Raw genomic sequence first — 268,292 nt, 5'->3', positions numbered from 1 at the left:
ATTTTTATTTTATTTTATTTTATTTATTTATTTTTTTTTTTTTTTGGGGGGGGGGGGGAATCATCTTCCGTGAAAGTATTCTCATTATGTGTACAAAACCTGTCACTTTAAATTCTTTTAAAATATTGTTTTGCTTTCACTTATGCAACACCAGCTAGTTGCACAATGTCATAAGTTGTTGAGAGTTTCACAGCATTTTCTGGAGTCAGCATCCAATTATTAGCCACCTGATTATAGAACATTTTGAATGACCCAAAAACACCTCTGTCAAGCATTTGCATTTTATGACTGATGTGTGGGTGGAATATCGTCAGTGTCACACTATTTTTCTTTGCTAACTCAGTAATGGGAACAGTTGTGTTGACTTCATGATTGTCTAAATTTAACAGAATAGGCCTAGCAACACTTGGTTTAACAAAGGATATAAAGTGCTTCACGAATGGCAAGAAAGTTGTTTCGTTGAACCAACCTGATGGATTGGCAGCCCCAGTAGAGCCTGGAGTGCACCAATAAGCATAAAAGGCATGAAATTTACATGGGAAAACACAAATGAGGATATAATACTGTTCCAATTGCACTTGTGCAAATCACAGTCACTGTGGTTCCTCTTTCAGCAGGTGTTATTGCTCTGATTGGTTTGTTACATTTTCAAGCAAGTACTTCTGGGATTTCATGAAAGCCTTGATTCCTGTCTTGTCACTGTTCCATATGTCACAGGCTTCAAACTTGTTATGTTTCAAAACACATTTATAATTTTCAGATACAGCTGCCACATTGTGTCAATGACAGAACATGAAGAAGTCAGTGCAGTAGTTACAAGAAATGAACACTTTTAATGGTAACACAAAAAATAAACAGTTCACAATTCTGATATGGAGGTTGAATAAGTAAAGCTACTTTGGTAGAGAGAAAGATTTCTCATGATAGTTCAAATAGGTGTCTTGATTGGTGTTGGTTCCATATCTGATTTGTGTGCTGGTTGGTGATATGGACGGTGCCCTGGTCAGTGATGTTGCCGGTGTCCTGGCAAGTGTCCAGCTTGATTGGATGTCGGCTTGTTGTTGTGTTGGTCAGAGTCTCTGGGCCTTGCTGGGTTGACTTCTGGTCGAAGGTTGCTACTGATTGGTGGTCTGTAGGCAGCAGCCAGCATTGTGCTTGGAGCAAGAGTGCAGATAGCTGTGACCATGCTGTGCCTTATGTAATCCAGCAGATGGATTTCCGTGCTGGCCATGTGACGTGAGGACAAAATTCAGTGCCCCAGCTTGCAACACTGTGGTCAGCTGTGCGCCCTGCTGGTTGGGGTGATGGCCCCTCTCACATAGCCCACTGGAGTCTCACCTGTACACAGAAGACAGTTTATATTGCTGTTGTCCTTCAAGTGCACAGCAGGAAATGTTCTAGAATTGTTTCTTTCAGGAGACGAGGTACTGGCAGAAGCAAAGCTCGGTCCAGCACACAGTTTTAATCTTCCAGGAAGTTTCAAGTTTCAGGAAATGTTCTGTTGTGGTCTGGTATGTACTCAGCACAGTGTGTACAGCCAAACTCCACATATTCCTGGCTTCAGTAGGGGTGCCTAAGAGTATAGCAACTCATCAGCTGCAGATGTGTTCCATGGTGGCATGTGCCCAGGTGAGTGGCCAGATACTACATGAAGAGACAACATATCGTTGTGCTTTTTTCAGAAATTCCATATTCATTGCTTTTCAGCACTTTTATCTGCCAGCCAAGAGGTGTCCACAGTTTTATTATTTGGTATTGCAAAGTCATAAGCCAACCTCATTATCTGAGTTTTTGATAATCTGTAATGCATGTTTGCTGCCAAAGTTAAATGATCAATTAGTAAGAACTCCTTTTCATCAGTAAACATCTTCTTTGGCTCTTTTGATGGATATTTATAGGCTAATGTACCAGGTTCCTTGAACTTTTTAAGAAGGAAAATTAAAGTTGGTTTCTTCACCAGTAGTCAGTTTTTTTCCCTGGAACTAACTTAATGGCAGCTTCTAGATCATCTTTGTTTATTGTCAAATGTTTAATAGCCATTTTGCTTCTGGTCATCTTTTCTCAGTTTTCACTAGTACATAGCAGAAAATGAACCCAAAAATCTTTAAATGTCCATCTTACATAATGCTAAAATTTGTTAGGAAGTATGTGCACATTAAATGCACCAGCCACCAACAATACCTGCCTTTTGACAGCTGTCATCCCTTCCACACCAAAAAATCCCTTGTACACAGTCTAATCACTGGGGGATAGCATATCTGCAGTGACAAGAATTCATTTTCCCAGTATCCTGAAGGTCTTCCCAAGGCATCTACCCCCCCCCCCCCCAACCTGCCGCCCCCCCCCCTCCAGACCTAATCTGCAAACAGATTTCCAGTGCCATTTCTGCACAAACAACCCCATCCTCCCACCACCCCCAAAAACCAACTACAAAGAAGTGTTCCCTTTGTCACCCAGTACCACCCCAAACTGCAACAACTAAAGCAGAGCCTTCCTCAGGGATTCAATAATCTATCATCATGTCCTGAAAAAAGGGAGATGCTTCCAAAGGTCATTTCCACCCCACCTAAAGTGGTGTTCATATCCATGTAGAAGACCCATGTGCAAGACACACCCTATCCACCTACCCAGCACTTCCTATTCTACCTCTGTCACAGGCTTATCCTATTACATCAGAGGCCAGGCCACCTGTGAAAGCAGCTGTCTCATGTAGCAGCTCTGCTGCAGTCATTGCACAGTGTCTCCTATTAGTATGACTACCAACCAAACTGTGGCCAAGGGCAAAGCTTCATCCTATCATGGCAGTCTTGTCCTGCCTCCATCTAGGCCATGAATTCGTAGCCAGCAATCTTCTCTGCTATCCCTTCCCCTTCCCAGCTCCCTCCAGATTTCTGCTTTCGTTCAACGTGACAGTTGCATTCCTGTCCGAGCTGCCAGAGATGGCGGTCATGTGTGCATGAGGTGTGCTTGCTTGTATGAATGAGTGTTTGTGCGTGTTTTATTTTCTGAAGAAGGCTTTGGCCAAAAGCGTAATGTGTAAGAGTCTTTTTGTTGTAACTGTCTGCAACTCATTGTGTCATCTGTACGATGAGTTGCAATGTATTCTTTTTGTTATATTGTTGTAAGCAAAAATATTTACGTATTATTAAGTGATAATTTGACTTCGTTGTGATCAGAGCAACAGCATCCTGTTGTGGTCAAAGGTACAGCACATTACATTTCACACCACACTACAATTCTGGGGTAATCCAGTCATCTTAAAAGCCCTAACAATCAAGCTATAGGCATACGTGTGTTACTCATTCTTGTTAAAATAACAATCAAACGAAAACATACAATGTTATTAAAGAAAGTTTACTTGCAAAATAATTACTTTTTGGTGATGGAATTGGAAAAAAATATTTTTTACTTCTTGCAAGTTAAAGATCTAACTGCTGCTAAGGGTTAAAACTGCCTCTAGTGGGAGTGTTTACATTAAACAGAAAAGTTTTTAAAGGATACTGGTAAATGGCAGCACTAGCAATGGTCATCAAAAATAGGATCAGTTGGAGATACAACACCCTCCGCTACTATGGTGTGTAATTGTGGAGTTGTTCCATATACTATTTTACTCCTTGTCTCATCAAATTTGGTACTTTTTCTGCTCTTTGTTCACCATTTTTGGAGACCTCTCTACAATCATTTATCATATTCTGTAGATCCCATTATGGAGGAGGCCTCCAGGAATGAATGCGTTGACAGACAGAGAAAAAAAACCATTAATTTGAAAAAGGGGCTACTTTCTTAGTTTCATGAAGTGTTAAGTAGCTGGTAACTTAAGATTTGTGTTTCATTTTTCAAAGAATAGCCATTATCTGTATGCATTAAGAAAAGAGGTATGTTTTCAGTTAACATTGTTAACTGTTATGCAGCTGACAGAATTGTAGGAGAGCAGTTTTGAGAGAGAGAGAGAGAGAGAGAGAGAGAGAGAGCTGACAAAGTTCGTGTATGCCTGTTGACAACTCAACAATTCAATTGGTCTGTGTAACCCCACTCCACTCTTAATCCTAGATAACATTTGATATTGTCTCATGCTGTAAAATATAAAAAAATAAGAAATATATTCTCAAGTATGTAAATGTTAGAAGTAAGTTAAAATATTTGCGATGGACAGAACCCTCTAAATAATTTTTGTCTACAAAAGACCATTGGAAACGAGGAAGAGTGACTGGATGGTTCATGTTTTAATGAATAAACGTGAATCACAGTAGTAACTGAAGTATTTAAAGTTTTGTATCCGGCAGGGCTAAAAAATCTGAATACATAATAATGAAATGTTATTCATCTAATTAAATAAATACTGGGAAGAACGTTCATGTAAGTAATGAAGAGAGGATAAATGTGAAGCATTATTATTTTTTATAATTATTGCACTATGAAAGATACAGCAAATGATATTCTTTCATTAGATATAATGTCATTATTACAAACATCATTTTAAAATGAAAAATAGCCTAAACTGACAGGAATTATTCGACACTGTTGAAGAAATGCCACCATTATTATCGGCAGCATCTATGAGGAGCACTCAGTGAGTAATGTAACCCCTTTTTTTCCTTGACCAATTTTAGTTGAAAAATTATGGAATTTGTTGTGGGGCATCATGGAACATTACTTCTTCAGCCCCTATAGTTTCATGAAGATTCAATGCATGCTGTAAGCAGCCTTCAAAATAGTGTCTGTAATGGAGATGGGCATTCCAAGCAGTGTGCTGACATTGAGTTTGTTTTGATGGAAAACTAGAGCATCACAAGTATTCATAGGTGCTTGCTGAATGTCTGTGGAGGCCAGGCAGTGAACAAAAGTATGGTGAGTTATTGTATGAGGCATCTGTCATCAGTACAACTAGGTCATGCAAACCTGCCCGATCTCTCACTTGCTGGCTGGCCGCACACAGCTGTGACTCCTGGAGTGTTGTAATGTGTGGACACTGTCATTCGAGGTGATAAAATGGATGACAGACACCTCACTGCTCAAATGGATGTCTCTGTTGGTAGTGTTGACACATTCATCCACCAGTTGGAGTCGACCAGTAGAGTGGTACAGTGGTGCCATATAGGCATACAGGACCCCCGCCCCCCTGGCCATTGCATTGAATGGAGGTTATGTTGAAAAATAGGGTTTTGTAGCCAAAAGAGTGGGGGAATAATGTGGTGTAATGGAATCTTGAGTAAAACCAGTCCGCTCTCAGAAAAAAATGTGTTACCTTATTTACTGAGCACCCCTCGTACTTTATGTAGACCCAGATTTGCTTGTAGATAATGAAGTGAAATTTTCAAGGTAGATATGTGGTATAAATTTCAAGAAATTTCATATATTCTCCTCCACCGTCTGGATGATATTAAACCTCAGGTCCACCATAAAACTGGAAAGTGCTTTAAGCATCCCATCATTTTTGTTAACAAATCGGTTTGATTGAATGGCATATGTACTGAAGTATTGACTTACTGCAATTTTTTTAATAACAGATCCCGCTGCTTGAATCCTCCCCTCAGCGTGCAGTTGGCGCTGCCACCGCTGCTTGCTACTAACTGAACAGTTGCCGATGAGAATGACAGGGAAGCATGAGGGTTGCTTTGTCTGGATCTCAAAGTATGCACACAACTTATCCATTGCAAGGATTGATCACCACAATCTCACTTCACGAACATGCTGTTGGTGACTCATGACTACAGGCATGTATTTTAGCTGGCCGCACATGAGCAGAATTCTGTGACAGGTCAGAACTGCTGGCCAGTTCTGCGGGTATCTCCAATGGGTAGGACCCACTGATCTGAGGCCTGTTATTTGCCACTAACATGCAGGCCCTGCCGATCAGATAGAATTTCTCTGATCTGCCCACAGACTAGGTTCATTCCTGTATGGCTTCAATCAGTAGATTTTCACGATTTATCTGCAGAACCATGACTGCAGTGCTTGCTCGACGGGCCAGAGGCCAAGGGTAGCAGATTTAAGGAGTTGCAGCTGCCTCTCACTGCCCGTATGTTGTACAGTGTGCCATTTTATATGAATTTTTATTTATTGTAGTATATATCACACTTTGAAAATAGTTTATATATTTGAGAGACAATATGGGCCATGCTAGGAAGAAAATTGCGGCTCTTGCCATTGGTTTGTACACTATGAACTCGTACATTTTCTGAAACAAAAATTACACAATACATGTAAGATAATGGACATAACACAGTGGGGAATAGCATACAATAATGAATAGAGTACAAACAACATTTTATTGGTGCTCACTATATTGTCAGTTTATACAACTCATTGCCCCCTGTTACATTTCTTTCAAGGGGCCTACATCTTTCTATGCATATTTCTGAATTTATTGAAGGGTCTTTGCAACTTCACGAAAGTGCATATTTTTGTCACGAAATGTGTTCCATTTTATTGAAATAAAGTGTCACCCGTGGTCTGTAATGAAACATATTTACAATTTGGCTCACTTTTTACCCCTAAAATAGTACATTACAAAAGATGATGAAGTTATTTACAGCATGTTATGTCTGAGCTTCGCTCATGTCAGAAAACACTATCTGCTTGCAGGTTTGTTTGTTTTTTTTTTTAATTTTTTTTTTTAAGTATAGCGTGCTTTGGTGCTGTTGTTTCTTGTACCATAGTTGCAAAAACACATTTAAAATACCTTCATTTATTATAAAGTAGCTACAGACAACATGGTCACACAAACAAAGATTATTTTCTTAAATTTTATTTCTATTCTGTCCTTAGTTTTTATAACATTGTGGTCCACATTTGGGACACCATCTAGAAATGTTTAAGCATCTCATTGTACACCCAATTTTTACAGTCTTGTTTGTGTATTGCTCATGTGTCAGTTTTCACATACAAGGTATTTCATGATACAATACATAAGCTTTTTGAGATGTCACCTAAAAACCACTCATTCATCAGAGGCGAATTTCAAGTAACACCTACATTTCTCTTGTTGTCATGTTAAAGTTTACTTTCTTTGACAAAACAAACTGTAGTTTGCACTTTGTTGGCTTGCTAACATCCTAATGCTGTTGCAATTGTGACAGAATCCTGAAACAGTGGTTTATTAAATGAGAAACTGAGGATAATTCAGGTGAAAAGCTTATGAGAAATCACATCTTAGTATAAAAATAAATGTGTAATTTCCTCACGTATCTTTTGGAAAGCCACATGAATTTTCATTTCACTAGCTATCGAAGACCCTTAAAAAATTACATCATTCCACTGCAAAAGTCTGTGGTTCCTCATACATCACAGTGGATAAGAAAGTTCTGTGTGTTTATCATATAGCAAAATACTCTCTTCTTTCTGTTGTATCATTTGCTTTAATCTTTTTTTCAATATTTTGAACCTTTTATGAGACAGAGGGATGTGAATATTTCATTCTTGCATGTGCGCAAGTGGAAAGGAATGCTCTACATATGACCTATTTTTTCAAGTCTGGATTTAGATATTGATCTCCTTCCATGTTCAAAGAAAAATTCAATGTAATAGCTAAATCGCTACAGGCAAATGCCGGGATGGTTCCTTTAAAAGGGCGCGGCCGATCTCCTTCCCCATCCTTTCCTCACCCGAGCTTGCGCTCCGTCTCTAATGACCTCGTTGTCGACGGGACGTTAAACACTAATCTCCCCCCCAATGTAATAGCTAATTTTCATACACAACAGTATATGGTTGATCTACACCCGTCGTCTAGTGGTAGCATCTTTGATGAGTAATGAAAACGTCCTCAGATTTGGGTTCAAAACCTGCCACTGCTTAAATTTTGATTAATAATCAGCATTGAGGGCCGAAGACTTCGTCATGAGAAGTAACTGTCATTCTGCTAATGGCATTGTCAAAGAGGGTGGAGGAGAGGACAGAAGTTTAGAGCTCTCTCTTGTCCTTTGGTTGGGAAACTGCCCCTAAGGTGGAAGAATCAACAATGATCAACAGTGTGAGGATGTAGAAGACAATGAAACCACTGCTTTAAAGACACAAAATGTGTATCCACAGGAAGTGTGGCCCCGTAATTGAAAAAGTGTCATGATGATCTCTCCATTGTCAAAAGATCCAGAATAGTCTCCCATTCAGATCTCCAGGAGGGGTCTGCCAAGGGAGAGGTGACCATGATAAAAAGATTGAGTAACCAACAAAAGGACAACATTTTATGAGTTGTGGTGTGAAATGTCAGAAGCTCGAATGTGGTAGGGAAGCTAAAAAATCTCAAGAGGGAAATGGAAAGGCTCAATCTCAATAAAGCAGCAGTCTGTGAAGTGGAATGGAAAGAAGACAAGGATTTCTGGTCAGATGAGTATAGGGTAGTATCAACAGCAGCAGAAAATGGTATAACAGGAGTAGGATTTGTTATGAATATGGAGGTAGGGCAGAGTGTGTGTTACTGCGAACAGTTCAGTGATAGTGTTGTTCTTATCAGAATTAACAGCAAACCAAAACCGACAATGATAGTTCAGATGTACATGCCGATGTTGCAAGCTGAAGATCAAGAAATAGAGAATGTATATGGGGGTATTGAAATGGTAATACAGTACATAAAGGTAGACAAAAATCTAATAGTCGTGGGGGGACTGGAATGCAGTTGTATGGGAATGAGTAGAAGGAAAGGTTACAGGAGAATATGGACTTGGGACAAGGAATGAGAGAGGAGAAAGACTAATTGAGTTCTGTAATAAATTTCGGTTAGTAATAGCAAATATTCTGTTCAGGAATCACAAGAGGAGGAGTGTACTTGCAAAAGACTGGATGATATGGGAAGATTACAGTTGATTACATCATGGTCAGACAGAGATTCTGAAATCAGATTTGGACTGTAAAGCGTATCCAGGAGCAGATATAGACTCATATCACTATGTAGTAGTGATGAAGAGTAGGCTGAAGATTTAAGAGATTAGTTAGGAACAATCGATACATGAAGAAATGGGATACAGAAGTACTGAGCAATGATGAGATATGCTTAAACTTCCCTAATGCTATAGATACAGTGATAAGGAATAGCTGAGTAGGCAATACAGTTGAAGAGGAATGGATGTATCTAAAAATGACAATCACAGAATTTGGAAAGAAAGACATAGGCACAAGGAAGGTAAGTGTGAAGAAACCATGGGTAACAGAAGAAATACTTAAGTTGATTGAGGAAAGAAGGAAGTACAAAAATGTTCAGGGAAATTCAGGCATAGAGAAATACAAGAGACCGAGGAGTAAAATAAACAGGATGTGCAGGGAAGCTAAGACGAAATGGCTGGATGAAAAATGTGAAGAAATTGAAACAGAAATGAGAATCGGAAACCTACAGTGAAATTAAAATTAAGGGTGGTAACATTAAGAGGCAACAGGAATTCCACTGTTAAATTCAGAGGAGAGAGCGGATAGGTGGAAAGAATACATTGAAGCTCTATGAGGGGGAAGATTTGTCTGATGTGGTAGAAGAAGAAACAGGATTCGATTTAGAAGAGAGAGGAGATTCAGTATTAAAATCAGAATTTAATAGAGCTATGAAGGACTTAAGAAGGGGTAGATAACATTCCATGAGAATTCCTAAAGTCATTGGGGGAAGCAACAACAAAATGATTATTCACGTTGGTGAGTAGACTGTATGAGTCTGATGATGATGATGTACCTTCTGACTTTAGGAAAAATATCATCCACAAATTACAGAGACTGCAAGAGCTGACAAGTGTGAGAATTATTGCACCATCAGCTTCATAGCTCAGGCATCCAAGTTGCTGACAAGAATAATATACAGAAGAATGGAAAAGAAAATTGAGGGTATGTTAAATGGCTATCAGTTTGATTTTAGGAAAGGCAGTTCTGACATTGCGGTTTGTAATGGAAGCAAGACTAAAGAGAAATTAAGACACGTTCATAGGATTTGTCAACCTGGAAAAAGCATTTGACAATGTAAAGTGGTGCAATATGTTCGAAATTTGAAGAAAAATAGGAATGAGCTATTGGGAGAGACAGGTAATATACAATATGTACAGAAGCCAAGAGGGAATAATAATAGTGGATGACCAAGAACAAAGTGATAGGATTATAAATGGTGTGAGACAGGGATCTAGTCTTTCACCCATACTATTCAATAAGTACATTGAAGAGGTGATGATGGGAATAAAAGAAAGGTTGAAGAGTGGAATTAAAATTCAAGGTGAAACGATATCAATGATACGATTCACTGATGACATTGCTATCCTGAGTGGAAGTGAAGAAGAATTACATGAACTCCTGATGGAATGAACAGTCCAATGAGTACATAATATGGATTGGGATTAAACTGAAGAAAGGCAAAAGTAATGAGAACTATCAAAAATGAGAACAGCGAGCAATCTAACATCAAGATTGATGGTCATGAAATAGATGAAGTTAAGGAATTCTACTGCCTGGGCAGTAAAATAACCAATGATGGACGGAGGAAGGAGGAAATCGTAAGCAGACTAGCACTGGGAAAAAGAACATTCCTGGCCAAGATATGTCTACTAGTGTCAAACATAGGCCTGAATTTGAGTAAGAAATTTGTGAGAATGTATATTTGGAGCACAGCATGTATGTTAGTGACACATGGACTGTGGGAAAACTGGAACATAAGAGAATGGAAGCATTAGAGATATGGAGCTACAGGTGAATGTTGAAAATTAGGTTGACTGATAAGGTAAGGGATGAGGAAGTTCTGTGCAGATTCGGAGAGGAAAGGAATATGTGGAAAATACTGACAAGGAGATGGGACAGGATAATAGGACATCTGTAAAGACATCAGGGAATGACTTTGTGGCATCAATAGGTCACATCGACCACGTTAAGCATGATCTTTGAACTCTAACTGCTCTGACAAGCTGCCATGTTAATGTTCTAGTCAGCCTTTGTACCTTGTACAGTGTACACGTGTATCTTTCTTTGTGCAGAAAGATATGTATCTATAGACATTTATGGGAACAGTTTGTTGCGTATACAGTTATCGGTATTCCTGTTTCCCATATTGGTGACCCTGAAGTTTCTACGTCTTCCGCAACTTTCCCACCAGCTGTGTGAAATCAACAGGTTGTACGTTTGACGCCATGACTGCCTTGTCCAACGTTTTATACGAGGATTTGGAGGCTCAGCTACTACTACCAGGCCACTCCAATCCCCTGCCAATGGTTGTTTCGCCACTAATGGACAGTGATTCTCAATCTCCAATGAAGTTAACCTCGAACTTTGCAACTCTACAAAGGCCGTTACCTCAAACAATGGACTCAAGTTTCATGTCACCAGATTGTGCACGCCAACATGTGACAAGTGAAGTGGACATTTTCCAGAATCGCGTAATGATCGATCGCTGCTGTAGTGTTCGAAGGGACCCAAATTTGCACACAAGCTTTGATCCTCTATATGCCGCAACGTCGGTTACAGTAGTGGTGTGTGCAACGCCACCATTTGTGCAAAATGCACACGCGGTCGACTGCTATCAAGCTATGCCAGTTTTGCCTTCCTCACAATTTAATAACTGACTTTTTTATACATCAAGTTCGCCAGGCTCAACCACCAGATCTGTCACCCAGTTTCTCAATCACGTGGGTTCGAGCGTACCTGATGGTGATTTGCCATCCAGGAACATTGTACTACGACAATGTGACGCCAGCACGTTTCACCAGTGATTTATGGTCCTAACACTCAGGGTGCGTTTCCAATGTGCACAGAAAACTCTCGCTGTAGCCACACCCAGTTCGTAACCACCCTCCCAACTCCCCCTCACTCACCAGGGCCCCGATTTTGACCATACAGCTGCTTGCTCCTTCTGCAGTACTGTCTGCACCTGCTGTGCTGGCCTTCTGCGTCATTTCCTAGGTGGACAATTGAAGTACTGTGCCTTTAACCTCCGGCCAGTTTACAGACCTATCTCACCACCACGGGACAGCAGGCCTTCCAAGATACGCCGAAGCCACCCTTCTTGCCCCCCCCCCCCCCCCCCCCCCCCCCGTCCCGCACACACACACACCCTGGCCGTCTGCCAAAGCTACCTCCTTTATACGAGGACAACCCCGTTTCATGGTTCACACTTGTGGAGCACCTTTTTGAGTTACATCAGGTGACCGATGACAACTCTAAATTTCTATGTTTCGCCATGCCGCTGCCAAAATACGAGTTTGCCAAGAAGACAATATTGGACCGACTCACCTTCACACCACAGGAATTAATAATCAGGATCCTGTACGAGGAACACCTGGGGGACTGCACTCCATCACATCTCTGGCGCCGCCTTCGGCTACTTGTGAGTGAACACACGATGCCAGACGTTACCCTGTGGGCGGTATGGTCTGCCAAATTACCTACTGACCTGCAGATACACCTGCTACCGCACTCCTTCGAGTCTATCGGCTCTTGCTTTCGCATCGCAGATCAGCTGTATGCACTTCTGCGACAAAAACTTCCAGTACACCTCTCGTCGCTGGTTGGCACTATGCTGCCTATTTACTGGCCATCTGTGGGCAGAGGCAGGGCTCATTCCGCCTTCACACCATCTACACCACCAAGCAGTACTCATTCACTCTCTCCTCTTTTTGAGCACTCAAGAATCGCACACGCACCATACGTCCTGGTTTATATTCCAGAACAGATCAACATGGACAAACTTTCTCTGCTGTCATAATCACCGCCACCGTCACATCCGGCTCATCTGTTCTGTTGGTACCACAGGATTTTCGGGGATGAGGCCCAGAAGTATAGATTACCTTGCCAGCACCCAAACACCGACCGCAGGATGTAAAAGATGCTGAGTCCTGCGGGGAACTTCACTCAAACATTGCACTCCAGCCACTTGGCTGAGCGGTCGTTTATATGTGACTGACATTTCGTCACGGTTTGTTTTCCTAGTCAACACAGGCGCTAATGTGTCCATAATCCCTACATCATTGGCCCCTCCCATTTTTTCACCAACGAAGTCACTTCTACGCGCTTTCAACGAATCAACATTACAGACTGTTGGCTCTGCTAAAGTTATTGTGCATCTATGTCCTTCTCTACATTTCCCGTGGACTTTTTACATCGCCGACGTTGACGAACCAATTCTCAGTATGGATTTCTTGTCCCATTACAAACTCTCCATGAACATAGTCCTAGGTTCAGTGCTACACCACCCTTCTGACACTCGGATACTGTGCTCAGGCACTTATGCTCGTAGTTCCGTTTCTGTCGCGACATATGATTTGGTTTGTGATCGCTCCACCCTCGCAGACAAAGACAGAAAGAATTCTAAAAAAAAAGCTGTAGTTATTTCTGATGAACAAGTATATAGCTTGCAGCTCCCACTATTGCCATGAGATATTAGTCCGAACACCAATTAAATATGGAACATATAACATGTTTTGTGCCACCTGAAAACTTGCCATCTCCTATGCCACACCAGGGCGAGTATCAAAATCCCTACAGTTATTCTTGAAATAAGTGTTCATACACAGGCAGGAAATGGTAGTGAGAGATTTAAGTTTACAATACGTATGGAAGAACAACATGTGTACAGATGTACAGATTATGGTGATAATTTCATGTGGCTCAGTGGCCTGCAGCAAGTCTTTAGTGTGGACATCACTTTGGTGAGTAGCATGTCCTTAAACAGTTATTTAACTGTGAACTGTGGAGAGAGGGCCTACAGTTTAATGCAGACTCCAAACCATATTTTGTTTCTGGAAACCTCAACATCATTGAGAGGGGACTTAAAGGCTAAAACACAGAGTTAAAAATCAATGATCCACCCAGTATTCAACCCTGTGATGTTTCAGTTTCCAGGCACATGCTTTATCACTTTTTATTTTTTTTAAATTTTATTTACACAATACATCACAATAACATCACAAGTAGGTAAAGCAAAATCAGATTACAAATTATTATTCACTTTGTGCCACATTCACACATCAGTCTTTAAGTATGGAAAGCTGTGGGCATACACTTTCTGCTTCTTTTTGCTATCAGTTTCTGTGCTTGCAAAACACCATCAACTTTGAATGAATGTCCATTGGTGATAAACTGTCAAAAATTCCCTGAAATAAAATAAAAATGAATAATTCTTCTTTGCTTTGTGTTAAGCCCCTGAAACTTTTTTGTACTTAGATTTATTCAGTTTTACCTTCTTTTAGTCTTTTTCAGTTTGTCACTTGTTTCTCAAGTACTGGTAAGTTTCAAGAAAGTTTTTCACTAGACAACCAGGTCCCACATGGATTTTGGTCAAGCTTTGTTGCCCTGTAGTGTGGAAGCAGTTGTACTGCCAGGTGGGAATGGCATCTTTTCACAGTGACACAAAATTTTAATTTATAATGGTTCAGCCAGTTTCCATGAAATTTTTATAAACTGTATATACAACCCTTCCTTGTGAATAATTCTATCTATTAGTCAAAGCTGGATCAAAATCCCTACAGAAGCTCCTGATATTAACATGAAAATACTCATACAAGGAGAAAGTGTGTCATGGGTCTTCAGTTTATATAATGTATAGAACAGATAGAAGATTATCTTGACATATCTAAAGTGTGCTGTAAATTGTATTCATGTTGTCCTAAGATTTGACACCTTGCCTATAGGAAACACATGATAAATTGTATTAATGTTGTTCATATGTAATATTTAATTTTGTGTTGTGTATTGATCTCTATTATGTTTGCTAAGATGTCAAACCACAAAAATAGAACAAATGATTAAAAAAAAAAACAAGAAGAAGTTTAAATGAAGGAAGTTTACACCCACAAATAGTTTTTGTGGTTGTTATAGATGACATAATGCACAAAGGTGGTGTTTATGGCATAGTGCAGCTAAAGCAATTCAGGAAGAGGTCAAGCAGATAATACAACACACACAAATTATTAGTACTTCATTAAAACTTGAATGAAGTAAATACTTGACTTTGGAAATAAGTAGTGTCCATGTAGTTGACATGAAATTGATGCTGTCGCTGACACTTACAACATTTAGCACTTCATTATAGAATGATGGTCTTAAACTGATAATAAGTTCAGAGTGACTATTTTGTTCAGACACAGCCAGATTTGTACTATGATAATACATTGTAAGTGATGATTGCAATTGATTGCAGATTACGTAGAGAGTGGGATGAGTGGTACTGTACTTGAACATAAATAACTTTCTGGCTGTGGCAGCACAAGGAAATACAAGGGGGCATGTCTACACTGATGTCTACGATTTGTTGCTGCATTTGGCTGCAACTGTCTTTACTTGTGGTGCCATCTTGAGTTACAACTTTGGCGTGATAGTTCTTTCTGTGGATGACGTCACAGCATGTATGTATTGATATGAATATAAATGTATTGTGGTCTGTGGACCCTTTGCACCATTGCTAGGAGGGGGGGGGGGGGCGCACCATAGGTGTACTGTGATAGACTACTTTTGTGTGAAGACTCATGATGAGTTTTAGCATTATTTAATGCTCTTAGAACCATTTTCTTTTACACTTGAAGGAGTAGACACTTCTAGACACGTACATTGAAGTAAAGTGGATAAGTGGAGAATATTGGAAAGTCTACAAATAATTACCATTGTCTTATTATCCTTTGTCCTCCATGCACAGAAATAGTTTTTTTCCCCTATTACAGGAAGGCAGCAATTTTCTGATTGGAATTTGGCATATATAGGAGAGTTCACCAGAAATGGTATTGCTAGTATTGATGATACTGGAGGAAGATGAACATCCTGTGGGAGTCTTCCACTATGAAAGACATGCTGTAATTTACATATGGAGTCAGTCCCACAAAAAGTTTCCAGATTAAGTTTATTGGTCAAAATTAATGATTGTGTCACTCTCTTGAAAAGTTTCTAATTTAAGGTGACTGCTCTAAATTACTAATTGTGTCAACCTACAGACAAGTTTCTAGATTAAAGTTAATGGTAATAATTTTATTCATTTTTATAGAGGGATTTAGTCAGCTGGTTTTATTAGATGATGCCATCTGGTGTTCTATGGGGTGGTAATTTTAAAGTAGTATAGTTTTTGCACAAGGAGAGTTTGTTGTGTTTGGAATTTTCTGAATGATAATATAGTTGGGTTTGCATAATTTTCTAAGGATGCCTAGCTTAACTATAGTATAGATGGTCAAACTAATTATTATTTGGTCATACCTAATGAATCTATGAGTGGGCTTCATGTGTGGCTAGTTAGCTAGTCCACTTTTTAACTTGGTTAACATGTCAAGTTGAAGCAATATCCAGATTGCTTCCAGTTAAGATAATTAATTGGTATTGTACCAGAAAGAACATAACATTTATTTGAATAAGAAAATATATTAATCGATGATATGAATATAATAAAGGGAAACATTCCACGTGGGAAAAATATATCTACAAACAAAGATGATGTGACTTACCAAACAAAAGCGCTGGCACGTCGATAGACACACAAACACACACACAAAATTCAAGCTTTCGCAACCCACGGTTCCTTCATCAGGGAAGAGTGAAGGAGAGGGAAAGACGAAAGGATGTGGGTTTTAAGGGAGAGGGTAAGGAGTCATTCCAATCCTGGGAGCGGAAAGACTTACCTAAGGGGGAAAAAAGGACGGGTATACACTCGCGCACACACACACATATCCATCCACACATATACCGACACAAGCAGACATATTTAAAGACAAAGAGTTTGGGCAGAGATGTCAGTCGAGGTGGAAGTGCAGAGGCAAAGATGTTGTTGAATGACAGGTGAGGTATGAGTGGCGGCAACTTGAAATTAGCGGAGATTGAGGCCTGGTGGATAACGGGAAGAGAGGATATATTGAAGAGCAAGTTCCCATCTCCGGAGATCGGATAGGTTGGTGTTAGTGGGAAGTATCCAGATAACCCGGACGGTGTAACACTGTGCCAAGATGTGCTGGCCGTGCACCAAGACATGTTTAGCCACAGGGTGATCCTCATTACCAACAAACACTGTCTGCCTGTGTCCATTCATGCGAATGGACAGTTTGTTGCTGGTCATTCCCACATAGAATGCGTCACAGTGTAGGCAGGTCAGTTGGTAGATCACGTGGGTGCTTTCACACGTGGCTCTGCCTTTGATCGTGTACACCTTCCAGGTTACAGGACTGGAGTAGGTGGTGGTGGGAGGGTGCATGGGACAGGTTTTACACCGGGGTTGGTTACAAGGGTAGGAGCCAGAGGGTAGGGAAGGTCGTTTGGGGATTTCATAGGGATGAACTAAGAGGTTACGAAGGTTAGGTGGACGGCGGAAAGACACTCTTGGTGGAGTGGGGAGGATTTCATGAAGGATGGATCTCATTTCAGGGCAGGATTTGAGGAAGTCGTATCCCTGCTGGAGAGCCACATTCAGAGTCTGATCCAGTCCCGGAAAGTATCCTGTCACAAGTGGGGCACTTTTGTGGTTCTTCTGTGGGAGGTTCTGGGTTTGAGAGGATGAGGAAGTGGCTCTGGTTATTTGCTTCTGTACCAGGTCGGGAGGGTAGTTGCGGGATGCGAAAGCTGTTGTCAGGTTGTTGGTGTAATGCTTCAGGGATTCCGGACGAGCAGATTCATTTGCCATGAAGACCTAGGCTGTAGGGAAGGGACCGTTTGATGTGGAATGGGTGGCAGCTGTCGTAATGGAGGTACTGTTGCTTGTTGGTGGGTTTGATGTGGACGGACGTGTGAAGCTGGCCATTGGACAGGTGGAGGTCAACATCAAGGAAAGTGGCATGGGATTGGGAGTAGGACCAGGTGAATCTGATGGAACCAAAGGAGTTGAGGTTGGAAATTCTGGAGTTGTTCTTCACTGTGAGTCCAGATCATGAAGATGTCATCAATAAATCTGTACCAAACTTAGGGTTGGCAGGCCTGGGTAACCAAGAAGGCTTCCTCTAAGTGACCCATGAATAGGTTGGTGTACGAAGGGGCCATCCTGGTACCCATGGCTGATCCCTTTAATTGTTGGTATGTCTGGTCTTCAAAAGTGAAGAAGTTGTGGGTCAGGATGAAGCTGGCTAAGGTAATGAGGAAAGAGGTTTTAGGTAGGGTGGCAGGTGATCGGCGTGAAAGGAAGTGCTCCATCGCAGCGAGGCCCTGGACGTGCGGGATATTTGTGTATAAGGAAGTGGCATCAATGGTTACAAGGATGGTTTCCGGGGGTAATAGATTGGGTAAGGATTCCAGGAGTTCGAGAAAGTGGTTGGTGTCTTTGATGAAGGATGGGAGACTGCATGTAATGGGTTGAAGGTGTTGATCTACGTAGGCAGAGATACATTCTGTGGGGGCTTGATAACCAGCTACAATGGGGCGGCCGGGATGATTGGGTTTGTGAATTTTAGGAAGAAGGTAGAAGGTAGGGGTGCGGGGTGTCGGTGGGGTCAGGAGGTTGATGGAGTCAGGTGAAAGGTTTTGTAGGGGGCCTAAGGTTCTGAGGATTCCTTGAAGCTCCGCCTGGACATCAGGAATGGGATTACCTTGGCAAACTTTGTATGTGGTGTTGTCTGAAAGCTGACGCAGTCCCTCAGCCACATACTCCCGACGATCAAGTACCACGGTCGTGGAACCCTTGTCCGCCGGAAGAATGACGATGGACCGGTCAGCCTTCAGATCACGGATAGCCTGGGCTTCAGCAGTGGTGATGTTGGGAGTAGGATTAAGGTTTTTTAAGAAGGATTGAGAGGCAAGGCTGGAAGTCAGAAATTCCTGGAAGGTTTGGAGAGGGTGATTTTGAGGAAGACTCTTTGTCTTTAAATATGTCTGCTTGTGTCTGTATATGTGTGGATGGATATGTGTGTGTGTGTGCGCGAGTGTATACCTGTCCTTTTTTCCCCCTAAGGTAAGTCTTTCCGCTCCCGGGATTGGAATGACTCCTTACCCTCTCCCTTAAAACCCACATCCTTTCGTCTTTCCCTCTCCTTCCCCTCTTTCCTGATGAGGCAACAGTTTGTTGCGAAAGCTTGAATTTTGTGTGTGTGTGTTTGTGTTTGTTTGTGTGTCTATCGACCTGCCAGCGCTTTCATTCGGTAAGTCACATCATCTTTATTCATCTGCACATAAACAGACACAAGCAGACATTTGTAAAGGCCTTTACAAGAACCTAGTTGCATATGATATGGTTTAAATTTCAGTTGTAAAGATAAGATAATGATAAATGATTATATATAGATATTTGGTACTAACAGAAATAATGACATTAGAACCCAAAGGGTCTTTTGACTTTGAAAGAAAAATGAGGACAATAATAATAAAGAATAATGATACAAAAAAGGATAGACTTACATGTACCTGATGTAGCTCATAGGCTGTGACAAACATCATTATTGTGAATGTAAAGAACGAAGTATACCAATAAATCTTAAATACATTAATAAATCCTACAACTTGTTTACCACTTCAAGATTTAATGTACACTACCAGAAAGAACAGCCAATGATGCTGCGCAGTGGTAATGCCAATTCCTGTAAGATCACCAAAGTTAAGCACTGTTCAGCTTGGCTAGGACTTGGATGGGTCACCACTCGGGTGTGCTGAGTGCTGTTGGCAAGTGGGGTGCACTTAGCCCTTGTGAGGCCAATTGAGGAGCTACATACTAGACTTAGAAGCAATGGCAGCAGTCACCCAAACTGACAACAGTGAGGAGAGCAGTATGCTGACAACATGTCCCTCCTTATCCATGTCCAGTGACACTTAAGGGCTGAGCATGACACGGTGGCCAGTTGGTACCATTAGGCCTTCAAGGCCTCTTTGGATGGTGATTGTTTTTTATGTATTTAGTAGAAAGAATCCATACAACACCTAAGGCTTGCAATCTGAGAGCATAGACATTGCAACAGCATGAGCCTTCTCAAAAATGGTGCTGTCTGAAACAAACAAAGAAAGGTTGGGGTTTAATGTCATTAGAGATGGAGCAGAAACTCGGGCAGTGGAATAGTGGGTGAGGAAAGACATTTGCCTGAAGTGAGCTGAGGAAAACCACAAAAACGCTCAAGCTGGATGGTAGAATGGGGATCTGAATCGTCATCCCCCCAAAATTGGACTATGATATTAAAGCAGTAAAGAAACACCATGACAGGCTTTGTGAGGACGAGAGATTCACAGAGCCCTTAAGTAGAGTTAAAGTAACCCAATGATGACTCAAACATATTTTTTTTTTTTTGTTTTGAAGATGACGTAATGGAACATAATGCATTGTGCATGAAAAGTATCACTTTTTCGAAACCTAATAATTGTCTTCCATTTCGACACATAAGTTTGAAATTTCGACAGAGCTGCTTACAAACTTCCTCTGTAATGGTGTAACAGTGTGGTCCACTACAATGTCATTATCAGACTCGGTGACACTTCTATCAGCAAGGTGTTGACAAAAATGAAAATTAAAGGTTGCAGTACAGAAGTGCATGTGATGTGTAAGGTGGGTTAATGATACTACATTGGCGCCAAATTTCACCACCATTCTGCCCAATGCCACTGTGGATGTGAAACACACTGGGAAGGTCGTCAACCCCTCTTACTCACATTTCACATTTGATGCCTCTGCAATTGTGGTCAGAACCATGACATCCACCGTTGAAAGAATGCGATTTTCTTGTAGGCGGGAGAGGTAAACATTTTAAACACGCTGCCGCTCAGAATTGACAAGAAAAATACTCAGGAGGTGGTATATAGGACGCCCATGATCCACCCCTTTCATTGGGGGCGTTGATTGCCACACCCTTCATGGTCGATGAGTAACAGGATGGCGTTCTTGACAAACTTTAACACTACTGACACCTCTAGGAGACTCAACCCTACTCTAAGGACATTGTGGGGCTGCAACCCCATTGAACATGATCTGGCCTCTTTGGGGTGTAATGCAACCGCAATTTTTTACTCTGGTATACAGTGTGAAACCACTACAGACTATTCAAAAACATGCTGCATGTCCTGTGGCTTGATCACAGAGGGATGTAACACTGATATGTGTGAAGTGAATATCTAAATGTTTGAATGTAATTTAAGTGACATAATGACATTGTATTGTATATTCTGTAAATGTATAACAAGCTGCACAGGACATCAAAGAAATTAACAACATGTACTGTTACAGAAAACCCTTAAACTATATTTTCAGGAACACTGTTTCTAAACAATAAGTGAATATTTAATTGTTTGAATGTAATTTAAGTGATAAATGTCATTGTATTCGTATACTCTGTAAATGCATATAAAAGTGTCAATGTATCTGCAAAAATCACTGTATCCAAACTGACAACATCCATACATTGCAAAATGTCTACGGATGGCTAATCAAATAAATAAATAAATAAATGGCAAAGTGCCCCTATAAGACATTTCAGTTCGCCAACACACTTGCTGGCACCCTTACACCTTTGTTGAGCATGTTTAACATGTCCCCCGTAAGAGGTTTTGACAGCCCATCAGTTGAGTAGTGCTTTGCGGTTGCTCTAGAGAGCAGAAAACCCCTTCGATACACCTTAGATGGGGTTGTCTGCCCTCAGGTGCTAGAGTAACCACAAAGTACCACTCAACAGCTGGGGTGTCAAAGCCTCTTACAGGGTACATTTGTAGTGTGCTCGACAAACATGCACGGGTGGTACCAAAGGTGTTGGTGAACTGGAAGGTCTTAAACGGACACTTTGCAGTTTATTCATGCACATGCCAATGTTGCACAAGAGGGCGCAATATAGGAGGGCTGAAAAGGAACAGACACGTGTGGTCAAACCACACGCACCGTGAAAGAACACTGCGCTGAACATCAACGTTACACCCGCCTTTTGCAGCCAAGCAAGTCCGCTATTGCTGAACATTGTATTTCTACTGGACATTCCATGGAGTATGAGAAAACAATGATTTTTGTCCACAACAACGTCTTTCTGGGACTCGATTATTACAGAATCCGTAGAAATACGACTGGCCGAAAATCTGTTAAACCGTGACAGCGGCTACCAGCTGGACAGTGCATGGAATCCCATCATCTCCACGATTTGCTCAAATTGAAGACGACAGAGTGCGTCGACGGCCGCGGCAAACAGCAACGCAGAGGGCGACTGAGTTCCGCTATTCCACCAGTGAGGGCGCTGCCGGCGGGCAGTGTGGTTCATCTATCTTCGACGCATGCGCACAATAGTTACAGTACGCTATATATTGCGGAACGGAGGACGTTTTCGCCAGTCTGCGACGGCTCACCTGAAGATGACTGGCAGGTGCCCAGTTGAAATATCGTGCGAAGTATTGAACGACGACCGGCTGCAAGCCCGAAATTTGTTTGAACAGGAACAGACACTCTTTGCTGCTTCTGATCACGTTCAAATTTCGTCGAATGGTTTTGAGCGGTCCCTAGCACTCCCATCCTGTATACCAGAGCAACACCTGTGGTTGCGCTACACTCCAAAGGGGTCAGGTCTCGTTCAATGGGGTTGCAGCCCTGATGTCTGTCGAGAAGGGTTGATTTGCCCAGGAGGTGTCAACAGTGTCGAAGGTTCTCAAGAATGCCATCCTGTTGCTCGTCGCACTGTGAACCGTCGTTTTCGACCTCGAAAAGTGTGGGAATCAACACCTCAAGGGAAGGGGTGGTTTCATTGACGCCCGTTATGTCACCTCGTGAGGGCTTTCATGTCGATTACGAGCGGCAGTGTATCTGAAACGTTTTCCTCTCCCACTCATAAGAAAACCCCGTAATTTCAACGCTGGGTGTCACATTTCTGTCCTCCATTGCAGAGGCCTCAAAAGAAGGGGTGAAATGTGGGTAAGAAGGGGTTTGACGACCTCCCTGTCATGTTACACAGTGTTAGACACAATAACGGTGAAATTTGGTGCCAATGTTGCATCATTAACCCACGTTACACCCCTATGAGCTTCTGATCTGTGACCTTTTTTCGCATATGTCAACACCTTGCTGTCTGAAATGTCGCCGAGCCCGAAGGTGACGTCGTAGGGCTCCACGCTTGCACCATTACAGAGGGAAGTTTAGGCGCTTTTGAGCCCAATTTCAAACTTATGCGTCCAATGGGAAACTACTTAATCTCGAAAAAGCGATCTTTTTCTCAGTAACTTAGCGCCTGCCAGGTAGTCCACCCTTCTGACATAGTGGCTTGTCAGCCACTGTATCGAGATGAGGCCAAGAGCGGTGAGCACTTTGACGGTTGTCCCCAGATGGGCGAGGCTCATGTAATCGCCAACAGCACCAGCCAATCATGAGGATACAGTGTAGTAATCCACGTGGCTTTATAATTCGCAGTCCAGCGAGTCAGTGACGTTTCATTGGGGGTCCAGCCGAGTCCATCATCGGCAGAGCCGCGTGTTCAGGATTTCTTGACGACCTGCAGTTTATTATCAGCAGCTACGAGCCCATCTTCAGCAACTCTTGGTCAGAAGGCATCAACTACACAGGCTGGAGCTCATGTTGGCAGCAGCTGAAAGAGAGCTGCCACCGGCCGCAGCTGCCACCACCGGTAAACCACCCACGAGGAGAGGGATCATCACAGCATGAGCAGCAAAGTAGGAACTGACTTTGTTTCTGGACGGTTGTTTACTCCTGAAACTGATTGTCTTACATGGAATTTGGTCCTCAGCTTGCACAGATTAACAAATGTCTTACCTGAACTGTACTTACGTTTGTGTGAATTTGCAATAAACAAATTTTATGTACTTGTTCTAATTATTTATGTGTAGCAGTTTTACAGAACTCAAACAGTAGCAACATTAGCACGTGGTTTTCTGAAAACAGATTAATGCATAGCTGGGAACTATCATAACAGTGAAATTTCATTGTTCCAAGGTGGTGAAATAGTCGGTGAATTCGATAATTTTAAATTATTAGGACCGGCGGTCGGTGAAAAGCTTTCTTGGAAGTCTCAAGATCTTGTGTGGCAACTGAACGTTGCTTTCTTCATTCCAAGAATAATCTCCGTTGTCTCTGACACTGAAACGCGAAGGCTCGTTTACTTTACTTACTTTCACTCCATTATCTGGTGTGGTGTTATATTGTAGACCAACACTGTGCACTCACCGAGAAAATTCTCAGCCCAGAGAAGGGCAGTCAGATTGGTTGCCGTGTGAGTTCGCTGACTTTGTTTAGTCCGTTGTTCATTCAGCTCGGAATTCTAACTCTGCCATCCCTCTACATATATTCCATTATGAGATTTGTTGGTGACAACACTGACACAATCAGAAGAAAATGCAACCTCCGTTTAGTGGACAGTATACAGAAAATGATACGCATTTGGATGACATTGCCTGAAGCATTGTACAGAAAGTTGTCACTATTCTACAGGTTTCATTTTCAGTTGACTTCCAGCAGAATTGGAAAACTGGATGATGAACCTCAAGTATTCAAATCGAAGCTGAAATTGTTTTCTACTGGCACACTCCTTCTACTCTCTTCAGGTGTTTCTCATAGTAGTTGGGAACATTTCTCTGCAATGTATTTTTTTGTATATTCTCTCATAGTTATATTTATGTTTCATTAACTTTTTAGTTATTTTGGTTACAGAGTTTCTAATGGACGACCACGTAGCTTTGGGTAGCATGGTCCTATAAACCTTGCTAAATGAACACGTAAACGCATAAATAAGCTAAAAATAGACGCTTCCACAGCAATAAAACCTGTTTTCGTGTCTACCGCCTATGATGAAGATCTTAAAAAATGGAGCCATTACTTGTTTCAGAGGTGTCTCTGTTGCAGAAGTATCCAGACACAATACTTTTGCTTTATTTATTTATTTATTTATTTATTCATCCGTGGAACAATAAATATTGTATGGATGTCGTCAGATTACAACACATGAGCACACATTTACATTTACAATTAAACAGGTTTCTCATATTTTGTGTAGTTTTTATAACTAGTCATACACATATTTATAATTACATAATATTTTGGTGATAATGTCATATGTTGCTAATAATCTACATCTATGTTAAATATTCTTTTACAGTATAACAACTTTTACTTACTAAAAAGGTTTTAAGCTTTTGTCTGAAAGTGAGGGGCTCATTTATTTCTTTAATTTCTTGTGGTAATTTGTTGTACAGTTTTATCCCATTGTAAAATATACTTTTTTGCGTCTTTGCCTTGTTCTTTCTATCTAGATGGAGGTGGTGACAAGCTCTTGTTTCATGGTCATGTATTAGGCTGTTTGTGTTGTACATGTTGAGATTTTTCTTAATGAACATTATGTTCTGAAAGATATACTCACAAGAAACAGTTAGAATTCCTAGCTTTATAACTAATTCTAGACAGTGGGCCCTGTTGTTGCTATTTGTTATTATCCTTATGGCTCTTTTTTGTACTTTGAACACAGTTTGTATGTTACTGGCACTTGTTCCCCAAAACATGATCCCATAGCTGAGGACTGAGTGTAGATATCCGTAATATGTTAAGACAGGTATTATTGCATACCGGTGCAAGGATTCTAAGAGCATAGCATGCTGTGGATAATTTCTTTGTCAAAATGTTGACATGGTTTGTCCATTTCAGTTGGCTGTCTACATTCATCCCTAAGAATTTGGTACTTGTTACACATTCTGATTCATTATTATTAACTTTTATTCTAGTGGCATTGTGTTTTTTGTTCAATTGGAAGTTAATATAGTTAGTTTTCTTTACATTTAGGGTTACTTTATTTTTTAATGACCAGTTATGGACATCATTGAGAGCCTCGTTTGCTCTTTCTGACAGTTGTGTTGGATTTTCACCTGTTATTACTATGTTGCTGTCATTGGGTTAAACATGTTAGTAGCTGCATCTGAATTAACTTTGGATAAATTCTAGATTAAGTTCCTGACAGCACATGTCACAGTAAAACCGTTTATATTTTTACATACAGAATGATTCAACTAAGCTGTTCACGTCAAATATTTTTGAAACCAAATGGTTCAAATGGCCCTGAGCACTATGGGACTTAACTTCTAAGGTCATCAGTCCCCTAGAACTTAGAACTACTTAAACCTAACTAACCTAAAGACATCACACAGATCCATGCCCGAGGCAGGATTTGAACCTGCCACCGTTTCCGAAACCGTTACAACATCATAATTGTGAGAAAGTCCTCACTAATAGACGTATGGTCTGTTTCCATGGCTACATTACTTCCAGAGATATTAAGTATCAACTTCGCTTCTTCAAATGAAAGTATGTATGTATGGAACAGGGGACTTAGAAACGACGGAGAGGCTTTGTCCCCACCGTAGTCCACAGTGGTACACAACCCCATAACAGGCTACAGCAGTCCCACTCACCCCACTGCCGCCCCACACCGAATCCAGGGTTATTGTGCAGTTCGGCCCCCAGTGGACTGCCCCCCCCCCTCCCCCCACACCAGGAACGTCTCATTCCAGACGAGTGTAACCCCAATTTTTGCGTGGTAGAGTAATTATGGTGTACATGTACGTGGAGACAGTGTTCGCGCAGCAATCGCCGACATAGTGTAACTGACCTGACCAGCCCGCATTCGCCGAGGCAGATGGAAAACTGCCTTAAAAACCATCCACAGGCTGGCCGGCACACCGGACATCGACACTAATCCGCCGGGCGGATTCGTGCTGGGGTCCGGCACGCCTTCCCGCTCGGGAAGCAGCGCGTTAGACAGCACAGCTAGCCGGGCGGAGCTAAATGAAACTATAGTAATTCCAGATGCTGGTATCGTATTTCTAAAAGAGATTACTTCATTGGCACTAATTCAGTGGCACTTCACTCTTCAAAACACGATTACTAGCCAACTATGCAAAACTTAAGGACGAAAGTAACTTTCAGATGATGTCACTACCATATACAGCTCGGTGAAACATGGACCATACGTAGAAATAATTGCTACAGTGTAGTGCAGAAGGTAAAAGAAATATCCAATGAGAAGAACAGGAATGACACTTCAATTCAAAGACAAGAATTACACTGAAGTCACCGCTATTTCTGGACAATACAGAAATCTGGACATGGTTCCTAATTCAATGTGTGACCACCATGGGCAGTGCATGTTCTGCAATGTGCTCCCATGCTGGCCACAAGGTGTATAAGGAGTTGTTGTGGTAAATTGTTCCATTTCTCCACCAGTACGGTTGACAGCTGCTGGACAGTCGTTGGTGCATGTGAATGTGCTGCAGTACATCTCCCTGACACACCCAATACGTGCTCAATGGGATGTACGTCGGGGCAATGGACAGGCCTATCAATTCATCAAATATCATCTTGTTCCAACAGCTCCTCCAACTGCTTAGTTCGATGCAGTCATGGATTGTCATCCATAAAAATGAACGCACCCTGGAAAGACACATGGAGAAGGCATACAGCATCACACTAATGTTGACGGGTGAGTGTACTGTGTTCAAAGATTTGGAAGTTAGTACACCCATGCAACATTGTATACCTCCCCACACCATAACAGCTCGACCATCAAAACAATCATGTTCAACAATGTTCCTGGGTGTGTTAGATGTTCCCACTTCTGGCTATATTAAGGTACATTTTCGAACATAATCGTAAAACAATTTGTACTCTCCACTATCCATCTCTCCCTTATTCCCTCATCTCACTTCACACATACCTAATACATCCACTCTATTCTTCATCATTTCCTGTTTGTCATTTTCCAGCTTGCCAGCCTGAAATAGTGCGAGCACATTCCATGTTCCACTCCTTTACTTCCCTGCCTTCATCCTAATCCAATTCCTCTTTCCTTCTTCATTTTCCTCCAACACTTCTGCATTTGATCTCAGTATAATCCCCTCCTGGAGATCCGATTGAGGGGAAGTTTTGACTCTAGATTCTTTTACAAAGAGACCTGTACCATGTGTTCCCTAGGAAAAAAAAATAATGTGGTAGTATTCCATTCCTTTCCACAGAGGCAGATGGTTGCCCAGCAAAATTCAGCTGCTCAATATGAGTCAGATGCTGTTTCTAGCTGCCTCTCTGAGAACAGACACTGCAATTTCCCTCTTCCACCCTCAATGCTGTACCAAAGTCCATCTTCTCTGTCGCCTCCGACTTTAGAGACAGAAAAAGAAAATGAAAGACACATTCAGGCCCTGAAATCTAATACTTTTGGGCTCGAAAAAACAAGAGTTGGCCAAGGGAGGCCGAAGAAGGGAAAACAAAAGAAGCTTGACAGAAGTAAATGGAAGTAATGTCAGACTTAGCTAAGAGATCATGTGGTTGCCCAATAAGGGACCCCCTAAGGGAATCACTCTTTATATGGTCTCTCACCAGTAGCCTAATCTGGCATTGGTGACCCTACTGGGAGCATAGCTCCCGCCAGCATAGCTCAGTATGTCACTGAGACACAGAATCCTCCCCACCAACATTAAGGTGTTAGACCATGCTTGATGAAAAAACACACGAATTCCTGTCGAAACAATTACACGAAGAACCGCTTCTAAAAGGAAAAGAAAAGTGATGTAAATCATTAATATTTACAATAAACATGGTAGTGAGGTATTCTGATTGGATCACAAACTATGTAATCAATTCTGAACCATACTCATGAACGAATTCTTTAACAAGATCTGCAGAAAACCTTCACACATTAAGTCTCCTCACAAGCTCGACACATTAAGCAAGGGCGCCCATATGACAGTTTGTTGGGGGTGGAGGACTAGACATGGGGATATGGAATATTTGTCTTGAAAGAAAAACACCTGCCTGACTACAATACATGTCTTTCTTTCCCAGAGTGTTGGGGGGGGGGGGGGGAAGGGGGGAAGGGGTCGTTGCAGCATCCCTCTTACCTCCACGTATGGGCGCCCATTAAGCCCATTAAGCCGAATTAATGGTCATAGATGTATGCTTTGCGAGTACCAAGCTTCATCACAATACAAACATTTCTGAAGACGTTCGACTCGACCATCAACGATACGAATTCGAGTTTTGTTCGTTATGTAGGTCCCATATGCCAGGGAAAAAGTTATGAAGTGAACATACCTATTAATGAACACTGAGGTGACAAAAGTCATGGTATAGCAATACGCACATATACAGATGGTGGTAGTATCGCGTACACAAAGTATAATAGGGGAGTGCATTGGCGGAGCTGTCATTTGTATTCAGGTGATTCGTGTGAAAAGATTTCCGACGTGATTATACCCGCACGACGGGAATTACCAGACTCTGAAAGCGGTATGGTAGTTGGAGTCAGACACGTGGGACATTCCATTTCACAAATCGTTAGGTAATTCAGTATTCCGAGATCCAAAGTGTCTAGAGTGTGCCCAGAACACCAAATTTCAGGCATTGCTTCTCATCACGGACAACGGACCATGGACAACGGCGACTGAACGACCGAGAGATGCGGCATTTGCATAGAGTTGTCAGTGATGAGAGGCAAGCAATACTTCATAACCACAGATAACAATGTGGGACGTACAACGCACGTATCCATTAGGACAGTGTGGGGAAATGTGGCGTTAATGGGCTGTGGCAGCAGACGACCGATGCGAGTGTCATGATATCGCCTGCAGCGCCTCACCTGGGCACGTGAGCATATCGATGTGACCCTAGAAGACTGGAAAACCGTGGCCCGGCCAGATGAGTCACGATTTTAGTTCGTAAGAGCTGATGGTAGGGTTGGAGTGTGAAGCGGACCCCACAAAGCCATGGACCCAGGTTGTCAACATGGTAGTAATGGCTCCATAATGATTTGGGCTGTGTTTACGTGGAATGGACTGGATCCTCTGGTGGAAATGGTCATGTTTAGGTACTTGGACACCATTTTCAGCCATTTACGGATGTCACGTTCTCAAAAAAGATGGAATTCTTGTGTATGACAAGGCGGCGTGTCACCAGGCCACAATTGTTCGTGGCTGGTTTGAAGAACATTCTGGACAGTTTGAGTGAATGATATGGCCATCCAAATCCCCAAACTTGAAGCCCATGGAACATTTATGGGGCATAATTGAGAGGTCAGTCCGTGCACAAAATCTTGTACCGGCAACACCTTCACGATTGTGGGCAGCTGTAGAAGCAGCATAGCTCAATATTTCTGCAGGGGACTTCCAACGACTTGTCGAGTCCATGCTACATTGAGCTTCTGCATTACACCGGGCAAAAGGAGGTCCCACGTGTTATTAGGACGTGTCCCATGACTTTTGTAAGCTCTGTGTATAAAAACACTTTCGTACCGAATGGCTATCGTCTCTCATAGAGCAAGTAACCCTTGAAATACCTATATGTGGTACCAGCATTATGGCTACCCGGCTCTCTACTACACTACTGGCCATTAAAATTGCTACACCACGAAGATGACGTGCTACAGACGCGAAATTTAACCAACAGGAAGAAGAGGCTGTGATATGTAAATGATTAGCTTTTCAGAGCATTTACACAAGGTTGGCGCCGGTCGTGACACCTACAACGTGCCGACATGTGGAAAGTTTCCAACCGATTTTTCATACACAAACAGCAGTTGACCGGCGTTGCCTGGTGGAGCGTTGTTGTGATGCCTCGTGTAAGGAGGAGAAATGCGTATCATCAGGTTTGCGACTTTGATATAGGTCGGATTGTAGCCTATCGCGATTGCGGTTTATCGTATCGCGACGTTGCTGCTCAATCTGGTCGAGATCCTATTACTGTTAGCAGAATATGGAATCGGTGGGTTCAGGAGGGTAATACGAACGCCTTGCTGGATCCCAAGAGCCTCGTATCACTAGCGGTCGACATGACAAGCATCTTATCCCCATGGCTGTAACGGAACGTGCAGCCACGTCTCGATCCCTGAGTCGACAGATGGGGACGTTTGCAAGACAACAACCATCTGCACGAACAGTTCGACGACGTTTGCAGCATCGTGGGCTATCAGCTCGGAGACCATGGCTGCGGTTGCCCTTGACGCTGCATCACAGACAGGAGCGCCTGCGATGGTGTACTCAACGACGAACCTGGGTGCACGAATGGCAAAACGTCATTTTTTTGGATGAATCCAGGTTCTGTTTACAGCATCATGATGGTCGCATTCGTGTTTGGCTACATCGCAGTGAACGCACATTGGAAACGTGTATTCGTCATCAACCATACTGGCGTATCACCCGGCGTGATGGTATGGGGTGCCATTGGTTACACGTCTCGGTCACCTCTTGTTCGCATTGACGGCACTTTGAACAGTGGACGTTACATTTCAGATGTGTTACGACCCGTGGCTCTACCCTTCATTCGATTCCTGCGAAACCCTACATTTCAGCAGGATAATGCACGACCGCATGTTGCAGGTACTGTACGGGCCTGTCTGGATACAGAAAATGTTCGACTGCTGCCCTGGTCAGCACATTCTCCAGATCTCTCACCAATTGAAAACGTCTGGTCAATGGTGGCCGAGCAATTGGCTCGTCACAATACGCCAGTCACTATTCTTGGTGAACTGTGGTATCGTGTTGAAGCTGCATGGGTAGCTGTACCTGTACACGCCATCCAAGCTCTGTTTGAGTCAATGCCCAGGCGTATCAAGGCCGTTATTACGGCCATAGGTGGTTGTTCTGGGTACTGATTTCTCAGGATCTATGAACCTAAATTGCATGAAAATGTAATCACATTTCAGTACTAGTATAATAAATTTGTCCAATGAATACTCGTTTATCATCTGCATTTCGTGTTGGTGTAGCAATGTTAATGCCAGTAGTGTAGATTGTGACTAAGAAAGCGCTAACTCTACTATTTTCTGGTTGCTGGACAGGATATGTAGGCGTTATCAGTTGACATGCATGCTGTGAGACAATTGGACGTTTTCCTCTGGGATAAATTTAGACACGAAGTCTGTGCAAAAGTTCTGATGTGCCAAGAGGATTGAAAATATCGCATTGTTGCAGCATGTTCAATGATGTCAAAACAACTTCTTCAGTCTGTTCAGAAGTACTTGCACCAGCGACTGAAAAAATGTATTGTGTTAGGTGGTGAGTATTACGAATACTTGATGGCAGAAATGGAATTTTGAAGAAATGTTTTCACCAAGAAAATTTTGGATGATGAAACGCTGCCTGCATTAAGTAAAGGTGTTGAAGAAGCTGTACGTCGTATTCCTTTGGATTTTGAAGAAGAAATTAGAAAGAAAACAGGTCTCGTTCTTTTGAAGGCACCTCCTCAGTGCGGTAACTTAATATCTATAGAAAGGGCTGCACTACGAAATCTATGAGAGGATCCTGATGTAGTGATACTGAAGGCTGACATAGGTATGTGAGTTAAGTGCGTCTCACTGGTTCAGTTTCATTTCCAGTGAAGGACGGCGCCTCGAACTTGTTGATTAGGGGAATGGGCGTAACATCCTCTGTGTTCTCCTTGTCCCCTGTCTCCTACGTGCAGAGTGTCTTGACCTATCATTGACAAGCTACTGAGAGTCATGTTGACAAATAGTCAAACAGTGATAGACGCTGTACTTCTAAAGAGGAGGCAGTATCCTACAGAGGAGACAGTACTTTAGATACTTCTGGTGTCTCTGGTACGTGATTCTCAGTAAGCTACCAATTGCTTGACAGTGGTTGGGGCTATTTCTAGCTTCTTACATACAACACTTGACTCATCCTGTGCCCGAAAGAGGAATACACATTGGGATTGCATAGTGCCTGGTGCAATATTTTACACAACAGAGAACAAATAACTTTCAGCTAAGCTTCTCTTTTAATTTATAGGTCTGATATGCTGTGTGTATTAGTGCAATGGCGAGATGTTATCCTCGCTGGTGGTGGAGCAGGGGAAGTGGTCGGTGTGGGAGAAGTTGTAAGCGGGGTATAGGCAAAAGAAATGCAGCGTACAAGCACGCTGCTCTTCGGCTAATGTACAATAAAAAAGTAAAGTAGTTGAAAAAACAAGAAACATATAGTGGAGGTGTATACACTGAATTTAAAAGTTTTTCAAGGAGAAAAATAAAATGGAAGTTTTGAGATATATGATGGATGACTTTTTGCAACGGTAATTAAAAACAGTAATAGCAAAAGATAAAATGAAACATAATAAGCGCACATTTAAAACATGTTGCCAAAACACTAGTATCTGAAAGAAGCACTTTCTTGTTACTAGAAATTGGGAAGTCCTGCCATGGGATAGGGAGTCAGTTGTTGAATAGGAAAAGATTAGCCAGTGAAAATAGGATAGGAACGTGGTGGTTAAATGATGAAAGACTGGTGCATTGCAGCGATGAGGTTAGAGTGGCTGTTCGGACAGAAGAGGGATGAAATATATGGGGGTATTAGTGACAGTAATAGTTGTTGGGGAAAGGGGGGAAGAAAGGCAGAGAGGAAAAAAAGGGGGTAAGGAAATGTGAGGAGGGGAGGGAGAGGAAGCTCTGATAAGATGGTTGGGGTGGATGTATAGCTGGTAGGATGGAGTTCATGATCTTGGAGGGAGAATGGTTTCGTTGGGAGAGCACGAGGAGGGCGTGTAAGTGGAGGGTTAGTGGGATGTGTTGGTAAAGGTGCGCCAGCATATGAGGATTGGAAAGTAGAGGGGAAACGATAGGATTATTGTAGTCGAATTTGCAGATGGTGTATACTGATCGGAGATGTTGTGTGAGTGAGGAGAGGATGGAATGTGATGAGTTATTAAAAGCTCCTAGTGGTTAGTAGGTGGATGTGGAAAGCGAGGTGGACTGCATGGCGCCTGAGAATCTGGAGGGACTTACAGAACTTTGGAGGGGTGAATATTCATGCAACATTTGCATAGAAAAGGTTAGGAAAGATTGTCTTTTTTGAAAGACAAGGGAGGGGTGTAGTCCTCATGTTCAGCCAGTTGCGGATTGCCTGCGATTTGGAGGAGTTAATCTTAAGGAGCCTTTGCTTACACCACGATGTAAACTGACTGTGATGGATTTGGACGGATCGTTGGGATTTCTGAAATGAAGCACAGAGAGCGAAGAAAGCAGTGTCATCAACATACTAAAACTGGTGGATGGGAGGAAGTGGTTTCGACATATTGGCAGTGTATAAGAGTATAAGAAAAGGGAGAGAACGGAACCTTGGGTCACTCCTGCAGTAGGGAGGAGAGTACAAGAATTGGTGTTGTTAACAATGACATAGGATGGGTGATTGGTGAGAAAGGATGCAATAAGGCGGACGTAGTTGACTGGAAGTACATATTGATTGAAAAGGAGACTAGAATGCTATACACGGTAGTATTCTTTCTCTAGGTCAAGGGTGACGAAGATGGCCGATTTACGGCCGTTGAGCTGTTGGTATAGGACATGAATGAGATTCAGAAGTTGATTATCAGCAGAGAAAGAGGGACGGAAACCACACTGGGTAACAGGAAGCAGGCGGTGTTGGTGCAGATGTCGGTGGATTGCGTCAGGAGACGGTGGATTCAAATACATTGCTAAATGTTGAGGTGAGGCAGATCTGTTGAAAACAGCAGCAGAATGAAGTCGTGTACATTCCTACTTTTGGAGCCAAAATGGGAAGAAGTTGGAATAGCTCCAGATTGTTGTTATAATTACGAAACCATACAAGTTTCAACCAGGAAATCTGTGTTATTTAAAATTTAGTCTACAAAATTGCTGTGAAAATCTAAATCGCAAATATCAATTCACATCCGACATAGTATACGAAGACTATACACACTGTAACTTACGCTTCGTTGCTGCGTCTAATAATCCATTTTGCATCGGGCTGTGATCGCTTGCGGTGTGTGCTGTCGCTGTTTGTTCACTATGAGTGCTTAAATTGTGTGCTGTAATAGAAACCCCCCGAGAGTTGTGAAGTTCAATCAGTGGTTAGGGTTTTGTTCGCCAAAAAACTGATACCACTTGAAATTTGTCGGGAACTTTGTACAGTATATGGAAACGACGTGATGAGTAAGGTCTGAGAGGCATAATGGTGCATCTCATTAACAATGACCGCACTAATGTTCACGAAGAAGCAAGATGTGGCCAGTCGAACATTGCCAATGCTAAACTGATGGATAACATAGTGTAAAAGATATGCGAAAAAACGCTGCTTCCATACTTCGAAACTCTCGCCATAGTTTCCTCAAATTTCACGAACTTGACTGTTTCGTGCTGTGAAGCAATATTTAGGCTATTACAAGTTTTGTGCAAGAAGGGTACCAAAACTGTTGCCGGAAGACCAGAAAAAACATTTTTGAGATTTCTCGAGGCCCACAACAAATATAATGAATCACTTCTCCATCGTGTCGTAACAGGAGACGAAACTTAGGTGCAGTTCATGACTTGTGAGACAAAACAACTTTCTGTGGTATTTCAACTAGGCACCTTCCACCCATCCTCAGGCGAGCCATCGTAGACTGGCGAATGTGTGATCCGTTCCGCCATATACAAGTATTCCGCATATGCGTCAAAATCATGTTGACAGACGGACCATACTTCCCAGCAGCACCCTCATTGCTGGAACTGAGGAACTCGGCTGTCATTTGCGTTGCCATTCGCCGCGCCCATCGGCGAAATCTGTCGTCTTCGATTTGAGGGAATTGTGGAGATGACAGGAATCCACGCATTGTTGGGCTAGTAGCCGCTGTCACGGCTCATAGATTTTCCGCCAGACATATTTCCCCATATTCATTAATAATGTAATCCCAAAAAGAGGTTGCTGTACTCAGAATCAATGTTTTATCACACTCCACTGAATGTCCAGTGGAGATAGAATGTTCGGTAGTAGCGGAGTTGCTTGGCTGCAAAAGGCGGATGCAGCGTTGATGTTTAGTGCAGCGTTCTTTCACGGTGCGTGTGGTCTGACCTTTGTAATCCATACCTTATTGGCATGATATTTTGCAAATTTCGGCGTTTCGCAATAAGAAATTGTTCTTCACTGACCCCAGAAGGCCTGCAATCTGGGATGGTTGGCCGAAAACCACTTTCACCAGAAATTTGAGCCGGCCAGTGTGGCCGAGCGGTTCTAGGCGCTTCAATCTGGAACCGCGCGACCGCTCCGGTCGCAGGTTCGAATCCTGCCTCGGGCATGGATGTGTGTGACGTCCTTAGGTTAGCTAGGTTTAAGTAGTTCTTAGTTCTAGGGGACTGATGACCTCAGATGTTGTCCCATAGTGCTCAGAGCCATTTGAACCATTTTGAACCAGAAATTTGCGGAGAATTCTTGCTGTCATGAACGAAATGTTGCCAGCAAAAGGAAGAAAACCTAAAAATTTTGCCTACGTGTTCTTCTGTTTATCCTCTTCCTGGTTCTTGGTTTTAACTGATAGAGCCCTGTTAATCTGCTGGGTAGTATATACATTTTCCCTGAAGACTGACCTTAGGTGAGCGAGCTCTTTAGGCAAACTACCTACACCTGAGACTGTGAGAGCTCTGTGTGCAACTGTTTTAATTACGCTCATAGTTTGCGACGGTGATGAGAACTCGAGACATGTAAATACAAATCATTATGAGTGGGATTACGATGAACTGAATGCCCAGAGAGCCATCAGTCCGCCATCTAACAAAGGCATCAAACAAAGGGAGACAACCAACTTTCTCTGTTTCCGAAACAAAGCACTGGTGTCCATCTGAAACTTATTACTAATTAGTGCCAAAGAATCTGCAAGAGCGACCTTTGTAAAAAAAAAAAAAAAAAAAAAAAAAAAAAAAAAAAAAATATGATACTTCTTCAAAGCTAACTAAACTGTCGAAACTGCTTAGGCTGAGAGCCTCCAATTAGCTGAGTTATGGATGTGATGTGAACATTTGCCCACCAATCGTCTCAGCTAGGAAGCAAGATGTTTGAATAAATCATATGTAGGAAATGGCTCTGAGCACTATGGGACTTCACAACTGAGGTCATCAGTCCCCTAGAACTTAAAACTACTTAAACCTAACTAACCTAAGGACATCACACACATACATGCCTGAGGCAGGATTCGAATCTGCGACCGCAGCGGTCGCGCGGTTCCAGACTGAAGTGCCTAGAACTGCTCGGCCACATCTGTCGGCCTCATATGTAGGAGCTCCAATGTTGTTCACTATCGGACATAAAGGCAGACCTTCTTTATGAATTTTTAGAAGCCATATAGTCTGTTGGTACAGAGCTATGAGGTCTTAACCTCTTGATGATCTCTTGATGTAAGGAGAAAGAATTCAGGAGTGCAGAAGTTTTCCATTGCACACATCCAGTAAGGTTGTAATCAGTTTTCCCTATGGGTAGAATCCCTTAGAAGACAATGCATCTTATCATCATACACTCTATGAGATAAGAAAACGATTGCTTACCTTTGTCAATCTTCAGTACTGCTACATGAGGGTCTTATCATAGATTTCGTAATGCAACCCTTTATGCAAAGATTACGTTACTGCATTGGGGAAGAGCTTTCAGAAGAACATAGGAGTTTTCCATTCTTATTTTTTCTTCAACAGCCAAAGGAATATGAGGATTGTTTTTTAAGTAAGAGCCATTTTTATTTTAAAAAAAGATACAAATACTTTTGTAAAAAAAACTTTTATTTTCTGATTCTGCACACTTTTACCTATTTTTCTACATAGTTGCCTTGTTTATTTAAACACTTGTCATACCGTACAACTAAGTTTTTAATTCCCTCTTCAAAGAATTCGGCCGCCTGCTCTGACAGCCAAGAGTTCACGGTCGCTTTCACTTAATCGTCGTCATTGAAGCGCTGCCCGCCAAGATGGTGTTTCAGGTACCGGAAAAGGTGAAAATCGCTAGGAGCAAGGTCGGGGCTGTATGGTGCATGATCCAAAACTTCCCAGCCAAAAGAATCAATCAAATCCCGAGTCTTTTGAGAGGTGTGAGGCCTAGCGTCATCGTGCAGGAGCAAAGCTCCTTTTGTCAGCATGCCACGCCTTTTATTTTGAATTGCTCTGCGGCTCAGAGTTGCACAGTAGGCATCTGAGTTGATTGTCATTCCTTGTGGCATAAAGTCCACTAGCAAAACACCGCGCCGGTCCCAGAACACAGTTGCCATAATCATGCGCTTTGACAGTGTCTGTTTGGCCTTGACCTTGACGGTTGAGGTTGTGTGTCGCCATTCCATTGATTGTCGCTTGCTTCCGGGAGTGATATGGGATACCCATGTTTCATCTCCAGTGACAATTTGACTCAACATGTCATCCCCTTCTTCCTCATAATGAATCAAAAAGTCCAATGAAGTGGCAAATCTCTTCCCTTTGTGGTCCTCTGTGAGGAGTCTGGGTACCCACCGAGAACACAGTTTCTTAAAGTTTAGGTTTCCAGATACAATTTTGTACAAAACCGATCTTGAAACTTGTGGAAATTCCAAAGAAAGAGTGGAAATTGTGAATCTTCTGTCCTCATGAATCTTTGTTTCGACTGCAGCCACCAAATCATCAGTGATCACAGAGGGCCGGCCTGAGCGTTCTTCGTCATGGACGTTTTGACGGCCATTTTTAAACTCTCTGACCCACTGACGCACTTTACCTTCACTCATTGCATTCAGGCCATAAACTTCTGTTAACTGACGATGAATTTCTGCAGCTGATAGGTTTCTCGCGGTCAAAAAACGTATCACTGACCGTATCTCACACGCGGCGGGCGATTCAATAATCGTAAACATTATAAACTAGCACAGCGATGCGTACACGTCAGCTACAGAGCTGCAACTTGCATCAGTGTGAACGGGAAGGATGCCGGCAAGTGGCGCGGTGGCTTGTTGCGGCGTCCGCGCGAACTACGCGACTATATGCGCGAACGGCCCTTACTTAAAAAACAACCCTTGTACATCGTACGGTTTCTTCAACGCTACTTTCAAAACTTATTAAATTGGTGTTTTTGGTGGGGGTGCAGACTTGAGTTTGTTTTAAAAGGGAGGATTAAGGAATAGGAAAAGGTTATTTATTGTCTGTAATTAAACATACAATCACCATTAATTTTTATTTTACAATTACCATTGCCAACTTTGGCCCAAATAAAAAGATATTCATCTGAATTCAGCTTCTTCTTCCTTCTTGTAGACAAAGTGATTGGCTTATCTGGAATAAGTGTCCCATAAGGAACTTTATCAAGTAATCCTGTACTCTCTGCAATATTCCAAGTGTTCCAAGCCAAGATATTTGCATCAGGGAAAGCTTCAAGGCCACCATAATCAGCACAATTGCCCCAAACAACAGCCAAGGTCAGCCATGTACTGCCTCCAAAAACAGCTTAAATAGACAGCGTTTCACCATCCAAAATTTTCTCGGTGAAACTGACAGTGGAACGTCGTGCAATTCTCCATTGTGGCGAGAGCTGTTGTAGCAAAAGACGATCAAATTTAGACATCTACCGAAAACATATCCTGATGGATCCAGTGAACACTTCGTCAACCCAATCCAGCAATACAAGAGAAAGATGTGTTTAACCTTTAGATGTAACTAGTACAACTGTTTTGAAACGGCATCCGCCCTCCGTCTTGTATAGCTAATTATCTCTTTGACAGTAGCATCAGTAGCCTTCTTAGGAATCTTCCGTGCAGAAGCAGTCTTAATAAAATGCTCCATTGAGGCAAGTTTTGGTATTATGCTGTGGTCCAGACACCTTAATAAAAAGATTAAAGAACTTAAAAATTTTGCTCTCTTATCACGTAGCTTATCGAAACTTCGGACATATGAGACCGTCTCCTCCCCATAAAGGCATCTGAAGAATATTTTGAACTGACTGATGGCGTAGCCATGGGCAGCCCTCTGTCCTCCTTGGTGGCCAACCATTTTATGGAGTATTTCGAAGAGAGAGAGGTCTTGAATCAGTTGCCCTTAAACCAACTGTATTTTGGAGGTATGTGGACGTACTTTGATAGTGTGGTCTCATGGAGAACGTAAATTAATGGAGTTTCTGCATCATCTCAACTCCATTCATAACAATATCCGGTTCACTGAGGAAATAGAGAAAGTAGGTTGTTTCCTTTCTTGGATGACTTGGCTAGACAGAAGAATGGTAGCCCTCTTGGCATTCAGTTAATCGTGAACCGACTCATAATGATTTGTATTTACAAGTTTCGAGTTCTCGTCACACGTCGTAAACTATGAGCGTACTTAAAACACTTGCAGACAGAGATCTTACAGACTCAGATCTAGGTAGCATGCCTAAAGAGCTCGCTCACCTAAGGTCAGTGTTCAGGGGAAGTGGCAGATTAACAGGGCTCTATCAGTTAAAACCAAGAACCAGGAAGAGGATAAACAGCAGAATACGCCAGCTAAATTTTTAGATTTTCTTCCTTTTGCCGCCAACATTTCGTTCAAGACAGGAAGAATCCTGCACAAATTTCTGGTGAAAGTGGTTTTCCGCCAACCATTCCAGATTGCAGATCTTCTGGGACAAGTGAAGGACAATTTATTATTGCGCAAGGCTGGATTTTACAAAATATCTTGCCAGTGTGGTATGGTTTACATAGATCAGACCACACGTACAGTCAAAGAACGCTGCACTTAATATGAATGTTGCATTCGCCTTTTGCAGCCAAGCAACTCTGCAATTGCCGAACTTTCTATCTCCACTGGACATTCAATGGAGTGTGATAAAACAATACTTCTGACTACAACAACATCTTTTTGAGATTCCCTTATTTAAGAATCTGTGGAAATACTGCTGGAGTAAAATATGATGAACCGTGACAGCGGCTAAAAGCTGAACAATGCAAGGATTCCTGCCATCTCAATTCTCTCAAACCGAAGACGACAGATTTCGTCGACGGTAGAAGCGAATGGTAACGCAGACGACAGTTTCTCAGTTCCAGCAACAAGGGTGTTGCTGGCCGCTACTTAGCGGATTACGTCTGCGTCAGTACACACCAGGCAGAAACTCTTAAGCCCGTGATCTCCCCTATCCTCACCCGCAGAATGTACCAATTGATGCCTCAAGGTGTATACTGCACTGTTCCTCTAGCATAACAGAATAAGGTGGGAGGCCAAGGTGGTCTTTGTCAGTCTACGATGGCTCACCTGAGGATCAGTGGAAGGTGCCTAGATGGAATGTCGTGGGATCTATGGAACGACGACCGGCTACAAACCTTAAATTTGAATATTTCCTTCGCTTCTGGGAGACATCGTTTGACTCCAGAGACTTGTTTTGTCTTACAAGTCATGAACTGTACCCAAGTCTCGTCTCCTGTTACGATACGAAAAAGGAGTGAGTCACCATGTTTGTTGTGGGCCTCGAGAAATCTCAAAGATGCCTTTTGTGGTGTTCTGACAAGAGTTTCGGTATCCACATGGCACAAAATTTATGATAACCTAGATCTTGCTTCACAACACTAAATAGTGAAGTTCGTGAAATTTGAAAAACCTGACGTGATTTTCTCCAACAGTTCAGCATTGGCAGTGTTCGGCTAGCCACATCTTGATTAGATTAGATTAATACTACTTCCATGGATCATGAATACGATATTTCGTAATGATGTGGAACGAGTCAAATTTTCCAATACATGACATAATTAAGTTAATTTAACAACATAATTAAGTTAATATAACAACTTTTTTTCCCTTAATTTATATCTAAAAATTCCTCAATGGAGTAGAAGGAGTTATCATTCAGAAATTCTTTTAATTTCTTCTTAAATACTTGTTGGTTATCTGTCAGACTTTTGATACTATTTGGTAAGTGACCAAAGATTTTAGTGGCAGTATAATTCACTCCTTTCTGTGCCAAAGTTAGATTTAATCTTGATTAGTGAAGATCATCCTTTCTCCTAGTATTGTAGTTATGCACACTGCTATTACTTTTGAATTGGGTTTGGTTGTTAATAGAAAATTTCATAAGAGAATATATATACTGAGAAGCTACTGTGAATATCCCTAGATTCATAATAAATGTCTGCCGGACTGCCGGATGATCTTGGGTGGACTCCAGCTATTATTCTGATTACACGCTTTTGTGCAATAAATACTTTATTCCTCAGTGATGAATTACCCCAAAATATGATGCCATATGCAAGCAATGAGTGAAAATAGGCGTAGTAAGCTAATTTACTAAGATGTTTATCACCAAAATTTGCAATGACCCTTATTGCATAAGTAGCTGAACTCAAACGTTTCAGCAGACCATCAATGTGTTTCTTCCAATTTAATCTCTCATCAATGGACACACCTAAAAATTTTGAATATTCTACCTTAGCTGTATGCTTCTGATTAAGGTCTATATTTATTAATGGCGTCATACCATTTACTGTACGAAACTGTATGTACTGTGTCTCATCAAAATTCAGTGAGAGTCCGTTTACAAGGAACCACTTAGTAATTTTCTGAGAGACATTATTGACAATTTCATCAGTTAATTCTTGTTTGTCAGGTGTGAGTACTATACTTGTATCATCAGCAAAGAGAACTAACTTTGCCTCTTCATGAATATACAATGGCAAGTCATTAATATATATTAAGAACAACAAAGGACACAAGACCGACCCTTGTGGAACCCCATTCTTGATAGTTCTGCAGTTTGAGGAATGTGCTGATCTTTGCATATTATGAGAACTGCTTATTTCAACTTTCTGCACTCTTCCAGTTAGGTATGAATTAAACCATTTGTGCACTGTCCCACTCATGCCACAATACTTGAACTTGTCTAGCAGAATTTCATGATTTACACAATCAAAAGCCTTTGAGAGATCACAAAAAATCCTAATGGGTGGTGTTCGGTTATTCAGATAATTCAAAATTTGATTGGTGAAAGCATATATGGCATTTTCTGTTGAAAAACCTTTCTGGAAACCAAACTGACATTTTGTTAGTACTTAATTTTTAGAGATATGTGAAGCTACTCTTGAATACATTACTTTCTCAAAAATTTTGGATAAAGATGTTAGAAGGGAGATTGGACGGTAATTGTTGACATCAGATCTATCCCGTTTTTTTGTGCAAAGGTATAACAATAGCATATTTCAGTCTATCAGGGAAAATGCCCTGTTCCAGAGAGCTATTACACAGGTGGCTGAGAATCTTACTTATCTGTTGAGAACAAGCTTTCAGTATTTTGCTGGAAATGCCATCAATTCCATGTGAGTTTTTGCTTTTAAGCAAGTTTATTATTTTCCTAATTTCAGAGGGAGAAGTGGGTGAGATTTCAATTGTATCAAATTGCATAGGTATGGCATCTTCCATTAACAGCCTAGCATCTTCTAATGAACACGTGGATCCTACTATATCCCCAACATTTAGAAAACGATTATTAAAAATATTTTCAACTTCTGACTTTTTGTTCATAATGTTTTCGTTCAATTTGATGGTAATACTGACTTCCTGTGCTCTTGGTTGACCTGTTTCTCTTTTAATAATATTCCAAATTGTTTTAATTTTATTATCAGAGTTGCTGATTTCAGACATGATACACATACTTCTGGATTTTTTAAGAACTTTTCTTAATATAGCACAGTAGTTTTTATAATTATTGATAGTTTCTGGGTCACTACTCTTTCTTTCTGTCAGATACATATCCCTTTTCCGGTTACAAGATATTTTTATACCCTTAGTAAGCCATGGTTTGTTACGTGGTTTCTTACGAGTATATTTAACTATTTTCTTGGGGAAGCAGTTTTCAAATGCATTTACAAAGGTGTCATGAAATAAATTATATTTTAAATTGGCATCAGGTTCACGGTACACCTCATCCCAGTCTAACTGCTGTAGGCTTTCCCTGAAATTTGCTATTGTTAAATCGTTGACTGAACGTACTACTTTGGAGGACTGTTTAGTACTGCTGAATGGAGCTATGTCATATATTGTAACTAGCTGTGCACCATGATCAGAAAGACCATTCTCAACAGGCTGAGCATTTATCTGGTTAAACTTATCTTGGTCTATAAAGAAGTTATCTATGAGTGCTGTCCTTCACCACCTGAGTAGGAAAATCAATAATGGGTGTCAAATTGAAAGAACCGAGTAATACTTCAAGGTCATTTTTCCTATTACCCTCTTTCAGAGAATATACATTGAAGTCCCCACAAATAATAATTTGCTTCCCCCTGTCTGACAGATAGCACAACAAGGAGTCAAAATTTTTCAGAAATAGATGAAAATTTCCCGATGGGGACCTATATACAGTTACAATTATAAATGTGCCTTTATTTAATTTAAGCTCACAGACACATGCTTCTATATGTTTCTCTACACAAAACTTTTTTGTTTCTATACTTTTTGCACATTGATAACTTTTGACATATTTTCTCTAATTACATGTGCAGAGAGCTTATATCCACTTACATTTACCTTATCCATATCAGAAACAATGTGATGCTCAGACAGGCATAGTATATCTATTTCATCCTCAGCTTCTAAATCTTCTAAACAAACCAGAAGCTCGTCTATTTTATTCTTTAAACTCCCAATATTTTGATGAAATATACTTACATTATTTTTAATTATACTTTTATGAGAACCTTTCCTTATTCTAACATTTGCAGTACTCTCCTGTCTGAGTTTCTCATTGTGCTTAGGCCTAGTTCCTATACCAATGGTCACATGGTGTTCAGAGAGGCAGATTATGTTAACTGGGTTGGGTGACTTTAATTCATCAATGCAATTACCTAGGACTGAGATACAACTTGGTGGAGATAAAATTTCTGGTGATTGGTGAAAATTTATAATTGACAGTTGTGATTGGTGATCCAATGTGCTAGAATTGTGCTGTTTAATTTCTTTCCTAAACTGAAGATTTGTTTCAATCCTGACCTCTCGTAGCACTTGACATCTTTCTGTCTTGCTTTTTTGTGAACATCAGTGCAGTCGTTGTTAAAATGGTGCACCATTATCTCGCTACGGCTTCACTCATTACGTCGTTTCCATACACCGTACAAAGTCCCCAATAAATTTAAACTGGTCTCCTTTTTAGGCGAACAAACCCTAATAACTAACATCATTTCACAACTCTTCGCGGGAGTTTCAATTTCACCACACAGTTTAAGCACTCAGACTGAACAAAGCAGAGGCAACACATGCCGCAAACGATCATACCCCGATGCAAAATGATTCAATAGACGTTCCGACACACAAATGATGACTAGAGCCATCTCTTGCCACGCAGCAGCGAAAGGTAAGTTACATTCTGGATAGCCCTCGTACACTATGTCGAGTGTGTGGCGATATTTGCGAATTAGATTTTCACAGCAGTTTTGTAGACTAAATTTTAGACGACACCGATTTAGTAATTAAAACTTTTATGGTTTGCGTTGTTATAACAACAATCTGTAGCTGCTCCAGCTTCTTCCCGTGCTGGCTACAAAAGTAGGAGTGCACAAGACTTCATGATGCTGCTGTTTTCAGCCGATAAATACAGACGCAGTGGACGCTGCAATTACTTCCTTTAAATACCCTTCCCTTCCCACGATCTCCTCCCCGCTTTCTACCACTTCCTTTGCTCATCCCCCCCCCCCTTCCAACTTGTCCCACACCGACTACTTCTCCCACTCAACCAACAGCGACGATAACATCTCGCCATGCTACTAATACATATAGCGTATCGGACCTAAAAACTAAGAGAGAATTAGCAAGCTTAGTTTAAAGTTATATAGCGCCAGGCGTTTGCAGCTTCAGTGAGTATGCTACTCTCGGGCACAGGATGGGTTATATATTGTTTGTAAGCTGATAGAGACCGCCCTGACTCTTGTGAAGCGAAAGGAAGCTGCTGTAATGGGTGAGTTGGGAGGTCTAAAGAGATTCACGCATCAGAGATACCAATTGTACCTCAAATACTACAATCGTGCGCTCCTGAGGATACTGTCTCCTCTACAGGAAGTACAGTATCTATCATTATTTGTCTATTTGACTGTGGATGGCTTGCCAATGGTAGGCCAAGGCGCTCTATGAATAGGAGACAGGGGTCCCGAAGAACTCAGAGGATATTACACCCATCTACCTAATCAGCCATTCGAGATGCTGTTCTCCACTGAAGCTGAAACTCAGCCACTGGAACTTACTTAAGTAATTCGGAAACGCCCAGTGTCGCGTGTCTGGTTGAGGCAAACACATAAAGGAAAGGGTATATTACTTGTCAGGAGTTCAAATATATGGTGAATAGTGGTACCACTTTGGGAAATGACAGCAAGGAATGGGAAGGAACACCATGTGCGCCTGGGGGCCTCATTGAACATGTTTAAGCGGTTATTCCAGTAGCCAATGAGAAAACAGGGTGCACTCAACTGCAGATTGTGACGCACGTCAGGACAAATGGAGCCTGTCAACCGGGCTACGAGTTTACACCTAGATCATCCCAGTGACTGGTACAGAAGGTTGGGAATACCAGCCTCGCTCATGGAGTTTCAATTAAGCTCACACGCTGCGGCATTGTCCACAGAGCGCTGGTTCTGTGTTGAATGGAAGGCCTGAACCATGGACTGCGAAAGTTCTATGACAAGCTAGACTGTGACTTCCTAGGTTTGCACCGTAGGGTTGAGAACTGTAGGTATGTAAATTGCTCAATTATACTTTCATTATCGGAGGAGACTTTAAACATTCAACAATCAATTGGGAAAATTACGTTTTGTATGTGTTGGGCGTGACAAGACATCCTGCAAAACGTTTACTAAATCTGTTCTCTGAGAACTATCTGGACACGATTGTCCAGAACATGATGGAAACATTCTAGATCTAATGAAGAAATGGCTCTGACATCTTTGCGGACATCCACATCGAAACTATTCTCAGTGAACATGAGACAGCTGTATCACTAATGATTACAAAAGCACAAAGGGCAACGAAAACAAGTAGAAAGATGTATATGTTCAGTAAACTAGATAAAGTGGCAGTAGTGTCAAATCTCATTGAGGAACTTGTAACTTTTACTCAGGAGAGGGCAGGCACTTGATAGATGTGCACCTAGTGATAGGAGGGACCCTTCTTGATATACAGTCACTGTAAAGAAACTTCTAACGATACAGAGGCTACTGCATAATAAGTGTAAAACAAAGCATTGGACTGTAGATAGACTGAATGAAACCCGTTTGGCTGTTAAGAGGACAATGCAAGATTACCATAGCATAATATTATCAAAAGGTCACTCACAAAACCCGAAGAAATTCTGTTCGTATGTAAATGTTGTTAGTGGAACCAGAGGTGTCCAGACACTCATGAATGAGACGAACTCAGGAGTATTGCTCCATTTTAATTCTTGTACTGTTGCAAAGATGAAAGAAGTACGAGGGCTGCTCAATAAAAAATGATCATAATTTTTTTTCACAACGTACCTTTACTCATCCTCACAGTATTGGTGATCCTTCTCAAAATAGTCTCCCATGAATGCTTTGCACTTGTCCCAGCATTTCTGCCAGTCTTCAAATACATGCTGGAAACCATTTTTTGAGAGATCCTTCAAAATCGCCTCCGCAGGCTTCACCACTGATTCTGAAGATTGATAAAGCATCCAACGAAGGCATTTCTTCATGTTAGGTAATATAAAAAAGTCACATGGGGCTAAATGTGGACTATAGGGATGGTGAAGGATGCACTTCACGTTGATTTTTGCAAGATGTTCAGCAACAACATTGGCAATATGCGGCCGCGCATTATCGTGGTGCAGCGTCCAGCCTCCTACACGGAAATGTGATCTTTTGGCCAGATAATAAGTTTAAAACAAAGCATTGGACTGTAGATGGACTGAATGAAACACTTACAATGTTTTTAGGACATCCCTGTAGTATTGTCCAATTACTGTGTTTTCAGGTACAACATGCTGATAAACCATTCCATGAATATCAAAGAATGGGATGACCATAATTCTCCCAGCAGGAGCAACCACTTTTGCTTTTTTGGGGTTTGGTGATGAAGGAGATTTCCACACTGAGCTTTGCTGTTTGCTCTCAGGATCAAAATCATGTAGCCAAGTTTCATCAGCAGTGATTACATTAGAAAGAAACTTCGGATCTCCCTCTAACATCAACTTTAACTGCATGCAGACCTGCACGCGAATGTCCTTTTGTTCGGGAATCAACAGTCTTGGAACCCATGGCGCACAAACACGTGTCACGTGTAATTTTCCGGTCACCAACGTCTGGGTGGCACCCCATGAAACGTTCAGTATTTTAGAAAGTGATCTTAAAGTAATTCGTCGATTCTCTCTCACAATGTTGATGTTTTCTTCTGTAAGAGCAGTAACTGGCGCACCAGGTCCACCTTCCTTTGAAATTGATTGTTTCCCCTCTTTAAACATTTTAAACTACCTTCGACGTGTGCTATAGTGAAGAAAAGACTCTCCACAGGCCTCCTGTAACATTTTATATGCCTCAGCTGAAGATTTGTTGAAACGAAAGCAAAATTTCAAAGCCGTATATTGTTCCTCGCGTATTACCTTCACTGCAGTGGTAGGCGATACTGAACGTCTGACCTTGCCTGCGCCGGCCGGATTGGCCGTGTGGTTCTAGGCGCTGCAGTCTGGAACCGAGCGACCGCTACGGTCGCAGGTTCGAATCCTGCCTCGGGCATGGATGTGTGCGATGTCCTTAGGTTAGTTAGGTTTAATTAGTTCTAAGTTCTAGGCGACTGATGACCTCAGAAGTTAAGTCGCATAGGGCTCAGAGCCATTTGAACCATTTTTTGACCTTGCCTGCCTCTCAAAGGTGGGAACCAGGAGTCCCAACAATGAAACTACTACAGCGTGTTTGTTGCACATTAAGGTAACAGAATACCATAAGATTAAATTTTAGCGCGAGAAGTTACGACCATAAAACATTATGATCATTCTTTATTGAATGTTGAGAAATACCTGAAGTCGCTAATTTTGAATAAAGCTCCAGGCCTGACGGAATCACTATCGGATTCTGTACCAAACTCGACGCTCACTTATCCCCTCTTTTAGCCATAATATACGCCACCGAAGACGTCTCGAACACCAAGTTGCGCCGAGTGATTGGAAGACAGCACAGGTCACACCCATCTACACTCCTGGAAATTGAAATAAGAACACCGTGAATTCATTGTCCCAGGAAGGGGAAACTTTATTGACACATTCCTGGGGTCAGATACATCACATGATCACACTGACAGAACCACAGGCACATAGACACAGGCAACAGAGCATGCACAATGTCGGCACTAGTACAGTGTATATCCACCTTTCGCAGCAATGCAGGCTGCTATTCTCCCATGGAGACGATCGTAGAGATGCTGGATGTAGTCCTGTGGAACGGCTTGCCATGCCATTTCCACCTGGCGCCTCAGTTGGACCAGCGTTCGTGCTGGACGTGCAGACCGCGTGAGACGACGCTTCATCCAGTCCCAAACATGCTCAATGGGGGACAGATCCGGAGATCTTGCTGGCCAGGGTAGTTGACTTACACCTTCTAGAGCACGTTGGGTGGCACGGGATACATGCGGACGTGCATTGTCCTGTTGGAACAGCAAGTTCCCTTGCCGGTCTAGGAATGGTAGAACGATGGGTTCGATGACGGTTTGGATGTACCGTGCACTATTCAGTGTCCCCTCGACGATCACCAGTGGTGTACGGCCAGTGTAGGAGATCGCTCCCCACACCATGATGCCGGGTGTTGGCCCTGTGTGCCTCGGTCGTATGCAGTCCTGATTGTGGCGCTCACCTGCACGGCGCCAAACACGCATACGACCATCATTGGCACCAAGGCAGAAGCGACTCTCATCGCTGAAGACGACACGTCTCCATTCGTCCCTCCATTCACGCCTGTCGCGACACCACTGGAGGCGGGCTGCACGATGTTGGGGCGTGAGCGGAAGACGGCCTAACGGTGTGCGGGACCGTAGCCCAGCTTCATGGAGACGGTTGCGAATGGTCCTCGCCGATACCCCAGGAGCAACAGTGTCCCTAATTTGCTGGGAAGTGGCGGTGCGGTCCCCTACGGCACTGCGTAGGATCCTACGGTCTTGGCGTGCATCCGTGCGTCGCTGCGGTCCGGTCCCAGGTCGACGGGCACGTGCACCTTCCGCCGACCACTGGCGACAACATCGATGTACTGTGGAGACCTCACGCCCCACGTGTTGAGCAATTCGGCGGTACGTCCACCCGGCCTCCCGCATGCCCACTATACGCCCTCGCTCAAAGTCCGTCAACTGCACATACGGTTCACGTCCACGCTGTCGCGGCATGCTACCAGTGTTAAAGACTGCGATGGAGCTCCGTATGCCACGGCAAACTGGCTGACACTGACGGCGGCGGTGCACAAATGCTGCGCAGCTAGCGCCATTCGACGGCCAACACCGCGGTTCCTGGTGTGTCCGCTGTGCCGTGCGTGTGATCATTGCTTGTACAGCCCTCTCGCAGTGTCCGGAGCAAGTATGGTGGGTCTGACACACCGGTGTCAATGTGTTCTTTTTTCCATTTCCAGGAGTGTACATTCAAGAAGGGTGGAATAAGTGATCTACAAAACTAACGTTCAGTATCCTCGACGTCCATTTTTGGAGAATGTTAGAACATATTCTGAGCTCAAATGTAATGAGGTATCATGAACAGAGGACCTTCTCCACGACAACCTGTGTGGATTACGAAAACATCATCATGTGAAACACAACTCGGACTTTTCTCACATGACATCCTGAAATCCGTAGATCAAGTCGAGCAGGTAGATGCAGTGTTTCTTGACTTCCGAAAGTCATTTGACTTAATACTAAATATACAATTTTTATCGGAACTGCTATTATATGGGGTATCAAGCGAGATTTATGACTGGATTGATGATTTCTTGGTGGGGAAGACAAATCATGTTATTTTGCGTGGAGAGTTATCGACAGATGTAGAAGTAACTTCAGGCGTGCCACAGGGGAGTATGTGGGGCACTTCTTGTTCATGCTGTAAATTAATTACCTTGCAGGCAATGTTAATAGTAGCCCCAGACTTGTCGCAAATGATGCAGTTTTCTATAATGAAGTACAGTGTGAAAAACATGCTGCACGAATATTCAGTCAGATCTTGATAAGATTTCAAAATGGTGCAAAGGTTGGCAGCTTGCTTTAAATGTTAAGAAACGTAAAATTTTGCACTTCACAAAACGAAGAAATTTAGCATCGTACAATACAGGTAAGTCACTCTTGTAAGTGCTCAACTCATGCAATTTGTGGTGACACGAAATGAAATGATCATATAGCTTCAGTCGTAGGGAAATCAAGTGGCAGACTGCGGTTCGTTGGTAGAATACTAAGAGAATGCAGTCGGTTTACAAAGTACATTGCATGCAAAACACTCACGGGACCCAACCTAGAGTATTGCTCAAGCCTGTAGAACCCACAGCAAATAGATCTAAAAGGGATATTGAACATAGATAGAGAAGCGCAGCACGAAAGGTCACAGGTTTGTTTGACCCATGAGAGAGTGTCACGGATATGCTGAAAAAATTGATCTGGCAGACGCTTGAAGATAAACGCTAACTATCCCGTGAAAGCCTACTTAGTAAGTTTCTAGAAGCAATTTTAAGTGATAATGTGGAAATATATTACAGCCCGCTACGTGTTGTTCGCATAGGGATCGTGAAGACAAGGAATCTTGTCTTTTGTTTTGTTAAAGAAGAAGTTCCCCTACATTTCACAATCCCTACGTTCGAACAAGCCTTGAACGCCCAACGGTACCTACCGACCGCCCTATTATCCTCAGCCCACAGGCGGCACTGGATGCGGATGTGAAGTGCTCAGCACCCTGCCCTTCCGGTCCGTTGCCAGTTTACGAGACCGAACCGCTACTTCTCAGTCGAGTAGTTCCTCACTTTGCCTCAGATGGACTGAGTGCACTCAGCTTGCCAACAGAACTCGGCAGACCCGTACAGTAACCCATTCAAGTGCTAGCCAAGCCCGACAGCGCGTAACCATAGGTGTTACAACTGAGGCAAGATTCAGATGGTTCAAATGACTCTAAGCACTATCGGACTTCTGAGGTTCAAATGTTTCAAATGGCTCTGAGCTCTATGGGACTTAACTTCTGAGGTCATCAGTCCCCTAGAACTACTTAAACCTAACTAACCTAAGGACATCACACCCACCCACGCCCGAGGCAGGATTCGAACCTGCGACCGTAGCGGTCACGCGGTTCCAGACTATAGCGCCTAGAACCGTTCGGCCACCCCGGCCGGCACTTCTGAGGCCATCAGTCCCCGAGAGTTAGAACTACTTAAACCTAACTAACCTAAGGACATCACACACATCCATGCCCGAGGCAGGATTCGAGCCTGCGACCGTAGCGGCAGCGCGGTTCCGGACTGAAGCGCCGAGAACCGCTCGGCCACAGCGTCCGGCTGAGGCAAGACCGTTGTCACATTTCACAATCAGTGAGGAAAAATTGCAGGTATTGTGATGATACATGAAGGCTGCTTAGTCCACCTACATTTATTTAGTCCATCTATGTTCATACATCTGTAACAATAGGAAACTAAATAAACATATTCTCTTTGCCCTTTTATTATTCTTCAAATTAAAATGGTGAGATCGAAATGGAAACGCCTTAGAGACAGTTACAGAGAAGAACTCAAAAACTTGGCAAAATGATCCAGGGAAAAGTCCATGGAAATGCAGTTCCACTTAGCCCTGTTTTCATCACACGAATTTCTTAAAAGATATCTTAATTTCAAGAGCTATGCACACTTCCTTGCAAGTGGAAACTAAACCCGAGAGCCAATTTGCAGTGTCTCAAAAATTTGTGCCTCTCAATCTGTCTGTGCCACAAGCTAAAGGTCATTCAGAAAGATTGGCATCAGTCGATGAACTATCACCACTGACAAGCAACGCATCACTAAGAAGAAAGAAAGAAAAAAAAAAAAAACTCGTGAGAAAAATATTAGAGAATTTTTGCGATTCGGAAAGGACAAAATACCTTGGATTAAGGCACAGCAAGACATTACCGAAAATGAGGACACTATTTACTTGCTCCCGTGTCTCAGGACTTCAGCAAACTCCCTTCGCGCCGGCCGAAGTGGTCGTGCGGTTAAAGGCGCTGCAGTCTGGAACCGCAAGACCGCTACGGTCGCAGGTTCGAGTCCTGCCTCGGGCATGGATGTTTGTGATGTCCTTAGGTTAGTTAGGTTTAAATAGTTCTAAGTTCTAGGGGACTAATGACCTCAGCAGTTGAGTCCCATAGTGCTCAGAGCCATTTGAACCAAACTCCCTTCCTCCTCAGATGCAAACCTTTAAATACCAGAGCTTCACTATAACAAATTAGAGGCAGTGAGTTCTGTATAAATTTCTACTACACTAATTTATCATACCTTATCGTTATATAACTTTTCTTCTGTTGTTTTACTCCTGTTTAAATTTGTATTCTGTTTTGAAATTTTGTCTTGCAGCGCATACTGAAGTGTATTACAATTCATTCTGAAACACGAATAGAAGTTTTCAGGAAAGTCTTTAGTTCTTTGTGTAAAGATAAGACTGCCCCAAATATCTGTCGCTATTTATGGGATGAGTCTATGAAACCTCCCATTTTTTCTGCGCTTCAAAGCTGGACGAGGCACTGCGCTGTCAATACCAATAAAAGAGTGAAGACAATAATGTTCTACACTCATGCTCATAAATTAAGGATAATGCTGATACATGGTGAAACAACGCTCTGGTGGGCGGTTTGCGGGTTTAAATCACCTCGGGGTATGACCATGCGATGCATTTGACCTGCGGTCGTCTCACGGTGGCGCTGGCAGCAGTCCACGTTCACAGAGGTGTGTTGGTGGATGTCAGGGTACGGTGCAACGGGTAAGTGTGCAGACGTTTTCAGACATGCTAATGGTGACTCTGTGTTGAAAATGGCTCAAAGAACACATATTGATGACGTTATGAGGGGTAGAATACTAGGGCGACTGGAGGCTGGTCAAACACAGCAGGTCGTAGCACGGGCCCTCCGTGTGCCACAAAGTGTGATCTCAAGATTATGGCAACGATTCCAGCACACAGGAAACGTGTCCAGGCGCTACAGTACGGGACGTCCACAATGTACGACACCACAAGAAGACCGATATCTCACCCTGCCCGCAGATGGCCACGGAGTACAGCAGGTAGCCTTGTTCGGAACCTTACTGCAGCCACTGGAACAATTTATCTCCTGACACACAGTCTACAGACGACTGAACAGACATGGTTTATTCACCCGGAGACCTGCAAGGTTCATTCCACTGATCCCTGGTCACAGGAGAGCCCGTAAAGCCTGGTGTCAAGATCACAATACATGGTCTTGGAACAGTGGTACCAGGTTATGTTCACAGACGAGTCCAGGTATAGTCTGAACAGTGATTCTCGCCGGGTTTTCATCTGGCGTGAACCAGGAACCAGATATCAACCCTTTAATGTCCTTGAAAGGGACCTGTATGGAGGTCGTGGTTTGATGGTGTGGGGTGGGATTATGATTGGTGCACGTACGCCTCTGCATGTCTTTGACAGAGGAACTGTAATAGGTCAGGTGTATCGGGACGTCATTTTGCACCAGTATGTCCGCCTTTTCAGGGGTGCAGTGGGTCCCACCTTCCTCCTGATTGATGATAACGTACGACCCCTCCGAGCTGCCATTGTGGACGAGTACCTTGAAACAGAAGATACCAGACGAATGGAGTGGCCTGCCTGTTCTCCAGACCTAAACTCCATCGAGCATGTCTGGGATGCTCTCGGTCGACGTATCGCTGCACAAACCCATAGGACACTTCAGGAGCTCCGACAGGCACTGGTGCAAGAATGGGAGGCTATACCCCAGCAGCTGCTCGACCACCTGATCTAGAGTATGCCAACCCGTTGTGCGGCCTGTGTACGTGTGCATGGTGATCATATCTCATATTGATGTCGGGGTACATGCGCAGGAAACGGTGGCGTTTTGTAGCACATGTGTTTCGGGACGGTTTTCTCAACTTATCACCAATGCCGTGGACATACAGATCTGTGTCGTATGTGTTCCCTATGTACCTATGCTATTAGCGCCAGTTTCGTGTAGAGCCACATTGTGTGGCACCACATTCTGCAATTATCCTTAATTTATGAGCATGAGTGTATAAGATAACACAGACTGGCTGGCGGTGAGTAACTGATGGCTGCAGCTGAATTATCTACGACCTTGTGTGTCAGTTGTCGAAGAGTGGAGATTTCATTGGCCAGTCATCTCACCCTGCCCTCCTTCCTCCCCATAAAGAAAAGCACGCACACCTGCATCGATCGATATTAATTCTTTTACCTGCCCTGCAGCGTCTGAGGGTACGCTGAACCTGCCCATTATTCTTCCTCTTAACTGTCTGTCGATGTCGACGGGACGCTAAATCCCAATCTTCCTCCCTTCCATCTTTCTGCTAAAATAGAAAAATCGAAAAGGAAACTCCTCAGAGACAGAGATGAGAAATGAGAAATTTTGCTACGTGACATCAAGCAGTTCAGGGAAAAGTCCTTCGAAACGCAGTTCCACTTGCGCTTGGTTTCATCGGATGAATTTCCTAAAAGAGATATTACCATATTCATGACAGCTATCCACAGTCCTTTGAAAGTTGAGACACGATCGCTCAAAAGCAAGTAATTACATAAAAAAAGGGGACGACAAACCACTAGGGAATTATCCGAATGGGACGGAAATCGGCAGATGTGGTGTACATGTGCAGTCAAACCAATGATTACAATTTCAGAAAAAGTGGACGATTTATTCAAGACAAAAAGCCTCACAAATTGAGCATGTCAATAATGCAGCTGTCAAGCAAGCAATTATTCAGCTTGGCAGTGATTTATGGGAGTCGGTGGTTGTCCTCCGGAGGGATATCGTGCCAAATTCTGTCCAATTTTCGCGTTGGATAGTCCCAAGCTGGTTCTCATTCTGGAAACATCCCCCAGGCTGTAGCTAAGCCATGTCTCCGCAATATCCTTTCTTTCAGGAGTGCTAGTTCTGCAAGGTTCGCAGGAGAGCTTCTGCAAAAAGTTTGGAAGGTAGGGGACGAGGTACTGGCAGAAGTAAAGCTGTGAGGACGGGGCGTGAGTCGTGCTTGGTTAGCTCAGTTGGTAGAGCACTTGCCCGCGAAAGGCAAAGGTCCCGAGTTCGAGTCTCGGTCCGGCACTCAGTTTTAATCTGCCAGGAAGTTTCATATCGGCGCACACTCCGCTGCAGAGTGAAAATCTCATTCTGCAAAATCTTTCTCAATTGGGGAAACATCGAGCGACCTCGCTGGCCGAGATAATGTTTGGCAAGCACTAAGGCAAACAATAGAAACTCTCGCCGTGTGTGAAAGGGCATTATATTGCTGAAATGTAAGTCCAGGGTGGCTTGCCATGAAGGGAAGCAAAACGGGGCGGAGAATATCGTTGACGTACCGCTGTGTCGCAGATGACAACCAGAGGGGTCCTGCTATAAAACAATATGGCACCTCAGACCATCTCTCCTGGCTGATAGGCAGTATGGCAGGAGACAGTCAGGTTGGTATCCCACCGCACAGAGGCACGTCGACGATATTCTATGCCCCGTTAGGTTGCCCTTCATGACAAACAATTCTGTGCTTACATTTCAGCAAGAACCATGGCTAGCGCTTCTGCTGTTTGTCTTCGTTCTTGCCAAACCCGACTTTGGCCAGCGAGGTCGCCGGATCTCTCCCCAACTGAGAACTGGGACGGAACAATAAATGAGAATTGTCTTAAATACCAGTTGAGAACGGAGAATTACGGGTAAGGCCCTCCTTCCAACTTGAGATTTTGACGATTTAATGCGCCAACTGGACAGAATTTGCCACGATACCCCTTCTGCTTGCGTAAGGGTCAGAAGCTGACAAAGGCGTTATTAACTTGCCCAATTTGTGAAGATTTTTCTCTTAAATAAATCATCCAATTTTTCTGAAATTGTAACCATTTATTTGTCTGAACATGTGTATCGAAACTTCCGGTTTCCGTCCCATTCGAATGATCCCTTTGTCGTACGTGCTTTTTTTTCTTCTTACAAGGGAACCTCCCCATCGCACCCCCCTCAGATTTAGTTATAAGTTGGCACAGTGTATAGGCCTTGTAAAACTGAACACAGATCAATCGAGAAAACAGGAAGAAGTTGTGTGGAACTATGAAAAAAATAAGCAAAATATACAAACTGAGTAGTCCATGTGCAACATAGGCAACATCAAGGCCAAGGAGAGATCAGGAGCGCCGTGGTCCCGTGGTTAGCGTGAGCAGCTGCGGAACAAGAAGCCCTTGGTTCAAGTCTTCCCTCGAGTGAAAAGTTCATTTTATTTATTTTCGCAAAGTTATGATCTGTCCGTTCGTTCATTGACATCTCTGTTCACTGTACGTGTCTGTGTTTTGCGACCGCACCGCAAAACCGTGCGATTAGTAGACGAAAGGACATGCCTCTCCAATGGGAACCGAAAACATTTTGATCGCAACGTCATAGGTCAACCGATTCCTCCACAGGAAAACACGTCTGATATATTCTATACGACACTGGTGACGGCATGTGCGTCACATGACAGGAATATGTTGTCGACCCACCTAACTTGTACACTTGGCGAATGGGTAGAAAGATTCTTCTACCTTGCCCGATTTAGGTTTTCTTGTGGATGTGGTAATCACTCCCAAAAAAGTGATCAAAACATAAGAGTTTGTAACATAAACTGCAACAAATGAATGCAACAGTTTCACAGTCGCACAGTTTTCCCTGTGCTCTGTCAAAACATATGTTTTTAACGTTTTCAAATTTTTCCGTGTGTAGACCGTCAAATCCTGCATATGTCCAAGCAAATCTAAATATGTCCTGGAATTTTGGAGAGCGAAGTTGATTATGTGTGAGTGTCTGAACTTTGATAATTGCCTGAAAATAAAAAATTAAACTTTCCACTCGAGGGAAGACTTGAACTAAGGACCTCTCGTTCCGCAGTTGCTCACGCTAACCACGGGACCACGGCGCTCCGAAAGTCAGAATTTCTTTGATGTTGCATATCTTGCACATGGACTACTCAGTTTGTATATTTTGCTTATTTTTTTCATAGTTCCACAAAACTTCTTCCTGTTTTCTCGATTGATCTGTGTTCAGTTTTTCAAGGCCTATCCACTGTGCCAACTTATAAGTAAATCTGAGGGGGGTGCGATGGGGAGGTTCTCTTGTTAGAGTGTATTTACAACTTGTGATATCACACTCTCGCGGAAATACGAGGGCCGTTCAGAAAGTAACCTCCGGTTGATTTAAAAAAATACACTAAGTTAAATAAAAATATTTTAATATATACATCTTACAACTACATCTTTGCACTATTTTTCTACATAGTCTCCATAGCGATTGAGGCACTTATCGTATCTCTTCATAAGCTTTGATATTCCTTCTGCATAAAAATCACCCGCTTGTGCCTGGAGCCAGCCTGTGACCGCATCTTTGAGCTCTTCGTCGTCATCAAACCGCTGTGACCCGAGCCATTTCTTCAAATGCATGAAGAGGTGATAATCACTTGGCGCCAGGTCTGGGCTGTAAGGTGGATGGTTGATAACGTCCCACTTGAAGGACTCAAGAAGGGCCGTTGTTCTGCGAGCAGAGTGAGGACGGGCGTTATCGTGCAAAAAAACGATACTGGAAGTCAGCATACCACGGCGTTTGTTCTGTATAGCCCGTCGTAACTTTTTTATTGTTTCACAGTACACGTCTTGATTAATGGTCGTACCACGTTCCATGAATTCAACCAACAACACCCCTTTGGCATCCCAAAACACCGTTGCCATCAGTTTTCTGGCAGAAAAATCTTGCGAGGCTTTTCTTGGTTTGGTAGGCGAATTTGAATGTGCCCACATCTTTGATTGTTCCTTTGTCTCAGGGTTCACGTACTTAATCCAGGTTTCGTCACCGGTCACGATTCTGTTTAACAATGGTTCTCCTTCGTCCTCATAACGTGACAGAAAGTCTAATGCAGAGGCCATTCTTTGAGTTTTGTGGTGGTCGGTAAGAATTTTGGGCACCCATCGTGCACAGAACTTACGGTAACCCAATCTTGCTGTCACTATCTCGTACAAGAGAGTCTTAGAAATCTGTGGAAAACCAGTAGACAACTCCGACATTGAGAAACGTCGATTTTCACGAACTTTTGCATCAACTGTCTGAACGAGTTCGTCAGTCACCAATGATGGTCTACCACTCCTCTCTTCATCATGAACGTTTTCTCGTCCACTTTTAAATAAACGTACCCATTCACGGACAACTCCTTCACTCATAACTCTTGGTCCGTACACGGCACAAAGCTCACGATGAATAGCTGCTGCAGAATATCCTTTGGCTGTAAAAAACCTTATGACAGCACGCACTTCACATTTGGCGGGGTTTTCTATTGCAGCACACATTTCAAAGTGCCACAAAAACTAAACTAGCGCAGGTACGACGTTCACTCGACCACGGCTTGATTCCGACTGACCTGTTGAGTGCGTGAACGCACAGATGGCGTCGCTACTCCCCCCACAACCCGCACTGTGACCAATCGGAGGTTACTTTCTGAACCGCCCTCGTACTAAAGTAAAAATTTCAAAGAGGAACATCGAGGAAAGTAAAGCATTTAACGAAAAAATTAGTTCGTAAAACGATGTGACGAAGTTTTATGTACCATCAACAGCCTTTGCAAGATGAAAATCAGAGAACAGAGAAGTGAATTCCCCCCCGCCCCCCTCCCCTGTCCACTGTGACGGCCGGGCGAGCAGTGTGAACAACCTGGACAGCGGCTTGTGCGAACACCACCTATAATGCATTCATCATAAGAATAAACCTGATGTAAACATTGCACAATGTATTCTTCCGCGTTTGCTGGAACCTCATTGGATTTCCGTTTCACGTGGGCCTGCGGCCAAGCTGTCGCGAGTGCTGTCAAGTATGATAATAAGGGTACGTTTCGTGCCGCGCGTTACGTGCACATCGACTTAGCCGTAATACGGGAAACAGCTTTACCAGCGCATTTAACTTAGCACTGGCCGGTCAGCTGATACAGCTAGCCTGCAGTGACGTGGCCACACGTAAAACGAGACGAGCAGAGGAGCAATACAGCTTCGAATGTCATTTAATTTTTAAGCAGCGTGAAATAATACATTGCAAATCTCCCACAGTACGGTTCTTAGACGACTAGACGAAAACCGCAACACGTTATCATTTCTAAGGTACTATTGCAACTAAAAACAAGAGTGATGAAAATTCCTGACTTAACCATAGGCTAATTTTCCTGCACTAGCTGTGTTGTGTAAAGTAAGAGAATATTCAATGATTTCGCCGTTTAGTTAAATATTGAAGCCACTGAAGGTATTACTTACATTCAGTCGTCTGGTAATGTCTTAGCTCCTTCCTTATCCGAATCTGAGAAATACATTTCAATCCTGGAGGTGTCACCTGCTACGTGGACAACGAGCCTATCAAGAGAATCCACGAAGCCAACTAGGCGCAGCATTTTTCTTTTATGACGAGCCGTTCCATATCCCGCCAGCGTTCGGCAGTGACGTTTGAAAAGGCTGCGTGCGTTAGTTCCAGTACGTCTGGCAGCTTAACACTCTTGTTACTTCTCGGTGCAAATCCCGCCCCTTGGCTCCAGATCAGTTCTGTTGGATTCATATTGTAATGGTACAGTAGCAAATGTAAAATTGCAACATTTGTATGATGTGCTCGATGCTGTGAAAATGACTTTTTTCCATGTTTCTACGTTACTTATTTACCTCTGTGTTGTAAAACGATGGACACAGTCCAAATAAAGAGGATTGGTTTTTCATTTTTGCCTTAAAATAAATTGTTGTGTTTTCTTAATTTAAACAACTTTTATGAACAATGCTTTCATGAAACACTGATAGTTAAGAATTTGTATTTGAAATGGAAAAAGGAATTCGCGTCCAATGTCTAATTAGAAACGAGAAGACGTGCATTATTCATAAAAAATGATGATGAGTTTTATAATTACGAGAGTAGGTATTTCAAATTTAACTAGAAGAAAAAAATGATACTGGGGAAGTTTAAACAAACGCACGAATAACCACCGCCATTGCTTTACATTCTCTTACGCTCCGACTGCGCTACACGTTCAATGTGGGTTTATATATCAACTTCATTATATAAAACGCTGGGAAAACTTCAGAGCCGATTATCTTCGTAAATTTATGAAAAACATTAAGAACAGCCTATTTCTCGGCACTTCATAACCGTGTTCCACGCGCGTGTTTCGCTACGGAACAGAAAGCAGCCTCAGCCATTTTCATAGTGCGCATTAACGGCACGACAATCAGAGCACAACGCTGGAGAGGCTGTGGCTGTACACGACTTTTGAAATAAAAACTACGTTGCTAAAGCGTGATTAAGAAAAACGTTGAAGGCTGTTAATACATTTGAATATCTTAAAGTTTCATTTAACGTAACTTAGTAATAAGATATTTTATACGTAAGTAGGACCTACTTCCAAGAGCGTAGCAACACCAGTGTACTTGTGTTACGGCTTCTGACCAATCATCGCGTTTGTGTTTGTTTATATCACGTTTATTCTTCTGACGAACGGTTTATAGACCGCGTGAGCTAGGCACAGGCCGATCTACTACATCATATCCCAGCCCGTCCTGGCGCGCAGTGTGAACGCAACCTTATAGAGCACACAGAGGAGTTAAGCAACCGTTCTGCTTGCTCTCAAGACGTAAACGGAACGAGAAAACGCCCTAATAACTGACACGATGGGAAATATCTTCTACCATGTACTTCACAGAGGTTTGCAGAGTATGGATGTAGATGTACACTCCTGGAAATGGAAAAAAGAACACATTGACACCGGTGTGTCAGACCCACCATACTTGCTCCGGACACTGCGAGAGGGCTGTACAAGCAATGATCACACGCACGGCACAGCGGACACACCAGGAACCGCGGTGTTGGCCGTCGAATGGCGCTAGCTGCGCAGCATTTGTGCACCGCCGCCGTCAGTGTCAGCCAGTTTGCCGTGGCATACGGAGCTCCATCGCAGTCTTTAACACTGGTAGCATGCCGCGACAGCGTGGACGTGAACCGTATGTGCAGTTGACGGACTTTGAGCGAGGGCGTATAGTGGGCATGCGGGAGGCCGGGTGGACGTACCGCCGAATTGCTCAACACGTGGGGCGTGAGGTCTCCACAGTACATCGATGTTGTCGCCAGTGGTCGGCGGAAGGTGCACGTGCCCGTCGACCTGGGACCGGACCGCAGCGACGCACGGATGCACGCCAAGACCGTAGGATCCTACGCAGTGCCGTAGGGGACCGCACCGCCACTTCCCAGCAAATTAGGGACACTGTTGCTCCTGGGGTATCGGCGAGGACCATTCGCAACCGTCTCCATGAAGCTGGGCTACGGTCCCGCACACCGTTAGGCCGTCTTCCGCTCACGCCCCAACATCGTGCAGCCCGCCTCCAGTGGTGTCGCGACAGGCGTGAATGGAGGGACGAATGGAGACGTGTCGTCTTCAGCGATGAGAGTCGCTTCTGCCTTGGTGCCAATGATGGTCGTATGCGTGTTTGGCGCCGTGCAGGTGAGCGCCACAATCAGGACTGCATACGACCGAGGCACACAGGGCCAACACCCGGCATCATGGTGTGGGGAGCGATCTCCTACACTGGCCGTACACCACTGGTGATCGTCGAGGGGACACTGAATAGTGCACGGTACATCCAAACCGTCATCGAACCCATCGTTCTACCATTCCTAGACCGGCAAGGGAACTTGCTGTTCCAACAGGACAATGCACGTCCGCATGTATCCCGTGCCACCCAACGTGCTCTAGAAGGTGTAAGTCAACTACCCTGGCCAGCAAGATCTCCGGATCTGTCCCCCATTGAGCATGTTTGGGACTGGATGAAGCGTCGTCTCACGCGGTCTGCGCGTCCAGCACGAACGCTGGTCCAACTGAGGCGCCAGGTGGAAATGGCATGGCAAGCCGTTCCACAGGACTACATCCAGCATCTCTACGATCGTCTCCATGGGAGAATAGCAGCCTGCATTGCTGCGAAAGGTGGATATACACTGTACTAGTGCCGACATTGTGCATGCTCTGTTGCCTGTGTCTATGTGCCTGTGGTTCTGTAAGTGTGATCATGTGATGTATCTGACCCCAGGAATGTGTCAATAAAGTTTCCCCTTCCTGGGACAATGAATTCACGGTGTTCTTATTTCAATTTCCAGGAGTGTAGATACAACTATTGCCACCCTTTAAACATATTTAACTGTACCCAAGCTTTAATTTCCATCTACATTTTTTTATTTACAGCCCCTTTCCACCACTTCCAGCCACTACTAAGTCACCTATTCCTTGAAACTTCAGAATGTGTCTTATCAACCTATACCTTCTTTCCAGCTAGTTAAAGCTCTTTTCTCCACAATGATATTTCTTCATTAATTACTCGTTATATCCATCTAATCTTCGGCGTTCTTCTGCATTTGAATAACTTCTATTCTCTTGTGTCTGTACTGCTTATCGTTCACTTTCACTTCCATGTAAGGCTATACTCCTGACAAAACTTTTAAAAAAGACTTCTTAATATTCAAATTTATATTCAATGTTAACATACTTATCTTTTGCAACAAAGCTTTCCCTGCAGTTGCCAGTGATCATTTTACATTTCGGCCGTTGTCAGTTAGTTTACTGCCCAAACAGCAAAACTCGTTGATTGTGTCAAGGGTCTCATTTCCTAATTCAATTACCCAAGCATCACCTCAGTTTATTCGTATGTACATGCAAGTGGCACTTACAAAATGTGTACAGACGTGAACAGGGTGTGAGTCTGAAGTAGAGTTCGACGTTTCTCAGGGAAGAGGTGCTCAGACTGCTTTCTCTGCGTTCCATTTCCTTCTGCTCTTTGACAAACTCACTACATCTTGAAGATTTTAATGAAACATGTGAGATTTTCAGTTATCAAACACCAAGGAAGTCCTTGGAGAAATTTTAATTGTGGTGTATAACATATGAAAATAGATAAAGCTTACATCTTGCAAAACATGAAATACATCACATTATACACACATTCACGTATTGTAACATTTTACACAATCTTCATTACTTACAGTGAAGCAAGTGTAATATGTGGAAAGATGAAATGTTTGAAAGCACTGTAACAAAACACAGGTTAATTTCTTGACACAACATGCTTTAGCATCACTCTCTCAGCACTTCACTATATACAATAGAATTACTGTTATGTACAACTTTTAGGCTTCACCAATTGCACTCATTAAAAAAAATCGCAGTCATTATACAAAATTCACAAATTAGCAAGTTACATGTGTACAACTTTCTTACTTTTTTCTCTTTACACTGAAAACAGTACGCACAGCAGAGACTGCCTGAAGCGTTAAACCTCCTTACGACAGTTACTCGGCAATAGTACGTGTCAACAATAAATAAACCACAACTATACAAAGCCAACCGCCAGTGGTAAGTGATGCTGCAAGCTGAAACACTTTATGGGTGCAATATCGCCTTTAGATGACAGCGTCCTGCACATCCATGAGGTACTACTTGCGGTATGGCCTCTATGCAGTAAACCAAGTAGCTCTATGGCTTACTTCACACGCATATTTGTGAACTTTACACTCTTAATCCTACATATCGTATCTCACGACAGGATACCATGCATGCCTGGGACCTTCCCTCAGAATCCGTTTATCCGTACTATAGAAGCGCTGGTAGCATTCTGAACGTGCTTCATACATCTTCTCAAACAATAGGCCATCAGATATTTCAGCTGCACTTATTTTATACAGCAGTATACAACTTCTTCTCGGCCATCCTGAACTTGCTTCTGGACTTGAGAAGGAGAAAGGCACATTGTATCATATAGATTGCGGATAAGAGACTGGAAACGTGTTTGGTGTTGTGGCATCCCTTTTAAGACAACAAATTCACTTTTTGGTTCCACCTGAGTGCTCTGTTAACAAAACAAAAGGACTTTCACAGGCTTATTAGTTCCACATGTGTGTTGTTTTAAACAGACAAGAGAACTTATTAAAGCTGAATATTTCCACATGAGAGTTCATCGTTTCTGTCTTGACTCTGCTGAATTCACTATGGAGGAATCCTACAAGAGTTCACAATTCGTTGCTGGCCATGACATCGGCACTTGCCTTTCTATGACGGTGGGAACCTAAGTTTCACAAGGGCACCCCTTGGGCTGCTCTGCCCTATTTGATTTTATTCATGTTTATAGGATTTCAAGTTCAATATCCAGACATCAGTTTCCTAAAGTAATACATTTCACTTCTTAAGAACACTTGAAAGAAAATCAAATTTGATTTCCAAGCCCAATTAAGTATGACAAATTTTGAACATTTTGACAAAGCTGTCCGCAGCTTGAGTGGTTGCTGCTTTGATTCATGTTAGACACAACTTATTTTAATTTGATAACTAAATTTCTTACCAAATAGAAATATTAATTAACATATACTGAATCATACAAATTAATAAAATAATTATTTTTAATTACTAACAGCATGAAAAAGTGAGTGTTCATAATATATGAAAATTTGATAAAGAAATCTGAAACATCAAATAGAAAATAATATGCTCTTGTTTCTAGAGGCAACAAATAAATACAATTATAATAAAAGAACACCGTTAATAATGTAAACAACATTTTCATTTAACAACAAGGCATCCACATTTTCATACAGTTACTAATTAAAAATAAAAGATGACATTTTATTGTAAATTTATGATTCAGTGTTTATTAATTAATGTTTAAATTTCATAATAAATAAAAATTTAAATACATTCAGAAAATAATGGGTGGTTGTCAAAAGAGATTCCACAACTGTTAAAATTTTTTTAAATATTTATTATAGCACTCTCAGTTGCAAACAGCTATACTAGGTAACTAGTTTTGTTCGCATTTAAAGGTCATCTTCAGATCTAAAAATTAAATGAAATAAAGTAATAATAAACAACTGTTACTACAGATCATAATTGAAAATTTTTAAGCTTTAAATAATCGTGAAATTTACCACATTATCTGTATTGTTCCTTAGTCTTAAATTAATTGTCTTATGTCTTTTAGGCAATATTTATGTTAAATTTTAATACCACACAACATCTGTGCTTTTCCTTCTATCTCCCATTTTCCTCCCTCCTATCCATCATCCACAAAGTGTGGGTCTGTGTGATGCAAAGTCGATTAAACTAAATGCTTGAGATCATTATGTGTTGTCACAAGTATAATTTAGTGCTGCTCCTTTTCTGTTACAGCTAATGACATTATTCTTTTTAAAGAATTTTAATTTCTCATATTTTGTGTTTAATCAGGTACAATTTTGAGAATCTTAAATTTTAAATATTGTCAGTCTGTATTATGTGCTTATTGGAGCAAAATTTTAAGAATTTTAAAAATATAATTAATTTCACTGTATGCAATCTATGGAAATAGTTATTTTTTAATGTTTAATTTAATTTAATTTCATTTTTACACCTGAAGATGATCATTAAATGTGATAGAAACTACCATTATCAAGTATGACTATTTACAACAGAGACTGTTGCAATAAATATTTAAGTGAGGGAAAAATTATAAGTTGTGTCTAATGAGGGTGAAACCAGCAGTCTCAAAGTTACAAGACTAGTAAGCCATTAACCCTTTCAGACCTGAATTTTTTCCAGAGGAAGGAAAATTTTTCTTTGTGGTCTGATACTCTTAGGTGACTTTAGATGCAAGATCTATACACATATATCTACATGTATTCAGAACATACTTTTTGCACTTGGCTTCTTTTATGGACTAAAGTAATTAATTTTGAAATTTTCACTGTTGTAATAAATAATCTGATCATTCAATAATTACCATGCAAAATAACAATAATAATATTCAATTACACAGCGGAATATAACTAACCGAACACTTGCATGTTTTCTGGCGGCTGTAAGCTGCTGCAGACTGCCACATTCAGTTGTTGATACTTTTATAGTTACACGCAACAGGTGGCTAGACTTGTGCATGGTGAAAAGACTGAACATTCACAAATGTGTACATGAGGTTCCCATTGAGAAAAATATTTTTATTGTAGCTAATAGACAGCAAACATTAATGTACACAGTTGTAACGAGAGGGTCTGAAAGGGTTGGTGTAGCTATGGGTGGTTTTGTCATATTTTTGAAATTTGTTATACTTAAATGGGCTTGGAAGTCTTCATAGTCTATTGTTTCTGGTGTTCTTGAGAAGTGTTTTGTATTATTTAACGAAATTAATGTCTCGAGACTGACATACATATCCTATAAGTATGAAGAAAACTGAAAAGAGATGACCCCAGAAGGTCTCATTGTCTAATTTAGGATTGGGATCATAAGATCTTGGCGTTATGTAGATTCTCGATGAAAGTTGAGAGTATTTCATTCTGATTGTACAGGGAAATGCCACGAGTGAGTCATTTATCTCGCAGAAGCAACGACGAGCCATTCCCAACTCAACCAGCACGAAGAAAATCCATAAGGTCCCCTCGTGAGACCCAGATTTCGGAACATAAGTGACTGGCGTTATCTAGATTCTGGATGAAGGCCGACGGCAAATTTTATTCTAGTTGTGCAGAGAAACGCTCAGGCAACGCCCCAAGTGGCTCGTCCATCCTGCAGAAGCCTCACAGCTTGGTGGTGGCCTGCAGCTTGACGTAGTGCGGCGGACGCTCGTCGTCCTGCTGGCCCGTCAGGAAGTACTGGTGCGCGGCGGCTATGTGAGTCCTGCCGAAGACGACGCGGGAAGCGACGTACAGCAGCGCCACCAGGATGACCGTCGCACTGGCGGCCGCCAACGCCGCGACCACCCCGGCGCCGACCGGCTGGGCCGGGTCGCCGTGCTTCGACTGGGCCTGCTGGTGGCGTACCGGGACGCACAGCGTGTCGTCTTCGGGCTGGGGAGCCGGGGCGTCGACACTGGCACACAGGCGGAGCTGGCTGGCTCCGTCCAGCTGCAGGCCTCGGAACGACGCCTCCGGGTAGGAACAGTTGACGTGCTGGCTGCGCTCGCGCGCCTTGCCGCGGTACACGGCCACGGTCAACGTGCAGGGGGCAGCCACAGGGACCTGAACGAGACAGCAGCATATTAGCAGAGAACATTTTCTGCTATAATTCTGAAAGTTCACAGAGACAGCATGAAGGTAATAAAATATTTTATCGCTTACGACAAAAAGTCTACATCTACACCTATATGGATACTCTGCAAATCACATTTAAGTGGCTGGCAGAGGGTTCATCGAACCACCTTCACAATTCTCTATTATTCCAATCTCGTATAGCGCGCGGAAAGAATGAACACCTATATCTCTCCGTACGAGCTCTGATTTCCTTATTTTATCGTGGTGATCGTTTCTCCTTATGTAGATCGGTGTCAACGAAATATTTTCGCATTCGGAGGAGAAAGTTGGTGATTGGATTTTCGTGAGAAGATTCCGTCGCAACGAAAAACGCCTTTCTTTTAATGATGTCCAGCCCAAATCCTGCATCTTTTCTGTGACACTCTCTCTCATATTTCGCGATAATACAAAACGTTCTGCCTTTCTTCGAACTTTTTCGATGTACTCCGTCAGTCCTTTCTGGTAAGGATCCCACACCGCGCAGCAGTATTCAAAAGAGGACTCTTTCATGAAATCTGCGACCGTCTTTAGCACTGAACGGAAATACACTGAGAAGACAAAACATTATGACCACTGCCCACCGCGAGGTTGGATGTCGCCTGGTGTCGTTGCAGGCACGTGGCGCGATAGCAAAAGTATGTAAACGGAGCAGACATGGGCGGGAGATCACTCTAACGGATATATGGGCTGCAAATGAGGAAATCCATTTAAAAATTCTTCCAACCCACTGTGGCATGAATCAGCAAACCAGTGTTTAATAGTATTAGTTGAAAACAGTCTTGGTTGCAATTTTAGTTTTTTTTATTTATCAGCTACGCGTTTCACCTTATTTAGGCATCTTCAGGCTGATCTACATAGAAAACAGAGAACAAATACATCTATTCAAGGATCGCAATCCTTAAATATAGCCGACCGCGGTGGTCTAGCGGTTCTAGGCGCTCAGTCCGGCTACGGTCGCAGGTTCGAATCCTGCCTCGGGCATGGATGTGTGTGATGTCCTTATGTTAGTTAGGTTTAAGTAGTTCTAAGTTCTAGGGGACTGATGACCACAGCTGTTAAGTCCCATAGTGCTCAGAGCCATTTTTGAACCTCAAATATATGTATTTGTTCTCTGTTTTCTATCGCGATCCTTAAATAGATGTATTGGTTCTCTGTTTTCTATGTAGATCAGCCCCAAGATGCCTAAATAAGGTGAAATGCGTAGTTGATAAATAAAAAAAAACTAAAATTGCAACCAAGACCCGCTTCAGTCTGGAACTGCGCTGCTGCTACGGTCGCAGGTTCAAATCCTGCCTCGGGCATGGATGTGTGTGATGTCCTTAGGTTAGTTAGGTTTAAGTAGTTCTAAGTTACAGGGGACTGATGACCACAGCAGTTAAGTCCCATAATGCTCAGAGCCATTTTTTTTGCAACCAAGACTGTTGAGCTGACTGTTCCTTGGAAAGGGCACGGCCGACGTCCTACCCCATACTTCCCTAATAAGATGGGGCCGACGACTTTGCTGTTTGGACCCCTTCTCCCAAGTCAACAAATCAATCAGTCGTGTACACCCGACATGTATACATATGACAGCTCTCACATATCCTTAAGGAAAGGGGTCAGTGTGTGAGGAGGAAGAATGCTCTTTCCAGCGGGTGGCTGAACTCACCCTGCGGGGTATCCCACGCAACAACTTGTTATGACGTTTACATTTACATTAATTTTACATTTGATTTATTTCATTAGTTTCGCTTGTCGGATGAGAGCATCTCCAGATCTGTGGAAATCACAATATACACTGGCGGAAAAACGATCGGAACACCAAAAAAGACTAGAGTAACGAAATTTCAGAAATAATGATTAGCACTGCAAGTTCATAGGTTAATGTAAGCTTGAGATAAGCCATTTCAAATGTGAAATGCTGGTACATTAATAACCGATGAAACCATCAGAATGTTGAATGCAAGCATGCAAAGGTGCATGCTTTGTGTCGTACAGTCGCCGGTGTTAGTTTGTGGAATGGAGTTCCACGCCTGTTGCACTTGGTCGGTGAATACATGGATAGTTAATGCTGGTTTAGGCTGACGCTGGAGTTGTCGTCTGAAGATGTCCCAAAAGTGCTCGATTGCCGATATATCTGGTCACCGAGCAGAATGTTGGGTTACAACAGCAGTATGTGGGCGAGTGTTATCCTGTTGGAAAACAGCCCCTGGAAACCTGTACGTGAATGGCAGTACAAGAGGTCAAATCGCCAGATTTATGTACAAGTTTGCAGTAAGGGTGCTTGGGATAACCACGAGAATGCTCCTTCTGTCATACGAAATCGCATCCCAGATCATAACTCCAGGTGTAGATCCAATGTGTCTAGCACACAGACAAGTTGGTTGCTGGCCCTCAACTGGCCTCGACATAACCAACACACTGCCATCACTGGCTCCGAGGCAGAAGCAGCTTTCACCAGAAAACACAACAGGCCTCCACCCTGCCCTCCAATGAGGTCTCGTTTGACACCACGAAGTCGCAAATGGCGGTGATTTGGGGTCAGTGGGATGCACAATACATGGCGTCTTGCTCCCAGATGTCCTTTAAGTAACTGATTTGTAACACTTCGCTGTGTCATTATGGTGCCAACTGCTCCTCAAATTGCTGCTGCAGATGCAGTACGATGCGGCATAGCCATACACCAAACACTATGATCTTCCCTCTCGGTAGTGCCACATTGTCCAGAGAATGATCTTATTGCTACCGTACATTCTTGTGGCCACCGTTGCCAGCAGTTGTGTACAGTGGCTGCATCCTGTCAAGTGTTTCTGCAGTATCGCATGGAACATCATGACCTCGTTAAAACTCAGTGTGGTGTTGCTAATGGCATCTTTGTCCCCCTAAAGGCATTCTTGACTAACCAACTCACCATGTCCAATCTGAAGGCTAACTAACGCTCACGACCATCACAGCATGTATTTCAACCAAGCCTGATTTGAATCTACTACCACCACTCTTCTGCAACTGGTGCAAAAGTTGAATTCATCTTTCAGATCCAGAGGGCAACGGCCTTGTTGCAGTGGATACACTGGTTCCCGTCAGATCACCGTAGTTAAGCGCTGTTGGGTGTGGCCGGCACTTGGATGGGTGACCATCCGGGTCGCCATGCGCTATTGCCATTTTTCGGGGTGCACTCAGCCTCGTGATGCCAATTGAGGAGCTACTTGACCGAATAGTTGCGGCTCCGGTCAAAGAAAACCATCGTAATGACTGGGAGAGCGGTGTGCTGACCATACGCCCCTCCTATCTGCATCGTCAGCTGAGGATGACACGGCGGTCGGATGGTCCCGATGGGCCACTTGTGGCCTGATGACGGAGTGCTTTTTCAGATCCAGAAGCATGCCTACGAACTTTCGTTTATGTCGCAAAACTCCTTGATGCTGCAATTTCCTTTTCATCAGTGTATAATAACAGCATGAAATAAAGTTAATGACTGGAACTTTACTTGCAATATGGTAACTTACATTAATTGTTCTTGTGAGAACTCGTTAGGTGTCAAAATCAGCACTCGGCACCTTAGTGAAAACGATGTATGTAAGCTCACTGGGCATAATATTAGTCAGTTCCTCAGAACAAGAGCATACTGGTCGCTCTGAAGCGGGGTACAGCTGGTAAAAACCAGTCATGTAACCCTCTACCACTCACTAAAGTAATGGCAGTGAAGTGTTGTGAGTGGGTCAGTCGGTTACACGCTATCACCACAGTAAGATGGTTCGACCTGGATATGTCACAGAATGGGAGAAATGTGCTATTGTGTTTGGGCGTGTGCATAACCAAATTGTGAAAAGAATTGTTCGATTTGTTAGTGTGTTAACGCAGATTGTCCACAAGAAATGGCGTATCACTCGCAGTCATGTAGTATGGCGTAAGAACAGTGGTTGCAAAAAGAAGGACCAATTGACAGAGACCAGAGGGGAAAGACATGCCTTGTCAATAAGAATCGGATCCAGCCTGATAGGGATTGCTACGGTAAGCGAATGCAAGTGCACCTCAACCTGTTTCTGAGCGAACATTGTAAAATAAATTTCGTGAAATGGATATTTGTAGTTGGATAATTCACAAAATAGCGTTACTCACAATAATACATAAAACTGCACATGCTTAGTGGGATAGTCGGCATATAAATTGGACAGTAGCTGTCTAGAGGCATATAGTGTGATCGAACAATTCCCTATTTTGCCTGTCTTCCTAATGAGACAAGGCTCTGAGACGATGAGTTTAATCACAGTGTGTGGAGGCTGCAGTTCACGCATGAGATAGCTCTGCGATGTCTTGGGCATGTTTTTCAGGTTACTGCAAACATGAACCAGGACGGTTATTTCAACATTCTCGGTGACCAAGTGCTGCCGTTTCTACTACAGCTTCACCCTGAGTACACTGTGATCACTCTGATCTTCCAAAATGGGAACAGATACGTTCACTGAGCTGCACGAATATGTTCCAGAATTGAAAAACACACAGGCACCATACTGCTCTTTAACTGCCTTTCCAAATCGTCCAGTCTTAATATTACAGAAAATCTCTAGGTCTGTTTGGAGCAGTGAGTGAGACATAGCAGCCGACATCCCTGCAGCTTCATAGCTTTATGGGACTTAATCATCGATAAGTAACTTCATCTGGATGTAGAATACCCGAAGAAACGTGTATACTCTCTTCCTCGATGAAGCGAGGATATTATCAGGGCTAGAGATAGTATTACATGCTATTAGCGTGATGTCTTTTGGGGGTAACTAATTTTTTTGTCCGTTGTGCCCAGGAGCGTTCAATAATTAATACAATATATTTTTTCTGAAAGCAGGTTGGTTTTATTCCATATTCTAACACAGCATATTATTCCCGACTCTTTTGGCTACAAAAACCTGTTTTTCAACAGAATCTTTGTTCAATGCATTGGCCTTATGCCACCTCTACGCCCACATGGTCACTGATCGGCGTCAGCGCCATTTTCTTGCTCATCAACAACCTCCCCATCATCCATGTGCTGCTTCCTGTGAAGTGCCAAAGTGAGCCAAACAGATGGAAGTTGGAAAGTGCAAAATCCGGGCTGTAGGGTAGATGAACAACTTTCCAGTGAAGTTTTGTGAGCCCCTCTTGGGTATGCAGACTCGTGTGAGGCCTTGCGTTGTCATGGAGAACGAGAAGTTCGTCTGCGTGTTTCTGGCGACGAACACACTAAAGGCGTTTCTTTAATTTCATGAGGGCCGGCCTGTATGTGGGAGATCTGACAGGTTCGTGTGTCCTGTTGCAATGATGACAGTCGCCTGATGACTCTCTGTGTTTTTGTTCACTGTCAAGTTTCCATAGACATTCTCCAAGCACCTATGAATACCTGCAGTGTTCTGGTTTCCTGCCAACAGAGACTCAATAACAACTCTTTGCTTGGAGTACGCCTCCATTACAGACGGTATTTTGAAGGATACACACAGGATGGATATTAATAAAACCGGAAAAAAGTGCAGAGACAGATTCCTGACTCGAAATGGAGGTAAAAAGGTCCTATGAACATGTGTCTGGTAATGGACAGTGTGTATGCGACGACAACAAATCGTCCCGGAACACAGTTCAGAGATGCATCGCAGCCACGTCACAACCGATGCTAGAAGTGGTGTCCACGGAATTGCAGGTGACAGGGATAGTAGTGGCTGTCATGCAGGATACACAGAATCGTACTTTGGCTTATACCGTGTTGGCAGGTCATTGCCTGGCGCTTTTACTAGGCTTTTTCTCAATATCTTGTAGAACCCAGTCCTTCGAATGTGGTGTACGCACAGTCTGCAGCGTCCCTGCGCGACCGTCTGCCTGAAGGGACCCACGATCACACAAATGCCCAAAAAGGACTCGAAATGCTGTGATGTGGTTTGTGTCTGTGAGGGTACTTGTTTTGGTACAGCTGTGCTGCCTTTCGATTGTTTCCATCTGCTTTGCCGCACACAGACAACATCTCGGCTTGTTCCCGACATGCATAGTGGACCATTCTGCTGTTTACAGTATGCTACGTCAGTCACACAGCCTGCAACACACGGTATGTGGTCTGAATAACTGTCATTCGTCAACACCATCTAGTGTGGCAGCGATGGATTTCCAGACACATCTTCACGGGCCCTTTTTTCCTACATTTCCAGTCAGTTTGTTGGTTTTATTAATGTTCACCCTGTATAGTGCTGCCACTTATCGGAACTTCCTGAAACTGTAGTGGCTGACGCCGGCCGGTGTCGCCGAGCGGTTCTAGACGCTGCAGCCTGGAACCGCGCGACCGCTTAGGTCGCAGGTTCGAATCCTGCCTCGGGCATGGATGTGTGTGATGTGCTTAGTTTAGTTAGCTTTAAGTAGTTCTAAGTTGTAGGGGACTGATGACCTCAAATGTTAAGTCCCATAGTGCTTAGAGCCATTTTTAGTGGCTGAAGCGGGAATATTCCACTTCCTACATTGAAGAGCCAAAGAACCTGGTACACCTGGCTAATATTGTGTAGGGTCCCCATGAGCACGCACAAGTGCTGCAACACGGCGTGGCATAGACTCGACTAATGTCTAAAGTAGTGTTGGAGGGAATTGGCACCTTGAATCCTGCAGGGTTGTCCATAAATCCGTAAAATACGAGGGAGCAGGGATCTCTTCTGAACAGCACGTTGCAAGGCATCTCATAAGTGCTCAATAGTGTTAAATTCTGGGGAGATTGAGGGCCAGCAGAAGAGTTTTAACTCAGAAGAGTGTTCGTGGAACCACCCTGTAGCAATTCTGGACGTGTGTGATGTCGCATTGTCCTGCTGGAATTGCCCAAGTCTGTCGGAATGCACAGTGGACATGAATGGATGCAGGTGATCAGACAGAATGTTTACATACGTGTCACCTGTCAGAGTGATATCTAGATGTATCAGGGGTCCCATACCACTCCAACTCCACACACCCCACATCATTACAGAGCCTCCACCAGCCTGAACAGTCCCCTGCTGACATACGGGCCCATGGATTCATGAGTTAGTCTCCATACCTGTACACATCCATCCACATACAATTTGAAATGAGACTCGTCCGACTAGGCAACATGTTTCCAGTCATCAACAGTCCAATATTGGTGTTCACAGGCCCAGGCGAGGTGTAAGGCTTTGTGTCATGCAGTCATCAAGGGTACACGAGTGGGCCTCCAGCTCCGAAAGCCCATATCGATGATATTTCGTCGGATGGTTCACACACACTGACACTTGTTGGAGGCCCAGCACTGAAATCTACAGCAATTTGCGAGAGGGTTGCACTTCTGTCACGTTGAGCGATTCTCTTCAGTCGTCATTGGTCCTTTTCTTGAAGGATCTTTTTCTGGCCGCAGCGATGTCGGAGATTTAATGTTTTACCGGATTCTTGATATTCACAGTAGTGACACGGTCGTATGGGAATATCCCCACTTCATCGCTACCTTGAAGATGCTGTGTCCCATCGCTCGTGTGCCGACTATAACACCATGTTCCAACTCAAATCTAGATAATCTGCCATTGTAACGGCAGTAACCGATCTAACAACTGCGCCAGACACTTGTTGTCTTACATAGGTTTTAATGTTTTACCGGATTCCTGATATTCACAGTACTCAAGTGACACGGTCGTACGGGAAAGTGCCCACTTCATTGCTACCTCAGGGATGCTGTGGCCCATCGCTCGTGCGACGACTATAACACCATGTTCCAACTCACTTAAATCTCGATAATCTGCCATTGTAGCAGCAGTAACCGATCTAACAACTGCGCCAGACACTTGTTGTCTTACATAGAATTTAATGTTTTACCGGATTCCTGATATTCACAATACTCTCGTGATACGGTCGTACGGGAAAGTCCCCACTTCACTGCTACCTCAGGGATGCTGTGGCCCACCGCTCGTGCAATGACTATAACACCACGTTCTAACTCACTTAAATCTCGATAATCTGCCATTGTAGCAGCAGTAACCGATCTAACAACTGCGCCAGACATTTGTTGTCTTACGTAGGATTTAATGTTTTACCGGATTCCTGATATTCACAGTACTCTCGTGACACGGTCGTACGGGAAAGTCCCAACTTCATTGCTACCTCGGGGATGCTGTGGCCCACTGCTCGTGCGATGACTATAACACCACGTTCCAACTCACTTAAATCTCGATAATCTGACATTGTAGCAGCAGTAACCGATCTAATAACTGCTCCAGACACTTGTTGTCTTACGTAGGCGCTGCCGACGACAGTGCCGTATTCTGCCTGTTTACATATGTCTGTATTTGAATATCCATGCCTATACCAGTTTCTTTGGCGCTTTAGTGTACAACAAGTTCCGGATTTTTTCAAACGAAACTGGCCAAGGAAAAAATGTGTCGCATCGGTTTTTAAACGCCACTGGTAGATTTAGATTTTGTGCGAAGTTACGACTTGGCAGAAAGCGGGATGTTTAAAGCTGGAACTGACCTCGAGAAGAGTGGCGGTGGCAGTGAGGACCCCGTCGGAGGCGACGTCGGCGTGCAGCGCGGTGAGCTCCGGCAGCGGCCGCGCCGGCGCGCCGTCGGCGGACAGCGGGATGGCGTCGCTGCAGCCCCACTCGAGCAGCAGCTCGTCGGAGCGCGCGCCGCCGCCGCGCAGCAGCAGCAGGCAGTAGCGGTAGCTGCGGCCGCGCTGCAGGCCCAGCCCCGCGAGCCGCAGCGGCAGCGCCGCCGGGTCGCCCACCTGCGACGAGTTGCAGTCGAGGCGCACGTTCTCGAGCAGCACCTCGCGCGCGCCGCGCTCCTCGTACACGACCAGCGAGTGGCACGAGTAGGCGCCCGCGCCGCGCACCGACCACTGCAGCCACACCGCGTCCGCGGCCGCGTCGTAGCGGAACGCCCGCAGCGCCGCCGTCGCCTCGCTGTCGGGCAGCTGCAGCTGCGCCCCCGCGCCCGCCTCGTCGCCGTCTCCGTCGGCGAACTCGTCGCCGACCTCGTCGTCGGCCGGCGGCAGTTCCTCGCCGCAGACCAGGTCGTCGGGCGCCACCTCGGCTAGCGCGCCGTTCTCCAGCGAGGGCGGCGTGGCGCAGATGGCGGTGGCCACGTCAGCCGCCGACAGCCTCCGAGACTCGGACGCGTTGCGCAGCCACGACGCGAACTCCGACAGGCTGCAGTCGCAGTTCAGTGGGTTGTCTGTGGGCAGGACGGCATCCCACTGTACTACGAGAGCACTGTTTTCATAGAATGGATGTTCCTGTCATATCCCAGAATACTAAACATTCTTCTGGGAAATACTTTATTTGCCAGAGTTGTGGTCGACATTTAAAATCGTGTGAAATTAAGAGAGGGAGGTGGTGCAATGCTCAGTAGAAAGGATCAGCATACCTCGTGACGCTCCAGCCAATAGTATCATTCTGCCACGGCTGATTGTAGTGTGCGCTTCGGGCTGTGCGTAGACCGATTAGCGACGATTTTCGTGTTAATTAATTTATGGAGGGTGTACTTACCACCGCGGGGACACAAAGCAAAATTTCAAGCACTGCGTAAGCAAGCCATAACGGTAGTTATCCGAGAATATACATTTTATAGAGGCATCAGAATAAGAAAGAATGGTCCACTGTGGTGCTTATCCCAGAGTTACCAGTTACGAGGGCAGGAAAATTATGGAGCGTGTGGCGTGCGATACGCAGAGCACAGTGGAAAGGCTGCAAGGTATTTTCTGCGACTGTCTCCACAGTGGCCCAGTATAACTGGGAGCATCGACAATGTACGAAAATTGGAAATTTGTGGTAAGTTCTATGGGACCAAACTACTGAGGTCATCGGTCCCTAGGCTTACACACTATCTTGTACATGGCTGCACGTTCAGAGACTGTGAATAGTTACAACTGAGAGAAAATTAGCCATCGGTCACTATTTTTAAAATTAATCTGGTTTCCACACTGCTAGGAGTGTCTTCCTCAGAATTTAAATCAAAGAATGGTCTATATTCTATAACATGGTCACAGAATTATGACTAAAAACGTACCATAGAGTATAAGTACGGAATCGTCGTGAAAGACTGGCAGTATAAAATAATAAATGATTCGTTGATTCCCACACATTTCGGGGTCGAAAATGACAGTTTGCAGTGCGAAGACCAAGAGGCAAGCGTTCTTGACAATATTTGATAAGCTGACATCTCCCTGACGCTTCGACCCTTCTCTACGGACTTCGTGGCCTAGCAGCGCCACTCAATGTAAACTCATCCCTTTGGACTGCAGTAAGATCTCAATTTTTGTTCTGGTATACAGAATGGAACTACTAGGGACCGCTGAAAATCATTCGACGAAATTTGAACTGCTCTGAAGCAGCAAATCTATTTATTCTTTTTCAGTGCTCCTGTTTCATGGCCTCTTGTGATGTGCCACATAGGGATGCTACATTGACATGTGTGAATCAAATGGCAAAGGGTCCTCTAAGACGTTTCAGTTCGCCAACACACTTGATGCCACCCACACACCTTTGTTGACCATGTTTAACACGTACCCGTCAGAGGCTTCGACACCCTGTCAGTTGTGGTTTGTGGCTGCTCTAGCGCCTGAGGGTAGGCAACCCTTTTGACATGCCTTAGATGCGGTTGCCCCCCTTTAGGCGCTAAAGCATCTGTCACGCACCGCTTAGCTGAAAGGGTGTCGAAGTCTCTGACAGGTAAAAGGTGCGTGCGTGACACCAAAGGTGTTGGTGAACTGGAAGGTCTTAGACGTACACTTTGCTGTTTTAGTCACGCACATGTCAATGTTGAATCCCTCTGTGATCACACCACAGGTGGGCGCGAAAAAGGAGGGCTGAAAAAGAATAGACACCCATTGCTACTTCTGATCACGTTCAAATTTCGTCGAATGGTTTTGATCGGTCCCTAGCGGTTCCATTCTGTATACCAGAGCAAAAATTGCAGTCGCACTGCACTCTAAAGTGGTCAGATCTCGTTCATTGGGATTGCAGTCTCATGATGTCTGTCGAGAAGGGTTGAACTGCTCAGGAGGTGCCTACAGCGTCAAAGATTCTCAAGAATGCCATCCTGTTGTTCATCGTACTGTGAACTGTCGTTTTCGACCTCGAAATGTGTAGGAATCAGCACCCCAAGGGAACGGAAGGTATTATTGACACTCTGCGTGCCACCCTCTGAGACCCTGTCGCTTGGATTCTGAGCAGCGGTGTGTCTGAAATCTTTTCCTTGGAAGAAAACCGTGTGATTCCAACGCTGGGCGCCACGGTTTTGACCTCCACGGTAGAGGCGTCAAAAGAAGGTAGTCACGTGTGGATAAGAGGGGCTGTGACGACCTTCCTATCGTTTAACACGTTCATGGTGTCGTTGGGCAGAATTGGGGTGAAATTTGGTGCCAATGTGGTGTCATTAACACACTTTACACTCGAATGAGCTGTGGTCTTCTTTTCGTATGTGCCGACACCTTGCTATCTGGAGCGTCGTCGAGAGGGCTACGTCGCAGGCCGCCACGCTTTTGCACTGTTACAGAGGAAGGGTGTAGGCACCTTTGAACCAAATTTCAGACTTACGCGTGGCAATGGGAGGTAATTATGAAGTTTCGGAAAACTGATCCTTTAATTCTGTTGCGCAGTGTAAGAGGGTTGGAACTTTAATAGTGGCAACTATTTATTTATAGCTCTTACACAACAGATACTTGTTTCAAAGTTTTACTGGCCTTCACAGTAGCCACCAGCATTGTGTCTAACCCATTGCCAGCGATGTGGAAGTTTTAGGATACTCTTAGCAGTGCCAGTTGTGTTGACAGTTCGAGCGGCGCGGTCTATTGCCCGACGAATTTGTAGCAGTTCTGAAGCGAATACCGTGAAGTCTTTCCTTCAGTTTAGATATGGAGTTGAACTCACGAGGGTTTATGTTAGGGGAGTGCAGTAGGTGGTACAGCACTTAGCAGCCCTATCAGTCAAACAAATCAGTAACAGCTTGCACTGTACGTGCATGAGCATTGTCCTGCAAAATGATGGTCAGGTCCTGTAAAATGTATCATCACTTCTGTCTATAAGCTGGTCGTGGGTTGTGTTCCAAAAATGAAGAGCATAGAGACAGAAGTGATGACACTTTCTGCAGGACCTGGCCATCATTTTGCAGGAGAGTGCTCAAGCACGTACAGTGCAAGCTGTTACTGATTTGTTTGACTGATAGGGCAGCACTCCCCTGACTTAAGCCCTAGTAAGTTCAACTCGATGTCTAAACTGAAGGAAATACTTCACGGCATTCGCTTCAGAACTGCTACAAATTCGTCGGGCAATAGACCACGCCGCTCGAACTGTCAACACAAATGGCACTGCTAAGAGTATCCTACAACTTCCACATCGCTGGCAACGGGTTATAAACAATGTTGGTGGCTATTTTGAAGGTCAGTAAAACTTCGAAACACTTATCTATTGTGTACAAGCTGTAAATAAATAGTTGCCACTATTAAAGTTCCAACCCTCGTATGTTCACTTATAAGTGAAATACTGTTAATAGTGAATGCAAACTTTGATTTTCTGTTGTGTAGGTTTTGATTTTGTTAAAGTTATGAGAGTTTGCACATATTATAGTCCTTAAATCAATTGTATGATACCCCAGAATTTTTGGCCAAATTTTTCAATTGCTGTGATTCTATGAACTGGAATTTCTTGGAAGTAATGCTAAAACAATGTACCAAGCACTGATACAAACAAATTATTACAATGGAGGGAAATGGTCCACCATCTACAGCCCCTCCCCCCTCTGAAGTGAACCCCGAGCTCTCCTGACTCTGCATTCTCCTGAACGCTTCTGGAGCCAAGTGTAAAAGTGGTTTACGCCTCTAACACTCTATAGGGGAGCGCACACGTCACTTGCTTCATTCGTTATTTATTAATTCACCACTGCATGTTTTGACAGAGGAAAACGTTTTTACACTGTTGTTCATATTTAATTATTTCTCCTAGACATTGGCGGGCAATCCTTTGAATATATATATATATATATATATATATATATATATATATATATATATATATATATATATATATTCTCAAATAGGAAGGTTGAAGGTTAATGTTTGTTAATAACTCGTTTCATTTAGATGTTTGGAACTGGACCCCAAACTTTTCCATGTTTAAAGTGTGCCTGTATTAGTACACTCTCCTATTTTGTCGGAAAATGTCTGAAATGAAGTACAATACACCTGAGGAAGCTTCAAAAACAAGATGCAGAACTAAAATTTTGGGTAAAGATCTTGATTAAGAGATGGTTTACTACTATCCTGCTACGGAAGCTCCTTTCTTGGGTTTACTTGTAATGACTTGCGAAGAATGGTCGTATCACAGGCAGAAAGAAATAACACTGAACACCTTTTCAAAATCGAAATTGCTTGCAAAAAGTGGGTTAGTATTTTTCTTAAACGCCACAAAAGCACACTGTTAGAAAGAAGCCTACAGGAGCTTCGTCTAGCAGGGCTCTACGGTTCAGGAAAAAAAAAAAAGTACAGACGAATACTAGAACCTTATGGAAGCTGTTATATTATACCTCGAAAGTAGATCATGTCTTCTTTGGTTTAATACCATTTTCTTTTTCTCTTTAGTGTTATTTCAACTATTTTTACAAGGAGTCCGATTTTAGCAACTATCTTTCAAACTCGCTAAGTGTAAGGTTCTTGAAAATATTTTTTACAATAACTTATAATTATATTTTGCAACAGTAAAATATAAATCGTGCATAAAATTATAAAATAAATGTTACAAGGTTTTAAAACATGTTTTTTGACTATTTTTAAAACAAAAAAGCAAAACGGGGGTCTGGTTTTGGGGACTTTCCTCCATTAAAAATATTATGTACTTTATTGTCATTATTTTTATAGCTGTAGGCATTTATACAAAGTTAAAAGGGGCGTTGATGGTAAGTCTGATTTCTTTTGAGGGGTGGGGAGAGGAAGAGAAACTGTAACAAACTGCGACCCCTACTCCCAACTCTCCTCCCCCCCCCCCCAAAAAAAAAAAACGAACCATGGATTTTCATCTTATCTAGAATGGAGTTGTGTACTCTGACAGGAAAATATTCAAGAAGCTTCCATCTAACAGGAACCAGAAAATTAACAATACCTACCAACTCAAAAGGAAATTAAAAGCATATAATTAGACATTCGTTCTACAAGTTAGCTGAACTTCTATGTTGAGGAAACGAAAAGTTGTGTCAGCTACCTGGCTAGCAGCAGCATTGTCATAATGCTCCAAGACAGTTATGAATTTATTGCAAATAGAACTCACTGGTAACAAATGTTAGAAAATATTTTCTTCTAAAACGCTTGGTAATTGAGTAAACATTAAGCCACCAATAGAAGACATACAGCAGCTACCTAGTATAGGTGAGAAGGCAGGAGATTTCTTCAGAACAGCAGCTTTTTTTCTAATTTACTATATTTAATTTAACTGGCATAATGATAGTTTATTGCTAATACAGTACACAGATTAGAAGGCTTTTTTATATACGCTGTGACTCCTTGCAAACTGCAGAAAGTTCTCTCCTTCTCGATGAATCTACAAAACACAATGAATGAATGACTGAATGAGAATGCCTGTAAGGAGTATGCAGGGAGTGGGGAAAAAGTCCTTGTCCTCACTCCCTATTGTTCTGCGGCTGCCCACAGTCTGTATTATGGCCATCTGAATATTATTGCCTTACCAGGTGACTAACCTGTCAGCCTTGTGTGTTCCACTGATTGCCATTTATGGTCTTCTGGCTTCTTTTATTTTTTACATTGCTGGTCATTAAAACTACAGTACCGTGAAGGTAGCATGCAACAATCGTCGAACTACTATACACGGTGGTCCATTGATAGTGACCGGGCCAAATATCTCACGAAATAAGCATCAAACGAAAAAACCACAAAGAACGAAACTTGTCTAGCTTGAAGGGGGAAACCAGATGGCGCTATGGTTGGCCAGCTAGATGGTGCTGCCATAGGTCAAACGGATATCAACTGCGTTTTTTAAAAATAGGAACCCCCATTTTTATTACATATTCGTGTAGTACGTAAAGAAATATGAATGTTTTATCTGGACCACTTTTTTCGCTTTGTGATAGATGGCGCTGTAATAGTCACAAACGTAGAAGTACGTGGTATCGCGTAACATTCCGCCAGTGCGGACGGTATTTGCTTCGTGTTAAAAAGGACCGTTTACCAATTGTGGAAAAGGTCGATATCGTGTAGATGTATGGCTATTGTGATCAAAATGACCAACCGGCGTGTGCTATGTATGCTGCTCGGTATCCTGGACGACATCATCCAAGTGTCCGGACCTTTCGCCGGATAGTTACGTTATTTAAGGAAACAGGAAGTGTTCAGCCACATGTAAAACGTCAACCACGACCTGCAACAAATGATGATGCCCAAGTAGGTGTTTTAGCTGCTGTCGCGGCTAATCCGCACATCAGTAGCAGAAAAATTGCGCGAGAATCGGGATTCTCAAAAACTTCGGTGTTGGGAATGCTACATCAACATCGATTGCACCCGTACCATATTTCTATGCGTCAGGAATTGCATGGCGACGACTTTGAACGTCGTGTACAGCTCTGCCACTGGGTACAAGAGAAATTACGGGACGATGACAGATTTTTTGTACGCTTTCTATTTAGCGACGAGGCGTCAGTCACCAACAGCGGTAACGTAAACCGGCATAATATGCAGTATTGGGCAACGGAAAATCCACGATGGCTGCGGCAAGTGGAACATCAGCGACCTTGGCGGGTTAATGTACAGTGCGGCATTATGGGAGGAAGGATAATTAACCCCCGTTTTATCGATGACAATCTAAGTGGTGAAATGTATGTTGATTTCCTACGGAATGTTCTACGGATGTTTCTACAAAATGTTTCACTATAAATGGCGATGTACTTCCAACATGATGGATGTCCGGCACATAGCTCGCGTGCGGTTGAAGCGGTATTGAGTAGCATATTTCATGACAGGTGGATTGATCGTCGAAGCACCATACCATGGCCCGCACGTTCACCGGATCTGACGTCACCGGATTTCTTTCTGTGGGGAAAGTTGAAGGATATTTGCTCTCGGGATGCACCGACAACGACTGACAACATGCGTCAGCGCATTGTCAATGCATGTGCGAACATTACGGAAGGCGAACTACTCGCTGTTGAGAGGAATGTCGTTACACGTATTGCCAAATGCATTGAGGTCGACGGACATTATTTTGAGCATTTATTGCATTAATGTGGTATTTACAGGATTTCACGCTGTAACAGCATGCGTTCTCAGAAATGATAAGTTCACAAAGGTACATGTATCACATTGGAACAACTGAAATGAAATGTTCAAACGTACCTACGTTCTGTATTTTAATTTAAAAAACCAACTGTTCGTCTAAAGTTGTGAGCCAATTGTTTGTGACTATTACAGCGCCATCTATCACAAGGCGAAAAAAGTGGTCCAACTGAAACATTCATATTTCTTTACGTACTACACGAATATGTAATAAAAATGGGGTTTCCTATTTTAAAAAAACGCAGTTGATATCCGTTTGACCTAGGGCAGCGCCATCTAGCGGGCCAACCATAGCGCCATCTGGTTTCCCCCTTCAAGCTAGACAAATTTTGTTCTTTGTAGTTTTTTCGTTTGACGCCTATTTCGTGAGATATTTGGCCCGGTCACGATCAATGGACCACTCTGTATACTGTTCTACATGCTTGCACATGCAGATGATTAGCATTTTTGCACAAACGCACGAATTAGGTAGTAGTAACATCATACATATTTTCTATGTGAAGAAAGAAGATCACATAGTGGGTTTATCATATAAAAATGCATTTTGACTTGATTGTTTATAACATAAATGTGTTACGTTTCGTGCAACAACGAGAAATGCCTACAAGCACATGTCATAATTCGACGACGATAGGATAATGGCTATCAAGACTATGGTTTATTACTCCACAATATTAGTGTTCATGTTAGGTTGGGACCCACAAATGTCTTTCGAATGTGGCAGTGGTGGGTTCAGGATGGTCATGCAAGATTTAAGTGGCCTCTTGTGACTAAAACCTTAGAGGCCGACATGTTGTTTGGTTGGTTGTACAGAATTTTACAGCCAATTCATGTAACTTGAGTCAGGAAATGGAAAATACAAGTATCCACATGGAAAATGATATGATAACTAAGGGACCATGGACTGTCAGCATGGTGACCACCCTCGCAGCTTCCCTCGATGTGGTAGAAGGGAGAGGTCCGACGATAGTGGTGCACTTAATGACAACACTGGACACAGAAATGACAAAACAACGTCTTTTCAGATGAGTCTCAGTTCTGTGCACTGCATCTCTATGGACATATGTGCGTAGGCTCTCGAGGAAATAAAAGTTGCAAGATTGCACTCGTCATTGTCACACAGCTCCACAGACCTAGCACCTAGCGTGATGATCTGGAGTACCACTTGGTGTGCAGCACAATCACGTACTGTTCACATAGCCAGAAATTTGGACACCAAATGTGAGATTTCCGATGTGTTAATGGTTGAGGCTGTGCTCTATCTTTGAGCTCTTTGTGATATTATCTTTCAACAAGATAACACAAAGCACATGTTGACGTTGCTGTCTAGGCTGATCTCAAAAATAATCTTCTGTTGCCCTGGCCAGCAGGTTCTACAAATCTCTCACCACCGAAAACATCAAGCCATGGTTTGCTGACAGAGAGTGCATACTGCCAGTCACTAACCACTTGGGTCGATGAACACTGGCAAAGAGAAAAAGCAGCTTGGAATGATTTTACATACTTTTATATGTCGTCTGAGCACAGTTTAACTCGATATTCAACCATCCATCAGCTCTGTGTGTCAAATATTGCACCCTGTATACCTCAAATTACATCATGTATTCTTCCTACCACACAGTGTATGTCCAGTAAATAAATTTTCATTATTTATTGTCCTTCCAATTTTAGAGGCCAGCAGTGTTCACAGGCATTGGCAGTGGCAGCAGCACATTGATCGAGATGCAAAATACACTGACCAGCTAGAACATTATGAGCACCAACCTACTACCGATATAAATCCATTCAGGCGATGGCAACGCGACCTGGTGAGGAATGACTGCTAATCAGACAGTCACGTGGATCATGTAGTATCAGCTAGCATGCTGTCTGTGTGTGGAATGAGGAAGGTGCACAATCTATCTGAGTTTGACCATGGACAGATTTTGATGGCCTGGAGGCTCAGCACAGGCATTGCACAAACTGCATTACTAGTCAGGTGTTTGAGGATTGCTGCAATGTGTGTCTTCAACATGTGGTGAAACCACGTCCAGATGTCGTGGAGTTGAGTGGCCATACCTCATTACAGATGTTGGATGTCATAGGCTGGGCAGACTGGAGATGTGCCGAACTGTGATGGAACCAACATGAGACTTTAATGCTGGGCAGAGTGCACACAGTGCACTGAACACACATAACAATGGGCCTCTGCAGCCAACAACATATGCATGTGCCAATGTTAACACAATGACATCAGCAACAACAACTGAAATGGACATGTGACCATCAGTGTTGGACATTGGCGCAGTGGCAGAGCATTGCATGATGTAACAAATCCCTACATATTCTTCATCATGCTGCTGGGAGGGCGCGAATCCGTCGTGTTCCAATTGAACAGCTCCCTGCAGGATGGAGACCAACTGGCATATTCTCTTCGGAACATTCACTTGAGCATCCATGGGTCCAGTGGAGCTCATGTAAGGCAATTTGACAGCCAAGGAGTGCCACTAGTTGAATACCACATACACTCCTCATGACGACCACATTTCCTGATGGCCACAGCATTTTTCAACTAGATAATGCGCCATGACACAAGGTCAGGAGTGTGATGAGGTGGTTTGAGGAACACAGTGGTGAATTCCAATTGATCAGATTTGAACCCAATCGAGCGCATCTAGGATGTGATTGAATTTACGGGAATTAGGTGACTTGTGTGTGCAGATGTGGTGCCAACGCCCTCCAGTGCCCTATCAAGGCGTCATTGCTTCTAAGCCACGATGCGTCGCCACTGTTATCTGTGCCAAAGGCTATTGGGAAGATGATCATAATGTTCTGGCTAATCAGTGTAAGTGCGTTTCAGAATAAGTGTTTCAGTTAGCTAGCATTTCTCCACGGAAAATAATCACCTGGAAACCTATATCTTATTCCTCAGTTAAGCTGACTATTAGTTTTTTAGACGTGATACGTTTCAACATACCGGTGAGTGTGAGGCGGCTGAGGAGCGGTGCGGCGCGCTCGAGAGCGGCGCCGGCCACCATCGAGATGTCGTTGTCGTCGAGCCGCAGCTCTCGGAGTGCAGAAAGTGGCGCGACCAGGTCTGCGGCGAGTGCGCGCAGGAAGTTGTGCGCCAGGTCGAGGTGCGTGAGCGCGCCCAGCCGCGCAAGTGACGCACCCGACACGGCCACGATGCGGTTGTGCGCCAGCACCAGCTGCTGCAGCTGCGGCGCGCCCAGCGCCTCGTCCTCCAGGACGTCGATGTGGTTGTGCTCCAGCGACAGCGTCCGCAGCGACTCCAACCCTGCCAAGACAAAGCACTAGGTGTAAATGACCAGTGACGTGGTGAGTGCAGTGTGGCTGTGCATCAGTACCAGACGCTACAGCAGGTGCACCTCCAGCGCCACATCCTCCAGTGCATCACACTGAGTTTCCTTGGACACAGTATCTGCAGCAGCTGTGGTGCACCCAGTTCCTCTTCCTGCCAACTGATAGTCTAGAGCATAAACTATCGTGTCATGGCAACACTGAGATTGTGCGTGAACTGTCAGCTGACTGTCTTTCTGCATATGAATGCAATGGAGTGAGATGGTGGCAAAGAGTACAGGATGAAGCTTCAGTCTAACAATCAGTTTTATTCTGTTAGCAAGTTTCTTCTTTATATGAGGAAAAACAAACGATTCCCCACAAAAATATAGATAAATTTCACTGCTCAGTATCAATTACAAACTTCTGGGTGATTAATCCATAACATCCCATTTGAGTAGCTAGGATTCTGCCCTCATCAAAGCTGCTCAGATCAAGTTCTCTGACTAACAACATTCATAGGAACAGACTACCAAAAACAATGGACAACATCAACTGTGTCTACCGACATTACAGCAGCAAATTATGCCGTTTGAAGACAGGGCTTAATATTAAAACTAGTAAAAGTGTTTCTCTGCAATACTACAACCAACCTGGCCAGTGCCATGATTTCTAGTAGATGCTTCCAAGTGATCATTGGTAACAGATCGTGCACTCAAATGACGCAGAAAAATGGTCTCCCACAGCGATCTGTTCTGGCTACCCTGTTATCCCCACAGATATTTGGATATGCTGAGGACTGGGGCCTGCTCGTAAGTTGCAGTTACTACCAGAATAACAACATTTTTGTAGCAAAAACCCATAAGAAAGGGTGGGTGACCTTCTGGCACAAGGGAATAGTTTTGCTTAAGACTAACCCTTCCACTTATTCTCAATCATTCCTGAACAAAACTTTAGATATTGCACTTAAGGCGACTTATTATGAAGACTGGAACTTTAATAGTGGTAATACTGCCACAGAGGTGCAACACACATGACTTAGATAACTCCTATCTTACCTCAGCACAAATAGTCGCTACCTTCCCACCTCATGAACAAGTGCAGTTATGAGAAGAACAGACCCTCAAGAAGCAGATGGTATAATGAGGTGCTGTCATGAAGAACAATCAAGTAATATAAAAATTATATGTGCTAGAGGACTTGCAGCATGACAGTGTCATCAAGGTCCTCTAGAGACATTCACAGAATCTGCATTGTCTTTCAGAATAGTGTCAAGTTGGATAAAAGCTTTCAATGAAGGATGCCAAAATGCAGCAGGGATTCGTTGGCCAGGTCATCCTTGTGTTAATGAAGAAGAAGTGTCTCCTCTTACCATTTTATGATACAGTGATTGACACCAAAAGATTTGTGATCTGGCCTGCGAGACAGGATTAGTTGCATGTGACAGTGCATCACATTCTGCGATAGAGAAAAATGGTATCATGATGCAATCTGGTTTATTTGATGGAAATGCAGAAATGACTACAATAGCTCAGAGCTCTTATTCACTTGGGTTGCTATGATCAAAGCTTTCATTACATTGAACAATAAATGTGCAAAATTTTATGAGGCACACCTGATGCACCAATGTCGTATTAAGGGCAACCATGATGATCGGAAGTTCCTCAGAACTCCAGCAGTGTGAAATTTGTGGTGATTCCCATTGATGACTGTGATGATGTTATCCTAACACATACCATTCTTAAATAGCAGACAATCAGTGTACTATATTACTGTTCATTGTTAAAACACTACATGGGACCAGGATTAAGAAAGAATCAAACACATTTTCTTTTGGGAAAAAATGCTTGGCTCATAAAAAGGAAGATGTGACTAATTTGTTGTGTCGATAAATCTAGGAAGTGCTGTACCATCTCCCATAACATCCTGAATTAAGCCCCTGTGTCTTCAACTGATTGATAAGATGAAGCAAGCATTTTATGGCATTCAGTTTAGAATTGTTATATAGATTTGTCAGGCAATAGATTGCACCAAGTATCACCATAACTGGCACTGCTAATGGTATCCTACAACTTCCAAATCGCTGCTGTAGGTTATATACAAAGCTGCTGATACTTTGGAGGACAGTAAAACTTTAATAGTGGCAAATATTTATTTACAACTGATACAAAATGCATACATGGGTTGTAACTTAAATAGTGGCAAATATTTCTTTGTTATTTTATCTGTATTAGATCTTGTGAACACCATGGCTGTTAATGATAGTCAGTGAATGACGCTACCAGCCACAAGAATTTTTTAAATGTTTTATTTTAGTGCTGTAACCAGTTTCAAGTTGCGATGCCTATCTTCAGATGGCTAATTGATATATATGTTGTTGATTCCACACAGCAAATATATAGTACATAAATTACTGTGGCACACTTCATAATATTTCATATATTCATATATCATAATGTTGAGCATCACACATGTGCTACACACTTGATTTTTTTATTTACAGTGGTTATATTGCCAGTAGGCAAAGATACAAGCATATCACTCATTTCATAGTGACCAAAGATATAAATAAAGCAAAGGTTGTGTGTGGGATGTCAAGAATGCAGCATGTTAATAACAGAACAACGTTTGTGCTCTAAGAGTAAACTTATTGATAAAAGACATTAGGACAATTATTTTATTATTGTGAGGGGAAATTTTTGATGAAATGCTTCGAAGACAATTGACTGCATACTATGAATGAAGCGTGTGAATAGGGTCTCCTGTCGGGTAGACCATTCGCCAGGTGCAAGTCTTTCGATTTGACGCCACTTCCGCGACTTGTGCGTCGATGGGGATGAAATGATGATGATTAGGACAATACAACACCCAGTCCCTGAGCAGGCAGAATCTCCGACCCAGCAGGGAATATATGTACAGATATTTGAATATAATTACAGTTTATAAGTTAGCTGCAGGAAATACAAAATTAAAAAGTTGGAGGATGGGATGAGAACACTTTAGTTCATCATACTAAACTAAACTCTGACCAAACAGGCCACTAAGGCCCAATGGTACCACTGGGCCACTGTGTCATCCTCAGCTTGCAGGCATCACTGGATGCATGTATGGAAGGACATGTGGTCAGCATACTGCTCTCCCAGCCATATGTCAGTTTACGAGACTGGAGCCACTACTTCTCAATGAAGTAGCTCCTCAGTTTGCCTCACAAGGGCTGAGTGTACCCTGCTTACCAACAGTGCTTGCCAGGCTGGGTGGTCATGCATCGAAGTGCTAACCCAGCATGACAGTGCTTAACTTTGGTGATCTTACAGGTACTGGTGTTACCACTATGGCTGTACTGTTGGCTTTAGTTCATCATGTTAATTTATATTTATACAAATGAAATGATCATATGGCATTGTTGGCTGGGAGGCCCCATGTGGGGGAGTTCAGCTGCTGTATTTCAAGTCCTCTTTAGTTGACGCCACATCGGCGACTTGCGAGTCAATGATGATGAAAATGATGATAAAGGACACACAACACCCAGTCGCCTGCTGGGAATCGAACCCGGGCCCCTTGTGTGGTAGACAGTAACGCTACTGCTATGCTATGGAGGCGGACTATATTTATACTTTTATATGCTAACAGCTTAAATTGCAGTGGCATGACTGTTGGGGATCCAAATTGTGTTTGATTTCTGTGAAGAGCCAAGGAAATTACATCAACCTGAAACTGCATGAACCAAAACAAAACAAATCACCATCTATTGGAACTGATGTAATTGAAAATAACTATTTTGCACAATACATAAGCGATTGTAAGCACTTAAGTGTATTTTTATTAATAAACCAACTTATAAAATAACACTAAATACTCAAATAAACTTGGGCAGTTAGGGAGCAGACGACATGCTGTTGGTCACGACATCTCTGTAACTAAAAATATTAGCCATCTGAAGATGGGCATGGTAGCCAGAAATCGGTTATGGCGCTGTAATAAAACATTTAGACAGTATTTGTGGTTGGTTGCATCATTCACCATTAAATATTTATTTACAGCTGATACAAAATATGAGGGTCACGCCAAAAGAAATGCACACTATTTTTTTAAAAATCCATCTTATATTCTACATGTTTGAAAGTATTACAGTGTGTAAATACATCCTTTAGCAACAATATTTTCATTTCTCCATATAATTTCCATCCATCTCAACTACCTTGCGTAATCTTGGAACTAGCTCCTGTATACTCGCACGGTAAAATTCTGGAGCAACCTGTTGGAGCCACTGTTTGGCAGCATGCACAATGGAGTCATCATCTTCAAACCTTGTTCCACGAAAAGAGTCTTTCAGTTTCCCAAAGAGATTATAGTCACATGGAGCCAGGTCAGGACTGTAAGGCGGGTGTTTCAGTGTTGTCCATCTGAGTTTTGTGATCGCTTAGATGGTTTTTTGACTGACATGTGGCTGTGCATTGTCATGCAACAGCAAAACATCCTGCTTTTGCCGATGTGTTCGAACACGACTCAGTCGAGCTTGAAGTTTCTTCGTGTCATCACATATGCATGGTGGTTCCACTTGGCATGATGTCCGCAAGCAAGAGTCCTTTGGAATCAAAAAGCACCATAGCCGTAACTTTTCCAGCAGAAGGTGTGGTTTTGAATTTTTTTGCTTGGGTGAATTTGCATGATGCCACTCCATTGATTGCCTCTTCGTCTCTGGTGAAAAACGATGGAGCCATGTTTCATCACCTGTCACAATTCCTCCAAGAAATTCATCTCCACCATTCTTGTACTGTTCCAAAAGTTCACTGCATACCGTTTTTGTTCTTTCTTTGTGAGCCGCTGTTAACATCCTGGGAACGCACCTGGCACAAACCTTTTTTAACGCCAACACTTTCAGTATTCTGCAAACACTTCCTTCCCCTATCCCAGTGTAGCGTGACAATTCGTTCACTGTGACACGTCTGTCAGCAGTCACCAATTCATCAACTCTCTGCACATTGCCTGGAGTGTGTGCAGTACAAGGCCTGCCGCTGCGAGGACAATCCTTAATATTGCCGTGGCCGCTTTCATCGCGTAACCTGCTTGCCCACCGACTAACTGTACTGAGATCGACAGCTGCATCTCCACACACCTTTTTCAACCTCTTGTGGATGTTTCCCACTGTGTCGTTTTCACAGCACTGGAATTCTATGGCAGCACGTTGCTTCTGACAACCGTCAAGGGAAGCAGCCATCTTGCAGACATGCTGTGATGGCGCCTCTCACGGGAACAGATTGAACTAAGTTTGAAAACAAGCGGGAAGGATGTATCTACACACTGTAAAACTTTCACACATGCAGAATGAAAACTGTATTTTTACAAAAATAGTGTGCAATTCTTTTGGAGTGACCCTCGTAGATACATATTTCAAAGTTCCAACCATCCACTCGTTCGACCTATACTTAAGTATTGCTCATCAGTGTGGGATCCGTACCAGATCGGGTTGACGGAGGAGATAGAGAAGATCCAAAGAAGAGCAGTGCGTTTCGTCACAGGGTTATTTGGTAAGCTCGATAGTGTTACGGAGATGTTCAGCAAACTCGAGTGGCAGACTCTGCAAGAGAGGCGCTCTGCATCGCAGTGTAGCTTGCTGTCCAGGTTTCGAGAGGGTGCGTTTGTGGATGAGGTATCGAATATATTGCTTCCCCCTACTTATACCTCCAGAGGAGATCACGAATGTAAAATTAGAGAGATTCGAGCGCGCACGGAGGCTTTCCGGCAGTCGTTCTTCCCGCGAACCGTACGCGACTGGAACAGAAAAGGGAGGTAATGACAGTGGCACGTAAAGTGCCCTCCGCCACACACCGTTGGCTGGCTTGCGCAGTATAAATGTAGATGTAGATGTCATACAAGTAGTGTTAGAATTATCAAATAAATAAAGAAGCAAAAAGGTGCGTGCTCTGTGACGGACGTATCGCGGCGCGTAGGTACCTGCGAGCGCGCCCCGCCGCACGCTGGTGAGCTGGTTGTGCGAGAGGTCGAGCGCGTGCAGCTTGGCGAGCCCGCGCGGCAGCGTGCGCGGGCCCAGCGGCCCCGCCAGCGCGTTCGCCGACAGGTCGAGCTCGCGCACCTCGGCCAGGCCGCGCACGTGGCTGACGGCGTGCAGCCGGTTGCCGCGCAGCCGCAGCGTGCGCAGCGCGGGAAGCCCGCTGAACGCGTCCGCGGACAGCTCCGTCAACCGGTTGTCGCTCACGTCTAGGAATGTCAGCTCAGGTAGTTCCTGCAACATGTACGACAGTCAGTCAATAAAGCACACTGGAAAAAAAAAAGATAGTAATCCTAGGAGACAACACACCTATAGTCGGATTCACAAACGAGTGCAGTTCGCGCAGTTGAGGCAGGGACTGGGATTGTACTGTTGCCAGTTCCGAGCAAGAGTTGTGGTACGCACGTAGAGTGCTTGCAGAATAACGGGGCAGGTAGATGTGCGACTGGCAGGGCACGTGTGGGGCGAATGGTAGTGGTGGGGGTTGTAGGTCAAAAAAATGGGTCTAAGCACTATGGGACTTAACATCTGAGGTCATCAGTCCCCTAGACTTTTTTTTAAAAAAAATTCTTTATCCAGTTATTGTATTTATACAAATTAACCCACTACCTAAATTTATCAGTGGGTCCTAATTTCATACTTTAAATTTTAGCAGCCGTTATTTCTACACTACAGGTAAATTCTTAATATTAATCTACCACTACAGGATTCTCTAATTTTCTAGTTTTTAATTTCTACCTATGTCTGAATTTTAGTTACATGCCTTTATTCTGTTATTATTAAGATGCATCTACTTTATTCTACAAGCCTATGCTACCCACAGTGTTACAAGTGTGCCAGTGATCTATAAACCTAATTGTTGTTGGCCTTGCCCACCAAGCTAATCCCAGTGGGCATGCCCCAGGCATTGGGCTGGCCAGTAACTTTGTATCGCTGCAGTCTATACTAAAAAGCCTTACCCTGTCTTTCTACATGCTACCCTATGTCTTAAATCTAGTGTCTGGAAATGCTGAGTGCTGGAGGGGAAGTGCTGCTCTAAACTGAAGAATACACTCATCTTTTATAAATATTAAGTGGAGCCCCTCCACGGCAACACTTCCCTGCTGACCATTCAGAGAACATCTGTCACCTCTGCATTGGTTAGTATCTAGAAGTAATTCCACTAAAAATGCAACAAAAGCAGCGATTTATTTTCATCTGGCCTTTTAACCCTTTGGAACTTTCAGAGAAGCGTTGTGGATGGCCAGATTTGAGTAAAACCTACATTTCCCTAGTTCTATGCTACAATTTGTTTCTTTTACCAAAACACAATGCAGTTTACACAATATCATCGCAAAAACATCCCACGCAGATGCAGTTGCCAAATAATTAAAAAAAAATTGTTCAAGTGGCTCTGAGCACTATGGGACTTAACATCTGAGGACATCAGTCCCCTAGAACTTAGAACTACTTAAACCTAACTAACCTAAGGACATTACACACATACATACTCGAGGCAGGATTCGAACCTGTGACCATAGCAGTCGCGTGGTTCTGGACTGAAGCGACTAGAACCGCTCGACCACCGAGTCCGGCCAAAGAATTCTGAAACCCTGGTTTGTTAAGTGAGGAACCGAGGTAAAATGAGGTCAACAGCTTATGAAAAAGCACATCCTCGGTACAAAAAAAAAGATATGTAATGACTTAAACTTATGTTGTTCCCAAGCCCAAATAATTTCCCATTTCACCAGCTGTCGATGCCCCTTAAAAATCATGTTCTATCATCGAAATAGTCTGTAGTTAATGGAATAACACGGTAGATGATGAATATTTTTTTGCATAATAACCATAAGATAAAATACTTTCCTCTTTGCGTGCTGCCATTTGGCAAAATCTCATTTCGATACATCTAGCCTTTTATGAAATGTGAAGAATGTTGTGGATATTTCATTCTGGCTTTATCACAATCACAAATGAGTGTGGTATATCAGATCAATTTTCTCGACATTGGTGGCAGATAGAGACCTTCACCCAAACCTAAAGAAAAATTAAATATCTAAGCTAAATTTCATACACACAACATACTATGTAAAGCGCACCATACGTAAAATCATACTGTCACCTATTTTTCGTTGCAAATTTTTTCGAATTTCACGCAGTGACTTACTTAAATGCAAATGTCACAATAACTATGATCATTAACAAAATGATGGATATGTCATCATGAAGATGACATATAAAGCTACATAAATAACGCAAAAATGAATTTCTTTTATTGAGTAGTTTCTGAAAAATCGTTTGAGAAAGACAGTAGGCAATGCGCTTCGATTATGTCATTGCAGACTAAAAGGGGACAAACAATGTCAGCCTCCCCTTCCGAACAAACGAATGAACTCGCCCAGCACTTTGGACGGAAAGTGGTCACTGCACATGGGCCACCGTATCCTGCACGGATTCTGTGTGTGATTTGCACACGAAGAAAGCATCCTGCAAATTATGTCTCTCACTTGTTTATGTATGAAGGGCGTTCAATAAATAATGCAACACATTTTTTTCTGAAACCAGATTGGTTTTATTCAGCATTCCAATACATCATGTTATTCCGCACACTTTTGGCTACAAAACCCTATTTTTCAACGTAATCTCTGTTCAATGCGACGGCCTCACGCTACCTTACTGGGAGAACCTGTAGACCCGCATGGTATCACAATACTGGTCGATGTCAGATCAGCCAGCCGCTGTGGCCGAGCGGTTCTAGGCGCTTCAGTCCGGAACCGCGCTGCTACTACGGTCGCAGGTTCGAATCCTGCCTCGGGCATGGATGTGTGTGATGTCCTTAGGTTACTTAGGTTTAAGTAATTCTAAGTCTAGGGGACTGATGACCTCAGATGTTAAGTCCCATAGTGCTCAGAGCCATTTGAACCATTTTGATGTCAGACCCAACGCCTTGCTGCACCAATAACCTCCTCATCATCCACGTACTGTTTCCTGTGGAGTGCATTCTTCATTGGACCAAACAGATGGAAGTCGGAAGGTGTGAGATCCGAGGTGTAGGGTAGATAAGGAAGAAGGGCCGTACAAATGCAATAACGTATTTGTTTATTTTATGCTGTTAAAATTCACAAAATTACTAGCCAAAATTTACACAAACGTCAATTTTACAATTTTTAAGCGCTCGACTAAGCCGGTGGCGTAATAAAGCCAGTCAACGAACACCAAAAAAGGTTGAATGTAGGAAATAATCCGTGCAATCGCAAATATTTGTGTAGTGGTAGCAGGGAGTGCCACGAACAACATACTTGAAATCAGGGCCGGTGAGGGCCGACACTGGGCGTGGGAGTGTATTTGAAGGTCAGTTTTCTACGTTTTTTGAAGAACTCTAAAACTACGGTCTGTAGCGGATACGTATCCCAGCACAGAATTTAACTGCATTAAATTTCCTGCAAAAAGATCCTGTTCATTTCTCTGTAGCACTAATTGGTAGTGCATAGCGAGCGACCTTAGGGGCAGCCGAATCACCGTGTATGAAGGCACTTTCGATAATATGCTTTGGTGTGGTATTGACTCTCATCTACATCGTGATCAGAACACGCAAATCCCTGGACTTGAATCAGATTAACTAAGCAATTGACTGCTGTATGCTTACAGAACTGCTGCCATAGCAACAAACAATCACAGTGTGCCAGTGATTCATTTTTATATTTGTGTGTTACGAGCAGCGATCTCTACACTGTCTGAATATCGAACTCCAGCTGTCTGATTTTGCCATGTCACGAGACATAAAAGTGAAAATACTTTTCGATTATGCTTCCACATCAGCTTATTACATCGCTATAAATTTCAAAGCCAGAAATAAGTAAGGAATTCGTTATTACGTACAGACTGGTGGTAATTTTTTGACCTAATTACAACAAGGCGGATTACGCAGATGGCATTTTTATTGTCGTAGAGACCTCAGAGATCATCTAAGGCATTATGAAAGTCAACATTACACAGTGTAAATGTTACACATATAATTAAAACAAAAAACAAGAAAAATATTACACAATATAAATACTACACAAATAATTATAGTACCTTCACACAAATACAAAACACAGAAACTTCTGGTACAAATTCATATTGCATAGTAAATTTAGCCAGTTACAGACATACTCAGATATAGAAGCATATACAAATTGATCACATCAAGTGTAGTCCATACCATATTATTTGCCTCTCTTAAAAATTCATCAGTTTCATAAATGCTGAGCTCAAGAAGAAGTTCTTTTACTTTTTATTTCAATTGTTGAATTGGAAAATCCCTGATATGTTGGGGTTTGGCAATAAAAAATTTTATGGGCTTGTATAGGAAGCAGTTTTGTGTATTTTTATAGTTACACTGGAAAGAAACTATGTCCTGCTTGTTTCATGTGTTGTAATTATGTCGCATATCATACTGTTGATAACTGGAATAGTTTTCCTTAATATGCATTACACACTGTAGTATAAATATTGATGGTAGGGTCATAATCTGTAATTTTTTAAAGCTTGGCCTACAGTGGGCTCTGGGTGCCAAGCTACATATCAATCTTATTGCCTTCTTTTGTAGTTTGAAGACATTAGCTGTCTTGCTTTGATGTCCCCACAGTATTGTGCCGTAGGAAATGTGACTGTGTATTAAAGCAAAATAAACTACTTTAAGTACTGGCATGTTTAGACAGAGACGAAGCTTCGTTAGAGCAAATATTCCTTTGCTAATGTTGCTTCCAACTTTTACTATATGGCTGCACCAGGATAATTTTGAATCAATTGAGATTCCAAGGAAATTAGCAGCATTTGAGCTCTGCTCAAATTCAGTGTTATTATTCCACGATACATACAAGTCTTGCATTTTTTTTGGTTGACACAACGGGAATTAGCTTTACACTAATTTTCAACTTTGACAGTGCACTGGTCTGCTTCATATTTCACCATCTGTGCTGTTTCTGCATCTATACAGACTGCAAGATCATCTGCAAATAAGTAAGTCCTAGTTGACGGCCCAACTATGTTACATGGTAAGTAAGATCAGAGATCTACATCCATTTACTGTAGAGATCTCTGGTTGTGAGATTAGCGATAGATACATGTGTCCTCTCCGACACGCATTTTCATCTTTACCGTTCTCCTGTTAGTTCTGTGCTTTTCATTATCCTGGGGTAACACTCATTTCACAACCCTTCCTGAAAACGTGTTGGCATTTTGACGTCATACGCAATATCGACGACCGCATGACTAGCTATCAAGTTTTGTTACCATTCGATACGGGACTATCACAAGACTTCAAGTACGTGTATCGGAGATTTATACAAACAGAGCCGGCCGGAGAGGCCGAGCGGTTCTAGGCGCTACAGTATGGAACCACGCGACCGCTACGGTCGCAGGTTCGATTCCTGCCTCAGGCATGGATGTTTGTGATGTCCTTAGGTTAGTTAGGTTTAAGTAGTTCTAAGTTCTAGGGGACTGATGACCACAGCAATTAAGTCCCATAGTGCTCGGAGCCATTTGAACCATTTATACAAGCAGATCATTCTTGGAATGATTTATTATAATATTTGCTATAATTAAACGTAACATTATGATTTATCGATGGTTAACGCCATCATATGAAGAGCACAAGGCAAAAATGATGATAGATTTTTCCCATTTTCAGGTTAGGACAGGAATTTGTAGCTCAAACACAGCCAAATTTGTAGGGGGGTGTACACGGCAAGAATGTTGGCAGTTACTAAGTTATTTGCCATTTCATTTTTGTTGTGCACGGTAAAACCGATGAATGTCATCTGTGTTCACGGCACATATGATGAGAGTCATTTCATAAGGTTGGCAAAACCTGCTTGATCAGGAGGTCAATGTGCTGTCTTCATTCTTTTGTTTACTTTGTGTTTGTGGTTAGAAAGTTGCCAAAGTTTATAGCTTGTGTTCTTGGTAGTAGTTTCTGTGAAAATGAGTGAATTAAGTGAGTCAAGTGTGGATGAAGATTGTGAAAACGTCAGTAAACCTAGCACAAAGAAGAGAAAATCCCATGGAAGGGTAAGAGATGTAATAAAAAAACTTAAAGTGTGTACTCACGAAACTGGGCCCGATTGCAGATGTGAAACACTACAGTGTTTTGATAGAGTTTGTGAAGGTGAAAGAAAAAGATTAATTTCTCGTTTTAATAGTTTAGAATCTAATGATGCTCAGTCCACATACTTGGCTGGGCTTATCAATTTTTATGACGTCAAAAATCGCAGACCAAGAAAGCCTGAAAATGAATAACGTTTTAATGATAAGAGCTACACCTACAAAGTAAGAATAAAGGATGGTGATAATTTTATTGACACCCCTGTGTGTTATAAACCATTATAGTCTATTTTTGATGTAACTGGGATAAGGGTTCAAACAATTCAAACGAGTCTGAAAGAAACAGGTGAACCCCCAACAGACAAGAGAGGAAAGTATGACCACAAACATTGTAGGACATCAGAAGAAGTTAAGCAAAGTGTCATTGATCACATTGCATCATTTAAGGGTCGCACAAGCCATTATAGTTTTGATAAAACTAAAACATACTTGCCAGACACTTTAAATTTGAAAAAAAAAAAAATGTACACATTGCACAAAACAGGTAGGCCTAGTCGTAAGACTGTGTCCTATGAATATTATAGACAGATATTCGTATCTAAGTTTAACACAGCTTTCGGATATCCCAGAAGCGACATCTGCAGTGCATGTGACAGGTACCAAGCAGAAATGAAAGCTCTAAACCTCCAGCTGGAACAGACTAATGATGACAAGAAAAAAGTAAATATTTTAAGCAGCATTAAGACAAAACAATGTGAGAATGAACTACACTTGAGGAAAGCTAACATGTTTTATGACACAAAGACAAAATTTAGGAAAATTTCAAGGAAAAGGGAGGGTACTGAGGCGCTTACCATTGATTTTCAAAAAAATTTAAGCTTACCTAATTTGACCACAAATGACGTTTACTACCGCCCTCAATTGTCATTGTATTTGTTCAATGTCCACAGCCTATCTACGGGAAATGCAACTTTTTTTGCTTACCCAGAAACAGAAGGAAGTAAAGGTGCAGACGAAGTATTATCGATGTTGCACTATTATATCTACACCATGTTACAGTACAATGTCAAAAACTTGTACATATTTTGCGATTCTTGTAATGGACAGAACAAGAACTACACCATGATTCAATTCTGTCATTATGTGGTACAAATCCTAAAAAAAACTAGACTGCATAACAATCATATTCCCTATTCGTGGCCACTCTTACCTAGAATGCGATAGAGATATAGCCCTGATAAACGGCAAATTTCCTGCAGACATACCAGAACATTGGGTAAATGAAATAAAGAATACCAGAGTAAAGCCGTCGCCTTCAACTGTGATTGAATCTGACCGAAACCTGTTTAGAAAATTGACTGCCTTTTTGGAAAATCACTATCACAAGAAACGCCCAATTGTTACACGACCAATTCGTGAAATAAAATTTTCAAAAGTCCATTGTAGGTTAGTTGAACACAGATCGTCTTACACTGGGTACTTTCTTATGTCACTGATCCTAACGCAACACCAACTTACTGAGCTTTCAAGAGAGACAGAAGACCCTGGTGATAATACGTCCTTCTCATTACCACCAATTCTGCGTGAAGGTAAAAGAAAATGACTCAACACTTTACCTTTGCTTTCACATATCAATATTCTATAGACCTATAATGAGTTATAGAATAATACCTCATAACAATAGTGTAACCTTGAAAGTAATGAAAACTTATCAGTACGGGAAATATTTTTGCCGTTATTGTAACAGATATTTAGTTAGGTTATTAGTTAAATTCATAATAGTAACTAGGTAGGTTACTATTTTATGACAAAAACCACCAGCAGGTTCCCTTGTTTTAGCCCAAGAGTTTGCTTATTTCTAGATCTGATTAAACTAAAACCTGGAAAGTACCAAGACCTGCAGCACCTGAAGCAGTTTTGCAGTCCATCTGCTCAAAAGTACTTTGAAGAACTTTCTCATTGACAAAACATAAGTTGTAACTAACAGTATTAAAATAAAATCTATGTGGGCCTAATGTGTTAAAATCTAGAATATTATAAATCTTATAAAATAAACAGTAAACAGAATCTGTTTACAGGTTACAAGATCCACTGAAGAAACGCAGAAAGATGTGGACTTTCATTGTTTTTACCAAGTTTTTTATGACTACCATCACTTTTACCATGTTTTTTGTGTACCTATTTAAGTTCTTAATTAATAAAGTACTTTAAAATTGAAAATGTGTTTATTGTATTACATTTGTTACCTAGACAAATAGATATAGAACAATAAAAATGTTGTTGTGATAATTATACGGTGAACGTTTATGATATACGAGAGACTAGACCAGAAAATTCATCGTCCTGAAAAGTTACAAAAAAGTGACTATCATCATTTTTGCCTTGTGCTCTTCATATAAGAGTGCTCTCTCAGGAGTGAATTCTCATCGTCAATAGTTTACAAATAAAGCATGAAACTTGCTTGTATTATAATTTGTAGTATGCCGTTTCAGGGTAACAGGCATTAAAAATTTATCACAAACACGTCACCATTATCATTAAATGTCACTTAATAACGCATCAGCGATATAAGCCTTCAAGAGAGAGAATGATAACGAAGACAGGAGACAAATTTCACACTATGAAGTGCTAACATAATGGATAACGTCGTGGGTTCTATAGTCGAAAGATGTGGGTTCACATCTCACCACATGTAAATATTTTCTTCATGTTAGCGTTCTTAATACATTCTGGGACTTTATTATGAATGTAATATAAATGTGATCTGCAGACATTATCTGCATTCCGCCTGCTTTGAAAAAGGATGATAAAATAAATATTTAGGATTTCCGAGTGTGAGATTAGGCAGGAACTAAGGGAACAACTTAAACTGCTCCGACTGAAACGAACAGCAATAAAGAATCATATTGCTCCTTCTCACAATTTACACTACTGGCCATTAAAATTGCTACACCAACAAGAAATGCAGATGGTAAACGGGTATTCTTTGGACAAATATATTATACTATAACTGACATGTGATTACATTTTCACGCAATTTGGATGCACAGATCCCGAGAAATCAGTACCCAGAACATCCACCTCTGACCGTAATAACGGCCTTGATACGCCTGGGCATTGAGTCAAACAGAGCTTGGATGGTCTGTACATGTACAGCTGCCCATGCAGCTTCAACACGATACCACAGTTAATCAAGAGTAGTGACTGGCGTATTGTGACGAGCCAGTTGCTCGGCCACCATTGACCAGACGTTTTCAATTGGTGCGAGATCTGGAGAATGTGCTGGCCAGGGCAGCAGTTGAACATTTCCTGTGTCCAGAAAGGACCGTACAGGACCTGCAACATGCGGTCGTGCATTATCCTGCTGAAATGTAGGGTTTCGGAGGGATCGATTGAAGGGTAGAGCCACGGGTCGTAACACATTTGGAATGTAACGTCCACTGTTCAAAGTGCCGTCAGTGCGAACAAGAGGTGACCGAGACGTGTAACCAATGGCATCCCATACCATCACGCCGGATGATACGCCAGTATGGCGATGACGAATACACGCTTACAATGTGCATTCAGCGCGATGTCGCCAAACACGGGTGCGACCATCATAATGCTGTAAACAGAACCTGGATTCATCCGAAAAAATGACGTTTTGCCATTCGTACACCCAAGTCCGTCGTTGAGTACACCATCACAGGCACTCCTGTCTGTGATGCAGCGTCAAGGGTAACCGCAGCCATGGTCTCCCATCTGATAGTCCATGCTGCTGCAAACGTCGTCGAACTGTTGGTGCAGATGGTTGTTGTGTTGCAAACGTCCTCATCTGTTGACTCAGGGATCGAGACGTGGCTGCACGCTCCGTTACAGCCATGAGGATAAGATGCCTGTCATCTCGACTGCTAGTGATACAAGGCCGTTGAGGTCCAGCACGGCGTTCCGTATTACCCTCCTGATTCCACCGATTCGATATTATGCTACCAGTAATTGGATCTCGACCAACGCGAGCAGCAATGTCGCGATACGATAAACCGCAATCGCGATAGGCTACAATCCGACGTTTATCAAAGTCGGAAACCTGATGGTACGCATTTCTCCTCCTTACACGACGCATCACAACAATGTTTCCCCAGGCAACGGCGGTCAATTGCTGTTTGTGTATGAGAAATCGGTTGGAAACTTTCCTCATGTCAGCACGATGTACGTGTCGCCACCGGCGCCAACCTTGTGTGAATGCTCTGAAAAGCTAATCATTTGCATATCACAGCATCTTCTGCCTGTCGGTTAAATTTCGCGTCTCTAGCACGTCATCTTCGTGGTGTAGCAATTTTAATGGCTAGTAGTGTATTTCCGAATATGTGCCCACTTCTAAGGGTGTGGTTAAGCAGGAACCTGTGGGGACAGCTTAAACTGCTGCGAGCGAAACGAGGAACAATAACATTCATATTCTTCCTTGTCACAAATATTTCACTGTTTGTTTACGACTATGTGGCGATTTCCGAGTGTGTGGTTAGGCATGAGTACGGCTTTAAATGCTGCGACTAAAACGAGCTGCAATAAAATTCGAATTCTTTGTTCTCGCAAATATTGGGCTCTTTATTTCCGAATATGTGACGAATTCCGACTGTGTGGCTCGGCAGGAACCTAAGACGACAGCTTAAATTGCTGCGAGTGTATCGAGGAACGATCACATTCATATTCTTTATAAAGTCGACAGCCGATCATGCGGTCGCCGATACTGCGCGTGACGTCAAAATGATGTCACGTTTGCAGGAAGTGCTATGAAACAAGTGTTACCCATTATCTCGCTTTACCGAACGTTCCTGTATTTTTAAGATGGGGAATAAATATTAATTCTGAATATCACTTGTATACGTACGATTATTTATACGGATCACGTATGGAACCAAATGACTGGTGACACCGATTAAGAAGTGTCTTGCCTTCCAGCCAACTGTATTTCCGATAAACGGCTAAAATGCGCATGGAGACTAGGGATGACGACAACATACTATTCCACGCCATCATCGACAAGATTAACGAACGGAGCAACGATATAAAGATTTTGAAGCTAGCTCTCTCGGCGATTCTGAACGTAAACGCTATGCAGTGCGACGTGAACGTTTCCACATCATGGTACAGTCAACATTTCTGTAGAAGTGGGAGGCGATGTTAAGCCGATAGTACAAATTCCGTCGAACCAGGTAAATTCTCCCGTGTTGCCCCATATGTAATGAGGAAGTCTACTACATAGTTGTGAACGTACGAGGGGCGTTCGAAAAGTCCGTGCAAAAATAAAAACTACTTACGTGTTTGGGGTAAACCTTTTTTATTTTTCGACATAGTCTCCTTTTAGATCTATACACTTCGTCCAACGCTGTTCTAATTTGTTGATCCCTTCCGAATAATTGTCCAAGTCTGCAAAACAGCTATTAGTTGCTGCAATCACCTCTTCGTTTGAATAGAATCTTTGTCCCGCCAGCCATTTCTTCAAATTGGGAACAAATAATAGTCCGAGACAGCCAAGTCTGGAGAATAGGGGGGATGTGAAACGAGTTGGAATCCTATTTCCAATAATTCTGCGACCACAACTGCTGAGGTGTGTGCTGGTGCATTGTTGTGATGGAAAAGTACTTTTTTGCGGTCCGATCGCCGGCGTTTTTCTTGCGGCTCTGTTTTCAAACAGTCCAATAATGATGAATAATATGCGCCTGTAATAGTTTTACCCTTTTCCAGATAGTCGATAAGAATTATCTGTTGCGAGTCCCAAAAGACAGTCGTCATAACCTTTTTGGCCGAAGGAATGGTCTTCGCCTTTTGTGGTGCAGATTCTCTCTTGGTAACCCATTGTTTAGATTGTTGTTTGGTCTCAGGAGTATAGTAATGTATCCATGTTTCATCCACAGTGACGAAAAGACGCTTAAAGTCCTGAAGATTCTTCCTGAACAGCTGCAAACCATCCTTGCAACACTTCACAGGATTCCGTTTTTAGTCAAGAGTGAGCAATCGCGGAACCCATCTTGCGGATAGCTTTCTCATGTCCAAATGTTTATGCAAAATATTATGTACCAATTCATTCGAGATGCCAAGAGTACTAGCAATCTCACGCACCTTAATTCTTCTGTCATCCATCACCATACCATGGATTTTATCAATGATTTGTGGAGTCGTAATCTCCACAGGGCGTCCAGAACGTTCAGCATCACTTGTGCCCATATGGCCACTCCGAAAATTTTGAAACTGTACTAATCGAAGGTGCTGAGTCACCGTAATGGCCGGCCGGTGTGGCCGTGCGGTTAAAGGCGCTTCAGTCAGGAACCGCGTGACCGCTACGGTCGCAGGTTCGAATCCTGCCTCGGGCATGGATGTGTGTGATGTCCTTAGGTTAGTTAGGTTTAATTAGTTCTAAGTTCTAGGCGACTGATGACCTCAGAAGTTAAGTCGCATAGTGCTCAGAGCCATTTGAACCATCACCGTAATGTTTACCAAGCTTCTCTTTTGTCTCCTGAGACGTTTTGCCTTTCATAAAATAATGTTTAATCACCACACGAAATTCTTTTTCGTCCATTTTTTGACAATCACTCGACTTCACACGAATGCCAAACACAAAGAAATAGACCAATATGGGTGAAACTTGGTGTGCATTCTTTCCAAAGATGCTACTAACTAAACATGACCTCGATACGCGCCGGTGGTGCCATCTCTCGGACTTTGCATGAACTTTTCAAACGCCCCTCGTAAGTGACATAGGAAGTCCCACACCTTGCTGCAGCGAACTTTCCTGCTAAGACTGAAAATGTGATCGTGTCAGATTCAGGAACAGCAGCGGCACCAGCGAGTTCGTCCGTGCCGCGTTCACAGTTCGAAACAACGAACTATTTGTACGACAGTTCGTCTCTGCCGCGAGTGCAGTTACGGGTTCCACAGTTTATGTCCATCCACCCGCAAACTTTGTAACGGATCATTTCCGGGCCGAGACGGTCGGTCAGTGCCGTTCGCTTTTGTGAGTGCCAGAGCCAGTTTGCAATGTCCGTGAGACTGTAGTTATTCTCCAGTCCGGAGATAAAAGGCGGGCTTGTCTTAATCCGTCTGAAGGGTGATGGCACGGCCCGACTGAGTAGTCTCTCAAGGCGAGTTCGTTCCCACAGAACGGCTGGCGTTTCGTGGTACGCTTTAGGAACAAACTTCTGGAAGTGTCGGCAAGCAACAGCATTTTACATACGAGAAGCTCGTTTCCAAAAGTACAAAATCCATTAAATCTAATTTAACAGGAGAGACAAAAAGCTTTTTGCAATCACAGCAGCACCAGAAAATGTGTTGTAGCTTTCTTGTTTTATTCGGACAAATGTTGGAAAACATTACGCCAAGTATCTCTGTTAAATGTTTATTTGTTCGGTTGTTACTACATAAATAAAAATTGATTTGATACCTTCTGGCAGAAAACTGAGTTAAGTTTGGTAACTGCTGTTATGGAGTTTCATTATATTGCAACTAGCAGTAAAACTTACCTGACTGTATAATTTGAATTTTTTTGCACTGCAGTTTACACTCTCCATGGGTTATTTTGAACTGTTAATAGGTTAATAGTTTACAAAAACTGCAAAGAAAATTAGTAAGAATACTTTTATTTCACAAAATATTTTACTCGTTGTTTTCACTTCCACACAACCTGAACAATGTAGTAAATGGGAATCCATGGCACTTTCTGCAGTGCTGTCATCACCATGAAGAACAATATTAAATACCTACTGTATAACAAAATCTACGGGTGAGAAGGAGGTAAGCCACGAAAATCTGTCATCCATAAGGAGACTGACATCATCACCATCCTTTTCCTGGGTGTATAATATATGACTTTCATTCCTGTGTAAATTAAAAAAAATTGAAATCAAACATGCTTTATAGAAACTGTGAGGTAACTCTTGAATCTCAGTAGGCTATAAACGTACAGTACTGCAAAGCCACTGTCATGTTCAAAACTAATTTGAGGCCTAGCACTAGGCTTTTTTGCTTGGTTATTTTGTTTCGCGACAATTTTATTCCATTTTTCCGATCTACATACCCCTTTCCTTCGATTTCTGTTGGTGATTCACAGTATTCATCTGTTATATCAGACTCCATAATTTAATTAAAAACTCACAATGAAAAAAAGCCAGACGCGTCTCCAACACACAATGTCATGTAAACAAATGTCGGCCATGTTGTGTGTGAGGTCATTACCAAGAAGAACAACGAATGGCTGCCGGGATTTGGTACGTACTGGAAACGAAGTAAGACTAGATTTGGTACTCTTTGCTACTAATCGCAAGTCCTAAGGGGGTATGATACGTTTTGGCACACATAAAAGTTCTTATTACATAGGTAATGGTTCTAAGTATTGCTGCCACCTGTTATCTCGCTTTTCAGGTTTTAGGATTTCGTACCTTTCGAAATGAGCTTCTGATATGCACTCTGAGCGTTGGTAGGGAATGGCCAACCGCAGTGACTAATTTCTGCTCTGGAGGCTGAATGGCCGAAATGTTGGCATGTCAAAGTAATGTCGTGGAGCTGTGGGCAGCTCGCGAAGTCGAGGAGTGGGTCAGTGGCAGTGGTAGGATGCAGGAGGGGAAGTGAGCGCTCTGGGGCGGAGGTGGTGCGGAGTCATATTTTGGAAGTTCGTAGTCAAGGAGCACTAAGTTTGTTCCTGTAGATGTAGAAAGTTCAGAAGTGTTCGGAAGTGTATTCGCTTTCGCGCGCTGGAAACGTCTTAGACTATTGCTGGTTTTCGAGGTGAGGTCTGATGTTAGCGAGCGTACACGGACTGTTAACTAGGAGGCGGCCGAATACAGCGTGGAGCAATAGGCTAGCTGGAGAAGTTGTCCGACGCACGAAGCGGATTTCGCAAGGGATATTAGAAGAGGATAAACTGTGTATTATTTCAACAGAAATTTGAAGTAAACAGCGAGGCTGGCGACTTTTTATTTGGCTTTACAGCGAAGGTGTAGCAGGGCCTACAAATTATCCAGGTCCGGCAATGAACGTTTGGGAGGAAGTCTAGGGAGCACTACATCGGGTAATTTGTCTCGCGCACCGCATGGCGCTAAGAGTTCATGTACTCTGGCAATAAATACGACAGGTCTTCACTAGACGCTACTGAAGCTACGAGACGGCTGTCGGGGAGGAACGTTTCTGTTGTATCCACGGACCCAACCAACCAACCGCCGTGGCTGAGCTCGGGTCCGCAGCGCCCTCTGACTTTTGCTTATAAGGAGGAGCGCTGGCCCCGAGACAGACAGTATATTGTCGGCTGTCTATTGCTAGCCTTTCGTGGAGTTATAGCGGAGCCATTGCAGTGTGATATTTGCTATTGTATTCGACTGGGCTCAGTACACGGATTACTCTTGGATATTACTTGGACTTGTATTGCTGGTGCACGTTTCCTCAGAAATAAAGATAAGTTATCTCTTCATTCTAGCTGGCGCAGTTCTCGTCATTAATTATTTTTCGGCCAACAGACATAACTACATCCTGGTCACTACCCACGCTTTATACAATTTGTGGTGGCTGCCCCAAAAGTGCAGCCGAGGACCTCGGGTTTGGGAGCCGTCACAAAAGATTCAACTTGGTTCACGGTAATAGGAAACATATTCTGTCAACAAAAAACGATCAACGAACAAGAAAATTTACTTTTGTACTTGGACAAGTGATGTACCAAGAGAAACGTGGTGATAAGGTCCTATCAGAGTTCTGGCGACATCTACGTAATTTAAGAAACAGCTCCCCATTATCCGGCGATTTGTTACTGCACCTTTGGCAACAATAACTACCGACACAAGTACGGGCAGCGTTGGCAGAACATGGCAATAACTCGCCCGACAAATTGCTGCAGGTCACAGATAGGATGTACATAACGCTCAAGCCGCCCGCAAGAGCTACTATGACAACACCGGTGCAGTTTCCAGCCGAACCCGATCTATGCCTACCGAGCTCGCCCTAGGCGACAACATCGGACTGTGCAGCCGGCACGACACGACGCCCCCGAGCGATTCCTTGGAAGTACGCTCTAAGAAATAAGTAAATAAATACACTACTGGCCATTAAAATTGCTACACCACGAAGATGACGTGCTACAGACGTGAAATGTAACCGACAGGAAGAAGATGCTGTGATATGCAAATGATTAGCTTTTCAGACCATTCACACAAGGTTGGCGCCGGTGGCGACACCTACAATGTGGAGACATGAGGAAAGTTTCCAACCGATTCCTCATACACAAACAGCAGCTGACTGGCGTTGCCTGGTGAAAAGTTGTTGTGATGCGTCGTGTAAGGAGGAGAAATGCGTAGCCACGCGGGATTAGCCGAGCGGTCCAGGAGCTGCAGTCATGGACTGTGCGGCTGGTCCCGGCGGAGGTTCGAGTCCTCCCTCGGGCATGGTGTGTGTTTGTGCTTAGGATAATTTAGGTTAAGTAGTGTGTAAGCTTAGGGACTGATGACCTTAGGAGTTAAGTCCCATAAGATTACACACACATTTGAACATTTTTTTGAGAAATGCGTACCATCACGTTTCCGACTTTGATAGAGGTGGGATTGTAGCCTATCGCGATTGCGGTTTATCGTGTCGCAACATTGCTGCTCGCGTTGGTCGAGATCCAATTACTGTTAGCAGAATATGGAATCGTTTGGTTCAGGAGGGTAATACGGAATGCCGTGCTGGATCCCAACGGCCTCATATCACTAGCAGTCGAGATGACAGACATCTTACCCACATGGCTGTAACGGATCGTGCAGCCACGTCTCGATCCCTGAGTCAACAGATGGGGACGTTTGCAAGACAACAACCATCTGCACGAACAGTTCGACGACGTTTGCAGCAGCATGGACTATCAGCTCGGAGACCATGGCTGCTGTTACCCTTGACACTGCATCACAGACAGGAGCGCCTGCGATGGTGTACTCAACGACGAACCTGGGTGCACGAATGGCAAAACGTAATTTTTCGGATGAATCCAGGTTCTGTTTACAGCATCATGATGGTCGCATCCGTGTTTGGCAACATCACCGTTAACGCACATTGTAAGCGTATATTCGTCATCGCCATACTGACATATCACCCGGCGTGATGGTATGGGGTGCCCCTGCCATTGGTTACACGTCTCAGTCACCTCTTGTTCGCATTGACGGCACTTTGAACAGTGGACGTTACATTTCAGATGTGTTACGATCCGTGGCTCTATCCTTCATTCGATCCTTGCGAAACCCTACATTTCAGCAGGATAATGCGCGACCGCATGTTGCAGGTCCTGTACGGACCTTTCTGGACACAGAAAATGTTCGACTGCTGCCCTGGCCAGCACATTCTCCAGATCTCTCACCAATTGAAAACGTCTGGTCAAAGGTGGCCGAGAAACTGACTCGTCACAATACGGCAGTCACTACTCTTGATGAACTGCGGTATCGTGTTGAAGCTGCATGGGCAGCTGTACATGTACAGGCCATCCAAGCTCTGTTTGACTCAATGCCCAGGCGTATCAAGGCCGTTATTACGGCCAGAGGTGGTTGTTGTGGGTACTGATTTCTCAGGATCTATGCACCCAAATTGCGTGAAAATGTAATCACATGTCAGTTCTAGTATAATATATTTGTCCAATGAATACCCATTTATGATCTGCATTTCTTCTTGGTGTAACAATTTTAATGGCCAGTAGTGTAAATAAAAGAACACAACGACACACCACAAAGGAATTATCCGAATAGATCAGAAACCAGTAGATGTGATCTACTTGTACAGACTAATAAACTATTACAATTTCAGAAAAAAACGGATAATTAATTCAAGAGAGAAAACTACACAAATTGAGCAAATCAATAACGTGCTGGTCCACCTCTGGCCCTTATCCAAGCAGTTATTCGGCTTGGCATGGATTGATAGAGTTGTTGAATGTCCTCCTGAAGGATATCGTGCCAAATTCTGTCCATCTGGCACGTGGTATCGTCACAATTCCAAGCTGGTCTGAGGGCCCTGCCAATAGTGCTCCAAACAGCTGGGTAGGGATCTGGCGATCGTGCTGGCCAAGGTAGAGTTTGGTAAGCACAAATACAAACAGTAGAAACTCTCACCATGTGTGGGCGTGCAATGTCTTGCTGATATCTAAGCGAAGGATGGCTTGCCATGAAGCTCAACAAACCGAGGCACAGAATATCGTCGACTCACTTCTGTGCTCTAAGGGTTCCGCAGATGACAACCAACCAAAGGGAACTTGCTATGAAAAGAAATGGCACCCCAGACCACCACTCCTGGCTGTCAGGCCGTATGGTGGGCGATAGTCAGGTTGGTATCTCACCACGGTCTGGGGCGTCTCCAGACACGTCTTCGGCCTGGAATCTCATTGACTGGAATAAAATTGTCTTTAGTAATGAGACCTACTTCGAACAGAGCTCTGATGACCAGTGGAGACGCCACAGCGGTGGGATACCAAACCGATTGTCTCCCCCATACGGCCCAACAGGCAGGAGTGATGGTCTTGGGTGCCATTTCTTTTCATAGCAAGTTCCCTTTGGTTTTCATCTGCGGAGCCTTACCGCACAGTGGTACGTCAACGGTAGTCCACGATTTATTGCTCTTCATGGCAAGCCATCCTGGGCTTACATTTAGGCAAGATAATGTCCGCCTGCAACATGGCATGGAAGGGCCCTCACACGCTCAATATTTACTTGCAGTACTGAGCACTGCGCAATAATACTGACTGTTTGAGAACGGCAGTGGCGGTTTGCGTGATGTATTTTAGAAGACTGCAGAGGTTTAAAAATATTGTCACTCGTTCAATGCATTGCACAATATATTACAATGTGTAAGGTTGCTATTGCACAATACACGTCAATTCCTGCCGAGGCCGAAGTAAGTTCAATGCACTCCGAACGAATTTCCACAAAGAACTAAAAAAAAGTAAATGTTGAAAGATTAGAATGTGGTCAGAAAGATGTATATGAAAGGACCATGTGATATACTGAAGAAATGAAGCTGCTGATTATCAGAAAACATCAGATAACTTGTTGTCCACAACAGCAGAGGAAATTGAAGATCATGGTATCATGGCAGTAAGCAGAAATGTTACTCTACTTCCAGAAATTCTCAGAACTGAGAAATAATATCAGGCCAGGTGTCCAGTGAACTCGATAAATCTTGCAGCTGTTGTCACACCAGAGATCATGTAAGCTGTCAATCAGAATAACTCTTGTATTTTGTTCAACACAGTTTTACAATATGTAAATACACTACCAAAAACAAAAAAAACAAAAAATGCAATACCTTCAAGGACTGTGTTCAGTGGCACCGGGTACAGCAGAAGTTTGAGTGTGCTGAGGAGTTGGTAGCGTTAGTGATTCATTTGTCACAGTCATTGGCAATGACATGGTGCTCAGAAGGCCTCAGGGTGGGCAATATCTTGCTGAAATATAAGCGAAGGATGGCTGTTTTGACTCAACAGGCAGTAACTATACTAAATTTAGAGGTGAACTGTGTTTGCAATATTCATTCTAGGGTACAACCACGCTTCAGTGATGAGTGCGCACTCCTGTCGAAAAGCTACAACCATTTGAATGGGGTCGCATTGTGAGCCTGTGGGAAGCTGGATGGATGTACTCACGGACTGCTGCACATATAGGGCACAATCTATTGGAGGTGTGTCGCTGCTTTGAACACTGGCCTGTGGAATATTCCCATACCTGTGGATCAGGATTCGGACGTCTGCGTAGTACAGACACATGTCAAGATCGGCGCATTGCGTAAGCAGCATTGGCCAACCAAACATCATCCAGAGACGGAATCCGCAACTGCTGTGTCGCCAGCGATCGCTAAGAGCCGCCTTCTTGCAACAGAATTAAGATCACGTATGCCTCTGACTAGTCTACCTTCCACACCAGGACAAAGCCAAGTACGGCTAAGCTGGCATCGTAAAAGAATTGACTGGAGAGTGGGAAGGCGCTCTGTTGTCTTCAGCGATGAGAGTAGGTTCTGTCCGTATGCGAGTGATGAACGTACTCGTGTGTGGTGCAGACCCGGTGAGCTGCCTATTGCAGAGTGCACGCATCCACGACACACAGGCCAGTAACATCACGTGGTCACGTTGGTGTTTCTGTAGGGTGAAGTAGTCAGTGCCCACTAAACAGGCTGTTTCGTATCCCTGTGCTACTCGTATACGTGCTCGTCGTTATGTACAACTACTACCCTTCCCAGCAAGATCACCAGATCTCTCGTCAGTTTAACACATACTGACTCGATGAAGTGGAAAGTTATTCATTCTCCAGAGCCTGGAAGTACCATTGCTGAACTGCAACAAAAGGCACATTATGCTTGGGACAATCTATGGTCGTATGCCATACAGCATCTTTATGAACATTTGCATGTGAGAATTCATGCCTGGATTGCTGCCAGAGGATGATGCACTGTGTATTGATGAGGCTGTTTGGGCATCCTTTAATGTGAGATATGTGTTTCATTTGGTCTGAATTTGTCATCATATACTCCTGGCAATGATGAACTTCCTGTAACCTCGCTCATCAATGAAATGACCTTGTCGTTGAGGGTGTTGCATTTTTTTCTGTCAGTGTACATAGAAAACAGTGCACATACATGATAAATTATACAGTTAATTTGTTTAATTTGTAATTAGTTATAGTCGTGTTTTACGAATCTATGCTGCCATGAAGATATTTCGCACTTGTTTCGCCAATGTGCAAATTTATGCTTCTCTTTTGCAAGGCAAGGAACTCAATTGCAGCACTCATCCACATCGTGGAGCGTCGACATGTTAACTATGAAGGGAGAATTCTAACGCCGTGTTTCCTTAGGAGAAGAAATTATGCGCCGTGCAAACAGAATAGGGCATTGTGCACCGACAGGGACGCAGAACTTAAATACGAAGCGCATTTGTGCTTTCCCAGAAAATGAAAGCGCAAGCACATTAACTATTCAGTCCACAATGGCATTCTGGGAAGAAAGTTAAAAAAACGTTTTGTTAACTTTAACCAAAGCACTAATACCAGGTGTCCCAGAAGTCTTTACTTGATTACAAACTTTCTTAATGCATAAAATATGACATATACACAAATAATTTTTATCTTGAATTGCATGTGACATGTTCAAGTTTTTGTGTATGTTCGTACTTACTGTTACTTTGTCTGATACATGACCCAGTGACGTAACAACAGCGGAATCGGACACCATTTGTACAAAATATACATCTACTTAAACCAGGAGAAAGTCCAATGTATCTTCTTATATCAAGAGACACAGTCACCAAAAACAGCCCAGAGAAAGTTCAGATGACAGGCCATAGATAGTTATCAGACGTTAGAAGCATCAAGACGATATATACGAAGTTTAAGGAAATAGAGAGTGTCTGTAATCTTCCTACAACGGGCAGCCCTGGACCTAGTGCGCAGAAAATTCAGACAATGAGAGACGGCTTCGTGAAAAGTCCCAAGAGGTCAGATCGCAGATCCTCACGTGAATTGCTGATTCCAAAGACATCAGTGAACCACATCCCACATAAACAACTACTTTTCCGTGAGTACAAAGTTCAGATGAGACAGTCGCCCCAACCAACGGATTACCGCGCTCGTTATGTCTTTGGCGTTGCCATGCTGGCTGAGATTGAGCAAGATGATGACTATCTGAAACGTGTTCTTTTCTCAGATGAGGCCACATTTCATTTAAACGACCGCAGCTCGTGGTCGTGCGGTAGCGTTCTCGCTTCCCACGCCCGGGTTCCCGGGTTCGATTCCCGGCGGGGTCAGGGATTTTCTCTGCCTCGTGATGACTGGGTGTTGTGAGATGTCCTTAGGTTAGTTAGGTTTAAGTAGACAATCAGTTTAATAAGCCACAGCTGCAAAATACTAACACGAATTCTTTACAGACGAATGGAAAAACTAGTAGAAACCGGCCTCGGGGAAAATCAGTTTGGATTCCGTAGAAATACTGGAACACGTGAGGCAATACTGACCTTACGACTTACCTTAGAAGAAAGATTAAGGAAAGGCAAACCTACGTTTCTAGCATTTGTAGACTTAGAGAAAGCTTTTGACAATGTTGACTGGAATACTCTCTTTCAAAGTCTAAAGGTGGCAGGGGTAAAATACAGGGAGCGAAAGGCTATTTACAATTTGTACAGAAACCAGATGGCAGTTATAAGAGTCGAGGGACATGAAAGGGAAGCAGCGGATGGGAAGGGAGTAAGACAGGGTTGTAGCCTCTCCCCGATGTTATTCAATCTGTATATTGAGCAAGCAGTAAAGGAAACAAAAGAAAAATTCGGAGTAGGTATTAAAATCCATGGAGAAGAAATAAAAACTTTGAGGTTCGCCGATGACATTGTAATTCTGTCAGAGACAGCAAAGGACTTGGAAGAGCAGTTGAACGGAATTTATGGTGTCTTGAAGGGAGGATATAAGATGAACATCAACAAAAGCAAAACGAGGATAATGGAATGTAGTCGAATTAAGTCGGGTGATGTTGAGGGTATTAGATTAGGAAATGAGACACTTAAAGTAGTAAAGGAGTTTTGCTATTTGGGGAGCAAAATAACCAATAATGGTCGAAGTAGAGAGGATATAAAATGTAGACTGGCAATGGCAAGGAAAGCGTTTCTGAAGAAGAGAAATTTGTTAACATCGAGTATAGATTTAAGTGTCAGGAAGTCATTTCTGAAAGTATTTGTATGGAGTGTAGCCATGTATGGAAGTGAAACATGGACGGTAAATAGTTTGAACAAGAAGAGAATAGAAGCTTTCGAAATCTGGTGCTACAGAAGAATGCAGAAGATTAGATGGGTAGATCACATAACTAATGAGGAGGTACTGAATAGGATTGGGGAGAAGAGGAGTTTGTGGCACAACTTGACCAGAAGAAGGGATCGGTTGGTAGGACATGTTCTGAGGCATCAAGGGATCACCAATTTAGTATTGGAGGGCATCGTGGAGGGTAAAAATCGTAGGGGGAGACCAAGAGATGAATACACTAAGCAGATTCAGAAGGATGTAGGTTGCAGTAGGTACTGGGAGATGAAGAAGCTTGCACAGGATAGAGGAGCATGGAGAGCTGCATCAAACCAGTCTCAGGACTGAAGACCACAACAACAAAACAACAAGTTCTAGGGGACTGATGACCATAGCTGTTAAGTCCCATAGTGCTCAGAGCCATTTCATTTAAACGATGTTGTCAACTGACAACCTTCCTGGTTTGAGTACATGTTGGCCGGCCGCAGTGGCCGAGCGGTTCTAGGCGCTTCAGTCTGAAACCGCACGACCGCTAAGGTCGCAGGTTCGAATCCTGCCTCGGGCATGGATGTGTGTGATGTCCTTACGTTAGTTGCGTTTAAGTAGTTCTAAGTTCTAGGGGACTGATGGCCTCGTATGTTAAGTCCCATAGTGCTCAGAGCCATTTGAACCATTTATAAGTACATGTTGTTTGCAAATGGTGTCCAATCGCGCTGTTGTTACGTCAATGGGCGCTATAACAAACAAAATAAGAGTATGTATGTATCTACACTAAACTAAAATATATCACATGCAACTCAAGATAAAAAGTATTTGTGTGTTTCATAAAAAATGCCTTATGAATGTTTGTAATCAGGGAAAAACTTCTGGGACATCTGATATACTCTACATTATTGATGGATCGCCTGGATTTACTGACAGCTAGTCATATAATCGGCCATGAATAAGAGGATTATTTGCCTCGCGGTAACGTGAAGTGCAGAAAAACAGTCAGCAATATGTTTTTGACTTTGCATCATTTAACAGTTAACCTTCCTTAGCAGTGAAATGCACTTTTCACCATACATTGTAGCCATTTTGCAACAGGCTTCACCTCACCTTCATCAACTGCTTCAGTGAAATGCAGAGCACAACGTATCAGAGCTGTCCGTAGCTCCGGCCATTGTGGCCGAGCGGTTCTAGGCGCTTCAGTCCGGAACCGCGCTGCTGCTGCAGTCGCAGGTTCGAATCCTGCCTCGGGCATGGATGTGTGTGATGTCCTTAGTGCTTAGAGCCATTTGAACCATTTACAGCTCTCCAGAAGTAGTTGCCCTGTCACACCTCACATGAGGCATTGGCATACTATGCACTGCGCTCTGCCAGAAAAGACCTCCATTCTGTTCTTAGGAAAACACGACATTACTGATGTGTCCTGAGGGTACACTCAGGTGACAAAAGCCATGGGATTCCTCCTAATATTATATTGCACCTCCTCCTAACCGGTGTAGTGGGGCAACTCGATGTGGGATGAACTCAACAAGTCGCTGGCAGTCCCCTGCAGCAATACTGAACCACGATGCCTCTATAGCCATCCACAATTGCGAAAGCAATGCTGGTGCATGAACTGACCTCTCGATTACATCGAAATGGTTCAAATGGCTCTGAGCACTATGGGACTTAACATCTGATCATCAGTCCCCTAATAAGTACTTAAACCTAAAACTAACCTAAGGACATCACACACATCCATGCCCGAGGCAGGATTCGAACCTGCGACCGTAGCAGTCGCGCGGTTCCGGACTGAAGCGCCTAGAACCGCTCGGGCACAACGGCCGGCTCGATTATGTCCCATTAGTTTTCGATTACATCAGGCTATCTGGGTGGCCAAATGATTGGATCTAATTGTCCAGGATGTTCTTCAAACCAGTTGTGAACAATCGTGGCCCATTGACATAGCGCACTGTGGTCCATAAAAATTGCATCATTGTTGCGGAACATGAAGTCCATGAATAGCTGCAAATGTTCTCCAAGTAGCTGATCATAACATTTGAGTCAATGATCGGTTCAGGTGGACCAGAGGACCCAGTCCATTCCATGTAAACACAGCCTGCACCGTTGTGGAGCCAGCACCAGCTCTCACAACATTTAGTTGACACTTGGCTCCATGGTTTCACGGGGTCTGCATCACAATGGAGCCATAACATTAGCTCGCACCAATTGAAATCGGGACTCATCTGACCAGGCCACGGATTTCCAGTCATCTAGGTTCCAAACGATATCACTGGACTCGCATTCGGAAGGACGACGGTTCAATCCCGCGTCCGACCATCCTGATTTAGGTTTTCCGTGATTTCCCTAAATCGCTCCAGGCAAATGCCGGGATGGTTCCTTTGAAAGGGCACGGCCGACTTCCTTCCCCATCCTTCCCTAACCCTATGAGACCGATAACCTCGCTGTTTGGTCTCTTCCCACAAACAACCAATCAACCAACATTGGTCGCCTACTGTCATAGCCCTTTAACGGCAAATTTCGCCACTCTTTCGCAATGGATACATTTGTCGTATGTCCCGCATTGATTTCTTCAGTTGCTTCATGCAGTGTTGCTTGTCTGCTACAGTGACAAGTCTATGCAAACGCTGCTGCTTTCAGTCGTTATATGAAACCCATTGGCTACTGTGTTGTTCATGGTGGGAGGTAATGCTTGAAACTTTGTGTTCTCGGCACGCTCTCGACACTGTGGAATATTGAACTGCCTAACCATTTCCAAAATGAAATGTCCCCCAACTTCCACGTTCCAAGTCTGTTAATTCCCCCCTGCGGCCACGATCGTGTCGGAAACCTTTTCACATGCATCACCTGAGTATAATTGACAGCTGCGGCAACACACTGCCCTTTTATACCTCGTGTACGCGATATTGCCGCTACCTGGATGACAGCATATCGCAGTCTCATGACTTTTGTCACCTCACTGGAAAGTGGCAACGATAATACGCCATTTCTCCAGTGGCATTTTTGTGCAGTACAGTCAGTTCCACAAGAAAGTGCTCACCGTTCTCTGTACGAAATAACTCTATTATAAATATAAGTTTACATGAAAATACATTTTATTACCAATCGCAAAATTGCCTAATAGTTAATCCAATCGCCGCCATTACCGATTATAGCTTCGCACGTTGTTGGCATGCTTTTCACAAGATTTTTTCTGTTAAGATCTCCATGTCATCCTGATTTTGTATGACAGGTGCTAAAAAGTGTACTGTATATTGGCTTTCTTTTAGGCTTCATCTTAACATACGACCAAACATTTGCGGTCGGATTTGCATCTGGAGACATTGCAGGCTAATCCACCATGGAGACCCTATAGTTTACATGCTGTACAGAGACAGCTGTGATGTTTCGGATCATTACCCTCTTGAGGCACCCAGTTTGCCTCGTTTGAAAATAACTTCTTAACGGACCTCAGAAGCCATTTTTGATAAATATTGCACATTTTTTCAGTGTTTACATTGGCTGTAAATAACTGCAAATAGCCAAAAGTGCAACTGACAAAATGAAACATCCAACTTTCTCTTACTGCTTAGCTATACACTGTCCAAAAGCGCATTGGGTACAGATTCGAGACCGCTACCAGAGATGTCGCTGCGGTCGTTACATTTAACATTACGGCGTACACTTTCTTGTGGAAGTGACTGTATATTGACACGGGGGTCTGGAGCCCGGTTTAGGCCCGTCGTCTCACCTGCTGCGCTGAAATGCAAGTTGAAAAAAATAACGAGTACTCCTTCACCAAAGAAGACAAAGTAAATATTCCTGAATTCCAATCAAGAACAACTGCCAAGATGAGAAACATAGAAGTACATATCCTCGGAGTAACGAAGCAGCTTAAATCTCTTAATGAAGGCAAGGCTTCCGGTCCGGATTGTGTACCGGTCAGGTTCCTCTCAGAGTATGCTGATAAAATAGCTCCATATTTAGCAATTACATACAACCACTCGCTCACAGAAAGATCCGTACCTAAAGACTGGAAAATTGCTCAAGTCACACCAGTACCCAAAAAGGGAAGTAGGAGTAATTACAGGAGGAATTACAGGCCTATATCACTAACTTAGATTTGCAGTAGGGTTTTGGAACATATACTGTATTCGAACATTATGAAGTACCTCGAAGAAAAAGATTTATTAACACATAGCCAGGAAGGATTCAGAAAATATCGTTCTTGTGAAACACAGCTAGCTCTTTATACCCATGAAGTAATAAGTGCTATCGACACGGGATGTGAAATTGACTCCATATTTTTAGATTTCCAGAAGGCTTTCGACAACGTTCCTCACAAGCGTCTTCTAACCAAACAGCGTGCCTACGGAGCATCGCCTCAGTTGTGCGACTGGATTCGTTATTTCCTGCCAGAAAGGACACAGTTCGTAATAATGGCCGGAAAGTCATCGAGTAAAACAGAAGTAATATCCGGCGTTCCCCAAGGAAGTGTTATAGGCTCTCTATTGTTCCTGATCTATATTAACGACATAAGAAACAATCTCAGTAGCCATCTTACATTGTTTGCAGATGATGCTGTCATTTACCGTCTCGTAAAGTCATCAGATGATGAAAACGACTTGCAAAATGATTTAGATTAGATATTTGTATGGTGCGAAAAGTGGCAATTGACCCTGAATAAGGAAAAGTATGAAGTTATTCACATGAGTACTAAAAGAAATCAGCTAAATTTCGATTACGCGTAAGTCACACAAATCCTAAGGCTGTAAATTCAACTAAATACTTAGGGATTACAATTACAAATAACCTAAATTGGAACGATCACGTAGATAATATTGTGGGTGGACCAAACCAAAGACTGCGATTCATTGGCAGAACACTTAGAAGGTGCAACAGGTCTACTAAACAGACTGCTTACACCACGCTTGTCCGCCCTGTTCTGGAGTATTGCTGTGCGGTGTGGGATCCGCATCAGGTGGGACTGATGGATGACATCGAAATAGCATAAAGAAGGGCAGCTCGTTTTGTAATATCGCAAAATAGGGGAGATAGTGTCACAGACACGATACATGAATTGGAGTAGTTGTTGTTCTGGTCTTCAGTCCTGAGACTGGTTTGATGCAGCTCTCCATGCTACTCTATCCTGTGCAAGCCTCTTCATCTCCCAGTACCTACTGCAGCCTACATCCTTCTGAATCTGCTTAGTGTATTCGTCTCTTGGTCTCCCTCTACGATTTTTACCCTCCACGCTGCCCTCCAATACTAAATTGGTGATCCCTCGATGTCTCAGAACACGTCCTACCAACCGATCCCTTCTTCTAGTCAAGTTGTGCCACAAGCTCCTCTTCTCCCCAATTCTATTGAATACCTCCTCATTAGTTATGTGATCTACCCATCTAATCTTCAGCATTTCGAAAGCTTCTATTCTCTTCTTGTCTAAACTATTTATCGTCCACGTTTCACTTCCATACATGGCTACACTCTATACAAATACTTTCAGAAACGACTTTCTGACATTTAAATCTATACTCGATGTTAAAAATTTTTCTTCTTAAGAAACGCTTTCCTTGCCATTGCCAGTCTACATTTTATATCCTCTCTACTTCGAGCATCATCAGTTATTTTACTACCCAAATAGCAAAACTCCTTTACTACTTTAAGTGTCTCATTTCGTAATCTAATTCCCTCAGCATCACCCGATTTAATTCGACTACATTCCATTATCTTTGTTTTGCTTTTGTTGATGTTGGAGTGGCAATCATTAAAACAAAGGCGTTTTTCGTTGCGACGGGATCTTCTCATGAAATTTCAATCACCAGTTATCTCCTCCGATTGCGAAAACATTCTGTTGGCACCCACCTACATAGTAAGAAATGATCATCACGATAAAATAAGAGAAATCAGGTGTAAGGTGTATGCTTCGCCGGCGATGGGCGAGGCATGACAGAATCTCTGACCAGAGAGTAGTTTATTGTTAGTTGTTGCTTGTCGCGAGTCGGCGCTAGTCTGCGCGAGTCTGCAGTAGTAGTCAGTCGGATACAGTAGTAGTCAGTCGACAGTAGTAGTCGGTCGGCTTTAGTAGCGAGTGGACAGGAGTAGCCTGCGGGAGTCGGCATGCGTCGACTGTGTGCTCTGGTCGCGACTCTGGTCAGGACTTTGTAGGATGAGTATTGTTGTATAAGGTAAAGAAGCAGCCTTGCGCATATTTAATAATGTATGTTAATTGTAATTTAATTTGTTAAAAAATGCCCCAATAATAATTTTTTTATAATATAAAGTAACTCTTTAAAAGAAAAGCATTCATTTCAATCTCCAATGCATTATCATTGCTTCCAAGAATCAAAAAAATATATATACGCCAGCATTGCACGAAGCTGTGTCGAAGAATGTATAATTAAGAGCAGATATAATTGCAGTTTTTATTGAGGTAATAATTTTTCCTTTTTTTATTCAGAATACAGGGCCGAAGGTCAGCGCTGCTGTCCTTATAAAATTTACCAGATATTATTATTTCTGTTGGGAGGTTACATTTGGTATTGTGTGGTTCATGGTCAATTTTCATTTATCAATTTTGCGGGGAGTTTACGCTTGGCTCCATTTCAAATTCTCATTTATTAATTTTTGCAGGTAAGTTACACAGGGCTCGCAAAGAAAAATGTAAATGCTCGTTTTTCTAGCGTGCTGTGCGAGAGTGGAACGGTAGAGAGACAGCTTGAAGGTGGTTCATTGAACCCTCTGTCAGGCACTTTATTGCATCAAAACTAAAATTAACTCGACATCCACGGATAAAAATGGGTCCATTCAATATCACACTTTGTGCAGTTCAATTTGTGCCAAGTTTATTTTCAAGGCTTATTATGTGTGCGTTGGCGGCGTTGACGATACACACGTCGAAGAGGCATAGTGTTTTAGTGCTGTTGCAGATATAGTTGACAGTGGAATGGTTCCGCTGGCGTGCACTGCCCCCTTATATAGAGAACGCGTGACCTTGGTTACGTAACACGCTAATAATTTTCAAAAACTAATACCGGCGTGTACCCCTTTTTTTCGTGCTGATTAACGTATACAAGCTATTGTCCAATGTGAGAATGCCTCTCTTCCTGGACTCGAATCATTCGCCGACCGAGATGTCATCGCTTACGAGACCTGGCATTGTGGAATAGATGCTAAGTCTCAGTCTAGACCTAGTTATGTATACAGGGTGTTACAAAAAGGTATGGCCAAACTTTCAGGAAACATTCCTCACACACAAATAAAGAAAAGATGTTATGTGGACATGTGTCCGGAAACGCTTAATTTCCATGTTAGAGCTCATTTTAGTTTTGTCAGTACGTACTGTACTTCCTCGATTCACCGCCATGATTTCATACGGGATACTCTACTTGTACTGCTAGAACATGTGCCTTTACAAGTATGACACAACATGTGATTCACGCACGATGGAGCTCCTGCACATTTCAGTCGAAGTGTTCGTACACTTCTCAACAACAGATTCGGTGACCGACGGATTGGTAGAGGTGGACCAATTCCGTGGCCTCCACGCTCTCCTGACCTCAACCCTCTTGACTTTCATTTATGGGGGCATTTGAAAGCTCTTGTCTACGCAACCCCGGTACCAAATGTAGAGACTCTTCGTTCTCTTATTGGGGACGGCTGTGATACAATGCGCCATTCTCCAGGGCTGCATCAGCGCATCAGGGATTCCATGCGACGGAGGGTGAACGCACGTATCCTCGCTAATGGAGGACATTTTGAACATTTCCTGAAACGAAGTGTTCGAAGTCACGCTGGTACGTTCTGTTGCTGTGTGTTTCCATTCCACAATTAATGTGATTTGAAGAGAAGTAATAAAATGAGCTCTAACATGGAAAGTAAGCGTTTCCGGACACATGTCCACATAACATGTTTTCTTTCTTTGTGTGTGAGGAATGTTTCTTGAAAGTTTGGCCGTACCTTTTTGCAACACCCCGTATAGTAATATGCCTTTTACATTGTATACTCGCTCCTGTCGTAAAGTTAGTAATGGTGAAAAAATACATGTGTGGATGAAAGGACTTGGTGCACTTGCTGAAAATGTAACTAACTGGTGATGTAACCCCGTACTATAGTTATTAATGAAGTGTGATCTGTAGCGTCAGCCATTAACCGGGGAGCATACATCGCGAACCGGGGGCTCAAGGATGCAACAATTTGAAAAAATTAACATAGCATAGTGCCCGCTGGGCGCCTAGCCGGCCGGTTACGCAACCCGCTCGGCTCGGCGCCGGGCCGGCGCACCAGCAGACGCGCGCCGCTATACAGTAAAGTGTGTGTCACCTGGAGCGCGCGGTCGTCGATGCGCTGCAGCAGGTTGCGCGAGAGGTCGAGGCGCTGCAGCGCGGGCAGGGCGGCGAGCGCGGCGGCGGGTACGGCGTCCAGCCGGTTGTCGGGCAGGCCGAGCGCCTGCAGCGGGCCCGCCAGCCCGGCGAAGGCGCGCGCCGACACGCGCCGCAGCGCGCCCGAAGACACGACCAGCCCGTGCAGCAGCACGCCCGCCAGCGGCGGCGCGTCGAGCGCGGGCAGCCCGCGCGCAGACACCTCCAGCAGCGACACGGCGCGCGGCGGCGACAGCCCGCGCAGCGCAGAGCCCACGGCCCGCAGCGCGCCCGCGCCGCCCGCGCACCGCAGCGTGTGCGGCAGGTCGCACGCGCACGCCACGCCGCCGCCCACCGCCGGGCACCGCCACGACTGCGCCTCCGGTTCCGGGGGAGGTGAAGGCGAAGGCGAGGGAGAAGGAGAAGGCGCGGCCGCCACCGCTGCCGCCAACAGCCACAGCCAGCGCATCCTGCAACACCGCACACACTGCCGAATAAGATCGTGTCCGGGCACGTTGCAGACACGGTCGAATAGTAGCTCGACCTGAAGGTTGCCCAAAGGAACGGGCACTGCGGCGACTACAGCCGTTATGAAATACTGTACATGAAATGTGCGGTGTCACCGCCAGACACCACACTTGCCACGGTCCGTTAGTATACGTCGGACCCGCATGTCGCCACTATCAGTGATTGCAGACCGAGCGCCGCCACACGGCAGGTCTAGTCTAGAGAGACTTCCTAGCACTCGGCCCAGTTGTACAGCCAACTTTGCTAGCGATGGTTCACTGACTACATACGTTCTCATTTGCCGAGACGACCGTTTAGCGTAGCCTTCAGCTACGTCATTTGCTACGAGCTTGCGAGGCGCCATATTCAGTTACTATTGGCATTGATATTGTGAATCGTGTACCGTCAAGAGCGACGTTCATCATAAATGGATTAAAGTTAAGTATCAACTAGCTACGTCCGCTTTCTGAATTCTAATTCCTTGTCATGTTCCAGACCTCACGTCAGTATAGTCCTTCCCTCATCACGCCAGCCTGCGTGACCTAAAACGCGTGCATTCCGGCCTCCTCTAGTAACACGGTGTTGGCTCTTCTGCCAACTCAACAAAATGAATTCATACTTGCTCAAAATGGCTCTGAGCACTATGGGACTTAACATCTGATGTCATCAGTCCCCTACACTTAGAACTACTTAAACCTAACGAACATGAGGACATCACACACATCCACGCCCGAGGCACGATTCGAACCTGCGACCGTAGCGGTCGCGCGGTTCCAGACTGTAGCACCTAGAACCGCTCGGCTAAAGCGGCCGGCTGAATTCATACTTGCGAATATGGACAAGCAAAGCTGTATAATGGTATAGCGACAATGAAAATTTGTACTGGACCAGGACTCAAACCCACTTATTGCTATCAGTTGCCTTACCATTACACTATCTGAACATGACTCACGGCCAGACCCAAACTTCCACACGATGTCAACCATTTGTCTACATCCATTACGTACATTCCTATACAGTTGAGACATTTTATTGGAAGTCGCTTGCTCATTGTCGGCGAACAAATACGATATTGTCCGCCCCCGACATCTGAGTGGTCAGCGTGACAGAATGTCAATCCTAAGGGCCCGGTTTCGATTCCTGGCTGGGTCAGAGATTTCTCCGCTCACGGACTGGGTGTTGTGTTATCCTAATCATCATCATTTCATTCCCATCGACGCGCAAGTCGCCGAAGTTGCATCAAATCGAAAGACTTACACCAGGCGAATGGGCTACCCGATGGGAGGCCCTAGTCACACAACATTATAATACGATATTGCAGTGTCTATGTTACTCGGAATTATGACGCTGTGTTCCGCTGGACAGCCATGCAGGCAGTTTGGGTCTCGCTGTGAGTCATGCTTCGATAGTCTAATGGTAAAGTGACCGCTCACGATAACTGGGAAATTCGGGTCTGAGTCCCAGTCTGCCACTAATTTTCATGGTCGTTCCGTTACGCGGCTGATGGCTGCCCATATCGCAATTATGAATTCATTTCATGCAAACGTAAATAGTCTTTTTTGTATGGTTTCAGAATCGCTGTAAAGTTTGTACAGGAAGTGAAGTGTATCTCTTAACACTTTTTATTAGATCGCTTTCTTAGCTGTCTGTTCGCTATAGATTTTAAATTGATATTAAACTAATCACCCAACGATCTAGAGACATGGAATTTTAAGTTTAGGTTATAACTGAATGTTAAGGCAACACTGTATTAACCCTTGAGTAGTCCCACCTATGTATAAAGTGCTCCAACCACAAATAACATTGTCTTGTAGCGTTCCATTGTTGTGTTATAACTATGAGCCCATACTTATTTCTGTTCTGGCGTAAAGTCAAGGGCCGGCACTCCAAACGGGAACGTCAGAGAAGAGAGCGCTGGAAATAAGACGCCAGCCAATAGCACGCTGACCGACCCCTCTCTTGGACGACAACGCGACAGCAGCGGTCTCTACGCGAAGAGAATATAAGCACAGAAGTTAACAAGAAAATCACCATCATATTTGGCGTCAAGTTGCATAACGTCCATTATTGACATTTAATGTGTAACTGATCACCAAATCAATCAGACAATGCTGAAGACTTTACCCACACTGCTGTCGATATAGATACAATTTCAGTTATTAAGAACTGACGCGTAGAAGTTAAAAAAGAAAATCACCTCATTGTTACGAACTTTGGCGGACACTGGAGACCTATCAAAAGCGCGTCCTGCTTAAGCAGGGGGAAAAACACACATCAAAAAAAGTTTTGCATGACCCCAGTTCCCAGAACTCCTGAAGATAGACATTGACTGTGGATACTGTAGACACAGTCCCTTTGACTGTTCAGAGACGTCACTAAACCGCCCAAAGATGTAAACAACCACGCATGAGCAGCGCCTAGTAGACGGAAGGATCCGACAGCCGATCAGTTCAAAATGTTCAAGTGTGTGTGAAATCTTATGGGACTTAACTGCTAAGGTCATCATTCCCTAAGCTTACACACTACTTAACTTAAATTATCCTAAGGACAAACACACACACCCATGCCCGAGGGAGGACTCGAACGTCCGTCGGAAGCAGCCGAGCCGATCAGTTCCAATCATTCCACCAGGAAGGAGGTACATGGCTCGTGTTGTCTGCAGTTCAGTCATGCCTAGACGGTCAATACCGCGGTTCGATCGCGTCCGCATTGCTACTTTGTGCCAGGACGGGCTCTCAACAAGTGAAGTGTCCAGCTGTCTTGGAGTGAACCAAAGCGATGTTGTTCGGACATGGAGGAGATACAGAGAGACAGGAACTGTCGATGGCATGCTTCGCTCAGACCGCCCAAGTGCTACCACTGCAGTGGATGACCGCTACCTACGGGTTAGGGCTCGGAGAAACCCTGACAGCAATGCCACCATGTTGAATAATGTTTTTCGTGCAGCCACAGGAAGTCGTGTTACGACGCAAACTGTGCGCAATAGGCTGCATGATGCGCAACTTCACTCCCGATGTCCATGGTGAAGTCCATCTTTGCAACCACGACACCATGCAGCGCGGTACAGATGGGCCCAATAACATGCCAAATGGACCGCTCAGGATTGGCATCACGTTCTCTTCACTGATGAGTGTCGCTTATGCCTTCAACCAGGCAATCGTCGGAGACGTGTTTGGGGGCAACCCGGTCAGGGTGAACGCCTTAGACACACTGACCAGCGAGTGCAGCAAGGTGGAGGTTCTCTGCTGTTTTGGGGTGACATAATGTGGGGTCGACGTACGCGGCTAGTGGTCATGGAAGGCGCCGTAACGGCTGTACGATACGTGAATGCCATCCTCCGACCGATAGTCCAACGATACCGGCAGCATATTGGCGAGGCATTCGTCTTCATGGACAACAATTCGCGCCCCCATCGTGCACATCTTGTGAATGACTTCCTTCAGGATAACGACATCGCTCGACTATAGCGGCCAGCATGTTCTCCAGACATAAACCCAATCAAACAAGCCTAGGATAGATTGAAAAGGGCTGTTTATGGACGACGTGACCCACCAACCGCTCTGCAGGATCTAAGGCGAAACGCCTTTGAGGAGTGGGACAATATGGGCCGTCAGTGTCTTGATGAACTTGTGGATAGTAAGCCACGACGAATACAGGAATGCATCAACGCAAGAGGACGTGCTACTGGGTGTTACAGGTACTGGCGTGTACAGCAGTCTGGACCACTTCCTCTGAACGTCTCGCTGTATGGTGGTACAGCATGCAATATGTAGCTTTCATGACCAATAATACGGGCGGAAATGAGGTTTATGTTGATCTCTATTCCAATTTTCTGTACAGGTTCCGGAAATCTCGGAACAGATACGATGCAAAACTTTTTTTGGTGTATGTAGTAAGACACTATCTAAGGTCCTCTAGCAATGTCTTCCATTCTGTAAACATGCATTAATCACGAGTGCTTCATTTTACGTAAGAAAAATATTTAAATTTTGACTAATGGAACTGTAGTTTGAACAGAAGAAACAGATATTTAGTTACTGTGCATCATTTTGTGAATTTTATGGTTCTCGGAGCCTTATTATCGGATTCCGTGATCGTTACTGTAATCAGTGAGTTTAGACTGGCCCTCACATAGGCCTGTCTGTGAGAAAGGAGGTTTTCCTGAGTTTTGTCGGGACTAATACATGAGATGGCATCCCACGTACTAAGACATAATTGTAGCGTCGTAGTAGCGTTGCTAAAAGCCACTGCAAACTTCACTGTTTCAAGGCGCATGGTATAAGCCACGAGCTACAGAGAAGAAATTCAATGGCGACGTCGAGACGGCTTTAAAAGATATGAGGTAAGCAAGCCTCCACATGGTAGTCTAGGGAAGAACTGAGTGCAGCTCGCTAGAATTTACCTTCATGCTTCATTTTACGTAGCGCTCCACATGCTAGCTTTCGTAAACAGCAACTTCCGCGTTTAGTATACCCGACACGGTAAAGCGTCATGACAGGAAGTTCTTCCCTTTTTGGCTGTAACAATTTTTTAAGAGGATAAACGCTTCAGAAGCTAGAGCATCGCTTCTTCCGACATCGTCGATGCAACGTTACACCGATATTCCCTCATTTTGGAGGCCACTGTCGTCCTGTCCCGAGACATGCTGGAGAGAGGGCGGCCTTCTCCGTCTCTTGACAGATGGAGACGAAACCGCAGTCACGCGAACACCTATCGATTACATAAGCGGATTTCTGTTATGATCCGACTTCCTGCCCACCTCCGCTACGGTCACAGATGCCGTCGTCACCGGTGCAATGAACACAACAGCAGGGTGCTGTTCCCTTTAACGGCCTCATTTCAGGCGTTGTACGTATTAATATTTATGACAATAGAAGATTCTGTGACAACGCTGAGCTCTGTTTGGTGACGTGATGGATGTGAGAGGGTATTGTCTGCCATGCTATCATTATGCGAATCTCAAAGAAACTTCTCGTGTTTTAGCGTCTCATTTTTTAAGGGCTGGAAGAAGACAAGAACATACCTGCGTCAGTAGGTCCGTGCCTAATAATGTTCTTTGGTGTTCAAAACAATTTTCACGCTTATGACAATATTATACTGTATAAATAAATTTAAGATCTCTGTGGCTCCGTCTTTAGAAGGATAGGCCGTTGGGATTCCACCTATTTTGCCCAGGGTACGTCCGGATGTGCATTAAAATCTTTGGCGAGGCTGCTTCTGTGTATATTTATGCTGATGATACAGCGGCTGCTCCACAGGACTACACACTCGAAGAAGTGGAAGACAAATTGGTTATATTACCGGTAGAACTTCAACTATCTAAAGCTAAACCCACAAAAATCAGCGTATGTGCTTCTCACCTAAGAAGCTAACAAGCTATTCAGGAAACTACAAACAGATGGATGTAACTATTAATGAGACTGGACGGATTGTGAGAAAATTTATCCCATTGGAGGAATTACTCTACCTTATACACTGAAGTGCCAAAGAAGCTGGTATAGGCATGCGTATTCAAATACAGAGAAATGTAAACAGGCAGAATACGGCGATGCGGTCGGCAACGCCTATTTAAGACAACAAGTGTATGGCGACGTTCTTAGATCGATTATTGGTCCTACAATGAGTGGTTATCAAGATTTAAGGGAGTTTGAACGTGGTGCTATAATCGGCGCACGAGCGATGTGACACAGCATCTCCGAGGTAGCGATGAAGTGAGGATTTTCCCGTACGACCATTTCACGAGTGTACCGTGAATATCAGGAATCCGGTAAAACATCAAATCTCCTACATCGCTGCGACGGAAAAAGATCCTGCAAGAATGGGACCAACGAAGACTGAAGAGAATCGTTCAACGGGACAGGAGTGCAACACTTCCGCAAATTGCTGCAGATTTCAGTGCTGGACCATCAAGTGTCAGCGTGCGAACCTTTCAACGAAAGATAATCGATATGGGCTTCAGGAGCCGAGGGCTCACTCGTGTACCCTTGATGACTGTACGACACAAAGCTTTACGCCTCGCCTTGGCCCGTCAACACCGACAGTGGACTGTTGATGACTGGAAACACGTTGCCTGGTCGGACGACTCTAGTTTCAGATTTTATCGAGCGGATGAACGTGTGCGGGTATAGAGACAAACTCATGAATCCGTGGACCCTGCTTGTCAGCAGGAGATTGTTCAATCTGTTGTAGGCTCTGTAGTGGTGTGGCGATCCTGTCTGAACACCTGCATCCATTCATGCCCATTGTGCATTCCGACGGACTTGGGGCAATTCTAGCAGGACAATGTGACACCCCACACGTCCAGAATTGCTACAAAATGGTTCAAATGGCTCTGAGCACTATGGGACTCAAGATCTGTCATCAGTCCCCTAGAACTTGGAACTACTTAAATCTAACTAACCTAAGGACATCACACACATCCATGCCCGAGGCAGGATTCGAACCTGCGACCGGAGCGGTTGCGCGGCTCCATACTGAGGCGCCTAGAAACGCTCGGCTACTACGGCCGGCCGAATTGCTACAGAGCGGCTCCAAGAATAGTCTTTTGAGTTTAAACATTTCCGGCTGCCGCCAAACTCCACAGACATGAACATCATTGGTCATATCTGGGCTGCCTTGTAACGTACTGTTCAGAAGAGACCTTCATCACCTCGTACTCTTACCGATTTCTGGACAGCACTGCAGGATTTATGGTGTCAATTCCCTCCAGCACTACTTCAGACATTAGTTGAGTCCATGCCATGTCATTTTGCGGCACTTCTGCGTGTTCGCGGGGGACCTACACGGTGTGAGGTAGATGTATCAGTTTCTTTGGCGCATCAGTGTGTCATCGCAAAAGAAATCCAAGGGGATTAACGAACTGCTGATCTACGCCATATTCTGCTCGAACATTAGATCTGGCCTTCCAGACTTTGTTCTAGGAAGAGCATTTAAGAGCAAGTGAGGCAATTATTAGTAATGCAGAAACGAGCAGAACGTAACTGTAGCAAGAGCAAGTACCAGCCCCAGGATTAGAGCTGAAGGAGGCTACCTCAGCAGGCTTTCACCTCCAGATCTAACTCGGAATTCCCTTAACAGACCGAGGAAGGGAGTTTCAAGATGTCAAACCAACCTTGTTAAATGAGGCATCCCGAAGAAGTGACTGCAGCACTGTCACAAAGTGAATAACGCCCTATTCTCCCAGAATCTGAACCTCTACCAGTCGGGATCTTATAATATGATGTAATAATGCTGTTTTTTGTAGCTACATACTGATAAAACAAAATTTGAAATATGTTTTTATTATTACATTGCTTGACATGAAAACTGAACCATCCAGAAGGGGAAGACGAAACGAAATGAAACTTCACGGGATGAGAGTATATGATATTATTTCAGTGATTACAAAATTGAATTAAATCTACAAATAACTTTGCAATATGAGCCCACTTGTCAGTATGACATCGTACCCACTCTGGATGTTGCTGGGAATGGCACTGGTACAGGCAGTGAGCCGGAGTTCACGTCCGGGCTGGTACCACAGAAGTTCGATTGGAGACAGATCTTGGATTCTTGCTGGCTGCGAGAGTACCTCAACATTAAGCAGGCAGTTAATAGAGACACGTGCAATATACTGCGAGCATTGTCCTGTTGAAAAATGGCACCAGAATACTGCCGCATGGGGGTAACACATGAGAACAGAGGATGTCCGTGACGAACTGTTGTGCTGTCAGAGTTCCCGCAGTCACTACCAGCTGTCACCTGACGTCAAACCCTACGGCTCCCCATAGATGACGCCAGGAGTAACAGCGCTGTGCCTCTCCAAGACATTAGAAAAATGGGAAACCCCCACAGATTGCCGACGGTTCTCATACGAACGAACTTGCAGCATGCTGCAGTTGAAAAATAGGTCCACAACTTGTCTTATAATTCAAATAAATGGCTGTAGTTTGGTCATAACTTATATTGAGAAGTATCTTCTTTTATTTCTTGATGGTGACTAGTTTTGGACATTGTCCGTTTTCAAACCATCCGTATCGTAAGTGTGACAAATGCAGGAGATAGCCTATGTACAAAAGCTGCCCCTTCAGTGATGGCAAAAAGGCACTATGGCCGACTCAATAAAAGTAAATACACCACATAGGACTGACATTAGAGAACTCTAGTATCCGTCAGATGCTGAGTGATAGCTGCGAAGGACACGGAGATGCAGCCCAATAATGTTAGATAGCCTATATATTCTACCAGGCCTGGTAACAACATAACCATGAACAACCCTAATCTACATCTATATCATACTCCGCAAGCAACCTAATGGTGTGTGGTGGAGGGTACTTTCAGTACCACTATCTGATCCCTCCGACCCCGTTCCACTCGCGAAGAGTGCGTGGGAAGAATGACTGTCGGTAAGCCTCTGTATTGGTTCTAATTTCTCGAATTTTCTCCTCATGGTCAGTACGCGAGATGTATGTGAGGAGAAGTAATATGTTGTCCGACTCCTCCTGAAAAGTGCTGTCTAGAAATTTCAATAGTAAATCTCTCCGTGATGCACAACGCCTCTCTTGTAACGTCTTCCAGTGGAGTGTGTTTAGCATTTCCGTAACGCTCTCTCGCCAGCTAAACGGGCCCGTGACGAAACGCGCCGCTCTTCGTTGGATCTTCTCTATCTCCTCTATTAGTCCTACCTGATAGGGACCCCAGACAGATGAACAATACTCAAGAATCGGGCGAACAAGCGCCTTATAAGACACTTCTTTCGTGGATGAGTTAAATTTCCTTAAGATTCTTCCGATGCATCTGAGTCTGGCGTCTGCTTTTCCCATTATCTGTTTTATGTGGTCATTCCAATTAAGGTCGCTCTAGATAGTTACGCCTAAATATTTTACGGCAGACTCTGTCTCCAGCTGTTTATCATCAATAGTGTAGCTACAGTAGTGGATTTCTTTTCCTATCTATGCGCAATATGTTACATTTATGTACGTTCAGGGTCAACTGCCAGAGTCTGCACCATTCATCAGTTCTCTGCAGTTCGTTCTTCAAATTTTACTATCTTCTGGTGTTGCTACTTTGGTATAGACAACTGCATAATCTGCGAATAGCCTTAAAGAGCATCCGACACCTTCTACTAGATGGCTCTGAGCACTATGCGACTTAACTTCTGAGGTCATCAGTCGCCTAGAACTTAGAACTAATTAAACCTAACTAACCTAAGGACATCACACACATCCATGCCCGAGGCAGGATTCGAACCTGCGACAGTAGCGGTCGCGCGGTTGCAGACTGTAGCGCCTAGAACCGCTCGGCCACCACGGCAGGCCTTCTACTAGATCATTTATATATAATGTAAACAGCAACGGTCCTATCACACTTCCCTGTGGTACTCCGGATATTACCTTTACATCTGTCGATTTAGTTCCACTTTGGTGGTCATTCCACCTTTCACAACGAGGTAGCGCGATGATTAGCACACTGGACTCCCACGCGGGAGGACGACGGTTCAAACCTGCGTACGACCATCCAGATTTAGGTGTTCCGTGATTTCCCTAAATTGCTCCAGGCAAATGGCCGATTTCCGTCTCCGTCCTTCCCTAAGCTTCTGCTCCGTCTCTAATGACCTCGTTGTCGACGGGACGTTAAACACTGTTCTCCTCCTCCCTCTACCTGTCACAGAAAACTGCAACTCTAATCATTAAATACCCGCCATGGTGTGCACGTTGTAAGATTTCTGTTTATTTTTGGTATTCGAAGACTGTAATGTGAGCTCTGTATTTTCGTCTGATATGTCTTACCTCATATGTATACTCTTGACATATTTCAAACGGTTATCTTCAATAACCGATATGTCCCGCCACAGACGTTCTGAGTACAAGCATTACAATCTTTGCTTTCCAGTAGCATTGGCGTTGCGGTAGCATTCTGAAAGAAGTAAGTGAGGGCGTCAGACGTCGGTTGCGCTACTGAACGATCTGTAAATAGCTTACAGAAACACAGAAATAAAGACAAAGGGGCTGAATTTTGGAAATACGATTTGGTAAAGTTTAACTGAGAAGTGTGAAGATTTTCAGGTATTGTCGTTGCTGGTTTGCCTACCTGCGCATAATTTTGGGAAACGGAAAGTTTTAGTCGGATTTTTCTTTACAGGTAAGGGTTAGTTAGTTTCATTGTTCAGACGTGATTAAGTCAAGTTATCAGTTTATGTAGCTTGCACTCATATGTCACAGATTCACCACTCCTTTACCATACAAGTAATTAATTTCATGACAGAGCCATATTTGTACTGAAGTACATTTTGTAAAGATGGTTGTAATTGTTAAGGAGGGTATCAGAGTTTCAGTATAGTTTTTGAACGCTAAACTCTTTACTTATTCAGTCCTCCGCCGTGTCACCACGATTTTTATTTTTTTTATCGTATGTGTCTCCGCACTACATTGAGCGGAACACAGACGCACAGAAGTAAAGCCGAAGCTTAATTTGCTTAGCATAGTTGCAGTGCGCCGTGCAGGGATTTTCTTTTATTTAGCTGGTTTGTTGCTGTGTTGTATTTTTATGTTCAGCACTTCGAGCAGTACTGAGTTGCCGTTGCCACAGGTACGCCTCACAAATTTGTTAGGCCCAGTTTTACATCACGTTCACGACAATAAGATCATTCTTAGTTAGGTGTTGCATTTCAAAATTAATACCAGGTTCAGATTAGGTAAAGTTGAGTTTAAATGGCGTTTCTTGTCAACCAGTCTCATTCTTACAGTGTAGTGTTACATTTGTGTGTCTATCATTCGGCGTTTGGAATTTTATTTAGTCAGTTGCTTACGTAGAATCAAGGGGCCTCTTTTGGGGAACAGTTTTAGTTATTCTGTCTTTCAAAATTCATTTCGTAACTTCATGAATTTTTTTCATTTTATTAATTTTGTTTGTTGAAATTGCAAGTCACATACTGTGACGTCATACACAGCAACACTGTCTTCTGCACCTCACAATATAGTTTCACGGGACATCTTGTTCCTCTCTGTGCGTAACCCCCTCCCATCCTCTCTGACCACCTGCTCCTCCCTCCACTCTATGTCCTTTTCCGTCTGAAACTTCAGTAGCGCTCTGTTCGAACAGACCTCGAAAGGCCCAATGGTACCGACCGGCCGCCGTGTCATCCTCAGCCCAAAGGCGTCACTGGATGCGGATTTGGAGAGGCATGTGGTCAACACATCGTTCTCCCGGCCGTATGTCAGTTTACAAGACTGGAGCCACTACTTGTCAATCAAGTAGCTTCTCAGTTGCCTCAGAAGGGCTGAGTGCACTCAGCTTGCCAACAGTGCTCGGCAGACCGGATGGTCACCCATCCTAGTGCTAGCCCAGCCCGATCACGCTCAACTTCGGTGATCCGAAGGGAACCGGTGTTACCACTGCGGCAAGGCCGTTGGCTAAAAAATTGATGTAGATCCCATTTATGTTTTACATACACATTTATATATGTGATATATTACAAAATTACGTAACCTATGTCAATCCGAGTGTTCTTACGAGTGTCGTGTAAAAATTGGAAGTAAATCAGTCAAAAGCTTTCCGAGATTTATGGTAACAACACTTCTCCCTTTACATATTACACACACACACACACACACACACACACACACACACACACACACACACACACACAAATATATAGCCTATCTGCTTATGTCCGTCCGAATATTAGAGCATCGTGTAAAAATTTGAAGACAATAGTTCAAGAACTTTTACAGATTGTGATAAATACGCTTCCTCTTTATATATTACATGTATATTTATGTCTTATATATATTACAAAAATGTATTGATTATGTCAGTATCGTGAAAAAGTTTTTAATAAATCAGTCGAGAGCTCATGGTGATTTTCGGTAACAAGTTTCTCCTTTATATATTACAGATGTGTTTATGTATTGTTTATATAACTTTCAAACTGATTTTTTTGTTATGAAAACATATGACAGCAGAACAATCAAACCAAACGCAACACATTTTTATTTTCTTTTTCATACCAAAAGTACCATTACCATCCCCAGTTACGAAAAGACACTCTCTCTTCTCTTCTCTCTCTCTCTCTCTCTCTCTCTATCTCTATCTCTCTCTCCCTCTCTCTCTCTCTCTCTCTCTCTCTCTCACACACACACACACACACACACACACACACACACTAAATAAAAATATTTTTTTAAAAATAACAAAATCATCCTAATCGGTCGAATTGTGCTCAGATGATGATCTTTCTTTCACGCAGCAACCGATTTTTATTTGGTTTGATGTGGTAAACGTTAATTGAAACACAGTTTCAGATAGTTTTGGTAACTCATTCTTGTCAGATAATGTTTCTGTAATTGTTCAGCATTACAACAAAGAAACACGTGAAATTAAAGATAAGAAACCAGTTCAGTTCAATACAAAGTAGTTGTTGTTGTGGTCTTCAGTCCTGAGACTGGTTTGATGCAGCTCTCCATGCTACTCTATCCTGTGCAAGCTTCTTCATCTCCCAGTACCTACTGCAGCCTACATCCTTCTGAATCTGAATCTGCTGAGTGTATTCATCTCTTGGTCTCCCACTAGAATTTTTACCCTCCACGCTGCCCTCCAGTACTAAAGTGGTGATCCCTTGATGTCTCAGAACATATCCTACCAACCGATCCCTTCTTCTAGTCAAGCTGTGCCACAAACTCCTCTTCTCCCCAATTCTATTCAAATAGTTCATAATATTCAACATATTATTTATTTTTGTACAGAAAAATTACAAAGTATACGAAGCTACGCTGACATCCGCTCACACCTTCTGGGCGCTTCGTTTATGACAGACAACGTTTTATTTTTTGTGTATTATTAGTATAATTATAGATACGTTATTATCATGCACATCTTTATGTAATAGCAGTTGTATGTGTGGCTGGACATTGAAATTAATAAATAAATTTAAAGCAGAGTGGTGGAAGCAGCAGTTCGTTGCAGGCAAGTAAAGCCAGAGCCTCCGCGCAGGGAAGCGTGGAGAGCGCTGCGTTCTGTTTGTCCAGCCAACACAGAGGACGAGGCGTCTGCGTCGGTGCCGCCCACGTGCCCTGTGGGCGCCGCCGCCCACGTTGTCCCACATTCCTTAGCCGGCCGGCTCGCCGAAGGCCCACCAGCGCAGACCTCGGAACCGGTCATCCGAACTGTTACAACCATCCCACTCCTTATCAGGTGGCTGAGCACTCCCACCGTAACGAGATCCATTCACTCTGTCCCTCGATACCATCACTGTCTCCTTTCCGAACAACTACATTAACATATATACTCCACAAGCCACTGGACAGTGCATCGTGTCGGTACATCGTACCAACGTCATCGATTTTGTTTCTTATCCCATTCACACAGTGAGCGAGCGAAAAATGACTGCCTACACTGGAGTGACAAAAATGATGGGGTACCACCTAGCATCGCGTTGGACCTCCTTTTGTCCGGCTTAGTGCAGCAGCTCGACGTGGCGGGGACTCCACAAGTTGTTCGACGTCCCCAGCAGAAATACAGAGCCATGCTACCGCCGTAGCCGTCCATAATTTTGAGAAAGTGCTGCTGTTTCAGGATTTTTGCATGATGTTACCTCTGGCTTACGGCCCATGTTGGGGGATCTGGGTGACCGAACCATTCGCTCGAACTATCCAGAATGTGCTTCAAACCAGTCGCGAACAGAAGGATATATGGAAAGCTGAACTGCATAATAGGAGATGAACAATTTGGTTTCAGGCGAGGAGTGGGAACTAGAGATGCCATTGGGCTACTGAGAGTGATAGGGAAGAGGTACACGGAGAAGAAAAGGAAGGTGTATGTTGTGTTCACTGATCTTGAGAAGGCTTTTGACTGTATCAGATGGGACAAACTGATGGAAATCCTAAGGAAACATCGAGCTGACTGGAGGGATAGACGGCTAATTAGAAATTTATGTTTGAACCAAAGAGCAAGTGTAAGAATAGGAGGTGTGATAAGTGAAGTAATTGAACTGTGGAGAGGTGTAAGACAAGGCTGTTGTTTATCACCAACACTGTTCAATATATATCTGGAGGAAATTATTAGTGAAAGTTTTGATGGAAGGAGAAGAGTTTGTATAGGGGTCGGAGAGTGGAGTGTATAAGAGGAGGAGGAGGAGGAGGATATTAGTGTTTAACGTCCCGTCGACAACGAGGTCATTAGAGACGGAGCGCAAGCTCGGGTGAGGGAAGGATGGGGAAGGAAATCGGCCGTGCCCTTTCAAAGGAACCATCCCGGCATTTGCCTGAAGCGATTTAGGGAAATCACGGAAAACCTAAATCAGGATGGCCGGAGACGGGATTGAACCGTCGTCCTCCCGAATGCGAGTCCAGTGTGCTAACCACTGCGCCACCTCGCTCGGTGGAGTGTATAAGATTTGCAGACGACATGGTTGTGATGGCAGAGAGTGCAAGAGAGATGGAACAAATGTTAGATGATCTAAACACAAAATTATGAGAATATGGAATGAAGATTAACAAGAAGAAAACGAAAAGCATGATAATTGGAGGAAAGGGGAGGAAATACCGTATGAAAATAACAGGAGAGGAAATAGAGCAAGTGAATAACTTCAGTTACTTGGGAAATGTAATAATGGATGATACGTATTGCCCAACAGAAATTAGAAAAAGAATTACGATGGCAAAAGAAGGATTCAAGAGGAAACATAAATTACTTTGTGGACCACTAAACAAAGATCTGAGGAAAAGACTTGCCAAATGTTACATCTGGAGCGTTGCACTATATGGTGCGGAGACCTGGACATTGAGAAAGGAAGATGAAAGAAGATTGGAGGCACTAGAGATGTGGATATGGAGAAGTATGGAAACAGTGTAATGGGAAGATCGAGTAAGGAATGAAGAAGTATTAACAAGAGTTGGAGAAGAAAGAAACACCCTGAAAGTCATCAGAAAGAGAAAACGGAACTGGATTGGAAATTGTTTGAGGAGGGACTGTTTATTGAAGGAAGGAATAGAAGGAATGGTGGAGGGAAAAATAGGAAGAGGAAAAAGAAAATATCAAATGCTGGACAATATCCAAGGAGACAAATATTCAGAAATGAAAAGACTTGCTATGGACAGAGAAAAGTGGAAGAGGCTTAACCCAGGACAAGACCTGCCGTAAGGCAGAACACCATACTACTATTACTACTACTACTACGTGAACAATAATTGTGGCCCTTTTAACATGGCGCATTTTAATAAAAAAAATCCATCTTTGTTTGGGAACGTGAAGTCCATGAGCCGCTGCAAGTGGGCACCAAGTAGCCGAATACAAACATTTCCAGTAAATGGTCGGTTCAGTTGGACCAGAGGAATCCACTCCATGTAAACAGAGCCCAAATCATTGTGGAGCCATCACCAGCTTGCGCAGTAGCTTGTTGACAACTTAGGTCAATGTCTTCGTGCGGTCTGCCCCATACTCCATCCCTACTATCAGCTCTTACCAACTGAAATCGGTACTCATTTGACCAGACCACGGTTTTCCAATCATTTATGGTCCAACCGATATCGCCACGAGCCCAGGAGAGGCGCTGCAGGTGCTGTTAGCAAAGGAACTCGCGTCTGTTGTCTGCTGCCATAGCTCATTAACGCCAAATTTCGCCGCACTGTCCTAACGGATACGTTCGTCGAACGTTCTACATTGATTTCTGCGGTTATTTCACTCAGTGTTCCTTGTGCGTTGGCACTGACAACTCTACATAAACGGTATAGTCTGGAGCCGCGCGCCCGCTACGGTCGCAGGTTCGAATCCTGCCTCGGGCATGGATGTATGTGATGTCCTTAGGTTAGTTAGGTTTAAGTAGTTCTAAGTTCTAGGGGACTGATGACCTCAGAAGTTAAGTCCCATAGTGCTCAGAGCCATTTTTTTGCAGATTGTCTAAGCCGCAATACGCACTTATAAAGTCGGAAATGACGAATCAGAGCTGCGTGCATGTGCACTTACGAGTTATTTTAATGTTTGCGTAGAGGAAGGGATCGAATGGCATTGATAGCTGTGAGTCCGTACCTGAGGAATTCCGACCGCCGAAATGCCAGTGTTTCCAGTTGACGACACACTGGGACGCAGGGGGAAACCTCATGGGGAAGGGGGGGGGGAGGAGAGGGGTGGTAAGTCGCTGAAAACTTGACCAATAGATGGCGCTGTAAGCTTCAGCATATGCACACCATACCAACAGATGCGTGGCACGTGGTTGTTCCTCAATTTGCGTCCTAGGCGCAGAACGTATCTCCACGAACGGATCGCACACTGCTGGTAGGGCTCTTTTTCAGGAACGGTGACTGTGCGCCAGTAGCCCTGCAGGCGTGCTGGACACTCAAGGGAATGAAAAAGAGCATTGGTCAGATGTCTGTAAGGGTCTGAAGGAAATGATTAAAAATTCAAAAAGACAGCTTCTTTTGAGGCCCAATGTGGCAGAGGGAGGAAAGCAAGTGGTTCGACATCTGTCGAAGATGTGGCCACAGCAAGCAGGAGAGGTCGAACGACGATGTGCACAGATGCAGTGCTCGGGGAATTGCCCGAGCTCTGAACATGTCTCCGAGCGCAGTGCATAAAATCCTACGAAACATCCTGCATTGCTATCCATACAAAAACATCCATGTTCAGGAGTTGTTTCCTGCTGACCTACCAGCAAGCAAATGTTCGCTCTGAAGTTACTTGCTTGCGTGGATATGGGCAATGAATGGCCGTGGAACATCCTGTGGACAGACGAACTTCCTTTCCATCTTGAAGGACACGTCAGTACGCAGAAAATGCGCAACGGAAAATCCGCAAGTACATCAAAAGGCAGCTTTTCATTCTTCAAAGGTAACTGCGTTGTGCAGAAGACAGCATCGTTTATCGTACGGCCGTATTTTTTCGAGGAGATGAGTCCTGCGGGTCCTCTTACCTGTAACATTACTGGTAAACGCTACGAGAGTCTTTTCCGCACAATCGTCGTTCCAATCCTTTAACAGCTTGGATGTGCGGGTAGGACAACTTTTGTACAAGATGGGGCTCCTCCGTACACTGGACAGCCAGTGCTGCGGCTGCTGCAGAGGCATTTCGAAAATGCTAAAATTATCAGCCGTCATTTCTTTACAGACTTACCGTTCAGATCATCTGATCTTAATTCGTGTGACTTCTGGATGTGGTGTTATCTGAGCGATGTTGTATTCAGTGCTCTAATTCCGAACGTAGCTAATTTTCCGGCACGCATTGCGGAACGCATTCTGAACGTCATCCTCAAGACACTCCGATCTGTTGTGGAACATACAGATTCTCGATTCCAAATTGTGGCAGAAAACGGTGGACAGCACATTGAACATGTCTTGCGCCAGTCTCACGACAGTTAGAGACCGGTGTCATTTTGCTTTTTATGCGGTTTTTGGCTCCAGGACAAAAACTGACGTCATTTTGTTTTCTATGCGGATGTTTCCCCAGGAAAATTGAAAAGGTATATAATTTTGCTTTTCATGCGGTTTTTCGATTCAGGGCAATTAAAGACCGATTTTTCTTATCCGATGAAGTATAATCTTGCCTTGGTGAATGAGCTTACCTAACTGTGCCAAAACTCTTGTCTGTCGAATTTATGCAGACATGCACGTTGAGCAGTACAAAAGATGTAATGTGCAACTCAAACAACAGCAGTAATAATGCAATACATCTTTCATTTGTAGCCAACCCCATTTACGTTAAGACCCCATCTACTGGTAAAATTTTCGTTAGTTGTTTTCAGTAATATGCTGTTCAAATTTGGCGTCGTTCTGAGCAGTAGTTCTCTTTCTACAGGATTTTGAAACTGGAACTTTTATTATGGACACTCCGTATGCTTAAAACTGTGGACTGATAAGATTATAAATTTTTTCTTGGGTCAAATTTTTGTGCAAAAGGGGCAAATGTTCCGAACATGGGCTGTAAGTAGATGTCGATGTAAACTGAAAAGCCAAAGAAACTGGTACACCTACCTAATATCGTGTAGGACACCCGCGAGCATGCAGAAGTGCCACAATACAATGTGGCATGAACTCGGCTAATGTATAAAGTATTGCTGGAGGGAACTGACACCATGAATCCTGCAGGACTGTCCAGAAATCCGTAAGAGTACGAGGGAGTCCAGATTTCTTCTGAACGGCACGTCGCCAGGCATCCCAGATCCCAGATATTCTCAACAATGTTCATGTCCGGGGAGTATGGTGGCCAGCAGAAGTGTTTAAACTCATTAGGGGGTTCCTGGAGACACTTTTTAGCAATTCTGGACGTGTGGGGTGTCGCATTGTCGTGCTGGAATTGCCCAAATCCGTCGGAATGCACAATGGACGTGAATGGATGCAGGTGATCAGACAGGATGCTTACGTACATATCACCAGTCAGAGCCTTATCTAGTCGTGTCAGTGGTCCCATTTCACTCCAACTGCACACGCACACACCATTACAGAGCCTCTACCAGCTTGAACAGTCCCCTGCTGGCATCCAGAGACCATGGATTCGTGAAGTTGTCTCTACAGCTGTACACGTCCATCCGCTCGATACAGTTTGAAACGAGACTCGTCCGACCAGGCAACGTGTTTCCAATCATCAACAGTATATCAGTGTTGACGGGTCCGGGCGAGGCGTAACGCTTTATGTGGTGCAGTCATCAAGGGTACACGAGTGGACCCTCGCTCTGAAAGCCCATATCGATGATGTTAAGTTGAATGGTTTGCACGCTGACACTTGGTGATGGCCCAGCATTGAAATCTGCAACAATTTGCCGAAGGTTTGCACTTCTGTCACGTTGAACGATTCTCTTCAGTCGTCGTTGGTTCTGTTCTTGCAGGATCTTTTTCCAGCCGCAGCGATGTCGGAAATTTGATGTTTTACCGGATTCCTAATATTCACGGTACACCCGTGAAATGATGGTAGGGGAAAATCCCCACTTCATCGCTGCCTCGGTTATGCTGTGTCCCATCTCTCGTCCTCTGATTGTTACACCACGTTCAGATTCACTTCAAACTTGATAACCTACCATTGTAGCAGCAGTAATAGATCTACCAACTGCTCCAGACACATTTTGTTTTATATAGTCGTTGCCGACAGCAGTGCCGTATTCTGCCTGTTTACGCCACGCAGGATTAGCCGAGCGGCCTAGGCGCTGCAGTCATGGTCTGTGCGGCTAGTCCCGGCGGATGTTCGAGTCCTCCCTCGGGCATGGGTGTGTGTGTTTGTCCTTAGGATAATTTAGGTTAAGTAGTGTGTAAGCTTAGGGACTGACGACCTTATCTGTTAAGTCCCATAAGATTTCACACACATGTGAACATTTTTTTTCTGCCTGTTTACACTTCTCTCTATTTGAATACGCATGCCTATACCAGTTTCTTTGGCGCTTCATTTTAGAATGTCTTGTCTGAAAAACACTTCGAGCACCAGCTCATTTAATAACCGTTATGTGATGAATATCTCCACAAAGTTTGATAAACATCAGACTGGTGCCCCATGCGGGATAGCACTTTCCGTTTCCGTCAACGCACCTTTCAGACGTTCCTGGAGCACCTGTGCTGAGAACAGGTTTCAACGTGCCCGGTCGAGTATCTTAAACCCGAGAAGCGCCACGTCTCGGCGTTTTCCAGTTCTTTTTTTTTCCCTGTTTGGAGATGAATGGGAGCGCGCGGCTATCGGCGAGCATCGCCGGCGGCAGGAGGCGGCGCTTCCGGCGGCGCGCAGGTTCACAACCCGCCGGCCCGGCGTGGCAGCCGAGGCCCCGGGCCCTCTGTTTGCTTACGACTTCCGGCGGCGGCCACTGGCGCGTGTCGGATCGACGCCACATAAAGCCACTTTATGTTTCCGTGCCCGCGAGATTCCGCCGCGCCGCACTGGTCCTAATGGAGATAACGACGCTTGAAACGATTTGGGCTCTCCCGCGAGATATGAGCAAAAAAGAGGAACGCGGCCGGGGCGCAACGAGGCGGAACGGCGGCGCCGGGCAGGGAGGTCTGGCCAGTGTCTGCCACCAGGGCAGAGCACAGTCACATCAGTCGGTTCCGCCTCTGTGGTCGCCGCCGACCATTAAGACGTCGCCTACACGGCCCTGCTGCTCCCCTAATGACGGCCGCGCTGTTCAAAAGCCAGATATCTGGTGTGCGCATGCCCTCAATAGCAAACATAATCAGCGCCTATACGGTGTTATTTAAAGACAAATGTACCTGTACCAATTAAAAGTCATACCCTCGAAGTATCCGTAATAACACCCTCACACACAAAATTACGTGTTTCATTAGATCACAACATGCATTTCCGATCCTATGAATCCATCATCATTTACAAATCGTTTTAATACTTTATTCACTTCTGCTCAGAGTCGTAAAACTATCATTGGCTGCTGAAGACTATCCTAAGGCCGGTATTACACTATCAAATTTCTTTGTCAAATATCTTTGTCAAAAACCTTTGTCAAAGATATTTGATGGTGTAATAGGGAACTTTGTCAAATGTTGTCCAATATTTGATCAAATCTAGGGCCTCGCTGTAGATTTGATAAAGAAGTCGCTTGTCTTCTGTTCACTGCAATGTGACATGTTACCACATGGAGCGCTAGCATCGCTGCAGCGTTCTGTCGTCTGTAGTGTTTTTATAAACATTGCCGGTAAATACAATTGGTGTGTGCCGACAACTACAAAATTAATAGAGATGTATGAAGCTGATGAGGCGCTTTACAACGTGAGGCACCCTGAATACAAAAATAGATTAAGAAGATTGTAGACCTGACCTAATCTAACCTAACCCTCTCCTGTAGCAAGGAATCGGAGTGTTACAGTGAACTTGTCTTCTGCAGATGTAGCAGTTCTTAAGTGAATATTGTGCTTTGTGATATGAGGATACACTTCATTGAGGACATACAGAAATGTATGGTCATCCATTCTTAAGTAATTGATGTACGACTTGACTTCCTCCACTATAAGCTCACGTAACAAGTTTTGTTGAATGCTTTTATCGTGTCGTCGTAAAACCCACGGCTTCACTCAGGTATGTTTTCTTTTTTTCCCCGCTTCTCTTCCGCATGTGCACACAGTGCAATTTTGGTACATGCAACTGCTGCGGTTAATAACAAGTTGTTGTTGTCAGCCATCTGGAACTTAGACGAAAAATATGAGGACAGTGTAATACCCCTTCTAGCGCTACGTCAAAGATCTTTGTCAAATATATTTGACGGAATATTTGATCACATCTTTGATCAAATCTTTGACAAAGAAATTTGATAGTGTAATACCGACCTAAGTAACTATAGACTACGACAGTTTTCTTAGTAGCTTTTGTCAGTTAAAGTCGTATCTGCGGTACTTGTACATTGGGCGTGTTGCATACATATTGGGCGTTATCTCATAACGATCGCTTTCCTTGTCTATACTGTCAGTGTCTTACTTCTCCCCTAAACGCCAGAAGTGGTGAACTGTTTAGAAACTGAGAGAGGATATATAAAGGGCCAAGTAAATTACGGAATATTTTTGTTCTACATAATTGTCCTCCTGTCAGTTACTTAAAAGCTACAGAATTTGTAGCAAAGCTAATATTGCAATTCAGGTTTTATTCGAATATTGTTGATTTGTAACGTGAAACAGAGGTATGTTGCAGTAAAAATAAAGAAAACAATGTAAATTTATCATACAGCGCTACAAAACGCAATTTCCTCAACAACATGGTAAAATAAATAAAAAAGCAAAAGAAAAATATGTCAAATATCGCTTCAAAATATTGTCGAACTTATATAAAACATGTTCCTGTTATTCGTAAGCAACCTTCGTCTTTGTCTATAAGTACAAGAAACTCTTGCTTTTTTTCATGATGAAGAATGTTCTATTGAGCACAAAATAACTGCTATAATTACATATATGTATTATACATACTTTTTATGTTTGTGCTTATAAACTGCACTTCCATCAAAAGTAATTGCTTTGACAACATAAAAGCACAGAAGTTGCGTGATCAATTAATTTTTATCACTTTTAAAGTGCAATTTATATTCTGAGAGGATATAAACTACACAGTGGGCACACTGAATGATGTGCGAGTCCATTACGTGCAAAACAAACAACTAATCCCACAAGAAAAAACAATGAGAAGTCGTCGGCTCCCACTTTCTCTCTTACATATTCATTTGTGTTTCTTTCTCTACCAATACTACGAATGCTACCGGTAATCCTACCATTTATTACGTCATTCATCTAATGTACCAAAACTATGAACCATAGTTTTGGTAGGGCGCAGCTCTATTTCTGCTCTTAAACGGGTTGGTACAAAATGGTACGTTCCCCTTATGATGACGTTAGTTGTTAAGTTTCGAAATTCGTGAATCAAATAACGTAAAATACAGAGAGAAACAATGAAAACTTACCGAAATATCCAGGAAGAACATTTTTATGCTCTAATACCAGCAAACTCTGATTTATTCATTGTGTTATTAACTCAATATGACATCTGTCAAGGCGCATACTTGCGTGTACACTGCAATATGAGATGATCAAAGATGTTGTTTATTACTATGAACTAGTGTAACCTCTTCTCCGGTGTCGCTATGGGAGCGATATGGAGGGTACTATAATATATTCGTAGATTCAGCACTTAACATTCATTCTGGAACCTTTCTAAGTGGGTTTTCTCAGAACACTTTCCGCTTATCTTCAAGAGTCTCCCAGTTCAGTTCTTTCGACATCTCAGTGACACTCTCCCGTTGGAAGAGCAAACCATTCTTGCTGCCCTTCTCTGGGTACGTTAAATATTCCTTGCTACTCCTTATTGGTACGGGCTGCACACATTTGAGCAATGTTCTAGAATTGGTCGCACAAGTGTTTTGCATGCAGCCTCCTTTGTATAATAATTGTATTTCCACAGTATTTTTCCAAAGAATCGCCGTCTATTACCTGCTTTACTTACGACGGAGACTATGTAATCACTTCATTTCATATCCACACAAACTGTTAGATCAAGGTACATAGTGGCACAAAATAGTTATTAGAAAGTTTTTATCTGCTACAACGTAACATGTGTAATATATTTTTTCTATATTTATGCTACAGCAGACAACCTGAAATTTAATACTAATTTAATAAGTGGTTCCTTTTTACAGCGAGTTGAGCCTTGAACTGAATTCCTTGATGATTTTTCTGAATAACATTGTTATAGACTACACGAATCTCTCTGTATATTGCAGATGCATCTTTGAAGAAGCCGTCTTTCAGACAAAACCATTAAAAATAATCACACTGGTGAGATCGGAAGGGGGCCATCCTCACAGTCTCCAGAGAATGCTAAGATGTCCAGGCAACAATCTGAACGTCTTGTGAAAGAAATCGAAGGCGTCTGCAGTACGGTGTGGAAGTACCGAATTCTGCACTAACCAGCAGTTTCGAACATTTCGGCCGAGTCGGACAACCGGTACAAACACACGTTCCAGTACCTGTTTTTATCTGTCTCCAGTGACAGGTCCGTCAACAAGAATAGGACCAATAAGGCATTGTGCATTGATTACACACCAAACCATGACTTTCTGTTGATGATGTGGAGCTGCAACTTGAACGTGTGGATTCTCAGTAGCCCAGATCTGATGCGTAGCGACAGTTCCATTTTTAAAAGTCTCAGTCATCTCATTTCTATTAGAATATCGCCGCTCCACATCCCTGTCCTTCAGAGGTTGCCACCGTTTAATTTTGTGAGGGAAAAGGTTACATTTCTCTTTCGTTATTCTCTGGGGAGAGAACTGAGTTGCTGAGCTGCATGTCTTTTTGATGTAGTGGGCTCCTCTTTGAATAAGTTTCGCACTCGTTCCATATTCTCCAGGATTACAACTGAGGCTGGCATTCTCCTGTGTTTACAATTAAGGCTGGTCGTCCTTACTCGCACTTCCTGGAATCATGTAGGGATCTGGCCTTTACAAAACTATCAACCCGTTAAAAAGCAGGGACAACATTACTCAAAATCTGTACCAGAACACCTTTAAATTTTGTCATCACAATTAGACTTCAGCTCCATACTGTAATCTCACCTAAAACTGGTAATTCTGGATGGTGCTGTTCTTGGACAAATGCGCTGTTGGATACGCATTTCACCACAACGACAGCAGCACGTTCAGTAATTGCATAAAAAATCTTTACGACCAACAAACGCTGTTCCAATGTTAGTGCTTCCATTTCAAATGCAAAATGAGACATCGTTGATTGAGCTATAGAATTTTCAGAGCTACAGTACAACAATATCACAAGGCGAATCATTTACGACATGCAGTTAAATCACAATAGACAAATACTTTCTAACATCTGTTTGCGCCATCCTGTATTTGTACGAATTACCGATTCCAAATGTAAATAACTATCTGTGCATGTCGTGAAACAGGACAGTGTTTAGTTGTGTGAGGGGTGACGATGATGAGTAATGGGAGCTTGCGCGGCTAGCAGAACGGCAGGTTATTCCTGGCGCCTTTCCAGGAACCAGGAGGCGCAGAGGAGCAAGGCTGGAGTGGTGGAGGTGGCGGCAGCATCCGGCGGACCATTGTCCGTGGCTTCCGGTGCTGCGGCCGCCCCCGCACGTCTGGCCTCGCCGAGCGCCAGTGTATTACAGCTACACCCACAGGCAGGAAACTATCACACAGTCCTGTTGACTTCACTGGTCTTTCTGTAAATTTAAAATCGAATACCAGCACTGAATCTACAACTTGTCGACTGCTTCAGGCGAAAGTTGCTTTGTTCATCGTAACTTAATTTTTTTGTTTTCGTAAGATAAAAACTGACTCCCTCGAGGAACAGTGTTTGCTCCACTTTTTCTTTAACTAGGCGGAGGAAGTCAGTAGTTGGGAATCCAGAGTGCCAACCAGTTTCGGCGTTTCCGAGATGTTCGTTCCCAGCTGCGAGGTTACATCGGCGTCAACATCTTAAAAGATTTGCTCTGCCGATGATATTGTGTACCACATTATGTCCTGGCCGCGTCTTTGTGTACATGTGCGCTATTGTATGCTAACCCTTGCACGCATGGCCTTGCCGAGCGCAAGATTAGCACAGCCGCATCGACACTAAGAAAACAGTCATATAATCCTGTTGAATTAACCGGTCTTTTCGTAAATTTAAAATCGATTACAATCGATTATTTCAGAGGTAAAGCTCTTGGTTCAATGTAACCTAATTTCTTATGTAAGATAAAAATAGACTACCTCAAGCACCAGTGTTTCATCCCCTCTTGTTTTAACTGATACACAAGTGATATCCTGGCGTCAATATCTCAAAAGTTTTGCTATGGTGATGATTTGTGTAACATAGAATGTCCTGGCCGCCTTTGTGTGCTTGCCCTCACACGTCTCTTCGTTCCGAGTGCCAGTGTTTTACAGCCACATCTATACTCAGGAAGCTCTCAAATAATCCTGCTGAATCATCCTCTCTTTTTGGCAATTTGAAATCGTTTGTATGGTCTGAAACTATATGTAATCACTGTTTCAGACGGAATCAAATGGCTCAATGGTTCAAATGGCTCTGAGCACTATGGGACTCAACTGCTGAGGTCATTAGTCCCCTAGAACTTAGAACTAGTTAAACCTAACTAACCTAAGGACATCACAAACATCCATGCCCGAGGCAGGATTCGAACCTGCGACCGTAGCGGTCTTGCGGTTCCAGACTGCAGCGCCTTTAACCGCACGGCCACTTCGGCCGGCAGACGGAATCCTCTTTGCTCATCGTAACCTAATTTTCAACGTAAGATAAAATTGACTACCTCAGGGATCAATGTTTCCTATCCTTTTGTTTTAACTGATACACAAGTGATATGTCGGCGTCAACATCTCAACAGTTTTGCTATGGTGATCGTATTGTGTATTGCATGATGTACTACCGCGCCTTTGTGTAGTGAGGTATTGTGCCGCGGCGTCCAGTTTCCTCTTGTAGAGTCCGAAGACGAAAGACTGCTCTTTTTCCGATTTTCCTAAAAGAAAGAAGCTCGGAGCTGAGGGCTAGATATTGTCCCTAGGACGATAGGTGCTTCCAAACACATGCCGGGAAAAAAATATTTCTAAATCCCTGGCAGTATTTTGCAGTGGAGTACTTAATGCGAGCAAGGAATAGCCAATGAAAGTTCCTACTTTCTAGTCCTGAGTCTGAGTGGCCAAAAGGCCAGAACGTTAAATAACTTTTAGACAGTTGTGAATTCGAGGAACCTGCGGCAGCCCACACAGGTGGAAATGGCGTCTTGTCCTTTGGGGCGGAGGAAGTGTTTTAAAGTCTGTTTCTGAAGTCAGTAGTTGGGAATCCAGAGTGCCAACCAGTTTCGGCGTTTCCGAGATGTTCGTTCCCAGGTGCGAGGTTACAACAACGTTCCCTTTGTCAAAGTCGATTATGTCAGTGGATTTCCCCATTTTCGGCCTATACCGTCGCTAGAACGATTCCCCATTCGTGTCTGTTCCGCTTATACAGGCTGTCCCAGAAGGAGTGGTCAATATTCAGGGATATGACAGGAACGATTATTTGAAGCAACAAATTTTGTGTAGACATATACCCCATTCTGAATGGTTTCCGAGACAGAATACAGGTAATCATACTCTTATTTATTTTCTGCATTAATCAATACAATGTCAGGTTTACACATCTACATATGTACAACAGATTGAAAACGTTACAAAATACTTACTATCAAAAACAGTCTTGATCACAGTTTATTTATTACGGTGACCGGTTTCGAGCACTGCTGTGGTCATCTTCAGACCTACAAGTCGTATACAAAGGTTTCATTAGAGGGCTACATACATTAAAGAAAATACATAAAGTTATAAAGCTATAAAACGATGAATTACCAATGAGTAAGTACCTCCTTCTGCTGGAGAATCACTACTGGAGAAACCAGTGCGCGTCTTACTATATATAATGGAGGCTTCAAATGGTTCACTAACAGGCCTTGAGAGGACAACCCATGTAATGTCAAAACGAAGTTCATTTATCCTACATGTTTAAATATTTTTAAACCGCTTCTTAATTGACAATGGCTGTTAAATAAGCTAAGTTTAGTGTGTGTCTATTTTTCTTTCTTGACAATGTTCTTTTAACTAAGAAATTTTACATTGTTATTCGACCTATAACCCATTGGTTAGTAATGACAAAATTCCGTCAGAAGCGGGCGGAGCCTCCATTATATATAGTAAGACGAGCACTGGTTTCTCCAGCAGTGATTCTCCAGCAGAAGGAGGTTCTTACTCATTGGTAATTCATCGTTTTATAGCTTTATAACTTTACGTATTTTCTTTAATGTATGTAGCCCTCTAATTAGAGCTTTGTATACGACTTGCAGGTCTGAAGATGACCACAGTAGTAGTCGAAACCAGTCACCGTAATAAATAAATTGTGATCAAGACTGTTTTTGATAGTAAATATTTGTAACACATTGATCAATGTTCACTCCCATTGTGTATTCAAAAGTAATTAAGTTTCAAAATACGTTTTACTAAAGATCAACTAAAAAATACGTATTTTAACGCATTCACCTCTAAGCATTATCGCACACATTACAAGTGTTGTAGAGTTCACAATAAATGTTCGAATATCCCGCCATCAACTTCAGTGCATTGGTGCACTCGTGGGAGAACATGTGTTACCTGTGTGAGTGCAGCGTCTATGATGCGACCACCAGTTCACCTCGTTTGTATACTTCACACTTCTTTTGTATACTTCACACTTCATCCAACCCCATAAACAAAAATCTGATGGCATAAGATCTGGCCATGTCGTTGGCCAGTTAATCGTACTACCACGACCAATCCAGCGAGTAGGGTTAAGTGCAGTTCAAATGTTCCCTCACAATTCTGGTAACATATGAAGGCTCTCACTCATGCTGGAAGTACATTGCGGTCCGCGTGGCCAAAGAAATTTTCTCAAGATCTTCAACAAACTAAATGTAAAAAAAGAAAAAAAATGCAAGTAATTTTGACCTGTCATTCGCTCTTCTAAAATGACTGGATCTATCAATATGTTACCGATTACGCCGCACCAAACATTGATCTAAACACGAACTTCGAAGTTGGTTTCCACTGTAGCGCCCTGATTTTCCTGCGACTGCCGATGATTCTTACTTGTGCTGTTGATTCCTTTCCGTGTAAACGTGGTTTCACCGGTAAAAAGTGTTAACGGAAGCAAATGACAATCGTCATTTAACGAGCGACAAAATTCAGAGCGTGTGGGATTGTCGCCAGTGTGAAGATTGCGGACACGTTATATGTGAAATGGGTACAAGTTTTCCGAATGTAATGTTCGCCGTACACGTGTTCGTGAGACACTGGTTTGTGTAGAAAGCCGCTGTGTGCTAGATGTAGGACTACGCTGCACCATTTCAACAATATGTTACTTTATGCACCGGTTGTTGCACTACACGTTCGGATGAAAAATGGGAACTTCAAAGAATACCTGTTTCACATAATGTTCTGGAAACTTTGGTCATCACTTTACGATTAGGAATTCGACATATCGGAGAGAGTCGATTGTATTCTTCGACGGCAGCAGGAGCACTAACAACGCAGAAGTCGTAAATATACACCATATTCTTCATTAGTGAAGATGTGTGGCATTTTAGCCAGCGCTCGCGTACAAACACAGTTAACCGACGCTCCTCTCTGGTACACACGCAATGGCTCACGCTGCTACCATGGACAACAGCACGTCCAACGGTCTAGCTTAATGGCTTAAGGACACAACGAGCAAAGAGATTGAAAGCAACGAGGTAGGTTGATTTAGAATAAAACGACGAAGAGGTTGGGTCGTAAGACAGAAATGTATGCGCCACTAGCCCAAAAACAAATTACATTTAAAGCGTAATATCTCGGAAACCATTCGTAATACGCCATGTGCTCATATGAAGGTTTTTGCTTTAAACGAGCGTTCCTGTCAAATTCCTGAAATTTGGTCATTCCTCCTTGGACACCCTGTATGTTTTCCTTACCGTCTAACGCCATTGCTACGCGGTGGACAGCGTTCTTATTGTTTTGGCTCATCAGTCTAGCTATATTTTGCAGCGTGTGTACTCGAGTGAATTGATGGAGTCCTGTGATCCTGGTTTTGATTTTCTATGGTTCTTCATAATTCATTTAAAACGAATGATTCTATGGTTCCTTAAATAGGTCTCAACCGATTCTCTAATTTTCCATTCCTATCCAACCTATTCTGTTTCAAATGCGCTACATGTTACAGTACGGTACACATGCTTCCTCCTCGTATTGGTACTAGCTGCTGTAACGTTCCCTGGCATTTTCACAATTTATTTGTAACATATACGCCGATCTGGGCAAGTTATATATATATATATATATATATATATATATATATATATATATATATATATATATATATATATATATATCTTAATATTACTGAATGTGGTATGAAATATGTTTGTTATTTTTATTATATTTTTTTGTAACATTTCTCTGTATTAGGATAGGAAATTTCTATATTTATTATGTGAATGTAAAAGTGTCAGTATTTGCGGTATCAGCGATATTTGCTAGAAATCGATTTACAAAGAAATGTTAATAATCGTAATAGTCGTGCCGTTGTTTATCTTTGGCATGTGGAGACTCTCTGTCGTTGTATGGACAGAGCAGCTAGTTGTGTGGACAGAGCCGCTAGAGTGAGGAAGGGTCAGTTGTGTGGACAGAGCCGCTAGAGTGAGGAAGGGTCAGTTGTGGACAGAGCAGCTGAAGTGAGGAAGAAGTGAGGAAGTGTTAATCCTTGATCGCTCTAGCAGACGCGATGTGCAGCTACGCTCGCGCCCATTAGACGCGCCTGATTCATTAACCCGCATTGTGGGCACTAAAGATTGTGTATGCATCGTGGTTATCCAGCAGAGTTAAGATGTACTTCTTTTGTATCTGTCGGGACTTTGCCGCCTTTAATCAAAGCGTACGAATTAATGTGAGTTGACTTGTTGTTTGGGCTAAATATATTAGTATTCATTAAAAGTGTGAATTATTTATGTAAATGAGCATGCCCACGTCATCTATAAATCACATGCGTAAGGTAGTAGGTTTGATCAGTGATAAATGTCGGCTTGGCAATAATTAAGACATTTTCTGTTAATTAAAATATTCTTGTGTTCTATGGCTAGTGCCGGGATAAAAGTCAGTAAAAATATTTCACAAAAAGAAAAACCCACTGCATTCTGGAAAGTGTATGCCAAGGCCGAATGATTTAAGAGACTCAGTTCTTATCCAGATAGTACTATCCAATTAATATGAGTGTACGTAATAATTTCCTTTAAATGTACGTAATCCTTAAGAAAGTAAATTTTTTTTTTTTACCACACGTAATGAAGAGAGTGGTTCTACAACAAAGTTCGCACTAAGGCAAATTAACTTTTAAGCAAGAAATAAAATTATTTCCTTTTTATTTCTACGAAATTTCAAATCATTCATTCCAGGAATTTCGTTAAAATGGCACCCAGCGTGAAGCTCGATTCAATTTTAAGAGAATATCATTAAAATGGCGCCCAGCGTGGGGCCTCGAATATGCAGTGGCCACGAAATACCCTTGAGATACCTAGGGAATTAATATAGTCGAACTTTGTTGCAGGACATTTAATAATTTTGTCATGTACTGTATGTATTGCTTAACCAATATTGTGTGGTAATACCTGTGTATGATTTTTTGCATGAGAACACTATGTATCCGGAGCTGAAGCAGAGAGCTCATTATTTTGAAAAATTAATAACCTTCCACAATATCAGGGGGCAGCAGCACCCAAGATAGATCACCAAAAGGTAAAGCTACAGTGTAGTTGTCCTGTAGGTAGTAAAGTAGCCTCCGTGCAGTGTCCTCGGATCATTAGTGGTGTGCTTGTTGTTAGTACTTTGTTTTAAAATAACAGGACATTTAAGTAGTTAGTCATTGTAGTATATAGTACGTATGTATTGGGTAATGTCCATTTCTTGTGTGCTTATGTGAGTGAAACCTGAAGTGTTAGGATACTTAGTTCAGATTTTATTTCTTTTGTTTACTATGGTTAGATTGCGTAGTCAGAAAGATATCAACATGGATAATGAGCAACAGTTAGTTAATAGTGATACCGAGTTAGAAAATGGGACACAAAGTAATGTTAGTGACGTAGCTCAGGAAGTACAATGTGAGAATCTGGGGGCAGAAGGGCAAGAAATGTTGCCACTGCCACCCAGTGATTCAGTTGATAGCGTAAATAGTGAGCCATCCGCAAGCACTGGGCACGGACCAGAGAGTGGTGTGATGTCAGAAGTGCAATCATTAAAAGATATGTTTGAGCGCATGATCACTTTCCAAGCTGAATTTGTACAAATGCAAGCAGAGCGTGATAAAGAACGTGATGCCGAACAAGCAAAGCGTGACCAGAGATTGGTAGCTGAATTTGCATGTAAACAAGCAGAGCGTGATAAAGAACGTGATGCCAAACAAGCAGAGCGTGACCGACGCATGCATGAGAGGGACTTGCAGTTGATGCAAGCTTTAGAAGTTATGCAAAGTGACATTGTTAACTTGAAACAAAAATATGAAACCATGCCCAAAACGGTGCAAGCATTAAGCGAAGGACTAAATAGTATTCAAATGGCTAATGCCAATATCGTAGAGGAAGTCAGTGTCCTGACTAATAGGGTCGAACAACTAGAACTTAACACAACCCACGTAATTGAGAACAAAGTGATCGAACATGTGCACAAAGTAGAACGTAACTTCATAAAGGAATTAGATGAGAAAGTGCACGCCGCAATTGAGGCCAGAGAGATGGATTCTACTGCGGATGTGCAAGATCTTAAAAAGATAGTGCAAAAGGACATTCCGCTGTGGCAGCGGAGTGTAGACCGCCGTCTTGCCGAAATGGAGCTAAGTTTGCGGCAAGACGATGCGCTGGCGTATGTCACGCCAGCCAAGTCCAACAATGATAGGCATATAAATACAGCAGTACACAATTGTGACTGCAAGACAGGACAGGCAACCGATGTAAGCGGAACAAATAAATGTCATTCCAAAGTAGTGATTGAAGAAAGTCTAATTAGGAACCGACAGTTTCAGATCTTTACAACGGAGAAGAAATCTGTTCACCCTGTAGTGTTTATCAAGGGATTTAGAAACATTTTGCCTAGCGTTTGGAGTCATACCCAGAAAATACAGTTTGTTATGTCTTACATACAGGGAGATGCTGCGTTATGGGCAACCGAAGCAGCTGACAGTTGCGATACATATGAGCAATTCGAAAAGGCATTCTTGGCCAAACATTGGTCAACATGTATTCAGGAGAGATTACGGAAGGAAGTATATAATCCAGAGCCGTATTCTCCACGATTAGGCAATTTGCGAAAATATTTTGAGAAGTACATTAATAAGACCCGTTACTGGGACGAACAGATTTCATCTCGGGATTTGATCAGACTTTTGAAATCACACTTGCCGATAGATGTAAAGGAAAAGCTTATACACGTGCCCGAAAATGATATGGAACATTTCTTGTCTATTCTGGACGCAATTGACCTGATTCAGGAGGACATTAAGGCGGCCTCTGAACAGATTAGAAGTAACGGAAATAGTTATAGAAATGGTAGAAATAACACGCCTCTAACCAGTAATAGAAACGGCGGAGGTAATAATAGGAGACAAGGGTATACACAAAACGGAAATAGAGATAGAGACCGGAACGGAAATAGACCACCGGGGAATAATGATAGGAAAAGGAGGTTCGATGACCGGTATGAAACAGGCCCACCAAGCAGTCATAGATGGAAAAATGCCAGGGGGCCGTACAACACTAATACTTATAATGATGCAAACCGAACTTGGCCACAGAACCAGAGGCCCAGTCCGGACCGGCAAAACAGTGATAGATATGACAATAACCGACCGCCACCACAAAATGCGCCAATTGCGCAGCCGTGGCGGCCGACGCAACACAACGTGCACATAGTGGAGGTCAATGACACAGAGCAGCCACGCCCATCCACTAGCAATAATTCAACAAACTAGATGCGGCCGAGATACGCTCTCCATCGTCGGCTACGGTTTGGAGTGAGAGCAGCCCGACACAAAACAAAACACCGAAAACAATCTGTATCCTTAGGTATAATGACGGGGTACAGATGGGAGATGAATTAATAACCGAACCATCCACGTGCATAAAGGAACACAAGGACAATGTACAAATGATAATAGAAGTTAAAATTAACAATATTGATGTGCAAGTGGTCATAGATACAGGTGCTACTGTTAGTGTTATGAGTATGGACTTATTCAAGGTACTGGGGAAGGAAAGGCGTATGCTGACTTTTCCCGTGAATAATTGTAGAGTCACTGGAGCCATAAGTGCACAGCGACAAATAATTAAGCTCCAAGTGCGGGTAGAGATGTATATAGGGGAAGAAGCCATAACGAGCTCATTCCTGGTAGTAAAGGGTTTAAAGGTAGCCTGCATTTTGGGGGTAGATTTTTTGAGAGAGAGGGACGCAATAATAGACCTTTCTCGGGGAAAATTAAGTTTGATGAATGCTGGTAGGAGAATAGAATTTTCCATGCTTAGATCTGAAGAGGTACCTGTACCTAATTGTAACGCCATAAATATAAAATGTAGGAATCAATCGATACTACATTTAGACAATTATTGTCCAGGGCAGAATCTCTATTATCCTGACGTACAAGGTGATCAATCAAAGGCGAATATGGATATATTAGTGAACAAAGTATCACAGTCCGAAAATTTAAATTCAATTCAACAGAAGGAAATAGTACAGTTATTATCTAATTATGCAGATGTATTTTCTGAACGACCAGGAGTTGTTAAGGGATATCAATACAAGATCGAGGTAAAGCCTCACAAAACTTACTGTCGAGCCTCATACTCCATTCCTTGGTCCAAGAAGGAAATAGTAGCTAAGGAAATAAGAAAACTGATCGAGTGGGGAATAATAGAACCGTCTTTGTCCCCTTATAGTAGTCCATTGGTGGCGGTAGCAAAAGCTGACGGACAGGTACGGTTAGTACTGGATGCAAGAGACATAAATGAAATCATTGTACCTGTCAGGACTCATCCGGAAAACCTTGATGAGCAACTTCGAAAATTCCATGGAGTGCAATATTTGACATCTATTGATATGAGAAGTTCTTTCTGGCAAATTCTACTTACACCCGAGTCGAGACAATATACTGCATTTATATTTGGGGGAAGAAGCTACCAATTTAGGGTACTACCTTTCGGCCTAAATGTAAGTGCAGGAGTTTTCATAACAGCCCTTGACGCGGTTTTGGGTCCGGAGTTGCTGCAAAGGGTGACAGTATATGTAGACGATCTAGTGATTGCCACTGCCACCTGGGAGGAGCACGTAGAACTACTGAGTAAAGTCTTAGAAAGGTTTAAGCAAGCAGGGGTAACAGCGAATCTTGATAAATCCAAGTTTGGACGTAATCAGATTCAATTCCTAGGTCACATAATAACACCACAAGGCATCAAACCTGACAACAAAAAACTTGATGCAATTCGTGGGTTTCCTAGTCCTAGAACTAAGAAACAGCTCAAGGCATTTATAGGTCTAGCATCCTTTTTTAGACGATTTGTCCCGAACCGATTAATGAATAACGAGTCGTTATTGAGCCTGTTGCGTAAAAACGCGCACTGGGTGTGGACAGACGAATGTCAACGCGCATTTGACGCTATCAAAAACGCCTTGGTGAATGCAAACATATTGCGACACCCAGACATGACAAAAGATTTTTGTATAGCGACAGATTCGTGTTCATACGGTCTGGGTGCTTGTTTATTTCAGTGGGAAAGGAGCAACGACCCCACAACAGTAAAAATAAGAGTTTGCCAGCCGCACACTAAGCAGCTGCGAGAGAGCATATTCTGCTACCGAATTAGAGGCTCTTGCAGTGGTCTGGGCGGTAAAGAAATTTAACTACTATATCTATGGTAAGGAAGTCAAAGTATTCAGTGACCACCAGGCTCTGAGCTATTTAATGACTTGCAAATTATACCATACCCGCTTGCTAAGATGGAGGTTAGCATTACAGGAATATAAAATTAAAATCATGTACCTAAAAGGACAAGATAATGTTGTGGCAGACGCTTTGTCGAGGCTTCCACTAGGGCAATCCTCAATGTCAAATATTTTAGAACAATCGGAGGAATATCGAATACTCTTGGTACAAGATAAAGTACATAGGAGGGACTTTTTACACATGTGTAAGAATATGTCTATATTGCAGGAAACTGATCCGATCTGGGGAGATATAATTAGCAAAATTAAAGAAGGAACCAATCTTAAAAGTGTTCAGAATTTCAAAATAGTAGATAATATTCTGTATTATAAAACAAGTGTGTCAAATGACCACGGAGTCGTGTGTATACCACAACAGGCTATCCCAGCTGTAGTGTGGCACACGCATTTAGCATGGGGTCACGCTAGGATAGGCAAAACAATAAGGATTTTATCCAAATTCTGTTATTTTAAAGGGATAAGCCAGCAGACTCGCACCATTATCAGGACTTGTCCTCTGTGCCAAAAGGCTAAGTTTCAAAATAAGTCCACAAGGTTTGAACTGCATCCTATTGTGCCTCATCGACCACTTCAATTAGTATCTATAGACATAGCAGGACCCTACCCACGAGCCAGGGGTGGATTGAAGTACATTTTAGCGGTGTATGACCTCTTTTCAAAATATTTAAAAATATACTGCCTTAAATCAGCCACTGCTCGTGGAATAGTGAAATGGTTAGGCAAAGAATATTTTATACAAGTAGGTAAGCCTGAAGCGATAATATCGGATAATGCTTCATATTTTACAGGCCATACCTGGAAAAACTATTTATATGAACAAGATATAAAGCGTATACTAATTTCCCGCTTTCACCCACAAGCAAGTTTAGTAGAGAGAGTATTTGGAGAGTTAAATAAATTTTGCAGGTTATACATTGCATATAAGCACACAAGGTGGCCAGATATGATACATAAGTTTGTCGAAATTCACAACGCAACCCCGCATGCTTCTACGGGGTATCCACCAAATGAGATATTAATGAATAATAATCGAGCTCTGAACGAGTGGCTGGCACCCTTGCCTAAGGTCCCAGTCATTCCTGAGCCTAAGGAAGAGAAGATAAGAAAAGCGGGATGCAACCTTACCAGGTGCGCCCAGAAAAGGACGGAAAAATATAATCGACATGTAACGAATAACCAAACATTTAATGTTGGGGACTTGGTGCTCTTACGCAATCATCCTAAGTCCTCGGCATCTTTGAAACAGAATAGCAAGTGGCAATTGGTGTATAATGGACCTTTTAGAGTAGTAAGTGTGCCACATGAGTGTAGCTATCTCTTAGCAGATCCCCACTCAGGGAGAGTACGGGGACTGTATCCGCGTAAGGATGTAAAAGCATTCCTACAGTAAAAGACTAATAGTCCTATGCGGACACCGTTCCTTTGTAAACAATGAACATTAATAAGGTGTACTAGTGTAGGAGTGTATAGTTATAAGAATATGATTGACCTTTTTCATGTGTGTGGATATTTGTGTTATGTACTTTTTTAATTTGTGTTTAATTTGAGATATTTCTTGGCACAATCCTTTATATTATGTGTATCTATGTGTAGCTGTCAGATTGACAGATCTGAACCCGGAACAATATTAGTAATATAAGGCCCTGAGAACTTTATTATCTCACTAGTGTTATCACAAAATAATGCACCCAGTAGTGACCCGAGAGCACCACGGGAGGCAACCTTGTTGTAAATTTATGTAGCGTAAAGAAACTCACAAAGAAGCTTCAATTGAAGCATGTGCAGATTCAATCAATAAGGAAGAGCTAGCCAGATACGGTCCAAGTAAATTTTCGCCTACAGAGACTTCACTGTGGTTACGTAGGACGTTGATTGTATGTACGTAAATCTTACACTCTGGTAAAAGGTTACGAATGTGCTGTTGCAAACAAATTCAGCAGCGGACATTGTAAATAGAAATAAACTTTAACAAAAGTGTAGTATTGTGCGGCAGAAACAGACAGTGACAGTCACTGATAAAGAACTAGCACAACACGAACAGTGAACCGATAACGGACGGTGGATAAACCTAGTGTCAAATTTTAACTTTTTGTATGTAAAGGGACGCTAGGAAAGAGCGTGTGACTAATGACAAGTCATGACGGTGGAAAATATTGTGTGCCCATAAGTGTACTGTGACAATGAAACCTTGTGCGAACCAGACTAGTGAAGGCCTACTGAGTAATAACTACCACTAATTGTGTGCGTTCTTTCCCACAGCAGGAAATACGGATAGTATACTGTTTGTGAACTTGTTGCATGTTTCCTGGAGCACCGCAAGAAGACGTCGCACGGGCGAGCTGGTATCCAACGCGTTCGGCTATAGCAGCTATGCAGCGGCCACAGCAGCCCGTAGCAGACCAGACAGCCACGCCCGTACGCGCCGTAGCTGTCAACGATGGGGCGGTGACCTACACGAAGTCAGCGCGCCGCGCCGAGCGCCGCACCCCACCGCTCATCAAATACATTATTGGCTTTTGAAATGTTTACATAAACTGAATAACATATTAATGACTTCATTTTGATAAACATTGAACATGTACTATGTACGTCCGTAATTGATATATCCTAGGACAAGTGACCTTGTAGTGTATCACAAGAAAAATAGTGATATTGTGTAATTGTGTAAACCCGTTTGTGACAAACTGCAAAAATACTTCAAATGAAAAACTGTTAATATGGACTATAAACCAACTGGGATGGCTGGGCTCCGGCACAGTTTTGCCCAGGTTTCCTGATTGCCTACGCCCAAATGGGGGAGCCATGTACTTATATAATCCTGGGGCTAATTACAAGAGCCATTCCATAAAACATACAGAGGTGTAAAGAACGTTACTGGCACCATTGTGTCAAAGTGTAAAACCTCTTTGCCAAATGCTGCCAGGGGGCAATGTAACGTTCCCTGGCATTTTCACAATTTATTTGTAACATATACGCCGATCTGGGCAAGTTATATATATATATATATATCTTAATATTACTGAATGTGGTATGAAATGTTTGTTATTTTTATTATATTTTTTTGTAACATTTCTCTGTATTAGGATAGGAAATTTCTATATTTATTATGTGAATGTAAAAGTGTCAGTATTTGCGGTATCAGCGATATTTGCTAGAAATCGATTTACAAAGAAATGTTAATAATCGTAATAGTCGTGCCGTTGTTTATCTTTGGCATGTGGAGACTCTCTGTCGTTGTATGGACAGAGCAGCTAGTTGTGTGGACAGAGCCGCTAGAGTGAGGAAGGGTCAGTTGTGTGGACAGAGCCGCTAGAGTGAGGAAGGGTCAGTTGTGGACAGAGCAGCTGAAGTGAGGAAGAAGTGAGGAAGTGTTAATCCTTGATCGCTCTAGCAGACGCGATGTGCAGCTACGCTCGCGCCCATTAGACGCGCCTGATTCATTAACCCGCATTGTGGGCACTAAAGATTGTGTATGCATCGTGGTTATCCAGCAGAGTTAAGATGTACTTTTGTATCTGTCGGGACTTTGCCGCCTTTAATCAAAGCGTACGAATTAATGTGAGTTGACTTGTTGTTTGGGCTAAATATATTAGTATTCATTAAAAGTGTGAATTATTTATGTAAATGAGCATGCCCACGTCATCTATAAATCACATGCGTAAGGTAGTAGGTTTGATCAGTGATAAATGTCGGCTTGGCAATAATTAAGACATTTTCTGTTAATTAAAATATTCTTGTGTTCTATGGCTAGTGCCGGGATAAAAGTCAGTAAAAATATTTCACAAAAAGAAAAACCCACTGCATTCTGGAAAGTGTATGCCAAGGCCGAATGATTTAAGAGACTCAGTTCTTATCCAGATAGTACTATCCAATTAATGAGTGTACGTAATAATTTCCTTTAAATGTACGTAATCCTTAAAGTAAAATTTTTTTTTTTACCACACGTAATGAAGAGAGTGGTTCTACAACAAAGTTCGCACTAAGGCAAATTAACTTTTAAGCAAGAAATAAAATTATTATTTCCTTTTTATTTCTACGAAATTTCAAATCATTCATTCCAGGAATTTCGTTAAAATGGCACCCAGCGTGAAGCTCGATTCAATTTTAAGAGAATATCATTAAACTGCGACATTGAAACTGTAGTTAAGTAAGCAAATGCAAAAGGGAGTTGCATTTCCTAATTTTGCGTTTCCTCGTGATCTATGCTCAAACTAAAATTTCTAGCCCATTTGATTCTTGAGCAAGGTCACATAAAATCGCTGAGGACGCGCTCCTATATAACTGCAACGTCAATACTTCCCCAACTAAAAGGCTGACAGAAAATGACGCTTGTAACTGAAGGGAACAGGAAACTCGGAGTGCAATAAAGAACGACAGGAAACCCATTGTGACTAATGTGGGGCTGTGACCTCTGTGCAATAAATAAAGAGACTGTCACAATGCAAATGACACCACGGACGTAAATGAAAATAAAGTTTCACAACAGCTGCGAAGGTCGTGGTACGGTATCAATTATTGCAAATGTCCTCGGCTGCAGCTAGAGTAGCATAGGTACAGTAATCTCACAAAAGTTGTCGTTTTTAATGAGCAGGCATCGGAAGGAATGAAATTAGAGTCGAGCGTACATCAAGGTAGTGTGATAGGATCGTTATTGTTCACAATATGCATAAATGACCTGGCACAAGACGTCTGTAACTTTATGAGGCAATTCACAGACGATGAAGTTGCGCACAGGCAGGTGCATAGTTAGGAAATGCTAATACATAATATTAAAAATAACAGAAGTGATTTTAAAGCAGCAGGTATACACAGGGTGAGTCACCTAACGTTACCGCTGGATATATTTCGTAAACCACATCAAATACTGACGAACCGATTCCACAGACCGAACGTGAGGAGAGGGGCTAGTGTAATTGTTTAATACAAACCATACAAAAATGCACGGAAGTATGTTTTTTAACACAAACCTACGTTTTTTAAATGGAACCACGTTAGTTTTGTTAGCACATCTGAACATATAAACAAATACGTAATCAGTGCCGTTTGTTGCATTGTAAAATGTTAATTACATCCGGAGATATTGTAACCTAAAGTTGACGCTTGAGTACCACTCCTCCGCTGTTCGATCGTCTGTATCGAAGAGCACTGCAACATACATCGCGTTTCTACAGAATGATCTGCCAACGTTGCTCGAAAATGTCCCACTGGAAACGCGTCGACGTATGTGGTATCAGCATGATGGTGCACCTGCACATTCCGCAATTAACACTAGCTGACCCTTGACAGGATGTTCGACGGGTGTTTCATAGGACGAGGAGGACGCATAAATTGGCCAGCCCGTTCTCCTGATCTTACACCTCTGGACTTCTTTCTGTGGTGTACGTTAAAGGAGAATGTGTACCGTGATGTGCCTACAACCCCAGAGGATATGAAACAACGTATTGTGCAGCCTGCGGCGACATTACACCAGATGTACTGCGGCGTGTACGACATTCATTACGCCAGAGATTGCAATTGTGTGCAGCAAATAATGGCCACAACATCTATTGGCCTGACATGTCGGGACACACTCTTTTCCACTCCGTAATTGAAAACGGAAACCACGTGTGTACGTGTACCTCACCCCTCATGGTAATGTACATGTGCGTCAGTGAAAAAGACCAATAAAAAGGCGTTAGCATGTGGACGTATTGTGCTGTTCCAGTCTCTTCTGTACCTAAGGTCCATCACCGTTCCCTTTGGATCCCTACGTAATTCGGTGCTCTCCGATACACACGATCGAACAGCGGAGGAGTGGTACTCAAGCGTCAACTTTAGGTTACAATATCTCCGGATGTAATTAACATTTTACAATGCAACAAACGGCACTGATTACGTATTTGTTTATATGTTCAGATGTGCTAACAAAACTAACGGGGTTCCATTAAAAAAAACGTAGGTTTGTGTTAAAAAACATACTTCCGTGCTTTTTTTTTATGGTTTGTATTAACCAATTACACTAGCCCCTCTCTTCACGTTCGGTCTGTGGAATCGGTTCGTCAGTATTTGATGTGGTTTACGAAATATATCCATCGGTAACGTTAGGTGACTCACCCTGTATAAAATTCAATGCACTGCCAAATCAGTAGGAAGTTTATAATCAGTCAGCAAGAACGTAACGGTCCAGTCTCATTAATATGACCGCCGCCTATGTTCGAAGTCAATGTGCAATTGTTGTTGTGGTCTTCAGTCCTGAGACTGGTTTGATGCAGCTCTCCATGCTACTCTATCCTGTGCAAACTTCTTCATCTCCCAGTACCTACTGCAACCTACATCCTTTTGAATCTGCTTAGTGTATTGATCTCTTGGTCTCCCTCTGCGATTTTTACCCTCCAGGCTGCCCTCCAATACTAAATTGGTGACCCCTTGATGCCTCAGAACATGTCCTACCAACCGATCCCTTCTTCTAGCCAAGTTGTGCCACAAACTTCTCTTCTCCCCAATTCTATTCAATATCTCCTCATTAGTTATGTGATCTACCCATCTAATCTTCAGCATTCTTCTGTAGCACCACATTTCGAAAGCTTCTATTCTCTTCTTGTCCAAACTATTATCATCCATGTTTCACTTCCATACATGGCTACACTCCATACAAATACTTTCAGAAATGACTTCCTGACACTTAAATCTATATTCGATGTTAACAAATTTCTCTTCTTCAGAATCGCTTTCCTTGCCATTGCCAGTCTACATTTTATATCCTCTCTACTTCGACCATCATCAGTTATTTTGCTCCCCAAATAGCAAAACTCCTTTACAACGTTAAGTGTCTCATTTCCTAATCTAATTCCCCAATGGGCAATAATCTCTCGCAAACAGCAAGTGGCAGCACTAGCAGTGGAGGGTATACAAATCGGACTGAGGGGGGGGGGGGGGGGGAGGCGGAAAACAGTGCAGTTTATCAAAATGTGGAAACAGCGATTTATCTTGCGTCTAGAATGGCACGACCAATGACTTTCGGGCTAAGACTGGAAGTAATTCCGAAACGGCTACCCTTGTAAACTGTTCGCATGCTGCCGTGGTTAAAGTATATCGCGCATGACAAAATTGTGCTATCCAAAACCGGCGCCGCGCCAACTGTGATGCACCATGGGCCATGATGACTGGCGTGAACGACAGCTGAGGAGATGTGTACCGGTGAATGGACGTGCAACTGTTGAGTAACTGACCGTCCAGATGGATCAAGGACTACCAACGGCGTCTCCTCAACGACCATTCAGCGAAAGTTGCTGCATTTGAGCTTCTGCAGCAGGGTTGTTCATGCACCCAGGATGACTGCTGTTCTTCGGCGTTGAAGGCTGCAATTTTTACGCCAGTACCGCAACTGGACATCCACTAAGTGGCGACAGGTGGCCCTTTCAGATGAATTACACTTTATGCTCCTTCTGACATATTGCCATTGGTATGTACTGCGTGAAACGTCTGAAAGCAAACAGCCTACAACAATCATCAGAAGGGTTGTGGTTTGCGGAATGTTTTCGTGGCATACCTGGGTGATTTCGTCATTCTGGAAGGTACAATGGATCAAGACAAGTATGTATATATGTTTGGGGGCCATGTCCAACGTACAGTGGAAGGCACAATGGGTCAACACGACTATGCATATATGCTTGGGGACCATGTCCACCCCTACATACAGTGGAAGGCACAAAGGGTGAACACGAGTATGCATATATGATTGGGGACCATGCCCACCCCTACATACAGTGGAAGGTACAATGGGTTAACACGATTATGCATATATGCTTGGGGACCATGTACACCGCTACATGAAGTGGAAGGTACAATGGGTCCAACACAAGTATTCATATATGCTTGGGGACGATATCCACCCCTACATACCGTGGAAGATACAATGCGTCAACACAAGTATGCAAATGTGCTTGGGGACCATGTCCACCCCTATATACAGTGGAAGGTACAATGGGTCAACACGAGTATGCATATATGCTTGGGGACCATGTCCACCCCTACATACATTGGAAGGTACAATGGGTCAACACTACTATGCCTATATGCTTGGGGATCATATCCACCCCTACACACAATGGAAGGTACAATGGGTCCGAGTAATGCATATATGCTTGAGGACCATGTCCACCCCTACATACAGTGGAAGACACAATGGGTCAACACGAGTATGCATATATGATTGGGGGACCATGTCCACCCCTACATACAGTGGAAGGTACAGTGGTTCAACACAAGTATGCATAAACAGTAATGTCAGAAACTGAGTCCTCCTTGATGCAAAACACCTTGTTATTCGTTTATTTCTTTATTATCCCAAACTAGTTTCGGCGACAAATATCACCATCATCAGTGGTTTTTTTTTTATGGTTCAAATGGCTTTGAGCACTATGGGACTTAACGTCTGAGGTCATCAGTCCCCTAGAACTTATAACTACTTAAACCTAACTAACCTAAGGACATCACACACATCCATGCCCGAGGCAGGATTCGGACCTGCGACCGTAGTGGTCGCGCGGTTCCAGACTGAAGCGCCTAGAACCGCTCGGCCACACTGGCCGGCGGTTTTTTAAAAATATAAAACATGCAGAAAATAGCATGGTTATACAAACACAGTAAAACATTATTACATTTTTACTATTCGTCTTTTGAAATATAGTTTTCTATGGATACTTTCATACTACCTTATTTATTGTATGTTAAAGCATGTTTTAAGCAATATTGGCGTTCTTTGCTGCATATTTTCTGTGATCTTTTTTTTCTGTTGCCTTTTTTTACTTAGCGAACATCATGTCATCTGCAACCATGTGAGCGGCTGTTAGTAAACAGAATACTAAAAGGTGAACTTCGTATGTCAGCAATATATACTTGGGGTTGTGGTAGTGTTGTGGAAACAGCTCAGTACACACCAAACAACTTGTTTCCACAACACTACCACAACTACAAGTATATATTGCTGACATGCGAAGTTCACCCTTTAGTATTCTGTTTATTAACAGCCGCTCACATGGTTGCAGATGACATGATGTTCGCTAAGTAAAAAACGGCAACAGAAAAAAAGAGCACAGAAAATATGCAGCAAAGAGCGCCAATATTGCTTAAAACATGCTGTAACATACAATAAATAAGGTAGTATGAAAGTATCCATAGAAAACTATATTTCAAAAGACGAATAGTAAAAATGTAAAAATGTTTTACTGTGTTTGTATAACCATGCTATTTTCTGCATGTTTTAGATTTAAAAAACCCCACTGATGATTGTGATATTTGTCGCCGAAACTAGTTTGGGATGATAAAGAAATAAACGAATAACAAGATGTTTTGCATCAAGGCGGACTCAATTTCTGACACTGTATTTCTATGCAAACACGGACCAAATGGAAGAGTTCCAAGATAAAATCACAAGTATGCATTTTTCCTCAGCTCGATGGTATCTACCAGCAGGACAATACAACGTGTCACACAGCAGGCAGGGTACATGTGTGGTTCTAAGAGCTCCAGGATTAGTTTTCCGTACTCTCTTGGCCACGAAACTCCCTGGAAATAAATTCCACCGAGAATCCGTGGGACCATCTCGACCGGGCTGTGTCATGCCCTGGCTCCTCAACTGAGAAACGTAGCGCAGCTGGCCGCGGCTCTGTGGTCGTATGGCTCCATATCCCTGTCGATTCCTTCCAGAACCTGACTGAAATGCTTTCTGCACTTTTTTCAGTGGTGCGCACTGCAAGAGTTGGTTATTCAGGCTTCCAACGGGTGGTGACATTAATGTGAATGGACAATGTGGTAAGGAAGAACGCATGCCAGAAACCTACTTTTGCATGCCATCTGCTCATAATGAATAAAACTGTCCGTCTTGATTGCTGTTTGTATTTTTCTTTTTTAAAATATACACCTTAATGTGTTCCAGCCACAGCCATCATCAGAATCTGCCAGATAAACAGAATAAATGAGCAGTACTTTCTACAAAAATACACTTAGAGAACAAAGTGATGACATTTAAATGTCGATACACTGCATCCCATCAGTTCACATATACACTTCTACCATGACTAGTGTTGTTTAGTGAGGCAACCTAACTTAAACAACAATCTGAGGCTGTTAGGTGGAGTTGATGCAAGTAGGCTTGTCACGTTAAATTTCAAATTAACGGCTACAAATTGAGTATACAGCCATTTCACAAAACTATAAATTCTCATCTTATCTGTTTACCTGTCAGATTCTGACGATGGCTGTGGCCGAAACGCTTTAAGGTGTTAATTTTTAAAAATGAAAATAGAAACTGCGATCAAGATGGTCAAGTCTATTGACTAGTAGTACGATCGCGAACTTTTACAATGTTTTTATGTCATTTATAGACAAGAAAGCCTCAGTCCCACAAGCATAAACCAAGCATTACTATTCTGCATACAGTGGAAAAATGTGACCTATGGACTTTCTTTACGAATCTGAAAACAAAATATTCTGCTCAGCATGAAAAGAACAAACGTCCCAATGTACAGAGAAATTTTGATAACACCGAGTAGCTTGGCGTTTTTCAGAATATAAGCAAAGTATTTCGATGTAAGTGAATTTGACTCCTTGCTTAGCGTCTTTTGTCATATGAAAGGGTGGACAGATCTTAGAGACAAAATAAACAAAAAAACGTAAACGTAAGACAGGAGTTATTGGTAATTAATATAAATGAAAACAGAACAACAAAAAGTGACCGGTACAAGCAATTATTATGAACTCAGGGCAAAGGCCCACGAGAAAGGCTTAGCTTCATAAAGCGACTTGTCGGAGACGTGCACATTCGAGGGAGAGATGGGAGAATGATCTTGAAATTCCTGTTAGAACCGAACGGACTGTATAGTCCACTATGAAGAAGCAGATAAAGATGGCCGAAAATTCTTTCTGGTGCTACCAACAAAGGCTTTCAAACAATTAAACAAATATTACCACATTGTTTACATGTAGACGAAAATTTGCATCTAATAAATTCTAACAGCCTTACCTCCAGGTCAAAGGAAGGGAAAAAACAACCAATTTCTGATTCTTGCTGTCCATAAACTTCCAACAGTCACACATATTACTTTAATGAACGGAAACTGGGAGACGGCCGAGATATGTTAAGGGGCTTACATACCTTCAGTTTAACTGCGCTGTTTACCACGTTTGACATCAAGTCTGAATACCGGATGCGACTGAGCGGTCAGACAGACCGTTCGCCTGCGCCAGAGACTCGTCTTCTGCGACCAGTTCCCTCCGGCAACCTTACGGTTCTCTCAGTCTTGTCGCCACGCCTCCAGTCAAGACACATATAATTAAAGCGATGACGCCCAATGATCCCGTCAAGTGAAAATACACATCAAGCTTGAACTCTTAGTGGAATCGGCTAGATGCCACGGGTAATAAGGCTAATGAACAGGGGCACTGCATCAGTAGGGTATGGTATAAGCTGAGAATTTGGGTCTGACGGGAGACATGCTAGAGTAGTCCGTAGCCGGCGTAGTGGTCAGTACATCGGTCTTATAAGCAGGAGACCCACGTTCGAATCTCGGGCCACCACAAATTTTCAACTTGCCCTACTGATATAAATCATATTTTTAGCCGTCGGAAAAACGACGAAACATCACGCATATAAATGCGTCAAATAGACAGAATGGTGAACGATGTTTTGTGTGCTCCATGAGATACGTCAAAATATGAGATGCACACAGTACAACATTTTAATCGTCTTTACACCATTCATTATTACATTTGGCTTTGAATTTCATGATTTGCTTCTTTTTCGGCGCTGGCGCGCCATACTTCATGGATTGTGAAATGCACGTCAACCATAACCTTTAGTTTCATCGAATTTTGATTCGCTACTGGAGGCGAATTAAGTTCGATAAATGGCTGTCGAGTGCAGGTTTGTCAACTAAGCTCTCTTTTTGGACCAAAATCTGAATTTGCCATTTCAGATGCATTTACACGACTGTCTCACAGTAACATAACGAACAGATTATCAGTTTTGGTGTAACCGAGATTTTCACGTATCCAGTTCATCCATTCCATGAATCGAAGATCAACGATTTTTGCCTGTACCGATATTGATACTAGCAAGATATTGGTCCCAGGGATTCTACAACTTTCGAAAATGTGTTAATTTCAAGTCTGAAGTCGGATAACAAATCGCAAAAAAATTTTTTTCGTGTGCTGTGATTACAGATTACCGATTTTCTAATTTTTTTCCTTTGCTTGTCCTGTGCAACTTTTCTTTTACAAGATTTCATGATTACAGACCAAATGACGCACCCCACAAATTTTGATGAGTGAGTTTGCGAGTATCGAGATATATGACATATATAACCGGATCTTTTGATTTCATTGACTTAGAAGCTAACGTTTGTTATATCGCCAAGGGACGATAGAGCATAGTATATGACATAATTTCAACTTGATGCGTCTTCCCGCTCCTGAGAAAAGGGGTTTTGAAGAGTCGGATAGATAGCGGACGGACAACAAAGTGATTCTAAAGGTGCCGTTTTTAGCGTTTGAGATGTGGAACCCTTAATCAACCACGACTCAAACTCCAGATTTTGATTAAAAGAAAGCACCACTAAGGAAACAATATTATTGAAAGAGTATTGCATTCATATATAATTCATGAAAAAAAAAATGCTGTAATACATCATCACAGATGACGTAGGGACGCTACGCTGTGGTGGCAGCCGAGAGATATTCCCCTGAAGAATGACACCAAAAGGGGCAGTTGTGCCCGGAGAGAAGTTGTGGATTTGTGGCCGGAAAGCAGTTATAGACAGTTTGAGGCGGATCTGTCCGATGAACAGACAATTGATGGACGTCGGAAGTGAACACTGGCGAATGAAGGAGTAATGAGATAATTGTTTTGAGACCGATACTGATGTCGGGAGATAGTGCTGAATATTGAATATGAATATACTCGGACAAGTTTATTGTGAAAAAGTGCAACGTAGCGGAAACATGTGGTGCAACAGATAACAACAGTGTATCGTAACTGTCAGTGTCTTAATATAACAGTCCAAATAATGTCTTAATGCAAAGGGAATGATACTGGATCTCTTAGTCCAACAAATCATTTCCCTAGAAATTGACCTCCAGAAAGGCCCGGCGCACTCTAGCACACGTCATCTCATCTTAAGGTAACAAAGAATCGATTTGTATTGCAGGAGTTGCAGCATAGTTCTTCAGACGAAGAAAAAGACGACTTGTGAGTATCAGTGTTGTTTACAGGTCGCAAATTCTCTAAATAACTTCGGTTGCAGTCACATTCTATTCAAAACGAAGTGAGATACAATAACAGTGTGCAGACAATTCCATCGGCGCATAGTCATTAATACACTCCTGGAAATGGAAAAAAGAACACATTGACACCGGTGTGTCAGACCCACCATACTTGCTCCGGACACTGCGAGAGGGCTGTACAAGCAATGATCACACGCACGGCACAGCGGACACACCAGGAACCGCGGTGTTGGCCGTCGAATGGCGCTAGCTGCGCAGCATTTGTGCACCGCCGCCGTCAGTGTCAGCCAGTTTGCCGTGGCATACGGAGCTCCATCGCAGTCTTTAACACTGGTAGCATGCCGCGACAGCGTGGACGTGAACCGTATGTGCAGTTGACGGACTTTGAGCGAGGGCGTATAGTGGGCATGCGGGAGGCCGGGTGGACGTACCGCCGAATTGCTCAACACGTGGGGCGTGAGGTCTCCACAGTACAACGATGTTGTCGCCAGTGGTCGGCGGAAGGTGCACGTGCCCGTCGACCTGGGACCGGACCGCAGCGACGCACGGATGCACGCCAAGACCGTAGGATCCTACGCAGTGCCGTAGGGGACCGCACCGCCACTTCCCAGCAAATTAGGGACACTGTTGCTCCTGGGGTATCGGCGAGGACCATTCGCAACCGTCTCCATGAAGCTGGGCTACGGTCCCGCACACCGTTAGACCGTCTTCCGCTCACGCCCCAACATCGTGCAGCCCGCCTCCAGTGGTGTCGCGACAGGCGTGAATGGAGGGACGAATGGAGACGTGTCGTCTTCAGCGATGAGAGTCGCTTCTGCCTTGGTGCCAATGATGGTCGTATGCGTGTTTGGCGCCGTGCAGGTGAGCGCCACAATCAGGACTGCATACGACCGAGGCACACAGGGCCAACACCCGGCCTCATGGTGTGGGGAGCGATCTCCTACACTGGCCGTACACCACTGGTGATCGTCGAGGGGACACTGAATAGTGCACGGTACATCCAAACCGTCATCGAACCCATCGTTCTACCATTCCTTGACCGGCAAGGGAACTTGCTGTTCCAACAGGACAATGCACGTCCGCATGTATCCTGTGCCACCCAACGTGCTCTAGAAGGTGTAAGTCAACTACCCTGGCCAGCAAGATCTCCGGATCTGTCCCCCATTGAGCATGTTTGGGACTGGATGAAGCGTCGTCTCACGCGGTCTGCACGTCCAGCACGAACGCTGGTCCAACTGAGGCGCCAGGTGGAAATGGCATGGCAAGCCGTTCCACAGGACTACATCCAGCATCTCTACGATCGTCTCCATGGGAGAATAGCAGCCTGCATTGCTGCGAAAGGTGGATATACACTGTACTAGTGCCGACATTGTGCATGCTCTGTTGCCTGTGTCTATGTGCCTGTGGTTCTGTCAGTGTGATCATGTGATGTATCTGACCCCAGGAATGTGTCAATAAAGTTTCCTCTTCCTGGGACAATGAATTCACGGTGTTCTTATTTCAATTTCCAGGAGTGTATTTAATACACAGATCGCAGTAGGCGTATTACTCGTCAACCTGTGCCAGGATAAGATAGCACGCATGTTATACTTGGCTTACCATACCAGAATAAACAGCGATGACGAAAGACAAACTCTAAATGCTTAATATTCCAGTCGTGTAAAACAGAAAGCAGTGGCACGCAATGTAAGTTGGTTACATCATTGGAACGATTCTTTTATCGAAATGGTGTGTAACAAGTTAGTTTACAGGATATGTATATACGTTTAGAGGTGTTAATGATTATTTTTAGTCCCACTCAGGCAACTTCATTAAAAATCTGCGTAGCTTTTTTTTTCACAGGCTCTTAGTTGTTTAACAGAAATTCATCCACTGAAGAGAAGTAGTTATTCAGGAGAAAAGATTTTAGGTTAGATTTAAAACTTGCTTATTTATAGAATTGAGATAATGATGTATTTTTATTTTATTTTATCTTGTTTTATTTATTTATTTATTTTTTTGGTATATGTTGAACTCATTTCTGAGCCACTGACTGCTTTAATAGGGGTAATAAAGGTCAGTTTTTCCTCTAGTTCTTCTCAAATTGTGATGGAGTATTTATGGCGAATTTCATTAGCAATTATATGTATTGTGATGGTGCACTTAAAATTTCCAGTTTCTTGAATAGGTACCTACAAGAGAATAAACGACATCTTATTCTTACTGCTGACTGTTGTGCAATCATTACTTTCTTTCAAAGTGTTGTAGACCCCAGAAAATTATTAAAAAAGACATTACTGAGTGGAAGTATGCAAAATATGTCAGAGATGGACTCGTTTATTTCCAAGAATAGAAATTATCCGAAGAACAAAAGTAGTCGAACTTAAATATTTTAATAGACAAACTGGACTCTGGGACCTGAAGCTAGTCGTGACTGTATAGTGAAGAAAATAAAATTCGATCCGCTTTTCGGGAAGAAGTAAAGAAGGAACACAGCTCAACTACATTACATACTCTAGTGACTCATTGCCATGTCAAAGTACGCCCTAATGAGAGAAAAATGAATTCATCCTACACACCTGAGTTCCGACACCTGTATAGATTTTCAGTTGGACTGATAACTGCACAGTCAGACTGATGATGTTTAGATCCCTTTAAATGCACGTAGCACATGACGTCATACAAACTTGAGATGCTGTTACCTGGACTTGGTGGCGGCGACTTGGGACGCCTTCCTGGAACATAGGGCGCCACGTGGTAAGAGAAAGGCGGGTAGGGGAGGTGGTGGAGAGCGGGAGGGGTGGAAGGGAAGGAAGGCGACACCAGAGTCGTGCAGTGTGTGGCCACAGGAAGTGCTTTCGGTCCTCCGCTACGCGCGCCGCTAAATATAATCGCAGCCGCAGCGCCTTGTCCGTCTAATTTTACTGTAGCTTCTCCTGTCTTTAGGGCTGGAGCCACTCTGCTCCAAGCGACTGGCTTCATGTAAAAGGTGTAAAGGGCTTCATCTAAAGTACGCAATTTTTGAGTGCATGATAACGTACAAATTTATTGGTGAAATTAAATAATTTACATATTATTGCAGGCACACGAGGAAACAACAAACAATGGAGAAATTGAGAGAAGTTGGGAAGCAGAATTAGGACAAATTACACTGGAAGAAATGGAAATAGCTGTGAAGAAGATGAATGGGGGGAAGCCCCAGGACCTGATGAAGTATCAGTGGACATGATAAGAGCAGATGGTCAAGTGGGAATGCAGTGGCTGTATAGAGTACTATCAAGTGTGTGGAGAAATAGTTCAATACCTGACGACTGGAGAAGAGGAGACATTGTTCCCATCTTCAAAAAAGGCAATAAAAGACTTTGTAAAAACTACAGAGGAATAATCCTCATGAGTCATACAGCCAAGATTTTTACTAAATCGAATAAGTGAAAAGGTAGAAAAGGATCTGAGTGAAGAACAGCATGGGGTTAGGAAAGGAAGAAGTACGATCGACCTGATATTTTCTATCCGTAAACTGATGGAAAAAAGCTGGGAGTATAACAAAAGGGTGACAATGGTTTTTATAGACATAGGAAAGGCATATGACAGTTAACAGGGAAAGACTCTGGGAAGAAATGAAGAAGATAGATATAGAAAATGGATATATTAATGTAATAAAGACAATGTACAGAGGACACAATTGTATAATTATAACACCATTGGGGAACTCTGAATACTTCGAAATAAGACAAGGACTTTAGCAAGGAAGTATTCTATCTCCTGCACTTTTTAATGTTGTGATGGAGGGAATGAATAGGGCAGTTAAAAATATAGTAAAAGAAAAAGACAAAAAGATGATTTTTGCAGACGATATGGTAATATGAGGTGATAAAGAGGTAGATGTACAGTTACAACTTGATGCTTGGAAGGAAATAATGAAAACGTATGGATTAAAAATAAATAAAGATAAGAGTGAAATAATGGTATTTGGAAGAGAGAAAGGGATCAACGGAAATATTACCTTGAATGGAGAACCCCTCAAAGTGGTAGAACGTTTCACTTATTTAGGGAGTGAAATTTCTAGGGATGGAAGAATAACTAACGAAATTAATAGGAAGTTACAGAAGGGAGGCAATTTCTAGCCAAACAATAAAACACCTGATTTGGAATAAGGAAGTTTCAGAAAAAGCAAAACTCCTATGTATAAGAATTATTATTTCCCTATTGTCACCTATGGTGGAGGAACATGGACCATGACAGAAAGGGACTGGAGCAGACTGCAAGCAGAGGAAATGAAATTTCTCAGAACAGTTAAGGGAAAAACAAGAATGGACAGAGTAAGGAATATAGAGATTAGAAAGGACCTTAAACAAGAAAGTATGAGAGAAGAAATTGAAAAAAGACATTAAGATGGTATGGGCATGTTAAGAAGATGCATGGGCAGAGACTCCCCAAATTATGGAGGAACTAAAGATGGATGGGAAAAGACCTAGAGGGCGCCCAAGAACATGGTGGAAAATGGGAGTGAGAATATCTGTGGAATGAAGAGGTGTGACCTGGCAGCACGTGGAGTAGGAAAAGCGGTGAGAGGACCGAGCCAAATGGAGAGGACTCGTCAGCACCCAGACCCGGAAGTAGCTGGAGCACGATACGGATATAGATAGACAGACGTACTATTGCTGTGTTGCTGACTATGATTATGTATGATTTCGTTGGGCTTGCAGCAACATTATCAATCACGATGGCGAAGCTTTTCGCAGAACGACTGATAGGAGGACACGTCGAGGGCTTAATACCCACAATGGAACCCGTTTTTATTTTTCAAATTTAGCTGTCAGTCTCGTCACAGTCTACTTATTCTGTGCTTTACGTTGACCAGACGTACCATGGAGTTTACGAACAGCATTTGCACAACATTCACCCCATCAGTGATAAATTTTCATTATGAATACATGCTGTTCCATCGTGGAGGGCTCCTTTGCTTAACACAAAACTGATGAAAATCGTGCAACGTTCAGTGCTACCAACATACTAGAACAAAAATGGCGGGCCTTTAGTTCACTATCAAAATGTATCGAAATCAGTACGTCTGCTGGAATGACGTTTTCCTACTTCAGCTGCAGTTATCGCTAATGTTTTTTTTGTCACCAGACTACCGGTTTCGGTCTGTAATGACCATCTTCATATCTGTTTTATAAAAACATGTCCTAATATACTGGAGCCATAATGGTATCGTCAAACACTAGATCTGTTATATAAAAACATGTCCTAATATACTGGAGCCATAGTGGCATCGTCAAATACTAGTATTTGCCTCTAGTATATTACGACGTGTTTTTATGAAACAGATCTGCAGATGGTCATTATAGACCGAAACCGCTAGTCTGATGACAAAAAAATTTGTGACCATAGACGTCACCTAAAGGAAATTTATTCAATATTCGGGTCACTGTTTAATTCGCGACCAACTGTTCAACCACCAGCCTGTGAAGCATGAATATAAAATTTACGGAAAGTAGTTTTTTTGGTACCTTTCATTCTCAAGGCAGAGGGGGCAGTTTGAGTAATGATCCGGTACAGAGTCAGCAACGTTTCAGCCAAATATTCGGCAAGCTGATAGCTTGACGGAGGGAGTCCAATTGGGAAAATCTGGAAGGGGATTTTCAGTTTCGACAGTTACCTTATAGCCAAGCGAAAACTCTGGGAAACCTTGGTGAATATCGGAGGAATATGTGTGTGTGTGTGTGTGTGTGTGTTTGTGTGTGTTGATTTCTAAGGGACCAGACTGTTGTCATCGGTCCCTAGGCTTACACACTACTTAAACTAACTTATGCTAAGAAAAATGGCTATGAGCACTATGGGTCTTAACATCTGTGGTCATCAGTCCCCTAGAACTTAGAACTACTTAAACCTAACTAACCTAAGGACATCACACACATCCATGCCCGAGGCAGGATTCGAACCTGCGACCGTAGCGGTCACGCGGTTCCGTACTGAGCGCCTAGAACCGCTCGACCACCGCGGCCGGCACTTATGCTAAGAACAAGACACACACACATGCCCGAGGGAAGACTCGAACCTCCGGCTGCATGGGTCGCGAAGTCTGTGACATGGCGGCTCAAACCGCCCTGTCACTCCGCGCGGCCGAGGAATGTTAACTATTTCTAATGTATTTCTGGGATAAAATAATCCTACCAAAGAGCTGAAATCCCAATGGACACCGGTTTGAAAAACTTAAGGACGAAAGTAACTTTGGCAGGACGTGTCACTGACAGGTAATGTTGTTCGATGAAACTTGGACCATACATAGAAAGAACTGCTACATATAGTACACAACGCACGGCTTTCCGGATTGGGAAGGACCCCAGCACGAATCCGCCCAGTGGACTTGTGTCGAAGTCCGGTGAAAAATGGCTCTGAGCACTGTGGAACTTAACATCTGAGGTCATCAGTCCCCTAGAACTTAGAACTACTTAAACCTAATTAACCTAAGGACATCACACACATCCATGCCCGAGGCAGGATTCGAACCTGCGACTGTAGCAGTCGCGCGGTTCCGGACTGAAGCGCCTAGAACTGCTCGGCCACCGCGGTCAGCAAGTTCGGTGAGCCGTCCAGTCTGTGGATGGTTTTTAGGCGGTTTTCCATCTGCCTCGGCGAATGCGGGCTGGTTCCCCTTATTCCGCCTCAGCTACACTATGTCGGCGATTGCTGCGCAAACAAGTTCTCCACGTACGCGTACACCACCATTACTCTACCACGCAAAAATAGGGGTTACACTCGTCTGGTGTGAGACGTTCCCGGAGGGAGGGGGGGGGGGGTCCAATAATCCTGAAGGAGTACTTCGGTGTGGGGCGGCGGAGGGGTGAAGTGAACTGCGGTAGTCGTAGGCTTGAGGACCACTGCGGCTGCCGGCCTGTGTGGCCGTGCGGTTCTAGGCGCTTCAGTCTGGAACCGCGTGACCGCTACGGTTGCAGGTTCGAATCCTGCCTCGGGCATGGTTGTGTGTGATGTCCTTAGGTTAGTTAGGTTTAAGTAGTTCTAAGTTCTAGGGGACTGATGACCACAGATGTTAAGTCCCATAGTGCTCAGAGCCATTTGAATCACTGCGGCTGCGGCGGGGACGGAGCCTCTCCGTCGTTTCTAGGCCCCCGGTTAACATACAATACGAGTAAGGTACAGCACGTAACCGAAGGAAATACGCATTGAGACGACTAGAAATGACACTTTTAGTTAAAGTGACATGGTTCTTAATAGGGTACGTAATCATCACGGATGGAAATGCAAGGTCTGCAACGTGCTCCCATACTGGCCACAAGGTTGATAAGAAGTTGTTGTGGTAGGGCGTTCCGTTGTTGACAACTGCCTCATGGTCGTTGGTGCATGTGGACGGGCTGCAGAACGTCTAACCAACGCATCCCACGCGTTCTCCATGGGCCTTAAGTGGGGGGAACAAGCAGGCTAGTCCATTCGCCGAACGTCCTCTCGTTCTAAGATCTCCTCATCCTGCACTGTTCGATGCGGTCGGGCATTGTCATCTATAAAAATATAGTCAGAGATGAGTGAAACCCTGAAAAGACACACATGGAGAAAGAGTAAAGTGTCGCTATAACGTTGACTGGTAACTTTAGTGTGTTCCAAGGTTTGAAGATCAGGTCGCGCAAGCACCATTATGTCCACAACACAAGAGGGTGAGTCAAATGAAAACCTTAAATTTGTAATAACAAATCGAAATTTCGCGCCGTTATCCTGTAAGTTGGTAAGCGTGCTACAAACAGCGTGCAGAATGGTCTGTAGGTGGCAGCATAGTGCAGATGCACGCGTACCGTCGCAGTGTCAGTATAAAGATGGCCGGCCCACTTGCGACTTGCACCAGGGAAGAGCAGCGTTCTGTTATTCGGTTTTTGCGTAGTGAAGGTGTGAAACCTATTGAAATTCATCGACGAATGAAGGTTTAGTACGGTGATGCATATTTGTCACAGCAGCAAGTCTACGAATGGAGCAGGAAGTTCGCAAATGGTGTGACTTCAGTGGTAGTTGCTCCTCGTCCAGGTCAGGCACAACGAGTTGTGACTCCACAGAACATTGCAGCAGTTGAAGCCATAGTGAAGGAAAACCGCCGAGTGAAACTGAATGACATTGTAGCATGTTTACAGATTAGTCATGGGTCAGCACACCGCATTGTGCGTGATGTGCTCCAGTTTCACAAAGTGTCTGCAGGATGGGTACCACGGCAGCTGACTCCTGAAATGAGACAACGATGTGTTGATGCTTGTGAAGAACCTCTTCGGCGCTTTGAACGAGAAGGTGATGGCTTCCTTGCAAGAATCGTTACTGGGGACGAAACGTTCTTCATCCACCATACTCACCAGACCTTGCCCCAAGTGATTACCATATGTTTGGACCATTCAGAGACGCAATGGGGGGAAAGAAGTTCCGTTCTGGTGAAGAGGTACGCCACTCGGTGCATGAGTGGTTGCGCGGACTACCAAAAGAATTTTTTTCTAAAGTAATTTATGCACTTTGTAAGCGCCGCAGGACTTGCATTGAGCGTGGTGGAGATTATGTTGAAAAGTGATACAGCTTTGTACCACTTCTGCACAATAAATAGTATTTAAAAAAAAAAATATTTAAGGTTTTCATTTGACTCATCCTCGTAATACCTGGACCACCAAAGAGATCAATTTCGGCAATGTTCGTGGGTGCATTGCGTGATTCCACCCTCCCGCCATAGTATGGTGCGTCCAGAATCACTGCTGAGACTGACTCTGCTCTCGTCCGAGAAGAGCACGCGACCCTTCTCCTCGGCGGTCCAGTCCCTAAGCTCTTGGCACGATCTCGAACGGTGGTGCCGATGTGCGGATGACAACGGAACACAACGTACTGGTCGTCGGGCAAAGAGATCACCCCTATGCAGTCGCCGGGCCCCTCTGGAGAGTGAGATTGCGTGCTTTGCAGTCCTGTTAAATGTGGTTGCAACTGCACACGCTGTCTGACGTGGGTCACTTCTTGCCTGTTACATAACGTAGCGATCATTTGCTGCGTAACTGACCGCGGTTGACAATCACCTCTCCTTCGGGCAGCGATATGTGTGGTTCGGAAGTCTCCTCATACACGTGAAACAATTCTGTGAGTAATACCAAACTGCTGGCTACACTTAATTCTTCTTCCAGTCACACTTCGTCCTTCCCGATGTGTCTTCACCGTGTGGAGTCATAACTGGTCGCTGATTGATACACATTTTCCATTCCCGTTCCTTCTACTGCTTCATGCTGGGGGGCCAGCATCATTTGGCGCTATAGTCACGCTTACCTCTCGCTACGTGACGTCCAGCTCTCTGTACACGACTGGGAGACCTCTGGCAACATTCTGCCGCACCTTAATTCATTTTCACCCGTTTGTTAATATGTTACGTTTGTTTATCTATCTCGTCTTTAAGTTTTGCAGAGTAACTTCTACGAAAGTGTATGTGTTTATGCGAGTACAGAGTTAAAACGATGACTTTGCCGACTGCACAGCTGCACCGTTCCGCTAAAATAATCACGTGTTCATTTGTTATAGAAGCAGTTTAAAAGCTACAGCAGAAACGAGAACATTGCCCAGAGCGAGCCAACTGTAATAAAATAAGCTATCGTTGTACGAGCAAAGGGCTGACAGGTAATAACTTCTGCCACTGAGCGCACACGTTTCATTGCCGTAGCTCCAAAATGATGCCTTTCCGACTTGTGGTTATCTGGAAAATTTTGCTCGATTCGACGCCTCCTACCCTGATCTAATATTATCATCGGGTTGTTTTTCTCTAGCCTGTATAGCCATGACGACGATAAACAGAAAAAACTAAAGAGGGCCCAAGCACTGTGTGGAACAATCAAACGCAAACTCAAAGGAAGATTTAGGGAAAAAAAAAGAAACCCGGACAAGTAAGAGCAGAACTCGAGCTCTGAGCTATGTATACAGGGTGGTCCACTGATGGTGACCGAGCCAAATATCTCACGAAATAAGCGTTAAACGAAAAAACTACAAGGAACGATACTTGTCTACCTTGAAGGGGGAAACCAGATGATGATATTGTTGGCCCGCTAGATTGCGCTGCTATAGGTCAAACGGATATCCACTGCGTTTTTTTTAAATAGGAACCCCCATTTTTATTACATATTCGTGTAGTACGTAAAGAAATATTAATGTCTTAGTTGGACGACTTTTTTCGGTTTGTGATAGATGGAACTGTAATAGTCACATATATATGGCTCACAATTTTAGACAAACAGTTGGTAACAGGTAGGTTTTTTAAATTAAAATACAGAACGTAGGTACGTTTGAACATTTTATTTCGGTTGTTCCAATGTGATACATGTACCTTTGTGACCTTATCATTTCCGAAAACGCATGCTGTTACAGCGTGATTACCTGTAAATACCACATTAATGCAATAAATGCTCAAAATGATGTCCGTCAACCTCAATGCAATTGGCAATACGAGTAACGACATTTCCCTCAACAGCGAGTAGTTCGCCTTCCGTACTCTTCGCACATGCATTGACAATGCGCTGACGCATGTTGTCAGGCGTTGTCGATGGATCACGATAGATAGCAAATATCCGGGGACGTCAGATCCGGTGAACGTGCGGGCCATGGTATGGTGCTTCGACGACCAATCCACCTGTCATGAAATATGCTATTCAGTACCGCTTCAACCGCACGCGAGCTAAGTGCCGGACATCCATCATGTTGGAAGTACATCGCCATTCTGTCATGCAGTGAAACATCTTGGAGTAACATCGGTAGAACATTACGTAGGAAATCAGCATACATTGTACCATTTAGATTGCCATCGATAAAATGGGGGCCAATTATCCTTCCTCCCATAATGCCGCACCATACATTAACCCGCCAAGGTCGCTGATGTTCCACTTGTCGCAGCCATCGTGGATTTTCCGTTGCCCAATACTGCATATTATGCCGGTTTACGTTACCACTATTGGTGAATGACGCTTCGTCGCTAAATAGAACGCGTGCAAAAAAATCTGTCATCGTCCCGTAATTTCTCTTGTGCCCAGTGGCAGAAATGTACACGACGTTCAAAGTTGTCATCAAGCAATTCCTGGTGCATAGAAATATGGTACGGGTGCAATCGATGTTGATGTAGCATTCTCAACACCGACGTTTTTGAGATTCCCGATTCTCGCGCAATTTGTCTGCTACTGATGTGCGGATTAGCCGCGACAACAGCTAAAACACCTACTTGGACATCATCATTTGTTGCAGGTCGTGGTTGACGTTTCACATGTGGCTGAACACTTCCTGTTTCCCTAAATAATGTAACTATCCGGCGAACGGTCCGGACACTTGGATGATGTCGTCCCGGATACCGAGCAGCATACATAGCACACGCCCGTTGGGCATTTTGATTACAACAGCCATACATCAAAATGATATCGACCTTTTCCGCAATTTGCAAACGGTCAATTTTAACACGGGTAATGTATCACGAAGCAAATACCGTCCGCACTGGCGGAATGTTACGTGATACCACGTACTTATACGTTTGTGACTATTACAGCGCCATCTATCACAAAGCGAAAAAAGTGGTCCAACTAAAACATTCATATGTCTTTACGTACTGCACGAATATGTGATAAAAATGGGGGTTCGTATTTAAAAAAAAACGCGGTTGATATCCGTTTGACCTAAGGCAGCGCCATCTAGCGGGCCAACCATAGCGCCAACTGGTTTCCCCCGTCAAGCTAGACGAGTTTCGTTCTTTGTAGTTTTTTCGTTTGACGCTTATTTCGTGAGATATTTGGCCCGGTCACTATCAATAAACCATTATGTGTAGATAGAGATAGTTCACCTACAGGTTTTGATGACTGAGTTTGCGAATATCAAAGTATATGACGTAAATGGCCGTAGCTTTTCATTGCATTGACTTAGAAGGTTACACTTTTTACACATGCAAGACTTCAACATTTGACATAAATTTCAACATGTTACCTTTACCCGCTCCTGAGTGAAAGACATCTTAACAGACGGACCGACAGAGGGACAACAGAATGATCCTGTAAGTGTTCCGTTTATTCTGACTGGGGTAGGGAATCCTAATAACTACGTAGTGTTTTATAAAATTCTAGTTGTTCTAGTGTTACCTTATTGGAGAGAGGAAAGTCATATACAGGCGACAGAGATGAAATTTCTTAAATCTAACAAAAGATATGCGTTATGTAATAAAGTATTTAGCGAAGTGTTTTAAAGTATTTAGCACCAGTGACAAATAAACATGGAAAAGGGAAGTGGAAGAATCACGTAAATAGGATGTGGAGATGAAAATTAACGAAAACTTAGCGGGTGTCTTCTTGGAACGGAAGCACTAGAAGAAGTAGAAGAGGAGGAGGTTCACATATGACAAATTAAGCTGAAAGTCACTGCTTAAGTACAGAGTACTCGACCAAGAATCTTTAATTTTCTGGTTTTATGTTCAGTGCTACTTTACCACAGTAGGCTATAAACCTCAGTCTTTACCTCAATGTTTCTCACACACGTGGAGAGATCACAGCGACCGTTACAACAAGCACTTTCAAAGAAAGTGTATCTAATTATTCAGTTTATGATAAATCCAATGCCTGATACATATAGGAGGGGAAAATACAGCTCTGGTGATCGCAGTGACGAATCGGTTGCGTGAGTATTTAATAAGCCGGAAACCTTAATATACAAATTTCCACTATAATATCAACTCTTCTGGGTATTCTGGACCGACAGATGTATCGCTTTGGTACAGGACCGTTGGCTGGCGAGAGAGACCGCTAAGCATATTGTTTAAGAAAGATCGCATAAATCATTGAAGAAAAGAGCCGTTGCGTTCAAATTGGCTTCGTAGCCACGCTCTCGCGGAGTAAGACATTTTTTTCGTGGGGGGGGGGGGGGGGGGTGTCCAAAAGTGGCGCCACTGCAGAATAGCCAGCTTAATGAGCCAGGGAGTCTCCCACACTTCCCGCCTAAAGTGCTGATGGAGGGGCTAGCATAACCTCCCCAGTAAAGTTGGCTCCAGGAATTACTTTTTATTGGTGGAGACACTCCACCGATGCACTATAACTGATGAAGACACACTCTCTGCCACACTCTGAAGCAGTTTCTCATCGGTGCAGTTTGGTTTTGGGATCGATAGGAAGAATTCAAAATGGTTCAAATGGCTCTAAGCGCTATGGGACTTAACATTTGAGGTTGTCAGTCCCCTAGACTTAGAACTACTTAAGCCTACGTAGCCTAAGGACATCACACATACCCATGCCCGAGGCAGCATTCGAACCTGCGACGGTAGCAGCAGCGCGGTTCCAGACTGAAGCGTCTAGAACCGCTCGTCCACAGCGGCCGGCAATCTTAAGAATTGATGCGGAAGTTCCCGCTAGCTTTGCTTAGCACGTACTGACCTCCGCATCTTTAAGGTCAGTCGCACTGAGACTCGCAATGGTAAGCATCCGGTCTCATCGTGAGGGGATGCACGCGGCTATTCCGATCATCAACACCACGTGTGCCCGCAGTCTGCTCTGTGAGCTGATCGCACATCACACACCGATACTGCTTGGGCAAGAGATGGCACTCTTTGCATTCGAATCTCGTTTCTCTCACGGTCAGCAATATCTTCCATTTTCCTCTGAAGGTGGTTTCCCACATTTCTGCTATCTATGACTCTCTAGGGGCTCGACGAACCTTAATTCATCTTTAATAACATTCTAATTCCCGTGGAGGACTGACAATATGATGGATAATCCAGAATTGTGGATTGGCATCGTCCCATTCTGTAAAAGTCGACTCGCATTCTATTGTACGAGGCGTAAGTATTGTTTTGAAATTAAAAAAGACGTGCTAAGATATCTCAATAATTTAATTTTTACATGAAAGTCTGTATCTTAATCTACTTTTCTACATAATTTCCGTCAATGTTGAGGCACTTGTCGTAACGTTGTACCAGTTTTTGAATACCCTCTTCATAGAAGTCTGCCGCCTGACTTGTTAACCACTGCATCACCACTGTTTTGACTTCGTCATCGTCTTGAAGACGCTGACCGCCCAGGTGTTTCTTCAAGTGCAGGAACAGATGGTAGTCACTGGGCGCAAGATCGGGGCTGTACGGAGGATGATCTAGAGTTTCCCATCGAAAAGATGTGATGACATCTTTGGTCTGATTCGCCACATGCGGAGAGCATTGTCTTGCAGCAAAACGATGCCCTTGCTCAACTTGCCACGTCTTTTATTCTGAATTGAACCGCGCAGATTGTGCAATGTCTTACAGTAAGCTGCTGCGTTGAGTGTCTCATTACGAGGCAGAAATTCCACAAGCAATACTCCTCTTCTGTCCCAAAAAACTGTGCAGTGGTTAACAAGTCAGGCGGCAGACTTCTATGAGGAGGGTATTCAAAAACTGGTACAACGTTATGACAAGTGTCTCAATATTGACGGAAATTATGTAGAAAAGTAGATTAAGGTACAGGCTTTCATGTAAAAATAAAATTATTGAGATATCTTAGCACGTATTTTTTAATTTCAAGACGGTACTTACTTAAAAAAAACACGCCTCGTATACATACACACCAATCCACAATTCCGCATTATCCGTCGTATTGCTAGTCCTCCATGGGAATTAAAACCGGACAAGTGCGAGCAGGATATATCAGCTGACAGTCTGGTTTTCTGTTATGCATTTGTCTTACACCCTGCCCCTTATTCTACAACATTATCTGGCTGAAACAGCGGCTGTGGGTTCGATCTCCGATGCTGCCGTGGTCAAAGAGACAGAAGACTTTCAGGTAAGCTAGCTTTTATCTGGAGAAAGAGACAGCAACAAGGGCAGCACATTCAATTAATTCATCATTTCATTTGGTTATTTGAATGCATGCTATTGAGATTCACTACTCTTCAATAAATATTAATGTTAATAACCGGCGTCCCAAGCCACAAATTTTGCTTCACAGCGATAGGAACGTAAACGTCGCAAACTTAGTTATACCGTGACAGGATTTCACAATCTCGTAAAAAAATCTGTTCAACATTACTTATACACCACAAGACTATACTAATGATAGATTTCACATTTCTCTTGAGAACGTAACTGCAACAACTTTCTCCATTTAACACATGTAAAAAACTCTCCAGACTTTTTTTGTACTTCGATTGTATATTGTTTACGGATAGTCCGTCGTGTTGCGGTGACGTCAGAAATGCACTGTCTCACGTTTGTGAGGGGGCGCGGCTCCGACGCCTTAGCTGTCGCTTGCTTTTATGACGCACTGACTAACGAAGTGAACGGCACGCTCCGACAAAACCGGCTTGGCGCTATTTCAGCACAGCTCCTAGGAGCAGCCCTTTTCCGTGGAGATTTAGGAGCAGTAAATATGAAACTACGAGACACCTTCTAAAGCGTCACCATGGTCAGCGAGACTTCATTACCACACTAGTAGCCGTGACACACAAAACGAATGGGCAATAACTCACAGCAAACACTGGTTGCTTTGTATAACTTCGACGCTCTAGGAGATAAATTACAATAGATTAAACCAGTTTTCTATTTCAGTAACTGTTTTCTAATTTAATTGTCACGGCATGTTTTGGTAACACGATGTGCTCCTCAGGTGCCTCATTCCTAACTTACATTTACGCTTTACAACTTGTAATGTTGTGTGAGCCTCACTGCCCCTCTTTTTAACTAATTTGTGCCTGATTTTATTCTGAGAAGCTCAGTAATGTATGTAAATACCGTAAATGTAAATTTGATTCAAAAAGTACTTGAAGTGAAGTGAAGCGCAGCTGGACAGCAACAAACTCTTTAGCGCGAAATCCCCGCAACGATAGTAGTTGTGAATCTTTGAGTATGGACTAAAAAAAAAAAAAAAAAAAAAAAAAAAAAGACAATTTATTTATTAAAAAAAGAGGACTGTTAATCTGTGTCTTGTGGAAAGACGACGCGTTGCTAGCACGTCGCTCAGAACGTATTGTTACATTTAATGAAAATTGCTGTTTCAGTGATAAAACCTAGTAAAGTATGTGTAATAGCTGCCAAACATTTATGTATAAAAATTTTCTGGAAGTGAAGAATAGAAATATCTTGCTTTTGGAAAAGGAGGTGAACTTTATTGTCGTCGCCGGCTATCAATCGACAGAACTGTAAGTGTACAAAGTTCACTAAAATACAGGAAAGGAAATGCATTCTCTATAGTTTTCATTCAATACGTAACCACCTCTCATAATTTCTTCATTGCAGTAATTGGACTATGTTCTTGTATAATAGTATGGTGCTGAACTCCACTGACCAATTTTGATGCACCAGGACGTGTAGTTTGAAGGAAGTTTGTGTGCTAAGCAATCTCCTCTTCTCACGAAAAGCAGATTGCTGTTTGATCTTATTTACTTACAACAATGGTCCCTTAGGTATGAAAAGCTACGAAAACTTGGGCTCAAAGCTATCTGCAAGACTGCCAAGTAACTAACAGAGTCGTGTTTTAAACCTTAAAGAACAATAACTTCCTCCAAATTATAATACGTCACCAACTGGTGCAGAAGCTGCTCATTCAAGGAGGCAGCAACCAAAATTCAGATACCAGTTACGACTTAAAGTAAAAATCTCAATCAAAAATCAATCTCTCTCTCCCCCTCTCCAAACACATATATAAATATTCATATTATTAAGATTAAATTCATTTTATAAACTTCGTAACAGTGTACAATTTCATTTGCACCACTTTCCACAGGTTGATGATGTTTAGCACGTTGGATCTGCAGGAGAATCATAAATAATGTTACTCTGTACTACTACTACAATATTTCCGATTGTGCAATAATATTGAACTTACGTGCATTAGATAGAGTGGTTGCGCAGTAATATAGAACAGATCAAAAACTTCTGAAATATATTGCGCAACGGGAGAAATATTGTGTCGTTGGTGGTCATATTGACAATATCCTTGTCAGTCACCCAAGTGCTTAGAAGTACAGTCTCTCGTCTTCTGTGTTGGCTATCGAATTTGCATAATAAAATGAGTTGAAAGAAGAAGAGAGATCATTCATATTAGAATGCGTCGAAACATAGAAATCATTGCGGACAAAATGGGATGTTAGGGCAGATGAAATAAGCAAATAAAGCAGATAAAATAAGCAAAAAATTGAGAATGATTCTTATGAGCTGTTTCTCGTCCAATACAAAGGGCTGTACCCAACAAGTACGAGGTAGGATTCCGTTTTTTAAAAATTCGTTGAGAACAAACATAGGAACAACCATTTCCAGTAATGAATCAAATGTTGGACCATCAACGTGTAATAAAATCTAATAATCACTTATCTCGTTCAACCTCGGCTTCCTTTATAAGTTATTGCGAGTTAATTCTGGACACACTTTATACCAATATTTCATCCACCTTTCTTCCTTCAGTTTCAAAACAAGTAGAGCGATTACCACAGATGTAGCGTCTTGATACTTCAGCATTTCGAACCAGACTCAATACTCCACATTTTTACTGAGCAGTCTAGGGGAAACTTCAGTAACATCGCACAATATTATTGTACAATAATACTGACCGTCTAGGGACCGTTTGAGACAAGACCTTGTAATTTGAACATTTTGCGGCTCTTTGTCTAAAATTAAAAGGTGTTTGTAGTGTTTGCCAGAAATTATACAGAGCTACTGCACTGAAGCGCCAAAGAAACTGGTATACGCATGCGTATTCAAATACAGAGATACGTAAACAGGCAGAATATGGCGCTGCAGTCGGCAACCCCTATACAAGACGTGTCTGGCGCACTTGTTACATCGAATACTGCTGCTACACTAACACGTTATCAAGATTTAAGTGAGTTTGAACGTGGTCTTATAGTCGGCGCACGAGAGATAGGCCACAGCATCTCCAAGGAAGCTATGAAGTGGGGATTTTCCCGTACGACCATTTCACGAGTGTACCGTAAATATCAGGAATCTGGTAAAACATCAAGTCTCCGACATCGCTGCGGCCGGAAAAGGATCCTGCAAGAACCGGACCAACAACGACTGAAAAGACTCGTTCAACGTGACAAAAGTGCAACCCTTCCGCAAATTGCTGCAGATTTTAATGCTGGGCCATAAACAACTGTCGACGTGTGAACCATTAAAGGAAACATCATCGATATGGGCTTCCGGAGCCGAAGGCCCTCTCGTGTACTCTTGATGACTGCATGACACAAAGCTTTACGACTCGCTTTGGCCCGTCAACACGGACATTGGACTGTTGATGCCTAGAAAAATGTTGCCAGGTTGGACGGGTGCCGTTTCAAATTGTATCAAGCAAATGGACCTGTACGGATATGGAGACAACCTCATGAATCCATGGACCCTGCGTGTTAGCAGGAGACTGTTGAAGCTGGTGGGGGCTCTGAAATGGCGTGGGGCGTGTGTGGTTCGAGTGATACGACTCTGGCAGGTGACACGTACGTAAGCATCCTGCCTCATCACCTGCATCCATTCATGTCCATTGTGCATTTCGTCGGACTTGGGTAATTCCAGCAGGACAATGCGACACTCCACACGTCCAGAGTTACTACAGAGTGGTTCCAGGAACACTCTTCTGAGTTAAAAACTTCCATTGGCCATCAAACTCCCCAGACATGAATGTTATTGAGCTTATCTGGGATGCCTTGCAACGTGCTGTTCAGAAGAGATCTCCACTCCCTTGAACTCTTACGGATTTATGGACAGCTCTATAGAATTCATGGTGTCAATTCCCTCCAGCACTACTTCAAACATTAGTCGAGTCCACGCCGCCTCGTGTTGCGGCACTTCTGCCTGTTCGCAGGGGCCCTACACGATATTAGGCAGGTGTATCAGTTTCTTTGGCTCTTCAGTGTATATTACATCAGTTTTGTTAAGATGATTTACGTCGAAATTTCTATGACAATGAGTAATTAACTCATTGGGAGATGTGTTCAATCGAGGAGAAACTTTTACAAAAATTCGAAGATTCATTCTTAACTTTCTCGCTTCCCGCCTACACTTATCTTAAGTATTAATGCTGAGTATTTCGATTTACTTAAGTAAATTCGTTGTATAACTCTTAATTAACTGCGTGAATGGTCCGTTTCTTTTAAATGTGTGAGGCCGTCCGCTGTGACCGAGAGACTCTTGGCGCTTCAGCCCGGAACCGCGCTGCTGCTACGGTCGCAGTTTAGAATCTTGCCTCCGGCATGGATGTGTGTGATGTCCTTTGGTTAGTTAGGTTAAAGTACTTCTAAGTCTAGGGGACTGATGACCTCAGATGTTAAGTCACATAGTGCTTAGGGCCATTTGAACCATTTTTTTTTTCAATGTGTGATAATAATTGACTCTGCGCAGTTATTACGGTGTTATGCGTGGATGTAATTTGTGTATCTTTTCTGGAAACTTCCCGCTCTTTCACTTAATACCATTTGACACTTCTCGTACGTCTGTCTCTTGGAAGCTTTGGAGCAAATGCAAACATTGCTAAATACAACTTCGTGATCGTGTCGTATGCTACTAGTACGAAAATAGTTGCAGGAGAGAAAATGACAGCCAGTGATGGTATGTCGTCTACTTTTTATCTGCCAGTACTAATCGAGCCGATGGGATGTGCATAACCATTAACAGTGACCTCTGTTCGTGATCTACGACGATTTAGCGGTCTCGATCGTGGGCATCCAAAGTAAAGGAAGATGGTACGATTAGTACTTGTCATGAGAATATCAATATAATATGATTACTGCTTATCATATGGATATATCATCAGTTGTCGTGGTTGTTGGCATCTTGCCTGACGTACTGACTATCTACTTTCTCGTTCGATCCCGATGGAATTGGAGTGTAAACTTGCCTTAGTTAAGGACTTGTGGCACATCCCAGGAAACTATGTAGCTTAGATACTTTATCTTGCTATGAATCTGGCTTAAAGAGGATCAGGCGGTTGCTCTTTCATGTATATGATTGTGACATTGTAACTTCCTTTTTTCCTTTCTAAATGACATAATTTAAAATGATCGGAATCCTCTCCTGTCAACATATAACGTTTCTAAAGAAGAATAAGGGTTTTTAGGCTATTTATGGATTCTATGATTCCATTTTTCTCAGCAGGAGTCTATGTGCGCCGCTATCTTTACATTTAACTTTATCTCTTCTTTGCCATTTTCTCTGTGATTGTCACATCAAAGCTCTTCATTAACGAGATTGCAATCCTGTTCTCCACTCAGCTGACATTGATCGTAATGGTGAATCCAAGGAAGTAACACGCTGTCATCTAGCATGAAGTTTACAGCAGTGAAAATTGTCGATAAAAAACTGTTTGCTGGACCGACACGCAAGCCGGAAACTTTGCTTTTCAAAGACAGTTATCTTACCGAGTGAGTAATTCAGTAATAACTCATGTCTTGTCTTCATAGCTTTAATTCTGCCAGTATCTCCGTTCTACTTTCCAAACTTCACAGAGGCACTACTATTTACTGAAGTGGTTGCTTATGTTTTAGATGGCATTGTTCGACAAGAAACAAATGAGTGTGGAGAACCGGATAATACTGATAATAAACTCAACGGTCACATGAAAGGACAGTTTGCTTTGATCGAAATTCTTCACCCACTCTCTCGATTCGCCTTCGTCCCAACTCTCTAATACTGTGTCTGTAACAGATGTTATATTCTTCTTCTTCTTCTCGTGCCTTTGTCCCGCATCGCCGATGGGTGGGTATATTTTCGTACGGACTTGGCGTGGTTAATGTAATGTATGGCCAGATGCCTTTCCTGTCATCACCCCGTTATATATTTACTAAGATGGTATCTGTCCTTTCGGACATGTTCGAAAGAACAGATACCATCGGTGACCAAGCAGTTAGTTAGAATGAAATTACAATGAAATGAACACCCTTAGCTGCTTACAGGCGTTGACATACGTCAACGGGGACAGATGAAACTGTGTGCCCCGATCGGGACTCGAACCCGGGATCTCCTGCTTACATGGCAGACGCTCTATCCATCCGAGCCACCGAGGACACAGAGGATAGCGCAACTGCAGGGATTTATCTCTGGCACGCCTCCCGCGAAACCCACGTTCTCAACGTATTGTCCAGCACTACATTCGTAGTGCCCCCGCCCATTATACTCATTACTCGCGGCGCGTTGCCGATTCCCGTAAGACATGTCCGAAAGAACAGATACCATCTTAGTATATATATACAGTAGTTAAGGCTCACCGGCCACTTGACCATCTTCTTCTTTTGTGGAATGCACAAACAGTGCCCGAACTCTTACGGGAATCGGCAACGCGCCGCGAGTAATGAGTATAATGGGCGGGGGCACTACGAATGTAGTGCGGGACAATACGTTGAGAATGTGGGTTTCGCGGGAGGCGTGCCAGAGACAAGTCCCTGCAGTCGTTCAAAAAATGGTTCAAATGGCTCTGAGCACTATGGGACTTAACATCTATGGTCATCAGTCCCCTAGAACTTAGAACTACTTAAACCTAACTAACCTAAGGACATCACACAACACCCAGCCATCACGAGGCAGAGAAAATCCCTGACCCCGCCGGGAATCGAACCCGGGAACCCGGGCGCGGGAAGCGAGAACGCTACCGCACGACCACGAGCTGCGGGCCCCTGCAGTCGTGCTATCCTTTGTGTCCTCGGTGGCTCAGGTGGACAGAGCGTCTGCCATGTAAGCAGGAGATCCCGGGTTCGAATCCCGATCGGGGCACACATTTTCATCTGTCCCCGTTGACGTATGTCAACGCCTGTAAGCAGCAAAGGGTGTTCATTTCATTGTAATCACCCCGTTACCTCCCGGGAGGGAAATTGTTTATCCATACTGTCTGTGTATAGTGTTATTAATGTGAGAGACAGCGAAAGTTTTGTAAATGTTTGCGAATAGTGTAAGAGAGTCAGGTATTCACGTTATGGGATGTGGGAAATCGCCTAAAAACCACATGCAGAAAGGCCGGTTCACCGACCCCCGTCGTTAATCCTTCGGGCGGATTTCATCAGGGTCGGCGCACCTCCTCGCTCCGGAAGCGGCGCTTTAACACTCACGGCTATCAGGGCGGGGTATTCTCAAACAGGTTCTACGTGGAGGCAATATGTTCTGGGACGTTAAGCCACGTCGTTTTCGTCTTCAGTTTCTTCTACTCCATTCTACGTTCCGACCCCCCTGCTTGGGATCTTCCTCTGGAGTTTGTGGTATTCACAGCTAGCTCGTCTATGTGGTTCTAGACACTTGAAAGATGGAAGACGATTAGGGTTTAACAAGCCGTCGACAGCGTGGTCATTAGAGACGGATCACAATCTCGAATTACGAAAGGATGGGGAAGGCAATCTACCGTGCCTTTTTCAAAGGAACCATCTCGGCAGCTGTCTGAAGCGATGTACGGAAATTACGGAAAACCTAAATCTAGAGAGCCGGACGGGGATTTGAACCGTCATCCTCCCGGATGAGAGTCCAGCGTGCTTAGACAAGGAAGTAATTTTGGGAAAATGTGAAACACCTAACCGCCGATGCTGAACGGGAATTTGAATTGGACTCCTTCAGAATATTAGGTAAAGTGTAACTGTCAAAATGGAGATTCCGCGGGTGCCAGATATTTTCTGTATATTGTTTATCAACCGGAAATAATCCCAAGCTAGTCAGACTCAATCACCACTTTCAGGTGCCCGTTGCAGCCATCTTCCAATAAAAAGCGTAACACCAACGATCTCTTGATACTGAGGCAGTCACTTGCCGCAGGCTAGGCAACGTAGGATCTTTCGGAAATGTCTCCATCTTTATCCCGAAAGCCAATGATGGTTCAAATGGCTCTGAGCACTATGGGACTAAACATCTATGGTCATCAGCCCCTAGAACTTAGAACTACTTAAACCTAACTAACCTAAGGACATCACACAACACCCAGCCATCACGAGGCAGAGAAAATCCCTGACCCCGCCGGGAATCGAACCCGGGAACCCGAGCGTGGGAAGCGAGAACGCTACCGCACGACCACGAGATGCGGGCGAAAGCCAATGATCATGCCCATTTGGACATAAGATATATCGGCCCGTTTCCGCACAAAGACAATGGCTGCCCAGTTTGGCGCGTCTTCCCTACACACTTTACATACCGCCCACTGCTAGTGCTACCAGCTGCCGTCTGTGAGTGGTCATTGCAAGTTGTCGTCGAGCATAGGCGGTGGTCACATTAATCTGATATGACTGCGTAACATCAGTGCAAGTTCTCAGGTCGGGATCACGAGTAACAGTGCTCAGACGATGTGCACGTGCAGCCAGTCGCCATCTTTCTGTCTTTAAAAGAGGTCGATTCATTCACATGAGAAATGTGGACCCATCATACCGATAAGTGACATTGGCATTTAATTATAGTGCAATGACTGCAGAATGGGGGGATGACGAGATAGAAGCAGCGATTCTCCAGAGCCATACCGCTCAGTTCACAGAATCAAGGTAAGAGTAGCTAATGAATATGACAATAGGGCTGTTGAAGGAAGGCTGAATGCTCGCCAGTACGTGCAAAGAATGGTACACCGTGTTGTCATACCCTTCATGACAAGGGTACGGTACCAAAAGGCATATTCCGGTAGGATAATGCAAGACCCCCGCACTGCAGTCCACACCACACACGCCGTGAGGAATGTATGGATCCTTGAATGGCTTGCACGAACTGCTACAACATGTGTTTCAGGCAAAACAAGAAATTCCTCAAGATGGCATTCGGAGGTTGCTTGCTTCCACGCCACAATGTGTACAGCAGTGCGTTCTTGCCTGCAGGGGCCAAACCTCGTATTGATGTTTATGATGGACATCAGTACCAAATGGAATCAAAGTTTAGTCATTTAATACCAATTAACTGCTGAACATCTCCATAGACTTTTATAAATACTGGGATGTTGATTCATGGTCTAACGCTTTCCATTTCCAAAGCGTATAGTATAGGGCATACCAAAAAGAATGAGCTGATTTGAAAACTTCATATTTATTGATGGAAACAGATCAGAAAACAGAGACAAATTACAAAGCACGCACAAAATGTTAAAGTTTTAGTTATGCTATTATAAATGCCCTGTGTGTCCACCAGTAGCAGCACGGACAACACGTAGACGATAGGTAAATTTGTCATACACTTGTTTTATAAATAAAACTGCCTTTTCCTGGCCAGATGTGAGGAAACGCAGATCAGGAAATCGTAAGTAATTACTTTTTTTACAAAAAAAAAAAAATCGCGAAGTGAACTGCTTAATAATCTAAAACTAACAAAACTGTATCGTTATAGATCCTACTGATGATGCCTTAGAACAGGAGAAGGCGAAACGCGTATGGGATAAATAAAGTAACTAAAAGCAAGAAAAGGCAGTTTTTTATTTACAAAACAAGTATTTATATGCTTGCTTCGGAGGAGAGCCACACAAACAAACTTGTTTGTCATACATTCTATGCATCATATGCACAGTATCAAAAGTCACTACGCTTCTTATTCTGTTCTTCAGCTCACCTACGTCACGAGGTAAAGGGGGGATGTAAACAGTTTCCTTCACATATCCACACAAGTAAAAATCGCATGGGGTGACGCCTGGAGATTTTGGAAGCCAAGAGTGTAGGTCAGTGTGTCACGGTTCCGTGCACCCTATCCAACGTTGATGCAGCGTATAGTTGAGGTACTGTCGTGCAGTGTTGTTACCAGTGCAGTAGGGTTCCGTTTTGTTGAAATATACAAGGGGCCATGAACTTTTTGATAAGAAATGGTACAAAAGGTTTACTTTAGGTGAGTGTTTTTCATGCTCAAAAATTGCATGGAGATGCTTTACCGCTGACATGAAATGTAGCTTCACCACCGAAAACTAATCGTGATAAAAACGTATCATCTTCCATGTCCTCCAGCGGAACATTTCGGAAGTCAATACGTTTCCCTTTATCACCAAGCCGAATAGCTTGCACTGATTGTAATCACTGTGGTCTAGAGATCAATTGTCGCCATAACATTTGCCAGACAGTCATGTAAGGAACTGCAACTTGTCTGCCTGCGCGGCACATAGACTTTCGATGATTCCGCACAAATTTTTGCCGGAATTTTTGGAGCGCTTCATCAAATGCGCAAGGTCAACCTCGACTCTTACCTTTGCAGAAACATCCTTTCCTTTCAAATTGATGATACCGACGACTAATGTTTTCCAGGAAAACCGGATCAGTCCCAAAACGCCGAAGAAACTCGCGCTAGACTGGAATCACTGACTCTCTCTTGCTAAAGGATAGTACACAAAGCGTCGTCCATTGAACGGACGCCATCTTGCATCTTGAGCAGATGCATGGATTCTAAAACTCTAGGCAACGACCCTTCAATCAACACGTATTTCTTGTCCGGTATGCCCCTGTGAGCCGTGCACGGCTCGTATTCCTGCCATTTATTGTTTGTCATCTTCTATTATGGTACTGCCGCCTCCTTTTCTTATTCCATTAACTGACGTCGCTAACTTCCTGCCTTACTTGTCCGTGAGTGGCAGCAGCAGCGCATATCGATAAGTGCACTGTCGTACCATCTATGGAGAGACCGATAGTATTTCCGGGTCGTCGTGTGTCTGTTAGTCAGTTCGGGACGGACCAGCAGTGCAGTCCGTACGCAACAGCAGTGAAGTCGGGGAAGGAGCGCCGGTGAGGCGCCGACAGCCAGAGCTCGCTGACCGCTAGCGAAACACATGAACTGTCCGACGGAGGGAGATTGGAGCGGGACGACCGTTGGTTGGTCATTCGGTTGGTCGTCTCATCGGCCGACGTATATTTGGTCCTTTCACCGTTTCCAGGCCTGGCAGTCGGTCGGTTGGCGTGGAGCAGCAAGGAAGTCTCCGTCGCGCGTACTCTGGTCGGGGATGCTGGCGGTGTGTACGCGCGGTTGGAGTACGAGTTGCTGCTTGCGGGTGCTATGACATGGGGACGTGAAGTTAAGTTCTCACTTAACCTATTATCGAGCCTCAACTGTGTACATTTCTTCATTTGATCCTGGTTTTCGCTTTTGGGACATTCCCGCGAGCAACAACGTGTGTGTATTCAGAATGTGTGTGAATTCTTAAGGGACCAAACTGCTGAGGTCATCGGTCCCTAAGCCTACACATTACTTAACCTAACTTAAACTAACTTACGCTAAGGACAACACACACACCCATGCCCGAGGGAGGACTCGAACCTCCGACGGGGGGCAGCCACCCGGATCGTGGCAAGACGCCTGGACCGTGGCAAGACGCCCTCGACCGCGCGGGGTGAATTCAAGTCGACTAAGATCCCAGCTTCTTCGTGTGGAGTTTAACTTAACTTACTTAACTCAATCTATTCCCTGTTATTGAAGTTGACCAGCGGTTTCTTCTGCCTCATGGCCGTTGACGTTCCGGTATCCTTCCCTGGTCGTTGACGTAAATTTCGGCAGTGTATTTTCCACGTCGTGTTGTCGCTGTCCAGCGCTACGTGTAGTTCGACAGCTGAGGTGTTGTTGGTCTTTGTGGGCGCCAATATTCTGTGTGTCTTTGTACTGAAATCTTGTGGTCTTTTACTGGTTGCGTGGAGCGGAACTGATTTTGTTGATTGGTCAGTCGGCTGTCTGTCGGTTGGGTTGCCTTCAGATTAAGAAGTCGTTGGACAGGCTGTCTATCTCACCTAAATGGGCGTTAATGTTACAATCTCAGGCCGACCCCTGGAAACTTCTGAGCGCCATTCCTTGTGTGTTACATACTAATTTCCCTGTTTGGGGTTTAGTTATTGGGTTGATGTGTGGACTTCTTAAATTAATATTCTTGTCTTGCCCTTAAGGCATAAGATTGTTATACTTTTGTATGGGTCCTTCAGCCGAATTTTGCATGAAATGTTTTAAGATAAGGCCTTCTGCCTTTTGATTGAACCTCTTCTTATTGTTTAATATGCGGCCTCCAGCCAAGTTCGATTAAAATTAAATTGCTAAGGCCTTCAGCTTGTTTAGATTGAAGATTTAGAAAATATTTTTGGGTGAAACCTCGAAAAGAACCTTGTATTTCAATTTCTTGCTTAGGCCTTGTGTCTTGGATTTTGAGTGTGGCCTTCAGCCGATCTGAAGTTAATCAAAGGAGGTCGATTAAAGTTTTGAGCGTTTTGCATCCTCGTTGTAATATTGTGTGTTGATGAATAAAGTTTGTATGTTGAGTGCAACTGACAGCAACTTATTTTGGCCCCTTTCCACAACCTAATCCGCTCTCTCCTGCTAGCCCAGGCATTTCACGCTGTTTCGTAATTATTACATTCTAAAATAGGTCATTCTTTTTTTTTTTACCAGCTAGTTTAGAACGTAACTCCGCAGTCCTTAGGGAGTACGATGCCTCATAGAGTCAATTTTTAAGGTGCTGTATGACAGTAGCGATGACGATCTGACGAACTGTAGAGTAAAACGTAACAATATGCAACATTACGATGGGTCAGGTCGAGGGAGACTCATCTACAACTGCGCTGTTCGGTGAGCGACCTACGTGATCGGTCCATAACTGTGCGCTGCTGCTCTCCGATTGAAATCGTCGAATTGGCAGAATTGAAACAAAAACTTGAACTCGTCAGACCGGGCGGTGTTTTTCCAGTTTCGGGTTTCCCGATCGCGCTGACTGATGGCCCCGCTGAACTCGGGCCGCGCTTGGCTTCTTCCGAAGTAGGAACATTCCTTCAGCTACCACATCCTGTGAATCTGGAACTGAGCGGCGCCAGCAGACACTGCCTCACACGAGTCGTGCACCCTGGCGAAGTTTGACTGCGCGAAGGCAGGAAGATTTTCGTTTATCGCTCACACGAAGATGAAGTAATTAGAACTGGGGCGCAATTTGAGATTGGATGACGACGAGTAAGCAAATCGAACTTGCTCTTTTTGAAAGGGACGCCTCTGCCCTAAGCCAAGAGAATTCAGATGGACATTCCTAAAAGAGCAATTACTGCAAAGAGAAGTATTATCAAGCTGAGTGGATCACTCTACTGAAAGTAGAACTTTCTATAAGTTTAAGCAGCCAGGGAAGTCTGAATGAATATATCGCTGACACACACACTATCTAGCCGGCCGGGGTGGCCAAGCGGTTCTAGGCGCTACAGTCTGGAACCGCGCGACCGCCACTGTCGCATGTTCGAATCCTGCCTCGGGCATGGATGTGTGTGATGTCATTAGGTTAGTTAGGTTTAAGTAGTTCTAAGTTCTAGGGGACTGATGACCTCAGATATTAAGTCCCATAGTGCTCAGAGCCACACACACTATCTGATCGAAACTATTCGGAAAGCCGGCCGGAGTGGTCGTGCGGTTCTAGGCGCTACAGTCTGGAACCGCGCGACCGCTACTGTCGCATGTTCGAATCCTGCCTCGGGCATGGATGCGTGTGATGTCATTAGGTTAGTTAGGTTTAAGTAGTTCTAAGTTCTAGGGGACTGAAGACCACAGCAATTAAGTCCCATAGTGCTTAGAGCCATCTGAACCATTCTGAGAAATATGAACTAATTTCACAGCATTGTTACTGCTTATAGTAGAAGAACAGTTCGGAGACTATGATTGTGTGTATCACCATGGAAAGGCAAACTGTCACAAATCAGCATTTGTGACGCAATCATTTGTAGACAATGACGTTCCTGAAATGGACTGGCCTGTCCAGAGTTCCGAACTGAGTCCAACAGAACAACCGTAGGATAAGTTAGAATGCCGACTTCGCTCCAGACCTCAGCATCCAATAACAGAGCCTTCTCTGGTTTCGGTTTTTGAGGAATAATGGGCTGCCATTCCTCCACACACATACATACATCTCATTGATAGTGTCCCAAGCTGAGTTCAACCGGTCGTAAAGGCAAAGGATGGACACAGACAGTATTAATGTCCACTAACAGATGTCCAGATATTTTTGATCACAATGCGGATGTTCACGAGTTCACTGATGATTCACAGTGTTTTTGAGCCCATATTTAACTGCTAAATATTGCCTCCGACATTTTGTATTTATAGCTCGGTATTCACCGGACCAGAAGTCCTGTTCCTCCTGCCACCGGACTTCACTAATTCCCACTATATCAAACTTTAGCCTATCCATTTCCCTTTTTAAATTTTCTATCCTGCCTGCTCGATTAAGGGATCTGACATTCTACGCTCCGATCCGTAGAACGTCAGTTTTGTTTCTCCTGATAACGACATCCTCCTGAGTAGTCCCAGCCCGGAGATCCGAATGGGGGGGGGGGGGGGGGGCTATTTTACCTCCTGAATATTTTACCCAAGAGGGCGCCATCGTCATTTAAGCATAGAGTGACGCTGTGTGCCCTCGGGAAAAATTACGGCTGTAGTTTCCCCTTCCTTTCAGCCGTTCGCAGTACCAGCACAGCATGGCTGTTTTGGCTAATGTTACAAGGCCAGATCACTTAATCATCTTGACTGTTGCCCCTGCAACTACTAAAAGGGCTGCTGTCCCTCTTCAGAAACCACACGTTTGCCTGGCCTCTCAACAGATAGCCCCCCCCTCCCCCCAATTGGCAACGTCCATGGTTCAAATGGCTCTGAACAGTATGGGACTTATTCTCTGCCTCGTGATGACTGGGTGTTGTGTGATGTCCTTAGGTTAGTTAGGTTTAAGTAGTTCTAAGTTCTAGGGGACTGATGATCATAGATGTTAAGTCCCATAGTGCTCAGAGCCACTATGGGACTTAACATCTGAGGTTATCAGTCCCCTAGCTTTAGAACTGCTTAAACCTAACTAACCTAAGGACATCACACACATCAATGCCCGAGGCAGGATTCGAACATGCGACCGTAGCGGTCGCGCGGTACCAGACTGAAGCGCCTAGAACAGCTCGGCTACACCTGCCGGCCAACGTCCGTGGTGGTTCATGGGGGTAGACGAACACTAGTAGGAAAAAAAAAAAACACCAGGACCTTGTGCAACTTTTCAATTCCTACGATAGCCGGCCGGTGTGGCCGTGCGGTTCTAGGCGCTTCAGTCTGGAACCGCGTGACCACTACGGTCCCAGGTTCGAATCCTGCCTCGGGCATGGATGTGTGTGATGTCCTTAGGTTAGTTAGGTTTAAGTAGTTCTAAGTTCTAGGGGACTGATGACCACAGATGTTAAGTCCCATAGTGCTCAGAGCCAATTCCTACGATAACAAAGCAAACAATGAAATAAAGATTAAGAAGACGTGAAAGCACAAAATCAATTTCTGTAATAGGGCTGAGGTAAACCTGAAGCGGTTATAATTTCCGATACTAACAGACGCCGCCACAGTCCCTTGTCTCTCGCAGGCGTAGTTAGCAGCATACTCCGAAATTTAGATCTCCATACTCAGCACTACCTATAGAACATTGACGTCTTAGACATACTCGCGACGTGGTTGGTTGTTGAATTACACGCAGGATGAAAGGAGCACGCACTTCGAGTAGTCGATTTTGACCAGAAAGTCCCCCCCCCCCCCCCCCCCCCCCCGCAAAACGGGCTGAACATTGACACAACTCCTAGAACAGTACCGACCCCGCAGAGAGACGGGAAAAGCAAGGAATAAGAAAAAGAAGATTGTCTTTTTGTTTCACTTAAAGAAAGAGCATTTTCTTTATGTTATATTTTTCGCTCTTCCATAAAACTTGTGGTCCCTTCTTTGTTGGTTACTGGCTTTAAATATGCTGTTTCCAAATCCTGACGAGGTACTTCGCTTTTGTGCCGACTGTAAGATTGCTCTTTGTCCTGCCTGTCGGTAACGTGACGGGATTGTGTTCTGGAGAGGAACAGGTATTGATGTTACGAGACGAGGGACAGCTGTTTACTCGGGTGAGCGCTGGAGGCGAGCCACGGCACGGCGGTGCTCCTTGGCAGGGAGTGAAAGGCAGCGGCGGAAGGAAGCACTTGGGATGGTAAACACGGCGCAGCGCGCCCGATAGTACCTGCTGCTGAAACGGAAAACGAAGATCAGGGTTTCACGTCCCGTCGACGATGAGGTCATTAGAGGCGAGGCGCAAGCTCCGACTGAGAGACGATGGAGAAGAAACATCAACCAACAAACAAAAATAAAATAAAAATACCTCCATTCTACAAACCGGAATGGCATAATGTTCCCGTTATCAGTAGACTGATGAAAGTCCTGTTTCAACGTCTTTCTTCTAAGTATCCGTTTGCTAGCGCTTGCCCACCGCGAGCCCAGTCATTATATTTGTAAAGGAAATGTGTTAGCTGGCCGGAGTGGCCGAGCGGTTCTAGGCGCTACAGTCTGGAACCGCGCGACCGTTAAGGTCGCAGGTTCGAATCCTGCCTCGGAAGTGTGTGATGTCCTTAGGTTAGTTAGGTTTAAGTAGTTCTCAGTTCTAGGGGACTGATGACCTCAGGAGTTAAGTCCCATAGTGCTCAGAGCCATTTGAACCATTTTTGAAACGTGTTAAGAACTCAAGGCATAATGTAGACATTTATAGTCACTCACGTAGGAGTTTGTTAGAGCATTATTATTTGTGACATATATTAAGGAAACCAATACGTGTAAAAGAAATAAATTTAAAATAAGAAAGTAAAGTACAGGATTTAAATATCTTCAACATTTCGCATCCCTCTCAGCAACTGTATAAATATTAATTATAATTTTAATAACCAGAAGCCTCAGTTGCACCGTTTACCTATAATTTATCTGGGTTTCAGCCGGGATAACCCAATCTTCTTCGGAATAAAAGTAACTACCGTTTGTCCATAGTGGACATCGTGAAGCTAAAACTACAAATCCATAAATTATCGTCAGACTGTAAAAACTTGTCTGAAACTGGAACTCAGTACGGCACTCGAGGCTGCCGCATCGCGGTCGCGAAGTGGGGCCGAGGAAGTTTCAGATAAGTTTTACAGTCTGACGATATTTTACGGATTTGTAGGTTTAGCTTGACGATGTCCACTATGGACAAACGGTAGTTACTGTTATTCTGAAGAAGGTTGGGTTACCCCGACTGAAACCTAGGTAAATTCTAGGTAAACGGTGCAACTGAGGCTGCTGATTATTAAAATTAAAATTAAAGTACAGGATTATTTAAGTTATCCCATGTGGAGTTGCTAGTCTCCCCAGATGGCGGAAAGGGGAATGTTCACTGGATGTAGTGCGCACCGAGGAAATGCACTGAAGAGTCAAAGAAACTGGTGCGCCTGCTTAATGTCGTGTAGGGCCCTGCGAGCACGCGGAATTGGCGCAACACGACGTGACATGGACTCGGCTAATGTCTGAAGCTGTAGTGCTGGAGGGAATTGACACCGTGAATCCTGCAGGGCTGTCTATAAATCCGTAATAGTACGAGGGGTTGGAGATGTCTTCTGAACAGCACGTTGCAAGGCATTCCATGCTCTATAATGTCCATGGCTGGGGAGTTTAATGGCCAGCGAAAGTGTTTAAACTCAGAAGAGTGTTCCTGGAGCCGCTCTGTAGCAATTATTGACGTGTGAGATTTCACACTGTCCTGCTGGAATTGTCCTTCGGAATTCACAATGGACATGAATGGATGCATGTCATCAGATAGGATGCTTACGTACGTGCCACATGTCAGAATCGTATCTAGACGTATCAGGGCTCCAACTGCACACGCCCCACACCATTGCAGAGCCTCTACCAGCTTGAACAATTCCCTGTCGACATACAGAGTCCATGGATTCATGATGTTGTCTCCATTCCTGTTCACGTCCTTCCGCTCGATACAATTTGAAACGAGACTGCCCGCATCTCGTGGTCGTGCGGTAGCGTTCTCGCTTCCCACGCCCGGGTTCCCGGGTTCGATTCCCGGCGGGGCCAGGGATTTTCTCTGCCTCGTGATGGCTGGGTGTTGTGTGCTGTCCTTAGGTTAGTTAGGTTTAAGTAGTTCTAAGTTCTAGGGGACTGATGACCATAGATGTTAAGTCCCATAGTGCTCAGAGCCATTTGAAACGAGACTCGTCCGTGTTTCTTGTTATCAACAGTCCAATGTCGGTGTTGACGGGCCCAGGCGAGGCGTAAAGCTTTCTGTCGTGCATTCATCAAGGGTATACAAGTGGGCCTTCTGCTCCGAAAGCCCGTATCGATGCTGTTTTGTTGAATATCTCGCACGATGACACTTGTTGATGGCCCAGCACTGAAATGTGCAGCAATCTGCGGAAGGGTTGCACTTCTGTCCCGTTGAACGATTCATTTAAGTCGTCGTTGGTCGTTGGTCCCGTTTTTGCAGGATCTTTTTCCGTCCGCAGCGATGTCGGAGATTGGATGTTTTACAGCATTCCTGATATTCACGGTACACTCGTGAAACGGACGTACGGGTAAGTTCCCACTTCATCGCTACATCGGAGATGCTGTGTCCCATCTCTCGTGCGCCGACTATAAGGCCACGTTCAAACTTACTTAAATCTTGATAAAATGTCATTGCAGCAGCAGTAACCGATCTAGCAACTGTTGTCTTATATAGCCTTTGCCGACTGCAGCACCGTATTCTTCTGGTTTCATATCTCTGTATTTGAATACGCATATCCATACCACTTTCTTTGTCGCTTCAGTGTATTTTGATTGCAACAAATAACTGAAAAGAAACAAGTTAGAAATCAACCCCATCACTTAGTATTTGTAGACATAGAAAAAGCGTATGATTATATGCCCATATCTAATTCTTGGAAATCTTTGAAAAAGTTTAATATTATTTCCATCATAATTCAAGCAATTTGGAAACTTTACGACAACTCTATAGCAAGAATAAAAATACAAAATTTTCTCTCACGTGGATTTAGAATTACAAAAGTATTACGTCAAGCATGCAGTCTGACACCAACACTTTACAAAATATATACAGAAAAAGCATTGGAAAACTGGAAAAGAAAATGTAAATACATGTGGATTCCAGTAATCGTATTACGGTATGTTCATTCCAATTTGTTGATGATCAACTAATTCTGGCATACGATAAAGAAGACATAGAGTACCTTACAAGGAAATTAATTGAGGAGTATAAAAATGGGGAATTTAGGTCAACAGGAATAAAAACAAAATACATGGCAATAGGAGACACAAATCAAGATTTGAAACTAGAAGAAGGGATGGGAACTATTAAACACATTGAACAGTACAAATATCTAGGAGGCAATATCCCACAAGATAGAAAACAAGACAATGGCATTATTTAAAGAATAAATGCTGGGAAGTTTATTATTGGAACAGTAAATGGGATAAACAGATTAGAAAAAAAATACAAAAAGAAAAATCTTCAACACAATTATCAGAAGCGTTATGACATATGGATCAAAAGTATGGACAATTAAGTCGTAAATAGCAAAAAGATTGATGGCAACGGAGATGAAGTTTTGGACCGGTCCGCAGGGTTATCTAGGCAAGAAAGAATCAGAAATGAAGTCACCAGGAAGAAAATGAACGTTACAAATTCAGTTGCAGACTTTGTAGAAGAAAAACAACTGTTGTGGTATGGATATACAAAAAAGACGTCAAAGGAGAGATTAGCACAGAGAATTATGGAATGGGAGCCACCAGGAAGAAAGAAAAGAGGGAGACCACCGGCCACATACACTCCTGGAAATGGAAAAAAGAACACATTGACACCGGTGTGTCAGACCCACCATACTTGCTCCGGTCACTGCGAGAGGGCTGTACAAGCAATGATCACACGCACGGCACAGCGGACACACCAGGAACCGCGGTGTTGGCCGTCGAATGGCGCTAGCTGCGCAGCATTTGTGCACCGCCGCCGTCAGTGTCAGCCAGTTTGCCGTGGCATACGGAGCTCCATCGCAGTCTTTAACACTGGTAGCATGCCGCGACAGCGTGGACGTGAACCGTATGTGCAGTTGACGGACTTTGAGCGAGGGCGTATAGTGGGCATGCGGGAGGCCGGGTGGACGTACCGCCGAATTGCTCAACACGTGGGGCGTGAGGTCTCCACAGTACATCGATGTTGTCGCCAGTGGTCGGCGGAAGGTGCACGTGCCCGTCGACCCGGGACCGGACCGCAGCGACGCACGGATGCACGCCAAGACCGTAGGATCCTACGCAGTGCCGTAGGGGACCGCACCGCCACTTCCCAGCAAATTACGGACACTGTTGCTCCTGGGGTATCGGCGAGGACCATTCGCAACCGTCTCCATGAAGCTGGGCTACGGTCCCGCACACCGTTAGGCCGTCTTCCGCTCACGCCCCAACATCGTGCAGCCCGCCTCCAGTGGTGTCGCGACAGGCGTGAATGGAGGGACGAATGGAGACGTGTCGTCTTCAGCGATGAGAGTCGCTTCTGCCTTGGTGCCAATGATGGTCGTATGCGTGTTTGGCGCCGTGCAGGTGAGCGCCACAATCAGGACTGCATACGACCGAGGCACACAGGGCCAACACCCGGCATCATGGTGTGGGGAGCGATCTCCTACACTGGCCGTACATCACTGGTGATCGTCGAGGGGACACTGAATAGTGCACGGTACATCCAAACCGTCATCGAACCCATCGTTCTACCATTCCTAGACCGGCAAGGGAACTTGCTGTTCCAACAGGACAATGCACGTCCGCATGTATCCCGTGCCACCCAACGTGTTTTAGAAGGTGTAAGTCAACTACCCTGGCCAGCAAGATCTCCGGATCTGTCCCCCATTGAGCATGTTTGGGACTGGATGAAGCGTCGTCTCACGCGGTCTGCACGTCCAGCACGAACGCTGGTCCAACTGAGGCGCCAGGTGGAAATGGCATGGCAAGCCGTTCCACAGGACTACATCCAGCATCTCTACGATCGTCTCCATGGGAGAATAGCAGCCTGCATTGCTGCGAAAGGTGGATATACACTGTACTAGTGCCGACATTGTGCATGCTCTGTTGCCTGTGTCTATGTGCCTGTGGTTCTGTCAGTGTGATCATGTGATGTATCTGACCCCAGGAATGTGTCAATAAAGTTTCCCCTTCCTGGGACAATGAATTCACGGTGTTCTTATTTCAATTTCCAGGAGTGTAGATTCAAGGAATTCAGACTTCTATCAAAAGAAGAAATGTTGAAGAAAATTTATGGACAGATAGACAAAAATGAAGGATGAAAATCAAATCTGATGTGTAATCTTGGGGTACCGGAAAATGTAAAATGATATATTGTGAAACCGGATAGTAAATAAATAAAATTTAAATTACTATTCTACACATGGAAGATAAAGGATTTAAGATGTGTGTTTCTGGACATTGATGTGTGGCTATGTAAGACATGACATTAATTGTGTCACATTAGAAGAAAAGCATAGCGGCTTAAGAGAAGATTAATTGAGTGTTCTACAAATGGACACGGTTAATATAATTATATAAACGGAATCTGGTAATATCTACCTTTGCAAAATCCATGTTTTTACCCGATTTAATAGAGAGCCACGGCACGAGGAAGAACACTTCTTATGTAGTCACATGTATTTTAAAACAACTGAGACTATACACAACAAAACAATGGCCAGTTTGATACAGACAGAAAGGGAGCATGTGACAGAAGTAGAGAAAACATTATATACAGCGTCATTCCGTGACTATGTTACAAACATTCAGGGATGGTGGAGAACCACCGGAATTCAGACTTCTATCAAAAGAAGAAATGTTGAAGAAAATTTATGGACAGATAGACAAAAATGAAGGATGAAAATCAAATCTGATGTGTAATCTTGGGGTACCGGAAAATTAATTCGAGGTAACGGCATAGTCTTTGAAAGCTCTTTGCTTTCCATATTTTGGGAGAATATAATATGAGCAAAAAACAAGACAAATTTGTCATTAGACATGGGTTCTGAAATGCATACCTCAAGAGCTAGGAGCACTTGTTCAGTAGAAGAGATGCGTTTCACAACAGCAAAGATGAATATGTGCTCATTGCTCTTGAAGTATGCTATTAGAGCCCATGTTTACTGCCCGACTTTTCCTTGTTTAGGTCCATACTATCATCTCTAAAAATATGGAAAATATGGAACAGAGGTGTCAGAACGCTTTTCGCATATAACTTTGACTTGGTCGTTTCCGAACGATGGCCCCTTATCTCAAATTGATACATTTACCTCTCTCCATCATCCCTGTAAGTTTGTGACAGCACCATGGAATCATCGTGTATATGGACACATTTCATTGGAGGAAATTGTCTGCAAGAGAGTGTGTGAGAAAGAAAACACATATAAATATACATATGAACATATTTTAAAACACAAAAAATACACCAAATAGAAACTGGAGTTAGGGTACCATACGTTTTCTTTGTAGAAACTGGACGCGTACAAGGTTGCGTTTGATTCGAAAAAAAAAATGTGCTCTTCAAAAGAACAACACTCATTAACCTATGCCATATGCGCTGGACGATGTGCTCCGAAACACTTGCGCCTGCGCTAGCATTCAGCTCTGTTGTATCTGGACAAAGATCGCCGCCTATCCAGCTTTACAGAGCGGAAATGCCTCCGATCTCCAAGTTCTATGTAGGGGCGTGGACGTCCAACACCTTGTCGCTTGCCAGTGGGTTCTCCGTCCTTCAACCAGCTCCCACAGGCACTCGCAACAGTAGACGCGAACAGCCAAGCTTCGCCGTTTTCCGACAACATTGTTCTCAGGTGCTGGGGCATAACAATCTGCTCTTTGTCAAAGTTGTCTACGTCAGTCGATTTTCCATCTGGAGCCATATCGTCGCTAGAATGATTCCCCGTTCGTCTCGAATCCGCTTATATAGTGTGTTTCAAGATTCATAGTAGTTTTTTTCTTTTTTTTGGGGGGGGGGAGGGGGTTGTAGAAGAGACTTCGTAAATAGAGTTTTGACAAGGATCCCATGTCCTCAAATGTACCGTTTAGATGCGGAATAAGTGTGCAGATCGGATCACTTCCCACCCGCTTTACGGTACGCACACAAACTGAGAAGAGGGTGCCATCGTCAGTCCCAGTTTTAATCATGACATCAAATGCCATTTTGTTCCGACTACAACAACGACTGCGAGAAACTGGTGCGTTTGCAAGTGTAAGGAGAGTTGAGGATCGTGCTTCATGGACGAGCCACACTCTCGACCTTGAGGAGGACGTCTTTCCTAACGTCTCCGCCGTGTGCATACTAGGACTGTTGATATTTTTAAAAACATCGGGAATCTGATATTGCGTTTTTTTTAAAAAAAATATCATTATCGGCTCTCGATATATCAGAAAAATGTATCGATATATCGACAGAAAAAATATGACTGACCGACCTTTAAAAATATCGGCTGTACATTGCAAATATACTGCCGGTTTTAGAGCAGTATATTTAAGTATCGATTTACTATTAGATACTCTGTACATCAACAAGCTAGCAGCCTGATTATCCCCTTTAGAGCAAGAACTGAAAGGAAAACGTGGCATGTTCACGGTGACAATAGCCACTTTGCTAACAACGGTAACTGCATGTGAGTGGCATGGTAAAAGGGTTTCGATGGGTCCGTCGTTTGGTTTCATCACATGTCGGATTTGTTCAGAACATGTCGACTTCCAGGCTTTTTTTTCGGTTCTACATACGCTAGCAACCTAGCAGTTATAGTGTCAAAACTGCGAGGTGAAGTTAAGCGTTGCAGTTTTTTGTTTGTAGCGCCGGGCGCCGATTACGGCAGCATTTCCCCTCACAAGTCTCCGCAAAGACCAATCTTGTCATTTAGATTTCTGTTCATCATTTTCAGCAACTGTTTATGAAGAATGTCGATGTGAAGAAATAGCACGCTAATTGCGTATTTTTTTTTTTTTTGACGCAACTGGTGTATTATTTCTTAACATCGGAAGTGCTGTTATTCCATTTACACCGCCACTCCCCAGTGAAATCAGACTTCTTCCTTGTGCCACCTATACTTGCTTCACACAGTCAAAGAGAAAGACTGGACGTGATCAAAGCTCAAAAAGTAATAAGATTCCTTCGCAAAGTGAAAGTAAAATTATGTTCTACTACAATTTCAAGAGACCAATTCCAAATATTTACAAGAAATTGGGAAAAAAACGATATAAAATAAAAATATCGGCACTCGATATTGTCACTTCGATATCGATATATTGGATAGGGAAGTACTGCCAACCTGTATCGATATATTTTTGAGAAACGTCGCTATATAGATATTTTTGGATAGCGTATTATCGGTTATAATTACCATCCTACAATAAAAGTTTTAGTATAGGGTCCTTCACGTGATGTGAATGAAACATGTACTAGTTACAACAGTAGCGCTCTTGTTAGCACAGGACGTCTGCACACTTGATATTGAACGGTTGGCTTTAAGGTTAGTTTAACTAATTTTCGGATGAATAAGCCATATATTTTTATCTCAACGTAAGTCATTTTTATCACTTTGTCTGCCAGTACGGCACACACCAGTTTCATAATTACTGAGAATTTAGCGGGTGGCCGTCGACCATTACAGTCTGTCGATCGTAAATAGCAATAGCTGCATGTAACGGCAATTTAAGTCAGCAACACGCCAATATTTGTACATATCAATAACACACTCTCACACTGCAACCACTTTACGTTTCATATTAAGCAGATTGGCTAACACATGACTAGTTTTTTTTTTAATTAGTCAATCCATAAACATTTTATCCCGAGTATGTGATTACTTATCCGCTGTTATAATAGTATTGGTAATTTTTATACGGCGTCGCATCAGAAGATGCAATTAAAAATTGCGAAAACGGCACTGCGACTCTACAAGAAATGCAATAAACTGAGCTACAGTGGATTAACGAGCTTTCATTTAGCTACATGTTCATCACTTCCAATTTAATATCTTACTACCTGAAAGTATTGTGAACCATGTGCAAGTATTTTAGCTGTAATTGCTCTTGGTCTAAAATTATCTGTAATGTCACTTGTTGTTGTTTGGTAGAGGATGACAGTTATTGAACTATATGGGGAAAAAACGTAAATTAGATACAAAGTACGCGGTACATACACTTTATTTTACATGTAAATGTCACTACAGATATTCGGATTTAGGTTAAGACATGTTCGGTGTGCCTGCCATGATTGGCGATGACATAACGCACAGGAATAGCGAAAGTCTACATGACCCATTGAAGTGCCGGAACATCGATGCTAAATGGCTGTTTTCAGCTCAGGAATGTTTTTGTGGTTATTGCTGTACACCCTGTCTTTAATATAGCCCCTCAAAAGCAGTCGCATATGTTCAGATCCGAAGAGTATGGTGATCAATCGAGGCTCTTGTCATTGGCCTCTGGATACCCCAGAGCCAGAATGCGGTCCCCAAAGTACTCCTCCGGGACATCAAACGCTCTCCTGCTTCAACGGGGTAGAGTTCCATCTTGCATGAACCACAAATTGTTGAAATCAGAGTCACTTTGGATAATGGGGATGAAATCATCTTCCAAAACTTTCACATACCGTTCGGTAGTCACCGTGCCATCAAGGAATATCGCACAGACAATTGAGCGACTGGACGTTGCACACCACACAGTCACCCGTTGAGGGTGAAGACACTGCTCGATCGCTGAATGCGGATTTCAGTCTCCCAAATGCGCTAATTTTGCTTATTGACGAACCCATCCAAATGAAAGTGGGCTTCGTCGCTAAACCAAACCATACAGCGCATACTAATTCCCATCATGCCCCACAGCCAACCGTGTAGTTTGAACGTCCCAACGCAACCCGTTCAGAAGTTATGACGATTTTATTTCGTATAGTTCAATAATTGTGGTCCTGTATGTAACTGAGTGGTGCTTATCTTTGCATTTACGATTCGTTATTAACTACCTTATATTTGGGGGGGAAGGGGGGGATTCTTTGCGGGAGGAGACCAAATAGCGAGGTCATCGGTCTCATAGGGAAGGACGAGGAAGGAAGTCGGCCGTGCCCTTTCAAAGGAACCATCCCGGCATTTGCCTGGAGTGATTTAGGCAAATCACGGAAAACCTAAATCAGAATGGCCGGACGCGGGATTGAACCGTCGTCCTCCCGAATACGAGTCCAGTGTGCTAGCCACTGCACCACCTCGCTCGGTTTATATTTGTTCCCGATTCTCCAGTTTTTAATTTTTAGCACTGAAGATGACTATGTAATAATTGAAATCTAGATCCGCTGTAGTAAAACGACGGATTTAGCGATCGAGGAGGAGGATATTAGTGTCCCGCCGTCAACGAAGTCATTTGGGACGGAGCGCAAGCTCGGATTAGGAAAGGATAGGGAAAGAAACCGGCCGTTCCCTTTCAAAGGAGTCACCCCGGCATCTGCCTGAAGCGATTTAGGGAAATCGCGGAAAACCTAAACTTGGATGGCCGGACGCGGGTTTGAACTGTCGTCCTCCCGTATGCGAGTCCAGTGCGCTAACCACTGCGACTCCCCCGTCGGTGGATTTCGCGAGCGATTGCTGTTCTTTTCTCCACTGTCTATATTTAGAGGTCTGCGCGGATAAGAAAAGTGCAATCCGCATCCGCACCGCATCCGCAAGGTCCTAATCCGCAACCGCATCCGCATCCGCAGCAATTAATCCGCATCCGCAAGCTCCTTATCCGCATCCGCATATATTTAAGTTTTGAATGAGTAATTAATAGTAATAGACAGTAGTACTTAGAATTATGGTATGTAATGACACAGTTATTGTTAGGGTGCCATATCTGCGACAACTTAACTACTTTTGACTTCTTAAATCACAGGAAATGCCCTATACCTATTCTAAAGCAGACCATTCCAAACAGGAAAGCATTGGCGCTCCGGAGCACACACAGTAGCGGTTCGGATCTCGTGAGATTAGAAACGCTATTTAAAAAAATAAAATTCAGTGTAATGGTATTAAATGATGAAAATACGTGTATGGAAACAATTATATTTGGCTGCCCTTGTGCCAAGGAAGCTGAAAATGACGATGGTTTTAAACTGTTACTAGCACATTGCATCATTTACCGACAGTTTTTTTGTACTCACTGCTTGGATGTGTCAAATTTTGAAGCCATTCATGTCAGCTGATGATTATATTATAGCTTAGGCGTTCAGTCCTCGTCATTTCCAGGCGAAAATATTTACAGTATTAGGCCTAAACTGCAAAACGCCGGCACACCTGTGAAAAAGTTAACCTGCCAGCAATAGTTGACGTTGTCTAGAAGAAATAACTCCTCTTCCGAAGAGTGACAACAAAACCAGTGGTTATAGAAATTAGGAGTGGTTGGATGAGGTATCAGTTCCTTAGCACTCACTGCACCGTACTTGGCCCCCACATCAATACGAAACTGTGCCGTCTCGGGAAACCCAGATCCACACGCAACTTCGAATGGTAAAATGTCGTTGCTGACAAAATTGATCAGTTTTTCTGTCGCGGCTGTCTTCAAATTTGGCGGAACTTCAGAAACTTTCACATCTCTCTTGGTATTTAAATAAGTAATTATGCTACTTTGTCGAGCCTCACACGAATGTTTTCGCAAATTTGAAGTTCCACTTTTGTGTCCAGTATAGGAATATACTTTTTTACATGCAAAACAGGCCACTATATCTATTATCCTTTCGTTGCCATCAAATACGTATGTGAATTTTTTCCAAATTGGCGATTTCAATTTGTTTTCCTTCACTAATGTAAAATCACATTTTTTCACCTTACACGAAGTTGTAACCATCGATATGGTGTTAATTTGAAGAAAGAACTCTCACTGGTATTTGCTACGATGGACATTGTCACTCGGTCACTACAAAGCGCTAACTGAAGGCAGCGGAAAATTGCAACGGGCATCTGTCTGGTAGACAGTGGGCACGTTTGCCACCCAGAGAGCACTTCACAGGCCACACAAAAGACACGGTCGCGGAAACGGATTAGGCGCAGGTCTCTTGGGTACAGCTACGTCGGTCGTAGCCAGGGGCTGAGGACAACAGACATCCGCTCTACCCGGGCCCTGTAAGATTCCAAGAATGTCAACAGCCTTGAAGTTTTGAACTAACACTGCAACATAAATACTGGGCAGATGCCTTGCTCATTATCCGCAGATGACCCGCGGATATCCGCACCGGTCGCGATTTTATCCGCCAAGTAACAAATACCGCGGATATATCCGCGGATATCCGCATCCGCGCAGACCTCTACCTATATTCAACATCACTGCGTACAACAGGATCATATAGATTTCAGTCTAGTTTCCCTTTATACTTCCCTCACAGCGACAAGTGTTGCAACGCCCTGTCAAAGGAGTTATCCCGGCATCTGCCTGAAGCGATTTAGGGAAATCGTGGGAAACTTAAATCTGGATGGCTGGACGCGTGTTTGAACAGTCGTCCTCCTGAATGCGAGTCCACCCTCGGTTGGTGGATTTCGCGAGCGATTGCTGTTCTTTTCTCCATTGTCTATATGCAACGCTCACTGTGAACAATGGGATCATATAGATTGGTTCAAATGGCTCTGAGCACTATGGGACTTAACTTCTAAGGTCATCAGTCCCCTAGAACCTAGAACTACTTAAACCTAAGTAACCTAAGGACATCACAAAAATCCACGCCCGAGGCAGGATTCGAACCTGCGACCGCAGCGGTCGCACGGTTCCAGACTGTAGCGCCTAGAACCGCTCTGCCACCCCGGCCGGCGGATCATATAGATTCCAGTCTAATTACCCTGTATACTTTCCTCATAGCGACAAGTGTTGCAACGCCACCTTGCGGCGTTCAGTCTCATGGTGGGCAATAGTCGAAATGTTTTCGCTCATCAGTGGACATTGACAGTGTTCCAAAAAAAAAAAAAAAAAAAAAAAAAAAAGGCTCTGAGCACTATGGGACTTAACATCTGAGGTCATCAATCCCCTAGAACTTAGAGCTACTTAAACCTAACTAACCTAAGGACATCACACACATCCATGCCCGAGGCTGGATTCGAACCTGCGACCGTAGCAGTACCGCGGTTCCGGACTGAAGCGCCCTGAACCGCTCGACACCGCGGCCGGCTGCCAGTGTTTCGTTCTAATTCTGTTGTCTGCACGCACAACGTTGTTATTACGCCACGAATCAACGCCGACATGTGGTGCCAGAGACTGTGGCGTAGTACTGTGCCACGAGGCACCCTGTCCCCTGTAGCCGCGACCTCAGACCGACAGCTCTGCCTGCTGGGCATCAGGGTCAGTGCTCTGCGTCCTTGTGAGGGAGGAGTGTCTGCGGCGCCGGCGGTACACACACAGCAGCGCTTGTTCATTCGCTTAGCATTCCCGTGACGCCGCTGTGCACACTGCCTGAGACTACTTACTCCCGTGGCACCACAACTCCTGCGAGACTACAGCCTCCCAGGGTTGTCGCAGAGGATTAAGAGGCTCTTGTGTTTAAAGCCGCTGGACTACCATCTGCATCTACATTTGAAATTAGAGAGCCACTGTTTATTGCACGACGGAACGGGCTTCGTGGAATAGCAGCCAGCAAAAAGAAAGGGGGTGGGGGGCGGAGGGGGAAATGACGAAGTGACGGTACCCCGAGACCTCAGTGGCCAGCTGTTTGTAATTTACTCGCTCCCCATGCAGAGCTGAGATCTACATCTACATCCATACTCCGCAAGCCACCTGACGGTGTGTGGCGGAGGGTACCTTGGGTACCTCTAACGGTTCTCCCTTCTATTCCAGTCTCGTATAGTTCGTGGAAAGAAGTATTGTCGGTATGCCTCTGTGTGGGCTCTAATCTCCCTGATTTTATCCTCATGGTCTCTTCGCGAGATATACGTAGGAGGGAGCAATATACTGCTTGACTCCTCAGTGAAGGTATGTTCTCGAAACTTCAACAAAAGCTCGTACCGAGCTACTGAGCGTCTCTCCTGCAGAGTCTTCCACTGGAGTTTATTTATCATCTCCGTAACGCTTTCGCGATTACTAAATGATCCTGTAACGAAGCGCGCTGTTCTCCGTTGGATCTTCGCTATCTCTTCTATCAACCCTATCTGGTACGGATCCCACACTGCTGAGCAGTATTCAAGCAGTGGGCATACAAGCGTACTGTAACCTACTTCCTTTGTTTTCGGATTGCATTTCCTTAGGGTTTTCCAATGAACCTCAGTCTGGCATCTGCTTCTCCGACGATCAACTTTATATGATCATTCCATTTTAAATCACTCCTAACGCGTACTCCCACGTAATTTATGGAATTAACTGCTTCCAGTTGCTGACCTGCTATATTGTAGCTAAATGATAAGGGATCTTTCTCTCTATGTATTCGCAGCACATTACACTTGTCTACATTGAGATTCAATTGCCATTCCCTGCACCATGCGTCAATTCGCTGCAGATCCTCCTGCATTTCAGTACAATTTTCCATTGTTACAACGTCTCGATATACTACAGCATCATCCGCAAAAGCCTCAGTGAACTTCCGATGTCATCCACAAGGTCATTTATGAATATTGTGAATAGCAACTGTCCTACGACACTCCCCTGCGGTACACCTGAAATCACTCTTACTTCGGAAGACTTCTCTCCATTGAGAATGACATACTGCGTTCTGTTATCTAGGAACTCTTCAATCCAATCACACAATTGGTCTGATAGTCCATATGCTCTTACTTTGTTCATTAAACGACTGTGGGGAACTGTATCGAACGCCTTGCGGAAGTCAAGAAACACGGCATCTACCTGGGAACCCGTGTCTATGGCTCTCTGAGTCTCGTGGACGAATAGCGCGAGCTGGGTTTCACACGATCGTCTTTTTCGAAACCCGTGGTGATTCCTACAGAGTAGATTTCTAGTCTCCAGAAATCGTTTTGATGTTACTGACTCTCCCTATTTAGGAAGACATTCAGGGTTTGATGATCGTTTAAGGTGGGGACGTTGATGAAATTTTCCAACAATGTCAATTTTCGATTTATTTTTTATTTGTTAGTACAACTCGTGGACAATAAGTTCCCAAAGTTTCAATGTTGAAAATTAATTAAAAGTGTGACGCGGCCTCCCTGCCACGCCCACGTTTTGAAGCAGCACTTCAATACCAGCACAGTGAACAACGATTCTGTGCATTACTTTCAACCAAACGTGTGCGGGATACATCTAGAAGGCCGTCAAGCCCACTTACAGGTTTCTGGCCCATCCTGAACTTCTGGAAAAGTGCGTTCATGGCAAAACCCAAAATCCAAATGAGTCTATAAATTCACTCATATGGAAACGGTGCGCTAAAAACACATTTGCAGCTGCTGTAGTTGTCAGAATTGCAACTTATGATGCAGTTATTGTATTTAAGTATGGGAACGTCGGGAGGATGAAGGTATCAGAAAGAATGGCCTTCAAGGTACGAAATTTTACTCAAGACATCCTGAGAAAAATAGATTTACAGCGCGTCTCTGCAGCTGAAAAGTCAGCGAAGACCTGGTAAAGGAAAGAAGACAGACACCAAGAAACCAGAAGAGAAACCTTGAAGGGAAAGACGACCCAGAGTCAAATATGGTGCCTTCTGAAGAAGTGACATAAGGAAAAAAGTTAAGTTGAACTTTAAATTGCTTCTCCTCAAAAGTTTTTTTTTTTAAGTTTATGTACCTTTTCCTCAGATTCTATGAATGTTAGAATTATGAAATTTTGTACACATATTTCTGTGAACCTAATAAACGTTGTCTCACGAGTAAATTTTGAAATTCTGATTGCAAGCTGAGATATTGGGCAAAGTGCTTGGAATTTTACATGAATTTAAAATTGTACTTGTGGAATTATAATTAAAAATTATGAAAATTCTATTTGACCTATTCCAAAAACCTCATGAGAGACGCTTACAACATATATAGAGATGAAACAGAGAAATTTTTGTAGAAATTCTTGAATACTTCTTGAAAAAAAGGAATATACATTATTTTTTTGAAAATAAAACTTCAAATTTCATTTTTAAAAATTGAATATATAATCAAAGGATTTTGTATGTAAATGTTTTACTTTCATGTAAAGAGTGGTACAAAAATTTCATTGCCATATCTTCAAAACTGTGGATTTGACGCATTTTTGAAATAGTGTGTATTTTTCATCAACGTCCCTCTTTAAACACATTAATCCGCAGTGATCCACATCAGTGTACTGGAAAACTGGCAAATGTGAAAACTTCCATCATTCCACCATCATGCGACATTTGTATGCAATTGTATGGGTATCACATGCTCTCAGCCAAATTCACAGAACTCGGCCGGTGCATCTCTGCTTGCTTGTCATGAAATGGTTCGTGAACAGCACCGGCCAGTACTATTCTGCATCGTTACTGGTGATGAAAAATAGTGTTTTTGTGCTAGCATAAGGAAAAGAAAAGAATGGCTGTGCCTCAAAAAAGAACCGCTATAAATAATGTTATGCATCTGGTGGAACAACGTCGGTGTATTGTTCCACGAATTGCTTCCCCACGTTGTGACCATCGCTGCTGAAATTTATTGTCAAAAACACCATGCAGGAGTTGGGTTGGAAAGTCATTTCGCAGCAACCTGATGCACCTGGTCTTGCTCCCTCAGAGTTTTACTTTTTCCGCTCTCTGTCGAACAGCATTCAAGGAACTTCCTTTCCAGATGAAAATTCGCTCCGAACTTGCGCCGACGAGTTCTTCGTCTCAAAACCACGTGATTACTACAGTCGCGGAATCGATAAGTTAGCCCAGCGTTGGCAGACTGCTATAAATAGTGCAGAGGGGTGAGGGGTAGATAGGGGGGGGGGAGGGAGGGCAAGAGGAGGCCTAGGTCTGGTCAGGGTTTTTGTTCATTACAATATTATCACATACACTATCTAATAAAAAGTATCCGGATACCCCTGTGTCATCCGGAAAGGGCCACTAAATGTCACTAGAGCGAACAAGCCAGTATACAAGGAGGCGGGCAGTGTTCAGCTGCAGGTATAGAAGCAGTAACAGCAGATGGAGTCGGACGGGACAGCTCAGTAACTTCGAACGTAGAATAAACGTTGGAAGTAACATGAGTAACCGATCCCTCAGGGACATTTCAGCCCTTCTAAAGCTGCCAAGTCGACTGTTCGGTGTGTGATTGTGAGTGGAAATGCGAAGGAGCAACCACAGCTATATCAAGGTCAGACAGACCTCATGTACTGGCGGACGGTAGAGAGTTGCGGAGAGTGGTTGCAGCGTGGAACCAGCGGAGGGAATCAGTTGTGAGCCCCTAAGTGCAACCAGCAGTCCAGCTAGCATCACGACTGTGCGTAGTGAGCTAAAACTAATGGGCTACATTGGTCGGGCAGCTCCTCATAAACCACACATATTTTAACCATGGATAAGCAGCGCCTATAAGACGGAGGGGGTCTGACAGCCGATCAGTTCCAGTCACCAGGAAGGAGGTACACGGCTCGTGTTGTCCGTAGATCAACCATACCTACACGGTCAATACCGCGGTTCGATCGCGTTCGCATTGTTACTTTGTGCCAGGAAGGGCTCTCAACAAGGGAAGTGTCCAGGCGTCTCGAAGTGAACCAAAGCGATGTTGTTCGGACATGGAGGAGATACAGAGAGACAGGAACTGTCAATGACATGCCTCGCTCAGGCCGCACAAGGGGTACTACTGCAGTGGATGACCGCTACCTACGGATTATGGCTCGGAGGAACCCTGACAGCAACGCCACCATGTTGAATAACGCTTTTCGTGCATCCACAGGACGCCGTTATGACTCAAACTGAGCGCAATAGGCTGCATGATACGAAACTTCACTCCCGACGCCCATGCGGAGGTCAATCTTTGCAACCACGACACCATGCAGATGGGTCCGGTACAGATGGGTCCGACAACGTGCCGAAAGGATTGCTCAGGATTGGCATCACGTTCTCTTCACCGATGAGTGATGCATATGCTATCAAGCAGACAATCGTCGGAGACGCTTTTGGAGGCAACCAGGTCAGGCTGAACGCCTCAGACACACTGTCCAGCGAGTGCAGCAAGGTGGAGATTCCCTGCTGTTTTGGGGTGGCATTATGTGGGCCGCCGTACGCCGCTGGTGGTCATGAAAGGCGCCGTAACGGCTGTACGATACGTGAATGCCATCCTCCGACCGACAGTGCAACCATATCGGCAGCACATTGGCGAGGCATTCATCTTCTTGGACGACAATTCGCGCCCCCATCGTGCACATCTTGTGAATTACTTCCTTCAGGATAACGACATCGTTCGACTAAAGTGGCCAGCATATTCTCCAGACATGAACCCTATTGAACATGCCTGGGATAGATTGAAAATGGCTGTTTATGGACGACGTGACCTACCAACCACTCTGCGAGATCTACGCCGAAACGCCGTTGAGGAGTGGGACAATCTGGACCATCAGTGCCTTGATGAGCTTGTGGGTAGTATGCCACGACGCATACAGGCATGCATCGTCAAGAGGACGTGCTACTCGTTGTTACAGTTACTGGTGTGTACAGCAGTCTGGACCACTACCTCTGAATGTCTCGCTGTATCGTAGTACAACACACAATGTGTGGTTTTCATAAGATATAAAAAGGGCGGAAATGATGTTCATGTTGATCTCTGTTCCAGTTTTCTGTACAGGTTCCGGAACTCTCGGAACCAGAGTGATGCAAAACTCTTTTTGATGTGTGTATAATTCGCGAGAAGACCAAGACCGTAAGATTAGATAGATTCGAACTGGCACAGAAGTTTATCAACAATCCTGTCTGCAGTGTATGTTCAATGGTCTACTATGTAGTATCCTTCAGACATACATGCTTTTCTGAAGGAAGAGACACCGCTGCGATCTATAGTTGTATGAAATACAAGAAGTATATTCCCAGTTGCGAATATCATGAGACTCCAGAGGTACAATTTATTGGTGACATATCAAAATTTGTTCCTGACCGGGACTCGAACCCGGATTTCCCGCTTTACGCAAGCGGTCGCCTTCACGCATAGGCTATCCGAGCACGCTTCTAGCACCCACCCAAATCTCCATAAGGCACTGTGCGTCGACATCCTGCGCTCGCACAGCTGCTCTCGTTTCCGCAACTGCGATTATCTTTCTTCTGTTTCATAAAGCTGTAGATCGTAGCACTCTCTGTTCCCACAGATATACATGCACGTCTGAAGGATACTGCATAGTAGACCGTTAAGCACAGACACCGGAAACAGGCCGCGACAACAATAGTTAAGTCACTTGCTGTGCGGGAATAATCATTGTCTCTTGCAACAGACCTGTAGATAACCGGAGTTCATAATCCGAAGCTCCGATTTGCTTGCCGTTAGAAAACTCTCATTAGTTAACCATGAGGGACAATGTCGAAGCTCTACCGAAAAGTTCATGGGAGGAGTCGGCTTAGTCTGCCATTTCTGACGGTACAGCGTGTCATGTTTTGTGCCTCACTGGCTCGCAGGAATGGAACACCTGCCCAGCAGTCTAGCGACAAGGCATGCAACAGGAAACCGCGGCATCACAATTCTGGTTCTTGTGCGAGCCGGCTGAATGAAATGCTTGCGACCGCCAGTCGAAAACAAAACAGTGAAACCAACGACAGTTAACAACGTATCTCAAACGTAAATATGCAATGAAAAGTGTGTGTAAGCCGCAACAACATAGTAACATTCAAAATTCGCCAATGAGGGTAAAAAAAAAAAGATGTAATTAATCCACAATACGAGCTATAAACAGCAAACCAAAACAGTTTTCCAAACGAAATTTTACCAACGCTCACAGTCCACTTTAAATATAAAACCGATAACAACTCATGAAGAAGGCAAATTACATCTCAGGACAGATCAATCACAGCAATGGCAAGCGCCAAATAGGGGCATATGGCACTGCTTTAGAGCAACACACAGTTTACAGGCCATATTCTAAACAAAAGTTCAGTTCAGGCGCTGCTCTAACATGCCTGTGTTGCAGATGACTTACTGCATCAAAAGTTAGGCCACAGAACGCACATGTACGAAAAATCTGTGCCACGAAACGCATAAGAAGAGGGTAGTCATACTTACTCGTATTATGTCCCTCTCCCCCTTTCATTCATGTATATATTGTGCAGCCAATAAAAACTTGCTAAAAGGGAATGGCTACAGAAAACACACAAGGGAGACCGTGGCGGTGGGCGGCGGCGGGGGGGGGGGGGGGTGTTTGTTTACCCTCTGGCTACCCCTTTCCTTTCGTGGTAATTTTTGTAAGCGCTTTCTTTGGCTTAACTTTTGATTTGGTTTTGAGACACTCTGTCGGGTTACTTTAATATCTTTCCGGTACTTGACATGTTCGTAACAGCTGCCAATCTATTTCCTTTCTTGTTTGTACAGTGTTTCTCCGTCTTCCAATGCTTACACATATTTAGATCACTTCAGTTAGGCACTTTTCTGCTGCTTCTCGCGTTGGTTTCGTAGCTTGCGCCGCTTTGTCGGTTCTTCTGGTTTCAGCGCATGCACCGCTGTGCAGTCTTCCTAGGATGAAATGAAATGTCGTGTGGCTAGGGCCTCCCGTCGGGTAGACCGTTCGCCTGGTGCAGGTCTTTCGAGTTGACGCCACTTCGGCGACCTGCGCGTCGATGGGGATGAAATGATGATGATTAGGACAACACAACACCCAGTCCCTGAGCGGAGAAAAGCTCCGACCCAGCCGGGAATCGAACCCGGGACCTTAGGATTGACATTCTGTCACGCTGACCACTCAGCTACCGGGGCCGGACTCTTCCTAGGATGGGGCTTGCTTATTCTGTATTCTGCCTATGTGATACTAGTATAACTGGCCGCTGCCTGAGAAGACGTCCCAGTTTCGGCTGGAAGACAGGAGACTTCAGTTATTTACCCTTATGCAGTTTTAAAAACGTTATGTATTGAAAGGTCCGTACATGTCATAGGTCAGTCAGAATTTTATCAGTTCGCTGTTTCGTTTTACGATAGTTCTAATTACGATTTTTGTCTCTCTTTTATGCCAGCAGTTCGTTACTTGGAAATGTGACTGTAGCGTCACGAAACTATTCTACATCTACATCTACATCCATACTCCGCAAGCTACCTGACGGTGTGTGGCGGAGGGTACCCTGAGTACCTCTTTCGGTTCTCCCTTCTATTCCAGTCTCGTATTGTTCGTGGAAAGAAAGACTGTCTCTGTGTGGGCTCTGATCTCTATGATTTTATCCTCGTGGTGTCTTCGCGAGATATACGTAGAAAGGAGCAATATACTGTTTGACTCCTCGGTGAAGGTATGTTCTCGAAACTTCAACAAGAGCCCGTACCGAGCTACTGAGCGTCTCTCTTGCAGAGTCTTCCATTGGAGTTTATCTGTCATCTCCGTAACGCTTTCGCAATTACTAAATGATCCTGTAACGAAGTGCGCTGCTCTCCGTTGGATCTTCTCTATCTCGTCTATCAACCCTATCTGGTAAGGATCCCACACCGGTGAGCAGTATTCAAGCAGTGGGCGAATAAGTGTACTATAACCTACTTTCTTTGTTTTCGGACTGCATTTCTTTAGGACTCTTCCAATGAATCTCAGTCTGGCATCTGCTTTACCGACGATTAATTTTATATAGTCATTCCATTTTAAATCACTCCTAATGCCTACTCCCAAATAATTTATGGAATTAACTGCTTCCAGTTGCTGACCTGCTATATTGTAGCTAAATGATAAAGGATCTTTCTTTCTATGTATTCGTAGCACATTACACTTGTCTACATTGAGATTCAATTGCCATTCCCTGCACCATGCGTCAATTGGTTGCAGATCCTCCTGCATTTCAGTACAATTTTCCGTTGTTACAACCTCTCGATATACTACAGCATCATCCGCAAAAAGCCTCAGTGAACTTACGATGTTATCCACAAGGTCAGTAGTGATTCATAAATTATTCTGACGCAGTTGTTGCAGCTTCCAGCAATCTAATTGTATCATCACAGCCGTGGTTCACCCCCGTACCAAGTGACCCGTAAAAAATTGATTTGTCCCGGTGACATTATATACTGTCCAGTCACATTAATCTGACTACCTGTCTCAAGCCTCAATTACCATCTTTCGCATAACGGATTGCTGCTAGACGTGCAGCAAAAGGACAATCAGGTTCTGGAAGGTAGCGCCAGGGATGTGGAGGCATGCTGACTTCAGTGACTTGCCAAGTTGCTCTATCTTTCTCGGTTAAGGACGCATGGCGCGGACAACCCGATCGAGGTGGTACCACAGACTCTCGACTGGGTTTAAATCCGGGGAGTATGACGACCAGGGAAGTACGGTAAACTTATCCTGGTGTTCTTCGAATCAAGCACATACATTGCGAGCTGTGTAACACGTTGCATTCTCCTGCTGTTAGATGCCATTGTGCTGCGGTGTGGATATGGATGGATGCATGCTGGATCCACTGTGTCTTCCAGAACGACATCACTCAGGGAAATGCCACGAAAACATTCCCCAGACCATAACGCTCCTTCCTCTGGCCTTAACCCTTCCGACGATTGTTGGAGGGTGTTTTATTCTCAGACGTTTCACGCCGATGGAGCATTAGCGTGATGCATCTGAAAACGCCACCTTATGCCACTCGGTGGGCACTCACTTGCAGTGTGGGGGTGCAAATTTCTGCCTTCGTCGCCGATGAACAGCAGTCAGTATGGGTTCATGAACATGGTGTCTGCTGCTAAGGCCTGTGAGCAGCAATGATCGTTGAACGGTCATTGAAGAGACAGTGTTGGTAGCCCCTTGGTTCATCTGGGCGGTCAATTGGTCTACAACTGAAATTCGCCTGTGCATATCTATGTAGCAGTAGTTCGCCGCTATTATCTATGCCACAAGGTGCACCAGAGTTCCCTCGGTGCCAGTTTTGGACAGCGCCATTTTGCCATGTACGGTATACTTTAACCACGGCGGAAAGCAAACGGTTTACAGACTTAGTCGTTTCGGAGGTGTTTCCACCCGTGGTCCGAAAGCCAATGATCATGCCCATTTGGAGGTCAGATAAAAAAATGTGTGTGAAATCTTATGGGACTTAACTGCTAAGGTCATCAGTCCCTAAGCTTACACACTACTTAACCTAAATTATCCTAAGGAGAAACACACACACCCAGGCCCGAGGGAGGACTCGAACCTCCGCCGGGACCAGCCGCACAGTCCATGACTGCAGCGCCTTAGACATCAGATAAATCGCATTACGACGACTGCACTGCTTTCCGCGTCCCCCTCCTCGAAACGCTTTATATATCCTCCACAAGTGCTGCCACCTGCGTCTGTGAGTGATTATTGTACGCAGACGTCGATCATAGGCGGTGGTCACATTAATGTCGCTGGATCGTGTAATTCTGTGAGAGACGACAAGGACTAGTGGAACGGATAGTGCGTACTAGGAAATGAGAGACTAACAGTAGTAGACGAGTTTTGCTATCTGGGCGGCAAAGTAACGTGGTCACCGAAGAAGACAGAGTATAAAATGCATATTAGCGATAGAAAGAAACGTCTTTGAGAATAAGGGAAATTTTTAAAGCACAGAATACAGATGCAGATGTTAACAAATCTTCGGTGAAGGTATTTGTTTGGCTTATAGCCTTGTGTGGAACTGAAACGTGGAAAATAAACAGTCCAGGCAACAAGACACTAGAACTTTTGAAATGTAGTGCCACAGAAGATTAGGTGGATGGACTGAATAACTAATGAGCAGGTACTGAACTGGACGGGGAAAAAATAATTTTGTGTCAAAACTCAACTAAAAGAAGGGTCAATAAATCGTCAACATGGTAATTGGGGTAACGATTGTAGAGGGACGTCAGTACTCGAATACAACTAGCATGTTCAGATGTAGGCTGAACTAGCTCTGCTGAGGTGAAGAGCATTGTACAGTTGCATTACAGCAGACCTCAACAACAACAACATTATAGCGGGAGCCAACAACGTCAGGCTCCCCCACTGATATATTACTGTGGGGAGCAGTCCATCCAGATAGTTTCTAATGAGACATAGTTTAAATCGGGCTATACACTAATTGATCAACAGTACTCGGACAACTATTAGTTGACATTAATATGAAGTATGTCCACCCTTCGCCTTTATGATGGTTTCATCTCTGCTGTGGACACTTCCGATGAGGTATCTGAATGTCTATAGAGGAATGGCAGCCCATTATTCCTCAAACCAGAGTCGAAACCATAGAATGGACACTTGGCTCCAAAGGGTCATCGAAACTAAATATGTTCGATATTGCTACATTGGGTTCAGGGTAGGCCACTGGGCAGGCTAGTCCATTTCAGGAATATTGTTTTTAACAACAATCATCGCCTCCGAATTGTTCCTCTACTATGCGAAAAATGTGTTCATATTCTTTCGCATTTAGCATTTTCTACGAGCAATAAGGGGATCACACACTATGAAAAACACCTCCTTAACGTAACACTACTGAGCTGGAATGAGATTCTCACTCTGCAGCGGAGTGTGCGCTGATATGAAACTTCCTGGCAGATTAAAACTGTGTGCCCGACCGAGACTCGAACTCGGGACCTTTGCCTTTCGCGGGCAAGTGCTCTACCAACTGAGCTACCGAAGCACGACTCACGCCCGGTACTCACAGCTTTACTTCTGCCAGTATCTCGTCTCCTACCTTCCAAACTTTACAGAAGCTCTTCTGCGAACCTTGCAGAACTAGCACTCCTGAAAGAAAGAATACTGCGGAGACATGGCTTAGCCACAGCCTGGGGGATGTTTCCAGAATGAGATTCTCACTCTGCAGCGGAGTGTGCGCTGGTATGAAACTTCCTGGCAGATTAAAACTGTGTGCCCGACCGAGACTCGAACTCGGGACCTTTGCCTTTCGCGGGCAAGTGCTCTACCAACTGAGCTACCGAAGCACGACTCACGCCCGGTACTCACAGCTTTACTTCTGCCAGTATCTCGTCTCCTACCTTCCAAACTTTACAGAAGCTCTTCTGCGAACCTTGCAGAACTAGCACTCCTGAAAGAAAGAATACTACGGAGACATGGCTTAGCCACAGCCTGGGGGATGTTTCCAGAATGAGATTCTCACTCTGCAGCGGAGTGTGCGCTGATATGAAACTTCCTGGCAGATTAAAACTGTGTGCCCGACCGAGACTCGAACTCGGGACCTTTGCCTTTCGCGGGCAAGTGCTCTACCAACTGAGCTACCGAAGCACGACTCACGCCCGGTCTCACAGCTTTACTTCTGCCAGTATCTCGTCTCCTACCTTCCAAACAAGATACTGGCAGAAGTAAAGCTGTGAGTACCGGGCGTGAGTCGTGCTTCGGTAGCTCAGTTGGTAGAGCACTTGCCCGCGAAAGGCAAAGGTCCCGAGTTCGAGTCTCGGTCGGGCACACAGTTTTAATCTGCCAGGAAGTTTCACTACTGAGCTGTTTGGGAAGCTCTTGAGCACCACCTTTGGTTATCTGGGGCGCTACAGGAGGAACGATGGAGGTGGTAGTTGGGCAGAGGTTTTGAGAGGATGGCGCACAAGGCAGAGTGCAGTTTTTGGGTTAGAGTGACCAGCATTCCCGGTGTGCGCATGTTCCAGCAGCGTGCCCTGAGTGCTGGCGCTGTTGGTATAGAGTTCCTCTGTTGTTGTGTGCCAGCCGTTTGATGAGTAGTTTGAGTAGACATTTGTCCGGTTTGCTTTCCGTGCTTGGTCGAAATAGATCTTGGGATCTGCCGCTGCCCGTTTTAATGGTGAGAATTCTTTGACATTTCTGTGACCTCGTTCATGTTAGTGGCTCTTGTGTGTGCTGCTTTTATTTAGTGATTATTGGCTGCTTGGTACTCAACTCTTCGCTGCCAGTTTTGTAGCCCTGCTTTGGTAATGTCTATTTTTGAACTTTCGTCACGTGTGCTCATAATTCCTCTTAAACTAACAAGTCAGTTACCCCAGGGAGCTCAGTCTAAGTTAAAGTCTTTTAGTATTATTCGTGTTTACTCTTTCAAAGGGTGTTGTGATCTGTAAGTGTTGTTTTGTTTTAACTGTTCAGCTTCTGTTTATCAAGAATGGAGCTCCCCTTTTTGAAGTAGTAACAACCGTTGTGCGGAAGCATTAGTGACTTGTAATTAGTGTGAAGTTCCAATTAATAGTTGCCTGAGTGGTTCTTCCGGCGTACTGAAGTGCTTGTTACTTGTTAGCGTGTTTAACTGAAATTCTCTAGTCGAGCATTTGTTCACGATTGAGGTATTCGGTAGCAGGTGCGCTGCACACTGAAAAGAGACCTTGCATTGTCTGGCACGCTCGATTAACTTTAATATGAATTTTTTTGGATATTAATGTTTGTGTAAGATGCTGTTAAATTCTTAGTGCCGGCTTCTGCTGTAGCCTTGGCTACAGTGTTATTTTTTTTTACGTGGGCCAATGAACTACTGATTTATACCTGCTTTATTTAGGAGAGATTTATGTATCTTGTAGTTCAGCGAGTGTTAACTTCACGCCTTCTCGCCATGAACTGGGAGCCCAAGGTCTGCCTCGGGGTGTTGTGTGGGATCGGCGGGCTTGTACCCTGATCTCACACCGCTCAAGCTCCTCATAATTTATTGTGGTCTAAGGAACCTCTTGGAGTAAATTGTTTTGCTTCAAATTTTGGAAGCATAAAAAGAATATACACACTCCACTGTTTAATAAGGAAAGATTTAATGCCTGAAGCGCGTAAACTGCTATTGTAACGCTTTGGAACGTAATGGTTCAAATGGTTCAAATGGCTCTGAGCACTATGGGACTTAACTTCTAAGGTCATCAGTCCCCTAGAACTTAGAACTACTTAAACCTAACTAACCTAAGGACATCACACACATCCACGCCCGAGGCAGGATTCGAACCTGCGACCGTAGCGATCACGCGGTTCCAGACTGTACCGCCTAGAACCGCACGGCCACCCCGGCCGGCGGAACGTAATGCAAATTTCGTTTCTTAACGTACATGAACCTTGTTGTCGAATTCACTGTTTTAGTAAAAAAGATTTAATGCCTGAAATTAGTAAACTGCTTCTTGTAAAACTTTTGGAACAAAATGCAAAATTGGGTTTTTAATGAAAATAAGCCTTGATGTAGAGTCGCACAATTTTAGAAAGAAAGGATTTATACCTGAAGCGAATAAAATGCTTTTTGCAAATTTGGTTTGTTAATGACAAACAACCTTGTTTTAGAGTTGCACTGTTTTAGCAAGAAAAGAGTTAATGCCTGAAATTAGTAAACTGTTTCATGCAATACTTTTGGAACATAATGCAAAATTTGGATGCTCACTGTGGATTAACATTTCCTATGTTGCACTGTTTTAATAAGAAAAGAAAAAAATTCTTGCAGCTAGTGGATGTTTATTGTCAAAAGAAAGGAAGTTATGAAAATTTGTAAAATATTGGTTTGCTCGTGTTGCAGTAATAAATTTGTGATAATTTTGTTTTAAAGAAACAATCGATGTTCCAGTTGTTACCCAGTTCTTCCAGTCCTGATGACTGTATCCTCTCATTAACGACCTTGTAAAGAGTGTAGCAACGATCTCTCTGTACTTTACTGTCGACACCAATGATGGGGTGTAACGTTCTCCTCGCATTCGCAAAACCCAAACCGTTCCATCGGATTGCCACTCCAAATCATTCAAGTCACCCATTGTCCAGCGGTTACGCTCTTTACACCATCTCAATCGCCGTTTAGCATGAACTACCGAAATGTATGGCTTATGGGGGTCCGCAGCCTGTGGTCTTGCGGTAGCGTTCTCGCTTCCTGCGCACGAGGTTCTGGGTTCGATTCCCAGCGGGGTGAGGGACTTCTCCTGCCTCGAGATGACTGGGTGTTGTTGTGTCGTCTGTATCATCAACATTCATCCCCATTACGGAGGAAGGCAATGGCAAACCATCTCCACCAGGACCTTGCCTAGTATGGCGGTGCGGGTCTCCCGCATCGTCACCTACGCGCTCCTCGGAGTATGGGACCTCATCGTGTCATGTATTATGGGGAGCTGTTCAACCGTCGTAACCCATTCTTTTTAACTCCATACCATACGCACAGTCATTATGCTAGACGGATAGATGGTAGCACTTTCCAACCTATGAGTGATTGCTTTGGTTCATTTCATGCGTTTTTTTTTTTTTTTTTTTTTTTTTTTTTTACAGCAATCCTTGGGAATGCTCGATGGTCCCTGTCCAACATGACATGCGGTCTGCCTGCTCTTGGTTTAGCTATGGTTGTTCCTTCTCGCCTTCTCGTGTCCGCTTCACTGTCACCTCTCCAATAGTCGACTTGGACAGCTTTAGAAGGGTTGACATTTCGCAGATGGATTTGTTAGTAAGGTGACCTGCAGCAACTAGTCCATGTTCGAAGTCACTGAGCTCACCTGTGCTGTTACTGCCTTTCTACTAATAACCCAGTGCTAAAAAAATGGCTCCAAGCACTATGGGACTTAACATCTGAGGTAGACGTAGAACTACTTAAACCTAACTAACACACATCCATGCCCGAGGCAGGATTCGAACCTGTGACCGTAGCTGCAGCGCGGTTCCGGACTGAAGCGCGTAGAACCGCTCGGTCACAGCGGCCGGCACCCAGTGCTCCCCGCCTTCTTTTATATATATAGTGGTCAGTTTCGCAGTGAATAGGGGTGCCTGGGTTCGTATGATCAGTTATTGCAGATGTGGTAGGTCGCTAAAGTACTGCCGCATACTTTTCATGGCAGTGCTTCCTAGGGTCGCGATGCGGTGTGGTGAGAGCCGCACGCGGCGTGCCACCAGCGGCGCGCACCTGCAGGAAGCCGGCCTGCTACGCTCCGCTACGCGACGCTGCGCCTACGCCCACGCATCGCGCCGGCACGCGTGACGCAGACACGCCCAGCGGAGCGCTCCGGCACGCAACACGCAGCACGCGGCACGCAGCAGGTGCTGCCTGCCCGGCCGCTCTGCTCCGCTAGTGCTAATCGCCTCGTCATACACGCTTCCGCATGCAGATTACACATCGCAACGCGTCTCGCGTCGCCACTTTACTACGGTGACTGACGGGCCTGCAAACGTTCAAGCTTTGATCGCACTGGGCTACTGAAAAGGAAGACACGGCACACCTATGGACTTTTATTCCAATTATTTCTTCCTTAAATAACTTACTCTATCTGCAGTGGTATGCTACAATAGGACACCTATTATAATCTTGTCCGCAGCTCGTTGTCGTGCGGTAGCGTTCTCGCTTCCCGCGCCCGGGTTCCCGGGTTCGATTCCCGGCGGGGTCAGGGATTTTCTCTGCCTCGTGATGACAGGGTGTTGTGTGATGTCCTTAGGTTAGTTAGGTTTAAGTAGTTCTAAGTTCTAGGGGACTGATGACCATAGCTGTTATGTCCCATAGTGCTCAGAGGCATTTATTATAATCTTTCTTTCTTCTCTCGCTTGTACCCTTTTCCCGCAGGGACGCAGGGTCGGCATGGTTAATCGGATTTGGCAATGTTAGATTAAGGGGTGGCCGAATGCCCTTCCTGCCGCCACCCCGTACCCCCGCGACGGAATTAGTGAACCCCAACTGTCTGCGACTAGTGTAATCCATGGAACAATGCGAAAGTGTGTAAATGAGGCGGGACATGGGTACCAGCCCGGTATTCACCTAGGAGGATGTGGAAAACCGCCTAAAAACTACATCCAGGCTGGTCGGCACACCGACCGTCGTCGTTAATCCGCCTGGTGGATTCGAAATAGGACACCTGTTAACATCTGGATGGGAATTCAACCTTATTGCAGACACAGTAGAATGGGACAGAAATCAGTAGATGTTCCCCGAATCAGATTTTCATTCTGCAGCGGAGTGTACGCTGATATGAAACTTCCTGGTAGATTAAAACTGCGTGCAGGACCGAGACTCGAACACGGGAGCTTTTTCTTTCGCGGGCAAGTGCTCTACCAACTGAGCTACCCAAGCACGACTCACGCCCCGTCCTCACAGCTTTGCTTCCGCCAGTACCTCGTTCTCCTACCTTCCAAACTTTACAGAAGTTCTCCTGCGAACCTACAGGACTAGCACTTCTGAAAGAAAGGATATTGCGGAGACATGGCTTAGCCACAGCCTGGAGGATGTTTCCAGAATGAGTTCGAGTCTCGGTCGGGCACACAGTTTTAATCTGGCAGGAAGTTTCATCAGTAGATGTGACACATATACAGACAAAGAAACGATTACAGTTTCAAAAAATTAGATGATTTACTCAAGAGAAAGAGCTTCATAAATTGAGCAAGTCAATAACGTGCCCTCGGAGTCTTCCGCGGCAGCATGACTGAACAAAATCTCGGTTTTCAAGCAGCGTCAATTCCAATAAAATTCTCGACCTACAGTCAGACTTGCAGCACTTGAGGCACGTGTTCAAGGAGAATGACTACAGCAAAAGAGACATTGTAAACGCTTTCAGGTGTCACCGAAGGACGATTTGTGAATCGGCAGAAGAAGCAAAGGCGGCGGCTTTCCTACCATACTGTGGGGCAACGAGCAGCAAGTTAGGACGTGCACTGCAGAGACATGGATTGAGACCAGTGTCCCGGCTCGGCCCCAAGACACGAGCCGTGTTGCGCCCTGTTAAAGGTGACACCTCTTCGTGTGCCCAGTGTGTGTGGTGTCCCTTGCGAGTGCGGCAGCATCTATATAGGCCAGACAATTCGCACAGTTGCAGAGCGCTGTGCAGAGCACAAGAGACATATTAAGCAAAGGGAGCTCGACAAGTCGGCCATAGCTGAGCATTGCCTCGAAAACAGACGCAAAATACAGTTTGAGAACACAAGAGTCTTGACTCATGCGTCACCACACTGGGGCTCCGTTATAAAAGAGGCGACCGAGATTATAATGAGCACCAACAATTTCAACAGAGACCAGGGCTTCACACTGAGTAGGGCATGGGGTGGGACGTCGAAAGGAAGCACCGGCGGATGCTTAACGCTTGTAGGGAGGGAGGTGGCAGTGGCACTTCCAAACGTGGTGCCGGTCCCTCCCGCGCCACCTGACGTCACTCGCTCCCGCGGCAGGCCGGGGCTGCTATGAGCTGTCGTTTCGTCCACCTCTGATTGTCGCCTGCGGCCGTAATCGTAGGTATATGAGCGGGTAATAATGCCAGCCCTGGCTCTCCTCTCTGGCCGGACATGGGGGTTGCACCCCTCTACCACCCTCCACACCTACAGATCCTTACTCAGTCCAATCCTCTGTTATGCCAGTCCCGCCTGGATATCCGCCCCCCCCCGCACCAAATTCTATAAGTCCTTCCAAATCCTCGAGCGCCATGCCCTCGGCCTCGCCTTCTGTATACGCCTCCCGTCCCCCACGCGGATCCTCTATGACCTGATTCCTTTCCCCCATCTACTCCTTTTCCTCGAACATGTCCGCGTGCTCTACACCTCCCGCCGACTTGATTCCCTTCATTCCCCAGTTGCTCCTCTCGTCTCCAACCCCCGCACGCTGCCGCGCCTTCAACGTTGTATCCCCCCTACTCTTCATCTCTACACCCTTCATCTCCTTTTCCGAGGTGGCTTCCATCATCTACCCCTCCCGGATGATTCCCTCTCTTGCTCCATTTATCCCTCCTATCAACTATGATCCCGGCAACGACCTCGCCGCAGTGGATCTACCGGTTCCCATGAGATCACCGAAGTTAGGCGCTGTCGGGCGTGGTAGGCACTTGGATGGGTGACCATCCAGGCCGCCATATGCTGTTGCCATTTTTCGGGGTGCACTCAACCTCGTGATGCCAATTGAGGAGCTACTCGACCGAATAGTAGCGGCTTCGGTCAAGAATACCGTCATAATGACCGGTAGAGCGGTGTGCGGACCCCACGCTCCTCCTCTGCATCCTCCACTGAGGATGACACGGCGGTCGGATGATCCTTGTAGGCCACTCGTGGCCTGAAGACGGAGTGCTTTTTTTTTATCAACTATGGTCCTTACCTCCCCCTCCCTCCCTCTGTCCTTTTCCCAGGCGCCCTCTAACCCTCCTTCCACCTACCCACTGCTTGAATCCATTCTCACTCCCCCCCCCCCCCGAAGCCTTTTTCTTTCCCCTCCACTGTCTTCCCCCCTCGTTTCGCGCGTCGGCCCTGCTCACCCCTTTTTCTGTGCCCTCTCCCTCCATCGGCTCCCCTCCTATTCCCCCTCCCTCATATGTCCGGGTCCTCCCCCCCTCCCTCCATACCCATATGCCTTCGTACTCTATAGTGCAGTGTTTTCCGTGAGTGTTCAGTGTTGTGTGTCCCCTTTTTAAAGTGCTGCGAACAGAAACCAGACTGTTGAAGTGTTTTTTAATTCTGCCTGTCTATTTCCTAAGTGTTTTTAATCAGCGTCACTGACCTCTTTGTTTTTTATGTTTTCTGCACAACTCTTTCGCTATGTACCAGTTTTAGTCACCGTTTCATCACCTCTTTTTATTCGTATGTCTCCTCATTATTATCTTGAAGAGATTTCTACTATAATTTTATCCAATATTCTAAAACATCGTTGTATTTTCCAATCCAGTTGTGCGTTGTGAAGGTTCTTCTAGGACGGGTTTCCAAGCCGTCGCTAGCGAAATCCAGGTGGTGGGGCTGCCTTCTTAAATCCTCCTGACATGCCTGATTTTCTGTCAGTGTGTGCCCTAAGAAGAGAGGGACTCACAGTTTGTGAAGACGGGGCAGGTTCAATGCCTAATACATGAAGTGTAGAAGAAGATCTTAAAATGTGGTTGTTATACACCATGAATGTACTGAGCAGGGCCAGAAGCAAAGGGTTGAAATTACCCTACCTCACCAGAAAAAAAAATCTTCACAACCCAAATTTGCATCAAGGTCGGCCATGCAGACACAATTCAGTATCAGCTTGCAGTTAGGCGGAATACATAATGGATAGCGACTTGTAGCAAGTATACCCAGAAGCAAGGCGGAGTATGTAACGGATATTGCCTGTAACAAGTGTATCCAGGAGTATAGTGGAATGTGTAATCGATATTGACTTGTAAAACGTGTACTCCAAAGCAACGGAGAATATGTAACAGAAATTGACTTGTAGCAAGCATACCCAGAAGTAAGACGGAATATTAAATATATACTGAAACATAGGAAGTGCACACAGGACCAGATGCCGTAGAACTCAAAACTATTTCGCCATTCACAACGAAGGCACGCTCTTGTTTTGGATAATTCTAGTTTTGTATTTTGCCTTTTTTAGAAATTCATGCATCGCGACACAATGAGATAAAAAATGATGAGTAGTTTTATCTTATTCATTAGAAATGGTTATTGAAAGCTCCTACTGTGAAAACAATGGGTTTGTTTGTAAAAAACCTTATTCTGCTGCCAACCACAATTTTATTTTTATTTATCTTTTGCGCGAGGTGTTTCGGGAAATGATTCCTATTTGTTTCCCGCGTGAGCACTCCGTAAATTATGTGTGATGTTTAATATGTGTGAGTTTCCGCATAAGCGAGCAACAAGAAAACCGTACGTAAAGTTGTTTCCAACATTCGCCTTTAGTTCCATATAGAGATCGATTATTAATTACAAAATAACGCGTGTTTACATATTACTTTAAAGGCAACATAACAACACAGCACTTTACACTTCAAAAACAACACGAGTAAATGGCATATTACATGAAAAATGTACTTGAAAATGCGAATCGTATCCCGAAACGGTCACGCAATCGATAAACGGAAAGAGAATCGTCGCTGCCAGCAGAAAAAGTTATTTTATAAATAAACAAGAAGCAATGGTGAAAAAATATTAATGAACAGGTGTCAAAAGAGGACCGGTCAATAGTGGACCAGATCCCAGAGATGAACGCGTTTGGCCGTCTCTAGTCTGTTGAGCACCGCCGTAAAGCGTTGCGCTGACTAAACGATTTCATGACATAACATGCCGCTCCTCGTTGGATTTTCTCTATTTCTATTAGCCCAACCACCAGTTCCCAAAGAGATGAGCAATACTAAAGGATCGGTCGATCAAGTGTTTTGCGCAAGTTTTTAAAATTTTTTCAACGAATCTCTCAGCCAGACAGCTACGTTTTCTACAATGTAGTTACCTGGTCATTACACTTTAAGGTCGTTCGAGATGGTTACTCATAAGGATTTAACTATAGATACTATTTTCAGTCACCAATACTGTAATCTAACAGTAGTAGATTTCGTCACCTATTTATGTGCAATACGTTACACTTGTTTACGATCACGGTCAACTGCTAGTCCCTGCACCAGACGTCGATTCTCTGTGGGTACAGCGCGCTGCAGTCTTGTGACGTTGCACCCCTCTCATAGATAAATGATTCATGGGTATTTTCGAAGCTATCCACGAGATCATTTACATAAATTTTAAACATTACTGGTCCTAAAAATGGCATAAATAATTCATTACCAGCGGTGAAAAAAGAGGTAAATGAAAACGAAATGTGGAACCGACTGAGAATCGAAACCGAACTGACTGAACTGATAGACACTTAACCATTAACTCATATGCGAAAATATACCATCAGTTACTCATTAGTTACAATATTATGCAGCAAATGTCTTTTTAAGATGTGTGTAGGCCTACTACTAAAATCGTAGTATGGAAACTGTTTGGTAGTAAAAACGTCACTTTTTTGGTTCTTGTAACATACAAACTGTGCACTGCAGCTGTGACACGTCTTTGAACAACAGTAGGCACAACGAATTGGTATTGCTTAGACATTACTAATGGCGAATCACAGCACAAATAAAAACAACGAGGAGTCTTCAAAAAGTAAGTTACGCGTTATCTGTCAGGTCAAGTAACTTTTTTTGAATGTTCCACTACACTCCAAAGCGACGCACATAAATGACACTATTTTTCACCATACTCACCAAATCTCTATAAACAGAGATCGAAAAGTTCTACCAATCTTTCTACTGAAACTTCCTGGTGGATTAAAATTGTGTGCCGGACCGAGACTCTTACTCTCGGTACCTTTGCCTTTTGCAGGCAAGTGCTCTACCATCTGAGCTACCCAAGCACGACCCACGACCCGTCTTCACAGCTTTACTTCTGCCAGTACCTCGTCTCCTACCTTCCAAACTTTACAGAAGCTCTCCTGCAAAACTTGCAGAACTAGCACTCCTGAAAGAAAGGATATTCCGGAGACATGACTTAGCCACAGCCTAGGGGATGTTTCCAGAATAAGATTTTCACTCTGCAGCGGAGTGCGTGCTGATATGAAACTTCCTATTCTTCGACAACAGAAAGTTGCTCCTTGGTCATGGAGCTACTCGACAACCGCTGTATGAACGTCCTTATAGTTGAAAAAATCTTTTTCTCCCTCCAAATGTTCTTTCAGTTTGTTGAAAAGATGTTAATTGCATGGGACAGGCTCTGGACTTCCCCGATCAGCATCACGCACGTCTGTGCCGCCCTGGTAATACTGTTAGTACTTTTTCACTGAGGCTGGACGCGATATTGCATTTGGTCCGTACACCGCCAGACTTTCAGGGTGAGTATGCGTACAATTTAGACGTTATGTCCTCAATAATCGTCTGACCCCTATACGTTGACTTTGGAGCACGTTTCCAGTCGCCGCGCAATTTTAGTGTACACTGCGATGCACCTGTTATCCGTATACCAGCACAACTGTATCTGCAGGAGCCCCGGAATATGTACTCACTTCTGACCATGACCATGCGTCACACCTGTTGCGCAATGGTCTTAGCCTGGGACGACGTGTGTTATTTACTTTATGAAGCCATTACGTACATTACTCAGAAAGGCATAATTTGGCAGTTTCCACAACCCGTCCTCGCGGTTAACTTTCACTACGTATCTTCATTACGATTTTTAATAATCAATAAAGGAACAACCTCGAGTGGCTCTTATTGTCCTTAATAAGCAAGCCATATTAACCGCATTCAATAAATTCCATGAATCAAAATTCTGTCAGCAAAAATTGGCGTGAAAATCTAATGCGAAAATTAACACCGTAACTCCGATTTATACCATAATTATTTTATCGGTGTTAAATTGTGTAAAATAAACCAACAAATGGCATTTAGATGTGGCTTAAGACCTATTGTGTTTCCAACAGCAAAACATTATGCCACGGTGCCGGTATTGGGAACGATAAAATCGGTCTACATTAGCGCAGCACACATTATTCCAGCGATAGTAAACGCTAGACAGGTAAAAAAAAATGGCGTACTGAGCGACTCTCTATATCATGCCTAGTAAAAACCAGACTTATGGTTGGTGACAGCCTTATCCTTTTTTATCCAACATGAAGTAATTAGTGCGTCAGATGTCATCATGTTTTCCAGGAAACCTGTCTCACAACACAGCCTGGAGGACTTTCAGAGGGCGCTGGCTCCGTCGTAGCAACGAATGCGCGCCTTACACGAAACTCTTGGCGCTTAAAATACCGCAGGAGCGGCGCGTATGCATATGTAAATGAGGACGACAACAGCGGGAAACAATGGCTGTATGATTGCGCCGAACAAGCCGGCTGGAGACGCCCGCTCCGGGGACAATGCGGCGGCTGTGCCGCAAGAGGGCGGGGAGGGGGCAGCTTTTGTAGCGTCCTCACGACTGCTAACTCCCCGCACACTCCCGCGCTCACAGTTGCCATATTCATGTCATCAGCCCCTCAGTCCCCCACCCCCTCCACCCCCTTGGCTCCGTACAGAGCTTCGTGCCTATCTTATAGGACTTACCACTACCTAACCAAAAGTATCCAGACATTGTTAGTGGGGAGTGTCCACTACTCGCCTTTTTGGTGGCTTGAACTCTGCTGAGACACTTTCAATGAGGCAGGTCCATTCTTCTTCAAGGGCCGAAACCAGAGACGGTAGTGATACTGGACGCTGGAATCCGGAGCGTAGTCTATGTTCTAGTTCGTACCGAAGGTCTTCCACTGGGTTCAGGTCAGTACTTAGGGCAGGTCAGTCCATGTCAGGAACGATACTGTCCACAACTTGGTCGACGTACTCTTATTATCTTGTAGCGAAGAGAAAATTTTAACTATGCTACATACTGGGCACTGTGTTTTCAGCAATCGTCTTCTGTTAAGCGGGGACCCCGCACTATCAAAAATGGCTCTGAGCACTATGGGACTTAACTTCTAAGGTCATCAGTCCCCTAGAACTTAGAACTACTTAAACCTAACTAACCTAAGGACATCACACACATCCATGCCCGAGGCAGGATTCGAACCTGCGACCGTAGCGACCACGCGGTTCCAGGCCGTAGCGCCTTTAACCGCTTGGCCACACCGGCCGGCCCCGCACTATCTTTCCCATTCTTGTCACACCAGCCCTGTAAATATGATAATGTCTGTGTATGTGAATTACTTTATTTTTGTTGTTCTGTAACTGTAATACGAAGAAATGTCCAGTATCCCTGTAAAAGAGACCTACAGATGAATAAAAAAACTGCTACTACCACTGCTACACTACTGGCCATTAAAATTGCTAAAGAGGAAATGCAGATGATAAACGGGTATTCATTGGACAAATATATTGTACTAGAACTGACATGTGATTACAGTTTCACGCAGTTTGGGTGCATAGATCCTGAGAAATCAGAACCCAGAACAACCACCTCTGGCCGTAATAACGACCTTGATACGCCTGGGCATTGAGTCAAACAGAGCTTGGATGGCCTGTACAGGTACAGCTGCCCATGCACTCACAGTTCATCAAGAGTAGTGACTGGCGTATTGTGACGAGCCAGTTGCTCGGCCACCATTGACCAGACGTTTTCAGTTGGTGAGAGATCTGGAGAATGTGCTGGCCAGGGCAGCAGTCGAACATTTTCTGTATCCATAGATGCCCGTAAAGGACCTGCAACATGCGGTCGTGCATTATCCTGCTGAAATGTAGGATTTCGCAGGGATCGAATGAAGGGTAGTCACGGGTCGTAACTCATCTGAAATGTAACGTCCACTGTTCAAAGTGCCGTCAATGCGAACAAGAGGTGACCGAGACGTGCAACCAATGGCACCCCATACCATCACGCCGGGTGATACGCCAGTATGGCGATGACGAATACACGCTGCCAATGTGCGTTCACTGCTATGTCGCCAAACACGGATGCGAATATCATGATGCTGTATACAGAACCTGGATTCATCCGAAAAATTGACGTTTTGCCGTTCGTGCACGTAGGTTCGTCGTTGAGTACACCATCGCAGGCGCTCCTGTCTGTGATGCAGCGTCAAGGGTAACCTCAGCCATGGTCTCCGAGCTGATAGTCCATGCTGCTGCAAATGTCGTCGAACTGTTTGTGCAGATGGTTGTTGTCTTGCAAACGTCCCCATCTGTTGACTCAGGGATCGAGACGTGGCTGCACGATCAGTTACAGCCATGCGGATAAGATGCCTGTCATCTCGACTGCTAGTGATACGATGCCGTTGGGATCCAGCACGGCCTTCCGTATTATCCTCCTGAACCCACGGATCCCATATTGTGCATAACAGTCATTGCATCTCGACCAACGCGAGCAGCAATGTCGCGATACGATAAACCGCAATCGTGATAGGCTACAATCCGACCTTTATCAAAGTCGGAAACGTGATGGTACGCATTTCTCCTCCTTACACGAGGCATCACAAAAACGTTTCACCAGGCAACGCTCGTCAACTGCTGTTTGTGTATGAGAAATCGGTTGGAAACTTTCCTCATGTCAGCACGTTGTAGATGTCGCCACCGGCGCCAACCTTGTGTGAATGCTTTGAAAAGCTAATCATTTGTATATCACAGCATCTTCTTCCTGTCGGTTACATTTCGCGTCTGTAGCACGTCATCTTCGTGGTGTAGCAATTTTAATGACCAGTAGTGTACTTCGTTCTCACTGTAACAATACTACCGACGGTACGCCAATTTTCTAATCCAATGTCAGCTTTTTAACCCCTGCGCCCTTCTGTAAGAACCAATATGGGTTCCGAAAACAACAATCGCGTGGAACCCAGCTTGCTTCTGTTCGTCCACGAGACCCAGAGAGCAGCAGATACGGGGACCCAGGTAAACGCCGTTTTCCTTGACTTCTGGAAGGCATTCGATGCGTATGGAATATCAACTATGTGATTGGATTGAGGTGTGTCTGGCGAACAGAATACTCTGAACGGAGTACCATCTTCGACGTAAAAGTAACCTCGAGCATGTTCCATGGGGAATGTTATAAGACCACTACTTTTCACAATATATGTAAATGACCTAGTAGAGAATGCTTTAAGTTCCTTAAAGCTTTTCGCGGATGGTACTGTCGTATACAGAAAAGTAGCGACGCAAAAAAATGTAGCGAAATGCAAGAAAACCAGCAGTGCCTGCGAGGTACTCGCTTTTGGACAGCACTGGCCATCACAAGACTTCTTGATCTGCAAATCTAAACCCTTACCTATATTCCAAATACACAAGTGGTCAATTTTGAGCATTTACATTTCCTAACTGGCGTTAGGTTTAGAACAATTTAAAATAATAAACCAGTCTAGCTTCCTTTTAAGTACACGTTAAGTGTGAAAATATTACATATATTCGTCGCTAGGTGGCAGCGTAAATGTGAATGGAAGCCAATAAAAACTATAAAATGTAATGAATGTGCAGAGTTCTTTACCTGGCCACGGCGCTGTCAAAGCGGCCCGCCTCCTGTGTGCCAAACAGCCATCTGGACCTGCAGAACAAGAGAAAAATGTTACTTTCAAGGCCTTACTGTGTCAAACGTACGTGGTAAGTAACCGCTCTAGAGCTAAAATGTTCATTTTACTGCACGAACAGCTTCGGCTTTTCTACTGAAGCTATTTTTAGTGGAATCTGAAACTGACATTGTAACTGCAACCAGACGTTTTACATAATCAATAGTGATGGAGCACAACAATCAGTCGTCCTTTCCTTTGAAGCTTCATTAAAGCAAATCTAGCCATTATTTAGATTTGGTTTAACAAAGCATGAAAGGAAAGGGAGACTGATTGCTGTGTTCCATTATTATTGATAGTCATACATTCGTTGATAGTCATAATACCTTGTCCCAGACTCCGGACAGTGGATCTTCCCAGTTGCGGCCCTTAATGTAGCTAGAACGTTCCCCCATTCGCCTCTACAACGTCTGTATATTTTCCCTTCCGCCTGGGATGCACATTCCGCCACCAGGTGACAGTCAGTGTTACGGTGGGCAGTGATTATGCCGAGAAAAGCCGAAAACCCAACCACCATCGGAGAAGGTGATGGGTAGTGTTTATTGGGACTACCAAAGTGTGGTGTTAATACGAGACTGCACCCAAGAATTTAACTTTTCTCCTACTTTTTCGATTTCAACCGAATTTTGAAATAATGTATATCACTTAAAGATATAGCAACATCCCAGATTTGCAGTTCAGACCTTCGCTGGCGTTTGAGTCTGGAATTTCTAATACGATTTTTAATGGTACTTTTGAGAAACAACATTTGGAACAAATGTACCTGTCAGAAATTTCGATAGGAGTTTATCCTAGCGGTTCTCTCTAGAGCCTGAGGATTAGGCAACCCTTTCGACACCACTTCGGTGGGTTTACGTACCTTCAGGTGCCAGACCAAACGCCAGGCTGATTTAAAAAATGGCTCTGAGCACTATGGGACTTAACATTGAGGCCATCAGTCCCCTAGATGGTTCAAATGGCTCTGAGCACTATGGGACTTAACATCTGTGGTCATCAGTCCCCTAGAACTTAGAACTACTTAAACCTAACTAACCTAAGGACATCACACACATCCATGCCCGAGGCAGGATTCGAACCTGCGGCCGTAGCGGTCACGCGGTTCCAGACTGAAGCGCCTTTAACCGCACGGCCACACCGGCCGGCCAGATCTCTCACCAATTGAAAACGTGTGGTCGATGGTGGCCGAGTAAGTGGCTCGTCACAATACGCCAGTCTCTACTCTTGATGAACTGTGGTATCGTGTCGAAGCTGTATGGGGAGCTGTACCTGTACACGCCATCCAAGTTCTGTTTGACTCAATGCCCAGGCGTTATTCTGGGTACTGATTTCTCAGGATCTATGCACCCAATTTGCGTGAAAATGTAATCACATGTCAGTTCTAGTATAATATATTTGTCCAATGAATAGCCGTTATCATTAGCATTTCTTCTTGGTGTAGCAATTTTAATGGCCAGTAGTGTATGTCGTATCGCGGTCAGATAGTTTCTGGCTTTCTGATGCGCCCCTGGTAGGGCAGCGCGGCTGCGCTCAGGGCCGCAGCGGCTGGCGCTGCGCAGTGCGGTGACCCGGCGCGGCGTCCCGTGTGTACGGCGACACGGCCGCGGCTGTCGTGAGAGCGCGTGCTGCAGCCTGCGTACTGCTGCCTGCAGCCCGCTGGCTGCCTCGCCCAGCCGTGGGCGGCGCCAGCCGACCCCGCGACCCGGCCGACGCCCACCTCTGTGCGGCAGGGACCAGCTAGCCGAGACACGAAGCAGCCCGGCCGCCTGCTCCTGCCGGCTCCTCCGCTATCACACCGTCCCTCCGCTGTAGGGTCAAAACTGTGCACTGAGGTGACAGAAGTCACGCGATAACGATATGCACGTATACAGATGGCGGTAAAATGTAAATGTCGTGTGACGAGGGCCTCCCGTTGGGTTGACCGTTCGCCGGGTGCAAGTCTTTCTATTTGACGCCACTTCGGCGACTTTCGCGCCGATGGGGATGAAATGATGATGATTAGGACAACACAAAACCCAGTCCCTGAGCGGAGAAAATCTCCGACCCAGACGGCAATCGAACCTGGGCGCTTAGGGTTCACATTCTATAGCACTGACCACTTTTTTTTTACTTTTTTATTTTTTTCGGGAATCAGAGTTAAGAAGGAACGACGGTAGCCACTTTTTTACCTATCTTATATATACCGGGTGATCAAAAAGTCAGTATAAATTTGAAAAGTTAATAAACCACGGAATAATGTAGATAGAGAGGTAAAAATTGACACACATGCTTGGAATTACATGGGGTTTTATTAGAACAAAAAAAAATTGCTAGACACGTGAACGATCTCTTGCGCGCTTCGTTTGGTGATGATCGTGTGCTCAGCCGCCACTTTCGTCATGCTTGGACTCCCAGGTCCCCAGACCTCAGTCCGTGCGATTATTGGCTTTGGGGTTACCTGAAGTCGCAAGTGTATCGTGATCGACCGACATCTCTAGGGATGCTGAAGGACAACATCCGACGCCAATGCCTCACCATAACTCCGGACATGCTTTACAGTGCTGTTCACAACATTATTCCTCGACTACAGCTATTGTTGAGGAATTATGGTGGACATATTGAGCATTTCCTGTAAAGAACATTATCTTTGCTTTGTCTTACTTTGTTATGCTAATTATTGCTATTGTGATCAGATGAAGCGCCATCTGTCGGAAATTTTTTGAACGTTGTTAGTTTTTTGGTTCTAACAAAACCCCGTGTCATTCCAAGCATGTGTGTCAGTTTGTACCTCTCTATCTACATTATTCAGTGATTTATTCAGTTTTCAAATTTATACTGACTTTTTATCACCCGTTATTACAGAGAATAATTGTTTTACAAGGTCAGACTTACAACCTTTGCTTACATACATTTTGTACACTACCTCATAAATAATGTCTACAACGTACAAATGTTGACAAATAGAGACTAATTAGAAAATTAATGAAGTAAGGAAATTAATAAAATTAAAAATGTCCAAATGAAAAAGACATGAAGACGTCGCTGATAGTACAAATACAAAAGAAACATGCTCCTCTAGCAATGAAATAAAATTCATGTCAGGGGTGACACCTGATCACCACCCGACGTTCGATAGAGCAATAGAGCCAACTATCGACCCTTTCTCCTGACGTTGGCCTAAGACTGGGTTGACTTCTCGAAGATAACTAAGGTTCCGTTAACTGTGATCGATGTCCGTCTCGGCTTACCTCGTCTATCATCTTTCACCCGTCACACCCCATCTGGCCGGCGGGTCGGTGAATGTCCGCCGCAGGTAATTAGCGAAGTCTTTCCTTTATTTCTTATGCTGTTGCAGCTTCGCGTGTCCATCTAGGAGAAAAAGGCAAAAATCCATTTTGTCCTTTTCCGGTTCGTTGTAGACGTAGCCCACAATCATTCTCCGTACCCATGTCACTGCATTGGTTTTATGGACCGGAAAATAAGATTCTTGGGGGAAAAAAGTGTGTTCGATTAAATTGTGTGAGTGGCGGAGCGTAACAAGAACGCCAATAACTACGTTATGCTGAAAGAGCAGTAATGTAGACGCATCAGTTACAAACTGAGAACACGACATCCAGTCCCTGTGCGGAGAAAATCTCCGACCCAGCAGGGAATTGAACCTGGGCCCTTAGGATTGACATTCTGTCGTGCTGATCACTTTTTTCCTCATTTTGTTCGGTATTGTTCGTTGTATTTGGTCGGGGCGGACGTCACAAGACATCTGTTCAAGTTGATCGTTGAGTCCTTGACTCAGTCTTTTTTTTTTTTTTTTTTTTTTTTTTTTTTTAACAGAGACCACACGGCACTCTGAACACGCTGAGCTACCGTGCCGGCACTCAGGTACCGGTGGCGAACAGATGGCGGTAGTATCCCGTACACTGTATACAGAAGAGCAGTGCATTGGCGAAGATGTCATTTCCGTTCAGATGATTCATATGAAAAATTCCCGGCGTGATTATGGTCGGACGAGGAGATTTAACGGACTCTGAACGCGGAATGGTAGTTGGGGTTAGACGCATCGGGCATTCCATTTCGGAAATCTTTAGGGAATTCAATATTCCGAGCTCCACAGCGTCAAGATTTTGCCGAGAATACGAAATTTCAGGCATTATCTCTCAGCACGGAGAACTCAGTGGCCGACGGCCGTCAGATAACGACAGAAAGCAGCGGAGGTTGTACAGACCTGTCAGCGCTATCAGGTAAGCACCACTGCGTGAAATAACCGCGGAATTCAAAGTGGGACCTACGACGAACGTATCCGTGTGGACAGAGACGGCGAAATGTAGCTTCAATGGGCAGACGGCCGACGCGAGTGCGTTCGGCAGCAGCACGACATCACCTGCAGCACCTCTCCTGGTCTCTTGACCATAACGGTTGGATCCTAGAGGACTGAACAGCGCCATGTCAGACCAGTCCACATTTCTTTTGGTAAGAGCCGATGGTAGCCAATTGAACCCATAACTGACTGGAAATACACTCACGCTAATAAATTAAGAATAATTGCAGAATGTGGTGCCACACAACGTGGCACTACACAAAACTGGCGGTAATAGTATAGGCACATAGGGAACATCACGACACAGATCTGTAACTCCACGGTATTGGTGATAAGTGGAGAAAACCGTCCCGAAACACATGTGCTACAAAACGCCACTCTTTCCTGCGCGTGTATCCCGACATCAATATGAGATATGATCACCATGCACACGTAAACAGGCCGCACAACGCGTTGGCATACTCTGGGTCAGATGGTTGAGCAGCTGCTGGGGTACAGCCTCCCATTCTTGCACCAGTGCCTGTCGGAGCTTCTAAAGTGTCGTATGGGTTTGAAGACGTGCAGCGATACGTCGACCGAGAGCATCCCAGACGTGCTCGATTGGGTTTAGGTCTGGAGAACAGCAAGCCACTCCATTCGCCTGATACCTTCTGTTTCAAGGTACTCCTCCATGATGGCAGCTCGGTGGGGCCGTGCGTTGTCGTCAATCAGGAGGAAGGTGGGACCCACTGCACCCCTGAAAAGGCGGACACACTGCTGCAAAATGACGTCCCGATACACCTGACCTGTTACAGTTCCTCTGTCAAAGACATGCAGGGGTGTACGTGCACCAATCATAATCCCACCCCACACCATCAAACAACGACCTCCATACAGGTCCGTTTCAAGGACATTAAGGGGTTGGTATCTGGTTCCTGATTCACGGCAGATGAAAACCCAGCGAGAACCACTGTTCAGACTATACCTGGACTCGTCCGTGAACATAACCTGGGACCACTGTTCCAATGACCATGTACTGCGTTCTTGACACCAGGCTTTAGGGGCTCTCCTGTGACCAGAGGTCAGTGGAATGCACCTTGAAGGTCTCCGGGCGAATAAACCATGTCTGTTCAGTCGTCTGTAAACTGTGTGTCTGGAGACAACTGTTCCAGTAGCTGCGGTAAGGTCCCGATCAAGGCTAACTGCAGTACTCCGTGGCCGTCTGCGGGCACTGATATTGAGATATCGATCTTCGTGTGGTGTTGTACATTGTGGACGTCCCGTACTGTAGCGCCTGGACACGTTTCCTGTCTACTGGAATCGTTGCCATGATCTTGAGATCACACTTTGTGATACATGGAGGGCCCGACCTACGACCTGCTGTGCTTGTCCAGCCTCCAGTCGCCCTAATATTCTACCCGTCATACCGTCATCAGTATGTGTTCTTTGAGCCATTTTCAACACACAGTCACCCTCAGCAGGTCTGAAAACGTCTGCACACTTACTCGCTGCACCGTACTCTGACATGCACCAACACACCTTTGCATACGTGGACTGCTGTCAGCGCCACGATGCGACGACCGCAAGTCAAATGCACCACATGGTCATACCCCGAGGCGATTTAAACCCGCAAACCGCCCACCAGAGCATTGTTTCACCATGTATCAGCATTATCCTTAATTTATGAGCATGAGTGTAGTTATGTCGGCTACGTGGAGACCTTTTGTCGCCATTCATGGACTTCAGGTTCCCAAACAACTATGGAAATTTTTTGGATGGCAATACGCCATGTCACAGGGTACAATTTTTCGTGATTTCAAGAATACTCCGGGCGATTCGAGGGTGATTTGGCCACCCAGATCTCTCGGCATGAATCCCATCGAACATTCATGGGACATAATTGAGAGATCAGTTCCTACACAAAGTCATGCACCGGCAACACTTTCGCAGTTGTGGACGGTTATAGAAGCATCATGGTTCAATATCTCTGCACAGGGCTTCCAGCTACTCATTGAGTCTATGCCACGTCGAGTTTCTGCACTACGCCGAGCAATATTAGGAGCTATCCCATGACTTGTCACCTCAGTGTACATCCGCTACACTAGTGCCAATCTTCGTGGGATGATTAGGGGAAGGTCGGGTAGTATCGCCAGTGGAAGTAACCAAGCGCATATTTACACGTTCGTTAAAGAGAACCGAAAATGTGCCGCATGGTTAGGCACAAACGTGCGTTGCGCTATCAGCCTTCTGTGCAACGGGTGAGTGACTATAGCAACGAAGTGGCACCTACGTCTACGTCCTTTTTGCCTTACGCAGGAAGCGTTTCCAACAGGATTGGCCTATTTTGCGGAAATGTGATGTGAAATGTGTTTTTCGACCACCTAAGATTAAGAACCTGTTGGCTTCCGTAAAAGATGATCTTGGTTTGCTTAAGTTTGGTGTCTATCGTATTCCTTGCAGTTGTGGCATGTCATATATTGGTCAGACAATCAGGACTGTGGAAGACCGGTGTATTGAACATAAACGTCACACACGCTTACAACAGCCGAGCAAATCCGCCATTGCAGAACATTGCCTTGACACCGGTCATCCTATGGAATACAACAACACGGAGATTCTGGCTTGCAATTCCAGCTATTGGGATAGTGTTATTAAGGAAGCTGTTGAAATCAAATATCAAGCAACCTTATAAACAGAGATGGTGGATTTTGTTTAAATGCTGCTTGGAATCCTGCTCTGTCTCTCATCAAAAAACAGAGGGTCAGAATTAGTGCTACCTCACCTGTTGATTAATAGTCACTATCGATATTTCTGATGTTGGTTATCTTCGGTTGTGTGTTGACTCTGCGGTTACTTGTTCTGTGTGTGGTATCTTCCTTGTTTCTCCTCTGTAAACCGAGGTATTGAATTCCCTCGCACATTGCTTCCTCCTTGCGGTTGTGCCTTGAGAATGGCAGGGTGTGCTCCTGTCGAAATATCGGCGGTGGTCGACGACGTAACCCGGCAGCAAACCCGTAAGTTATTTGAACATTCAATTCGCCGGGAAAAGTTAAGGTCTCACAAGGGATGTTTATACTATGGCTTACTACAGGCCATATTTCGAAACTGTGGGTCCTACAGAAATAAAATTTTGATAACGATTATAACCTGAAATCGGTAAGTTTTTGTTAATCATGTACCGACGGAACGAATCGATTATCCTAATTACAACATAGCGGACCGTGCAGACCACATGTGTCTGGAGACACGCTGCATCTCTGTACACAGTTACCTGAGTTCTACATCCATGCAGTATAGAGATCACTGAACAGTGTTCACTATGAGCAGAGACCGAACTGGCGCCAACGATGAAACATCATTCTCAGGGTCTTTGTTTCCATACGCTGTACACTGATGAACCAAAACATTGCGAACGCCATCTGGTGACGTTGCTCGCATGTGACGCGGCAGTTAAAATATGTACACTAAGGTGACAAAAGTCGTGGGATAACAATATGCACACACAGGGATGTCGGTATTATCACGTAAAAAAGGCATAAAAGGGCAGTGCATTGGCGGCGCTGTTATTTGTACACATGTGAAAAGATGCCCAATACGATTACGACCGCACGACGGGAGTTGACAGATTTTGACCGCAGGATGGTAGTTACAGCTAGACTCGTGGGACATTGCATTTCGGAAATCGTTAGGGAATTCAATAGTCCGAGGTCTAAAGTGTCACAAGTGTGCCAAAATACTAAATTTCAGGCATTACCTCTCACCAAGGAAAAGGCAGTGACCGACAGCCTTCACTTGAAGACCGAGCCACAGAAACCAATGTGGGACGTACGACGAGCGTATCCTTTAGGACAGAGAGGCGAAATATAGCGTTAATGGGCTATGGCAGCAGACGACCGGCACTAGGGCCTTTGCTAACAGCACAACTTTGAGTACAGCGCCTCTCCTGGGCTCGTGACCATTATAGGTCGGGTCCTACACGATTGGAAAACCTTGGTTTGGTGAGATGAGTCCCGATTTCAGTTGGTACGAGCCTATAATAGGGTTCGAGTAGTAAGTAAGCTGTTTATTTTAAAAGTAACCAGCATAAGTTTTAATACATGTATCCCAGAGTGAAACAAGCCATCACATGGAGGGCCCGTATGTTACAAAGAATGTACCGGCTAAGCTTCAGAAGTTTCGCTGGGAGGCCTTTCATGTGCACCGTACAGTCTCGTTTCATCCACCACATAGTTCCGATTTCCATATTTTTGGTGCTCTGAAAAAAGACATTCGTAGCCGTCTGTTTGCTTCGGACGAAGAGGTGTACGACTGAGTACAATCATGGTTCCGCAGGCAACCGAAAACATTTTTCCGTGAAGGCACTGACCGGTTTTTCTCACAGTGTGACACATGTATCAACAGTTGTGTTGATTACTTTTGTAATAATAAACAATAAAAAATAATTTTTCCATCTGTTTCGTTTTCATTTGACTTCTCCTTACATGTACTAAAGATTGATAGGCCGTCCGTTGTGGCGCTTCAGTCGGGAACCGCGCTGCTGCTACGGTGGCAGGTTCGAATCCTGCCTCAGGCATGGATGTGTGTGATGTCCTTAGGTTAGATAGGTCTAAGTAGTTCTACGTCTAGGGGACTGATGACCTCAAATGTTAAGTCCCATAGTGCTTAGGACCAGTTTTGAAAGCTTTATAGTAATCAAAGAAACTGATTTATTTAGAACTCTGGATCGCAAAACAATTTTGATAATTTTTTCTTCATCCTCACAAAGTACGCAGTATGTTCATTTTGGTCAACAGCATAAATTTACTCGCTATCGAAGTCCAGATCACAACCCATTTTCTGCGGCTTCACTTAACCCGAAGCCATAGATCGAATCTTGCTGAAAGAAGAAATTTTGATCATAGGTATTCGTCCAGTGGCGTAAGGGGAAGTAGTTATATCGCATTGTACAGCAGAATTCTTCGTTGTATTCCTCATCCTCCAAACTGTACATGGAGTGAAGGCATGTGGCCCCTACTGGTAGCAATTTTCCCAACTGATGCGTATCTTTGAAAAAGTAGGCTATGTTTCGATTCTTGCATTCTCCTTCTTATTGATGTTTGTTGCTCTTGCCTCTTAATCTAATTTACTGAATATGAAATCTTTGTACTTGTTTAGCAGGCCTTTACACTTTGATAATCAATGTTGCCAAAACGGCATCCAAGTAACTGTTACCAGTTTCAACACGGACATCCTCAAACAGGTCAGGTCTGTTTGTTGCCGCTAGATATGATACATTTCCATCATGACTAGCTTCCGAAAAATTTGGTATAGGTAATTTTCAGAGAACGCACTGGTATTTATTAGCGGAATATTTTCTCTTGCACACCAGTTAACAGATCAAACTACCCCTATCGACTGTTAGATCGTTAAAGTCTCATCCAATGATGGAATATTGGTTGGGAAATTTACATACCACCGACCCGAGGTTTTCCTTGAAGTTTTTGTTTAAGTCAAGAGGTCTGAGCCGTGGCGGACTGGCGCCAGCACAGGGTACGCTGTTACATCGTTGCGATCGATTTTGGAGGGTATATGAGATCTTTGCATATCGTGTGGCTTTCTTCCGGGTTGGCGGGCTTCAAGAGTCGGCCGTTAGCTTTCAAAAGAAAAACATAGAGAGACGTCGGACGTCTCCGGAGGAAGGAGCTTCGACCGGGTGTGCCGTATCAGCGTGATATACCGCGCAGATGTATTGGTCGGCAAGTCTGTGTTTAGGGGCAGCTCGGAGATCCAAGTTTCGTGATTTCCATCAAGGGAAAGGTCCCTGAAGGAATGTGGTTAAGCTGTTTGAGCCGCTGAGTTGTGCTGTGTGTAAACATCAAGTAAGTTGGCCGATAGTGTATGTGACTGAGCGACGCGTTGAGAGGCGTTTCACTCGCTAGATGATTGTGGAACTTACACAGCCGTTATCTGAAAAGTATGTGGATGAGCTCCGTCTGAGCTGGTTAAATGTTGGCTTCGCAGTGAAGTCTTAGTTATAGCTGTGTTAAGTGATTGAAAACTGCACCTAAGTGATATTATTATTATTATTATTATTATTATTATTATTATTATTATTATTGGTGAACCGTCCTTAAGTGGTTTTAATTTAAAGGTCAGTTGTTGCTGTGAACGGAACATTTTGTAGACTGATGCAAGTATGTCTGATGCAAGGATTCTGTCCTGTATTTTGTGTGTTGCAATTGTCCTGTGTTTGTCAAAAGCTGCTGTAAGCGCGAACGTGGGGAGTGAGGTGTAACCTGCAGCCTAGGTCCTGCTGTGTTTACGTAACCCTGCCACGGCCGGATTGCTTTGGGCGAAAACCCCAAACAAAAGGAATAGTATATATCTTTTCCTTCCGCCAAGGCGGGTAAAACGCGTGTTGTAATTTGTGATTTTCTGATGTTTAAACAAATAGACCTGCAACTAAGTGTAATCTGGGTTTTTTTCATGGCTATCTTTCTTGCTTCTGTTACATATCTATGTTCTAGTGAATAGTGGTTTACCATGTGAGATTTAAGTGTGGTTTGGGCCATGTAGTATTTAAATGCAATTAAGTGGCTGGTCCACTCTGATAGGGACTGTAATGTTAGTTGTAAGCTTTTGTTAAGCGTGGCAAAGCCACGGCACTGTGTTTGCTACTTGTTTCTGAACTGTTTTTACATGCATTTTATGGTTAAACTTGTTTTGTTTCAATAAGACCTTATACGAAGTAATTGCTGCTTGTAGCGAAGATTGTGGGGGAATGATCTGCAGGAACCTTACTTTAATAAATTAAGTATGTGTAAATCAAAGTACGACTATCAACCATGATTCGTCATCCCGTTTCCCGTCCTGATAAGTTGTGGTATGGATTGTGCGAGGTCGTATTAAAGGGGCCACGAACCAATGTCAGTTGATGGTCGGTAGAAAGATCCAATTATAAGTTTATGAGCACAACGTCTAGCCCAAACACTCTCGAAGTGAGCTTCTATTTCTATCTAAGCGGATATGAGTTTCTAGTCACCGGCGACATATGCACCATTCTATTTGCTATTAGCCTGTCTAAAAAAATCTTACCCGCCTCCTACCAAACAACGTACCGCCTCTTAGCCCTTACCAACTCTCATTCCACAACAACTTTCCTATCACTTATTCTACATTCTCATCTGTATCCAAACAGCTCACATAAAAAGTATTACCAGAAGCCCTCAGCACCATCACCCTCGGAGGTTTCAAGATCACACATATCGCCATCGTCTCATCAAATTTCAGATAATCGTTTTTATTTATGTTGATGTATTATTAATTGTTTTATTCAAAGGCTGAAGAGTGGCCACTGACGGACCTCCCGCTACTGGGGAATGTAAATAAAAAAAAAAAAACAAAAAAAAACCTGATCGAAGACACAAAAGGAAGCCACCAGACATCAACGAACAAAGCACGCTCCATGCTGTTGGCACGCTGTGTGGTAGCGTCGTAATGCACGCTAATGCACGACACGTGCAACGTCTGTCATGCAAATGAAGTCTGATGATGAGTGATGCCACTCGAAACGCGTCGTGTGGAATAAATGTCTATACGAACTACGTGGTGGCAGTACCATTCACAGCTTTATAATCCCGTGTCGCAATAAGTGTCGAACCTCGGTCAATAAGGCGTTCAGTAACGCAATGCGGATGAGAAGGAGAGGTGCAGTGACGTTCGATAAAAGAACAAACCAAATGCAGCAAGAATTGTAATATGCAGCAGAATTTTTTCAATGGTTATGCCGCATAATGAGTATATGAAGTATAAAGAACAAACCAATTCAGGTTTAGAGGCCACTAATGGATTATATTGTTTTGAAGGTGTATAGTAAAAGGATCATATCTTAAACAAAGTGGATCCTGTGGATTGTGGATTGTGGAAGGAAGGCAAATACGTATTTTTATTTATTTTTTCTTTTATTTACATCCAACTAGCTTCTCACGCGCGGCTTCTTTTAAAACATGCTGACAAAATAATTAGCTCGCTACAGTGCTTATTCTCATGACATAGTTAACGCACTGAGCAGCACAAATAAGAAGTGAATCGTGCATCGTTCTTTTAAATTATTCCGAGTCAACTAAACACAGGAAAGAAATAACAGCGTTTCCGAACATTTTTATACGTCAGACCTCCTCATTCCCATCTCTCCCCATAGAAGCAGTAGGGATATCTTACTCCTAGAGTATTTTTACACAAATAATGAGTAAGTGTATACCTAATGTGGATGAAATTTCTCGGAAATAGCAAGCGATATTTCTGCCAAAGCCGGCCGCGGTGGTCTCGCGGTTCTAGGCGCGCAGTCCGGAACCGTGCGACTGCTACGGTCGCAGGTTCGAATCCTGCCTCGGGCATGGATGTGTGTGATGTCCTTAGGTTAGTTAGGTTTAAGTAGTTCTAAGTTCTAGGGGACTGATGACCACAGCAGTTGAGTCCCATAGTGCTCAGAGCCATTTGAACCATTTTTGTGCCAAATTTTATAGAATTGCTGACATTTCAATGTCTTTCAACTGACCCCCCTGCTTCAAGAGTGAAACGTCATCGATACTGTCAATAATGAACCTAGTGATCCCAGAAAACTATGGATTTGATACTAATATCGGTCTTCATCGAATATTTTTACTTGTCATAACTTCTCACACCTACCCCCACCACTAGCGCTAGTAAAGGTGTATTACCACATACTATCCTTTCTTTTCTTTTGGCAAATAATTATACAAATAAACGAATTCTGTGTACAGCGTTCACAGGAGGGATGGTCGGTTATCAGGAATATGATAGGAACCATCATTCTAAACAAAAAATTTAGTGAACTTGGGCTACAAAGATCGTAAACGCATACCTTAAGAAGCCGAGCGGTTCTAGGCGCTACAGTCTGGAACCGCGCGACCGCTACGGTCGCAGGTTCGAATCCTGCCTCGGGCAGGGGTGCGTGTGATGTCCTTAGGTTAGTTAAGTGGTTCTAAGTTCTAGGGGACTGCTGACCTCAGAAGTTAAGTCCCATAGTGCTCAGAGCCATTTGAACCATACCTTAAGAAGAGACGTGTTTCACAGTAGCGAAAATGAACAAGTGGTCATAGCTCTTAAGGTATGCGTTTTAAGAGCCATATTTACAAAACATCTTTGTTTCGAATGATCGTTCCAGTCATCTCCCAGAATAATGACCATTCCTCTTGGGACACCCAATACCGTATGTTCGTGATTTTGTTCATGGCTGTCATTTTTTGCGGCAGCTGTGGTGTATATTCTTGCAAAATGAAATTAGTTATCAGTTGCATTACTGAAATATTTGACTGCACTTTCCCTGCTTCGAGAGATTAATTTGTCATCTTGGAAGTCTTGTAAAATTTTCGAAAAAGACGCCATTCGAACATAGCTTACAGTACAGGAAGCACGTTACAAAAATACTTCCTCAGTAATGGCTTACAACGTGGAAAAGCAAACGTCAAACCGAGATCGGACTGTTAAGAAGTTCTAAAAAGATTAAATAAAAATATTATTATGTATGTCTGAAATTATCTGATGTGCGATATAGAAATCGGAAAATGTACATACTCTTCGTTAATCAACTACACTCCTGGAAATGGAAAAAAGAACACATTGACACCGGTGTGTCAGACCCACCATACTTGCTCCGGACACTGCGAGAGGGCTGTACAAGCAATGATCACACGCACGGCGCAGCGGACACACCAGGAACCGCGGTGTTGGCCGTCGAATGGCGCTAGCTGCGCAGCATTTGTGCACCGCCGCCGTCAGTGTCAGCCAGTTTGCCGTGGCATACGGAGCTCCATCGCAGTCTTTAACACTGGTAGCATGCCGCGACAGCGTGGGCGTGAACCGTATGTGCAGTTGACGGACTTTGAGCGAGGGCGTATAGTGGGCATGCGGGAGGCCGGGTGGACGTACCGCCGAATTGCTCAACACGTGGGGCGTGAGGTCTCCACAGTACATCGATGTTGTCGCCAGTGGTCGGCGGAAGGTGCACGTGCCCGTCGACCTGGGACCGGACCGCAGCGACGCACGGATGCACGCCAAGACCGTAGGATCCTACGAAGTGCCGTAGGAGACCGCACCGCCACTTCCCAGCAAATTAGGGACACTGTAGCTCCTGGGGTATCGGCGAGGACCATTCGCAACCGTCTCCATGAAGCTGGGCTACGGTCCCGCACACCGTTAGGCCGTCTTCCGCTCACGCCCCAACATCGTGCAGCCCGCCTCCAGTGGTGTCGCGACAGGCGTGAATGGAGGGACGAATGGAGACGTGTCGTCTTCAGCGATGAGAGTCGCTTCTGCCTTGGTGCCAATGATGGTCGTATGCGTGTTTGGCGCCGTGCAGGTGAGCGCCACAATCAGGACTGCATACGACCGAGGCACACAGGGCCAACACCCGGCATCATGGTGTGGGGAGCGATCTCCTACACTGGCCGTACACCACTGGTGATCGTTGAAGGGACACTGAATAGTGCACGGTACATCCAAACCGTCATCGAACCCATCGTTGTACCATTCCTAGACCGGCAAGGGAACTTGCTGTTCCAACAGGACAATGCACGTCCGCATGTATCCCGTGCCACCCAACGTGCTCTAGAAGGTGTAAGTCAACTACCCTGGCCAGCAAGATCTCCGGATCTGTCCCCCATTGAGCATGTTTGGGACTGGATGAAGCGTCGTCTCACGCGGTCTGCACGACCAGCACGAACGCTGGTCCAACTGAGGCGCCAGGTGGAAATGGCATGGCAAGCCGTTCCACAGGACTACATCCAGTATGTCTACGATCGTCTCCATGGGAGAATAGCAGCCTGCATTGCTGCGAAAGGTGGATATACACTGTACTAGTGCCGACATTGTGCATGCTCTGTTGCCTGTGTCTATGTGCCTGTGGTTCTGTCAGTGTGATCATGTGATGTATCTGACCCCAGGAATGTGTCAATAAAGTTTCCCCTTCCTGGGACAATGAATTCACGGTGTTCTTATTTCAATTTCCAGGAGTGAACAATAACATGACATATTGCAAAATGTATATAGCGTGTGCGAAAACTGCAAAAACAGACTGATAACTAAGTACATGCTGAACCAGAACTCCACCGACAAACTTTCAGAGGTTGTTGAGGGATACCCTCTGAGTATTTTGGTGTAAGAGAGCGGACGCACGGTCTCCGGCGACTCGTACATAGTTTTTGCATTTCGGGCGCTGTGTTTCTTGTTTGGATACGAACTTGTTCTATTCAATCACGGTACTTGCTGTTGACAGCAATAATTGCCATAATTACATTGTTACTCTGTAACGATCCACTCGAAACAATGGGTCCCTTATGTCAAAACACTCATGTTCGAATGTGTGCGAATTCCTAAGGGACCAAACTGCTTACGTCATCGATCCCTAGACTTATACACTACTTAAACTAACTTAAACTAAGCTATGCTAAGAACAACAGACACACGCCCATACCCGAGGGAGGACTCGAACCTCCTGCGGGAGGGGCGGCGCAGTCCGTGACATGATGCCTCAAACCACACGACTACTCCGTGCGGCCCAAAACACTCACAAGATGTCCATGAGCAACCTCTGAAAGTTTGTCACTGGAGTTCTGGTTCATCTCATATATAGTCAAGTAGGTGAAACAGTAGCAAGGAGCGTAAAAGCATATAAAATGTATAACTTAGGCACATAAAAAGGAAGTTAGACACCAGGTAAAAGGGCTCAATCGGCCCTCAAATGTAAATTTTATATTAAAAGGCTCTAACAAAGGCTGATATAGTAGGTTACTTATTGAAAACTGATGGTGGCGCCACAGGGCAATGGTGTAGCGGCAAGTCATGATACCGGGTGGTCAAAAAGTCAGTATAAATTTGAAAACTTAATAAACCACGGAATAATGTAGATAGAGAGGTACAAATTGACACACATGCTTGGAATGACATGAGGTTTTATTAGAACAAAAAAAAAAAAGAACCCCATATTGCTAGACGCGTGAAAGGTCTCTTGCGCGCGTCGTTTGGTGATGATCGTGTGCTCAGCCGCCACTTTCGTCATGCTTGGCCTCCCAGGTCCCCAGACCTCAGTCCGTGCTTTTATTGGCTTTGGGGTTACCTGAAGTCGCAAGTGTATCGTGATCGACCGACATCTCTAGGGATGCTGAAGGACAACATCCGACGCCAATGCCTCACCATAACTCCGGACATGCTTTACAGTGCTGTTCACAACATTATTCCTCGACTACAGCTATTGTTGAGGAATGATGGTTGACATATTGAGCATTTCCTGCAAAGAACATCATCTTTGCTTTGTCTTACTTTGTTATGCTAATTATTGCTATCCTGATCAGATGAAGCGCCATCTGTCGGACATTTTTTGAACGTTTGTATTTTTTTTTTTTTTGGTTCTAATAAAACCCCATGTCATTCCAAGCATGTGTGTCAATTTGTACCTCTCTATCTACATTATTCCGTGATTTATTCAGTTTTCAAATTTATACTGACTTTTTGATCACCCGGTACTTTCCACTATCCTGGAGATGAGGCCTGTAGTCGGAAGAAAGACCAGGGAAGTCGGCTGCACACAGGCTTCGGTGCCGCCGAATGAAGAAAGCCGACGCGGAAACGTGCGAGGGGCAACAGCGCTTTGCGAGGGGCAACAGCGCTTTGTTTACACGTTGTCTTCATATTCGGAAGGCGTGCGTGTGGCTCTTATAAATGTTAACTACAACCTGCAGATACGTGTAAGATGATAAATTGTAACATTCCCTTAATATTAACTTCTTAGCAAGCCAGCATGTGAAAGTAAAAAGTTTGGTAATTGCTACACTTCCTTGTAATTAACACTGGCTCACTCTAACGACGCTTGCGGTCTCTTTTGCGAGTGTGTGGGTGACTTTTTCGCGACGCGGCTAGCTACTGATCTCGCGATATGGTACACGAACGAAAGTATCTTCACTTGTGAATTATAATCACACACAGTTTATGTCTTAAGTAGATCGTGCACCGAATTAAGTTCAAATTCGCGTTTCTTGATTCCGTACCCGTCGCGGCGCGGCTGATCGTTGCCTCGATATGGCAGGTACACCCGTACGTAATAATTTATAAACACTTTTACTGACTAAGCGCTGACGGAAAAAAAGTGCGATTGTCGTTGTGAAACTTCTACCTCTTTTTCGAAACGCTACGGCTAGCGTTCTGTAACCCACGTGTCCGGATATGCACGTGCCGCGCATGTCGAAAGCTCACGCACAGCTATCGCCGCGATCTCGGAACAGGAAGTTACTGATTCTGAAGCGGGCGGCGATACTATAGTACGATTACAAGGTTCATATAAGTACCGTTTATGCGTATTCCTTCTTCGTTGCAGTTTAATTACACTGTCTGACAAAAAAAGTTAAACACCCAGAAGACATATTCAGATTTCGATGTAACTTCGTACACGCACACATCGTCGGCGGGTTTGGAAATGATTAGAGTTGCAGTTGTCTGTGACTGGTAGAACGACCACCAGAGAGCTTTTGCGTTATTTGTGTTTAGTGTTGTTACCGGGCCTCGAAGAGCAAGTAAGGGGCGTTTACAGTTGAGTAACCGCTGTGAAGGACACGTAGATGTCACGTATTCGCGTGACACAGCATTATCAGTGCCGGACAAGGTTTAAAATGGGCCTTATTGCGTGTTTCCATTTTGCCAGCTAGTCGAATCAGTTAACACCCAAATTTATGGGTCATTCTGACGTGACAGTGGTGTGCTGTTGCGCTGCATGGGAAGGTGAGGATACGCACTATCGTTGTCACGGTTCAGGTCGACCACGTCTGACCACAATGGATGACTGCCTTATTGTGCACCAAGCACATCGCCACACTCACATCTAGTTTGGCATCCGAGAACAAGTAATGTACTTCCTGCAACGTTCTGTGCCATCCTGCTCCATTTGTTGGAGACTAGCAGCACCCGGACAAGCCAATTACCATCTCGTGCATGGACTACCATTAACAACTCAACACAAACCATTGCGTTTGGAATGATGCCTTCATCGGGAGTCATGGACTGATGATGAATGGCGTCGCATTACGTTCAGCGAAGAATCGTAGTTGTGCACTAAATCGAATGATTGTAAGCGTATTTGTCCGTCGCTGACATAGAAGACCGCAAACCTTCTTTCCTTTCCCTCTGGGCAAGCTGTGCAGTGATTAGAGTACATGTACAGCTTACTGGGACAGGGTAAATGCTAGCTACAGTGGATTCGATAATTCGATTGTAATATTGGCATTTTAATTTGATATCCCCCACAACTGAAAAAATTTACAAAAAAAAAGTGAATTTCTTTGTCCACCCACACACTCCTGAGAATGGCGCATTAACAATTTGCAATTACGCGCCCCTATTACTGGCAGCTGCGTTGATAAATACTCGGCACCTCGCAAGGATAACTACCAGATCAGGAATATTAGGTAAGTTGTTGGAAGTGGTTGAGCGTTGATGAAAATCTCACTTCTGAGCACACAAAGAGCTCTAACCGCAGAACTCTGCACGGAACACAGTGCTGCGATACAGACCTTCGAAGACGATGGCCAAGACGCCGTCTCCAAGTCCGCACCGCTCGATGGCTGAAGGCGAAGTCTTCTCTCTCCACAATTCTCCCCTCACACGCGTACGAAAACGCGGCGGGGAATACCCCGTTTTGGCCAATGTCGCCGAAATCCCTCCAACGGCATTTCTGAGATCTAGCCAATGATCTAGTAGGTCATATCGCCCCTAGGCAAACGAAATTCCCGTCTTCACCGCGTGTTCCCCTGCACAGGTGGCTCCGGATGCCGGGCTATCCCCAAAAGCGCCGTATTGTCCCATGGTGACCGCTACCTGCCGCCCACGGCGGCCCGGCGAGCTTCGGCCATCTGCAGACTTTACAGTCCACAATTCTCAACTTCCGACGCTTTTCACCAACGCTTTAAGTTAGTGGCTCAATCATGCAGACATGCAGGGAATACTGCTCGAGAGTGCCTCATATTTATCATAATTCAATAGAGTCATGATCTGATGCCCTTGCCAGTCCCTTTATTATTAATACTAAAGTTGGTAAGCTAACGTGTAAGCGCCCATGTCCTGGCACCTTACATGATGATCGTCGGTAAGGTGCCATGGCGGTGACCCAGGGAAATGCCCGATTCTTCAAATGTTTTGGGGTCATGGTGCGGGGAGCCATCAGGTATGATTTAAGGTCATGACTAGAAGTTAAGGGAACAACGGTACATCATGGACATCCTGCCTTCTCATGTGTTGCCTCTTATGCGACAGCAACAGGTGCGATTTTTCAACAGGACAATGCTTGCTCACACATGGCACATCTCTGTATAAGCTGTCTGTTTAATGATGAGGTACTTGCGTTGCCAACAAGATCCCCAGATCAGACCTGAGTAGAATATGTGTGGGAAAAGCTCAAAAGCTCAACTCAATCCCCGTGCCAGTATCAAGGATATCAAGAACCAAAAAAATGGTTCAAATGGCAGTGAGCACTATGGGACTTAACATCTATGGTCCCCTAGAACTTAGAACTACTTAAACCTAACTAACGTAAGGACATCACACAACACCCAGTCATCACGAGGCAGAGAAAATCCCTGACCCCGCCGGGAATCGAACCCGGGAACCCGGGCGTGGTATCAAGAACCAATTACAACATTATGTGAAGATAGTACCTGTTCTTTCGGACGTGTCCTAAAGAACAGATACCATCTTCATATATTTAAGGCTAATTGGCCGTAGACCTTCTTCTTCTGTGCTGGATACACACGCATTGCCCGAACTCTTACAGGACTCGGTAGGATTGTCTGCCGCCAGTAATGGGTGTAATGGGCAGGGGCTCTACGAATGTAGTGTGTGGACATTAAGTTGGGAATGTGGGCCTCACGGGGAGCGTGCAAGGGATAAATCCCTGCAGTCGCACTATCCTCTGTACCCTCGGTGGTTCAGATGGCTAGAGCGTCTGCCATGTAAGCAGGAGATCCCGGATTTGAGTCCTGGTCGAGGCACACATTTTTGACTGTCTCCGTCGATTTATATCAACGCCTGTCGAGAGCTTATGGTCTTGTTTTAATTATCATTTCAATTACAACATTTGTGGGCCAGCTTCCCTCAGGACAGGAGACACTCTTCCCAGCCGATCAGTGCATGTGTCCAAGCCAGAGGGCTGCAACCCCATACTGATAAATGGGCTCATACAGCCATAGCATGAAGTACCTTCTCAGACCCTGAAGTTTCATTTCGTTTCATCCTCCCCTTCTGGCCGTTTCACTTTTTTTACGAGGCGGTGTATTTGAAGAACACTTGTAAGTCTGACGTTTCGCCTGTGTCTGTTTCGTTAAACGGAGAGTGGGAGTAGGAGACAGTTCCGCCTCGTCCTTGGAGAGCTCTTGACGGCACGAGGAGCAGCGTCCGTGTCCTTGCCGGAGAGGCGCCAAAGCCCCACTCAGCCGCTGCGGCGGGCGTGTCCAGCTGAGCGAGACGGCGCCGGGAGCCGCTCCGTGCTGCCCGTCACGCTCGGAGTGACCACAGCGGCGCTGCCTGGCTGCACCGGCGACCGCGGCCCAGACTGACTTTCTTGTCTCAAAACACAATGGAATTACAGAAATTGGTCACAAGCGGTCATTGATTGAAATCAGTGGGGAAAGATGAAAATTTGTGCTGGACCGGGATTCGAACCCGGGTCTCCTTCTTACTAGGCAGATGCTCTGAACACTGAGCCATCCGGACACAGTGGTCATTGCATCTGCACAGACTACTCTATAACGCCTCCTGTCAGACCCAAATTCTCAACTTACCTCACACTCCTAATGTAGTGCCACTACTCGTGGCATTCCACCGATTCCCGTAAGATTTCGAGCCTGGTGTGCATCCGCACTGAAGAGATCATTGGCCGTCCTTGACCTGATTATACATATGTGGTGTCTGGCCTTTTGGACATTTTCAGCTTACCCCATCGATTTCAATCAATGCCCGCTCACAGCCAATGTCTGTAATTCCTTTCTGCCTTAATGGCCACTGGATCAAAATGGTGTATGTTCTTTCGGATATGTCCGAAACAACACACACACACAAACACACACACACACACAAATACAAAGAGCCAAAGAAACTGGTACACCTGTTTAATATCGTGTAGCTGCGCGGGGTAGCCGCGTGGTCTGAGGCGCCTTGACAACATTCGTGCGGCTCTCCCTGTCGGAAGTTCGAGTCCTCAAAAAAATGGTTCAAATGGCTCTGAGCACTATGGGACTTAACATCTGAGGTCATCACTCCCATAGAACTTAGAACTACTTAAACCTAACTAACCTAAGGACATCACACACATCCATGCCCGAGGCAGGATTCGAACCTGCGACCGTAGCGGTCGCGCAGTTCCAGACTGAAGCGCCTAGAACCGCCAGGCCACACTGGCCGGCTTCGAGTTCTCCCTCGGGTATGGATGCGTGGCTTGTCCTTAGCATAAGTAAGTTTATGTCAGATTAAGTAGTGTGTAAGCCTAGGGCCCGATCACCTCATCAGTTTGGTCCCATAGAACTTACACAAATTTCCAAATCTTTCGAATATCGTGTAGGGTCCCCGCGAGCACGCAGAAGTGCCGCACACGACATGGCACGGACTCCACTAATGTCTGAAGTAGTGCTGGAGGGAATTCACACCATGAATCCCGCAGGACTTACAATATAATAAAATAATGGAATAGATGATAATAAAATGTTGAAATGCGTGGCTTTTTAAAATGTATTGAATTAATGGGATTAATTTTTCGGCATGAATGACAAGCACAATAAGCTGAGCTATGCCTGGAAATAAGTTCGTATTAGTTCATATTATTTTGCAGGGCGAAGTAGTTTCTTTCTCCGCTGTAGCTTTGTGCTTACCATTCTTTATAATGCTACGTTTGGTCGCCGTGTTCACCTTTGAAGTCTTGACCGTGTTCCCATTAAGCTTATCGGATCTTCGTAATTTTCCAAAGTACACAGGTGGGCTTCAGTTTTTGTAATTCTTGTACTATTTGAAATAACAACTCACACGACCTTTCTGTTAATAAAACAATACTGTATTTTTCTAACGGTGCACATATCAAATACATACTCCTCACTTATTCATAGCGACACCAAAATGGCGGTCTACAATTACTCGCTTAAAATGGTGTGCTTCTCACTCGTTCACTAGCTGAGCGCGAATCCTCCCTTCCTCATACTGGTACAAGAAAAATTCCTCTCTTTTTAACAATTGAAAATCAAAAATACCTGACGGTGGTCATAGTTTCTATGATGGGCTACCGTTTCATCTTTTCTCTTTGCCTTTAAAGAAGACGAAAACATAAAAGAAATGCAAAAGGTTTATCACAGGCTGTCCATAAATCCGTAAGAGTACGAGGGGGTGGAGATATCTTCTAAACAGCACACCTCAAGGCATAGCAGATATGGAAAGTTTGGTGGCCAGTGAAAGTGTTTAACCTCGGAAGAGAGTTGTTGGAGCCACTCTGCAGCAATTCTGGACGTGTGGGGTGTAGCATTGTCCTGCTGGCATTGGTAAAGTCCGTCGGAAAGCACAATGGACATGAACGGATGCAGGTGATCAGACAGGATGCTTATGTACGTGTCACCTGTCAGAGTCGTATTTAGATGGATCATGGGTCTCATATCACTCCAACTGCACACGCCTCACACCATTACAGAAACGAGACTCGTCCGACCAGGAAACATGTTTCTACCCGTCAACAGTTCAACGTCGGTGTTGATGGACCCAGGCGAGGCATATAGCTTTGTGTCGTCAAGTAATAAAGGGTGCACGAGTGGGCCTTCCTTGAACGGTTCGCACGTCGACGCTTGTTGATGGTCCAGCACTGAAATCTGCAACAATTTGCAGAAGGGTTGCAATTCTGTCACGTTGAACGATTCCCTTCAGTAGTCGTTTGTCCCGCTCTTGCTGGATCTTTCTACAGCCGCCACGATGTTTTACCGTATTCCTGATATTTACCGTACACTCGTGAAATGGTCGTACGGGAAAATCCCCACTACATCGCTACCTCGGAGATGCTGTGTCCCGTCGCTCGTGCGCCGGCTGTGGCACCACGTTCAAACTCACTTAAATCCTGATAACGTGCCATTGTAGCAGTAGTACCCGATCTAACAAAATGGGCCAGACACTTGTTCTCTTACGTAGGCGTTGCCCACTGCAGCGCCTGTTTACATATCTTTGTATCTGAATACGCATGCCTATACCAGTTTCTTCGGCGCTTCAATGTAACTAAGGCGAGATTGCCAATGATCTCTTCATTGCAGATGCACACCTGGCAGGAACTCTTACGGCGGAATGCCGTGAGTAATGAGGTCAATGGGCACTACATCAGGAGTGCGTGGATAAATTGAGAGTTTGGATCTGACGGGGGGTGTGCTGGGGCAGTCCGTGCAGTGGTCAGAACATCTGACTAGTAAGCAGGGGATTCAGGTTCGAATTCCGGTCCGGCACAAATTTTCAGCTTTGCACATTGATTTCAATCAATGTTCGCTTGCAGCCAATGTCTGTAATTCTTTTATGTATTAATTCATAAATGCTGCTGGATCACAATGGTGTCTGTTCTTTCGGACACGTCAGAAATGTCCGAATGAACAGACACCACATACATTTCTTGGGTCAATAGACTGCTCAGCACATGTCCTGCAGTGAGGAGGAAACACCAGCAACTTGACCACATATCTTCAGAGAAAAAAAGCACAAGGTATCAGCCCAAGCAATCGATCCCGCACGTACGAGTGGACTGTACTTTTGATAATACATATTTACGACATTCTGAAAGCACAGCTTTTAAACTTTCGCATACATCTTGTTTCTCACTCGCTCCGCCGCACTTCAGCAGCCTAATACCCGAGCAAGGAGTACAGTCAATGGAGTGGTTCAAATCAAATGGCCCTGAGCACTATGCGACTTAACTTCTGAGGTCATCAGTCGCCAAGAACTTAGAACTAATTAAACCTAACTAACCTAAGGACATCACACACATCCATGCCCGAGACAGGATTCGAACCTGCGACCGTAGCGGTGGCGGTGGTTCCAGACTGAAGCGCCTAGAACCGCTCGGCCACCATCGGCCGGCTAAGTGAACTGCAGTGCGGCTTCAATAGCAGCGGGTGGACGTCGCCTATCCGAAGGCGTGCGGGGTGCCCCGGCGCGTGTTTACAAGTTGACATGGTGTGTAGAAACGTGCCTGTATCTTACCTACATGTTAAGTAAAATCTAGTGAGTGAGAGCTAATAAACCTTGGTAGATGTTTTAGCAAGACAGCGTGTGACAGCTACACATTAAAAATAAGTATTAGTTAGTGGCTATATGAAGAAGAACTAGTCAGAAAGTAAAAAACCTATGTTAAAAAAATGGTTCAAATGGCTCTGAGCACTATGGGACTTAACATCTGTGGTCATCAGTCCCCTAGAAATTAGAACTACTTGAACCTAACTAACTTAAGGACAGCACACACATCCATGCCCGAGGCAGGATTCGAACCTGCGACCGTAGCG

The 268,292-nt window shown here is 44.0% G+C and overlaps 1 protein-coding gene and 1 non-coding gene across 2 annotated transcripts; both read right to left on the bottom strand.

The window, feature by feature from the left end:
- Window positions 1-63,530: 63,530 nt before the first annotated feature.
- On the bottom strand, window positions 63,531-254,989 carry LOC126263401 (uncharacterized). Its single transcript, XM_049960495.1, has 7 exons — window positions 254,943-254,989; window positions 243,398-243,454; window positions 124,375-124,882; window positions 93,223-93,511; window positions 86,945-87,265; window positions 76,186-76,889; window positions 63,531-67,686 (listed from the first exon to the last, which is right to left on the bottom strand). The coding sequence occupies exons 1-7, from the start codon at window positions 254,987-254,989 to the stop codon at window positions 67,246-67,248; spliced, it is 2,367 nt and encodes a 788-aa protein (XP_049816452.1). The 3' UTR covers window positions 63,531-67,245.
- A 9,436-nt stretch (window positions 254,990-264,425) lies between these two features.
- On the bottom strand, window positions 264,426-264,498 carry Trnat-agu (transfer RNA threonine (anticodon AGU)). Its single transcript has one exon. It is a non-coding gene; the product is annotated as a tRNA-Thr (tRNA).
- Between the last annotated feature and the right edge of the window lie 3,794 nt (window positions 264,499-268,292).

This window comes from Schistocerca nitens, chromosome 6 (assembly GCF_023898315.1).
Source record: "Schistocerca nitens isolate TAMUIC-IGC-003100 chromosome 6, iqSchNite1.1, whole genome shotgun sequence".
Taxonomy (NCBI): Eukaryota; Metazoa; Arthropoda; class Insecta; order Orthoptera; family Acrididae; genus Schistocerca; species Schistocerca nitens.
The sequence above is the reverse complement of the archived record's forward strand: the minus strand, read 5'-3'. Positions and strand labels throughout refer to the sequence as shown.

Bases quoted from the DNA above. Each gene is read 5' to 3' on its own strand.
- LOC126263401 (XM_049960495.1), bottom strand. From the start codon at position 254,989: ATGTGTGATCTTGAAACCTCCGAGGGTGATGGTGCTGAGGGCTTCTG. The intron at 93,512-124,374 runs GTGACACACACT...TACATGTTGCAG, and splicing joins TCGACGACCGCGCGCTCCAG to GAACTACCTGAGCTGACATT. The intron at 76,890-86,944 runs GTATGTTGAAAC...TCCTGCCCACAG, and splicing joins CAGCCGCCTCACACTCACCG to ACAACCCACTGAACTGCGAC.